Raw genomic sequence first — 287,801 nt, 5'->3', positions numbered from 1 at the left:
CAGAATGTTAGGGATTGGAAGGGACCTCAAAGGATCATCTAGTCCAATCCCCCTGCCGGAGCAGGACCATCTAGATCAGATCACACAAGAACGCGTCCGGGCGGGTTTTTGAACATCTCCAGAGAAGGAGACTGCACAACCTCTCTGGGCAGCCTGTAGGTTGTTTGAAAGACGTGAAGCTCACTACCACACATGATAGCATTTCACTTAAAGTACCATCGTCTTTAACGTCAGATTACTGGGATCATGCAAACATTTTTAAGATGCTGATATAGAAAATAAAATGAAAAATTTAATAGGTATTCTATTCACTCCTTTAGCGAAAAGCTGATCTTCAGGCTGTCAGTCTGAAATTCTGCTATCCCATCTAAAAGTTTGGCTAAAAAATATTATCTTTCTTGCATGAAGAGAGAAACCTGAACCTTGTTCTGCCTCTGATTTTTCTCTGTTGAGGCAGAATAATCAGTTCTTTATAAGCAAAGGTTACAGTTTCAATATATCTATTCCACCTCTCATTAACAAAGACATAAGATTCTGCCTACAAACATCAGAGCAGAGACTTTCATATATAATGTTTCCATACACTAAAGGGCTAGGGTTTTGTTTAGCCTGTCTGGATTCATTTGCTTTAACACTGCTACAGCTGGAGATTCATCAAGTATTAACCAAATCCAAAGTGGCCACAACTTTTCTCAGATGTTCCCTGTATACTGTCAATTGTTTGACTAGATCTCAGAAAAGCAAGTATTGACCAAACAATCAAAAGCATAGGATGGGTTTCTCATTATCATCCTTCACTGTAAGAGCATTCCTGGAATGCGCTGGCTACAACTTTCAAATATGCTTGAAAAACTATTTTATATTTCATAATTGTGTTTGATTTGTTGCCAGAGAAAGGACTTTATATCTTTTCCTTAAAAGTTCTCTAATCTTAAATGAACTAGGCAATCCAATATATGTGCGTGCTACAGATACAGCTGTTAACAAGAGTTCAAATGCTACTTTTACATAGTAGTAAATATGCAGTATATACTGTACTGTAGTATATAAGCGGTTACCTACTTTTGATTTAGTAATGGGGATAAGAAGTATGATATTTTGAATGTGGCTTGACAAGAACACCTGAAGAGATAGTGATCAAACTACAGTATGAATTTTTCTAAACCAGCATCTCATAAAATAACCTAGATTAACCTTGAAAATTTTCAGGAGGCTGGTGAATCTCCAGAGTAAATGGAGAATAGCCATTTCACAAATGGCTACATGTACTCATCTGTTCCAGAAGACATGCAAGTTACATCCTCATTAGTAGGAGAATATTAAGAATGTTCCTCAAAAGACTCAAAATAGCACAAAGAACATTTGAATCCTCCTACCCAAAAAAAAAAAAAAAAAAAGAAAAAAAGAAAGAAAAGTGAAATCTTCCAAATGATTTAATCTCACAATTTTATTCTACAGTAAGAAAACTTGAAGCATAGATTGATTAAAATATTTGCTTAAGGTCTTCAGAGACTATTAGGCAAAGTCCGAAATGCAGCCCACCTCTCTTAAGTGGGTTCAGTGCTTTCTCACAAGGCTGGGTAGAATGCAACACAGGCAGGCATGAATGTGCGGGTTCCAGTAAAAATACCAAATAAGAGAATGCCAAATGTGTGCAGGTAATGAGATAGTGCGTTATACTTCAGTTAGGCTCATTTCTGCTTTAGCATGGTGTTTTTCAAGCCATAATTCATGGTCTAAAGGTCTGCAAGATATCAGAAGGGAATAATGGAGCAAAAGATGCACACGTGCTTTTCCACATACAGATGCAATTAAGCAAGCAACAACCTAGAAATGTAAAAGTAACACAACATTTCACTTAAGTTTTGTTCTTGAAAATCAGAGCCATAAAATCTCATATGACTGTTATTTATTTCTTTATAAAAAGATTAAATTACCTTTGGATTTAAAGAGTTTGGATTTAAATGAAGCAGAGGTATTTTTACATGATGTTCTTCACATTTCCACTCTTCCAAAATTAAAAAATTAAATGGCTCAGATCTCCAGCATGTAATTCCTTCCTGCAGTTTTTTTTTATTTTTCTACTTTGCAAAACAAGAAAAGTCCTTATACATTTCACAAACACTGTGCCATACCTCACACAATGCTTTAACAAAGCAAAAATTAAAAAAAAATCAACAGACCATTCCAAAATGAATGGGGAGATGGTGGTACCACTAACGCTTGATAAAAGAGTATGCATGCACTGCTTTCAGCTGTCCTAACTGGGGTTTGTGGACCACAGACAGCAGTAGAGATTACTGTTCCTAAAAATCACCATGGTGTTTGCTTCGAATTACAGTCCTCGTGAAGTGCTAGACCGGAAAAGTTTTGCTAAAAACGTGGTGGTCAGAAGCTATAAACAGTTTGAGAAGGAACAGTGGTATGACCATGTTCCAAGAACCAGTTCTTGGCTCAATAGCCTTGTGTTACCATCCACCCACAGTGGACCTACTGTGGTGTACAAAGAGTTATGCTTCCCACCATCTCTATGTGTTACCCTGCAGTGTGAATATACTGACACTAGGGAAAAAATGTGGTCACTGCAAACTTTCTTTCTTTTTTTTCCTCTCCTTCACATTTCACACTATTTTCCTCAGTGGAAAAATGTGTATGAATTAAATGAAGGGTGTGGGGTTTTTCCTCTAATGTACTTTTATTAAACTTTAAAAGGGCAATCACTGTTCTCTAAGAATAGCAAGCAGTATGGCGCTCCAGAGTTGCCTTTGTTGATCCATTAACATACATTCTAAGAGTATTTAAGATGATCTGCCTGGTAACCTCAGAGCTTGTGTTTATTTTAGGAGACCAGTACAATATTCTATTGTGTCTTGAGTGCTGTTAAAAGGTAGCTAGGAACAAAATTGGTTTTGCCACGTGTTTAAGATCTTTCCAGGTGTCTTTACAAGTCAGAATAATTTTTGTATTTGATTAGATATGAATTTGAATTTTTGCTTATTAATTCCTTCAGAATGCAGTGAATAAGAAACAAGAGAGAATAAACTATTATTTTGAATATTCAATCCATTTGATGAGACAGCTTTTTTGCTCAATAAAGTTATTACACATCTGTCTAGAAAACTACACTTGAGATAAGACTGTCACCAAAGTTCTCCTCATCAAAGAAAGGTGAAATATTGTTTAATAGTAGAATCAAGTTCTTAAAGAACTTAATAAAAAATCACTTCAGCAAATAAATATTTACCCCTTTTTACAAATGAAGAATCAGACACAGAGATGCTGAATGAAGTTTGTTTAGCTTGATGCAATGAAGGAAATTTGTAATAAATGTCAAAGTAAGATCTGGATTTCTTGAGTCCTTTTCCTATATTATGAATTACAAACCCATGATTAATTGTACTGTTCAAACCATTAAATTCAAAATTAAGATGCTGAAGCAGGAAAGGTCTTTGTAAATCTTGCATTCTTTGAAAATATCCTCTATATTCATACTCCAAGTTCAGCAGTTAAATAGATGAAGGAATGGAATATGAGAAGCAAGAGGTCCAGAGTACCCAATAATTTAATGGAAAGGGGATGGAGTATTAGAGGAATTAATGCAAATGCTGTGGAAAAAAGCTACAGAGTCAGATCCGTTGGAAGCTAATAGACACATGATTTGAAGCTGTTAAAGGGAATTGTTTTAAGTAACTTGAAGCTTCTAAGACTAGAGTTTGTTTGAAGTGCATTAAATTAATCCAAATTAAAGGACTTTCATGAGTTTCCAAAGGGTTTGTATGTTTTCTTTGGTCAAGGTCCAAACTTATATGCACGGGCAGTTTCTTCTGCTTAAAAATAAATGACTGGACTGTCTTGGATGTGAAGTGTCTTCACCCATCTTAGTTACAAGCTATATTTATAGGTATGCATACATTTTATCTGGGGAGCACTGTGTGTCCTGTGCTGTAGATACATTTGCACGCATACGAACAACAGTACATGGAGTCTCACTGTAACGACACAAAGAACTTCTGTTTATCATCAAACATTTCGTATATCCCATTGCATGTGAAAGAATTATTATCTGTCCTGTTGCAGTGCAGTGCTTTTTCCTATAATGGAATTTTACTCTGCAAATTTATTTTGGTATTAAAAGTTTCCACTTTATAATGTCTATGGTTCAATCAGTGATCTAAAAGGCACTTAAATACTTTGAACAAGATACATAAAACGCTTTTATTGCAAAAGCTTTGCTGTATCTACCAATTTTACCATTGATCTCTTTCCGTGTAAGGCAGTTCTGGAAGCTGCCCATGCTGTATAAAATCACATGGTGGCTTTTGATCTCCAGCTGGTGATTAAAGCACATTATGGAGGTTTGAAATTTTCTTGTGGTCATTAGCATACTTCCAAACACTCCTCTGCTGAGTAGTAGTGGTGTTCTCACTACACACTATTTAAATAAGAAACTAGGAATCTATAAACTTATTTACTATCCTTTGTAGCTCAGAGGATATTGGTCTCTTGAATAGGACAACCTTACCCTTAGCAATAGACTTACCAATCAATTAGCGATTTCTTAAGGTTATTAGGCTCTATCAAAATATAAGGAAGAATGAGGTTGTATATTTTTAAATCTCCTTTTGGTATGAGCAGGCAGAGCTCCATGCCTTGCAAGACCTTGTATAGTTACTCTCTATATACAAATCTGTACTTCCCACTTCTAAAATATGTCACTATCGCTTCCGAGGCCATCAGGCTGTTGTAGATTTTCCACTATGGATTTTTAAACAATGCATCATTAACTCTTTTGCTCATAAATAGCAAAAAAAAGGCATCTTTCCTCCCAATTTTTGAAACTGTATTTATGTGGTGGGAAAAATAAAGAATCACCACGTATTTGTTACTTTCTCTAGCAATCTCTTTGGGGTTTCCTTTTGCAGAAAATAAACGAGGATGTTGGCTTTATATATTTATATTTCACTTTATTATACTACGTTGCATTTTATTTCTGTATTTTTATCATCTATATCTTGCTAGCAAGCAAAGTTATACTGAGTGTTACACAGACACAGAGGAAAACATAACATTTGTTGAAAGGGATTACAGTCCGTAAACACCAAATAAATTCCAAGGTTTTCTGTTATTTGTTCTACCCTATCCCCTCACTCCCAAAAATAGAACAAATATAGGTAACCTGGTTTCTAACAAGCCAGTGGTTACAGGCTTTTAAAAGAGAATAAAATCTGGGTCAGGGGAAGAGTGTTGGCATGGAATGAATGTTCCAGTTGTAAGGGAGACATTTGAGAGGACAGCAAAACTTGTGGAAGAGATGGGCAGGCAGAATGTCAAGGTTAGCAGATCGCAGCAGGCCAGTGAAGGAACACTGGTTTGAGTCTGTTACATTGTGTGGCAAAGCACCTTGAATTATTTGAATCCATGAAATAACAGATTCCCATCTCTGCTTTTATCCAGCAGTTTGACTAACACTTGGAGGAAAAGCAGAACTACAGAGAGAGAACACTAAACATTTATCATGTAGGTAACATTTTTCTTTTCTTTCCAAGCAACGCCCTGAAATATCTAAGGTCTTTTATAAGATTGGGCACTGCAATTTTTATCCAAGGAACTTGTTGTTCAGAGAAAAAAAAAAAAAAAGAAAAGCAGCATACATTGTATCCTTTTTCATATCAAAAGTTAATCCATGTTCATATAAGTAGATATTTGGTGGATTAATTGTGTCATACAATCTTTCTCTGAGGAAGTAGAAGGGGCAGAAGTCATTGACTGTTTCCTCGGGAGAAGATATTGTACAATGAAAATTTAAAATAAACCATTGCACTTCATTGTAATCCACACTTTTCTGTCTTTGGCAAGCTTTATTATCCAGAACTAGCTGTCTGGAGAAAAAAAATACTTACTGCTGCTCTTCTGTACTCCACTACAGCATAGAATCCTTCCCGTCATGCCGCTCTACTGCATAGTTTTGGTGTTCATGACCATGCTAATCTACATAAAATTTACATGACATGTAACAAAATATATGATTTGCATAAGAACTGGTTTTCTCCAAGTCCCAAATGGCACTAAGCAGCTCTAAAAAAATGCTACCACTAGGTGTCTCATTGGTTTCAATATACTCCAACCTAAGAGCAAGAAATGCTCAACAAAATTTAACAAAAATACAGTTAATTACCACTGACATTCCCGCCTTCGTTACACCAGCACACCCTGAATTTAATCGCATGCATTATTGTAATCAAGCTGTCAATCAGATTTTGAAATATTTCATTTTTTGACATAATTACAGCAGAATCCCTACAGCCCGTCTAGAACATGGATATGGCAAGATTGATATTGTGTTACAAAATGTGATCTGACAAAAAAAAATTGATGCTTCTGTGCAAAAATTAAAGAAACACTGAACTGCTAATGCATTTACCCTGCAAATATGTTGCATCAAGTAGAATGTCAAGAGTTAATACAACTGCTTGGCCATTCACTGAATAATATACTCATTCTTGTCGTGCTTTAAATGCTTAAATGTTGTCCATGTCATTTTTATTTTTGTTTAAAAATCTATTGCTTTAATTTGCTTAATTGGAACAAACTGTGTGGAGGACTTTTTTTCTTTTAGGCTTACAGCAAAAGATTTAGAGAAACAATCAGTGAAGAAATGGGATGCCAAGGAGAGAGTTGGGCTCATATTGAAACTCCTCTGAGACAATCCCATCTATGGAAAGCCACAAAACTATGGGCTGTTTGATTACCATTTGCAAACAGCTCATGATGAGACACCATAGTACATATTGGTATCTTTTTCAAAAATTTCATATTCCTGCTTTTTGGTGTGTGGTGAGGAGCACATTTTTTATGTTAACACTTCAAAACATTTGAGATGCATGTAGAGGTGGAAGGCTCTTTAGATGGAGACCCATCTGTCAGCAATTACAGGGGTTCCCCCAGAACACATATAATACAAACTTCAGCCTGACTCAGGTGAGTGTTAGTCAGACAAAATCTCTCTTATTTTTGGGACTCTAGTTTGTCTTTTAACCAAGAAGGTATTTTTTACCATCTGATGACTATTTCATGGCCTCTGTGAATGAGTTTGCAGACTCCAGCCTGATGTTATGTAGACAGATGTCCCCAGCTGTCACAATTGGCAATAGCTGTCACATGTTCTGGCAGCAGCATGGGCTCAAGATGAATGGACAGGAGGCAGGAGAGTGTCCTCCTTGCTAGGAGGAGGCAGGTGAAGACAGGATGTTTGCGATATCACCAACAGTGCTGCCTTTTCAGTGTTCACTATTGTTAATTCAGGCATTTTTTATGTGACCAGTGCTCTTTGCTTTAAAAGCCACTTGTTTGGATATTTCTAGACAGGTGTTCCACTAGAATAACTTGATCTAAATGTGTTTGGATAACTTAAGACAATCTCTTGTCTGATAGCAAATTAATAATTAATTTCTTCCTTTCCAATGGCAGATGAGGAAAACTGCAAACACATTTTTCACTGGAGAGCTATGCAAGGCTTTTAAGAAGTTACAGAAACACACACGTAGCTTCACACACAATTCCAGCACTTTTCCACCCTTGACCTGAGGAAACACACTGTAACTGCGCTCCTTCTCTCCATCTTCATTCTGTCCTCAGGGTCTCATTTGCTTGTTTTCCATATCGCTGGTACTGGCCCTGTTATTCAGAGAACTACTGTTTTACTTGAGTATTATCTCAGCTCCTAAGACCCCTGTTTATAAGATCTGTTTTTTCTAGTTGAGTCGCCGTATTTTCATGCAGACATCTGTTGAAAGCATTGAATTAATTAATGTAGTAGTAGCAACTAAGAAAACATGATTAATCAGATTTGTCCTCTGCCACAGTGAACTTACCAGGGCACTGAGAGAAGATGTGTAGAATCCAATGGGCTCTCTGTTTTACGATTTGTTCTTGAGGAATAGATTACATTTCTTCCTTTTCCTTTCATGCCACTACCTCCTACTTTCCCTTCACAGCCTTGAACCTCGCTCCATCTACACATATGAAAGACAATCTTGCATATCTGATGGTGGAAGTGATGAGTTCTGTATTCCCTGCAGACTGCCTGCTTTTTGACACAGGATGCCAAGCTTTGTCCCTCCCCAGTTGCCTATAGCTCATATTCAATTGAAAGGTGCTAAGCAGAAAGTGTTTACCATCTATTGTTGAAACAGCTAATTTTTTCAGTAAAGACATGGCTTTGAAGCTATTTAAATGGTACTAAACCTATCTCAATATAAATAAAGAAGTAAGTTCAGCAGTTTTTATGACACCATATACTGACAATATTCTAAACTGTCCACTAAATATTTTTCATTCTGCATGGAATATCAACATACTGACTGCAATATTTCTGTCTGTGTTCTTTTACTTGCTAATAATCAAATTGCAGCCATCAACCTTTTCATTTAGAACTACTTGCTCCAAAAACTAAGCACAGCCATTTGAAACAATTTTGTAGCTATCTCAGATGGAATGTAAGTTTTAAATTGTTGAATTGTAAGGCTGCCACCTCGTAAACATATTATAATGTATATTGGTCTATTTTGGTGAACAGTTGAATAATAATGTACTTTAAAAACAGTTTGAAATGCATCTTCTAAGATATAAAGCAGGGAGGATGACTAATATGAGAATATGGCATTTCACAGCCAACCTAATGAAAGCTTGTGAAAACTACAGTATCTCATCACCACACTGGATACATTGGCTGCAATACAGTCAATACTACATAGACTGCTAGAAAGGCTGTAAGTATAAAGCATTCCAACTCTGCTCATGAAAGTAACTGAGCTGGGCCAAAAGTGATGGTTAAAAGAGTAAATCTTCCAGTTTCATGAATTTTGTATAACTTATTCTTGAATATTTCTTAGAATTGTGTCCCATCTCCTTGACCAATGTAAACTTTGCTTTTCCTTCAAAGTCTTTTGAGAATGATCATTAAAGTAATAGCATATTTTTAATACATAATTTATCTGCAGAGCACCAAAACAGAGCCTGCTTTGCCTGTGTTTCTAGTTCAGAAAACTCGAGAGGATACAACTACTTTTAGAAGGATTAGATTGCCTGATCAGGTGTTTTACACTTTTTATTAAGTTATTTCTTTGAAGTAGAGAATGTTTCCGAAGTGTTTACTGTTTACTTGAATTTACATTGTTTGCGCATGAAACAGCCTTTTAAGCAGAGGGACGGGTCTGCCTGGCTCAGGCATGAAATCATCGGTCCTGTTTGCTCGACTCTGCATGTAGAGAGAACTGAACTAACTCAAAGTACATACACCATCTCTCTCCTGCTCATATAGACTGTTAACTTAAGCGTTCATTCTGGGATGAAAAGCTCCTTCCCTGTAGTCAGTGATCACTGCATGCCTCTTCAGCATCAATACGACATTGCCTCTAATTCTTAACCAAGGCACCATGGCATGGTACTCAGCACAAAGAACCAGCACACGCACTCCAGGGCCACAACCCAAACACATCTGTTCCAGAAAGTTAAAAAAAAAAAACCTAATATGAAAATATATCCTATATAACCAGCTAAAGATACATTTTCCTCCACTTCAGTACAGATATCTTTGTGCTGTAGTATGGATTAAGCTTAAATTGCAATTGTTTAGTGACCATTTTATGTGTCATATGAAAGAGGGAAAGGCTACATATAGGAATGCCCAGAACGAGGTACAAGAAAATTTTCTTTTATAAAAAGAATTGAAAGAGGAATTCAGATGCATGGAAGTTTGTCATTTCTGTATGCAATTGGTCAAATAAGATGCATAACCTTTTCCTGCAAATGTTGTTTGTCACATCTCTAGATTGCCAGAGCTTCTGTTGGAAATACTAAATCTATTATATCATACTAGAATAATAAAAGGGCATGGAAGAAAGAGGTATGTACATACAGGTGCATACCCTCCCAGGGATATCCTGAACAACATTTGTACTTGATCTTTCAAACACGCTAGAAGTTGTGAACAATTAATTCACCTAACAGGTAGGCTATACTTGGGTAGGAGCATTTAAATTTTTATTAGTTATCAAGAGCCTAATTTATTTGGTATAATTCTCTTTAGTCACCAAAGCCTCAAAAGATGAAAAGCATAAAAGACAGCAAGGAGGTATGGAGAACTTTCTTAGTAAAATGACACATTTAACTCACAGGCTCAAGGTTGTTGGTTTATTTTTCCACCAATGGAAAGCCAAGGATGAGATAAGGGATGCAGGTTATTATAAAGCATCTGAAAAATTCCTTGCAAAACATCATTTTTAGATGAAGTTTTTTTCAAATTAACAACATAGAGTAATAAAAATCAACCTGCCTCCCTTAATGTGGTCATTTAATGTGAGCCTGGAATGAATATGGATCACTAAAGGCGTGATCTAATAGTGTTTTATTCAACTTTGATTCATTGTGAATTTCTATCTATCTCACATAAATAATAAGCTGAAAAACCTTCATAATACTAATAAACACGATAGTCAGAACATTAAAATGGTCTTGCTTCTTACTGTATACCAACAGAGGAAATAAAACGAAAAAGAATCAAAACCATCATGAAAAATATACAGACAGAAGCACTCACAAAACCCATAGACGACGTTCCAAGAAGGAACCAGAAGGGACATTTGCCTAGGAATAAAGGAAGCCTGGGGATTTAACAGATGAGTGACAGAGATGACAGCAGGTAGGAGTGGGCAGCTGAGAGGTTTGGTCTGGTGGCAGGGAGAAAAGAATTGCACCTGGTGTTTCTGGGCACAAAAATTGTTGGGAAGCAGGTAAAGCAGACAGAGGGCAGAGTCCAGACAGAATAGGGCAAGAAGAACCAAGCTGGAGTTACCAGAGAGAACACCTGGACAACTGAAAAGCCTTTTCAAATCAGTGCTGGTTAGAAAAGAAAAGGACAAGCAGGAGGAGGAAAAGGAAGACATATCTGTCCCAAAGGCCTTCCACTACTCTAGTAAGTAATCATTTTCCAGCTGAGGAAGGAGGGAAACTGAAGCAGACAAGGCAGCAGGTAGAAGATACTTGCCAGCTTCAAGTTCCCAGCCAAGTTTGTTTAGCATGGCCACACATGCTATACTTGGCACCTGCTGAGTTGACCATTTGCAATTGTTCAGAATTTTACTTGTTCCCTTTTCACTGCATGAAATGATCCTGGAACACTTGTACCCAATATGTGGTTTAGAAGGTTAAATGATGAAGATGTGTATCTGAAAAAAAGTGAATTGTACAAGTAAAATCAGGTATGTACTGAAGAGCAGCTTTTTGCCTGCTACTGTGCAGCTCTGTCAATGCACTTCAGGCTTGACTTGCAATACCCTGTATAAAATTTCAGTGCCGCCTCTCTTCAGAGCAGTGACTCAGTCATGCTGAACTATGCCACCTCTGTGGCAGAATACCGTCTATTGTATCTGGTTTATAACCTTTATGACTCAGAATCCAACACCATAATCAATGCAAAACAGAGCAACTCCACAAGCGTATTTTTACAAGGCAGATGATTTCATATATCACCATTCAATGAGCAGGTAGAATTTCAGGCTGGTACACATAACTACATCTTAAATAAAGGGTCACATTATTAACAAGCTGCATCATGTTTTTCTAGGTCCATGGGGGAGGACAGGAGAGGGTGAGACTTGGTTTCTTTTACTGTCATCATTACTATCGGAATCACATAGGACTGCTCAGCTCAGGAACCTGAAGCATGGATACTTCTCCTTTCTAATCATAGGTTGAATTTGAACTGTTGACCTTTATCAAGACTGGTAAGAAACCAATGGTTGTCAGCTTATGTAAGTGATTGCAAAAAGTTTTGTTGTCTCAGTACAATTCCTACAGAAAAAACAGGGTACAGACAACATCCCTATCAGTTTTGGCATCATCATTGCAGAGTGAATAGCAGCAAAGGGTTAGATCTTAGCTAAGCACGGAACTATTCTGAAGCATCTACCACCTTTCTGGTCTAATTTCATACAGAGATACGTGTTCCAGCCTACACCTACCTTGGTCCTGGTTTGTTTAAGCCAATAGTAAGGCATAGCCACAGCAACAGGTAACTTTCTTAACAAGTCCATGAGCAGGCAAATTTTGAGTTGGAAATGACCAAGTTAGTGTTTCCCTACTGTTCTTGATTCCTTAGTATCGAGAAACAAACTCGGCTGCCCATAGCCATTTCTGCTCTCCACAGAGAAGAATTTATTTCCATCTTTTACAGGAGGCTTTGAAAGTGATGTTGCAGAACTGCAGCCAGAGAAAACTTCACGGCTCTCAATAACATAACAATCATGACCGCTCTGACCCACATACCTATAGCAGAATATGTTCAGATCCTCCTTGAGAAAGAGTTTCCTCACAAACTGAATCTAACTTACACTGCTAGCAGAGATTTCTGTTACGGCACATTGAGCCATCCAGTGGCACAGGCTGAAACAAACTACTACATGTACTTCTTAATACTTTTGTCCAGTGCCTTTCCTTATAGGAGATATATATTAGTGACTACAAAAAAAAAAAAAAAAAGCAATATAACATCTGTTTAGTGATCATTGCAAATAGAACTAAAGATGATGATCATTTCTAATCATTGAAGGTCAGACAGAAGTGGTCTCTCGACATTGATTTTACAGACAAGAAGAGTGAGGAAAAAAAGAAAGAAAACAATGGGAAATTCCAAAACGTCAAAAGTTTCAAATTCAGTGTTTATGCTGTGCATTTGCCCTTAACTCATCTCTTCGCATATACATACTTTTCTGCTTGCAGTGGTTAACATCAAATCTCAGTCTCTGACTCCTGCAAATTCTTGTCATAATAGTTTGAGTTAGGTTAATTTATCGCAGATCACCTCGCTTTTGTGAATGCTAGAGTCTTGTGACTGCAAAACAATACTTTAGTATTTGAAATAGGAAGAGATAAGTATCTATACACAGAAACAGAGATCCAACCAGTGAGGGCTTAAATGAGCCAATAATGAAGAACAGTGTGAGTGGGTTTTTTTTGTTTTAAAAGATTGTGAGCAAATTAAATGCTGAATAATGGTGCTATAGCAATAGTGGGTAGAGCTTGGCTTAGCATGGGCAAAGAAGAAAGATCATTAACAAATAAAATAGAGAGCACCTCAGGGGATACGCCTACAGACAGTCTGTCACCCACTGGTTTTAACATTTTATTTCAAAATTTAATTGGATATCAATTTCTGAATGCCTAAATAAAATCGGTCCCTTTGCATAGCATCAACATGAAACAGCTTTCACTGGTAAATTTGAGGCTGTAACAACATTCCTCTTTCTAAATTTTGAAAGGAAAGAATAACAACAGAAGAATAGCCAGAAATGACATTCCTGGTTCCAGCAACCCAACAAATCATCTAACAAAAGTAAGCAATGTTTATACCAGTATTTAACTCGTCGCTGATGCACCGGAAGCAATAGCAAGGCTTTAGAAAAAGTATGTGCGAAACAACAATATTTTGCACTAACCTAGCAAAGGGCAAGGCTGAAAGTCTCTGGTATCCCTGGTTAGTAATGAAATGCTTCATTGACCACAAAAGCAATGACATTCCAGTAAAATTTCTCTAAAAGAAGATAAAGCTGTGGTTACAGAATAGCTTGTCTGCCCTGACCAACAAGTGTTGCTTGTCTACCCATTCGTACGAGGGAATATCAAAGCACAGCTGGCTTTACCCAAAACACACGCTGGCGTATTTTTTCCCGAGAAGATATCATTTAAGTCTTCCCAAGACTTGTTTTTTTCCAAAAAATGAAAGGTAAACTTTAGATTTTAGAATAAAAATTAAAGGTAAACTTTATTAATTTTAGAATAATGAAAAGGAGACACTCTCTGGTAAAACACAGTGATAAGTAGTTTTAGGGACAACTTTTACCTTAAAAAGCTAATTTTGAGTAACATTAGGGTCTACTTCATCTGACTAAAATTTATAGGTTATCTAGGAAACCACTGTAAGCACTATATACAACACTGTAAACCCTGAAAATGTAAGTCGGTAAGAAGCATTCTAGACTTCATGGGACTCCCTACTGATGCAGTATTGTCAGGTCATTGCAGAATCCAGTTATAAATAGCTAATTTAGAGTGTCGTAAAGAATGAAAAGTACAAAAAGAAAAGCCAATAGTTCTGTTCTGGGGAAAAATTGAGCTCTAATCAATGTTTCCCTTTCTAAAGTAACTGCAGCGAGTCAATTTAACGTCCAGATGAAGGAGCAGGTGTACTCTGTGTCACAATGTATAGTTCTGATGTCTATTTTTTCTTACCAAGGCAACCAAGGTTTGGAAGAGGCCAGTGGCATAGAGCGTGTCAGGATTTCAAGAGCCATTACAGCTGAGTTTTTATCTACCAAAAAATAAACATAACTTCTGCTTTCTGAAGTAATTGTTAGCTACTTGGAATAATGAACTGTTTTGCAGTTGTGTGAGCTGCCTTCATTACTGGTATCAGTGCATTTTTCACCAGAGGTTTATTGGACTGGCAGTTTCTATACTTACAAATAATTCAACACAGTTGTAGTAGGCTTAGCTGTGTTCTGCAGCAGGTGGGCAGGATGGGACTGTAAACCATCTGTCCATTCATCTATCTTAGACACATAACCCCCTATTTCAATAATACTCAGAAATCATATCATTAGACGACTCAATCTCCATTTTATAGATGGGAAATGAAATGAGGCCTGGGCTCCTCTGTCATGTTGAGGCTGAGGTCTGTAGTGTCCATTCCTTTTGTGATAGTGCCTCACTCACTGGACAATTTTCTTTCATCCTCTGCAGTATCTTTCCCTGCTTGAGGCTCCCTACCTACCCCTTTGTGTGGGGTGTACACAGAGTGATATGGTTTACAAAGAGAGTGGTGTGGTTTGCTTTCTTTGTGTTAATTCCATTTTTTCAGGCTATTCAGCATATACAGTATTCAAAAATACCTTAATGGACAGATCCAGTTTCCAAGTTTCATAGCTGCACTTCACATTTTAGTGTAATCCAACCGTTACCCATAATATTGCAGTGAACTACACTGAAATAGCATGCAGTGTGCTGGGGTAATGTTAACAGTGAACTGTGTCAATCTAAAGTGAAACATCAAGGGATTTCATGTTCCCTCCAGCACAGGAAAGGACAATTTTGCAAAAGGTTATTGAGTATTTGGTCATGTCAAAGAGCATAGACTAGTGCCAGCAGCCGGAGGAGTGGGAGCACGGAGGAGATTCAAGGGCGGGCAACTGCTCTCTGGGGCTGCAGAATCTGGGACCAAGACTGAGGCACCCTCCTAGTGCACGGACTGCTGGAGCTGTGATGGGGCTGCTGGTACAAACTGCCCTGAAGGCTACATCTGTGCAGAAGAGTTGTCCTTCTGTGCCTCTGCAGGAGAGGGCTTCTAAGGGCTGAGACAAGAATTGTCACCAATATTTAACTATCTACTTCAAAAGCAGTAGGGCTTGGGCAAAAGGAGAATCTTTTTAGTAACGCTTAATGGCAAGTACACATGCATACACAGAATTGCAAAATTTGTACACAGAGCTGTACTTGTTTGGACACGGACTTACTGGGGAGGCATCCTGTCTGCAGGCAGCTGACTGTGCAATCAGAACAGTAGCAGTCAACTGAAAAGCTGCATCTCCTCCAATTAGTAATGCCCAATATGATATTCTTTCCAAGTGCTTGTTGCGTTTGTCTTTCCCATAGACACTGTGGGCTTGCTAAGGCAAGGAACATGGTCATCTTGTTTGATAGGAGCCTTGTAAACAGAGAAACAATTAAACCGTAGAGGAGTAGAGGACAGGCAACAGGCTCAGACCCGCAACCCTGTTAATTACTTAATACAGTGTCTGTTTGACAGATTATCTCTGCTATGGTAAGGGGCTATCTTTGCTTGGGCACTTAGCCCAGTAGCAAATGCAAACTGGTTCAGCTTCATAGAGCCCACTGTACAGCGCAGGGGGGTTTCGAGGCCTCAAGAGAGGTTGTTTCCAAAAGAAGTTGCTGACTGCATTGTGACCAGAGGAAAGTTTCTAACAAGGGTTTCTGGTGGATGAAGGGGCTGCACGTTTCCGAATGGACAGTGGGCAGAGATAGCTCACTTAAGCTCTGTGACAGCAATTGCTGTTGAAGCATTGAATAGATTTCTGAATTGTGAGACATCCCGTGAGTGCAAAGCCTACCGCTAGCAGCACCAGGGCCCAGTTTAAAACCTCTCTTTTACCTAAACCAGTGCACCCTGCTAACGCACAGTAAAACGTGCCTCCTGGCCCCAGGCTATTACTACACATTTCCTCGGTGTTTTCCTTCATCATTGCCCAGACCCCTCACTATAGATGCCGAAGTCGAGGCAAATTCACGCAGTGCACAACACCTTTACTTTGGCAGAAGAACAACAAAGCCTTGCTGTTCTCAAAGCGGCATAAAAGCACCGTGTTAGCACCGATGCCAACCACGTGTCTCCTGGACCGACTGTGCATCCGGAGCTGCCGGCGCGGGCGGCGGGAGCCCCGATCCGCCGAGAAGGCAGCGCGGCTCAGCGCCAACCGCTCGCAGCCCCACGCACGACAGAAAAGGCCCTTCCCAAGGGATGGCGAAGGGACGGCGCACACCCCGGCTCTGCCCGCAGCCTCGCCGAGCCGCTGCCCGCCGCCGGGCAGGGCCGCGGGGGCGGCCGGAGCGGGGCCCGCCGGAGCCGGGGGGGGCGAGAGCCGCGGACGCGGCTGCTGCAAACGCTTCGCCCTCCTGCCGGGAGCGCGCTGCTCCTGCTGGGAGGCGCGGGGCTGCGGCGGAATCCAGCTCGCTTCCGAGCGAACGGGAAGGCGAGGCCAAACTTCGCATTGGAAATTGGGGAGCGGGCAAAAGCCCCGGCGTAGGGACTGTAGGCGAAGTCGCGCTCACCTGGGGGTCAGGCGGCGGTGGCATCCGCGCTCCATCTGCTCACCGGGAAAGCCAACATGGTGTTAAAAAGCACGCGGGATGCACAGGCCAGATTGGACTTTAGACAGGAAATTATCTTTTCAAATTTTGGTTGAACGAGAAGAAGCTTTTAAAACTAAAGAAATGAATGATGTATGCAAAGCTGTACTTGAAATGATTCTGGTGTTGCAAATTGCCACGCTCTTACTGTGGAGCTGATGAAAATAAATGAAGCTCTGCGTTGCTGGGCTTTTTCCTCCCCCTTCTAATAAATGAAATGAAAAAGCCCCATTATTGTGCCACCTGCTTCAAATTCCTAATTGTGGTAACTGAATTCTGAAATTGTTTGTTAGCTGTGTAATATCACAGGCATTAAAAATACTGAGAGGCTATTAAGTTCTTTAAAAAAATGGATGAAAAGGTGCAGCTATCTTCAGATTTTATTTCCACGAAATAACTTTTTGAGTGGAGAAATGCACTAAAATCCTACAAGTGCATCCTGAAAAAATCCCTGTTAATTTAACAGTTTGAGAAGCTGCAAAGTAAAGACCCAGGAGAGGTCCACTGGCGTATTTAAATATTTTTCAAAGAAAGCAGTACGCCGTTCTGTTTGTATTTTTCTAGCACAGAAATATCAACATTTTAGAAGACAATAGAAATCACATGAAATGCAAATGTAATATTTCTGATGCACAGGTAGGTGTGTGCACATATGTATCTCTGAAGTGCCTATAACCGTGGAGTCACGCTGTATGCCTGAACTATTGCTCCATGTGTGTATAATGCCTCTCATTTAATTCCTGAATTTCAGTTTCTGATTTTAATAACGTTTCAACTTAGATATCTACATAGATTTGTTTTACAATTTTTTTTTTTTAAACAGTAATTATCAAGACAAGCTAAATAGAGTTGTTTGTGAAATGTTTTGTTATTACAAATAATTTTTCTGGATCTCCAAATCCTACTGTTTTGTTCATTTTAATGAAAAAGGACTGGAATCAGTTAAACAGATCTTCTTTAAAAAGTTGTCTCACACATGTCCTAGACAGTCTTTTATTTCACAAATACATGGGTGGATACATACATACATATATATATGTATAAATTATTAGACAAGATGCAACCGTTTCCCTTAGATTAACTTCTAATATGTAAAATCTTGGCATAGAAATAACTAAAGGGTTAAAATAACAATCTCAGAATTCAAGTCAGCTGTGACAATATTCAGCACATTGAGCTGCTGAAATCTATGTGGAATTAGACATCCCTTTGCCCATCGAACCAAATTAACCAGTCTGTTATTACCTCGCATAAGCAGCATTTTAAAGGATAGGGGACAGGAGGAAAAGGGCCTTTCTCATCATGCCTATTGCTAGGCAGTTCTCGCAAAAGCTCTTCCACTTGCTGCCTTCCCCACTTCCCAGCTCTCGAGGCAGAAGTTACCAAGTAGCCTCAGAACAAATCCCAGTAACAACAATTCTTTCTCGGCTTTACACTGGCACAAAAAGGTGTCCTGTTGGCAGCAAAATCTGGCTTCATCAGACAAGAGGATATTCCAAACAGAAGTGCAAATACTGTAATCTGAATATTTTAAAAAGAAACAACAGAACAAGAAGAAGGGAATGACCAAAGGGCTTTGTTGATAAAGGAGCAAGTTTAGCAAAAAAGTTAACTGTTAATTGATTAAAACAGAAAGAGAATAATTGCAAATGGAATTTAGCAGATGCTATTTAAATAACTTTTTTAAAAGGTTGCAAACAAGGAGCAAATATAGATCTTGTAGAGATTAAGAGAAAATGAAAAGTTACATAATCTCAGTTAATTTATTTGATTATTTTACCTCCTTTGTCATATACAGATTGACAAAGTTGTGTTTTGATTGATATTGAAAATGATATGATGAGTAATTTGCATGTACATAGTTTAGCTCTTGACTTGCTTGCAAACTACTTATTACAATCGCTGATTTGATTATGTGCTAGTTGTACTTCACAAAGAGCCTGAACCAAGGTCCTGGCAAACAATGCCTGGCTTTGAAGCCCACGCTGGTACACTGTGTGCCTGGCCACCTAGGCCATATGCTGTTATTTCTGCCCCTCGGTTGGATAACGTCCTCGACCACAAAGAACTTCCAAAATGGCTACACATAAGATCCACGCGTGTCAGCTTGCTGAAGCTGAAGATTTCCATGTATATACCTCTAGAGATATTACAATATATTCATTTTCGAGCTGCTTTTTCAAGGAAAATTTTGGTGAGAAAGCGTTTGCAGAAAAAAGTACGGAAGAGGGCAAAAATGCGAGTGATCATAGCGTTGTAGTTCTTACGCAAACAAATGTTTGTGAGTATTTCTGTAAAACTAACCACATCTTGGTGGTAACACGCTGCGTGACAATAGAGGGAGAATATTTAAAAATATAGGCTCACATCTGCAGAAAGAGCAGCACTAGTTTTGAGAAAACACAGAAAATGGACATAAAATGCAGTAATATATGCAGAGGGTTTTTTTTAACTCCTCTAAAAGTAAAAGAAATGAAAAACTGGTAAAAGGGGAATAAACCGAGCATTAAATAAAACATGCGTGACTATCTATCTAGAGTGTCTTATTTAGATTTTTCAGCTATTTATTGTCTGTTAATATCCTGTGTTCCTGTTTTTCTATTGAAGCATCAAACACCAAAGCACAACCCTTCAAACTGGCTGTGCATGTTTAATAAATACATACACGCACACTTTCTATATGCTTACGTAGCTAGCTAGGTGCTAAGGGTATGTGTTCATAGATCCTGAAATACATACGTTTTGTACAGAGTGACTAACACAAATCAGCAGGCTTTTTAATTTGTCTCATGAAAATGACAAACTTTTCCTATCCTGATTCCTTCTCGGTCTTTTGTAATGAACTTCATCAGAAAGCTGCTATAGGTAGCAAGTTTCATCTGTATATCTAAGGCTTAATATGATTTTTTGTATTAAAAATACAGGGAAAAAGCAGGGGAAATATTTTGAAAGTCAATTAAAATTTTGTGTACGTTTTCATTTTTTAATGATAAATTAAGTTACTAATTTTGTCCGTGCTCTTTGTAGACACTGCAGGTTTAATTGCTAATTGTTAACTGCGAATGAATACATTTGCATATTAATTAGCTCCCAATTTACATTTTTAATTTGCTTCCTTCAAAAGGTGCAAGATAAAAGGTCGTGTTATTTTAAATAATTTATGCTTTATTGCATGAAATACGCTAATATGAAATGTGCCTACTAATTTTAACCCCTTTTCTAAGAAGCAAAGTGAAGAACATTAAAAAGAAAGACAAATCTGGGGGTGTTTTGAAAAACAACATTATGCCATGTTGTTCTTCAGTATTAGAACTTGCTTTTTTCCTGAAGCCCGATCTGATTGAAAATTAATGCATGCTTTCCTTCACCATCAGTTTAAAAAGTGATAGTATATTTGAAGAACAAAACAGCTGCCGAAGGGGGATTGATTGTTGTTGTTTCCTGCCGAGGATTAACAAAAAAGGTTCTCTCTCTCCCTCCGACCCCATCCCTCACCCCAATATGTTTTTTTTTACAAGGAAATGAAAACCGTGTACAGTAAAAGGATAATTTGCCAAAAGCATCTTGCTTACAAGGAAAAAACCCACGTTTTTAAATGTCCATGTGTACTTACATATCGGGCTTTTGATTTTAACAGTTAACAAGGATAATCAAACAGGAAAAGGATGCTCCACCTTCCACAATCATAACAAGATAAGCTTAAGGAAGGAAAGTCTGTCTGTTTGTTTGTTTTATGTGACCTCAAGGATCTTCTTAGAGGGGAGTTTCAACATGCTGTTCTATACATATCAATACAAATATGGCTAGGCAAAGATGTTATTACAAGTGATCCTACTGTTCTGTAAGAAAGTGTCAAATGTAAGCCTAAAAATACAGAGGCACAGATCTGATCACATATTACCACTGAGTACGTAAATATCTTCTTTTATGTTTATTTCCTTTTGTTTTCTACAGCAAATTCACTCTGAAGAGGGTTGTGCTTAGTAAGGCTTTTGTTGCTACAATTGTTGTACAAGTACAAAAGAATACTGTTACTTGTATAATGTCACAGAAATAATATATATACTTAGCATGAGAACTAATTTTTGTAGTTAGGAAAAAAAAGAAGTGTATAGCCTGAACACTGTAACGTCTTCAACATGAGGACCAGTCCTGAAAGGAAGTTGTGTGTCATCCTTTCTCCTGTATCATTACTAAAAAAGACTGATAAGTGTGACCGATATATACATGAGAGATAGTTGTGTCCTACACAGTATTAGGAAACATAAGAAGTTTTAGGAACAAAATTCACAGCATAATGGAAAATACCTGTTTCTCCCAGCCTCCTAACCTGAATGTCTTTTCCTTTCTAGATTAAAAAGTCCTCCAACCATATTCAGTAAAGTAGCTTTGATTAGATTTCCAGTAGCATATCAACTGCATTAGAGAATTCTAAACAGAACTTGTAGTTTTGGTTGCTTGGCAAGGATAAAAAAATATCCTTAGTTCTACCACACACAAAACATGGGTAGAAATAACAGCAATGAAGTATTATTCCCTCTAGATGTGTCAGCTGCATTAATCGGATCTTCAGCTGTATTAGTACAATTCCTGAATTTGTGGATCTGTTTTCTTACATCTATGCTAGCATAAGAAAAGCACTGTCAATTTGTCCATTTAGAGCAATCAAGGTAACTATAAAGCAGTCTCAATATTTTTCGTTTCAAACAACGCTGACGTAAGGTGAAAACAACCAAGACCAGCAAAAAACATCAGCTTCTAGCAATCATAATCTACTAAAGAAGGTAAGATTCTAATAACAAATTAGAGATAGCTGGAAAGAAATTGCCTTTGATGAGGAGGGGAGAAGCAGAAGAAAAGAAGGAAAAAAAAAAGACGACATATCAGTTACTTGGATACAGCTGATACAGACTTTTCATGATGTACAGGAAGCGTGTAGTGAAGTTAGGAGCACTGTGATTTAAGAAAGTCTCAGAGAACATAATCTTTTTATATGTCTTGTTCTTATCATATCAGCATGATTGATGCTTCAGTGCATTGTACATAACATAATGCTTCCAAAAATTGGGTATTAACTGTAATTCTTTTAGATTTGTTCTTTATATTTGATCAGAGGTGCAAAAAAAAATTCTGAAATGCCCCAAAATGTGTAAAAATATAACTGCAGAAAAATATCACAGTGCTTTTTACCACTGTTTACTTTTGAAATTTTCCTAAACAAGCACTGAAATTTAGCGGTCAACTTTAGTTAACAAAGCTACTTAAAACCAGCATAGATTTGTGCATGCAAGGATAATCTATGGCATCCATCTTGCTTTTGCTTAGAGAAGTAGTCAAAACATTTTTGCTTCTTGCAGGTCATGCTCATCTGTACTATAATTTGAATTCTCAAGCTGTTATTCATACACCATTCCCAACAACTTTCAAAAATAGAAAAGAATGTCCACTTTTTTAATTAAAACAAGGAGCTATAGTGTGCACTTTTTAGGGTCCTCACTTACTGTCAGGGAGAGACTTGAGCTTGGGGATCAGATCCTCAGCTGAATTAAACTGGTAAAGCTCGGTTGGAATTAACTGGGCTGTCTGGGTTTACCTAACTGAGGATGTAGTCCTTTTGTATTTCTAGCATCAAGCACTGCCAACTGTTTTCAAATACACCTGAAGTGCCTGAACGTCATTATTAATAATTGATGTCTATACAGCACGTTTAATGCAGATGGGTATAATGTACTTTATGGACTTTTGTGCCAGATTCCACCCACAGGAACACTAGGCTAAATCAGGAGGAATGCCACCAAAAAAAGCATAGTAAGAAGAAGGAGCAGCACGTCTTGAAACAGAAAGTGCATCTGGCTGTTACTGAGTGATTGTTTGCACATCACTGAATGCAAAGGCAACCAGTTCTGGGGTAGAACAAGGCAGCAGTTCAGCACTACCCCTGTGCAACTAAACAAGTTGTGCATGGTAATAATTCCTTGATTTTAGTTATGACAAACAGTAATTAACTCATGGTTATGTAAATATATTCTTATCCAGGTAACATTTTTCATTGCTTGTATCGCAGACAGGAGCTCTGCAGCTAAGAAACATGCACAATTAGGAAAAAAAAAAGTTTGTAGATGATGATAAAGAGCTTCTAAGATTTACTGTGTCACAAATAACAAGGCAACGCGTTTCTCCCAGTTTCCAGCTACCTATATAGTTAATCAAGCAATAATTGATCTCTAACAAAGCCACAAGGCAGGTTGCAATATGATCAGAGTGAGCCTTTCCACTGAGGAAGACTGTTCTGTCGTGGGATAGACGTTCTTTATCTTAACCAAGAACGCTTATGGCCATTTCCCATGCAATTCATCCAGAGTGCAGTTAACTGTATGATCAAAGACGTATGTAGCTGTCACTCCTGAAGGAGGATTCCTTTATATAGAGGAGCATTAGTCAATTGAAGGATTTGCAGATCAAAGGCAGGGCCTGAGCTGATGCCGACAGTGGTCTTGGAGAGGAGAATGGTAGTACAGAACCCTTCTACGTGCTCTGCAGTCATACTGGTGAAGAGCTGGGCCACTGTATTCTGCAGAGCCATAATCACTACATTGCTACTTCGTTTAGCTTTACATACTATGATTCACAGTAACACACTTCGGATGTGACAAACATTAATTTCAGTGACTGTATCCTCATCTGTGGTGGAAGAGGTGCAGCCTTTGGCAAGCCCCACATGGAAGACAATGTTCTGGGTCTGTCGGTATGGCATGTGCGCTATGAATAAATTCACTTGAGCTAACAAAGTCCAGCAAAGTATGTGGTATAGTAGTCCAGGACTAGCTCAGAGCTGTAAGCTGCAGAGTCCACTCAAGCATGTGTCATTCACAGTCCTGACCCCTGCATGGAAGGGTTGGCTAACCCTTGCAGTGCCCTCCCACCCTCGATAGCTGTGTCAGAAGTTGCAGAGGTGTAGCAATGTGAGGACTGAGATTTGACATTTGTACTATGAGTGGAAGACGGAGACTGAGCAGTGAGAAACACACAGCAGTTGAGAAAGACTTGAGACATGAGCAGAGCAGAGAACATACTGAAGTTATTTAAAAACTGATTCTTTCTATTGCTATTTTATTTTTGTGAGATATTCAATGAAACTGAGCCTAACGTTTTAGAATATGCTCCTCATGTTGTAACAGTAATGGCTGTCAGGGTATGCCTCTGACTACTTTTGATCTATTAGACCTCAGTAGCATCTAAGACTAGTTTAAAAGGCCCATCTTCATGTGTAAATGTGAGACACTAAGTGGGATGTATGTGTGTCTCTTCTGAAATGGTGGGCTAGCCCTGAGGAATTGTTTGAGAACAGTGGCTTGTGCCAAAGAATCACTGATCAGTAAAGGATTGTTTTCTCTGATGAACTGTCGTTTGCTCCAGCATGCTTCTGTAGCATGTAGGCAAGTTTACTTCCTTATGAAATAGTCTTTTCTCAAATACTTCCCAGGACTCATAAACAGCAGTACTTCAAACAAAATGCTCAGTGCTTCTGAAAGTAGGAAGCCTGATTCTCCTTATGCTGGGTTGAGCCTCAGGACTAAAGCAACAACACAAAACAATTTGTCTGGTTTGTAAACTGAGAACATTTTCCATGTGACTGAGTGGAACAGGAAGCACATGTTGAGAGCCCCCAAGTACCATTTCCGCAGAAGGATTCTGTTCACCGCAATGAGACCTTTAAAAACATCCAAGATGTGAAAAGATATTTGAGAAATTTTCATGAAGAATTTTTAGTACCCTCTGCTGTAATAAGCAGAAGGTGTTTAATAAACATGATATGCAGCAGTTGCTAAGTAGAATCTGATTTATGTACAGTAGCAGTTAGAAGCAACTACACATCAGGGTTGTACACTTTATTTGACTGTGAATTCTGATTTTCTGATGGAAGCTATTCTGCTGAACTTTATTTATAATCAGCTTACAACGTGGGTAGCAGTATTATAAATACTTCTTAAATTACATAGCAAATCTTGTTGTCTTCTTGGGCAAATAAGAAACCTACATCATGAGCTTTAATCGTAATACAGGTCATTGTCAAGGGTAAAACACTTTCCAGACCCTTCAGATAGTTGAAACCTCACCGAATTTAAAACCAGGATGCAGGATAACTCAGTGTACGTGACATGGTATAGCATCTGCTCAGTACATACATTTCAAAACAAATTGTTCCCAATTTCCCCCCTCCCCCCCCCTTTAAATTAATTATTAAAACTCAAGGGATTCCTGTATGGATTACATTGAAGTCTGAGTAAGTGAAGAAGAGGGAGCCAGAAGCTCCACCAGTGTAAACGAAGCACAATTCCCACGCCAACTTAAAGCTGTTAGCTGCGTATCAGTGTAACAGAGATCAGAGCCTGACCCAGAAACAAGGCAAGGCAGAGAAGTACAGTTTCATTTAGTGGTGTTCAGGAATCAAACACACATTCTGTCCGTATACAGAACAAAAATGAGGATGTAAGCTGTGCCTCATATGGCATTAATCGATTACAGTGCTCTATCCTTATCTCATTATAAGTCAGTAAAATCAATGGAATAATGTTTACTCACATCAGATGAATATCTTGCCAAAGAGAAAGCAGAAAGCATATAGGGAAACATTCAAACCTCTCTTCCCCTTCTCTTTCCTTCTTTTCCTTAATCAGTAGATTAGAAATAAAAGATTAGGAGATCTTAAATAAAAGATTTTATCCTAATAAAAGATTGGGAGACTTAATAGAGCCCCACAATGGATTGATGTTGCCAGCAAGTAGATAATGACATCCATATCACTCCAGTCAAATAGACAAAGAGAACCTGCTTCAGAATGGTTCCTTGACTCACTGAAAACACTTCTGGGCATGAGTCTGTCTGCCACATTGAAAGTAAAGCAGCAACAGAACCCTGTCAAGGAATAAGCTTCATTTTTATCTGAATTAATCTGATGTTATCAGATGGCTATCATAATAATACTAAATGTATATACATGTTTTTTTTACCCGTCTAGACAGACTGATAATTTTCTTTAGTTTCTTCCCCTTCATAGGATCCCTCAGATTTTCCAACTAGACCAATTCTGCAAGCTATTTGACGCACAGACCCTAACATACCGAACTCTCCCATTGAGAGACTGTAGGGAGCAGGGGCTCTGCAGCAGAGCACATGCATGCTACTATTTCTTGGGGCCACAGCAGCATGTGCACAGAAATAAAATTGAAGGGGCTTCAGCGGGTGGAGTGAGAGCGAGTGGAAAGAATCGTTGACTGGAGTGAGATGGGGCTGGTTGGATTTTAGGTCCTTGGCCCAGTGTTCTGTTTTCTTTTGTAGATGCCCAAATTTAGATGCATCTCTCATAGCACAGTGAGATGAATGAATACAGCCACGGCCACGGGAGAAGAGCATGCAGATTTAAACCCAGCCAGACCAGACTCTGACACATACAAATGTACCTCATGGTCCTCTTTGCTGTCAGGCTACCTGAGCTGTACCAGTGTTGCTGCACTGTACAGGAATCAGAGTCTTGCCCTATATTTTCACTGGGTCACAGGATGTTTACTCCTAGAGCAAATTTATCCCCTTGCTCAAATCCGCAGGATGACTGTGGATGAAGCCACCTCCATCCATGACATGCTGCCATTCCACCTGTAGAAAGTGCAGTCCTCCCTGTTGGTGTCCCACACCAAGGCAGACTCTGCACTGCAGGACATAGCGGTCGTGCGTAATAACCTTCAAAGCTCACTTTGTTTACAGTGTTAATGTGTTATGTCAACCTAAGTTCTCACCCTTTTTCCTGCCGGCCTGGTCTGTGAGGTTTGTGTTTCCCTCTCTCAATCAATAATGGCTTAAGTAGCAAATAGAGTTCCCATCCCCCAGCACTAATAGACCCTCATGCAGTCAGGAAGCATCAAGATGAACCCTCAGTTACCACTGTGCACCCTGCTTAATGTATGCATTTTTATGGCCTCTGATGTATATGGTTCCATTACTGTCTATGAATACAGAGTACTGGAGCTAGTTAATGTATTATTTATTTTATTACTCCTTTGTATAAGCTGGTATTTTTAATTTGGAATTTTATATACTTTGATTCTGTAATGTTTTCATAATGTGTACACAGCTCAATAATTAAAAAAATATATCTTACCACCTCACCTCCCGAGCCAAGTTTGTTTACACTGCTAACTGCACACCCTGGCCAGCGAATGTCCCTGGCTGTCTGCTGGCCCCTCCACTCCCAGCCTCAAAAGCCTCCTTGGTCCCACTAGACATGGCTCTCGCCAGCACTCTGAGAAGTCCAGCACAGATTTGTTCTTCCTCTCTGGGACAAGAGGCAAGTTTTCTAGATTTTTCGAGTTTTCAGACTTTTAGACCTAACGTGTTGCTGGCTGGCATGTCCCCTTCGTTTCTGAGGACGGAACCCGGTGAGCACAAGGGCTGTCTGTCTGCCCAGTCACTGTCTGCGGTTGCAGGAGCCTTTTCTCTTTCACTGACAAAGCAAGTTTCTGCTGGTATGACCTGTCATGAAGCACACCAGGCAACAGGAGGGACCAAAGAGAAGAGAGAGTTTCTCTCGGGCAACAAGCACGTCCTACATTCAGCTCCGGCCAGCTGCCCAGTCCTAACTCGGGAGCCCTGCAGCACTGCTGGTCTTCCTGCCGGCTTGTGAAGAGGATCTTGTTGCTCCTCCAAATAGCCTGGAAGTTCACTTGCAAAAATTCACAGTCGTATCATTTCAGGTATCCCAGCCTGTCCACACAACTGTGTTTATGGATTTAATTTAGTACTTTTTGCCTGGTTCAAACATTCATGTTAAAACTATGACCTGTCCAAATACATAAGAATCATAGAATCATTTAGGTTGGAAAAGACCTCAAAGATCATCTAGTTTAACCATAAACCTAACACTGCCAAGTCCACCAGTAAACCATGATCCTAAGTGCCACATCTACATGTCTTTTAAGTACCTCCCAGGGATAGTGAATTCACTTCCCTTGGCAGCCTGTTCCAATGCTTGACAACCCTTTCAGTGAAGAAATTTTTCCTCATATTCAATCTAAACCTCCTCTGCCGCAACTTGAGGCCATTTCCTCTTGTCCCATTGCTTGTTACTTGGGAGAAGAGACCAACATCCCCTTTCGGGTAGTTGTAGAGAGCGATAAGGTCTCCCCTCAGCCTCCTTTTCTCAAGGCTGAACAACCCCAGTTCCCTCAGCTGCTCCTCATGAGACTTGTGCTCTAAACTCTTCACCAGCTTCATTGCTCTTTGTTGGACACACTCCAGCAGCTCAATGTCTTTCTTGTAGTGAGAGGTACAAAATCAAACACAGAATTCAAGGTGTGGCCTCACCATCACCAAGTACAGAGGGATGATCACTTCCCTAGTCCTGCTGTCTACACTATTTCTGATATACAATAAGCATAATACACTATTAATTTCTGTCTTCCTCCTCATGGACACCAGCCAAACCACACGGCACCTGCACAGATGCACTTTGGTTTCAGTACCAAGTCTGCAAAATGCCGTTCTGCCACCACAAAGGGTCTCTACGAGTTCTTTGGCTAAAAGAGGTCCTGCCCTTAAACCACCTTGTCCACTGGCCACGAGGATAATGCTGAGGGCTATCTCAATGTTGAGGTTCTCTGCAGCAGCACAAACACTTGTTGGTTTTGGCTGAAAATGCACCAGTAATTCAATGTGCACAGAGGACAGTGTCTTACTGCTGCAGCGAACCATATGAAGGCATTGACAACCAGGAGCAGCTTTCATCTTCCCAGCTCTGTGGTTAGAAGCTGAGCCAGGAGCGCACACGGGCGAGGGTCAGAGGAAGGGGAGGAAGATACTGAGGAAGAAAGCAGAGAAAGCCTTTGCTTGATTTATGCCAGCAGCAAAAAGGGGAGAGTCAGCAAACCCAGACCAGAGCTTGCTCTGTTCGTTTCATCCCACGTAGTGTGATGCAACGCACGAAACACCAAACAAAAGTGTTAATGAACAGACTTGCTGGCAACATCGGAACCAGGCAGTTCGATATAGGTCCTTGCACAAAGCCAAGTCGCTGGAGGCCACCTCGCCCGAACAAAGGCGTCTGGCACAGACCCTGTGTGTGCAGGCATGGGGAACAGGGATCGGAGGAAGGATCTGAGGTGTACAGAGCACAGTACATGCCAGAGGAAGAGCTGTGGGCAACTGTTGTGACCTGGGAAAGACAGAAATGGAGAAGCATTATCTGTGTCAGTGTTCAGTACACAAAGCAGAGCAAAAACCCCTACTTTTTTCTGTCCATTGGGTGAAATTAGCAAAGTTAACGAAACTGATACTGAAGGGAAAAAAAAACAAACACAACCATGCAGATCTTTGGGAGAAAGGAAGAAGATGGGGTGAGGAGAGCTTCAGGTTATGTCACATCAAATCAGGGAAAGACAAATGAATCCAGACCTCCAAACCCACTAACAAGGATTGTCGACACCTGGTAGAGAGGGTTAGATACCAGAAAGGATAATGTTCTGCCTTGACTATCAGCATTTGAATCCAAAACATTTGTGTCATAACATGAACAAGCTGGAAAGAGGACTGGATGACTTTGTGATGAAACTGCTGGGTAGGAGATATGGGTTCAGTTTCTGCCTCTCCTGTAACCTTCCTGTGTGACCCTTGCCGAATTGTCTCTCGCTACCTCACTGTCCCACGTACTCAGATGCCAGGTACAACAGAGCGGAGATTGCCGTGCCGCGTCCGGTAGAGCCGGCTCCGCTAGCAGGTGGGGCCAGCAGGCACAGCAGCTTAAAGAACTATTGGCAGTCATAAATGGTATTAAACCAACTTCTGCCTCACACAACTGAGTTGATGTAAATAACCAGTTCTAGTAACAGGTGATGGTGAGCCGCTGACTATTTCGGCAAGAGAGAAGCTTTCTCTGTTTAATTTACCCAAGTACACACACGCGCGCGTGCGCACGCAAACTAGACAGTTTTTCAAAAATGAGGATGCAGATGAGAGATTCAAGGACAGTTCTAACTTGCCCTCTGTCAATTTACAAGAGAATTTATTCCAGACTATTCATACATGAATATTTAGCATGGCAACAATTACATCCAATGACACCCATGAGATACATAGTACTGAAGACCCTCTCCAAGGAACATGCACAATGCTTGATGTCAATTTTTTAACCGGACTGAGCATTTGAAATGTGAGAATTATATTTCTTTAGATCTTGCAATAATATTTCTTTTAACTATCATATTAATTTCTTATATTTTGCTGCCATGTTTTATAAATGAGAGGTATGATTGATTCACACAAGCAGAAATGGATACATGACAGGAAGTAAAGGGGAGAGACAGTGGCTGCTGAGGCATGTTAAAATAGCCTGTGGTCAATCTTATTCTTAATGCAAAGACCTTGTTTTTGTTGTATAAAGGAAAGAGGAGGGGGAAGGGAGAGAGACTGTTAGAGGAGATCACTCAGGGCTTAAATAGCACAGACTTAAGGACATATAAAAAGAAGGTGGCTTCAAGTCCTCAAAAAAGATTTAACCCCAAAACCACAAAATAGTGAACATAAGGTCTATATACGGCCTGGTGGAATGCTTTTCTGTATGGATAATTTATTTCTTTTCAATATGAAGCTCTCTGGTTTCGTGCCCTATTATAAGTCCTTGCTGTGGAGGACATTATTAGTTGGGGAGAAAAAAAAAAGGAAAAAAAAAAAGTAATGAATATTCATACTAAACATTCCAGATACAAACCTCTGACAAATCCAGTAAAATGGCAACCAGGGAATACTGAGGTCACAGCACATGCAACTACAGTTGTGATGGCTTGCCTTGCAAGCCTACTTAATTCAGGGTCTACATTAAACTGGATGCCATTCCAAAAAGCATGCTTACCCAGGACTGAGACAGTAAAATTATGTTCTTTGCTCACCATGGGATGTTCTTCCTAAGCAGGCACTGCAGTGTCTGTGGTCTTTAATTCTCATGGATGCTGGCGTTGCTTTAGAAGTGAATGCAACAGGCAAAGCCCACAACTAACACCTGGAATCAGCTCCCTGGTTAAGACAGGGTATGTCTCACTTCCAACAGCTTTCTAGTAACCACTAAAAGTGCCTCTCAGGGCCTGGATGACCTTGTCTCTTCTGCATTGTGCCAAGTACAATTTCTTTTGCCAAGAACAGAGTGGAATTTAGCAGCTATACTAAGTCTACTGACAGTGAAAGAGGGAACTTAGCAGGTTAGTCTCTGCTGGCACATAGTGCTCAGTAACAGACACTTACGACAGTCCATTAGATATTTTCCCCAAAACATAGAAATCCATATAACGATAATCCTTGTCTTAGGACAATTAAATTTAATTAAACTTTCTAATGAGGTTTTACAGCCTTCTGAAAATGTGTTCTTGATGGGAATGACAAGTTGTTTTACCTAAAAAAGTGGCCATGGAACTCATTCACAAGGCATGGGAGCGTATCTGCATCTGTGGCCTGTGCAATACAATCTCTGGAGAAATCCACTCAATATTCCACCTGCCGGTTGCATGGTTAGACTTGATAGTATAAACCCCAGACACCATGGGACTGTCTTCTAGGCAAAAAGTATTAAGTTGCAGCACATTATTCACTGAGTTAGAAAAGAACAAACATTTAATAATTGCAAATTTAAAAACAAAATTCTGTAGAACTGGGATAAGGAGATAAATCATTAAGGGATTAGATACTACTGAACAGAGTAATGCAACGAGGTCAAGAAATGAAACTAAGCCTCTGTCTCATCAGCATTCCTCTAAAAAACAATGGCACTGCCTCTCTGAAATTAATTTAGTCCCTGTCCCTGCCACCTCTTACACATTGTGAGGGAAGTCGGATATTTGCCTCCTTACACCCATTTCTAAAACAGCTTGTTCAGTAGAAGCTCTGCGTCTGCCTCCCTTACATCTGAGAACTATGAGATTGATGGCACCATTTACCCAACGTATTCAGTAAAAGTTTCTTCACACATTTGAACCAGTTTCTTGTTTTCCTATGAATAGTCCAGATAGTGACTTCTCATTCCAAGAGGATTGTTTCTTAGTTTTCTGCAAGCAAAGATTTCATCTGTGGTGGATATTCGAATTTGTGAATATGTCTCCAGAAGCCTGTTCACCCCTTACAGAGTTTAGGCTAGGTAACAGAGACAAGCATGAATATTTCAGGATTAGATTTGTCTCCTACCTCTAGTACAGGCCTCCCTCAAAACCTTACAACCTACCCTACAGTGTGTAAACCTGAATCATTCAAAAATAATACAGCAATAATCAGGACCAGATATAGCCTCAGTTCTTACTGGGAGAAAGCTGCAAGTCATACTGTAAGACAAAGAAGCAGGTGATGCTTATTTGGACTCATCATCAGCCCCACCCTTTCCCAATTAGGCTAACACTACTGTAATGATAAGGTCAGAATACAGGCACAGAAAACGATATAAACTTTAAGTAATTCGTGCCTGAAAGGGAATTTTACAGTTCTGACCACTCTCTGACTAAGCATCATCTTAAATAGTTAATTTTTCCTGACTAGGCATTAACCCATGAAAGGCAAAAATACCAAATGCATTTTATATTAAATATGTAGATTCTTTTGTCTGTTGAACAAGGTTCCTCTCCAATGAGACCCTATTAAGGTTTGCAGCTCCTTTTGAGGTGTTGTGTAGACCAGCCATGTGCATTGTGGCTGGCGATATCCTGAAAGAGAAATTCCAGGCAAGATGAATCTATGAATCTATGAACCACGTTGAAGCCACCTAACTTTAACAGAAGAGCCTAAGCTAAGGCTGTTTCTCCTGGCTCACTCCAAGTAGTCAATGGAGGGAGAGGGACTATCCCAGAAGGTAATTCATCCCTTCAGATCTCAGCCATCCTCTAGAACTGTGCACCTCTCTCCACTTGGTTACTTAGGGTGCCTTTGACAATTAGGCTCTTTGTGTATGTTGCTCAGAGATGTGTAAATTTAGGGCCAACTCAAAGCTTTGTGCCTTAGAGAGGGAGGTTAATGCATGCAAATCAGATTTACTTGAACTGTTTTGTCAGTGTATTGGCAGAATTTTCGTTCGGGCAATCTTAAATCTAAGTAAACTAAGGTTTTACTGGGCACTTGTGTTACATTTCCAGGAAGTTTAACACTGCTTGAATATAGAGAAATACAGATATATTTGTGCAATTATGGCATACAGAAGCTTTCTGATTTTGTTGCATAACCCTGACTCTGTGACACTATTTTCAGGTTTTATCTCTCTGCTCAGCATTTCCTGCCCTTGTGAAGCATTATCACTCTTGATTCATCGCCCTCAGTGACAGCTCACTCTGTTCAGTACAATTCCTGGTCTTGTACAGTTTCTATTGGTTTTTCTTTCTTACCAAAACTTCTCTATTTATTTCTAACCCTGAGTAAATTTGAAATAACTCGAGTTCTGGATAAATAAATGATGAAGGATGTAGTCTTTTAAAAATCTAATAAAACCTTCTTAATCTCTTCATATATTACTGTAAGTAAATGGAGATTATTTTACTTTAATTTTTGGAGCTGGAGTTTGAGGAGAAAATCATTTTGTGTTGTGCTGACAATCATCTTTCTCAATCATGCTTGAAATACTGATTTCTGTAAGCCACAGATTTAGATCCTATTGAACTTGAGTAGAGTATAGAGGAGCGGCTGAGGGAACCACTTGGTGCAGTGTCTTTAGTGACTTATCCCAGGTCACCTTCTTTCCAAGCAGCAACCGTGATCCTGCAACCACTTAGGCAGGCTCCTTAATCTACACAAAGGCTCACTAAAGGCTTGATTTCAATTGAAGACTTTTCCCGTGCAATGCTGTTGGTAAGATTGGGGCCACTGTGAAGCCCAGCAACTCCTATTCCCTCTCTGTGCTTCAAAATTTCCTGTATTTATGTTATCGACTAGACAACAGCTTCTTAAGTACAACTGTTACATGTCGAAATGCCCCCCCCCCGCATATCACTCGTAATAAATTCACGCCAGGAAAATGATGATGTTTCAAAAAATCAACTTCTATTACACACTTTTGAAAGTGTTTTGCATGCTCAATAAAATAACAACACTGTTGGAAAAAGAAAGATTATAAAGCAGTGCAGATTCAAGGAAAGAGTCAAAAAATAACACATGGTGTAGTTAAATTCAGAGGTTTGCGGATGTCTCTGAGAATACAGAAATTCGCATCCAAATGTTTTTTAAATTCAACATATTGACAAGAACAGCTATTTCAAGGAGCACATCTGCCTTTTTCTCCTCCTTTCCTTAAGAAACTTTTCAATCCAGGAGCATCACACAAAAATTCTTAATCCATGAAAATAATCCAGGCACATCCAGACAGCTGATATGGAATCAGAAAGGTAATCATTTTCCTTTGGCTCACCTCTCTCTGAAGGTCCTTTCATTCCCACAAAAGGCCCCTTATTCCCATCTCACTTCCCAGCAAATCTGCATCCCCAGTCACTCCAGTCCAGCACCATCCTGCTTCATCCCTAGTACGAAGGTCCTACCAGTCCCTATAACTGGCCATACTCTTATCTCAGCATTAAAAAAGAAAACCCTCAAAAAATACACCCTCTGCTTTCTGTAGGTCAGGTGGACGTTTGGAGGTTTGCTGATGGTTTTCCCAGCATTTTCCCACCCCATGTGAAAACACAATTGCAAGTGAACGAGAGGTACCAACCAGCTCGTACTGAAACCTGTGTTTCATGCAAATAATGTCCTTCCGGAAGTCTGTGGGCTTTAAAAGCACACGTGCAGTGATTAAATAGAGCCATGCTGTGAGTGGCTGGCATTTTAAATAAAGAATTTACGGCCTTTCTAGCTATGATTTTTCTATCAAGCCTTCAGAAATGGTTACTCTTTCTTTCTTCGCATCTTTCAGTCTGGATTTATCTCAATGGCTGAAAAAGGTTGGAGAAAATAAAATAACTGGGACACTGCTAGACAGCCTCTCGAAAGCCCACAGGTGGAAAGCAAGGTGTAAAGACAGTGGGTGAGAGGAGAGTTGGATAAGCAGCTCAGGATGTCAGCAGCAGGGTTGTGTCTGCTGCCATGAGCAGCAATTCTCCTAATAGCAAGAAGTGAGGCAGAGCTACAGAGTGCTATTAACTGATTTCCTTGCCTTGTCCTTTGTGTTAGGCAGGTAGAAAAATTAATTCTTGCACAGGTATTTGATGTTGAATCTGCTTATCTATAGAGGTTCGTTCACGCAGGAGCCCTGGCAGTGCTCAGCAAGAGGAATTCCTTTGGCTCAGAGGGGCACCAAGTGCTGAATCACCAAATGCCGAGGGCTGTCGAGGTTGACACATGCTGCTCTGACAGGCACGGACACATCTCCTCTGCCTCTCTGCCTGGTGGGGAGCTGCAGGCTGATGCCTGCATCAGACAGGGCTCTGCATCGCTGCATGTCATCCTGCCTCGAGCTAGGAGCTTGGAGACTCCACCAGGAGGTTAGGCCACCTTTTCAGCATTTTTTGCCAGAGGTTTTCATCTTTTGCCTGTTTTGCGGTGTACAGCACGACAGTATTCAGCCACCACATGGCACCTTCAGCTTCATCCCCATCTCCTAGATATCTGCCTAAATCTCAGTGCCTGTTAAAGTTTCTGCTTGCCCAGTACTTTCCTCTCTGCCTTCACCATACTCATCATCAATGCCCTGAGGAAGTCTTCCCTCCTTTCTTGCTTATCACCATTGCCAATTTTGCTCTCATTTCTCTCAGATTTGTGTAGGGAAGAAAGGCAGGAGCAGAAGACAGGAGCTGCCAAGTGTCCTCATTGCAGAGTTCCCTGTGTCAGTGGAAGTTCTGCACTTCTTCAGATGCTATTTGGCCCAGAGATCCTCCATGATCCTTCTCCTGGGAGACAGAGACCTCGGCCAGGTATGATCAGCACTACTGCTGCTCCCACCTGGCTGGGCTCCAGCCATCATGGCTGTCTGATCCTGCACTTGAATTTTAGCTTTTGTATTCAAAGAAGTCACCAAGTTATCTGATGTGGGTTTATACTCAGCAGCCTTGAGTAATGACTTGGAGCCCTGAGTTACTGTAGAAGTCCTAGAGCATAGAGGGGCTTCTCAAAACCTATTTCACCTTCCAGCTCCCAAAGCAATACCCTTGCCACTCTCCCCTCGTGCCACCGGGGTTGCAGACAAGGTGAGCATTAACAAACACTGCTTTCAAATCCCTGTGAGATGCTCAGCTCCCACTTGATTAGCCTCAGTGGGTGTCCAGTTGCCAAAGATTGCAAAACATTACCCCAACCATTCAGAGCATCTGCTCAGACAAGAGATATTTCTGAGCCCCTCAAAGATCCCAGTGGTTGATACTGCAGAAATCATTGTGAAAACAAAACATCAAAATGTGTATTGCACCTACATTCCAAATATTGTCTAGCACTAGATCAATATAATTTATTTTTTTCCTATTAAACTTACTGGGATAAATTCATCCTTTTAATGGAGCTATGATGATTTACAGCAACTGATGTTCTGTCTCTTTATGCTCTTCTTTTCTTATTTTCAGAACAGCGGGGAAAATTTCACTCTTATAAAAAAGCCACAGATGCTGTTATTAATTTCCTGTAAGTTTTGGAGGATAGTAGTTGTGTTTGCTTCTCTTTTGTTCTCTCATTCTCTCTCCCAAGAACAATCAGAATAATAGAAAAATATACAATGTTGTGATTACATCTTTTTTCATGCCTTGGTCTGATTTTTCTTACACTTTTGTTTATACCTTTCTGGAAGTAGGAATTCTTCTTTGAGCAAGAATCCTTACAAAGAGAAATTATAGTCATCTTACACCTAATGCATCACTGAAGAAGAAAGAGGATTTATTATCCTTCAAGTATCTTTTCACGAAGAATTTATCCCAGCAGGTGGACTCAATCTATGTGGGGTAGGTAAGCGTAAAATTTGATCCACAGATTTTAGAGCTACTGTAAAATAGCCATTTATGTTGGTACCTTTACTAATAAGTGTTTTGATTTATACTGAAAGAGATTAAATTGAAGTTCCTCTACTTCTTGATGAAGCATACTTTGGCAAATGAGGGTTGAAACAGTTCTGTAGCTGCAAAGCTTATTTCCTTACACAGAACTGTAATAAATTAAAAAATGTTTGTCCTTTTGAGTTTCCCTTTCTTCCTCCATCTCTTCATCTTTCCTTCCTTTTAAATTCCCCAGTTTGCACACATGCTCTATTAGCTTCACACTTTTTAGATTAGATCTATGAGCAGAAATAGCTTAAATCTTTACAATATTGTCAAGGATAACATAGTTCATACTCTCAACAAGAAATTCTCTCAGCTCTAATCTACTTCAGTTCTAATTGCTAAATTATGAAAGCCAGAGATCCTTTGGTGCTCTGTCAGTACCTACCTTTCTGCTGAAATACCAACAGTGATGACGGAGCTGCTGCCAGCTTTGAGCTTGCACTACACCTGCCTTGGACCCGTTTGGAAAGGGTTAGCAATTTCAGATGAGCATGAAGTGACTCCCTTTGCATGTTTGAACCAGTTAGGGGAAAAGTCCTGTCTTTCAAAGAGTGTGCCCACTATGAAGGGACAGAACTTGCAGAATATTAAGTGCTCTTCACCTATCAGAAAAAAAATCCCCAAAAAAGTCTTACAAGGAAAGTTGATCTGTCTGCTTACCTGAGCTCTTAAAAAGCCTCTTCATTGATTTGAAAGTGCTTGACAATAAATGTGACCACCTGAGGACAGTTACTGACTTTCTCATGTCCAGGTAATACTCAGGTGGGCCCAGAATTGCAGCATCCGGGACTGAGTCAAACCTGTTCTGGTAAGCAGAAGAGCCATTCCTAGTTCTACTGTTGTGCGTGTACTGGAGTAAAACACAACTGGAAAGGAAGCCAAAAGACTGAGATGGGACAATGCTCATGTGTGCCACACTTGGGTACCTGCTCATAAAGATCATTACAAGAGTTCAGACCATACAGCATTTCTAGGCTGCTGTATCTTCATAGTTTGCAACTGATATAAAACAACAGACACCAGGCAGTGTAATTTATTTGCCTGGTGCCTGACTTTCAGTCACTTCTGGACCCATTCATGGTAGCTAGAACAGCAGTGAAAGTTGTGATATCACATTAACTCTAGGCATGGAAATGAGCTTGTTCCGTAGTGCTGTGGCAGAATCTGCAAGAACGTTCACACCACCCTGCTGACCGTTTCAAGAGTAAACCAAAGTTACCTTAGTCCTAGCAAAGCCAATGTTTTGATTGCAAAGGCTGCTTTGAGCTGATAGTTTATATATTTATTTGCTTCTGAATTAAAAAAAAAAAAAAAAAGAAAAGAAAAGAAAACATTTCTGCTGGCCTTAGCACCAGAAAACACTTATTTTTTTGTGGAACCTATAATTTGAGTCTAATTTGACCTGACAGAGTCAACTGACCATGCAGTTACTTGGCACCTGCTGAATGACTCCCCATTAAGCCAAATTTACACTAATAAGCAGCAGTCATTACCATTCACTGTCATTACATTAAATCGGTTACCTGAGACACCTCCCAGTAAACATAAATCTTGATAAGATACATTCCAGTTAAAAGCCAAATTCTTCTTTCTCATCCATTTTAACTCCTCAAGTTTTTAAGGTCCAGCAACCTGTCAGGCACATTGCACTTGTGTCTGTTGGATGTTCATGTGCCACCTCCCTTGTTGTGGATCCTTGGGAGGAAGAAAGATACAGCTGTTTGCTGCTGACATATGCTAACAGCAAACTGCGATGGCTTTTTGGCAACCTCATTTGTGCTGCCCTGCGTACTGGGGAGCAGACCTCAGGCTTTATTCTTCCCATCCCCACCATGTGTAGGAGAAACGTGAGATCAGTTGCAGAGCTATTTGAAGCCTTCATTTTCCATTTCCTGTGGTTTTAGTTCATTCTTATTTTGAAAAGAACTATTTTGAGTATATTTATGTTTCCAAAAAATTCTGAAAAGTACCTGCTTAGACTATTGTAATATTTCAGTTCATTTTTAGATTATTTTTGTACATGCCATTTAGGACATGTCAGAAGTAGCAATGCATAATATGATTTATACAGTTCAAAGCTGTGTTATGCTCTATTCTGTCACGACATGATACAATTGTTAAAATATTAACATAATTTATTTTATGGTTTATTGGTTTTAGCTTACTGTAAAAATAATTAAGTCTAAACACTACGTAGTACAGTTTGAAACGCAATCTTTTCCAGATGAATATGTGCCTTCATTGGATGGCAATGACATTGCCTGACAATCTGCTTATATTTTGTTTTGATTGTGTCTCCTGTTTGCATTGAAATTAAATGATTTGGCACTTTCAGCAAGAGAATAAGTTAATGTCAAACTTTTGTTTCAACACAAAGTGGAGGCATTTTGATATAGAAAACAAATATTTAAATATGTATTATTACCAGCTGCCTTAAATAATTTAAAAAAATAAAATAACGCAAAACATAATATAAAATAAAGTAATAAAATGTTTCAGCTATCATTAAGTTAGTGTTGTATCAGAAGTAGCAAGGAACAGCTATTGCTTAACAAAGTAGCAATGCATTTTGATATTTTTTTCCCCAACACTAAGTCCTATGAGGCGAATAAAAAAATCGAAAACATTAGTTTAGATGCAAAACTTTGTCAAAAGTGACACCACATACTCAAATAACCCATAACTTTTCCCAAACACTTTTTCTTCCGTTAAAGAGAGGTTTCAAGGCACCCCCAAAAAGTTTCCCTTATATCCTGATCTGGATAGCTCACAGAGATGGAAGGGGTTTTTACTCTTACTCTTTACTATTATTCTTAGCTTGGAGAAGAGGAGACTGAGGGGAGCCCTCGTTAATGTTTATAAATATGTAAAGGGTGACTGTCATGAGGAAGGAGCCAGGCTCTTCTCAGTGGCATCCAATGATCAGACAAGGGGAAATAGATATAAGCTGGAACATAGGAGGTTCTGCTTAAACATAAGGAAGAACTTCTTCACAGTAAGGGTAACAGAACACTGGGACAGAGGTTGTGCAGTCTCCTTCTCTGGAGATGTTCCAAACCCGCCTGGATGCGTTCTTGTGTGATCTGCTCTAGGTGGTCCTGCTCCGGCAGGGGCATTGGACTAGATGATCCTTTGAGGTCCCTTCCAATCCCTAACATTCTGTGATTCTGTGTGAATTCAGACATCCAGTGGTACAGGTCCACAGCTCTTTTTTCCTAGGTGACAGTGTTGGAGTTGGGGCCATCTTTCACCTTCAGTTACTCAATGAACTGATTTGAGTTGAAAACACTCATTTTTCAATCAACATAATCTGAGGGAGATGTTTCACCAAGGTGGGCGCATGCAGCTGGAATCAAACACCTGTAAATTGGTTACATCAGTGCAAGAGGGGGTTTGCTAAGTGATGGTCACACTGTGACAAGCATGTAAGCTCTCTTCCCAGGAGACCTTCTCATGTGGAGTCGTAGAATGGTTTGGGCTGGAAGGGGCCTTTAAAGATCATCTAGTTCAACCTCACTGCAATAAGCAGGGACATCTTCAACAAGATCAGGTTGTTCAAAGCCCCTCCAATCTGACCTTGAACACTTCTAATAATGGACCATCTACAATTTCTGTGGGCAACCTGTCCCAGTGTCTCACCATCCTTATATCCAGTCCTTATATCAAGTCTAAGTCTACTCTATTTCAGTTTAAAACCATTGCAAAAAAGCCTTCTCTTCACCAGGCTGAACAACTCCAACTCTCTCAGCCTTTCTTCATAGCAAAGGTGTTCCACCTCTTCACAAATTTTGTGACCCTCTTCTGGTCCTGCTCTAACAGGTCCATGTTTTTCTTGTACTGGGAATCCCAGAGCCAGATACAGTACTCCAGGTGGATTGTCCTAAGAGCAGAGTAGAGGGGGATAATCACCTCCCTCAATCTGCTGGCCACTCTTCTTTTTATGCAGCCCAAGATATAGTTGGCTTTCTGGGCTGCAAACGCACACTGACAGCTCATGACCAATTTTTTCATCCATCAGTATCCCCAAGTCCTTTTCTGCAGGGCTGATATTTGGTATTGCCCTGACCCAGGTGCAGGACCTTGCACTTCGTCTCGTTCAACTTCATGAGGTTCATTCTCACGGGCCTGCTTCTGAAGCCTGTGAAAGTTCCTTTGGAAGGCATCCCTTCCCTCAAGCAAATCAGCTGCACCACTCAGCTTGCTGTCATCCACAAATTTGCTGAGAGTGCACTCAATCCCACTGTCCATGTCATCGATTAAGATATTAAATAGTATTGGTCCCAGTACGGATCCCTGAGGGACACCACTCCTTACTGTTTTCTATTTGGACATTCCACTGTAGACTGTAACTCTTTGTATTCAGCCATCCAGTGAATTCCTTATCCATCTAATCGTCTGTCCATCAAATCTGTATCTCTCCAATTTAGAGGCAAGAAAGTTGTGGGGGATCATGTCAAAAGCCCTACAAAAGTCCAAGTAGATGACATAAGTAGCTCTTCCCGCATTCAGTGATACTATCACTCCATTCCTGTGCAAGGCAAGGGAAGAATGAACTTCAAAACATCTGAATTCTCCATCATTTGAATATTTGGATTTGCAGAGATTTGGGAGAGTTTTATCTTTTATTCAGGGTTCCTTGGACACACTTACTGAGTTCGAGGATTTTTTTTCCATTTATCCCAGGATTCTCATGGGCTGGCCAGAGGTACACCAGTCAGATGTGCACTAAAAAATGTACAGCAGTTCTCAGAAACATTGAATTTAATGATGTGGCATGGGTATCTTTTTCTTCCCAAGAAACCTTTGATGTGAATATGGAGGCCTTAGCATGTACATGTTTCTAGAGACAGTCATCATGTTTTTTCCAGGTAGCCAAGCAGTTCGAAATGACAAGCTAAGCTTCTTCCCCAGTGACTCAGCACACAGGACCACAGTAATCCTACGACTATATACAGGGCACCACTTGTATATGCAAGTTTTAATCGTCTCAAAATCAGCAATAATAACACCTGCTCCTAAACAATACATTTAATCAGATCTCTGCTTCACAAAGGATCAGTATCCATCTCACAGCTTTATAGATGGAGAAACAGAGGCACCACAGGCAAGATGACTTGCCCCAGTTCACCCTCAAGGCCAGCAGCAGAGCTGGGAACAACAATTCAAGTCTTCCTGGTGCTAAATTTCCCACCTTCTCAAATGAACCAAATGACCTTATTGTCATTTGTGATGAATAACCCATTTATTGTAAACAATGAGTGGAGCATTACAACAACACAAATCTGTCATTTTCATCTGTAGTGGATTTTTCTTAGGCTGTCATGAAGTGTCCCTTGAAAATGTCCTTTTTTTTACCCAAATGTGTACCCAGGGTTAAAATTCTTTGTATGCAGATGTTTATTTTTAGATATCATCTCTATTGGTTGTTAGTGAATGCTTAACTTTCACAGAGGGTCAGAAAAGGTCATCGCTATAGAAAAGCTTTGTATAAACTAACAACTCTGCTTCGGTCTCTTATTTAAAGGGGATAATATATTGCATAAAAAAATATGTTGAATGTGTTCTATCGCAAAAAGATATGACAAATCTATTTTTATTTGAGCCTGCAGCATGCCATCAAAATTTTATTTTTTGAATATGCTGAATGACATACGGCCATAGACATATCAGATAATTTACACAGTATCTAATGGGAGTGATAATGATCTTACATCCTCAGAAAAAAAGCTTTGTTGAAGCAAAGTTAAGCTCATGTATATATGACTATTAAACAAAAAAACCTACTCTTGTTCTAAAAAGAAAACATTGGCACACATGGAAACTTCCTGTTAATGCTGAATTCAAATTTTTAAAATATGAAGGTCAGGAAGTTCAAGCTTTAGGCTCTGCAATCAATGACAATCCCTTCCTACTCAGCATCTCTCTCCACCAGCCATTTATCTCACAGTAGACAAAGGCCATAACTTGGCTTTGCAAATCTAGGGTATCACAATCATGCATTAACTTAATTTCTGTCAATTGTCTGCTTCTTTCGTGTTATCTGAGATTCCTAGAATCTCACCAACAGGATTTCTTGAACTGCTGGGGGCATGGAAAGCCATTTCCTTAATATATCCTCTCCCAGTGTGTTTGGAGAAGGACTTTCTAACTATCTTTAGCAAAAAAGTGGAAATGCCATTTGTGAATAAGCTCATGTGAGATTCACAGGTCCTTGGTCTCTTCTTCTAGAAAGGGACCCTTCAGGATCCTGTAGTGATCTGGAGCCTCCTACTCTGTTTACTTCTTCTATATCTATGTGTTCGGCTTTCTAGATAATTTTGGATTGTGAGTCCAAAGGCTTCTTTTAAGGTTCCAAATTACCTGCTCAGCTATCTGTGCACACTGTGGCTGTGTGCACTAACATTCTGAAGGACAAAAGGTGAAGTATTAGTAGCAGCTTCTGTCAACGACAGCAACTGACATATGAATACACTTTCCTGGCACTCGTGATGAGAAGCAGGAGAGAATCTGGTTCTGTGATCTGGCTGATGATTATTTAAAGTAAATAATCATGCTGGTTCAGGATTAGGCGATCCCAGGAGTTCAGAGTCTTTATATTTTTGGGTTTAATATTGTTTTACTTGTTCAGTGCACTGCTTTTGAAGAGGCTTGAATGATTAACAAGTTCAGCTTATGAGACATTTGGCTGAACAGCACTATGTCAGCTTTGAAGGAGCGGGGACAAAGGCACTGAAAGTCAAATCAGGGAGAGTATCTGGTATAGGGTGTCATTTGCATTAGAGTTACTTGGATAGAAGGAACTTTGCAATTATATCCAGTCCTATTCTATTCCCTCAGGTTCCCCCACTCAAAAGTGTTTTGTACTGCTGTGGCTGTCTGTTTTTGAGAGTAATCAGACAATTTTGGACATGGTTGGACCAAGTAATTTTCTCTGTTTCTTGTTTCTGAACTAGAGTGCATGAAATGTATATGGCTTATAAGAAAGCATGTTGTTCAGTGTTCCCTTTAAGGCAGGGCTGGGGAGAAGAAAAGGAAAGCAGACAAACCTTGTAAGTGCTGAGTTTTTTAAAACACTTAGACTTAATTGACAAAAAAAGAATTTATTTTTAAATGTTGCCTTTTGTGAAATCTAGTTTTCCCTCAAGCTGTGTCAAGTGGCATAATAAAGTTGCCGCAGACATGAGAGGTTGTAGCAATTTCCCCCAGCTTTTCTTCTCCTTTGTATAGCAGCCCTGGGCGCTGTTAGTTGTGCTCATTTTGTAGCAAAGCTTCTTGCAGTGGGAGGGAAATGGTGGGAGAGCACTTGTGGAATGAGAAAATTACAATAACAATGGAGTCGTGTTGTGAGGTGCAACCTTCTGCCACTGACTCAGCCTGTTCGTGTGCATGTGGGCGATGGTCCATATGACTTGTACTGGCCTAGTTGACTCAATCAAAGATTTTGAAATAAAACATTGCCACCAACTTTGGGACTTCAAGGGGTTTTAAAAGCCTCTACCAAGATCTTGTGCACGTTGGGCTGGAAAAGGAAGGAAATAAACATAGAAGTAGAAAGTGAAAGAGGGATTGGAGAGAGAACTGTGGAATAATCAGGAAGACTGTTTAGTATTTCTCATTTAATAAACAGACACGTTTGTCCTAAATAAAACTGGTTAGAACTCATAATTTTAGCATGGCTCAATGTGCAAAATTTTTCACGAAGAAATAAGTTCTTCAGTGTCCTTAAACTTTAAGCAGAAAATATGGCGCAATGCATACCTCTTCTCCATACCAACTAGCAGCAGAAAAAAGTCAGGCAGGGCATCTAGGGTGCTAGGGCAGTCAAGAGGGGACATGGTATTGACAAAGGCAATGAGGGAAGCACATGGTATAAGAAAAATCCTCTAACAGTTTGAAAACATGTTAAAGGAAAGCACTGGGAGACTAGGGCTTTTGGGGGCAGTCTTGTTATCGTGCCTCCCCTAGCATCCTGGCTTCACCCCTTTCAGATCCTGTCTCACTCCCCTCTGCCTCTTTCTCTTCTTTCTCCTTCAGAGTGCTATGTTGGTCTGACCTTAGCAGGAGACCCAGAGAGAGGTAAAGAAGGGAGTTAGTCCTGTTGTCTGAAACCAGACATCCATCTGTCTCCTGTAGTCTAGGGAAACCCACAATTCAATGCACTGCAACAAACCTAAGCTGGACTGGGAAAAAAGATGGAAATATTGCTGTCTCAAGCGTCCCAAAATAAGTGTGGGTTGGCATGGCCATGCCTCGTAGTGCCGGCGGGGTAGTGCTCACCCACTCTCCCACACTTGCATGTTTGGGATAGTAGGAAGAGGGAAGAAGGCAGGAGGAGGGGGCATAGCAATAGCCACAAGCTTTCTATCAGCTTTTGCTCCCAGGCAGCGTACCTGTGGTGGATAGGAAGTCTGGGCCATAGCTGGAAACCTGCAGATAACTAAGCATTTCAGCTCTACTAAGTGCTTCCACACTGAGACCTGTCTTCCACGTGCCTTTGTTAGCAGCCCACTTCCCTTTCTCACCTCCATGAGCCGTATGCCAGCCAAGTCCTGCTGTGTGATTGCATGTTGACAGGTGAGGACTGGAATCTTGCAGTATTGCATAGGGCAGTAGTTACCCAAGAAAGAAATTTCCTCATTCCACCTCTCTTCCTAAAAATTCCTATCTTACCTTGAGAAAACTATCTGTAGAATCATACACAGTATATAGCTGCCTGTCCTCTTGTTCAGAGATGATGTGTGAGGGAGGATGTGGGATGTGTGGTAAAGGGGGGGGAAAGGAAAAAATCAGTATGACTTTATCAGCATGAGTTTAAAGGGATCAAATCTGGATGAAATACAGAAGTAATTCAGGTAAGGAAGAAATGAATCTTTCATCAAACTCAAACTCTTTTTAGCTGTACTCAGACTCAGTTCTGGGCTTTGGCTTGGACACCTAAAACCATAGAGAGATAGGTTTGTACTGAGTTATATTTATAAGGTTTTTATTGCAGCTTCCAGGATTAGATGTTACATTAAAAAAAAAAAAAAGGAAAAGAGAAAGAGAAAGATTGTGGAAATTACTAGGCTTCTAAGGAAGTGCAGCTAGTGAAATACAGTTATCAGCAGATTGCATGCTTTGATTTAGTCTGAATAAGTTAGGTGCATGAAAAAAACCCTACGATTTACAGATTTCTCCACAGTTTGTCTGTCTTGTAAGGCTGACTCATGCACAGCAGATTAGATTGGTTTGGAATAATCACCCTGGAAAGAACATGTTACGTCTTTAAATGGTCTCCCTTTGAAGCAACACTGTACAATACACGAGTTAGAACTGAACTAACTGTGCCTCTTGAGTATGTCTTGATTAAATGTGTCCTTTAGTTCTGTTGATGAATGACCTAAAGCAGACCATTTCTTTTTGTGCTAATTATTGTTAAGCTTCATTTTTTTTCAAGTATATTCAGTCTTGATTTTGCTTCACTGAGATGACTGCTGAGAGGGAGCATTTGATATCTATGACTCTAAATTGGGCTATCAAAGGCTCAGGCTGTTGGTTTTGTTCTCTGAAAGGAAAACAAGACATTTAAAGCTGACTTAATATTCTGTAACAGCCATACTCTTTCCTCTTTAGCTTTCTCATATAAAGTGGATTATTACTACATACATGTACTTCAGACTTTTATACACCCTTAGATACTTCCAGCTACTCTCTGGCTTCCAACCTCACCTACATTCTTCCTCTGTATGTTGTGTGGCCAAACGATTGCATTTATTTTATAATTTTTCTGCTATAATGGCCGATTCCTGGACAGAAACCCCAGAGACTGTGAACGGGGTCTCCATGATTAAACAAACTGGTTTAGCATATGGCTGAGAGCTCAAACCTTGCCAATTACTATCCCCTACAGATCTCAGCAGGGCTTTCAAGTCACCAGTGAGTTCCATTCTATCTCATTCCACTTTTAATATTGTCATTCTTGGAGATATCTTCATTGGCCCTGAAAATACTTGTGGTCTGTATCTATTAACAAGAGCTTTCCACCAGGTCTCCTCTTGCAAATTTGGCATGGCAGATATTTAATGATGTTGAGTTTGATTTTGAATTTGACAGAATGGTTGAAGTTTTTTGTCCCCCATTGTATGATATCATAGAAATGAAAATACTTCCCTTTTACTGCTGCTTACAAACTGACTTTCCACTAAAATCAGAGCCACTCTAACCTGGGAAGACCTAGGAATTTAGAGAAGAGCAGCTGTGTAGAGACAGTCTTGAAAGAAAGAAAGATCCTGCTTGAGACCCAAAACTCTTGGGGAAGTTAGAGCCTGGAGGTGCAAGCAGTACATGTTTGCAGTCAAAACCCCTAGGCATGACAGAGTAACTGTGGCAAACTAAAATCCTACATTCAAGGGATTTCTCAGAAAGCGAGGCAGACTGGCCTGGTCTGGATAAGATTTGCCCCCTACACCATGGTGACTTTTAATCTAAATATTCAAGGAGATCCATAATAATGCCAGCCTAAAAGCTTTATATCCCAATTGCCTCTTAAAGGAAAGAAAGTTATGAGACATTTTCTAGGACAAGACTCAACCTTTGTGCCAGAAGGTGAGAGCTGAGTTCTGGATGCTAGAAACTTCGCCCACAGATAACATGCATATTGTATTTGCCGATGAACAGGTTTTCCCTATTTGGAAAAAAATCTTTTGTATCTCAGTATTTTCTGCATCTGTAAAGTTCTTTTGTTAATGAAAAAGCTTCAGCAGGGGTTCACATACTTTTAGAGTAAACACTCAGTGCAAGTGAGGACCAGAGGTGTACGCTTCTATGAAGCTGCCCTCTTCAGTTTTCACTTTATCAAATAAATTAAAGGTGTTTCATCTGTACTTATAAGTACATCATTACTTCTAAGTGCTATATTATTATTATCGAAGTGTTCTTACACTGTCACAGAAAGACCTTGACATGCTGTAAATAACTTTGCCTCTCGCTTTGATACTACATAGACTCCCGCAATTGTGTTTATTGTCTGCAGGCATTATGGATGCCTAATATGAAAGAACCGGAGAGCTCACACTCAGAATGAATGGATATACATTCTCTTTATAGTCAAGTTGATTCTCTACCTCAGGGAATGTTTGATACATCATCTTGGGCTTTGGGACTGAAAAGGCTGAAAGGGAAAGAAAAAAAAAACCCATATACTGACTCTTTCAGAGCTTATTTTTCTTCACCGCCCTTCAGTAAATGAAGGAGAGGTAAAGCATTATGGAGGTGTCAGTGGCTGAACTTCAATAGCTTCTTGGGTACAGGGCAGATGCTTAATTATCAGCTTACGTGAAACTTTCTGATCACCAATCTTGCACTAAATACTCATCAGATTCCTGGTGGCTGATGTCTTGAGCTGGCCAAGGCAGCCTGCAAAAAGATCTTGAAATATCATAGTAATTTAGTATTTCAATAACCAGACCAGAGGAAACAAACAAAAATCATAAATAAAATCCACCACAATAAATGATCCAACAGTGGATCAAACTGCCAAGATACATTAAAGACTAAACTCTATTATGTGAATTGAGTGTCTATAACACTTTGTAACTCTACCAAGACAAAATCTGTGACAGCAGAAGAGAGAATGCTCATAGGCATGAGAATCTGGCTAGAGAACAAAATAAAGAATGGACAAATCTATAACCTCGTCACCTTTCAGAAAGGTTTGAAAGTTTTACTTGGCCAAAGAGCCTCATCCTGTCATAGAAATTTTCATTTGTTCATAGACATGCAGCCAGAGACTTGATGGAGCCTGTAAGAGCCTTTACTGTGTTGCATGTTGTTTACAAATCACTCAGATATGGGGGAGAACAATGGGGGACAATGACAATATAAGATCCCTGGGAAGACAGTTGTGTTATTTCCAGCAAAAAGAAAAAAATTTATGACATATTCTATAATAATCTGTAAATTATAACGGAATTACTTTCCAGCTATTGAAAAATCATACAGATCTACAAGGTGACACAAAATCATTGCACATGTTCCTTTCACTAACCTCTATATCCATCTCTTCCTAGTAATGGCTGATTATCTTTAACCATCCCCATATTTTTAGCTTCAATATAAACCAGTCATCATAGAATCATAGAATGGTTAGGGTTGGAAGGGACCTCAAAGATCATCCAGTTCCAATCTCCCTGCCACAGGCAGGGAAACCCTCCACTACACCAGGTTGCCCAAAGCCTCATCCAACCTGGCCTTGAACACTTCCAGGGATGGGGCATCTACAACTTCTCTGGGCAACCTGTTCCAGTGTCTCGCCACTCTCAGAGTGAAAAATTTCTTCCTTATATCTAATCTAAATCTACCCTCTTTCAGTTTAAAGCCATTGCCCCTTGTCCTATCACTACACGCCCTTGTAAAAAGTCCCTCTCCAGCTTTCCTTTAGGCCCCCTTTAGGTGCTGGAAAGCTGCTATAAGATCACCCCGGAGCCTTCTCTTCTCCAGGCTGAACAGCCCCAACTCTCTCAATGTGACTTCATAGGAGAGGTGTTCCAGCCCTCGGATCATCTTCGTGGCCCTCCTCTGGGCCCACTCCAGCAGCTCCATGTCCTTCTTGTGTTGGGGACTGCAGAGCTGAATGCAGTATTCCAGGTGGGGTCTCACAAGAGCAGAGTAGAGGGGCAGAATTACCTCCCTCAACCTGCTGGCCATGCTTCTTTTGATGCAGCCCAGGATACGGTTGGCTTTCTGGGCTGCCAGCGCACATTGCTGGCTCATGTTGAGCTTCTCATCCACCAGCACTCCCAAGTCCTTTTCCTCAGGGCTGCTCTCAATCCATTCTCCACCCAGTCTGTATTTGTGCTTGGGATTGCCCCAACCCACGTGCAGGACCTTGCACTTGGCCTTGTTGAATTTCATCGACAGAGAAAAATATTGAAAATATTAACAACATCAGACATAAGAGAAATATCCATTCTGAACACTGCAACAAGAGCTCCTCATCCAAATCCCTCTGGCTCTCATCTCGGCATTCGACCATTTTCACCACAAATCCAGTGGGAAAAGCAGGGTTACAGAAGGAGGAATCAAACAGAAGTATGTCTTACTGAATTGAAATCACTCATTCTTGGGACAAAATTTTTGTTTGCTCACATTTATTTAGATAGAAAGTTCTTCTAAAAGCTGTGTTGCCCAGGTGAATATTCAATTTAGTGGCTGAAGGGGGATTTGATGGAGAGAAGGCATATGATAAATGACAGCTGGACATTTTTGACACTTACAAGGCCACCTTATGCTGTGGCAAAGGCAGTGGTGTAAACACCCTGGTTAATGGAGAGTATAATGCATTAGTAATCAGAATCAGCACAGCAATCCTCCTCACTACATCAGGAAAAGGCTAGATGTACAACTGGCAATGATAAAAAATACCCAAATGTATACATAGAGAATATGAAAGAAATTGTTTAGAGTGACTTCTAGCTACCAGCTCTAGAATAACATCCCAGTATAAGAATCACGGGTGAAACCTCCAGGCAACTAGTTTTCTAATGAAGCTTGATATGTACAAAATGAGGATTATACAGCTTCACTGCTTGTAACTGGGGGTCTGCTGGTGACCTGCCGGGCCCCTTCCAGTGCTGTATCCTAATTTGCAACTAGCTTTGTTTTTGCTCCAGTAGCAGAGCCAACCACAACGCTCAAAAAGTTGTCTGGTTCAGTTCTGTTTTCCTTTATCAAACAATGGTTGCAGAATCTTTGTTATCGCTGAGGTGTGAGCCAGAAAGAAATACCCTAAAGAAGAAGAAAAAGGCCACTGTGCATTTTCTTCTGTTTTACTTACTGTCTCTGTGGGTCAAAGCTACTCCTAGAGTACCCGCTATTGAAATGTATTGATTTATTAGATTATGTGTCAGATGATTGAAATTTAACACTCCTAGTTTAATCCCTGTGTATCTGACTTTAAATGCTATGCCCATCACAAGGGTATCTACATACCTTGGTCACTGAGTTGCAATTTAGAAATCATCAAAAATGCTGACTTTCAACTGTTGCTCCAAAAGGCGCCAGCAGTTTATTAGGATGATTGCCTGAGGAAAATCTGAGTGACTTCATTGGAATTTGGTGGCTCTCCTAGAGATTAATGTAGAGAACAAAACTGTACTTTTATGTAAATAGAGGACCATTTGCTTTAAAAAGTAAAAACACCTGAGCTGCACTGAAAGTAGACGGAGTTTATGGTTACATCAGACAGAAAATATTTACGCTGCTCAGAAGTACATTGATCACATTAAATAAATATCTAAAATATCGCCTTTCTCAGACCCAAAAGTTTAATTCCATATATTAATGAGGTACAAACCTGTGTTCCAGAAGACCATAATAACTTCCTCTGTAATGCCTGCTAGGGTTGTGGTGTTTTTTTCCAGGGGATTGAATGGGATAGAGTGCAACCCTCTACATGGCCTGCCTAGGTCTATGGAAAATAATTTTAAATTTCAATGGCAATGCACATTATATGATCGCCACCACCTAGGCAATGACATTAGTTGCCATAGTAACCTCAGGTTGCATCATTAAGAATTTTAAATGTTGACAGTTGGGAAGCATAGCTTGAAACACCGGGAGAAGAGCAGGAAAGAGGCAGGCTTGAGAGAAGTGTACAAAGCAATCAGAGGTCTGAGTGCTTTCTGTTGTGCCAAGACGGGCTGGGGGAACAATGGAGAGAACCAATAGCATGGATATATCAAGTGTTTTTCTGTTTTCCTCCCGGATCATTGAAATGGGGGGGAAAAAAACTGTTCTTCAGCTTTCTTATTTCTCCCTTTTTCTAGTCAGAAAGAAGGGCAACATATGTATTTGAGACTGGTTACTGATGATCTCCTTTCGCGTTTTAGACAAGATAGAAGTGCATGTGGCTGACTGGGGAACCACGTCTGGCTTCTCTGGAAATGGTGGAGTTTCTAGGAACTTGGTTATTCTGAGTCCCTGTTTGCACTGGTGTTGCTGATTCTGATTACTAATGCATTATACTCTCCATTAACCAGGGCATTTACACCACTGCCTTTGCCACAGCATAAGGTGGCCTTGTAAGTGTCAAAAATGTCCAGCTGTCATTTATCATATGCCTTCTCTCCATCAAATCCCCCTTCAGCCACTAAATTGAACATTCACCTGGGCAACACAATTTTTAGAAGAACTTGCCATCTAAATAAATGTGAGCAAACAAGAATTTTGTCCCAAGAATGAGTGATTTCAATTCAGTAAGACATACTTCTGTTTGATTCCTCCTTCTGTAACCCTGCTTTTCCCACTGGATTTGTGGTGAAAATGGTCGAATGCCGAAATGAGAGCCAGAGGGATTTGGATGAGGAGCTCTTGTTGCAGTGTTCAGACCCTTATACCACCCAGTCCTTCCTAGCTTTTTTGCCTCAAAACTCAGTAGCTGTTGCTAACAGACTGGCTTTGGAAAAGAATGATGAAACTTGAGTATTTGTGCAGGAAAGTACTCTGGAAACCCTTGAAGGAAGTCAAGTGCAGCAGGAAAGTTTCATGTTTTCATTCTTTAGTTATTCTACAAACATGAATGCAATTATATTTGAATGCTATAAACATGTGAAGGAAAATTCAAGTTCCAAAACCAATTTCTGGATGAAGTATGAACAGCTCTCATAATTTCCCAGGGTATGTCATTGAGAACCTACTTTCATCTTCCTTTCTTCTTTTTTTTTATGTTTCTGCATCTTTCTATCGATGTTCCAAATATCTGGCTATCGTGCATCCTGGTAAGTAGGAACCTCTTACCTAACCTAGCTCTAAAACTTTCCATATGACAAGGAAGGAACAGCAGCATCAACAGGTTAAAAATCACCGGCTCCACAACTGCACTGAAATACGTAGTACTCAAAATATATCAATAATTTTATGTCTTCCTTAAAGTTTCCTGATGCAGCCTTATGTTCTCTATTGGAGAATGAAGTGCCCTGTGTTGTGAAAAGCTGGTCTAGGTGCAGATGTCAGACTATCATTCCCTGTTCCCAGCTCAGAGTAGAGGCTGGGCTCCCTAAGTGCATCAGTGTCTGCCTTCAGGATAGTTTCAACACTGTTCCAACCTTTCTCAGAGCTGGCTCTAGCCCATTAATTTAGAACTAGTGTTAAGCATTCTTTGGTCTTGGCTTGAGTTAAACAGTGCTCACATTCTTTTACCAATTCCCATAAAACTGGACACTTCTGCTACACTCTCTCCTTAGATATCTGCACAAGTGTTTCCTGTAACTGGAACTAGTGATTTCTAGTTCTACACAGCTGAAGTCACACTTTATTTTGATGCTTTAGGAATATAAAATACAAATTTCCACTCATGTTTTATCACTAATTTGGGATATAAGAATCTAAATGGAACATTAGACAAGCATATTAGTGCAAAGCCTAGCTGCTATGAAATGGCTATTAGAGATTACCTTTAAAAATATATTTTACAGCAGATATGCTCATTTTGTTGTTGAATAATCAATGGCTGCACCTCTGTGTTAAATTTATTAGCATATCTACAAGATGCAAGTGCATTTTCATTATACAAAAATGTACTGGATGGCTATTTTCAAATTAAGAATAATCACATAGTAAGATATATTAAGCAAAACGGAATTGATAGTAGCACTGATGTGTCACATACACTGCTATTGGGTTTTGCATTAGAAAGTATATTTCTTTGCTGTTGCTTTTTTTAAACACAGTAAACTGGCTCACAAGCATATGCATTTTTATGAGTCTTAATAGAAGAAAAAAATCTTCCCCAGCCAGAAGTAATTCTTGACTTTGGGGTGTTTGTAAATAAACTATACACAATTGAATCAGAAAATCGGGAATTTCATGCTATTCCTACCAGACAAGCATATGTTGTGACTGAGTCAACATATTCTACCACAGGCACAAATGTGCAAGTTCACTTTAATAATTGAGGACTTAGATGAAATTGTTCAGATTAAAGGCTAAAGAATAAAACGATCCTATCAATTGTTTGTTGTTAAGAGCAGTTAAAGTTTACCATGGAAATGTAATACACAGAATGAAGATGTATTTCTCCGCAGATGCTGCTTCAAAACCCTGCTGGTCTTTGGCAGTAAAGCGGCTATGAAGAATAGCCACATCAGCGTGTCTCATGTCCTGGTCCAGCAACCCCTAAGCTATGCGCAACATCTCTGTTTGATCTCCAGACCTCTCATGTCCAGGAAATGGATAGCATGACTCACATGCCAGCACTGTCCTAAGATATGTTTCATAACACTCATATCCAAAAATGAGTGTGAAAGTACTCCTTTAGCTGGACATGTTGAGCCCGCTGCACAGGTACATGGTTTACGCCATATCGTGGACTCCTGACAAAGCAGGTCTCTGGACCTGGGTCCCATGGATCCATGTGTTTAACAGCCTGACCTTTGTGTCTAAATTGCCTTGGAGGCCAGGCAAGAACATGTCCTGTCCAGTCTCTTTGAGCAACTAGCCCAAGGAAGTATCCTAAAAGGACTCCTAGATACATTGTCATATGAATAGGCAGGAGGTTTCTCAAAGGGCTTAGCAAGCAAGGTCTTTCTGATGTGTCAGACCTGTGTCTAATATGAGGACATGCAAATAAAAATGGATGGTCTACACATCAATGTTTTCTCTTTTTTCAGTTTTGTTGTAAGGCAGCAGTTCTTTGAGGAGGTGTAGACTAGACTTCAGGCTCACTCCTTGACAGCAACCTCTCTCTCTTGCTGTTTGCATTTGGCAACAGAAAAGCAGAAACTAAGTGGTGGGTTGTGGGCCCGGGGTTTTTTTTTGGGCGGGTGAAGTATCCCAATATTTATATTAGGGGCTATTCAGAGGAGCTCTAAGACACCTAAGAACAGTCTCTTGGTATTACTGCATCCCTTCCAGCACTCTTTGTTGATGTTTCCTGCTTGTTCAGACTGAAGCAATCTTTCTTTGGTATTTGTACAGCAAGTAGCATAATGAAAGCTCACCGCATGGACTATGACCCTAGGTCTTGGGCATGTAACTCAAGGACACATTGATTTTTGGGTTGAGGTTCATGCACAGATGTGTTGGGTTTGTGAGGTGGGGTTTTGGTAGCAGGGGAGGGTCTATAGGGATGGTTCCTGTGAGAAGCTGTTAGAAGCTTCCCCAGCTCCAAGTCAGACCCACCTCCAGACAATCAGCATCTCTGTGAATGTCATATTTACGAAGGGACAAAGAAACTTAATGCCATGCGGGACCTGCAGTAGTGAAAGAGAGAAGGCATGGGCGGTATCTGCACTGGGCTACCCTCTTAACTGACTGCTCATCTTGGGTGAGGGGCAGTGGTGATGACTTGGAGTGGCTTGGAGCGCTCCCAAGTGCCCTGCTCCCGGGGTGCTCACTGGGCAGAGCTTGTTCCACCAGGGCCACCAGAGTTCATCAGGCTGGTTGGGACTGGCGTGGCTGTAACAGAGAGAGGAGGGGGGATGTGAGAGAAAGAACTCTGCAGACAGCAAGGTCAGTGAAGAAAGAGAGGAAGGAGGTACACTGGAGCAGGTGGCTGCACCTGAAGAAGGCCATGTCTCCATGGGAAGTCTGCATCGGAGCAGTCTGTTGGTGAAGGACTGCGCCCCCTGGGATGGACCCATGTCAGAAAAGTTTATGGAGAACTGTCTCCTGTGGGAGGGACCCCACACTGGAGTAAGGGAAGAATGTGAGGAGTCTTCCCTCTGAGGAGGAAGGAGCGGTAGAAACAACGTGTGATAAACTGAGCGCAACCCCCATTCTCCATCCCCCTGTGCTGCTGTGGAGGAGGAAGTAGAGAAATTGGGAGCAAAACTGAGCCTGGGAAGAAGGGAGTGGTGGTGGGAAGGTGCTTTTAAGATCTGGCTTTGCTTCTCATTATCTTCTCTAATGTGATCGGTAACGAATTTGACATTTTGCCCCAAGTGGAGTCTGGTTTTGCCCATGACCATAATTGGTAGGTGATCGCTCCCTGTCTTTGCCTTGACTCTCAAGCCTTTTGTTATATTTTCTCCTCTCCGTCCCACCAGTGGGGGAAGGAGAGAGCAAGGAGCTGTATGGTGCTTAGGCGCAGGCTGGGCTGAGTCATGGCAACAGTGATATCACCTGCACCATTTCCTTTACAGGAACCATGGCCAGACAGGCTGAAGGCACTTCAGCTGGAAGGACTGTCTGCTTCTCGGCATCTTATAATTAATATTATGACATTTTTTACAATAGTATCAAGCTGATCTTCCTGGTATCATGAAGAGCCTTGAACCAACTGAGAGTGTTCAAAGGGCACCATGAGGGAGCTGAGAATGCAACAAACTACTTGTGTGCACTGTGGTTTCTGAGACAATGCTGGATACAGGATATCAGCAGGAGACAAGCACTACTGGCAATGATATGTGTAGTTTATCTGACCCATGGATGTCAGTGTCACTAAGTAGGAGGTGGGTATCCACATATCTCAAGGAACAGAGATATTGCAGAAGACAGAGGCCTCATGCACACATGTCTACCAGCGTCACATAAGTGCCAAGATCATGGAGAGTGACAAGTGAGAGCAAGGAGTGTGAATGATGACCCATGCAATTAGGCTGAAAACCAGGAAGCTCTTGCAGAGGAACATCATGTGAAACTGTGCCCCACCAATGCTGTGGTACAGCAGGCATAATCGGGCATGATGTTCTTCTGAAATCTGAGATGACATGTGGGGTAATGTGAATGATGTAGGAGAATGATGATCTCCCAGATTGTTTTTGCAAATGCCAAACTGGCAGCATGGATGGTCTTGCAAGAGGCAAGTGATCATTGGAAGTGATCTAATAGAGAAATATAAAGATAGCAGTAGCAGCTGAGTTTTCTGAACCGACTCAGTGTTGGGCCCTGACACAGGAACTGGAGAACTGGTTCAGCACTCTAATGCAGAGGGCCAGAGAAAAAAGTGCAGTGGTGGGAGAACAGAGGCCATGTGAGGTGTAGGGCTGACCTGGTTAGATACAGGCATTCCTGAAACCATCTCAAGCTGTTCCAGGCAGGAGAGCTCTTGTACTTGGCTCTGCCTTGGGAAGACATTTCAGTTCTCACACATTTTTTTTTAGTTCGTTAATGAAAGTGCTTTCCTAGGGTGCAAATGTACAAGGCAATAGGACATAATAACATGTATTAGCAGTCTCTGATATTAATAGTACAGATTGTCACATGATATGACAGTGATTAAAGTGGGCATGGATGGAGGTCTCCCTTTCTTCTGGGAGGCACTGTTCCCCTTTGCAAACAGAAAATAAACACAGCCCTTCCAGAGCGTAGATGCCAATAACTGCGAAATTTTGATTAAATAATAGATATGTGTTCAGAAGCACTTTTTATAGTATGTGATTAAGAAAGATAACTAGACATCCTTACAGCTGTAATGATAATAATTACCACAACACATAAAGTGTAGAATATGACACTGGAAAGGCCACTATTAACCTTTCCAAGGGTTATTTTTTGGTGCGTTTTTGACACTATGGACAGCGGTGTTCACAGAATTAAAAAAACCTATAGCTGTGATGGTTCTTTCCAGCCGTTCTCTGGTATGTTAAAGAGGAGGTGCAGAGGGGAGTGAAATATCTTCGATTCAAAACAGATGTTTGTTTCATATCAAACATCTGGTTAGTCTTAGAAAAATTGTTTTGCTAAGATTTCTGCAACTCTTGGTAATTCAGAAAACTGACAACAGTGCTTCCCTGTTTAAAATTGGGCTATAAATAACAGCTCCATGCCCCAGACCAAAGGCTTTTTTTACTCCTAGCAAGCAAATTTCATGTCTCTAAAGTGCGATGCCACATTGTCCAGCAGATCACATACGTTATCAGATAATGCTAATTTGTGAATTCTGTGTTATGACATCTCTGTGCCTTGCAACTCTAGTAAAGGATTACAGACCATACATGATTGATCATAAAAACTGAACCAGAATTACTTGGTGTGGAAGGCCAAGTGCAGAGTGCCAAGTGCCAAGTGCCTTCAATAAGGCCAAGTGCAGAGTCCTTCACTTGGGGTGTAAAAACCCCAAGCATCACTACAGGCTCGGGGAAGAGTGGCTGGAGAGCTGCCTGGCGGAGAAGGACCTGGGGGTGTTTGTTGACTACCGGCTTGATATGAGCCAGCAGTGTGCCCAGGTGGCCAAAAAGGCCAATGGGATACTGGCGTGTATCAAGAATAGTGTAACCAGCAGGAGCAGGGAAGTGATCCTGCCCCTGTACTCGGCACTGGTGAGGCCGCACCTGGAATATTGTGTCCAGTTTTGGGCCCCTCGCTTTAAGAGAGATATTGAGCTCCTGGAGTGGGTCCAGAGAAGGGCGACTTAACTGGTCAAGGGGCTGGAAAATAAAACTTATGAGGAGCAGCTGAGGGAGTTGGGGCTGTTTAGCCTGGAGAAGAGGAAGCTGAGGGGAGACCTGATTACAGCCTACAAATACTTGAGAAGGGATGGTGGGGAGGTAGGGCAAGGGCTCTTTACATTAGTGATGGGTGATAGAACAAGAGGAAATGGGTATAAGCTTAGTCAGGGGAGATTCAGGTTGGACATTAGAAAGAATTTCTTCTCTGAAAGGGTTGTCAGCCACTGGAATAGGCTGCCCAGGGAGGTGGTTGAGTCCCCATCCCTGGATGTGTTTAAGAAAAAGGTGGATGAACTACTTAAGGATATGGTTTAATGGGAGATTAGGGACGGTTGGACTGGATGATCTCTAAGGTCTTTTTCAACCTAGAAATCTATGAAATCTATGAAGGGATTTTCTACTTTTTCTACTACAGATTTTCCTATAACAGAAGCAAGAATGGATAAATTCCAGGAGTCTAAACATGAGACAAAGCAGAAAATGTGAATACAGTGAATAAGTAATATTGGTACAAATCACCTTAAAAACTCCTGTGACTGAAAAGGGGAAAGCTGATTCTCGAGCTTTGTAATCCACCTATAATAGAGGCTGGCCTCTGTATATCAGTCAAGCTTGCAAACATGCCACTGATGTTGAGTTCTGCTTTTCATATGATAAAAAAAGTCCCTATTAGTCAGAGTCTTCGCAGCTGCAAAAATCGTTTTGTATGAAGGCGAGAAGATGCCATTATTTTAAATGACGGCATTGCAATTTGATAGATGGTGTGAAGGAAGGCTGTAAATTCTGGGTCAGTCCTCTCTGCAGTGTCCTGCAAATAACACAAGCAAGCCAGTAGTCCAAACTACTCGGGATAGTGTTTTTAAACACATTAATTAAATCTAATTGAAGTAAATTCAGTTAAGCCAAGATTTCTTCAACAATTTATTATTGAAAACACAATTAGCTGGAGGCATTTGGAGGAGTATTTTGAAATCAAAGGCTGCACTGCAACTGAGAGTAAGTTTTCAAGCCGTCAACTCATTAATAGCAGAAAATGGATGTGCTGCTGCAAGGCATCAAATAAGAAGTAAAAATATGGAACTCGTTACTGTGACTTCAAGAATGAATTCTAAATGTTAGACTATTTCCAAGCTGCTGTCACCAATGCCCTAACTTCATTCCTAAAGTCGAAACTCAGACCCCTCACACACAAAACTGTTGGTCTTTGGGGGAGATTAAGCAGCTAATGGGTACAGCTATTGGCTTCAAATCTCTTTGGCAACAGAGTTATCCTGACTTTTCAGGATTGGTTTCCTGACTCTCATTTCTCTTGATTTCACTGTCATTTCTCAAGTTACTCACTGTCTGCATTGTGCTGGATGCATCAAAAAAAATAACTGTTACTGGAATAAGAGCATGTTAACCAAACTGAGGCCATAAGAAAGAAACCTGCTGCTCTCATCCATGCCGCCCTGGGAACCATGTACTCTGGCACCACGACTTCTCTGTGAAAGGAGCTGAGAGTTCAGTCCACAATAGCTGCTGAAAGGAGCAAATAGCAGAGGCAGCAAAATGTTCTTTAACCAGCAGAGCAGGGCCTGACACTCTCTGCAGGATAGAGTAGCTGCATAGGCACAAAGGAAAAGCAATTTTGTATTAAACGTCTGTGGGTAGCAAGGATTCCCATGTTAACCATTCCCACGTTAAGTCTGTAAGACAGCCCCAAATATCCTTGGTCTCATGAAACGTTTGTCCTAACAGGAAGAAAATTTAAGCCCAACTGACCCGTTAGTATCTGAACCTCACTGTGCAGAAACATAGCAGGAGTCCGTCTCTGTCCACCTCAGGATTCGTGTTAATGTATGTCATGAGTTTCACTGACTTGATGTCAAAAGCCATTTGAAGTGAATGCTGTTGCAAGTTTGAAGTAGACTTCACCTGGATGTTCAAAGCAGTCTTAGAGGTAAAGAATCATCTTCCTCCTGCTCATATACTATCTCTGTTGATGTAGGCTGTTTCTAAACTGAACTAAAAATTCTCTTTTTGCTCTGTCTTGCAGAAAAAGCCGTCTTTCCATTAAATTTGGTTCACACATCTGACTTTGTTTGAAAAGAGGACTTAGGATTCTCTGATTCAGCTAGAGGCGTGTAGACAAACTAGAATTCATCCTGCCCAGTCCAGGCTGTCAAATATAAGCTAAAGTCCACATTAACCGTGTAGTGTGTGTGACACAGTGTCCAGACCAGTAAGTTCACCTGAACATTAGCTGAGAGGAACAGCATTTTTTCCCTTCAACATGCTGACTTATCAAGAGAGCTATGTAATTTCTGAGACAGATTTTTTTGCATCCATACACCTGGGAATGTAAAGCAGAGCTCATCTGTATAGAGATAGATCCTACTTCATTTAAGGTTATGAATTGTCATCTGTGCTGCTTCCTCTCCTGTATTACATTGAAAGCAGAGGTAACAAGATTAAGGAATTTTCTCTTCCCACTTTCAGATATATTTAAATGAATTGACCCAGAAGAGAAAATGTTTACTACTTTATTTTTAATTCCTACTGATTTTCAATGTTCTTTGCTTTTAGAATAGATTTAGACATGCTAATGTAATTCAAGGAAATCATATGACTGCCTCCAATGACTTTGAGTAGGAAGTACTGGAAACCTGAGGCAGGCCCTGATAAGGCTACATTTATTTAATTATTTTGTTGATGCACTAAGTTCTGTTATTAAACCCTAGCTTAGTTCTGGCTCTGGGGTCATGGCATTGCAGGTTTTATCTTACTCTGATTTGCCAATGAAATTAGAGTTATGGTGTTCTCCAAATTTGTGTGCATGTGCTCATTTCTCTTTGTAATGTTGGAGCTAAGTGGCTAGTTTCAAGCAAAATTACCTAAGAGATCCTATCAAATATGGTAACTTTCAATGAGTTTTGTGGAAATAGTTGATCGGATGGAGGAGTTAAACTCAGATTAGTGCTCTACTATGGAAAAGGATGCAAACTCATCTCACTGGCATCATTAGACACAAACAAATCCAAATTGGTTAGAGACATTTCAAATATCATTGGTGGAGAAGCTTCAATCAAAGCCCATATCTCATTAGCTTGAGACAACCCAAGTTGAAAACACGGGGCCAGGACAGCAGCATTCAGCTTCTGCTGCCCTCTGAGCTGTGTGGCATTTTTCAGCCACGAGTTTCTAGGCTTCTTGAGTTCAGAGGGAAATTTTCAAAATTATAAAGAGTCACTAGAGATGACTGGCAACTGGTGAGGTTCAACACTTAAAGTTGGCCACACTCTGCCTGTAGAGCTACACAGCCATGCAAAGAAATTTTGTGAATTTTCTGGGCTTCCTCTTTTTTCCAGATTTGAGTTAGAGATGCATATACCGTAGGTGACAAAAGGAAACCGAGTAAAAATAGTGTCTTGACTTATCATGAGAACAGGACTATATCCTACCATTTAAAAAAACTGAAACAAACTGAGGCAAGCATGGAGAAAACAAAAATGAAAAATGGCACAAGATTTGGCAAATAGCTTTTCTGATGAAAAGGTAATGAAATTGAGCTTGCTTGGAACAATATGGAAGAGTGGTTTCTAGACATGGGAAGAGATAGTAAAAAGACCATTAATTCGTGAAGTCAAAACAAAAAATAATGGCTGCAAGCAAATGGTACCTTGCTTTGAACACAGCGTAATCATACACTGCACAAATCCTGTTGTGTCATGCTTCACTGGCAACTCTGAAAACAACGAAAACAAAAAACCAGATGAAACTTTCGTCCCAAGCTTGGTTATTGTTAATACTTCTCTGTCCTAGTCCCTTGCTCACTGGCCCAACAGTCGCAGTCCAGCCCCATATATATCCCAATAGGACATAATAGGATACTCATCCCATCAAAGGACAGATGGTTTCTTCTCCCCTGTATGTATGGGTTCTCCTCACTGGTTTGGGTTACTCTGTGGTGCCATGTGGAAGTCTTACACACTCAAATCTCAGATTAGGTAAACTGATCTCATTAAAGCAGCCTCCTGCTGCTGGCCAGGGTGCTAGAAACTTCCCTGTACTTTATACATGGAATGAGGATGGAGCAGGTAAAGATAGCAAGATCTGAATGTACAGAGATGACTATAGATTGGAACTGTTATTTGGATGAGTGGATTAGTAAATCATTAAATTAATCCTATCACAATGCATGGGAGAGGACTATATTAACCTTTAAATGTCCTACAGAAACAAGGTGTTCTATAGAATGCATCAGGGTTGAGGAAAATTATTAATTACATGGTTTATCAAACATACATACATATAATTTATTTTTCAAATGTATAATGATGGTGATGATTATAATATGTACTTATGAAATACCCCTCACCAAATCATCGGTGTCTTTTTGCAAAGGTGCTTCATAGACAGCTTATAGACAATACAAACTATATTCAGGAGCCAACTGAAGTAAACTGAGCAGACTGGATATATGGCAAGGATGAAATATGGAACTTTTCTGAATTTCACTGCTATGTGAAATATAGCACACATGAGATATATGACAAAGTATTTTTTCATATTTAACAAAGAACACGTCACTTTTCACTGATTTCATAAGCACACAGAAGCTGCTCTTGTCTCACTCCTGTTCTTCAGGAGTGAGACATCCAATATGCAGTTAAGAAACTTCTAAGAGCATGTATAAAAACATTAGGCAGGCCCATAAAAAGCAAAGCTTGAGCAATAATGAGTAAAAATTAGCTTGGAATTATTTTCATGTTCTCACTGGTCTCAATTCTAACCCCCTGGAAGCTGCTAGAAATATTATCACTACCAGTACTGAAACATGAGAAGACCTCAAGCTGCTCTTGAAATATTGCCACTGATTTCCTGATGTGAACTCCCTGACTTCATAGACACAAATGGAATTTGGCCATGTGTGTTTAATCTGCTTTTTGAAATTTCTAAATCTGAGATGTGCTTGAAAAACATATGTATATACACACTCGTATGTATAGGTATATATCTCAATTATTAGTAAAAAAATTTGGGGTTTTGGCAGAAGTTCAACTTGGTGAGAGTTTTCTGTCTCTTTCATCAATTGCTAAAATGTCCATGTAAAATATACCGGTATATGCCAGGGTGTGGCATTTCCAAGAAATTGTACAGGTGTTTTCCCTGGGCAGGAAATGGGACAGAACAGCAGCCTTCCCTGTTCTCCACTACCTCTCAGGTGAAATTTCCTGCCCTGAAAGTATGCTGCACTGACAACGTTATTGTTGGAAAGACAACTGTGACATGGGCTTTCCATGCTTAGTGGAAAAGTTTTGTACTGCCTAATCCCAAAAGTTTAATAGCCAAAGATCCAAATAACAAGATGGGCACTATTACGTCTGAATCATGTATGTGGCACTTAAAGAATTTGGGCAATATTTTCTCATCAGAAAAGCAGCCTAATTTTCGCAACTTCCTTTTGTAAACTCCAACAAAATTTCTAAAAAAAATATTTTGTTGTAAAACCCAATATAATTGTTCATGACTGGTAAGTTTGCCAATTTTAGGGCCAGAAGTCATTGATAAGACACCTGACCTCCTGCACGGCAGAAGTCACAACATCCCGAGCTGCACAGCTATTCCCATGCCCATAAGTTGCTTTCACGCCCAACACGCTCTTAACAGGACACCTTGATCGTGTGTTCAAGCAGTTAGATGTTTTGATATTAGACAGGGCTTTGCTAATATATGTAGGAGATATATTTGCTAATACATAAACGAGAGTATAAACACTCTCCCGTGTGTTAATGATTTGCATTTCTAATAACAGAATATAAGTACTGCTTGCATCGATTGAGGTAGCTTTCTTACAAAGCTAGAGCTGAAAGCCTTCTGACCTGAGCCACAGTTTTGGAGGAACCCTGTGGTTAGTCTGGATACAGACAGACCCGCAGGAGACCTGAGTATTTGCTGAGAACAATCCTGGACACTTTTCTGTGTGAGATTCCAAAAACACCATGTAGCATCAAACTGACTTAAAATTTCCATTGGGAACCTACTGCTCTGTTGTCTAAGATATTTGTAACAAAACAACAACATATCAACAATAACAAAACCCTACCTGAAAAAAGTCCTGCAGGGATGACTAAGTTGCATCAGTTGTCCCAGAGGTATAATGTATACAAATCAAATCAAAATATAAATCATTCCACCCTGTTGTGGGGTTTATGCACAGTTTCTTTTAATAAAATATGCAAATATTTTGCAGTAAATTGATTTCCCAGTTTCAGTTCTCTTATCTCCATATTTATTATTCATGATTCTTCTACTCCCCCACTTGAGCAGATGAAAAAAAAAAAAAAAAGAGGGGAAAAAGCTGTGTAGAGTTCACTTGCTTTTAGGAACTAGCTTTATTATTGTTATTATTAGCACAATTTTATACTCCTAGGAGTGAAAGATAAATGTAGATATTACTTCTAATCTCAACCAAAGCTAAGAGGTAATACAATGACACCTTCTTTAATGCAAATCACTGCAATAAATGACTACATAGCCCAAGTGCTCTACTGCGTTACAAATTGTAATGAAAGTTTGAATTGCTGAGCAAAATGACTGTTGTTTAACCTGTGACCAGGCTGGATGGTATCAGTTCTGTTGTTAAAGATGTACATGCCATGAGTGTACGGGAAATAAATCTAAATATTTCAGATATCATAGAATCATAGAATGGTTAGGGCTGGAAGGGACCCTCAAAGGTCATCTAGTCCAACCCCCCTGCAAGGAACAGGGATATCTCCAGCTAGATCAGGTTGCTCAGGGCCTCATCCAACCTGGCCTTGAACATCTCTAGGGATGGAGCATCCACCACCTCTCCGGGCAACCTGTTCCAGTGTTCTACAACTCTCATGGTAAAAAATTTTTTCCTATTATCCAACCTGAATCTACCTCCCTCTATTTTAAAACCATTACCCCTTGTCCTATCACAACAGGCCCTCCTGAACAGCCTCTCCCCATCTTTCTTGTAGGCCACCTTGAGGTACTGGAAGACCGCTATAAGGTCACCCTGGAGCCTCCTCTTCTCCAGGCTGAACAGCCCCAACTCTTTCAGCCTGTCCTCATAGGAAAGGTGCTCCAGCCCTCTTATCATCTTCGTGGCCCTCCTCTGGACCCTCTCCAACTGGTCCATGTCCTTCTTATGTTGGGGGCTCCAGAACTGAACGCAGTACTCCAGGTGAGGTCTCACGAGGGCAGAGTAGAGGGGGAGAATCACCTCTCTCGACCTGCTGGCCATGCTCCTCTTGATGCAGCCAAATATCTAGAATTGTTGCTAAGTAGAGTTTCTGCTAAAAAAAAAAATTAAAAAATTTCCTGCAAGAAATCTAGCAGCTAAAATTGCTAGTCAGTTTTATATTGCATTAGCCAATGTATGTAATTGCTGTTTTCCATCACTACATGGTCAACAAGTTCTGCAGCAACAATGAAGATTGATCAAACCCGGGTGCACTGTTCTGGTTGCTGTTGCTGAAGGTGTCTGTTGGAATAAAGGACACAAAGATGAGGGAGCCACTGAACATCAGGGCAGCAGAGCAGGCACAGCCCATCATATGCCAAGAGAAGGTCAAAAACAAAGGAAAGGGAGAATGAGACTCTGAAAAGAATCAAATGTTAGGTTTCAGTCCTATATAGAGAAGACTCTTTTACACCACAGGTAGTTTAAATACAACTTATTACAAACATATGCTCCAAGTAAGTTCCATTTTTGCTAGCTTTATGCAAATGGAGCTACTTTCAATTTAATTAGCCATAATGTGGCTCAGTGGATTACAGGTCTCATTTTTTAAAATATGTCTGTGATTTAGCAGTCCAATTGCCTTTTGAAGGGTTTAAAAGTTTTATTCCTTTACAAACATAGAGCTGGGCCTGCAAATATTCTGATAGGAATTATAGTTGAGTAACAAACCCTAGGGGAAAAGAAAGATTTTTACAGATATTCTGGGTTTGTTGGACTGGCCCAAGGATTAAATTACATTTTCTTATGATAGTACACTGCTGTATAGGAAGGAGTTTAGGTGACTGTAACCATGAATTTTGATCTTTGTAGAAACAACATTTTCATCTAAAAATTCTTCGGAATAAAAACTCCCAACAAGACCCTAAGGTGGGCTATTTGTGAGAAGAGGGCTTTGCAAGGTTTGGCCCAAAGCACTGAAAATCAAATTCTCTCTCAAGTCAAAGAAATTGTGTCAGCACAGAATCTGGCCTTAGGTATCAGTGGTGAAAAGAGACTACATTGCAACCGCATTGGCATTGCAAATCAGATGGGGAAAGAAGGGAAACTTCACAAAAAGACCTTAGATTTCTTTCTAATCATTCCATTTCTTCTCTGCCAAGAAACTGGTGGAGTTTGTCTGCACCTCAACACCAGCTTTCACCTGGCATAAATCCCCTGCTTTAAATGGAACAACGTCATTAAACTAATGTGATGACGTGCAAAGTCACACTCCTATCTCTGGAAAAGACTTAAGTTTTATTCAATAGTAGAATAATCCTCTTTGTAGCCTGACAACAAGTTATTTACCGTAGGCAGGTTTTTTGATGTTTACTTTTTTGACAGGCAAATAAGATATTTTTTTCATCAGAGAACCTGACACATTGCTAGAAATTATGACTGGCCATCTGCTTTCTCTCTACAGTCTTACTCAAAGAGCTCCTAAGGTTTATCTTCTCTGCAGTTGTGCACACCGAGTCCTAAAGCAGAGGTCAGGCATGGCAGTGGGTCAGGGAGGAATAGGTTCCAGCCTGCTGGATTTCTTACTGTGGTCAGCTATAGCTCACTGCTGCTTGGCTATATTCAGTACAGAACTTTTTTATTATTATTATTTTATTAAGATGTAAATTAAATTTAAAAAATTCTGCAAAAGAAAAGTCTGCTTGAGAAAGTTTGTTCATGTTGCAGAGTATTATCTGTAAGTCCTCAAGCTAGGCTAAAAGCCTATCCCACTGCTCCTTGGGATTTCTAGTGAATTAATAATGTCACTGATGAATATTCAAAAGTAGGCAGCTATTGTGCCTCCAAGCACATAATTAATTATTCATTACACATTTTTATTCACTGAATTAAAAAACACAGGGTGCTCTGGGAAATGAAGTGTACTTCACTGCAGGGGCATGAAATTCTACACTGTCCCTTTAAGGATTATTACTCTGTATTTATAGTTGCCAGGGCAACATAAATGCTGGGCAATTAGATCATGGGTTGTCCCTGAAGACTGATGGGATAATAAGCAGTAGTCAAGTATTAAGTTGACCCAGTAAATGTCCCACATGAATAAACCTGGGCTAGGACCACAGCTGGCATCTTTCAAATAAAACTTTTACATTAATATAGTTTAAAAGGTGCATTTATCCGGGAATTGAGCATGCATCCACAGTGGGGAGGCTGTGGAAAGGGCTAATACCACTTCCCAGTGGTGGTCGGCAGGCTTTGTTCCTCGGGCCGGGCTTTGTGCAAAGTTAGGAGCTTATGGAGCCTCTAAAAAGCTCAGCAGAAGCGGGGGGAGCCCCGCATTTACCTCCTAAGAGCCAATGTTCTGTGTTGGTGGAAGGGTTTTTTTTTTCCCCTTAATTATTCTGCAAAACTCACCAGCAGGGAAGAAAATCAGTTTTGTTCTGGGTTTAAAAAAAAAAAAAAAGCCAACAGGTATTAAAATTTGCAAAAAAAAAAAAAGATAACTATTTAACTGAGTATGCTTTTGCCTTAGAACCAGTTTAACAGAAAAATAGCGCCAAGGGAACCCCTGTAAATTATTACCTGTGAAAGAGTCATGTTACCAATGGCATTTTTTCTGGGCAGTAAACAGTGATCTAAATATACCAAATGAAAAGAACCGGAGAAATTCCCCAAAACTACTTTTTTTTCAGTTTTGTTGCAAATATCAACTTCAAATTGTTGATGGCTACTGGCCGTGCCTTTTTTCACTGAATTAATTTTCTGCAAGTCCTTCCATATAATATCACAGATTTATCTTTCTCTCTAAAAAATTTTCACGTTAAAAAAAAAAAAAAAAAAAACCAAAACAACTATGGAGAACCCACACACACATTATTCGTTTTTTTTCCCCATTAATATTTGTTATATTATTTTTTTTTAACTTAATGCTTTCCACTGTCCCCACTGGTGACACAAGGTGATGGTTTTATTGTGCTTTTAGATCACTAATTTTGTGGAGGAAAATGGGAAATCATAGCTTATCTCTGCCTGCAGACACTTGGCTATGCTAGAGCATGAAATAGTTCTCCGTTAGAGATACAGTAATGCTTTCTATAGTTTTTGTAATACAGGGAAAAAAAATACAATTCCCATGAAGTATTATACATCCTTCAGAGTAAAAGAAAAGACATTTTGTCAGTGAGTGTGTGTGTGCATAGATTTATCCAAACATGTAGATACACATCACTTTGCCCCAGACAGTTGAATGCATTTGCTCATTCATTAAAATTATGTTTATATAGAATGAAATGACTGGCTTTGTAGTGAAAATATTTTAAGGAAGAAAGCAAATGCTCAGACACAGTTTTTCTATGGTAATATTATTTGCCAAAATGTCCCTAGCTTTCAACAGACTACACTTTTAATGATTTGGGTCATAATTCTAGCTGGCAAGCAGAGAGGTGTACCTTTCTCCTAAAGGAGAAAAGGAGAGGCACCATAAATTGCTGAGGGGACAAGCTTGCCCAGACCACTTGGTGAGACACTGGGCAATGTGGCTTTGAGACAGTGAGACGTATGTGCTTAAAGTTAAGCATGTGCTTAATTATTTTTACGTGATCAGATCCCAAGAGCTGGACAGCTTATCAGACTGAACTCTAAGTCTGGTTATGGGTATGAATCATCATTGTCACAGCATCTTCATGTGCTCAGGCAGGAATTTGTTCAGGAGACGGAGCAGGACCACTCTTTAGCATAGCCAGAGAACCTGAGCTGCAATACTGAAGGACATTTATGCTGCCAGGGCTCTCCACCACCATCTAACGAACCTATGGAGATAGCAAACCCTAGGATATCACCTCTGCTGCTTTTATTACTTACTGTTGAGTCCTGTGCACATTTCCCGATGACAAGTCAAGAGGTACATGGAATGTTTCCAGGTACAAAATATATTCATTTTCATACTTATAAATATGGATGTGGTTATATTTTATATATGTGTATACAGACACTAAAATGGAAAATGTCTAGAGCAAATTAATTCGTCTGCATTCATGGATTTGAAATATCAGCAAAATATCATTTCTAGCAATTATTTTTAGCTACAGGTAAATGATAGAGGACTGGCTGCTTCAGCAGCTTGTATCTGTTCATTAATTACAAGAATGAAAAAAATTGACAAAAACAATTGAGATTTCTTTCCTGGCATTGTGAATCTCAGGACAATCTCCTGCAGAATTGGCCATTAATTCTCCACTTGGACATAGTCCACAAGAAATCCGACAAAAAATCAGCTGCAATGGATGCATCTGCAGCATTCTGGTCTGGTCTGTTGTTGCAGTAAGACACAAAATAACAAGCTGATGGGAAATCTCTGTCTTGCTTAATGGTCAGAAAAATTAGGAACTGTCCTACTCTGCAAGACCTGGCAAGAAAAACAGCTTGATCAAATAGAGATGTTGATTTTGCTGGAAGAAACACACCATCGAAGTTCAAAGTAGGCTCATGTGGAGATAATCAATCGCTATACTAATAACAACACTGAAGAGACGGGATTTACAAGGCTATAGCTTGGGCCAGAGAAGTTATATCCAGTGATTTCCCGAAAGTACATCTTAGGCTCATGGCCTAGCAGCTCTCACTCCAAAGTCCCAACAAGTTCAGCCAAAGGCAAGGAGCGATTTTCACCAGTATTTGTAGGTCTCCTTGAAGAAAGGACAGGCTTTGGTGATAACAGTGTGCTCTTAGACTGCATGGGTAGGCACTGAGTTCCCTTGGTGACATTCAACTCAAGACAAATAAGAGTCTACATAGCATATGAAAGGACTCAATTGAACTGAAAGTATCAGAATATTGATATGTGGGAGAGTAAATGGGGTCTAAAGGGGTCTAAATTAACTAAAGGATCATCCAAACATGGCACCAGCAAGGTCCATCTTGCCAGTTTCTCAGGCAAGGTAACAAATTCTCATGCTATTATCCAAGTTTTAAATTAAGAGAAAGAGACACACAGCCCTTATGGTGACTTAAACATGTGTCTTACTAGGTCCATGGCAGTAAGATTTTTGGGTTTTTGTTTTTTTTCTCGGTTTAACCATTACTGAACACCCAAAATAGAAGCCTTGCATTCATGGGAACAGGAAGACCTCCAGTCTTCCATAGGAGCTGAAGTAGTTGCCTTTAGGAAGTGATTCCTAACGCATAGACAAAAGAATTACCTTTGCTGGGAAAGTCACTGAAAGAAAACATGAGTGGTTTTGCTTTCATTAGAAATATGGGACTGGTCCCCATAATAGGAAGCTCTGCTGCTAAGCTCCAGAGCACAGTGACAAAGACAGTTGGACAACAGCCTGTGTTGCTAAAAACTGCTTTAGAATTCCTTTTACACTGTATTCATCCGCCTGTAGGAAAGGCGGAATATGGGAGCGCAAAGTGCACAGAGTGCGTCTGAAGGGAATGTTCTGCTGCAAGATGGCAAGTCATGTTATCAAACATGATACATCATGCATCCATGATTTCACTTCTCTTTGGCGAGTAATGGTAGTGCCCAGACACCCTGCTTCCTGAATGCAGAGCCTGGCCACAGCATTTAAATACGCATCAAACTATTTTTCTAGGACCAATTTCAGTCTTTATTTTTAACTGCTTGGAACAAGAAAGCCTCCACATCGCAAGTTCTCACTACCTGGGCATTACTGCAGTGACTCTGTTAGTAACAGCTGCACAGAAGCACTGCTTCCACATTTATCCAGCCCATACCCTACAAATTCATTTCTTCTGCTTCTCCTTCTCCCATTCATGCCCATTCCTGAGCTTCATAATGTGGCTAGAGGAGCATGCCTGGAGATACCTGCACCATGTGCAATTGCACAGCATTGACATGACTCAGAGGATTTATTCAAGACCACGGAGGAGAAAAATGACAAAGCCAGAATGGGAGATACAAATTTCCTAAATTCTCATCCTGTGTTTAGTTCCTCTATCCCTCCAAGGAGTTCAAGTATTTAACCAGACAGGTTAATGTGTGGTGATGTGAATGTAGATTTGCTCCATTGAAGAAGGCATTCTTGATTTACAAAGGGAGAGTTAAAACTGGGAAGATCACATCCCACAGTCACTGTGTTATATAGGTTAAAGGAAAAGAGTTTTTGGAGAGGAACATATGCCTTCTAGGGCATTCACAGTACAGCAGCAGGGAGGAGAGGATGGAAAGAAGAGGAGGAAAGACTGAAGTTAGAGAAGAAGGGTAAATTGTGCTCTATTAAAACAGCGTTAGAAAAATTATCATGAAGGAATATCTACATCCCAGGCAACCCAGGTCAGTCAACCTAATTCTTATAGTTGATCAAGAGCATTTGATGAAATCTTCTGTTGAAGGAGCTGTTACATGACTTAACAGATCCAGTTATGTACAATCTTATGGCTAAACTTACAGAGATTATATGTGTGTATATATCTCCATATGTATATTGGGAGAACAAGAAAAGACCTTGTTAAACATCTGTTCCAAGCAGTGCATCTATACTAGATGCTAGCAAAATGAGGGGGAAGAAAGGAGAAGAATGGAAAAAGGAACTTGTCTCTCCCGCAACTCCCAGTCCTTAATTACAATTCACAGACAAATAAGGAGACAAGCAGACAGGTAGGCAGAAGGGCACAGATAAAAGGGCATGTATGTTCAAAGGAAACATAATTACCTGCTATTCCCTTGCTCTGTGGAAAAAAAGTTCAGCGTTTCAATACTGATAGAAGCTAAAAATTGATCCACAGAAAAATGTTCACTTCACTAGAGGCTGCAAAAGAGCCTCAACAACTGACACAGAAAGTTGTTCTGAATTCCTTCAGGCAGGTTGGAAGGCAGCTCTGACTTGAATAACGCAAGAGGCCTTTGAGGCATACAGATGCCCTCCTTTCTGAAAAGTTTTTCTTGGAAAGCAAACTTCCTCCTCTCAACTCACACTTGGCAGAGAGAACTGCAGTCCAGGCTTGCTGTGCATTTCATTCCAGCATCAGTGGACATAGCTGAACAAAAGTTAATAGTCTCTTTCCTGCCTACAGCTCTTTGTATCAAACACAAGTAATCATCCAATCTGCCCCTTCCTTCTTTCGGTTTTTCTTAATCTTTCTTTCCTACCCATCTCAACTAAATTCTCCTTCTCTCCTCTTCTTACTGACAAACCCAGCCTAGGAAAATGCAATATTTATTCTTTTCCAAACCCTGTCCCTTTTTAACACAAAGGATTCAGGCACATCTGGAGGTGAAGGGATTACAGACTTTTACTTCTACAGTGTAACATGTGGTATTATTCCCCCTTCGACCCCCACGCCAAATTTCTCTCTGTGGGGCAGGGAATAGCTCTCTCCATGCTTCAACAACATCCAGCAAGCTGAAAGCCTTACTGAGCCTTTCAGCATATGCATACTTAGCTGTAATATTTGAGAAGTCAAATATGGAAAGTTTTCAGCAAGTTTTCTGACAATACCAAGCTGTGTGGTGTGGTCGACACACTGGAGGGAAGGGATACCATTCAGGGGGACCTTGACAGGCTGGAGAGGTGGGCCTGGGAGAACCTCATGAAGTTCAACAAGGCCAAGTGCAAGGTCCTGCATGTGGGTTGGGGCAATCCCAAGCACAAATACAGACTGGGTGGAGAATGCATTGAGAGCAGCCCTGAGGAAAAGGACTTGGGAGTGCTGGTTGATGAGAAGCTCAGCATGAGCCGGCAATGTGCACTGGCAGCCCAGAAAGCCAACCGTATCCTGGGTTGTATCAAAAGAAGTGTGGCCAGCAGGTTGAGGGAGGTGATTCTGCCCCTCTACTCTGCTCTCGTGAGACCCCACCTGGAATACTGCTTTCAGCTCTGCAGTCCCCAACACAAGAAGGACATGGAGCTGCTGGAGTGGGCCCAGAGGAGGGCCACAAAGATGATCAGAGGGCTGGAACACCTCTCCTGTGAATTCAGATTGAGAGAGCTAGGATTGTCCAACCTGAAGAAATGAAAGCTCCGGGAACATCTTCTAGCAGCCTTCCAGTACTTAAAGGGGGCCTACAAGAAAGCTGGAGAGGGTTTTTTTACAAGGGCGTGTAGTGATAGGACAAAGGGTAATGGTTTTAAACTGAAAGAGGGGAGATTTCAATTAGATATAAGGAAGAATTTTTTACAGTGAAGGTGGTGAGACACTGGAACAGATTGCCCAGATAAGTTGTGGATTCCCCATCCTGGAAGTGTTCAAGGCCAGATTGGATGAGGCTTTGAGAAACTTGATCTAGTGGAAGGTGTCCCTGCCCATGGCAGGGGAGTTGGAACTAGATGATCTTTGAGGTCCCTTCCAACCCAAACTATTCAATGATTCCATGACACTATAATTCTAAGATGATTTTGAAAACACCAGCACTCTGCTGGCCCTGGATGTGCTCTTGCTGCTCCCCCTGTGCTCCAGCTTAGCACCAAGTTTCTCCTACTAGTTTTCTACGAACGGGGGCAACTTCTATAAGGCAGTGTTAGAGGTTCTTCTCTGTCATCATCTTCAGCCATGACCATATTTTCTTTAGAGCAATAATTAAAACAACATATTCACCAGTTGGGTTATTTTTTCCCTAGATCTAATCTGTTCGGGCTCTGATTTACATATTAAAAGCGCTAATTAGCCCCTCAGAGTGTCTGAGCACGGATAGTGCAATAACTGGTCATGTAGTCACTAGAGACCACTCCCTAGTGTTTTTGGTAAGATCTCATGTATACAGCCTCAGTCTCAGGATGGCAGGAATGGCCATGTGTAGAGGGTTGTCTGTTTTGTTTCATAGCATTGAGGGACTGTAGTGCTGGATTGCTTCATTCTTGCATTTTTTCTTCTCTTTGAAGTGTCGTGTTTGATCTGTCTGCTTGCCTGTCAGGTTTTCTCCCTCCCTCATTCCCCATTGCGTCACGTGTGGGAGCCTGCAAGAGGACAGACTGCCTTTGGCCAATGCTGGTGAAGAAGATTCCAACCCAATCGAAGGCACAATGGCCTTTCCTCTCAGCTTTGATGCAGCATTCAAATAAACAAGAACTGTGCACTCAAAAAGAAAACAAAATTCAATTACCCTCTGAGCTATTCTTCTGGCTAAGGATATTTGAAGGAATCATTTAATTTTTTTTGCATGTTTAGAAGTCACCTACAAAATGGCTCATTGGTCTGGAAACAATGTTGCACGGCCCCAGGAGAGAGGCCTGAGTCTGTAATCCTGATTGAGCTTGTTTCCAAAGCTGCCAAGAGCTGTGAAGCCTCAAGGGTGGGAAGAAAGGCTCTCTAAACCCAACTAACAGGGTTTTGATACTCAGCTTCTTTCTGGAAATGTGTAAAAGCAATATGAGCACCCCTTCCCCAGTAATCACTGTGAATACTTCCTGGTTTTAGAAGGCGCAGAAGGTCCCATTACTCTGGAAAAACTACAGGGCTTGTTTCCTCGCATGCAATGCTGCCACATGAACATGAAGCTTTTTGCTTGGGCGGCAGAAGCTGGTATCACTACACAGCACCAGGCCCCTTGAAGGGATATTTGCACCATATTTCATCAGTATGTTCTTTTGGGAAACACACTAGAGCCATTGGGCACCAGGTAGGGGTATTTCCCACTCTTTTCAAGCGCCATGGGGCAAAGGAGATTTCTAGGTTTTTGGAGCCAAGGCTAGGGAGGAAACAAGAACAAACCATCTAAATCAGTGCCAAGGACCTCAAAAGGAGATAAAGTTCTCCCCATTCCTCCACTCATGCATCTTAAACAATCTTGCATGAATATCCTAATTCCAACACCTGCCAGGCAAATGGTTTTCAGAGTGGGAACTTGACTTGAACATCAGTTTAAGTAGTCCATAACACTAGGAAAAGTATTACTGAACAATATTATCCTTGCTGTGTTTGCTAGCTGGCCAAGGAAAACTAGCTTTAATGTTGTGATTAGCCCCTAAAATAGTTAAGTCTATGACTGAGACTCCTGGGCACTAGCGTAATGCAAGTAGTCAGAACAGCAACATTACAAGCCAGGGAAAGGTGGCATTTAAGTAGATAAAACCAAGCCTGAGTAGAAGAGAGCAGGAAAAATTAGTATTTCTTGAAGTTGTTGTCCTGAGTGAAACTTAGTGTTGTGATTCAAATAGTGATTCTTGATGCAATTATATTTCTTTGCCTAGAGGAGCCCTGAAGCCTATGAGGAGTTGCAATACCATAGAGAAAAGAGGCAGATGGCATCTACGTAAGCACCAGAGGGTTTGGCCAAAAAACAAGGGAAAATTGTCTTGGCTGTGCCACCATCTTTGCTAGCTATTTTCTTCATAGCAACACTATACTTTTCCAAGAGTCCTATTTCAGAATAGGTTTTTTTTTTAAAAAAAAAAAAGCTTTTATTCCAGTGTTACCAGGAGCCAAAGCTGCAAGAGAGCCTGAGAGACTGTAAAACCATATCTTTTAAAACTGTTGACTTCTTTTCAAGTTTAAGTGAAGAAATCTTATAGTGGGATGTAGGTCTGGTGACACAACTGTGTAAACCACCCTCTGCTTCCAACAGAGACAGATACCTCTGACATACCTGAAAACTTCATGCAAAGAAAATAAGTAATTTGATATAACTGTAAGCTCCCTGAGGCTCTCAGAACAGACCCACTGTTTACTGAGGAAGCTGTTTGACTAATGCCAGCTCTTGTGAGTTGCCTCTCCAACCTTTAAAAGGGTTGGAAATCTTCAGCAGACATATTCTGATTAGTAGCCTTGAAATTACAACTGAGGTTTGACTATGCAAACATCATCATCCACAGTGTATGCATCAGTGACTTCAGTAAGAAAGTCCCGATCACATCTGGCTACATCCCACAAAGAGGAAGAGAATGATTGTATTTAGGAACTACTCCTTCAAGATGGGGCAAATCTTGTCTTGAATAGATGAGAGTTGATGAAGGTTTTCCAGCAAAAAACTGCAGTTTTGCTGCCAAATCTTTGTAAAGCAGTATCTCAGAGACCTCCAAGGGAGAGATGACCTTCAGTCCTCAAATTAAAGGTATCATTTCTTACACAAATTTCTTTTTAAATAGTGTGTCTCAAGACTTATTCGTCAGCTTCTGTGATAATCCAGGCAGCTAATTTTCCCCAAACTTCCCAGTAACTGTTTTGCTTTGATATAGGTTCTATCAAATTAAAAGATTTGACAGGAAACTTAATTGCAGCCAGTATTTACTACTAACTAGAGAATAGCAAAAAGTTAGAGTTTTTAATATGTGTGTTCAGTTCGAGATGATCTGCTAGAGAACTAGGTTGGAGGGCTCCATATAGCCAATGTTATCAGCTGGCACAAAAATTCCATGACATAAACCACCTTTTTCTTCCCTGATGCACCTGACTTAGAAGCACATGGTCTCATGCTTCCTCCTTCCCTCTTACTCTGTACCTTTATCACCTTCAGCTGTCAAATGAGATATGTCCTCCCTTCCTAGTCCACTCAGATAACTTCTCCACTTCTTTCCTGGTCTTTAAACATTTCTTCTGTCACTCTACCAATGTCTTCTCTTCTTCCCTCTGATTTTGAAGAGTGAATATATCTGGACTTCATCTTGCCCCTGTATTTCGAGCCTCTTCAATCTTAGCGCCATTTTCAGTGTCTAGTCGCCTTAGTGAGACTCAGCGTTTTATGCCCAGCCTTTTTTCGCAATCCTCACAAACGCCAAAATTCAAGAGACAATAGACTAACAGCTCAACAGAAAAGCATGTTCTATTTCCCATTGCCAACGTGTCACAGAAAGCTCTCTTTGCACGCTGGGGCAGCAAGTCATGATGCTTGGGGTACTGTTGTCTATAAGCACATTAGGAGTGTGTAACTTTGAGAGGGGTAGGAGACGAGGGCTCATTAACAGCTTCTCTGATGCCCAGTACAGAAGTAGCAATTCTCAAGTTTCGTTTTATAGCTCTCCCTTCAGTCTCTCTAAAATGGCAGAGCTAAACTCAGTTGCCACTAACAAAGCCACACCAATTCTTGCTTTAAAGCCGCACAATAACGCCAGTTGTCAGCCAACTCATGAGTTGCGTCAATCAGACTCACTGCGAAGTCTCTCCATTAGCCACCACTGTCTTGGTGGAGCTGGCCTGACTGTGAAGTTTGTCATCAAATAAGACCAGCTGAGCAGTCTATCATGTGAGCTGTGCTGTTAATGTTTCCCCAACAAATCAGCTCTATGGTCTCACATCCTGCTCTAAATCTCTGGAACCATTTCTCCCCCAGATTTTCCCTTTGCTGTATGAAGCCCATGTGCATCCGCAGTTGTGGTAACTAAGACCTTAAGTCCCATCACCTGTTTGCATTCTCATCACTGAAGAACGCAGAGCTTTCTTTCAACTGCCTACTGTACTGTTGCACACAGCATACATGTAATTAGCTCAAAATAAAACTCAAACTTAAACACTACTGCTGTTAATTGCTGGTTAAGACAAAGCCTTGTGCTTATGACCAGAGTATCCTCTTCTCTGTGCTGTGCAGGCTCATTTCAGGGTCTGCAGTCTGGATCGTGCTCATCAGTGAGCGAGCAGAGTAGCTCATACCAAGCAGGCCAAAGTCCACAGTGCCACATTTTGGTAGCAGAAAGATGTTGCTGAAAATAATTGGGCCTGGCAGCACTCAATTGGTTTCCAAAACCAGTCCATTAGTTCCAAGGCTCACTGAGTGTTTGGTTGCTCTGTAAACCAGCCACATGCCTAGATATTGTGCCCAATTAATCTGGAATGAGTTTGATTTAACAATGTATATTTGCAACAAGCTGCTTCTGTTAAATAAAAAGAAAAAAAAAAAAAAAAAACACCAAAACATTCAAATCCTTTGTTTCATCCCAGTTATACCTTTTTCCCTTTCTCTCATCAGCTGTGTGACTGCCAGTGCCCACAGGTATTCCTCAGGGATGTGGCAGGAGACAACAGTACAACTGGCTTCTTGACAAGGGAGAGGTGGCCTGCCAACTGCTACCCATTGACTGCAGCGTGTGCTTGGCTCTGGGAGGCAAATGCTGCTGCAATATGCTCTCCTGGGAGAAATCGTCCTCAGAAATCATGACTACTGCTGAAATGTTCTCAGATCTTGCTGCGCTTTTAAAGCATGGAATTTGAGCATCAGGAGAACCAGTTAAAAAATACGCATTTAAGTTGTTGGAAATAGTAATATTGTGCTTTCTCCTGACACCATTTCTGCAGTTTTTTGAGTTCTTTTTCTCTGTGATGAACCTCCATGACAGGTAACCGCATGGACAAGGCAGATCCAGGCTCCAGATGAATGTCGTCTTCTGGTTTTAAGACACACTGTTCTTGGAGGAATGAAGATTCTCTATTTAAACAAGTTTGCAGACATGCAGCAATGTAACCATTTTACTGTTGCTTTGCTGGACCCTTTCTTCCTGTAAGTTCACGGTCGCTACAAACCACTTCTGTTAATGTTACACTTTAACACAGACCCACAATATGCAAAAAGGCACATCCTCTCTAACTTGGAAAACAGAATATATGCTGGTAGAGGCGTTTGATTGAGTCTAGTGACTGCAGTCACCAGACTCTGTGTAACACAGTTACCCTGATCTAACTCCAGGCTCACTCCACTGAAAGTGGAGAAATCAAGCTAGTTACTAACTTCAACGATTTCTCTAAGAGCAGCATATGGTTAAATGATTCCTAAACCTTCCGACATTGGAAGAGCCAGAATTTACCATACATGAATGAGGGTGGAGAACACCTGAACCCAAACACTGGGAAAGAGTCTTTCATCTCAAGTATACTACTTTTCAGCAGCAGGGATGCTCAGGTTTTGCTGATGGCATCTACAATCTTGAGAACAAAATAGAAGAAACTGGATTTAGTTCCTTACTCAAGAGGACATGAAATTCAGTCTCCATTTTTCCCCGGCCTACTTCACCTTGCACTGTTAGATATAAGTATTGGTGAGAAAATGCAAAAATATCACATAAGTGATAGAGCCTAAAAGAATTAAATGAGTTAATGAGTTATGCCTCATGGGATATCAGCAACTTTTAATCAATACATGAAATATTTCTTCCCACCAGCTAACTAGTTTGGGAGGAAGGAAGCAGATTTAAATACAACTGCCCAAGTTCAGCCAGCTCAGCCTTAACTTCTGAGCAGTGTTATCAACCCCTCTCATTCAGCGCTAGAAGAGTTTAGCTAGATTGTCTACTTCCAAATCCTACCTCCTCTGAGCAGCCTCTACTTTGTTTCCAGCAGACAAAGTCTGGAGTGGGGAGTTTGCTTCCATCTTTTGGCTTACATCACAGCCAAAAGAGACAGTATGGAGCACATACTACCTCCGGGCACCAAAAATCCCTGTCTCTGTGCAACACGGGACTGGAACAGGAAGGGGCTGGCTTTTGCACGATTTCCAGACTGGATTTTTCTTGTGAGGGAGGGATACAACAGTGCTGGCACAGTTATGCTCTTGGAGCTTTTTACCCTTTCGCGAAGCCCTCCCCAAGCTGTGCACGATCCAGCCCTCCAGGACAGCTCACATTTCTGACCAGATTGTACACAAGGTTCCAGCAGCTGCCTGGAAAGTCACTCCAGCAATTAAGTGTTGGTAGATTTTTTTTTTAATTTTTTTTTTTTTTAAATACGAAGGCTATGGCCCACTGTGCGGGGTATTGCAGCCACCCTCCCTGTCAGGCCGTTTCACAGTAGTATCGTGGCGCCATGGAGAGGAGCTAATTGGATTTGTTGTCACCTCCCGAAGCTGCCAGGAGCTCACGTCTGCTCTGGTTACAGATGAAGACATCACGGTGACAGGCTCAGAGATGGCTCAGCTGGCATCCTAGGGCCACTAATAGAGCCATGTTGATTTAATGTCCGAGTGGAGAGGTGCAGACAAGCTGTTCAAGTTTTCTATTCCAAACAAAGCAGAGATCTGTTATCAGTTGTCTGCGGATCAGTAAATAAACTTCCATGTGGCTCTCACAGCACCTAACCATCGCTACAGAAGAATGACAAAGTATTTTAACATTGAGATGGTACTTTTAAATGAGAGCACTGTCTCTATGGTTTATATTGCCCTCAGGGAAATCAGTTAATTCCTTCATACATAAATTTTACTTAACTATGTAATTATGGATGAATCCTATTAGTCTTTAAATTGCTCACTAGTTAAAAGGTGTGTGTGTGTTTTCTACATCTCTTTTTTGTAGAATGTACAGATCATCTGCACTTATGAAGATTAAAAGCCTATTTGGGGATTTTTGTTTGTTTGTTTTTCCCACTTCCATTTTAAGTGAAAGCATAGAGTTTATTCGAGGACTAGAGCATGATTTTTTTTGCCTCTTCTGTTTTGTACTATCTACTCAGAGCACAAAACTGGGCTTAGGCAGCGTCTCCTTTATCCTCAGCACTCTCAACATCTCTGTCAGCACTCACCCAGGCTCCTGGCTGCGTTCACATGGTATCATCCACCTCTCCCTTGTGCTCCATGTTAAGTGATCACTCATGCCAGCATGATGAGTGTGTGAAAGACAGCTCAGACAGGAGAGTGTCCTTTGATACCCATTTTCACAGCTCTGAGCCAAGGCTGAAGTACAGATCTGAGTCACATTTTTGAGGTCTGGGCACTCAATGCCACATCTGACTCAGGACCTCCCATCTTAGTGCCAAAATGAGACCTTTCCCTTGATGCCTCAAGGCACATGGAGCACTTTGAATAATCCGATCATGCCTAAATCTACAGGCATTTATGAAACACGCCTGTGGTCATTAGCATCTCTGGTATTTCCGCTGGTCCTGTTCTTTACGAAATGCCAAATTCAGTCACATCCTGAACCTCTGAAAAACAAGAGCACACCCAGGAGAGCAAGATGCTTCCACGGTGCCACCAAGGAAACACATTGAGGCCCTAGCAGCTGCCACCGCAATTATCTCCATCCAAGGAAAACTGACTCACCAGTTTGTCTGACGCCTTTGTATCAGAGGATGATTCAGGCTGGCAGAGACCTCAGGAGGGCTCTAGCCCAAGCCCATGCTCAAAGCAAGGTCGGCCTTGAGCCCAGACCAGGTTGCTCAGGGCTTTCTCCAATTGAGTCTCAAAAACTTCCAAGGTACTGCTGTGGCTGTCCATCAACAGCACTGAGGCAACCCCAGTGGGAGAGCAGCCTAACCCTTGAAGAGCTCAGGTAGGACAGTCATAGGCATATGGCCTGAGTTGCACTGGCTGTGGGAGGGAGCTGACCTTCCATCCCCCCAGGCTAGGAGTTGCTCCCTTTTCTATCACACCCTGCATGTCATCCATAGACCATTTTTGTAAATGACACCTTTGTTATCCCTGTTCTCCAGGCAGAGTAGAAATGTGCTGTGACTTGCTCCAAGTCCTTCATCAGCCCAGCAGCAAAGTCAGGAGCCCAGGTACTGGGGCACCAGCCTTGTGCCCAAACTGCTGAAATCCACTTTTTCCTCCTCAGTTATTTCCTTTGCTCCACACAGCACTGTAAAAAAGCCTCGAACAAGCAAACAAAGCCGGAAAAATTGGACAGACTCAACATGCCCCACTCCTCTCCTCTCCCTCTGAGGGCTCTGCTGGGCCCCTGCTGTGTCTGGAGCAGCTGACCTGACTGGCAGGCACAACTGTTGGTCCTTCCTCACCCATCACTTTCAACAGAGGTTGCACCCAGCCATGCATGGGCATCCAGAGGGACATCAAGGTGTTTCTCAGCTAGCAAGGCTCCGTGTTAACCTTGGCCACCCTCACTGCTCAGCAGCACTGCAGGAGTGTAGCGCCTGTGATGCTCCACACCACCAAGGAGGACATCCCAGTCCCTGCCCGAGTGCTGGCTGCCCTAGGAGCAGAAGCCACACTCCTGTAGGCAAGGGTGGGTGGCAGGAGCATCCATGTAGCCTCAACGATGATGAAAATGCAACTGTTTAATTTGCAGATGGACTGCAAAGCCAGCAGGTGGTGGAGGGACTGAAGCAGATCTGAGAAGCAAGCACTGGGAAGAGGGCACCAGAGGAGGGTGAGAACCTCCTGGCAGCAAAGATCTGCCTCTTGGCAGAAACAGCTGGGCAATTACTTCTCTGACAGACTTGTGGAGATAATAGAAGAAGAGGCCCACTGGAAGGCCATTCTGAAAATTTACAGCTGACCTTAAAACATGGTTGTCCCCTGCATGTTGTCCTCTGAGGTGTGGATGAAGCTTCCACATAGTACAGTGAAAACAGAGAAAAGCCTTTGACAAACTGCCTGCAAGTCCAACCCAGAAGCCGATTTGAGAATGGTCCAAGGACATAAGCAACAGTGGATTTTGGTGGCTTCCAAAACTCAGCTGTTGTCCCTTTCTCAGGAATGCAGATCAGGATTTCCTGCGGACTGCACAGAGGGACACTAGGCAGTTGGGTGATGAGGATAGACAAGCTTAGACTGAATCCTCCTCACCCAGTGGTGCAACTGCTGTCTGAAATGCTATGGAAAGTCACCCCCTCCTACAAGCTGACCTCTCACACCTCCAGACTGCCTTTTTCAAGTGGCTTTATGGGCTTCATTTCTTGCCAGGCAATAGGTTTTCATCTTTAACACATCTCCATTTTTCTGGCACAGCAGGAACTGTACTTGGAGGAATGGTCTGAAGAAGGGACACCACTTCTCAACCATTTTTTTCTAAAGGGAAACCTCCTATCTGGTTACCATTTTAAGTAATCTCCACTGACAGTTACAGTCTGGAGAACTTGGACAGATTTTCCCTCTCTTCTCTCTAGGCTCCAGTTCTAGCTCCTTTTGATAATCTTCCCCAAAGCTGTTAGGACAAATGATTCCAGCTTTATCTACATTCCCTCATATTAAATGAGCTAATTTGTGTGTTGTAGAGTCACTGAGTAGATTAAGCAAAGCCACTCGGCTGGAGATACGGCGCAGTACTCCAGATTTTTCAGGGTAACAATTTCTTCTGAAAAATAATTCAAAAGGATTTGGACTGAGATCTGGATTAATTGAATCAAGATAATTCTGGCTCCCAAGGGCTGGCTGGGATATTTCCTTCTTTTCAGGTATAAGAAAAAGAGAGTGTTAGAAAGAAAACATAAGAAAATTATGACTCTAGATATAGTACATAGAGGGAAGGGCAACAGACAGGGCAAGCAAAACAACTATTTTAGCTTCTACCTGCTGATCTCTACACGAGCTTTAGACTTAGCTGAGAGAACAGTTAGCAGCATAAACCTTGGCTAAGAGGGCAATACACTCCACAGTGCTCAGTAAGTAGTAGACTTCAAATTCTCACGTTTCTTATGGCCAGAAGCAGTGTGAAAAAAAAAAACAAAAAACACCAAGCAATCTCTGGAGCAGCAGGTCTCCTATTACACCTGTGTGATAGCCGCAAGGACTTTTTCCAGGGCTGCAGTACACATCCCAGACCCATACATCTGTTTGCAGTAGCTTCTTCCTGGGGCTGACCCCGTATTTCCAGTGTCACCTTACTAATTCACCTGGCTCTGTCCAACCAGTCTCTGTCTTGGCCAAATGACCAGCACAGTCTCTCAGTACAGAGCACACTCTGCTTTCCTTTCGCTTGTGCCCACAGAGCCCCACAAATCTGAAGAGGCAAGAATTAATATCTAGACAGTAGCTGTTTGTATGTGTGTCAGCACAGACTGCCCTGACTGTGTCCGGAATTTGGTTTAAAGCTGGGTAATCGTCAGTGAGGGCAGGACATAAGGAACAGTATCTGAACAAACAAAAGTATCTAGTCTCATTCCTTGTGGCGCTACAGGATAGCTGTCCTGGTTTCAGCTGGGACAGAGTTAGCTCTTCTTTTTAACAGCTGGAAGAGCTCCGTGTTTTGGTTTTAGTCTGAGACTTGCTCTGAGAAGAATGCTGACAGCGCACTGATGTTCATAGTTGGCACTGAGGCCTCAAGGGCTTTTCAGCTGCCGTGTTCTTGCCAGTGTGCAGGAGCACAACGGGATAGGGGGGAGAATAGACGGGACAGAGGGTCCACGACTCTCCTTATGATTTGTGCTTAGATTTAGGATTGAGGGCCAAACTGGCCAATTAATATTCCATATCATGCAGCATCATGCCCAGGATAAAAGTGAGGGACAGCTGGAAAGAAGGGCCTTTGTTCTTCCAGGGGTCTTACTCTCGGACTCTCGGAGTGCTGTCTCTGTCTCGCTCTCTTGTTTTGGGCCTTCTCACTTGTCCGGGATTGCGGTGTTGGGACTTATCTGTTTCGGGATCGTTAGTTCGGGACGAGACGGGTCTCGATCAAGGGGTGATGAGCAACTACACCGTACATCACTTGTTTGTATATACTTATCATTGCGCATATATGTATATATTCATATATTAGTGGTAGTACTATTAAATTGTTCTTATCTCAACCCACGGGTCTCTTTTCCTTTTCCTGCTCTAATTCCCTTCCTCATCCCCGGGGGGTGGGGGTGGGTGAGTGAGTGGCTGTGCGGAGTTTAGTTGCGGGAGCAGCCTAAACCACGACAATAGCACTTCTAGATAATGCTAAGGAAGTTGAACCCAGTTCATTTTCAGTTTCCCACCTTTCATTCCATTAATAAAGCAGTGAAACAAAAGACCATGTGTCCTTCTTTCTCAGCTGTGCTGAATATTTCATGCTTTTCTGGAGGGATTTGTTTTAAAATAATTCAGTTAGATTTTATTTCCACTGATGGCTGGTTCCACAGCTCTGCTGCATAATGCTGCACTCCTGGCTCTCCCTCTCACCTGGGGCTTTATTCCTCAGGGCTCCCCAGCCCAGAGTTCTGTTTCCTCTTGCTACAAAGGACAGGCATCTTTCTCCAAGACTAAGACAAACCTAAAAAGAGACCGCTTCTTTTCTACACACGTAGTTCAAAACAGTGGGTTAATTTTTAATCACAACAATAGTCCAGTACATTTTACGTATTTACTGCTGAAAGTTTGCTCTAGAGCCATAAGCAACAAAGAAACTGCTTCTCATTGACAAAAATGAGTTCACTTTCACCTCCTCCAAATGCTTTTTTTCTCAGATTTAGCAATTAACCTTGTGTTCACTTGGATAAGGTCTCAGCTGATCCAGTAGCCACTGGCTCATTGGTATCAAGTGTGTCTCCAGACAAATCATACCTCCCTATCTGCAAATAGGCACAAACGTAGTAACCAAAAGATCGCTATAGCAGTCAGCATTCACAGTGTGCAAGATGCAGGCTAGGGCAGCTGACCAAAGTACATCACTAAGCATAAGTGATCATCTCCCAAAGTCTTGAATGACAACAACCTGTAATATGAGAATCATGGGAAAGGAATCCAAGCAGGGTCTAAAAGTGGTGACAGAAAACACAGCATTGTGTTACTCGCCTCATTACCTTTTAGCCAAAGATCCCAAACCGTGGTCAGTAAACTGATATTTTTTAAATACACACCATTCACCTATCACTGAAATAAGGTCGTTAATGCCATTGAAGATCTGCAATGTTCAGACAAAGCAAATGAACATGATACAGCAACGTATCACAGGAGACAAGGAACACTACATGCAGTTAGGAGAACAGGAGAAAGTTTTAGATATGCTAAACATAATTACCTAAATTGGTGGTTAGTAGGAGGGCACAGCAAATGCCCCCGTTCTTACAAGCAATACTACAAGATGTCAGTGCTAAAGATACTGGCTGTGCCTCACACAGAAGCCAGCCAGAGTCCTTTTTGTGACAGGGGAGAATTAGCAGCTTCTGGATGGGAAGAATGCCCTTGTTAAGCACCAAAACCAATATGTATTTTCCCTGGGAGCCTCCTCTTGCCTGGCTATGGCAATATGACCAGGTCACAGCCTGAGGCCGTGTCATAGCACCAGCCAATTCCAGCTCAGATTTCCTGTGCCACAAACACTGTACCCTGCCGTTGTTGATTATAATCTTTATAGCGTGGAGGAAATATGCATACATTCTTCATATCTGGAGGCATTAATTCTAAAATGAGTCATCAAATAGCTTATGGGCAAAATGAAAATATTCAGAGCCAGCAACCCAGAAGGCGTAAAATAAACCTCTGTGCTACTCTTGCTGTTATTTACTTTTAGAGATCACTTTTGAGCAAAGTTAATTCATGACGTTTCGTAGTCAAGACCTCTGTGCCAGCATTCACACTCTCGCCTCCCAGCCAGAAGGTCCCAGATTCATCTTGCATCAGGTGTCGGCTCAAACCCAGCACTGACACTGCAATGAGACACTAGAGAACTGCTGTATTCACCTTCACAGAGACAACCCAAGGGCACACTAAACCTCCTCCAAACACCAGAAATATTGACTTTTTCTCTGCAGAAAAGGACGCCTAACTCTAAGTCCTGCTGCTCTGAGGGCACCTCGATAACTTTGGGTAGGGGGACACAGCAAGGCTCTCTGTGGCTAGGAGAGATCCAGGTAAAGCAGCTCTAGTTAAGTTAATTTTTGTCTTTCCTCACTGATAACTTAGTGGAAGAGAACAAAGCTGGGAAAGGGCAAGGATAAGCCTTTCCATCAGCTTTCCGTCCCTGCTGACCAACTGCTCACATGGTGACCAGTGCTTGAAGCACAGATCTTGATGAGGCTGAGCAGCACGGGGGCCTTTTTTCTCCCAAGTTTCATCGTGGCCAGCACAGACTTGCCCTGGGCCCTGGTGCTTCCCACCCAGCCTGAGCACTGCCGGGAGCAGCAGGATGGGTACTTGCATGCCTATGGCTGCACTAAGGACAGGGATGTGCCTGCACAGACCTCAGCACACCTCCTCCCCTCCCCACTTTGGTGAAGCTTGCAGAGACTTGAAAGATATCACAGTTAAACTTCATTTCCAAGTCAAAAAGGTGGATTTCACTCCGTGTCTCAGTGCCTCTCCCCATTCACCCAAATATCCTGTACCTCCAGAACAGGTAACTAACATCCCCTAACTTGAGCAAAGTTCTGTTGATATGGAGGCCCTAAGGAACTACTCAAATAGGTCCTGGCCAGTCTGAGAGGCTATTCTTGACATGCAGGCTTTAACTCGAAATCCTTTTACCTGATACATGCCCTAAGTCTCCACTTAAATACGACTATAACAGTATTATTTCAGTAATGTCAGTGCCCTGAGCCTTCTGGTAGTTATTTTGCAGAAAGTGGTCTCTAATACTTTTACAAATATATATATATAATAGGTCCACTTTGTCCCAGTGTTAAACAGAGAAACTTTTGAAATGCAGCTCTCACAACGTGGCTCTATGTGAGGCTCAGAAAATCAGACTCTGCCTTCAAACACTAACATTTGTGTCTGTAACTACAGCCGTTTAGATGTAACAACCCACCTAACCAGTACCATACTGTTTTTCATGTCAGGAAAGTAAAAGACTCTCAGTAACCTCGTTTACGTCAACTTCTCTTTTAATACCGCTCTCAACTCTCCTTAGTATCCACATGTGACCTTGTATCACGCTATTGAGATGAACCCATTTCCCCTCTGTAACGCTGCAGTGTCTAGAGCAACCGCTAGAAACCTTTAAGTTGTGACACAATCAAAAAGATGTCCATTGCAAAAGGCTTTCTTGTGCCTTTACTCTTCAGTGGGTTTCCCTCAGCTCAAGGAAGTGAGTTTGCTTTCAGTAGTACATACATTCCTGGCAAAGCTCCGTTTTCTGTGCTTTGCTGAACTCCTGAACACAGATGTCCCATTTGTGTTTCATTAGTACATCAGCCTCTCTGAGGCTTTCGACCTCTGCACTAGGCAATAATTACCTGGCGCAGACCCACTCCCTCGCCAGCTGGCCTGGGAGCTGCTCTGCTCAGACCAGGGCTCTCTCTGCTGTCAGCCCTTTCCAGTCAACTGGACAGCTCAATCAGCAGAAAATATCAAATATGGTTGTTGTTTAAGCTCAGCCAGCATTATTTCTGCTTGATTTGACAACGCCTCTCCGAAGAAAGATTATGCTTCCCAAGGTCTAGACATGAGACAGAAGAGTTAAGATGTCTGACAGGGTTTGTTGAGTTTAGAAGCTCTTTTGCAAGCAGTTTGGGCTGATTGTGCTCTTCCCTTACTGCAAGTGCTGTTGTAGACACCTCCCTCTCTCAGGCCAAATGACTATTTAATTATTTGTACAAAGTGGAAGAGCTCCAAGGAGAGTGAGAGAGGGCGGATGAGAACAACTATAGTCCTGGGCTGAGGGTGCTTGCCTGGGTTGTAAATAGGCAGTTTGCTCCTGATTTATTGTTCCAAATTTGTGTCCCCTCCCACACGTGCAGTCATGGGGTGGTGGGAATGATTTTGCTTTTACAGATTTCAAGAGAAATGCAGATTTGACTCAACACAGAAATTAAAATCTTGGAGTTGCTCCCAAGCAACCCTTGCCTGCTGCGCCAGAAACTACACACCGCAGCAAAGGGAAACCCTGAGCCCAAACCAGAGCTCCTTTGGCCTCCCTACAACGTTTACAACATGGCAGCCCTCACTTTAGGTGTCCTGCTATCTGTACCAAGGGAATTTGCAGAAGTTAAGGTTAAGGATCATTTTTTTTGCAGTAGTCATCATCTTTCTCAAGCAGAATGGTGTAGATTAAATACAGACAGAAACAGATGAAAAGATGGGCTAAGTGACACAGAATCCCAGGCAAATCTACATTCACAAGATATCATTTCAGCACATTTTAGTGAATATGAGACTGAGCATCATCCAAAGACAGAAAGTGAACCATGGGCAAAAGGGAAAAAGATTTAAAAAAACTGCGGTAGTGCTGACTGATGACTCAGCTGCAAAGAGTAGTCAGGCACATCTCCAGTTCAGTTAAAGGAAATAAACAAGGCATGGTACTTCCTAAATTCCATGATAGCAGCACCATAAGAAGAGTTTCTGGCTGAGCTGGAGAGTTCTGGGGAATTTCTACTTCCTGTTTCACTCAGCAGATCCACTGCAAATCATGAGAACAAAGGAAGATTTCATAGACTTGAAGATAACTCTGATAACTACTAAAAGAAGGCAAAAAACATAGCTCATGATGATCATAGAATCATTTGCATTGGAAAAGACCTCTAAGATTATTGAGTCCAACTGTTAACCAAGCACTGCCAAGTCCACCACTAAACCCTGTCCCTAAGCATCACATCTACATATCTTTTAAATACCTCGAGGGATGGTGACTCAACCACTTCCCTGGGCAGCTTTTTCAATGTTTGACAACCATTTTGGTGGAGAAATTTTTCCTAATGTCCAATCTAAACCTCCCCTGGTGCAACTTGCGGCTGTTTTCTCTTGTCCTATCACTTGTTACTTGGGACAAGAGACTAACACCCCCTTTCAGGCAGTTGTAGAGAGCAATAAGGTCTCCTCTCAGGCTCCTCTTCTCCAGGCTAAACAACCCCAGTTCCCTCAGCTGCTCCTCATGAGACTTGTGCTCTAGATCCTTCACCAACTTCATTGCTTTTCTTTGATGCACTCCAGCACCTCAATGTCTTTCTTGTAGTGAGGGGCCCAAAACTGAGCTCAGTATTCAAGGTGCAGCCTCACCAGTGCTGAGAACGGGGGGACAATCACTTCCCTAATCCTGCTGGCCACACTATTTCTGAGACAAGCCAGGATGCTATTGGCCTTCTTGGCCACCTGTGCACACTGCTGGGTCCCATTCAGCTGGCTATTGACCAACATCTCCAGATCCTTTTCTGCTGGACAGCTTTCCAGCCACTCTTCCCCAAGCCTGTAGTGTTGCATGGGGTAGTTGTCATCCAAGTGCAGGATCCGACACTTGGCCTTGTTGAACCTCATATCATTGGCCTCAGCCCATCAATCCAGGCTGTCCAGATCCCTCTGTACAGCCTTTCTACCCTCAAGCAGATTAGCACCCCTGCCCAATTTGATGCCATCTGGAAATTTACTGAGTGGGCACTCGATCCCCTTGTCCAGATCACTGAAAAAGATATTAAACAGAACTGGCCTCAAAGCTGAGCCCTGGAGAACACCACTTGTGACCGGCCGCCAACTGGATTTAACTCCATTCACCACAACTCTTTGGGCCCAGACATCCAGCCAGTGTTTTAGCTAGTGAAGAGTATGCCCGTCCACGCCATGAGCAGCTAGTTTCTCCAGCAGAATGCTGTGGGAAGTGGTGTCAAAGGCTTTACTAAAGTCCAGGTAGATGACATTCACAGCCTTTCCCTCACCTACTAAGTGGATTACCTTGTCACGACAATCCAACAGGAGAGAGGTATTGTAGACCAGTTGGTTATGTGACTTCCTACATCCATTCTGCTGAGGGTACTGTTTTCAGTAGGTAATGCAACAGACTTTAAATGAGATTTTACTTCAGGCAAAGGAGCAGGAACTATCACTTTGCTCAGAGTTCTCTGTGGACTCTGATTTTTAATATTATGAAAAAAAAAAAAGATGGGAACATTCTGAAACAAAAAGTGAATCCTTTATTTACAGAAACATATGGTCATTATGTGTCTGTTCTCCAAAGCAGAAAGGTAGAAGGCAGAGGAACCAGAAGGTAGAGTGAGTGATGGATAACGTGATCTAGTGAGCCTAATTGAAAAAAGGGTACGGTGAGATTTGTAATTGAAATACTGATATTGATGAGTTCAATCTATACAGGATAAAAACAACAATAATATTTAGCAATGATGCAGCACTTTTCATCTTCCAAGCTCATTAACTAATTAATCTTCACAGCACCCCTGAGAAGCAGGTAAGTATTATTATTATTATTATTAGCACATAAGAAAGATAAATCCAGGACAGAAGCAGAGGAAGGTGGAATTAAGAGCCAGAAGTGACTTTGTAATAGGGAGGAGGGTGGAAAATAACTCCCTTGTTCAGTCATAGCAAGGGGCAATTCCATTACCAGAGGAAGATGGCCTGGCACAGGAAATGTTCTTATAGGAGACCCATCCTTTCTTCCACATCAGAGTAAAAGGCACGGAAGATGAGACAGGAACTCAACCAGTGGAGTATAACTTATAAAAGGAAAATAAGGTGAGTCAAAAGGCAGTAGAATGAGGTAACACAAGCCAAGAATGGCAAAGGGCAACAAGATGCTGAAACTTTGAAACCCAATGCCAAAGCAGTTCTTTTTCGTACTAGTGAACTGAACTATTGGACTGGCTTTCAATAGGAAAAATAATAATAAAGACTGTGTTTGTAGACGGTGAAGAATTAGCAAAGGCCTTGTTGATAAAACTAGCGATAAAACACAGGAACTTGGCTGTGCTGGATGGGAGGCTGGCAGCAGGCGCAGATCACAGAAATCCCACGTATTAGAATTAGATAATTTTTGACATTTAATTCCCTTACTCTCTCATCTTATCTGCATGAGAAAACAAATATTGAAGGGAAAAATAAGAAGCAGACATAATAGTAATCTTCCAAAGAGGGTGGGAGCTCCTGTGGGCAGGATTGGGAGGAAAAGCCATAGATCAAACTATTTGAGAGTTGTCTTGATTTCTGTGTCTTGCACTGAGATGTTGTGAGCCTTGTATTTTAGAAGTCAGAGCATGATTGTATTGTATGTATTTAGAAGTCAGATTCGGTTGGATATAACAAAACTGTGCAATGAACAAAAATTTTGCCTGAGATTGGTCTAATTTGATGGTTTAAAAAAAAAAATCACAAAATTGTTTGGTCGATTTGCACAGATTTCCCATGTTAGTCTCTGCACTTCTCTGTCGGTAAACTGGAGAAATTTCCAGGTTTAACATGAAATGTAACTTATGTATAATACTTTATGTGTAACTACAATTTTACTGTATGCCTGCAAATTACCAGTAACATTTTTTTAAAACACAGCGTTTCTCAAACTTACAAATGAGTATTTGCTCAGGGGAGCATCTCTATTAATCATAACAAACCAGAGGGCTTCAAGATTGACAAATGACCATAAAGATAGGAGAAAAATCCTAAGAGATAACTGCTCTCTACAAAGCTTGGCAATGTTTTAAAAAGAAACTATGTTGTTCCTGAAGTTTTTTCTACCAAAGCAGGAGACAAGGCTGGCCATGGTGAGGAAGGCCAGTGGCACAATTATGGAGATATTTAGGGGACCTGGGAGGCTGCAGGTTCTCCTTCACATCGACATCAGGACTTGACTTTCCCACATCCTTTTGATGCACAGTTACCATTTTAAACACAGCTAAAGCCTTATATTTGCTTTTTTGAGAATGTGGTTTAAACAAATAATAATATTATTTTCACTTTTTTTCCCCCAGAGAAAATCTTCTGCATATTTAATTGATATGCAAAAATTATTTCTTGTCAACCTTCTTCCTGCACACAGAGCTGGTCTAAGAATTTGGGAGACAGCAAACCTTTTGCTGGAGCACATCCTAAAGCAAAAGGCCTGTTTTGGAGGAAAGGCACATATGACTTTCCACCAGCACGCCAGTAAAGGAAAGTTTTTGCCTTTAGTTCTTAGAATTTAGCTCTTGCTCTCCTTTAGCTTGTCCTAATTTTTGGAAGGAAAAAGTGAGCGATACTGTTTGGGTTTTAAGTGGCAGGTGAGGAACTTTCTTCCCTGCGTCCTGTACATGAGAAGAACCACAGCTAGAGCCTACAATTAAAGGCTTGCATGAAACCTGAAGCTTTTTGCACCTTAAAGAGGTGCCACCAAGATGCACACAGTGTTTTCTCTAATCCACATATTTTCATGACTCTATCAGAGACGCCACAACTTTGACACGTGCCATATGCAGTGATACCACAACTTCACACTGAGTCTGGTCAACCAGGGTGAGAAGCAGCACTCCTGCCCTAGAAATCGTATCGGTTTAAAGGTTCATGAAGCACTCGCCACTGGCAGCTTCCCCCACGGTAGGTCATAGTTCTGCCCTCGATTCTTTGAAAAAAGAAAAAAGTTTAAAAGAACTTTTGTATTATTCCCTGTAAGAGCTGAACTCAGGAAATGAATCAATCGTGAGGATCCCTTCAGCACCTTCGCTACCAGCCTGACCCCGGGAGCGTGCACAGTTGTATCTTCAGTCACACGTGGTACCGTGGCACCTGCATAGCATCTGGAATGGGTTACTGAAATAGAAAATAGCCATACAGTAGTAGCACATGCAGAATACGTAATTTCCACAAAGCATATATTTAAAGGGGGAAAAAAGGCAAAATACACTATCCTATGTCCATTAGGTATGGCCTTCAGAGGGGCATGGTTTGTTCATTATTGCATCAAGGACAGGAAAGAAATTTTTCTGCCTTATTCTAGAATTTTCATGCTTCCTTCTTACTCATTATGAGAAAGACTTTTGATTTAATAAGCTGTTTCCCCTCTGCAAAAGAAATCACTCTTTCTCCTAAACGAGGAGGAGTGGGGGGAGGGGAGGCATTTTCTGTGCTTTTATTGAGTGAACCACATGTAGGAAGATCTGAATAATCTTTGGGGGGGGGAAACAGGACATGAATTTCAGAGCATGTGCTTTTGTGTTATTCAATATGACTGATAGAGAAGGATAAGGTTAAAGTTCAAGGCAAGTATGGAAGTGTAATCTCTCTCTGCACAGTCACAAATAAAATGAGTCTCAGCTCCACAGGATTAAATTAATTAAAGATGGATCTTGTGCTTGATGCTAGTTTGATAGAACTAGAGTTTGTAGTGGTTGTATCATGAACATAAGTGGATATCTCTAGTGGCTAGCTAGTATTTTCTTTATACTCATGAGTGTTTACTATGACACACAAATGCTAACCGGTTTTATCACACAGTCATTATCATATCTTCTTCCCTTTCTCTCTACTATTCAGGTGTTGCTGCTACAAAATGATTTCATATCAATTAGGAATTCCATTTCCTTCAAGGGGCTACTGAAGGAACAGCCACCTGTAATGCATGCTGTTAAACCTCAGCTGCTCCGTATCTTTACAACAAGATCAGGTTTTTTTAAACTCCATGTTCAAAATTGCAAGTGTTACCTAGGTATTTTTTCCTATTTAAAAAAAAAGAAAAAAAAAAGAAGAAAAGAAAAAAAAAATAAATATGCACTGTACCTGGTTGTGTCTCTGGAAATCTTAGTTCTTATGACACATAATGTATGTTTCAAGAAAAATCTTCTAAAGGTGACTTTAGAGATAAAACAAAAAGTTGAAAATATATCAGATTTTTCATCCAGCATAAAAGTCACGAAATAGCAAACAAGTACTACGAAGTTTCTGTGTTGCTGTTGAAAGCAAAAGCATTTCATTAAGCACACCCTAAAGATGACAACTTCTTATCTAAGGGACAGCAATAAGAAACTCAACCAAAACCGACAATGTTTAACCTTTCTTTAGGGGGGCAGCTCTAGTTTCTGTGTAATTTTATGGAGGAAAAGATTTTTTTTCCTCATGTACTGGAAATAATGCATTTGAGAATAAGAGTTCTTATTGTACCTTCACATCATTTCCTAAGTAACATTAACGGGATCTGGCATTTGGAAGGTTAATTTTCTTATCAAAACTATACAAAATCCTAATTTTGCAGAGTAGCAATTTGGAAAAAAAATCAGCAATGGGAAAATGTTGGTTATGCAGCACTAGACATTCAGTACTCAGGGGATCAATTATAAAAACACTCATTCAGCTATTTCTATTCAAATGAACACCTGAAGAGGAGGTCTCAATGGTTTTAAAAGTGTGTGGATATTACTGGATAAATGTTAGTCCAATAAAAGAGATCATCATCTGCTATTTGTGTGCATTTAAGTTGACACTAAAAAGATCTTTGTGGAATATTGCTGCTTCTTTTTCTTTTTGTGTGTGTGCATCTTTTATCTCATATTCCCTTAACACTTTGTGAACTGAAGAAAATAGACCAAATGAGCTGTTCTTTAAGATTAAAGGGGCAGCATTTAGTTGAACACACCTGAATGTGGAAGGAGTCTATTTTCCTCACACTTATGAATATGTAATGATGTGCTTGGAGGCACAGTCACGAACCCCTAATAAGAATTCACGAGTCTGTGTTTGAAAACAGACATTTGCATTTGCCCTCCGGTCACAGTACATGGGTCATTCTTATTCAAAAATTTATTTGCTTTATTTTTCTATTCCTCTTCCCTTTCCTTCCCACCTCAAAATATTTTCTCATTTCTAGGTTTTGTTTTGAAAAAAATTAAAAAGGGAGGCCTAAATCCCTCCCAAACGTTCAGGATTCAATTAGAGTGAGCATATTCAGGGATATATACATTTATTTGTGCAAGTGAAAAACTCCATTGTCTGATTTGAGGAAAGAGTATTTCTCAATCTTACAAACACAAAAGCATTTGGCAGGATTTGAGAAGAAAAAAAAAATCATACGTAGGTGCATAACACGACGTTTTAAAAAGTGAGAATTGGGAACTCAGTGACAGAAATAAAGTGATCTAGATTAGAGATATACTTCATAAAATTGCATAAATACTTAGGAAAAGCTACTTCCAAGAAAGAAGCAACAAAGCATCATAAACGGTAATATAGCGAGCGAATCAGTGTCATGTACCAAGCCTTCAAAGCTGGTAGTCTGGTATCCAGGTGGGTAAGAACAGGCCGTGGAGATTAGTACTTAATGAGAATATTGCATTTCTCTTAAAATTTCTTGTATAAAAAACTGCCGGGGACCTACTCCGTTACACACTCAGAATAATTTTTTTTTTTGTTCACTTTCTAAACAGTATGTTGTAGTTTCAATTAGGCACAGTGGAAGATTTTGCTAAGTTTTTTTAAATTCCCTTTTTCCAGTTCTTTCTCATTCCCTCTTTTTTCTTAAAAAAAAAAAAAAGAAAAAGAAAAAAGAAAGAGAAAAGAAAAAAGTGAGAGAGAAAAAAAAACTTGCAGCACTTTACTCATTATCTGAATAACAACCATGGAAGAATCAGGCCTGTTTGCCTGAAAAAAAGCCAGAGGCTATTTAAAAGAAGTAAATAAACAAAAAAAAAAACCAAAACCAGAAATAATCCCAAGCAAATTCATTTGCAGAGAATGGAATTACTGAGCTATTGCAAATCACCGTAAACAATTTCAGATGCTCGCTATCAAATCCCCATGTTAACGCTTATACATTCTACAGCCGTATTAAAGATTTCATCACCACTTTGCTAAGGGTCAGTGGAAGTTAAAAACCCATCCCAAAGCATGGGAGGCTTTCAAAACATTCAGACTAAAAGTTGTAAGTCTAATTTGTGGAGATGTTTGAGCTTATTGTAAAGATGCTGAGACAGTTCTTGGTGGGGCAGATACGTGCAGAGATACACATCTAAAGTGTAGGTACCCCCTCAGTACATACACAAGCACACGTGCACACAGGCTCACACGGAGCTGGAAGTGATCACAGCTTACTCCACACTTTCTAAATTCTACATTACTATCACAAGTGTGACTTTGGTAGGAAGAAGAGTCTATTGTGACAGCAATAGTGGCAGAGCGAACCATTATTTTAGATCTAACAGTGACACCTGCAGTTCTCAGCCCCACACACCACCATGCAAGCACCTCATTTAGAAAAATATATCCATATTTTTGAATCGCTCGTATCTCCTGCTTAATTATCCTCATGTACCTCAAACTCGCCTCTCCTATTGGCAGCACAATCAGCTTCCACACCAGCATGAATCAGCTTTTCCTCTTATAAAGCAAACAGCCTGCCATGAAGTATATAAATAGCCCAGAAAAGCTTCCTTGAGCTGCTTGGTGGGAGTAGAGCTGCCCATGCATATACACACACAGATCTCTCCTCCACAAGCAGGCATTTCAGAAGAACCACCTGCATGTCTGAAAGGCTCATCTCCACATTTTCAAAGATTTAATCACTTTTTTGTTAATTGCAATATAAAGCATTGCATTCGGTATGAATAAAGACTAGATAACCCAACGATTTAACGAGTCCCCTTCATTTTCACTGCTCCCTCCTCGTTTCTGGTTACAGCTGCCGGGTGTCAGTGATGTGGTCGTTCTGTTCCCCTTCTCTCCCAGATGGACCAGGAGTTTTCACTGTTTCCCCATTTTTTAATGCACTTAGATTTTTGGGTTTAGGTTCTTCTGTTGGTTTTTTTTGTTGTTTGTTTGTTGGTGTTTTTTTTTTAAAGAAAAACAGTGCTATGTTCTGAGTACTGCTCTGAAGGATACTTTTAGAGGCCCAGCTCTCCAGTTAAATAACATGTAAAAGTCTGTGTTTTATTTTTCCTTTTCACTATTCTCACAACTTATTGTTTATTCATCTTCCTCCCACACACTAGAAAACAAGCTTCTCTTTCTCTTTTAAAAGCAGAAACTGCAACAAAAAGGTAAATCTTACTTTGCTGTAAGATGATTTTTTTTTTGTCACCAATTCTTTTGACCCACTTTCACTACAACAGTTTCTAACGAAGATCAGTACTCATATTTCACCCAAACACAATATGAATTCGGATTTAATTTACAGCTCTTGGAGCTACTTCTTTTGTCATGTAAGCATCTAGAACCTCACAGAGGAATGTGTGTTCATACGAACAAAAAGATTTCTTTATAACTTTTGTCAATATTCTGCTGATTGCTAGTTCAGTAACAGATGTGCTATGCTTAATGGTGCATATACAAGAAGCATTCCCTAATCCCTAAATGAACTTCTTAGCGTATCCTGTATATATTTAGAGATATCTAAACTCAATTTAGCAACTATGCTATTAAATCTACCAGAACAAAACAGTGAAAGAATATTGTTAAAGCCAAGCACCTGTTAGCAAAAAACAAAGAATCCTACTAAAACACTGCTAACCATAGATGAAAATAAATCAGATATAGTTCTACATCGATTAATTTCCATTATCAACACATCTCAACCCCCCATGTGATTAATTTCCATTATCAATGCATCTCGACCCCCCACGTCTTCATTTCACAAGTGCATACACGCAGTTTTAAACTCCTCTGGTTTTGTTAGTGCCACACTCTGTCAGTCACAATTTGCTGCAGAGAAATGACTTGTCATCAGATCAGACTTTTTAACTGCACGTGAATGCAGATGGATCCATTACAGGATTTAAGAGAAGTGCACCAAAAAAAAGAAGGTAGTGTCATCTGCTGGTTGGATTACAGAACCTGGAAGCATGGCTTGTGGTGCAGAGGTTCCTGCTGCATCACCGATTCCCTTTGTGGCCCCGTACGTAGCTTAACACAGCACCTGAATGCCTGCGTTTATGAAACGAAAGCATTTTCACCTTTGTTCACAGCCAGACTCTCAGGCCTGGCCCATCAGCTCCTCAGCAATGATCCCTCTTGTCCCTGGACCGTGCAGAAAAGGCAGGGCATGCTCAGGGACAAACCTGCTTTATCCCTCAGCTGCCCCTGGCTCGGGTCCCCGCGAGAGGCTCAGCGTCAGCCCATCGCCGCCCCATTCACGCCCGGGGACTGCAGCAGCCCTTCGGGTGAATCTGCACAGCCACGTGCAAGTTATTGCACTCCCGAAACTGCGGCTCCCACAGCAGAGGCTGGGCAGCAGAGACACAAATTTGCTATCAAATGACCTCTTCCAGCTTAATTTATGGGTTTCATCTATTGGCAAACTCCCTAAGCCTGACAGGCCAAGGGAGACAATTTCCTTCCCTATGTTCCTCCTTTCACCTCCTTTTGGGGCAGGGTATCACAGGACCACAGCAACAGAAAGCCTGTTTCTTTTTTCTTTTGGAAAAAGTACTGAAACTTGGTGCAAGGAAAAGCTTGTAAAATCTCACAGCTGAACATCGCCTGTAACTACTAGAAAATAAGCATTGCCATCAGTGCAGCCACCAAACGCACCTTGCATTTAATAATTACCTGATAAAAAAAACTAGACCAATTGTTTTTATTTCCACACAAGTGTTTCTTAAAACAGCTGACTCTGCGAAGACAATAAAAGCAAGTAAGTACACAGGGACCAAGTGACACCCAGGCACACAAAACAAGTGACTCCTCATGTCATCTGCCTGGGGACCCTAAAAAAGTCCACTTTTTTCAACCTCTAGGATGGAAAAGTAGCATTAAAGAACTTCTAGCTTTGCAGAGTTTGGTCTAAAGTATGACAAAATCCCAAGCAAAATTGTTGATGGCCTTCTCAGAAACAGTTGCACATGGAAGAAGAGAATCACAGCTCAACACAAGCGGAGGGCTCCAGTTTGGGACCAGACAAGAGGATGGAAAGTTGCCGCAGAGATGCATTTTCAGGATGCATTTTGTGGCATCTGCCTATGTTTTCCTCAGCTTATGCTCATGTTATTGTTTTACTACCTTGGGAGGAGAAGTGTTACAAAATCACCACATTTTAAAAAAAAAAAAAAAAAAAGAAAAAAAAAAAAACATGGAAAAATATAATTTTAAAAGAAAAGGCTATGCATATGCAAAGTTGATTCAAATGCTTTCAGATTGCACCATAGAAAAGCTGTGGCCTAGTTTTTGAAATACATATTTCACTTTATTTTGCACACAGCTGGGTTTATATTGGCACTCACACTAATATGCAAAACGCGGTATCTTGTATTCATGAATGACTCTTTATAAAATGCCAGGAGGGCACCTGCTTTCTTTTCTTTAAGTCTATATCTTGACAAAGAAGAAGCCTGTATTAATGGCCAACTTCCAGCTCTGACCACAGCCTGGAGGGATTTATGCCAGCTGTACACAGGTTTGGAAGTAAACAACATGCCCCGGTCAAAAGGAGTTTCTTACACTCCACGGAAAGAGACTGCTAATGAGATACAACGTGCTGACGGAGGGAGCACATGTCAACACTAACTGCGCATGGAGCTGCTACGATGAAGTACATGAGCGTTCGGATGCATTGTACGCATCCTGCTCCTATCTGTTATGGAAGTCCAGTATATTATATACGTCACCCAGTCCTTATAGCATTGCTGTACACAACTAGCCAAACTTCTTCCCACTCCTGGTAGTTCTTGGGGTTCAGGCTCAGTGGCTGCCAGGCAAACTGATTAAAGGTACCCTGGCCAGTTTTAGGTGGTGGGATCTCTTTTTTTTTTTTTTTTTTAAAAAAAAAAAGATGCATCATATCTCAGTGGTTTAGAAGGCAGGCTATTGAAACAACTCCTCATCTTAAGAAGCTGCTTTGTCTACCACCCAAATCTGACAGGATCTGTCTGTGTTGAACTTCAGATCATGATGCAAATCTCATCTCTTCCAGGATTTTCCCCCAAAAAATCACAACGCCACACATGAGACAGCTTGGTAGAAAAGACTTTTTTCTTTAACGCAGAGTTGATTAAACATGTACTTAAGAAAAAATGTTTCTACATGAGATACGGACAACAAACATTAGATTATTAGATGTATTTCAGACATTTGTGCAGATACTTAGAACTTCAAATGGAAATTTTTAAAAATAGACTGATATATACTGATTATGGGGGCATGTTAAAAAAAAAATTAGAAATTCAGCTCTAGCCTATGAACTGGAGTTGATCAAAAATGTATTACAATCTTCCTACATTAAACTTATTCAACTTTTCTATGCTCTGCAAGATTGCTCCTGCAATGTGCTTTCTGATTTGGATTAATTCTTTTCCTGACTAAACAAGGGCATCACAATCATCGCAGTGTGCATTTCTGAGGTAAGCAAGGTACTGTAAGGTCAAATCAGCCTGCGTTTGATCAGGATGCTATTGAGCTGATAGCTTTCCATCACTACTGTGCTGCATTTGCATGTACCATTTGATTGCCAGACTAGAAACAGCTGTATTTCACTGGGTATCAACCTACATATTTTACCAAATTTAAAAAGAAACTGAAAAGTAATGGACATGATATAGACATAATAGAACAAGCATGTGTGCAATATTACATCAAATCCCTGAACCAAACCTTCAAGAAAATTAACATATATTGAAGATAGAACTGTATTTGTGATCAGTTCTTCAAAAAAAAAGTAACAATCTTTCTTCCATTTCCCAACTCCAGACTCAATCTATGTCCTTATTCCTGCATCAGGAATAAGCAGAACCAAAACACAAGAGAATCATCAACTGGAAAACAAAACAGTTGTTAAACTGAGCTGCGTTCACACAGTTACCCTTGTCTCCCAACTCCTTGCCGCAGCCTACAAACACACTTCCCACTTCCATCAAGTGTCAGAACAATTAGAGGTGTGTCTTCCTGGACCAGTATACTGCATACAAAGTATAAGTCTTCCTGCAGAAGTTAATTTGTAACTTCTTGGCGATCTCCCTCTGAAAGATGCAGTTTGCACTGCAAGATTCAAGTTTAGCAACACAGCATCTGCAGCAGTGTGCTCAGAAACACAGCAGGATATAAGGAGATTGTTAACTAGTTCTTAGTCTAATAAAGATATTCAACTCAGAAAGTAAAGATTTAATGACCAATGAAGTTCTCAGTGAACTAACTAGCAGCATTTACTATTTTACCAGTAGCAAGAAGAACCAACACCAGAGGCAGCGAGTTTGATACTCACATCCTAAAAGGACTCCAAAGCATTTCATGCACTAAAAGAACTATGAGAAACAGTCATCCTTCTTTTCTTAAGGCAAGACCAATGTCCTGCATGAAGGTAATGCTCTCACATGAACCATTTTACAGATACACACTCTTCACATACTGTAAACAGCAAGCCAGATTTCTCCGTTTTTCAAATTAGCAGCAAAAGTACCTATATTCCTTCTTTATTCAGGTGACTAGGTAGATCCAGTAAAGTTCTGATGAGAAATGAAATTGTACCACAAGTGCTAAGCTTAACATCCTCTGAGATGTCTCCGTTTTTCTTTATTTCCTCATCCCTGTTCCATGTTCCTGCTAATCCCATTACTGATGCGTAATACTTTCAAAGTATCGCACAGCCTTGGATGCAGATAAGTAAACCATGAAGAGACATGGTTTACACGTCTTAAGAGACATAAGGTAAAAATAGGACATATTAAACAAACCAAACTAAAATTTTAGTTTTGAGTCGTGACTTTTTTTTTTTTTTTTTAATTAATTCTATCACTGGGCTGGTTGCATGAAGCAAGTAATCATTTTTGCAAAGACTAGTAACAATTTAGAACTGAAGAAAAGCTCTGGTCATTGTCAGGACAAGAACTGCTATTATTTACTCAATGCATCTATCCCAGCGTGGAAGACTTGTCATTTGTAGTTATCTGGGAGAATGTGATTTAAACCTTCAGATTGGAAAGGGGAATCAGACAAGCTAGCTTTCCACCTCTGAGCTCCGTTGCAAATTTACTATGCCACCTTGGGCAAGACAACTGCTCTTTTATCTTCACTTACCCATCTAAGCTGCACCTATTGTATTTAGCTCACAGGGGCATCAAGAGGCTTAATTAACATTCGTAAAAAGCTTTGAGGTCATAAAAGCACCTGTCACCTGATAAAAGTCAAAAATACTATAAATTCAATGAGAAAAAAATGGGTAGGTGCCAAGAGAGTCAACTGGACAAACAGCTTCTCCTATCAGTATTGTCCATATTTCAGTTTCCAATTTTTCAGTGGAAATATACACGGCTGTTTAAATAAAGTCTCATGCATGTTCCACTGTGTATAGAACCAGCCACCACAGTTTGCAGGTCTGAAAGCAGTGAGAAAGCTGAAGAACAACTCTTAGGAAGATGTATATTATATTTTGACTCCAAGACAAAAGAAGTCCTTCCTCCAGAGTGGTTCTATACTCTAAAGAAAAAAATTTCAATGGCAGTTAGCAGCACATATATACAGTTTAACATTTTTATATACTGTAATTTTTTGATCAATGGACACTGGGAAGCATCTTCCCTTGATTGTTTTATGAGGAAGAGCTTGAATTTAATATCTGCAAGCACATAACCAGTGCCTAAATAAATAAGGAACTCCCCTCTCCCCAGGGATCCTAATGCTACAGCATTTAAGGTCACTGCTATTAACCTCTTGCCTAAGGAATTAGAAATAATGCCAAGATCCCAAGTAAACTCTATTCCTTGGCTGACTGGATCGCCATCAGAAGACACTGTTCTCATTATTTTCCTCCCAACATGAGGAGCAGCAATCTTGCCTTAGAATTGCTCAGAGGAGTGATCCAAGATATTGCAACACAGCTTCACTTTTCAGGTCCTATTCTACTTCACATAGGACAAGACCAGCTAAAGATGGATTTGCTTGATAGCATGGCATATCACCCCCGCTCACCCCAAAGCCCAGCATACGTTTTGTATTCCTGGTTTTTAATTGCAGCCTTTCTCCCAGAAACCGAAGTTTTAAGAAACATGCTTGGATAACAAGAAATAAAAAGATGTGGATAGCAATCAAGGCAATATTGGCAAGCGTTCAGCATAGCAGACGTTAACGTAACTCCCAATTAGGTTCAGTTTTTGCTGCCTCACTTCAGTCCTCCAGGTAGAAGAATGTAGGAGGAGTTTCAAAATAACAGGACTACTTAGAACAGTGCTGGAAGTAAGCTAGAAAAAAAATTGGAAGGTGTTGAGAAGATCTGAAGGAAAATGGGATCACCGTAGGGCACATCCTATTCACTGGTATAGGAGTACAGACACTTGTTTCTGGATTGTCAGCCAGCCTAGAAGTAGTTGTCAAAATGACAGTTATAAGTGTCAGTGTTAATTCCAGTTTTCATTCCACACGGTTGCACAGGCTGACCCTCACAAGGTGGTAGACTTGAACTTCCATGTTTGCTTAGGCTACCTTCTACAAACCATGGCAGAGCTTCTGGGCAATGCTACGTGCACCGGAGTAGCAACGCGCTGCCGTCTGCTGCGTTGTAAAATTAACGTGCTTTTCTTTCATTTAGAGTTGTCAGACATACTATGTTAAAAGGATTTCCTTTTTTATTAAAATCAATAGAAAAACAGAAGTGGTAGGTTATTTTTGCATTTACTGTGTAAATTGCACTTCAAAATTAAGTTTTCCTTAAAAAAATTTAAACCCTTTACACTTAACATTGTAAAGAACCTAAACGCAAACCACAGACTCATATAATAACGTCCTCCCCAATTTTTAGACAAGCTTCCATATGAAAGCATCTGGAGCTTGGACAACTAGAAAAACTCCTAAGTTGTAAATGAAAGAGAAGTCAGTCTTCCAGTGACATCCTCACCACCTTCACTGTTTTTGTTTACCGAGTGAGACTGATCACAGATCTACATCATTAGTTTGTACCATCGGAAGCTGAAAAGTGGTGTAGCCAAAATTTGTTTTCAGATATGCTATACTTAACTATGCATTGTACCGACATATCAGTGAGCTACAAAGCTTGCAGACCATACATGAGCAAATGGAAAGAGGAAGACGGGACTGAATAGCTGATAATCAGAACAGCAAACAGGTATACAACACAGGTTTTAGCATTTAAGTATCTCTGTATTTTTCCTGGGGAAAAACCACCACATGCAGGTCTGTGTTTTGGTTTGTTGTTTTTTTTTTTTTTAAATAAATAAATGGCAAAATAGGACACACTATGCATCCAAATAAAAACAGTATCACCTTGCCCAATTTTGTTTTTCTGTTTTCCTCCACTGGAAGACTGTTCTAATAGCACGTACAGGAACCTTCCCTCTTTCATACAATGCCCTTAGAACTAATTTACAGCAGGACATAAAGATGATATATCTGATACAAAACAGAGATTGGAAAACTAGTAAGAGTTTCACCTGGGGCGTGATTCACGCCAACAGTAAAATCCCACAGAATAATTTTAAAGCACCTTCCATATGAAAATCCCAAAACATTCTCAAACATTAACAGCCAGTATTTGTGAAATGTCTGATAATCACTAACCCCATTTCATACACAAGAAGGTTGATGCAAAGAGTCAATAATCCTGTCAAGGTCACATATACTTAAGTGCGGATTAGAAATCAGGTTTGGTGTTGCTGTGAGCCAGTCTTTCAAACAAACTGTTTCATATCATAGTGACGAGTTATAGCTGGGGTTTGTTTGTTTGCTTACCCACGATGTGCTACTTCTCCTCATACAGCCGCATTTAAGCATCTCTGAAATAATACGAGTATGATCTCTTTCATTTTGAAGAAACTAAACCACCAAAACTGTTTTACAACAGCAAACATCCTACAGCACCAAAACGAACTGTTACAGCTGAAGAAGGCAGTCGTGACATACGATGTTGGTGGAAGGCACAGGAATGGACAATTCATTCCCACAATTTTTTGAAAATTAGTGTCTGTTGTGAGGTAAAGCATGCTGATTCAGTTTGACACATAACAGTGGGTGATGAAAGTAAAAATGAGTAATTTGAGGTAATCTAAAAATTTAACATACTAGAACATTAAATAGTAATAAATGGTGAAGGTATCTCTTTTAAACACAACTAGAAGCCCAATTTCATAACAAATGTTCAGATTACCTTTGAAAAACTAATGGGCCGGAAAGGAAAATCAACTCGTTGTGCTGACTGCATAAACTCAAAAAGTAAGTTGAACACGTTTTTAAAAATGCAGTCTATAGTAAATCAAATGTAAAATTACACTTTAAGTCAAAAAAGAAAAAAATAACACCTAAAAAAAAAATAAAGTCTTAATGGTACTAGATCAAACTTGCCATTTTGACTTTATCTGCAAAGACAGAACATCTGGTGTGCTTCTGGCTAGTTAGGTCCTATTCAGAGCAACATTACTGAGATTATGAACCAATTCCTACACCTTCATAACAAACATAAATGCAAGAGCAAGTTAGTTTATTTCTCTACATTTAAAAAAATATATATAGCTTCTTAGGTTATTACAATCATAATCAGCTAATTGAAAGACTTGGGATTCTCCAGAATTAAACCTGTATTTTCATAGAACAAATTTTGAATTATTTTTTTTAAGTAGCCTCAGTCAAGATGTAAAATTTAAAAATTGAGAAGAAATTCCTTGTGCCTATATCAACTATTGGAAAAATGTTACTACATAAATTCAACATTTTTTTTTTATTCTCAGCAACTACTACAGAACAAGATTTCATCCTTATCTAGGTCAAAGGCTCACAGAACTGAAGCCCTCTTCTTAAGCATTTTCTTGTGGTTTTTTTTTTTACATATAATGAATGAATTTATTAATTAATTTGTAAACTACTACATACTTCAATCCAGTTTAAAAAAAATTAGGAAGCAATGTCTTGAGGGAAATAACCCTGGAAAAGTCTATGCTAGTATTTGTACAACTTGTCTACAGAAAATAATCTGCCACCACTTAAAAGGCGATCAGACCGAACCGATTGTCCTTCCTCCTGTAAATACACTCAAAAGCAAAAAAATTAAAGTGTGGGCTATTGAAACTGCTTTTTAAGTCACTGTTCTTCATCACAATTGTGAGGATCTTTTAATCTCACTACCTATGAGGACTAGATGTCACAAAAAAAGAAAAAAGTACTCCTAAATAAGATATTGCACTTAGTGGTTAGAGTGATCATTAGTGTGCTGAAAATCCACACACTGTTCTGGACGAAGATAAGAAACAGTAGGAATAATCACTAATAATTCCAGTATACTACGTGAGCAGATGGTCTAAACCATCAAACGTTTTATCAGTCTTCCTGTTTCGTACGTTGTGATGGCTAAAAAAAATATACGTGATAAACCGTGGCTGAGACGATGACTGCTTCCATCCATCATTCTGGGCTTCTCTTATTCCAACCATGTGACTGAGCTGATTCAAGTTTATGACATCTTGGCAGAGAGATTCCTACAGAAGCTAATATCTAGATTGATACATGAATAATGCATTTATTCTCCATAAAAGCAAAAAATGTTAATTTTAAGAATAAGAGATGTCTCTTTCACTTCATTGAACCAGACCACAATGAAATATTTTGTAAGTCCTAGCAGATCGTTCACAAAAATTTCAGAACTTACCTAACAAACACTAGCCTTTACATTGCCACCGACACTGCGTTTGTTCTCAAGAGGCCATAGGTTTTTTTAAAAATGGTGTGAAGACATTAAACAAAGGAAATCTCACTTTAAGAACACAAGCTAAAAATCTCCTAGAAATCCTTCGTATAAGCTGCAGACTCCTCTCGCCACGCATTGAACAGGCTTGGCACGGCGTCCAGGCATGGCCAGCTCTCTGCTGGGGGCAACGTTCTTGGCTGTGAAGGCAGAGCATGCCCTCTGTCACTCACGGCGAGCAGTCCTGTCCAACTGTCTCTTTGCGACAACTTCATCATCAATCTCTTTATTAACAGCTCCACTGCAGACGGAGAAGGCAAACACGGAGAGTGCGCATGGCAGGTTTCTGGAAGGCGCGCGGCATCGCACACCGCGCGGGGCCAGGCTTCAGGAAAGCTGAAGCAGAAGCTGTAGCACAACGCTCTTACACGCCGTTTTAAGAAGTATCACGTTTGCCATATTTACTTAGAATCAAGCTTCTAATTGGAGAGAGGCAAGGGAAGGGGGAAGTTATTCCTCAAATGTCAAGGATATCTTCCCCCCCCACACCCTTCCAGTTTTATTTTAATGCCATTTGAAACGCCCGATCAGTGAAGGGTACGTGACCCAACATTTCATTCAACTTTAGTAACTTTATCTGCTTTTGGATAGCGCATTACCCAAACTGAAGCAAACGCCACAAATAATCTTAGATGAACTGAGAAGTTTGAATTGATCCGCAGATTTAAAGCCTGTAAAACATTCAGTTATGTAGCTTTATTGAGGAAATTTACTTCTAAAAATACAAACGTAAAATGAGTTCATGCAGTAGATGTGCTAGTTTGCAAATAAGACGGACAAAAAGACATTTGCACTTGTAAGCTGTCCGGTATTCATGTGAGCCACAGTTATTACGGGGCAGTTTAAATGCATTGGCTATTTTCTTAAGTTAAATAAATAAATGCAGCTTTCTTACCCAACAACTTGGCGTTTTTAATCACCTTACACCAATAGCAATTTTCCTCTTTATTCTGTCCTATCGCTTGTCTAGATTCTGGCTCTTATGTAAAGATCGTAATTTACTGCAAAAACCAGGCTTGATAATATCTGCATATGTCATTAAACAGGTTAAACTGTTAGTACGCTGATGAATTTCACTTTTTCTAAATTCAGTACCTTTATATTTTATGAGGTAAAATAATTAACTGTGTACAATATTGTCATTCATAGTTTATTTTAAACATTCCACTAGAATACAGAGTTCATAAAAATATTTATGTCATTAAAAACAGATATGCTGAACAGGAATTGTGATCTGCTTAATTCATTAAGTGTGGGAGGATGAAAAAAGTTACCTAAAGATAGCATTCCAGAATTCAGTCAGAACAATACAAATATGCCTAAACTTTATTAAAAAAACATTCAAGTTTAAATATTCAAAAAGCAGATGGGACATCCAGCAGTGGTTCATCTTATTATCTTTTTCATAATAAAACATGCCCTCTGAAGTTTGATATCAAAGTTTGCATTCTTTCGGTGACGATAGCGGCAGATGTTTGATGTTTGTATATATTTCAAATTATTAGTTTGAACTTTGTAGATGTATCAAACCGCATCTGCCTCCACCAACAAATCCAAGATGCTTTGTTTCTACTGAACAGGTCCTTAATTCTACTAAGCTTACTAAAGTAAATTAAAAATGGTTTATTACTGATGATTTTCCGATGCAAACATTGGATCTTCAAAAAAAAAGTGAACCTACCAAGTACTCTTGTACACTACATTAGTACAAGCCAACATGTGCGCACACAGACATTCGTGAGCGTACTATCAACACCTGCACATTTTTAAGTGACAAAATTTGGTTAAGTATTGCTCAGCCACAATGATGCCAAAGGGATTCAGCACAGTGAGGCTACCTGACTAGTGTGTTTATAAAGTTCCATAACGGATGCCAGGATCATTTCAACATGTGAAATGCCTTTTGTACACTCATACGTATTATGAGAAAATAAACATACTCTGTTTCCTCAGTTACAAACACAGTAGTTTTTCTTGCATTTACAGATTCTGGCCCAGTAATATCTAGCATGTTCTTGCTATAATGAATTATTTTTTGGTTATTCTAGATACTGAATAGCTCAGTTTTAACTTTCATTGTTGATCAAAATTGGTCTTCTCATATGGTACATTTATTACCAATTGATACTCATTACTACTCAGTTACTATATACTTGTAGCTACAAGTTTAAAGATTTTAGAGTTTTAAAAAAAAAAAGAAATGGCATGTACACATACTACCTACAGCAAGGAAGCACAACTTCAGCTAGAACTCATCAACTCAAATGTCTGATTCAAATCACTATGTCTAAAGCCATCTGTTAGAACCACGGCTTATTAATGTTAATTATTTTGGCTACAATTGTAGTTTTCAGCTTCTTGTTTGCAGATCCTTGTGAATCCATGAACTTACTTCTGAAGGTTCATGACAAGTAACTTGGAAAAAACAAGCCTACTGAAGCCTATTGCCAGTAGGCTGAGAAACACTGAACGGAAATTTGTATATCTACTAGCAGATTTTTATTGGTCAGAGAAAATAAAAGAGGAATTAAAGCCATAAATAACATCAGCTGTGATGAAAGGGAGACAGGGTGGGCAAGGTATAAAGATGATGAATCTGTTCTACACAAGACAAGCAATTGCATGCTGTGAAAAATATATACAACACAAAGGTTTATTGTTTTAGGCAGGGTAATTATAACATGAAGACCATAATCAGCAGTGGTTTTAGCAGCTAAAGAAATTTCAGTCAAAAGGAGGCTACTTAAAGTTACTCACATCAAGCATTTGGAGGATTGGGCTCATGCTGATACAAAGATCAATCAAGTGATACACAGCTACTTGTAATTTTTACTTTTATTTCAGAGCAAGCTTGAACTATTCGACAAGAAGAGAAATAGTGCCATCTGCTGACATCAGGAATAGTTATCACTCACAAGAAAAGCAAGCACAAGATGCCAAATCGGTTAGAGTTAATGGTTTCAAAAAAACAGAGTTCAAACTTTTAAAGAAAACACTATAAACTCAGATTGTATATCCACACATTTCTTCTAGTTTTGTCACGTTTAAAAACCTGAGATTGAGATGGACTCCTAATCAGGAGAAAAGGAACAGATGTTCTTAAAATGTTTTGGGGTGGTTTTTTTTGGTTGTTGGGGTTTATTTGGCAATAAACTCTGCCCCCACCAAGCGACTGCACAATCCACAACCTTTCCCTTTAACAGACTAGAACCCAACATCCTGCTGAGTGTTACTTCCACTTCCTACATCTAACATCATGCTTATTTAAAAGACACTCATTTACGTACTATTACTTTTAGGCCATACTGTATTTTCTCTTAGTAGAAAATGTATGAGGTAAGTATGAATTAGGAGAGTAAAATCAATTTTGTACATTCAGAAAAAAAAAAATCAGACAACTATGGGATTGTGCTGTTTTTTATTGTGTTTTCAATGGAGAAATACATCATCTGTTTACAAAATAGCTCTTGAAAAATACAAGGAGTACAGATACTATAAAACAAAGCAAACTCCAGTCATGAGACACTACGTACATCATGCGAAAGCAACAGTCTGATCTCCAGGTTATGAAAACTAGAATTAAAAAGTCACTATACAGAAAGGTTCCAAGTTTCCAGCTTGGCAAAACTTGGGTGCAGTTACATGAAACGTTTAATAAAATGAAAAAAGATTTTCCGATGTGTAAACAAAATGACAAAGACTAAATTTGTGTCTGGCAATTTCGATCTAAACTCCATAGCTACACAAGATACACAGACACCTTGTACACTTCAACTGTTAATATAACCTCCTTTGGGGGGTGGACGACAGCAGGCTGCACAGGGCAAGGAAAAGAGAAATGTATACTAGACGTCTTAGACAAATGGCAAAAAAAACCCTTCAGTTACTGCACAGCCTAAGTAAAAGATAAGCTACACTCTGACTTTGGAGAATTAATTTAGAAGGATAAGGGGAAGAGTGTAAGTAATTTAATTTTAACATGAAAGATGCACGTGTAATAGGATGGAGCACAATGGGAGAAGGGAGTTCATAAAACATGCTAATCAAAGTATGGGAAGTATGATTTGACATCCCACATATTTCAGACTTAAGTAATAGCAACATGAAGTTTGTTATCTACATCTGGTGTTACTGTTGGTATCCCTCATGTTCCTCAAATACTGCTGTTCTTTGCTATGAGAGATTTAATTCTTCCAAAAGAAAAAGTTGTTACTTAGCTTCTTTTCATAGGACTACAAGAACAGAAAATAGGAGTAAGAGAGCTCACTAGATGTCAAGTGCTTACTAGAAATATGATTTTTAAAAATTCAATGTTGTTCAGCATGTAAAACTATTTCTGATGAGCCATCTAAAAATAAAAAGATTAAAATTCTTAGGGAAAAATCTTTTTGCTTTTATTTAAAATTTGAAGAATTTGATGCATACAGGACTTACGGAGTGTACAAAAATCATCTTATATTTAGCAATTCAAGGCCATCAAGACAGGTGTTATATTTCACAGGCACGCAATATTTACTTAAACGGTTTAGTCATGGGATAAAGTTTTGCATTTGTGCCTACAGGCCATAAAGTATTACGATTAGGTAAGGGGCAGGGAAGAACTTAAATGAAGGTCTGGCTTGTTTTTATTTTGTATAAATAACTATTGTCCTATATGGTGCATACAAGATGCAAAAAAACCCCAAAACAAACCCAACATTAAACCAAAATGTTTTCCCAAGAAATAAAAGGGAATAAGGAGTTTGATTAGCTCAAACGAAAGTTTATTTGCTGATCTGTATGCACCTTAAAACAATCCTATAAATAAAAGTAGACCGCATCTTAATCATATCCCACCAAGACCAAAACTTCCCAACTACTTCCTCAACGTATGTCATATAACCTCTAGATTTGACATTTCGTTTTAAAGGCTTACTGCTGCTTGATGGCAGTCGAACTAGACATACTATACACTTTGTTTTCAATGCATAGTATATCAGAGAAAGTCATCCAATTTGCAGATTACTACTATTGAAGAGATTCTTCAATAAAACAAAAGTGTATCAGCTGAAGATCTAAAATTAGTCATACTCCAATAAAAAAAAAGTACATAAAAGTGCATTTAAGGGATTCTTATGCCAGTTTTATCTCAATTTAGAAACAATGCATCAAACAAATTGAACCAGAATGTCAAGTATGGCTACAAATAGTGTTCATGTTTTTAAAGGCAGTAATCCTTCGAAATATTTAATGCAACTGTTGCTAACACATTAATTGTACTCCTGGCTTCACATACTAACCTGGACTTCCAATCAAGTGGTGATTTTAGCCCAGAAAGGGAAGTGCACAAATATACCTAAATCCATTTGCAATCATGTTCTAGTCTTGCATCCTCCGTTCTCCTTTTTTTCTAGCATTAGAAGACAACAGGTTGAGTTGGCAGATACTGTTTATGGACCCCTGAGGTTGTTTTTACCGGTTTAATCTCAATTTTATTGAATTCTTGATAACAGGAATAGGATTTGCAGGGAGAGCAGGGATATCTGAAAGGTCTGTACTGGGTGTTCTCTGAAAAGAAAAGAAGAAGTTTGGTTGTATTTTAACTTTGTAAATACCAAAAGAAGGATATTGTAGTAATTGGCACTAACTTTCAAAAACAAGATATTTAGAAGTTTTTAAGAATACAGCAAGGTAAGGATAATTACAAGTTATAAGTATAGCAGCAGATAGTTCCTCTGCCTACACAGTCATTATTAAGGAAAATTTGTGTAAGAGTCTCTTTCATAGTATGCGTTTCCTTTTTGACAACGGCAAGAAATAAGGAAGCGTTGCAGATAATGTTAAGCTTACTAATAACCTGTATTATACTAGAACACAATATCCACATAATAGGGGTGCTTGATTGGTGACATCCACCATCTGATTTCTATGTTTAGTATTTAAAAATTCCTTTGAACAATTCAGTGTGAAGCCTCAGCCCCTTACAGCTGAATGATGAAAAACTGTCCCCACTGCAAATACGCACCTCCGCATATTTATATTTTGGACTGTTTAAAAGCTCTTTACAGTCAAATTTCCAACTTTTCATAATGGTTTAGAATTACACAGGAAACGTATGATGAACTGTTTTACAGTGCTACATGACTACATTAAGAATTTCACCTTGAAAATAATCTCAACGCTTTTTTCTCACTCAAGAGTTAAATACCATTCAGCAAAATTGTATCTAAAGCCAAATAAAAGGAAAACACAGAAAAGGAACAGTCTCAAGGTTCAGTGTGATTCATTAATTTCTCACATGCTTTACACGCCTCTATTGTTTTGGTGGTGTTGGTTTTTTTTTAAATTTTGAAGTATTTCTCTTCCACTTCAGCGGATTATTCGACATCACAATAATCCAGTTATTATGCTTTACTTCCCATGATCTATTAGAAAATGTTTTCTTATGTTACAGACATTCAAAATTAATATAAGGTACATTTGATACACAAGAAAAACTGCATTAAAATGTCTGCTCTTAATTGGTGTTTATGAGAAAGAAATCAGCCAAGTTAACACACTGATACGGTAGCAAAGCGCAAGGCAACAAGGACTCAGGGCAAAACAGCTTTGGCCTCCCCCCTGCCCCCAGCAGCCCGCCCTGGTTGGTGCTGACCTGTGTTCAAACATGTTTCTATCTTCTGCAACATGAGCAGTGTCTTCAACAAAGCCAACAAGAATATCGAAAAATGACAGAAGAGGCCCACCATTCTTTTGCAGTTTCCAGATTACTTTTGCTGAAGTAACAACTACACAATTTGTGAAAGCTACAAAGCTTTACATAATCACCCCTCAACAGCAGGTGAAACAAACTATGTGTACTAAATGATCTAAAAAATTCCCTAAAGAGTTTAGAGTGCCCATGTAACATCTAGAGGTTTTGCCAAGTAATTTTAGCACCTTTACTCAGTACTGCTCATACAGTTCAAAAAGACTGATAAAAACACCATTAATACTATTACAATATATCTCCATTTCTAATCAATACATTCACTACACATCATTTAATGAGTAAAACGTGCATAAAATGCTTTGTGATAGTGAAACTTTAATCAGTGGAGCACTAAAAGAAGCTTAAAAACTCTAGTAAAGACAAAGATGTCTTCTCTAAAAAGTTGTTACAATAATAGGAATAAAAATTTATGTGAATGCCAGAGAATTCTTAACTTAATGTCTATTTTTCCAATGCTCCCTACGCTTAACACCTGCAGTGAAGTAGCACAGCTGGCTAACGAATTATAAGATTACAACTTCTCTCTCATACCAAATACCAGAATCTGAAGTTACATTTCAGACATTCTCAGCCTCCTCAACCTCTACCACGATATCTTTGAACAGCAGCTATTTAAAGCATTTGTTTCCTTGTTAGAAAGGATTATTCTGTGATGTGCAAAGCACAAAGGAATAAACTGAGGCCCTTACTTTGAAGGCACAATTCAGAAGAGCGAATCCAGCTTCGGTCAGTTTGTATGGCAAGCCATACATGTTTAGCTACAATGCACATTCAATAAGATCAATGACCATCTAAAACACAAAAATTGTGACAGTAACAACAAGCAGCTTTCCACACAATGGATTTATATTTAAAAAATATACATTTAACATCTGGACTAATTTTAATTTCAATGTTTTCACTATAGATTAGCACACACACAGAGAGAGAGGTGTTGTTTTGCAAAACAGTACCTGAGGAGCTGGCAGAGGAGTTGTCTGAAGAGTTTCTGTTTGAGAATTAACATTCACTTCTGTCTCATGATGCTCCTAAAAATCAAAAAAGCATCAACACAGTTACACTGTTTCCAATTATAAAAGCTATTTATACAGAACTCCATTAACCAGAATGCCTTAAATTCTGCATCTACAGAAAAAAAAAAGGGGAGCGGGGCGGCAAGTACTGGTACTTTCTGCATTGATACCCATCCTTTTCTAATACAGAAGTCACTACACTAGAGATTGTTTGCTGATTAGCAATGTGACATTAACACAAGCCAAATCACTTCTCAAGTTGTCACTTGATTAATCACTTAACACCTTTTATACAGAATCCTACAGGAAAACATTACATGCCGTTTGACTCATTAAAGACAAAGTGTAGTATCAAGGAAGACCATACAAAAAGCTACTGAATTTGTTGCACATTCAACTGCTTCTCCACTCCTTTTGCCATTCTGCCAGGAAAGTTTTCCTGCTACTTAATAGGTTGAATCAGCTTTCTGGGTGAACAGATGAACATCAGAGCCAGTTTTTCAGGTGGGACTGCATGGCTAAAGCAGGACAGTGGTACCTTCTCATTTGTCTCATGAAAACAACCTACTAGTTAAAACTGTACCATTTTAGCAAGCCACATCGTAACAAAAAAGCGTGTGTTTCAACAGGGAAAAACCTTTGTTTCTCCTAAAAAAAAAATTGTTAACTAAAGCAGTTCACTCCTCCATTTCCTTCCATGCACATTAAGGACACAAGATTTAGAGGAGACTGACAATAAAAGCTAACAGGATTACCCATGTCTTTTATAACGATCTGTATCCAGATGATCTATTTTCAATGTTAGAATTAAACGCTTACATGCATTTCTGCCTTCACCTGTCTTGAGGTCAAAGGGACTTCAAGGTCACTATATAACAAGCTACAATTCCTCACTTAAGGGTGTGGAAACTATAAACTGAAGCACATAAACATTTTAACAGATATTTTAATTTCTCAGTATATTTTGCAGTGTTCCAGGGACAACAGAACATGCTCTGTAAAAGATGTATATGCACAAGTGGAGAGCTGCTATCATAAGGTTAGAGACTGTCATCCTTTCTGCTCACCAATAAGCAAATAATTATCTGCTACATTACAAGACACTGCAAGGGCAGTCTTGAAATTCTGGGAATGCTGAAACTTCATACAATAATCTCACTATCAGAAAATATTTATTTACCATCATTTGATATTATTTTTATCTAAAAAGTGAAAAAGGTAGAACCTGGCTTCAGGATTCTCAGTCAAACATGCAAAAATCCTAATGGAATACATATGACAACTGTTCTTTAACTAAGTAACATACATAGAGTTTGGGGTACAGGCAAAGCAAGGCATGCAGACACATCTCTGATCTGATTTAACAAATTTAAATGTAAGTATCATCACAAATTTTTTTTGCTATCCATAGTGCTGTGTGAACGACCAGTAAAGAAATCACTGTCCTATGTGACCATGGACTTTGGCTCAGCTTAGCCTGGCAGTGGGTAACATGCTGCAATTCATTAAATACTGACATCTACATTGAAAAATAACATATTATTTTGTTATCTTTACTGGAGATTTTATACTATATCTGCAAACACTCTTAGTAATTCTTAGAGGAAAACAGTACTTTTCACAAGGAAGAGTCCTGATTAATATACACAAAAATTGTATGGTCTATGCATAAATACCTTAGTTTCCATTTTTTCATTCTCATTCAAATCTATACAGCTAGTCTCTTCACTTATTTCATCCTGCTGAAATGCAAACAAACCCAGAAACTATTAAAAATCATCAAAACATATTTAAAAAACAATAAGAAAATAAGATAAATATAATAAAGTGTTTAAGATAGAATTAGTTGTAAGACTTAACATGCTAAACTAACCAAAAATGCTTTTAAAACAAGAATTTAGAATCTAAGCACTTGTGCAAATGCAGTATGCGTGTCATATGATGAATATCAGCATAATAAAAAACCACCAACACCTCAGCAAGCTGAATACATAAAGCAACAATGCAATGACAGTAGAAAATATGCACCCCGTTTAACAAAACAGGTGAAACCTGGAATATGAGAATAAGCACTCTGCAGCTGAAATGAATATTCAAAGTTTTGGACATTGCTATGGTATGATCTCAAAATCTTAAATACCTCTTCAGTTCTCATTTTCTTGAGAGACTCTTCTTTATGGGGAGAAGATGTCCTTTTCACTGCTGTGACAGGGCTAGGCATTTTTGTTGCAACATTTCCTGAAGTTCTTGGTGATGGATTTAATAGATACGCTGAAGAAACAATTCTAGAGATGTTAGGCTTTGGTGGTGGAGAAATGGCTGGTTGTGTAGCAGTTTGAGGAATGCTTTCATTTGAAGTACCTATGGATAAATAATTCAAAAAGCTTCAACAAGACGAGTTGACACAACCATTTCAGTTCAATCACTCGTGTTCTTGGTCTCTATTCAAAACCACCAGTACCAAGCAGGCGTCAAGGAAGTGGTACAGTTAGTGGTATGAGCATCATGTTTGGAACAGCAGGCGTGCATACAAAGCACAGTTTAGTTTCAAGCTCATTCTGAGAATTCCTGTACTATATACAAGGTAGCCATGTCAGTGACACTCTGCCTGGTCTAATTAACCCTGCTTAACAGCAGGGTATAACCCTAGTCCAGACAGAGCTCCGTGCTAATATAGCTGTATTATTCTTGGTACTGAAAGAAGGTTTACTATTTCTGTACTCAGCCATATATATGCATTGCTAAAGACTGTCTTACACCAAAGCCAAGAACAATCTAATACTCCCTTTGTCACTTAAAACATGAAGTTTATCTTTTCTCAGGCTCAGAGTACGCAATGACAGATATGACGTCATCACGGAACATCAGATAAAGATCTGACATCCGATACATCCTTTTGAAAAATGCTCCCCATGACAAAGCTCTGCCTCATCAAACCTCATCTGCCCAGCTCAAACCAATAAGCACACATAGGGAGATGCTGCTCCAGGATTAAAAAAATTACACGGAGGAAATTTTTCATTAGTACCTATTAGGTGATTGCTTTTGATTAATCAAAACACAAGAATGAACAACTTCTGATATGCTTCCAAATCCAAAATAATGGTCATGCCATTTAAGCTCCATTTAGTGCTCATAGACAAACTTACATTGATGTACCTGTGACATGACAGTAATCAGAGAACAGTGAGACTCCACCTCACATGTCAGAGTGAAATAAGAGAGATCTCATCCTGAAAGGCCAACTAGGTGGTCCCCTTTTCCATCTATTTCTGACTTGCTCCTTGTATATACCTAAAGCTCCATCCAACAAGATGAGTAGCTGACTCTGCGAAGTGAGCACTTTCACCAGACAACTTTGTTCTTTCACTAAAAAGTCCAATTTATTTTTTTTTTCCCCCAAGAATGAAGTGTACTTTTTCTTGTAGAAAATATGGACAATAGAGTCAGCACACATAGTGGGACAATTTGAAAAGACAACCATAAAGAACATGTGTTCTGCTTACATCTGTGTCTTTTTTATTCCTAGAATCAAATTTCATGAAGCACAAGAAGCAGGAACATGGGAACACAGATTATAGACAGTACAGAACCACCTCTTGGGTTTAACTACAAAACGGATTAAAAGTAAATTCAAAAATTGGTTTTCCAGCTTTAGATTTTAGTTTTTCCTCATTCTACCAACTGAACTACAGACCCGCCTCAGGTCATTGGAAAACTATTGCTATTGTGAATAGCAAATATAAATCCTCAGGAATAAAAGAATAAACAAACACTGCAGCACAAAATATTCCACCGTAACTTCCTGAGTCCTAAAATTACTTAAATCTGTGTATCAAGGAGAATGTGTTACAGCAAGTGTTAAGTAAAGACCTTAAATTGGAAGAAAAATTGCTTTACAAACGTTACCAAAAAAATAAAAATCAATAGAAACAATACACAATGCCATTTTTCTTACCCCCTGAGCTTTCACTGGAATTTATTTGTGGCACAGTGACTTCAGAAGCCTGTATGTTGGTCACAGATGCTGCTGTTACAGCTGGCGCAGGACTGCTTCTGCTAAAACAGAAAAATGACGAAATGCTGAACATAAGTGAAGGTATGGTGCTATACTATCTGCCTTTCACCACACCATATGTATGGCCAGTAACCATAGCCAATAGGATTTTACCTGCATTATAGAGCAGAAACTGTAATTCTATCTCATAGCAGGAAGACAGAAAGGAGCATTGGCAATCTACTATTAAATTTGAGCAATGAAAGCTATTTTAAGTATTTAATCTGAATCACTTCAGAGAGAGTTTTTTTCAACCAGTAAGAAATCGCACTAAAAAGGCAAAAATTAAGGCAATGTCTGCCCAAATAAGGTACACTGGAAAATATAGCAACTCTCTTCCTGAGGGAAGGAACAAAACCAGCGTAGAAGGACTAGAATAGAAAGCTTGTTTTCAGTCTACACTCACCATTACAATCATGATTTCAGGCTGGATTTCCCAAGCAAAGGCCTGGGATTTCACATGGGAAAAAATTGTTTTTTCATTTTCAAGAAACAGGGAAGCAGCATATGTCTAAAATCAACACAGGGCAATTTCCACTTCAAGTGTAACATCCTAGATGTCATAGACTTGTTTTAATAGCATGGTCAGCAGCATCAAGTATTGGAAATTGTTAGCCAAGGAAGACTAGAAGAACACTTGTCAAAAGGAGTAAGTTTAGTGAAAAGTATTTCGTCATGCACAACGTCCTATAATACACATCTAATACTACCTAATTGTAGGAGACTGATGTTAACTTCTCTGTGTATCAAATGGACAAACGAGACTCTTCAAAGAGAAGAGAGCAGAATCCCATTTATCTGAGCAAACTGAAGTTTAGATAGGAAAAACCTTAATACAGAAAGTTAGGGTTCAGATACACATTTATATGCACACTTTGAAAATACAATGGAAAATTATGTTCCTAAGCTTAATTTGCATAGTTATCATCAGTAATAGCAGTAGTACTACTGATTTCTCAGAAAGAAAGCCTGAATTTCTCTCTCACATTTTGATCCAAAACTCACATAGCTCTTCCTCAATCTCACACCTCAATTTCCTGCTCACCACCTCTCACAGCCTCCTACTGCAGTACCCCTAAGTTCTTTATCACCTTGTTCTTCTAAGTATCTTTACTCAACTTTGTAATTCCTTATCTAAACTCCAATGCCTATCCCCCAAATTCAGCCCTGCTCCAGTGCTCAAACTGGAAATAAGAACGTCTGCGAGCTCCAATTTGGAACATTCACACCTTGAGAATTGTAGTATCTCACGCATGCAGTATTTGCTATGCTTTGAAACACAAGTAATTCAGGAACACAGAGCAGCAACAAGACTGAAAGCCTTTATTACCCCTGAGAACTTCCAGAACTGTTCAATGGACTCGTCTTCATAGCACTAGTAGGCGAAGGCACAGACGTGCTGTTATCACTGTCCATAGACAAGTCTAGACTGCTGTCATTCAGAGCTGTCAACCTGATCCCTTCTGTCGAATGCTGCAATACACAAGACAAAAGAAAATTATTCGTTTTATTAAAGGCTTAAAAATCAACAAATATTCAAATGATGTAATATTTCAGTTATGAAATCATTAGCTGTTACATTTGTGAAGAAAAAAGAAATGAGAGGTGATTTAACAGTGATGAGCTTCCACCATGAACCGAGCATGTGTGTGGGCCTTAAATGCAGTTCAATTTAAATACATTTTTAGAAAAAAAAACACCCTGAAGGTAGGAGCATTTAAAAATTCAAAACATAAATGGACAATTTTCAAATCCTTTTACATGTAAATAATCCACTATCCTGTCACTACAAGCATTTTACATTTTCACCTTCATAATTCAGGTACAGATTTGTCTGAACCAATGATGTTCAAAAACATAAGATAAGCTTATTATATTTAGTGACTGTATTTTCAGCTTGATTTCAAGTTTGTTTGTTTTCATGGGCTTACAGATATTGCTTTCATTAACTTCAAAGTAATACTGACATACATCAATTAATACAAAGAATTAAGAATCTGATTTCAACTTAGTGGAGAACAAAAAGCTTCCTCTGACCTAGTATTAAAGAGATGCATTACTTAGTATTTACATTGTCCTCTGAAAAGACTGTCTTACAAACAGATTACACTTGGTTTCAATAAAAGATTTCCTATTCCTTAAAAAAAGCAGTTAATATAAAACAGCTATAGTAATAAAGTGTGTTATTCAGACATACCTAAATCAGAGTATGTAACAGTGGTTTAGCTAGTCACAAAACCAAGCAAACCTGTATAGCTCTCAGATTAAGCTAACACAAAGCAGCAGGGATTTTGAAATAGAAACTAAATTGTTAAATTCAATATTCCACTCCCTTCTTCCTGCCTCCACTGAAAGTAAATCACATCCAACACAATAGCCTAATTAAAAATTTTGCTACCATGCTTAGGTACGGCCACACAGGTAAACTATATATTGAGGGAGAAGATAACACTGGCTAGGCAATGGGCAACTTTCTGACATCAAAATTGCCATTTAAAACTTTAAATTAGAAGAGCATACAATACCAAAAGCTGCCAAGCTGCAGGCTGAAGAATACTTTCCTTCAGTTATCCTCAAAGTATTCAACCTCAGTTACAGAAACAGACTACCATCTTAGATACAAAAAGGCAGCAACAAGCTCAACATTCTACTCAGCTTCTATGTGATGACTTGCAATTTCACATTTAGGAGACCTACAGGAAAATTTAACAACAACATCAGAGGAAAAAGCTGGAGATAGCAAGAATTGCTTGACCAATTGTTCTATTGGTACTGTTACAGAGCTTCCTCTAGGTGACCCGCATGTTAAAATAGCAAGGGAGCTTTAAAACCTTATTATTACGTTGTTTTAAATCTGTTTAGTTTAGGAAGGCCAACAAAACACAGTACTCCAGTCAGACCTGAAGATACTATCCATGCTGTTCATGTTCTGGGAAATCTAGTAATGCTACTACAGTCAAAAGAGATCGCATTGCCTACACAGGCAAAACTAAGCTTTCAAAGCGTGATTTTAATTCTTGGATTAGCAAATCTAAAAAACTGAGGAATCATTTCTCAATGGCATTTTTACTGCTCTCAAATATTAGTGAAGTTTACCTTTTTCTTTTTCTGAAGCACATGATTAGGTAGCAGTTGGTGAAGCTGCTTACGTTTCACATGCCTTGCTGCAATCTTCATATCCATCTCAAACATCTTGCTGTTTATTGCTTGCCTATAAACTACACAATTAGAATAACATTAAGACATACTGAAGCATTTTGCAAAGTCCACTTACTTGCCCAGGCAGAAACAATTTGCATTTCAGAACATTTATTATCCTCCAGAACAAGCATACTGTTCTTCCTTGTTCTGCAGGAAAAAAGTGAACTGCCTACTACGCTAGCAGTGATAGTACAAACATTAAAACGTTACTTTGGAAAAAAGTGACCTGTTTTCCAAGAAAAATATCTTGCAAGCATGTAGTTCTCTAAACTACATTGTTAACAAGTATGAACAGTAACAGTTCTGAAGCGAATTCTTCGTTTCATCTCAAAAGGACTAAAGATAGAAGTAAGATTTCCTCTTAAGAATTACAGTATTTACAGAAAAATATTTTCTTCACAGTTGATTCCACTTTTATTTATGCAGCTCCTAGAACAAATGGGTTCTAATTCAGGAGTTCAATGCTTGTGTGCCAGCTAGTATATTACAAATATAACAGGTAACACTATGGGTTGTGGGTGTTGTGGGTTTTTTTGTTTGTTTATTTTTGGTTTTGGTTTGTGTGTTGGTTTGTTTTGTTTTTTTGGGGTTTTTGTTTGTTTGGTTTTTACACAATACTGATTTATGGTTGGTTTTTTTCTGCTGTGTTTTGTTTTTTTTTGAATGGTTTGCCTTTTGTTTGTTTTTTAAATTATGTCTATTATAATGAGCTATTTCTCTTCTCAGAACATTTACTTCTGGTGAGTCAACATGGTTAGTGCTAGTACTAAAGGAACTACTCTGCAATCCAACATCTTGAGTTAAGTAAAGCCAGGTAAAAATAAAAAATTTGTTGTTCTTTCACACAGACTTTCTACAGAATGCCAAACAAAGCTGTGACAGACATCTGAATAAAAAAATTGTTCTGTAGAACTTAAATACAAAAACCTAATCTCCTTTATTCACTCGCTAACTTACAAACGTCACAGAATCTCACTGTAGTAGGCTGTGAACACGTAATTAAAACACTGTTAAGAGACAGACACACAAAGAGCTTAATGAATACTGCATATTAAAGATCCTACTACACTAATTCTTGGTATTGAAGAAGCTCATAAAGCCTCTCTGTAAAGATTACACAAGTTACGGTTAAGGCGGGGGCATGCTCAGGAAAGCCAGACATGGTTAAAGCATTCCATATTCCTGATATTAAGTCTTACCAAAGTCCCAATGTAAGTAAAACCTAGCCCACTCCATGGCTCTCTTCCTCTCCCTGCTCTGACTAAAAAACAAGTGTCACGGTTTTAACCGAGCTGGCAACCAAACAGCACGCATCTGCTCACTCGCCCTCCCTTGCCCCCAAGGGATGGGAAAGAGAGTTGAAGGGGTAAAGGGAAGAAGACTCATGGGTTGAGGCAAGAACAATTTAATAAGTTAAATAAAATAAAATTAAAAGTAATAATGACAATAATAATAGTAATAATAATAACAATAATAGTAATAATAATAATAGAATACATAAACAAGTGATACACAGTGCAATTGCTCACCACCTGCTGACCAACGCCTGGCCCTGGTCAGTGATCCCGGAGGAGAGAAATCCCGAAACCACATTCCCAGAAAAGAGTGAGCTTCCCAGCCAACCCTCCTCTACATACTGAGCATGACATTGCATGATATGGAATATTCCATTGGCCAATTTGGGCCTAAGCCCACATCCCAAGCCAAGGATTGTGAGTCATTGCTCTGGCTATGCTCCCTCCCAGTTTGTTATGCACCTGCATACTAGCAAAGCATGGAAAGCTGCAAAGTCCTAGATTTCTTAGCAACTAAAAACATCAGTATATTATCAACATTCTTCTCGTATCAAATCTCATACTAAACCCAAAACACAGCACTCTTCTAGCTACTAAGAAGAAAATTAACTCTCAGTCGAAACCAGGACAACTCTGCATCACCGTCTACAATGATTCTGATGAAATGCTAACACGTTTAAAAGTGCGTATGTTTTGAGAAATTCCCAATTTGAATATAGTGCAAGTCAATCAGATTCAATATCATAAGTGCAAGTTTTAGTATTTTAATACCAAAAATCTGACACGTACACTACTGAAGTATCTGTTTATAAACAATAAAGGACTTGCAAAACTGTAACTCGGATTCCTTCACTCCTTCAAAGCAGCAGCCAGGCTATTATAACTTTCCTAAATTCTCAAAAATTAGGATGATGTGTCTACAGTTTCACCTTCACCACTTACAATCAAAAGAAACATCCCATCTCTCAAGAAAATAAAAATCTCTCTGACTGAAAAAGGCAGATAGATATAGATATACACACACACAGACCCGCTACTGCAGCTATATATGACAATGAAGATATATGACAATTTCAAATGTTGGCATGATCTACCTAAAAAAAAAAAAATATACGTGTATATTTACATTATATTCACTCAGACACCCACACCAGGGCAGGTGGGGGTGTACAGTTTCCTCACATCCAGTCTTACTGGGTCTTAGAAATCCAGAGACCAAGGTTGCATTACGTAGCACTTGAACCTATTCCTTTAACTCTGTAAATACGTAATACTTGAGCCTTAACTGTCATTTGTTTAAAAAAAAAGATACTGCAGACTTATTAGATATGCCTGTCAAAGGCACTGTTCCTTTCTTGGAGTCTGTAGAGTCACAGTCTCCAGCTGTTCCCAGTTCTTTGCTTACAAGCTTCTTATGCATGTTCCAAATTATTTTAAAAAGAAAACAACAGAAAAATACAAAAAGGTTTCTTGCACTGAGAGTTGGATATGAAAGTAAGAGTTACTTAACCAACTAGCTGGTATGAAACACCATGGAATAAGAGGCATTTTGTTCTAGAGTCTACCACACACTCAGCTTTAATCCACTCATGAATTCAGTTTCAACAAGTAATAAAAATATTTAAACTATATACATGTTGTCAAAGGAGGTCAGGCTAGGTATTTTGTACATAATAACCAATTTGTCTGTTTAATAAAGACCACAATACAATGTACCATTTTTAGTAAGATCTGAAAGATTTGTGCGCATCGCGTTAATCAGTTTTAATGAAAGCAAACTGAAAATGATTAGTCTGAAGTGCCTAGAAGCACCAAAACTCATTAAAACTGTATTTCATTAAATAACACCCTCACTCGTTAGCTGAATCCTTCTACTCTATCTCTAGATAGAATTCTACTACTGAAATAAACTACCTTGTGAACAAAGACAATAACTTTAACAAGTTTATTAATAGTAGAACATATAGAAAGCAAAACTCACCTGTGTCTGTAAAAGACTGGATATCGTAGGTAAGGTCAACACTTAAATTTTCAGAATTTTCGGTTTTCTTAAACACCAACCCAATCACCCACATTGTACGGTATTCTTCCCTGGAAAATTTTATATAAAACAGTCACATAATACTGACGGAAAAACTGAATAATCTATTAAATTATCTGCTGCAATAGACAACAGTTGTACATTTTAGCTCCACTAGCAATGAAGAGCTAGTCACAGAAAGGCAAAAAAACAAAGCTGGCTTAACAACATTCCCTTTTCATTAGCAATACAGAAAGTCATGAAACACTGACGCATTCATCTCCAGCAAACTTAATGAACTAAGATCACCAGCAGACTGCTTCACTCACCTGTGCTTCTGTATAGATTTGCTCATTTTTAGGAGTTTCAACTAGCTGTTGCAACTGTAAAGGAAATGGGTTTGGAAGCAGATTTTCAGCACCTGACCCTCAAAGTAATTAGCATCTATTTCCTGACTAAACAGCTTCCATTCTGCCACCTAAACTTCTCAACTCTCAAATTTCTCAGCTGTAACTGACCACAAAATGCTTTTCAAGTAAGAGAGGGTTCCCTTTGACAGCTCACCTTCACAGAGCATACACAGATGAACAACTATATTCTGTTACAGAATATAGTGTAACACCTCTATAGCAGCTCAAGACACTTAATGTTTTAATTCAAATGTCTTTTCCCTCTATAACTATTTCAGAAGAACGCGGTTTTCCAATCAATCAATGAACAAATTTAGGCAGGCAGGTAAAAGATCATACATCCTTTACACTAGAAAAACGACCTTTCCTAAGAGCATTGCCCGCATCAAATCCTCTGAAACGAGCCAACTGGAGCCTGTCATTATGCAGGCAGTTCTGGCTGTATTTACCCACTGAAATGGTGCTAAAGCGGTACTGCCTGTTTTTGTCTAACTTCACTTGCAACATGTATGTAATTTATGAATACTATTTTTAAAAAACGTAGCACCACACTGTCACTTGAAGCAGCTGACACCTGGAAAAGGCTACGTGGAAGGTAAACAAGGCTTTTCACATACGTTCTCAGTGAAGACAAAAGTTTCTTCCCCATTCTTACATTTCACAGAAAAACATAATTCCTTAAAAGTTAATTACAACACTACCTAGAAACAAAATAAAGTCTTTAAAAGAGTGCTTAGTCCACACACTTGGAATCATTCTTTTGAGTGGAGGAGGAGGGGGTGGCAGAAGGGGGAAGGAGTTGAAAAATATATATAATCCTGAACAATTTGAAGTGCTTGGTATTCTCTCCACCGTTTCCACATCCCGAGGAATTCTAACATCAGCCGTTACAAAGTTTAAATTGTATGCATCTTAACTGCTAAATTTAATAACATTAAATGTACTCAGTTACTCAAGATTTCAGTTCTACTGTGCCTGATGTTATACTCAATTCCCAGTGCTGCCTCATAATTAAAACTGTCTTACCAACTGATGCTAGATGCTTAAACAACAGCAGCTAAGTAGCAGTAGCTAATGCGAATTATTGGTAAGAAATTATGCAATTAATACAATTGATAGCAAAAATATATTATTTCCTTGAAGTAATTTTCTGGCTTAGAAACATTCTTATACAGAATAAAGGATATCTAATTTTACAAATAGTACTTGAGAAGAGCTTAAAACTGTTTGCCTTTAGATGCTGTCATTAAAATTAATCCATTTAATATTCTACAAAAATGCTAGTTTATTAATTAATTGTTATTTTAGCTAAGCTAGTTCCTCAGAGTTACATGAAAAAATAGTTCTGCTTACTTGTCAGGATTCTCCTTGGGTGCTGGGAATGACTGTGGATTCACATGAGCCAGTGTAATGAATTCATTCTTCTCCAGGTTTCCAACTAGAATACGGATTTTTGATTCCACCAAGCCCACCCTGCATAAATGTCATTTATTAGCAAGTTCTCATTAATATAACAGGAGTATCTAACTTCATATATCAGGGTTAAACCCTCAACATTCTCCTTATACTAATATTTGAGACTATAAACGAACTAGTGCACTATACATGACAGATTAATTCAGATCAATAAACCAAGTGAGCACATTACAAAAACTAATGCAAGGGAAGCTTAAGAATGCCCTGAAGCTCTCATTATGGTCTGATTTTACAAATGGAATTAAACAGCAAGACATTACACAACAGCAAAAGGCAGTCAGCAAGAAACTCCTACATATTTCTCCAATATTCTTTTGCCTTCAGACGATGAATTTTAAAGATGAAGAAATTCCTAATATCTGAAAATCTTAAAACTTCTCTCATAAAAGAGAGCAGAAACAAAGGAAAGAGGCATATCTGTTTGGAGAAACAGTATTTCTAGATATAGGAAACTACCTCCTCACAACTGCTTTTCAAAAAAGCGCGTAAGGCTTAAGAAAATAGATTAATGAACCTGATAGCGCTGTGAAGAAGCAAAATTCAAGTGACAGCCTTAATCCCCTGGTTCTTAATTTTTACTGTTTTTCAGAATCATCCCATCTTCATCTGTTTAATTTTGAAACACTGAAGCTCCACTTCGTTTCATTAAAAAGTACACTAAATATTCCCTTGTGTCCAAGGTGACAGGTTTTTTGTTTGGTGGGTTTTGGTTTTTTTTGTTGTTGTTTGGTGGGTTTTGGCTTTCTTTTATATAGCACACATTATACTCACCATTCTAGTCGCTGTTTTTCTGTCGGTGCGCTTGCTAGAAGTACAATATAATGCCTTTGGAGATAAAGACAATATGCTATTCTATTTATACTTCTAAAACTAGACATTCAAACCTTAACATTAAAACTTTGCATTAAGTTCTACATTTCAAACTACGGATTATTAGCTTAAGTATATACCCTATAATAAAATTAAGCACTGTTAAGCAGACAAAGGGGCTATGCCCCCCAAGCGTGACTAATGGACTTCTTGAAACATTTCAGATTTTAGGGACATTTGCAACTACGCTTTAATACCAGTAACCTTAATTAAAGGCTAGAAAACCTTAATAAAAGACTAGTTGAAAAACAGTACAGATATTTCAATACCTAATGAGATCAGGGATTTAGTTGACTACTAGAGATTCCTTGCATGTAAAAATAATTGTACACAAACATCTATACATATGTCAGTAGTCTTAGTTGCAACATTATTTCTGAATAGTTAGAAGAGTGGTTAGCATATATTCATTTGTTGAAAGTAAACAATAACATCAAGTGTGGTATAAGAAAAAATTTATATCTGCATATTAAAATTGTCTGAAGACACTTATCTGAAACTTCACAAGGAATGTTTCGTCTGATGATAATTCTTAAGCTCTCAATTATATTCCAGGATAATCAGTGTATACTCACTGAAAGTAAATTTCAAAGAAACAGTACACAAAGCAATGCTATTTTAAACCAAGAAGTCCAGAGAGTAGAACGGGAGATGATTACTTTTAACTTGAGTTCACAATGAGGGAGGCAGTGGAACCTTACATGTCTACAGTCAAGTTTTTTCAGAAATTTAGCTGGGAAGTCTATTTTAACATCCTAGGTCGTCCAACTTGGCATTACTCTATGCTGATATGGTATATTTAAGTATTTTCAGAGTTGGATTTAAAGAACAATAGCAACGTGAGGGATTAGACCCTAGCACATAACACCTCACAGAAAGGAACGTAAGGTCAACGATGGTGAAAAACTATGGTGCAAAAGGAGTCCTCTGATACTATAGGCCTTCAAGTAGTAACAATAAATCAAAATCAACGGATCAAATCAGTAACTACATGTTTCTGTACTTATCTTTAGGTGGCAAAACTACATGCTAATTGCTGCTTTGAATTCAGCCAGAGAAGGTCAATGAAGTACGAGGACTGGAAGAGAGACGTTTTGGAGAAACAACTTCCCAATTTGGAATAGGGCACTTAATCTACTTATTTTTGGCATTATTAACTTCTTCATAGAAAAATGTTAGGGAGTTTTTCCTTTTATCTTATTGAAATCCTCATTTTAGATACTTCTAGGATACCATGGCTCAATTATTTATATTCTTAAAATATCTGAATTATTGCTTGGGGGGAGAATAAATATATAAGTGTAATAGATTTTCCCAGAAAGTGAAATCTCTCTGGGAACACACATTCTGCCAACTCAAGTGGAATTACCTTAAAAAAAAAAACAACACAGTCCTTTACTCAAATTATTTATGAGAAGTTACTCATTTCTAATTATCAATTTCTTCTAAGAAGCACTAGATATACAACTATCATCCATAAGATTCCTACATCAACATACCACACACAGTTGCAGAAAGTTTCATTTAGTAGGAAAGACAATTTAAGCTTTTTGTTGTTTTTAAACCATGTATGAACTGAAAGACACAAATCTCAAATCTGCAAGGATTTGAAGAAACTCAGTTTCCAATTACTTATTAGCTCTTTGAAACAAACTTCTGAAGAATAATTAAAAAAAAAAAATGAAGTCTCAACTAGCTTGTGAGCACCTAGAAAAAAAAAAAACTAGGCCTTATTTATGAAGGAAGTTATCTATTTTTGCTCAGGTAGTGCTAGCAGCTAGCTGAAAAAGAAAGAAAAAGAAAAGATGCAATTTCTACCTTCCCCCTCCTCACAACTGTTAAACAGTTCTGAGGGGGAATTAAAATCACGGGAAATCTGGTATTGCCATTTTCTGTAAAATGTAAATAGCACAAGCTGTTAAAAATTGAGACATACTTAGAGTCTCAAGGTCTCACTTCTAAATTTTACAAAGACAAGATTTGTTATCAGTTCTTCATTCATAATTTTAATCACAAAGAATACGACCAATTCAGAAGTAACTGTTACTTCATGATTAAGAAAAAACAATTCTGAAGTTAAGCTTCTATCACTCAGTGGTGATTTTCAGATTTTGTTTTATTTTGAAGTATGAGTTTGGTCTTTTTTGTTTGCTGGTTTAGGCGTTTTGGTTTTTTTTTTTTTTTAGAAACCGGTGCTGTTCCTCTCCCATTATCTCCCTATCAGCATTACATGTTCATAAAAATAACCTAATGTAGATGTTATCAAATTGTCTTATGCCATTAACTCCTGTACCTACAAAAAAAAAAGTATTTTTAAGAGTCATTCTACTTTCTGAAAAAAACAAGAACACCTGAACATGTTCATTTCAATTTGTCTTTAATAAACTGTCCAGGATTTCTACTTTAAATTATGCAGTGCTTTAGATGAAGCCTTATCAAGGCAAGCATTCAAGTGCCTTCTAAAAGGTACGTTTATATTCTATTTATTTAGCAGGATATCTGTCTTTAACAGAGAAACAATATGCTAGAGCTCATTAAATGAGTGTTCTGTCTCTCATCACCACACTTCCCTCCTGGTTTTAAGCTGTAATAATTTCATTCTCATGTAGTATTTTTTACATAGATCCATCTGAAATTATTATTGTCATTTCCCTGTAAAAAACCACATCCAGCAAACATATGTTCTTTATTGCTGTTTCCCCCCACATATGAAAAATTTAAGCCTACATGAAGGGCAGATAACACTAACTCCAAGTAACTGCTGACAGTTTAAAATCAAGAAAAATAAATAACAAATAAAACCAGATTCCCCCATTTTCTAATCTGCTCCTGTCATGTAAGTAAGCAGTAGCCTCCAGACTTCCTTGGTCACACATCACTGAAGTTTGTTTATTTTAAACACAGCTAATAAGTCAAAAGTGTTTATGAACTACATTGATGTTTAGCAACTGATTGCCATTTAGAGTGATAACAGATCATTAAAGCTATGCTTTCAGGGAAAAAAAGAATGTTTATAAAAGTAAGTCTCAGAGCAAGGATCAGATGTTCTCTGATATGGCAGAGCACTACACACTGCTTGAATTTCAGCAGGAACAAGTGTAGGCATCTACAATTTTAAAAGCAGGAGAATATGAAGAAGGGAAAAAAATAATCCGAAACATCTAGCTTTCAGATGCAGATCTGAGCAACAGAGTCACACTTATTGCATACTGATGACTGTATATAACGATTTTATTTTTTAAAGGTTACTAACCAAAGCTTTAAATTAACTTACTAAGGTAAAACAGAGAAAACACTGAGTAATTTAAATTAAAGCAGGCTCCATAACACCATTTCACAGTTTAAAAAAAATAATTAAAGCAAAGACATTTTGTGCAAAACATACAAAACCTGGATATTTAATGTTGGCAAGAGAAGCTTTTATTGCTAAAACTGGTAAAACGGCTAAAGCTGGTACACAAAAAGCTATATTAAAATGGAGATTATTTCAAATTACATTTAATACTTCCTATTTTCTCCTAGTTTTCAAAGAAACAAAGAAAACGTACTAGGGAACTTATTAGCAACCTCTTGAGCAGAAACTGATTTGTCTGCAGCCCATTTTTAACTTCAAAAAAATAACATAACCTTACAGTGTTCTTTTAAGTGTTTTCAAACTTAATCTCCAAGGTACAACATAAAAGCCATCCAAATGTTTTAAAGCTTTTATCATGCAAAAGGTATAGAAACAAAACACAGACACATTATGAAGGTCATCAGTCTCTTTTAATGGGGGAACTGTATATTTCAATCTTGTTTAGATTAGTACATAACCAACCAACCACCCAACACAGAAACAAGTGTAAAATATATTTGATCTTGATTCAAGAAAAATGGGTCTCCCATTTCAAACTGAGGGCAAAGAAGATGTAGTCCGTACTTTAATAATCCATATTTATTATAAAATACAACTTTCAGCAAGTCCATATACATTTAACATGCTTCTGCCCCACAAGTATATTACTAGAAACCCTAAAAACGTGGAGTGTGAACTTCAGTATTTCCCTTAGAGACATTACAAAATCAGAGAAGCTAAGTGCGAAAGAGTATTAATAAAGAGCCAAAAGCCTTAAGCTTTAATGAAAAAAAAAATCTAGCAATAACTGGTACATCTAGCAGTTAGTCAACACAATTGCAAAAGTATCTTTTATTATCAGAGTGAACTGTTGACTATATTGACAGAAGAAAACACACAGTTTCAAGTATGTATTCATCTTAAATATTGACCTTCAGAATTAGTTCTTTTAATATCTTGTTTCCTGGGAGGCGAGACCCATTTTTAGAATGCTTACTGACACCACTAGAGAACAATTCTGTTTGTCAAACCAGCTGATATGTCTTCAATTTTATTGGTAGCATACCAATTGTATAGTTCACTGGTGACGTTCTAAATATCTGGTCAGAGACTAACAGGTTGCTGAAATAACATGTTAAAGACCAAAAAAAGTATCTGAGGAAATGATTCATCTTCTAAGAGAAAGGACAATAGTGCATTCACTCCCCCATTGTATAGAAAAATCCTAACAGCACACTTACGGAAGTCAAATGTATGTATATTTAAGAATGTATATTTAAGATCCTATGCTACAAAGCATTAGATATTTTAACTGATAAAACTTAAAATATTCTGCCATGCCATAAAATACATACTTGTACTTTTGAAAGAAGTTTGGAGCTTCAAAAAGTTTGGACCACTCTGCCTTACTCAGCAAAATTTCATCTGTGATAGCAAGACCTAAATTATAAAAAAACATTTCAACTTGTTTTTTTTTTTAAATACACGTTAGTACTCAGAGTAAAAACAGCTTATTAACTTAACAAAGGTTATCACAAATTACTTCTCCCCTTCAAATTTAAAGGAACTTATCAATAAGCTTCATATTCCAGTCACACCCTATGTGGTCATTAGTACCTCAATAAAATATATTTAGAAACATATGTTAATTGATCAGACTGATTATTTCACCTATTTTTGCTTTGCAATGTAACACAGCTCAATTTAATCTTTTGTGTATGCCAAGTAACTACTCCATCCAAAGAGGAGAGATTTTTTTTTTCCCTTACAGTATTTGAATCATCTATTGTGCCAGGCATTGTACAAGGCAAAGGAAAGGTGAAACAATAAGCTACTGCTCTACCTGAGCACACTACTGGTAGTTGCTCTCTGTATCAAGTCTACTCCTTGCTTTGACAACATATTTTCTTATCTACTATAATTGTCCAAGTAGATTACTAGGATAAATCTAGAGGACTCATCCCTGAGTGAGTATACTGTCTTATATTAGGCCTAGAAATGGCCATCAAACGGGATTACTACAGTAATCTTCCATGTGGCAGGACACAATCTAAAGTCACTAAAATAAACAAAGATATTGTACCATTAATTCTCATTTTCAGAGCACAAGGCATTCTAATTAATTACCCTCAGTTTCTAAGAGTGAAGGACAGATCCGCAGAGTCTCTACTCATCTTGGACCTTTAAGCCACATCAACCTAAGAGACCAAGCTCTACCTCCCTCAGAAGAGAGTCTCATGTCAAGAAGCTGTTTCAATATCCTCCCACCTACCCCTCAGAAAGCACACTCATAATGGAACTATTTTAAATCTGTTTGAATACATTTATATAGAGAGCATAAGAGAATACTTACCTTGTTTAAATTCCTCAACCATGACCATCCGTGTGGAAACGGACACATTGTAGGTAGAGTTCTGCTGTGGGTATGCTGGTGTAATTATAGGCATAAGATGGTACCTATCACTGGGGTTTACCTATATATAACAACAGCCAATCAGTTTTCTTCAAGCATACATATGAGTTAACAAATTTGGACTTTTCCCTTTACTACAAACAAGTCTAAGATGTTCTAAGAGATCTTAGTTTGCAGACCACGTAAATTTCCCATAGTTCAGAGAAAGTTTAGAAAATAAGATAATAATGCTTTCACAAAGGACATTGCTCTGAACCACAGTGCTGTGAGAGGACTGTAACTTGTCAGCACATCGAGATCAAGTTGCAGGCATTCTAAGTCCAGAAATATCAACTGAACAGAACATTTTCTCTCTTTAATTAGCTTGTGATCATGTCAAAACAAGGATACCTTATCACCACATAAGCACCTTCAGAAGAATGACTGTCTTCAGACCTCGTGAAAAATATTTTCTATTTTATTTTTGTAACCCTACTGAAAACAAAGAGCCACCTTAAGACTAGAGGCTCCAGGCAACCTGACAGAAGCATCACTTGCGTTAACATCTCTTTTATTACACAGCACACCGGGAAACAAAAAAAGAGATAAAACAGACAAACGAAACATTTGAAGTAGCATTAGGGTAGCAATCTTCTAGATGGTAATTTAAAGATAAAAACCTGTCATTAACTTACCCCACTTTGTTTAGCTACTACAACACAGGCAGTTCCCATCACACACTGACCTCGGATCCCCTATCCCAGGCATCACAAGACTCAAGAACACTTTTTTAACTGTTTCACATTATTTAAACATGGACTTTTGTCAACCAGAAAAAGAGATTTGAAGTACAAAACGGCATAGAACAACTCAACCTCTGATGCTTACGCTATTCACTAAAAATATTAGTTGAACACTAACTATTCTAAAATTGACAAAACAGCACTGAACACATTCATGCTACGGCCTACTGAAACCTCAGAACATGAGCTGTGCTTCTGCTGCCAGCTGTTTCATTGACTGCCTGAAGGACATGAATGTCTAATGTCCTTAATGTAAGTGCTACAAAGATAGAGCTCAATTATAATAAATAATGTACAAAACAAGACTTCAAGTTATGGTCTTCTTCGGTCCAAGACGAAAAGACAATTACTGCAACTATGTGGAACCAAATATATCCAGTTGTGACTGTTGCACTAAAGTGAATTCAATATACTTGCAAAGTAACAGGTTTTAAGTCAGAAGCAAATGGTTTTAAGAAGTTTTTCAAAAATGCATTTCTTTAAAGCATATATCTAATTACACTGAATATTTATTAAAATCACTTATTGTAAAAGTTGGGAGTAAAAAGTACATTGTTCAGCAAGTGTGCTTCAAGTGGTCAGTTTATAAAATTAAGCTAACTTCATTCCTCACTCAGGAGAACTAGAAGTTACTTATAAAGAAGACATAATACCAAAATATTAAGTTTAACAAACCCAAAATGAAGCTCACCTAGGATTGTTTAAGCAACTGAATTTATTGTACAGTGTGACTTATAGGGGAAAAAATAATACACTAACCCTTGGGTCCCATACAGGCAAATTAAGATTGCATTCTTCTGGCTGTTTCAATAGCACTGGATTTGGCCATTCCCTGTTCAAAAAGATTGTAGCACTGAATAAGACTATTGGATACAACCATGTATGTTCAACAAACAATACTTTTGAATGCCATCCTTCCTAACCCTGCTCTCAAGGTATAGCGTCATTTCCTCAAGACTAAGCTGGTCTAACTGGGTTAAATAAGCCGTATTGCTAAACTACAATACAGCTGTAATCAGCTTCTCCAGGGCATCAGAACAACGAATTTTCTGCAGTCTTGGAGCTGTATAACCACTGGTTTAGGTAACAAAAGCAAACTCCTCTAAATTCTTCTTTAAATACATCTATGAAAGAAATTTCTTTGTGAAGATTGGAATTGGGTCCATCTTCAAGCTAGCTGTTTCAGGGACAAACTACAGAAGAAACAACCAGCAGGATTAGAGCATTACAGTACCATTACAAAACATATGTATTAAAAAAAACTCCAATCAATACAAAAAGAAGCCATGCTGAATGAAACACTAAAGAAAGAAAACACTCCTTCAAGCCATCTCTACTCCCGTGCATCCAGTTATCTTCTTATAAAGAGCAGAAACCAGTTAATCTGTTGGTATTTGTGCGTTAATGCTCCTACGCTACGCACATATAGAAGGGACAGCAGTGTAAGGGACACGTTGAACAGAGCCTGTAACCGTTTCTCCTCTATTAGCTCAGTATGGCAAGGTATTGTTAAGCACTAGAGGCTATAAAGCCTATGGACTCAAGACAGTAAAACTGCGCAAAATATCTTCACGTTAAGAAGGAAAGATACTACTACTTGAAGTAAAGCAACCACTCAGTACAATGATTCTTAAAATCTATAATGTTTCATGAAGAATATAGGTATCCAGACACACTCTTTATGAATGAATACTCTTTTTCTTGAATTTACAAAGTACACTTCTGTCCCATTCATTCTAAATTTACTTGGACTGTTCCCATCACTCCCAGAGTTATTCAAACCATCTTTCTGAGGTAACTAGCTCAGGAGTATGAAACCATATGTAATTCCAAAACATCTACCTCGCCACGCTGACGATTAAAAAACACGCTTTTGCCACTGGTTCTCCTGAATTGCATTTAATCTATGTGCCTAAACACACCTCCTTTTCCTATTATCTCAGTATCTGAATGTTAAAAGACTTTACGTTTTGGGGTGTCTGCTCTTATTCTGCACTATATAAGTATTTTATCTGAAGAGCAATGTTGAGTTACAACAAATACTTAAGAAAATTTTAATTAAAAACTGGGTGGTGGTGTTTTGGATACTTCAAGAACAAGACATGTTGGATGACTCACTGAAAACCTCAAGCTAACAACTCTCTGGCAGCAAGAACAACGCTTATAACTACCATCTTAATCTGGCAACAGCTGAAAGTGATACCATAAAAACAGGACTAAAATTTAGTGTCTACAAACAATTTTATTTTAGTGTTATCTAAATTAAAAAAAACAACATACCATTTAGAAAATACCAAGAAAAACTTATGTACAAGAGTTGATGCTATTGCATTTGGATAAAGCTGGCAAGTTCTTGCTACTAGCATAGCCCAGGAAACACCGCCAAGGAAACCTAGTATATTGGAATAGATGTTGTGGCCTGTGGATTCAGAAGGAAAGAGACAAAAGGAGTGAGTTACCAGTAACCATAAGAGTTAATGAAAACTTCACAAATTTTTGAATAAAACTGCTTACGTTTTGCCCACAGTTTGATAGCTCTCAGTGTTAACCTGAAGTTGTCAATGTTTGGTACTAGATGCAGAATTTCATCGGTTACCCGGCAACCTGTCAAAAGAAAGAATCCATTAAGCTTGCTGGCTCTAAAGTTTTTTGCTGGCTTACCCTCTTCCACCTTCAAAGCTTTTAAACTTTTTAGATCAGCATGCTGGAAACTCATCACATATTTTCATCGCTTTTGTTTTGAATTAGGAAGCTTAACATATTTTGTTTTTTTTTTTCTTTTTTTTTTTTTTACCGTTTTACAGCAGCACTCAGGAAGAAAATTCATGCACACATAGTTAAAGTTTTGGATATCTTGACTTTCTGTTATTAATGAACTATTTAAGAAATACATGAATTTTAAGTTCTGCTGTTAAAGGATTACACGTAGTGTATGTATCATAGTACACATGGACAAATTAAAAAAGCATGAGTTGTCACAGACCTACAGAAAACCTGGAAGTCATAGGTCAAAGTTTTGTTTGAATCTGTGAAAAAAGGCTAAAACCAATAGTTTTTAGACATATGAGTTGTATCATTACTGTGATGCGATATTTTCAGTCTTATGAATAATATTAGAGATGATCACATTAACTGCTTTTTAAATTTTTTGTTTAAATCAAGAATAAGTAGTTGCTCATAGTTACTAAATTGTTGCAGAGAGCTGGTTCCAAGAAAACAATATTATCTAAGGCTAGGAGTTCCTTTCAAAGCAAGTGAGAGGCAAATATGAATTCTAGAGACTACATAAATGTGAATTTCACAAAACAGTGAAAGTTGCTGTGGCAATCTCAAATTATCAGGTTTTCAGCTCATAACAGAAGTCAGTGGTATACCAGCATGCTCCTCCTCCCTGACAAGTTGCATACAGGTCCCTACCATCCTGTACATAAATAACCATTTTTTAAGCTGTAGTATTATAGAAAAGTTAAGGTTACACAAGCCAGTAAGCTACTAAAGACCTGAACTGAAACTGACAGTATTTTGATATCCCAAATTTATCACTGAAGTAATTTTGTGTATGTTTATGCATATTAAACATACAAATCAGAAAACATGCATACACGTATTTACAGAGATAGCGCTCCACATAAGTCTTGCAAGTCCCATCAATTTCTAGGAAGCACCATTTACTACTCAAATAAAAGAAACAATTTTATAGATACCTACCCAACAAGAAACAACCCTTCTGACAAAACAGAGATACAAAACTGGCTCTGACTTCATCTCTAGATATGGAGTTGCTACGTTTTCACTCAAGTCCACAACTAAACTACTGTTATCAAACAATCTACGACACCTATTAAAAGATTAGACGAGACGTTTACATGCAAAACTGTATATACATACCATTAAGACTTCGTATGCATCTAATGTCTAAATTTTTAAGTAGGCTATCGTCTCGTAGGTCTAAGTCCTCGGGAATAGTTTGCAGTGCTAATCTTGCAAACAAAATATCAATCTTAAAAAAAAGAGATAAGACATTAGAAAACTGTTCTTTCTTCTGTAGAATTAATTCTGTAGCCCATTTTCATCAAGTTTACTAGTAATAACAGTAGTCTTCCTAGTACAAAGAATCTCTTTAAACAATACATACTAACACCCTTCACAGACGTTTAAACAAACACTGTCAGATGCTTCATCTATCTTACAGCTCCTTTTTCAAGAGGATAAAATGCACATTAAGATCAATACAGAACCAGTACGCACATAAAACTATGCTGACTGTCAATGCAAATAAAAATTATTTGGCAACAGGCACCACTTCTAGGTGCGGAATACAAAATCCTACTATGTCAGAGCAAGTCATGAAAACGTAATTGAGTTTTAACCTAAATATTCTCAAAATTATTACTGAATTACAGAAAAAGTAGGAGACCTTTCCCATCCAGCACTGTAAAGCACACATGCAATTAGTTGCCTCTGTATAGGACCAGTATCTATGAAAAGTCTAGATACCTGATTACAGAAAACAGCAAGTTCTGAAAATCTGGCAAGATACTGAGCAAGTGTATAAATTTCATCAATTTTTTTTTACTATTACTTCTGCAACAATTTTTCATCATAGGTTTTCTAGGTCAAGACCACGTAAGATACTCTTCAGTACAGAACCAGAGTTTTACATTGTCCCATACACAGCAGGAATATCTACACAGAGCAGAGAAGTCAATTTGCCTTTCCAGTCTTAGACTAGGGATCAGTCAGAACGAGGAGAACATGAAATGCATATCAGCAGCTGGTCTGCTAGGCAACAAGCCCCCTTCACAAGATGAGGCTTTTAATCATCGCAAATTGGTAGTACTTCACCTACAATATGATGAAATATGTAGTGCTATTGCACCAAGAACAAAACCGTTATAGTTACTTCAAATTAATTCAGATAAAGCTGAAGATATCTTAAAATGAGTTAAGTTTTTGTAGGTGCTTGTAACCCTCAATCCATCTGTTTTAAACTATGAAGTACTCCAAAGAAAAGTAATTTCTGAAGTATTCAGTGAGCTTTTGATTTTAAAGTCTTTAATAGCTGGTCTTAACAACATTCTGCAGTACAAGTAGAAGTTTCTACTTAAGACAAAAGTACTGCTTTTCAATGTAAAACAAGTTCAGAATTAACTTCAGCTTGAAGTTCTGTTCTGATCTCTAGAAGGCCTAGCACTTCTAATGATTCAAAGTTCATTGACAATAAAAGGATTTTTCAAATCAAGAAATGAATAACCTATGTCTTTTTTTGGGGCAGAGGGCAGTACAGGGAATCACTTTTCTACAGGAAAAACAACAAAAAAAATCAAGTAGGTTCTTGTTTATTTTAAGCAAGAACATAGAATGCATATGTAAAAACTGGTATTGGCAGAAACTTCTTAAGTTTAACTGACAGGATGACCACAAAACTACAGTCCTTTTCCTCACTTCAATGGTTTTCTTTACAGAGAGAATAACTTCTGACACTTATTGTCTGCATTAGGAAAAGAAAAATTTAATTAAAATCTGATAGTGACATACTGGGCACAGAAATTGTGGCCTAACAACACCTGAATATGTAAAAAGAGTGCCTATGATAAATTAGCATTCAAGACTAGAGAACTCTCATGCAACTCTCAGCAACATGGGTTAAGTCTCAGTCATAAGCCTAAGCCATCAGACCCCATCAATAAATTATTATGTTGGAGCAAGATACTACTCCTCTTATAGTAGACAATTCTTTTATTCCCCTATTTAGGCTTGGATTTTGAATTCCATTTTTTAAAAAAGGAGAGACAACCGGCTTGAATATAAACAGCTGGAAAAACAAATACAAAAAAAACAGACTAACCAGAGGATGTCTATAGCAAGTTTCAGTATTTAGAATAAACACCTAAGCTATGTAAACAGAAAACATTCTCTACAAAAACGTTCCTCATACCCAACTGTACATGGGCAGTAGTAAAACTGACAGGCTAGCTTACTGCACGGCATTATGTTTCTCTGCACATTGCTCTCATTTGGAGAAAATACATCTCATTGCCTTAGCATCAACTGCCAGTGACAACAAATAAGTAAAGCTGAGTGGATGAGGGCAAAGGGGGTGGTTCGTCTTTCTGAAACTCAAAAATTGCCAGTACCCTAACTATTGACCACTCGAATTGCAAGGCAGAGATTTAACTCAGACTGCGAGAGAAGGAACTGTCCAATCTTGCGTACAATACTACAGCTCTTCAAATCATGTCATATGTGAGAAGATGGGAATTAGCATGGGAATTCTTTTCCCACTGTGAAATATCCTTCTTATACCAACCAGTTACTGGTTGACATAACCCAGCTACAAGTCTGATCTACTGTGTGTATGAACAGTTCATATGTTTTTGTTTTGTCACCAAGAAAAGATGACAGGTTGACTATAAAACAGTCTGAGAAAGATTAACAGAGTATCTTTTGAAAGCAGTGTTCCTGTTTTCTCAGCAACTTCTCCCAAAATAGTAAAAACATCAAGTTAAACAAGTTTATCACTCCAAGAAAGCTGATCCATCAGTCTACAGCCACCAAAACCTTTGTTTTGGTCATGTTTTACAAATGTCCAAAGAGATCACAACAAAGGGGCTACCCAGTTTGCCTTCACCAGTACATTTTTGAGAAGTAACAAACATCACAAAACTAGTAGTAAGCACAAGGTATTGAAGCAAATCTGAATTTAAGATTCGGACAGTTAATCATTAGCAGCCAAAAATTTTTTGAAGCTACATTATTTATGAATAGAATTTCTATTAAATGTTAAGTTTTAATGCCAAGACTGGTACTCTACAGGTCAATAAACTAATCAGTACAAGTGGGTATCAGTACCTAAAAAAGAACAAGGAGGTATTCTACACACAGCTCTAAGTACATCAAGAAAGATTTGTTTCAGTCTTAAACCACCACTTTAAATTACACCACTGAGGACTGTTGTCGAGGACTTGCGCATGAACTTAGGAGAGTCACTTTAACAGCATTCATATTAATGAATACTACACAAGTTATGAAGATCCTGAAAACTTTGTTTTAACCATATTCTACCAAAACAAAGCAAAATATGATCTTTACCTCTATTCCATCAAAACAAAGTTTAATAACTGGGACAAAAGCTTCTTCAACAGCCTAGGGGGAAAAAAAGTTATATTTTCAGTATAGAGAAGAACATTTACAAGCAGTAGCTAGCAGGTTTAAACAATCATCATGAAATGCTATTTACACAGATACTTTTCTGTTTTCAATTTGATTTTTGTCAGCAATGCCTTTCTCCACCATTGAGGATTTATGCATTAAGCACTGATCTACTATATGTTACAGCTGTCTAGGTGTTAATTATAGCTCAAACTCAAACCAACCAGCTCTGATGATGTTACCTCAAGGTCCAACTCTCTTTCTCACTACGTATAGGACATGATCAAGCATCTTTTACTCCTCACAGCATCTCTTAAGTATTCTAAGGCCAACCTATGGGGACTCTTACTCTAAGAGGTCTGTTATTCCCATTGTTTCTGCAGTCAGTATTTTATGAGAAGTGATAAAGAGATCAATGTGTAACTATGCAATCTGACTTACCTAAACCAGTTGCAAGTCACCCGTCTCCAGAGTTCAAGCATCTTTTCTAAATGTGGTCAGCAATACAGTACTTTGACAAACAGTATCCATGATGAAACTTATGGAACTTGATGTCTACTCTGCCATCAGCTAGGAATACTACCTTCCTGAACTGAGCATCTGAACTAAATGTAGATCTGCAGAGCACTGCTTTCATAGAAGCAAAGAAACTGCATACCTCTGAATAAGAAATGTCAGAAACTGCCAGAGGCTAAACACGGATCTATAAGTATACCAGTTCTTAACAAGAGGAGGAGACAACACTACTCTCTATTCACTTAACCTTAGTTAAGATTACCTTAATGAAACTGATTGGCAGGATGGATCCTAAGCCAAATCTGAAGTTCACAAGTCTCTCAGTCTCACTCACTAGAGCAATCATTAAGAAAGACTAGATTCCCTAAAGATGGGTATGTACAAACTTTCTTAGACCTAGCTGGAATGATTTAAAACTGTTATGGTACACTGACCTAAAGGCTACTTGCATCACTGCAGAGCTACACTGAAGCGCATACATTGATCTACCTTGCTGCTGAATCAACTACATTAGCTTGAGTTAGATAAGATTTACAGCAAAGTTAATTGGAAATCTGAAAATAAAAGTCCTCTTAATTATAGCACGTGAATTTAAAGATTACTAAAACAAGTTCAGATAATAAAGCATTCAAAACAGTTATTTCAGTGCATAAAGTATTACCACCAGATGTTTGCACTATCCTGGTAGTTACCAACTACAGGATGCATAGAGTGAAAGAATGCAGCACAGACTTCGATTTATTTTATGGGAGCAGGACTAAACCAAATAAAGTTTAAGACCTGCCAGCAACTATCTTCATCTAAAAAAAGAATTGCAGCAGAGAAAGTTTTCTCTGAGCCAACACTGAGAATATTAAATCTCCCACCAGTTGACCCAGGGAGGCATGTCATTTAAGCATAATAGAAACAAAATACTGTATATCAGTGTGTCTTCCATTCCTACAAGAGAAATCTTCATCTTTCCATGCTAAAAATCTTGCACAAGTATCTAATAACGAGACAAACTAAAAATGTAACTTCCATTTTCAGTTGCATAGTTGAGAGCCAAAACAGAAGGTTTAGTTAATATCAACCACTGTAATTCTTCATAAGCGCATGAAGTTACAAAAACTGCAGCATAACAGCATACTTTAAAAACCTCATTAAAAACACACGTTTGGTCCTGATCTTTTTCAAGCTAACACATTTGCATCTGCCTGTTGCTAGAAAGCAAGTAGAAATTTGGCAATACTAGCACATGTGATAGATCATTCTGCCATCCAGATCTTTAAATGAGTCTCTCTAGTAAGAGGGAACAGAGAAGACGTGGAATAATCTCTATGTATTTCAACTATGGCAATAGGCTTTGCTGCAGGTTAACTAAAAATCCACTGCAAGCCTCAATAGGAAAGTTGTATTTATTTAATGCCATCATCTTTCACTATTAACTTTTCAGTATCCCCAATTCAGCTAGCTGTATCAGGCAGTTCACCTACCCGCAGATCTTTCACTTCTTCTTGTTGTTTCAGTTTTTCATAAAATGATGTGAAAAAATCACTTCTTTCAACATGTCTTGGTGCAACACACAGGGCATCAATATCAGCACCTGAAATTGTTTATTAGCACAAGTTACTTACACTTCAAGCACACTAAATGCCGCAATAGCTAGAAATATTTTTGAAATCAAACAGGAAAATTTAGTTTCTCTTCCTGGAGAATGGCTTTTCTTTGAGATTGCTAAATCAAATCAAATCTTAAAAAAAGTTCATGGCCACTAAGCACATTGCATACATACACACATTCTTCTTTCAATTGTGAAACACTTGCAGCAATTTTCAAAAAACAAATCATGAGAAGGCAAGTATACAACTTTTTTTTTAAAAAAAAACTTCCAACTTTTTTGTCTGCTTCCCAACCCATGACAAAAGGATAATATAGGAATGTATTTCTTTTATTCAGAATGAACACTGGAGATGGCTGACAAAAAAAAAATTTAACACCACCTCAAAAGAGAGCAAGTTTCTGTTACTTAAGTGTGACATTTACAGATATATCATTAGCTCAAACACATGAGTTTTACTATAATAAAAGTAAATGTTACCTTTTGTATGAACCCCTAATCTATAGGATCCAAATGTAAAAATTTTTCCTCCAACATTTTCTATTACAGACTGTGGAAGATTCTAAATAGAGCAAATAAAATTGGTTATTCTACCTTAACAAGTTATAATGACACAAACAATTTATTTTAAAACAGAACGAAACCAACATAAATTTTGTGCAATATTTTAAAGTATAGTTACTACTGAAATAATAATCTTAGTATATACAGAAAAGACAGAGATATGTTTGCCACTGGGGAACTATTTGTAACATTTCAACTACATTACACATTACTGCCTCAAACTTGGTAATTGTTCCAGCAGTTCTACACTTCAGGTGCAACAACTTTAAAATATTATGGACATTAAACATTTTGCTTAATACTCAGGCATTTTAGACTGACTTAGAAATTGATGATGGATTCTAATTTAAAGCAACAGAAAAATACTTTTTACAGTATCAGTGTTTATTAAATTACTTTCAGAGACACTCATACTATGTTCTTTAAATAAAAGTTTAGTTTCGGTAGAGGTATTTATTTTACGTTAAAATTGTTCAGGTACATCTACTAAAGTTCTTAGACTGGTATCTTCAAAAAAAAAATCTTGAATCCACAGTACTGTGGCAAAGACAGTTACGTTACCCTTTCACAACAGGATGCAATGTTACATTCTGAAGCCCTACATTAATGGTTACACAGCAAAAGATAAAAATTGAAAACGAATTATTTTGCAATATATACTGGACTAACTTAAGTAGTTTCCAATCTTACACCAGTCAAGACACTTTCACTATTTTGTTTTCAAGGATCAACACGTATATAGCAGGGTTGTCCCCACCCATAATTTTGTTCGTATATAAATTCCCATTTCATAAAAGAAGTGTACAGAACACACACGATCCTAAACACACTCAAAGCAAAATAGCTTAAAAAGCTAGGTTTTTTTACCCCTAAAAAAAGCCACTTCCATCTTTACATTTTCACCAGTCTATAGTAATTCAAAAAAAGGTGTGGGCAGGGGTGAGGGGGAGAGCTGTAAACTGGGAAAAACACTACTAACATTACCAGAGACTACAAAAGTAACAAGACTGACATTAAAGAAAAAGACCACAGATCGTAAAGCTGAAAGATGACCATCTTTAGATCTAGCACTAGTTCACAAAGCCAATCAATCTAGGCATGTAATTAACATACTATACATACGTATTTTAACAAAAAAGTCAAGCTATATTTCTACCTACGGAAAACAGGGAACAATTGAAAGTTACTATGACTTTTTCCAATACTTATCAGTTTCTTTGACAAGGTTCTACTTTGAAGGGGTGATGCTACCATTTACACAAAGGTGGTATGTTTTTCAAATTTTATCAAATTTGATCCCCAAATCTAAGATTTCTAATTCCCATTCAGACTGGGAACATATTTTGGAGTTATCTTCCTACAGCAGTCTTAGTATAAGCAATTCCATGTAAAATACATCCATACCTTGCTTTCACTGATTTCCCGTATCCATTCCTTTACCAAGTTATTTAATTTTCCCAAAATTAGAATCCTATTGATAAAACAGGAGAATCACAGGTCATGAACTTAGACCAAACTAGTAGTATTTTTGAAAACTCTGATCATCATTACACCGTAAGTCAACTTTAGTAACATTGCAGATCTAATAACAGATCTTTTTATATATACACACACAGAAATAAAGTCACTCGTACAACATTTCCACTATTTTTTTCCCCTTTAAAGATGTTCGAGTGATTTAAGCTCAGGAAAAAAAGCAAGCATGACAGGCCTACATGCATTTTAGGTATAGGAACTCTACTCACTTTCAAATATAACCTTAATTCACAAAACACATGCACCTAAAAGAACAGAGAGAAGCAGTACTAAGAGCAAAAAACTCTAGAAAACTTAAAAAGGAAAAAAGTATAGGGGCCACTACAATTCAACAGTTATGAAAGGGAAAAAAACGCAAGCCAGACTCTGAAATTTTAAGGTCATTTTAATTCCTTCCTGTGTTCTGAGGTATTCATCTTAAGGCAAGAAAAATCCAACTTAATATTCCACTAGGCTTTTAGGAAAGCATTTGAAAGAACGTAAACATGTTAGGGGTTCAGTAGTCAACTACATCAACCTCAAGATAGGAGAAAACCACTGCTAGAGTGAGTACTCACCTGCGTTGCAGTTCTTCCTCCTCTTCAAAGACACCATAAGGTTTTAGGGTTTCAATTAATTTCTGGGTAAGCATGCAGTCAAACTCCTTGGGGGCGGCTAAACTTATAGGAGAGGTAATGCCATAATGCTTCTGCAGTTGCTGTGTTTGTGATCCCTGGGTTGTAACAGGACTAATAAAGGCAATTAGAAAAAGTTACTGACAGAAACAAAACAAAAATTTTCTAAGTTATTTTTTCGTCATCAGAGCAGCACACAAGAGACACATAATAAGGAAATAAAAAGTCTGTTAGCATTTCCATCACACATCAATCTGCATTAAACCTGTATTATTAAGGACAACAATAGAATTATGTTTCTCCAATTCTAAATATTGATTGCACAGTTACAAGTTGCTATAAAGCATAAACTTTTGCATCAGCTGACTTCACACACTCAAAACATTCACCTAAGTAAGGAGGCTGAACAATGTCAGCTCAATCTACGCTGGCAATATAACATAAAGCCTTGCTTCATTAGGGGGGTGGCGGGAGAGTATTGGAGGTTTGTGCTAGACTTCACCTAGCACAAGCACCAAGGATGTAACAGTATTCTCTCCATATCCCTCATGTTTTCTTAACAGGACGTTTTACTTCATATAAATATTTCTCTAAATAGGAAACTAAGCCTTAAGCAAACCTAACTCACCACAACAGATTAAATCTGCAAAGACCCAATTACAAGCCCTCACAATATCCTTGCCTTGCACTTTTCAAGCTACACAGATACAGAGCCAAACCTAAAGCACAAGGATGATACTCTGAAGTCAATCCCCCATATTTCAACATTGCAAGCAAGGAGAGGAGACCACAAAAGAACTTCAGCAGAAACACAAAAGTAAAGTTACCATCACATTGTGAGAACTAGTAGCAGCTTTCCTAGATGAGCACCCTGGATAAAAAAAGTCATGCAGTGTTTCATAATGGGCATATATTTGTCTGTGACTTTCACATTTATACATAGCCTTATTTTCAGAGCAGTTTGAGCTTTAAGGCTAGGAATTCTAAGTGTTTCAAAACTAAACTTGGTCTTGTGTAACACACAAATGTTTGGATTCAGTGATTTACTGTATGCTATACCCGTACAGTTAAAACTTTTTTGAACTGATACTAACAACAACAGGTAGCCATTAAAAATAAATTAAAAAGTCCTAAATATATCCAGTATTGTAGAAAAAATTATGTACTTTAACATTTAAGATGGCCAAATTTTAAGTTTAAGAACACTTGATCTTCCTCATTATATACCTCACAGATTTAACAAATACACTATTTAAATCTGTTTTTAAAAAACTCTAAAGGTTACCTGCAGAATTTAATACTAGTTTTATATTGATAATTTTCCTCTATATTATTAATATTATTCCACCGCCTTTGATTTTTGAAAATGATGAATCATTGATTTTAAGCATACTGAAAAGCTTCTTTTCTAAAACCAACTTGTTAAATTAATCAACTTTTGAGACCAACAAAAACATCATGATCACTCATCGAAATATACATTTCAGAAAATGTGGCTGTTATATCAACAGCTATTCAAAAAGCCTTACCAACAATTAAAGCAACTATTACCTAAAAGTTAAAGCAATGCTTATGTAGAAGTGTTACATCTGCATTAAGTTATATTCTTACTACGTAAGATTACACCCTTTCAAAGGCATAAAGTAATGTTTTGTTTCACACCAAACATGTAACTAATGTTTTAAATTCGGATTATGCATTAATATTTTTTCCTGATTTCAGTTATTGATTGTACTAGGGCAAAAGTTTTATCATCAGTTTGGTCTCCTTAAACTTTCATAGAGCTAAAGCCTAAAGAAGAGAGAATCCCCCATGTCAAAAAGTCAAGCTGATAGCTTATGTGAAAGTCTCATTCTTGGCAAGCATAACGTTCCCCTGTATATTGCTGTATTATCAGTCCTTGATGTTTATACATGTCATATACTATTTCTGTCATAAAAACAAGACAATTTTTCAGGCTAACTGCATATTTTGTGTGGAAAAACTACAGCACAACTTCACTTTTACGTCCATATCTGTTGTCATCACCTTCTCAGGATTGCATTCCTCATTTCCATGAGGACTAAGTATTAAAAAAGAATATCTTGAATTAAAATTGATGGGAATCAACAAAACCTAATATAATTTTCCACAAGTTAAACCCATTTAAAAACTATTCTAAGCTCTATCATTTGTTTGAAATAAAGAATTCAGTCACAATGCAAGTTTCTCACAAAGCAAGTTTGAGCACATTTGGTCTTTTGCTTGTTAGCAAAAGGAAAAATAGCAGAACAGGAAAAAAAATTGTAAAAAAATGTACATTATAAAAAATAACCCCCCCCAAGTAATCATTTCTGGGAACGTTACTTGACATTGCCTCCTTCAGCTAAGAGGCTTTAATCACCTAATGAAGAATTTGGTAGCAGCTAAACAAATCATATGGACCTTAGGACTTTATGTGTGAATGAAAACATTCTAAAAAAAGCTGTTCAGATGAATTCCATAAAACAGTAATTCAAATTCAGGACAAAGGAAGACACTTTCTCTTTAAAAAAAAAAAAAAGAAAATTTAGGAATGTCAACATAAATAGTCACTGAGTTGCTACTGAAAAAGCAGTCAGAAAACAAAAGGTCTCAATACATAAACAGCCTTTGGATATTATTATTTCTGTTATTATTTTTACTTACACCACAAAGCAAGTAGTTAAATTTGAACTGCAATTTCTCCCTTTTTGCCAATGGTAAATTTTAAAAAATTAATTTGCTTTTTAATTTCAGATTTTGCCATTTATTTTTACAAGTTTTCAAAACAGTCATCTAAAGTAATCAACATTTTAGTTTTGTGTAACAAATTCCTGACAGCCTGACTGCGATTTTCACCCATCCATAAGTAGAAACTGTATCCAATCCAACAGATACTACACTCCATTGAAAGGGCTGGCAAAACACAGCCAGGCAGACGCTGTTACTAGATTTGAAAAGAAGACTCAATGTCACTCAGACCTAGATTCTGTGAAGCAGACTCCTGAAGTCAGTAATGCTGACAGAGCCCTCTGTCTTCCACCTGCTTGTAAAGGTCATGCTTTTTCAGTTTGAGAACTAATAACTTAACAGTAGTCTTTCACCTTGCCCCCAAAGTTACAGTAGGTAAAAAACAACCAAACATCAGATCACTTCCCTGATCTGGTTTACAGCATCACCCTGTCAGTGCAACGTGCAGCTCTGCTTTCGCAACACACCACGCTGACATGACTTAACCCAGGATTATCCCCAACTCCTACAGGATCATCAGGGCATGGTTACAGGGCACAAAATAAGCTCTGAAACTGTTCACTAACACAACAGCTTTAAACAACCTATTAAATCAATCACCTGACACACATCTTTGGGAATTGTTCCACAGAAACAGTTACAGCTTTTACAGTTACTGCTTTAATATTCATGTCTTTTATAAGAATTAAATAAGGATGTTGTAAATAGCACAGGACCTTTCTACACAAATGTTTTGCCTGTGTTTAAAGGTAAGAACACTTTCACTGTGATGGTATGTAACAATCTCAGCACAGCTATCTTCTAGAAGATTTTACAACTCCAGAAGACATGATAAAACTTACATTTTAACATATATTAATATCGAAGAGAATATAGGTTATTTCCAGATAAAAACATTTAATTTGAACCTCAACTGTTTACACCTGCTGAAGTTGAGGCTATTCTAAGGTTTCTGTGTCACAACAAAGGATGTCAGAAAAGTGCCTTTGTAAAACAACAAAAAAGGTATTTGGCAAGAAAGTTTGTTAAACTCATTTAAGGATGCAATAACTAACTAGTGCTAGGTAACCCATGTTCATTCATTTAAATGACAGCAAGTCAAAGTTACTAGAAAACAAACATGTAAAGGTATAACCTCTCCCCACCCATTACCTCCCAAGAAACTTTAAAGCATTTGCTAGCTGCTTTTTAAAAGAAAAATAAACTATCACTGAGAAATAAACTGTAACATTCAGTGCTCATTTTTCCAACCTTAATGTTGCATTTACATGTAACATTTTAGCCAGGAACCGCTAGTGATCAACACTGTCAGACTGATCTTTTATTTCTTCCTAAAGCCATGATGATCACATTCCACTCCAGTATCTTCCCTCTTGAAAAGACATATGGACATTCTAGGTTTTTACCTGTGACATGGTATATCACTCTTGGAATCTTAGTGTAAACTACCAAATTTATTCAAAGAGAAAGGACAGGTTAAGTACCAATGCTCACCTTCTACCTAAGAGGATTAGGGAAGTTAAGGCCCTAGGGGGAGGGTGTCAATACCTTTGGCAGTATGTCAAATCTGCTAGTCCTGAAGTTAAGCATTAACAAAAATCAGAGAGTATTAAACAGCAACAGAAAGTCCTGTCCCAGCTACTCAAACTTGACAAAAGCAGAGGCAGATTTGGCAGATCTCCTCAAGGTCTGACATTCAACCCATTTCACATTTAGGGCGTGCTTTTTTTATTTTTTTTTAAAAAAGGCACTTTTCTTTTTAACATCATGAAGAAAATTAAGATAGCATTTGGGGCTTTTCTGTTTCCAGTCAATCACACATACACATGAAGATCTTGCTCTGCTATGAAAATGAGCTACCTGGCAATAGCACAAACATAAGACAAAGTTGCAGAAAATCATGTAGAGTTAAATTCAACATGCTGTTGTTGCTGCTCTGGTTTGACTTGAATTTTTGAAAAGCATATGCTGACAGTTTAAACCATCTGCAAATTGGGAAACAGCTACAGTGGTTTAATTCTAAACTGTTACGTTCCAATACTTCATATTCAAATATGAATTAATCTAATCTCTTAGAGAAATGCACATGTACATTTTCCTCATATAAAGCCAAACACACAAAGTTCCAGTCGTACTAAGTTGACAGCAGTACAGTTAAACAACTTTTTCTTCAGAATTCAAAGTTTTGGTAGGCAGTATCTTCTTATATTGTTACCAATAACTACTGAACTAAAAAGAACAAACCCTGCTAATATGGCCACTGCTAAAATCGTTTTATAACAGAGTGCAGATATGGAAGTAAAAAAAGTTTGTAAGAGGCTTGTCGTGGTTTTTGGACTGAGGGTCGAGACAAGAACCGAAAAGGGAGCACTCACCAACCATGGTCTCGGGCAAAACATGACTCAGGCTTTCTTCTTAAAACGAAATAATTTATTAACAGTTACAAGAGACACAAGGGAACAAGAAAACCGGTTACTTGAGAGGAAGAAGAGAAAACAAGGCCAGATCTTAAAACAACACCTCCCCACCCCCTATTTTCCTTTCGTTCCTGGCTCTGCCTTCCCCCCAGCGGCACAGGGAGGCAGGGAATGGGGAAGTACAGGTCAGTTCATCCATGTTGTTCACTGCCGCTCCTTTCTTAAAGGAGGAGGAGTCTTTACACCATTTTTTCCCTTGCTTCGGTGGATCCCCTACTCACAAAGAAAAAGTCCCCAAACTTTTCCAAAGTAAGTCCTGCCCGCAGGATTGCAATCCTCCCCATGGATCGCACCAGTTTGGGCTTTACCAGTCTCGGCCTCTTAGGGAGCTGCTGCCACTCGCGTCGGCGTGGGTCGTCCCACGGTCTCCAGATGCCTCCACGACCTCGTCGTGCATTCCATGCCCCATTATCAACAGTACCTGGTCGCGCATCCCCTGCTCCACGACCTCTCCTGGGCTCAGGCATCTCCTTCCCGACGTGGGTCTCTCCACAGGCCACGAGTGGGTCGCTGCTCCGCCGAGTACACCCTGGCTGCAGGGGGGCCGCCTGCCATCTCACACCGATTTGCAAGGGAAGCCTCAGCTCCAGCACACCTCCTCCTGCTCCATCTTTGCTGACCCGGTCGCTGTGGTTGTCTTCTCTTAGATATTAATCCTCTCTGGGGAAGCTCGGCCCGGTGGGCACCCCGGGAGTGGGGCGCTTACTGAGTCCCCCATGCGGCTTCCCCGGCGCCATCTTGAGCACATGGCGCCGGCCCGGGCCCGAGCGGCCGCTCGGCCGGGAGCCGGGAGCGAGGGCAGCGCCCTCCCGCTCTCTCCTCGCTCCTGAGCAAAAAGCCCCTTTCCCGCCCCTTTGTCTCAACTTAAATAGGGCAATTCGCAGAGGCGCCGCCTTGGCTCAACCTCCCCCGGGGGGGGATGGGACTCAGATCTGGTGGCACAGGGAGCAAATCCCCTCCCCTGCCACCAGAACACCCCCCCACACATCAAACTATCACAGCTTTGCAGTTTCCTAAGCTGTACACCTTCAAACTCCTTCAAATGGAAGTGACTACACGTTGTTCTAAGGTAGAGGGGGGAAGATTGTGAGGTAAGGGAAAAACTTTCCAATGCATCTTTTAAAGATCAGGTTACATGCTGAACACATATCCACGTAAACTGAAAATAGACTTACGAGTAAATACAGGTCTATCTATATAATACTGCCCCATACATAACTAAGAGTTAGACACAAATTTGAAGTACTGTATAATTGTTTTCTCTTACAAGACTGGAACCTTTCTCCATCCTCAGAAGAAACAAGAATCCTGTCATGAACTTCCTTTTCAAGCATGCTTTGTATTTAACTCTCCTCCTATCCCCACTTGAAAAGCCCTGTCATTCTAAGCACCTCTTCCTCTTCACTCCTGGTATATTCTACTCCAGTTCTACTGGTAATATTTTTATTGTGTTATTCGAGTTAAGATTTTATGCTTATCACACATAAAACACAGTTGCAATCAGCACATTATCTGAAATTTAAGATGCTTCACAGAAACAAAAGACAACACAAACAATTGAAACCTTAGAAACAGGTGCCATCATATTTAACAAATCATAGCAGTTTGAATCCCACATGAGTTTAAAACTCATCTCTGATCCACCTTGAAATAGATCTTAACCACCCAAGATCTAACTCATTTAAATGTGTGTCAAACGTATGCAAAAATCCATTCCAGCTTTTGGCCAGCAAGCCTTGCTTTTGCTAAAAGTCGTATAACCCTTTCCGTGTATATCACTAAACCTCAGTTGAGGATTAGGTTTATCCAGACAGACATGCACAGTAAGGCCAGCACTGGTGAAGCAAGAGAAACCGCGGGCTGCTAAGTTTCTTAAAATAGTGCCAACAACCCACAGAATGTTAACTTTAAACTTCGGTCAGGACCTTTGGCTCATTCAGTCTTGCCTTCAGATACCAAGACAAAATACACAACTTAAGGAATCTCAATGACTATCCTGTCTTCTCTACTAGCCTCTACTGACTACCTCAGTAAAATTCAGTCTTTCTTATTTACTGATGCAAGACACCCAAATCAGACTCCTGAAGCAATACTGGTCATCACACCATCTGGTCAATCAGCTGGAGCTAAATTCACAAAGCTCAAGCTCCACTGTGTCAGATTTCAGAGGAGTGTTTTGAGGAGCTTTTGTCCAATGAGGACTGACTTCGGCAATTTCAGACTGAAGTTTCTGGCTTAATGCTAATGCTATGACTCCACGCAAAATTTCAGAAATCTAGGCAGGAAACCTCAAAGGAGTCTGTGCTAATCAGTTACCGGGGAACGTATGTTTTAAATGGTTATGATAATTCATCTGTCCTTCCTGAACAAAAGTCTTAATATCTAGCAGAAAAATGTTGGACCATTTAGGCCATGAATTAAGTTTTCAACTGTCAGTATGAGATGTTCAAGACACCTTAAACAGATCTGAACATGGGTATTTGGAGCAGTGACAGGCAATGGATCTATGGAAGAAGAGTGTATCCTATGGCAAAAGAGAAGTTACACTCATACAGAGTCTGCTAACCTTTGACTGAATCCTGAGCTCTCACAATTTGTATAGAATAGTGATGGCAGCATGTCCAGACACACACACATCCACAATATTCTTACCAAGAACAATTTCAGAAGTTTCTCAAGTTTAGACAAAAGAAATTTCTACTTAAGCCTGCAGGAACTACTTGAAAAATGAGGTTTATTGCTATTTGGAAGACAAAAAGCTCCAGAGGTAGCAATTTAAGAAATTCAGTAAGGTTGAATCAAGAGATAACAGGAAGCATCAATCCAAGAACTAGAAATCCCATGAAATGTTTCACTGGAAGGGATTAATTTGCCTCAGCAGCAAAATTTGCTCAGCCCAAAATAACTGGGCTTCCAAGTTCTGTGTGGTATCTCCACATTAACAGGTATAAACTTGGTCTTTTTTGAAGTGATATTAGAAGTCTGAAAGTTATTGAAAAACCACATATACTTGCCATCCAGTTCCTCTGTACTACATCTAACAAATTAATCCTCAGTATAGATTTTTATATTAATTTCTTCTTCACCAATAAAGCTATCACTTTAAATTAAGGCAACTGTTCTTCTAAAGTAGGTCCTGTGCTTTGCAAAGTTAGAAATAACTTTATTCCTTTCGCAACACAGTGTATAAAAACCTGAGCGCTCTCTGTTCAGAAACATACTATTTACCCACTCCCAATCAGTGCAAGCCATTTTAAATACAGTCTTGTACTTCTTCTGGTGTACAAGTTGACAGTCGTTAATTAAAAGTCAAGAAAACAATGACTTTGTATATGCCTAAAGCAAAGTTCAGTGAAAGAAAACATAAAAAGTCTTACTTCAGAAGCGAGAACAAGCTTGACTGTCTACAATAAAGACTGAAAAAAAAAAATCATGACATGATGACATTCCAAAACTCTAACATGGAAGCTACCAATACCAACTACAGTTAAAATCTATAGCACTTAAGGCATTTTTAAGTGTTCAGATATATTACTCAACGCACTTTTCCACTTCTGGTTAAAAAAAATAAATTAAAAGAGAGTCTTTTGCCATGATGAATGCAACAGTATCAGTAGCTTAACAAGAAACAGATTCATGGTGCTGTTTCTCTATTTGGAGGGTCAGAAAGGCCTAGGTCACATAAAAAGACTACATACATCACCAATTCATATGAACATAGCTGCTGCTTCACTGAGTCCATGGTCTTTCTGCATAAAACATAGGTGACACTCCCTAGCATCTTAAATTTCGGAAAATGCACAGGAACAAGTATTCTGTATCTAATAGTTCACTAAAACGTATCTTCATAATAGGGGAAATATCCACCTTTGATTCTAATCATCTTTTTTGAACAACTGAAAGTTCAAGAGTTTTTCCCCTTATGCAGCTCTTATCTCTTCACAGAAGAGACTGAGAATCGTAATAAAAACTCACATAAGTTCCTAGGATAAATTTAGTATTAAAAAAAACTCACATTAAAAGGTTTTTGCAAATGCCAGCTATCAGCATCACCAGAACTCAAGTTTGCTCTTACTACTAATGTGCCTTGTACACAAATAATTTGCTTGCTTTTATAGTTTTGTACCATACTGCTAAGAGAAATACAAACACATGCACACACAGTGTGGTATCAACAACGCTGTACACCTCTTGAGAATTCTGAACTAATGCTTTTCAAGTAAAGAGTGATGACAATATCTGGTTATATGGGAGATCAGCTCTGACTAGGCCTGTCAGTTATAAACACCACTCTGAAAATTTAAGTTTAAAGGATGTCTGGAAAGATCAGGGAAAAAAAAAAAAAAATACTGTCTCTATCATTTTGAAAGTTTGGCAGTAACATAGGGTTGTCCTACTTTCACTCAGAGATTATCATCCAAAAGCATGAAAGCATCAACTGGAAGGAATTATACAGAAATGGAACTCCCTATGCTCACCTTGTTTTTTTTCCTCTAAACTTAAGTCTGGGGTATCACTTCATAAACTCGAGAATTAACATTACTAGCATTGCAGCTTTCTAGCATTACCATGTACCCTTTGAAAAACTGACTGAATAATACAAAGTCAATCATTCCAAACATACAAATGACAGAACCAACACAGAATCTGAGAAAGCTTTGGTTTTCCTAATTAAAACAAATCTCCTGTAGTAGTCAAGTTGCCAAGTAATGTTTATACTGAAAATAGTGACTGTTAGTGCAAATATAACTATGTAATGCTATTTAAGAGTTTCTAGTCAAAGCATCATAAACATCTACATTAAAAAAAAATACCAAGTCATTCCACACTTGTCAAAGTTGAAGATCACTACTATTACAATTCATAGAAGTAGCCTAAACTTTAAAACGTTGTTATTAAGCATTTGGAATTTATGTAGTCACAACAAAATAAATTAAGAATGAAAGCAGGCAAAATAAACACCCTCCTATTTTCCTGAGGCCAAAACGCCTAGCCAACTTCAAAGTTGGTTTCTGGCAATTTTTCACTGCCATAATGAACATGTGCAAAACTTACCTATAAAGACACTGCAGCCTCATTATACAAACATTAGAAAATACTTGGCATAACCATTTTCCCTTCTGCATTCACCCACTATGTTTTTCCTTCCATTAACTCTTTCAGTTTGAAAGTTTCTCTTGTATTATCTACCCCACGACTCACTTGTTAGTATTTTAGACTGCATAAAACAAACACAGCAGGCAAGCATGGTTATTCTTCACATGAACTTTACACATTTAAAACAATACTGAATAATGCCAAATAATAATAGTAAATAATCACAAATAATATTAGTGAAATAATAGTGAATAATCACAAATAATAGTAGTGAAACAATAGTAAAAATCCCAAATTCTTTACATTTCTCCTTCAATGGCAAAAAAAACCCAAAACAAAACAAATAATAAAAAAAAAAAAACCACAAGCAAACAAAAACCGAACCTAGCATACAAACACGTCTTACTCTTGGAGTCACTTAACTCTAAACCCATCGCTGGTTTCCTCGACTCATATGGGATAATGAAAGACTAACATTATGGACTACGGAACTTAGGAGCAGGAAGTTTTGTCGCCTCAACCCAGAGCCGTCAAAACCTCAGCAAGCAGAGGGTGGGGTGAAGGAAATCGGCGGAGAAACGGGGATGAAATTATGTCCCACTTCGTTATTCATGACTAGCAGCAGGGTTACAGCACGGCAGGTCCAAAGCACAAGGCCCACTTTCCGAGCGAGAGAGCCCCCCGGCCTCCCGGCGGCAGAATGGCGGCGGGGGGGGGGGACACACACACGGCCGCCCGCCACTGCCGGCCAGGGGGCGCTGCCCGCGCGGGCCGCCCGCGAGGCCCCGCACCACCTCGGCATTCCATTCCGGAGCAACCGGGGAATTTCACAACGACAGCGGGCTCAGCGCGGGCTGCCTGTTAAATCCAGCGCCTGCGTCCCTCTCGCCTCCGGGACGAGGGAAAAGCCGTTCGCGCGGCCACTGGGGGAGAGGCTTTGTTGGGACTCGAGAGAGAAAAAGAGCTTCGTCTCGTCGCGGCCAGGGCGAGAAAAGGCCAGACCGGCGGCACTCCGCCGCTCCACATGGCCTGACTCACCGGTGGGTCGAAGAGGGCCGCCGCAGACATCCGCCCCGCGGCCGCCCGGCCCTCGCGCTTGCCGCTATGAGATCGCGAAGGAGAAGAGGATGACAACAACAACATAAAAGCCACATCAGCATCTCCTTCGGGACTCGTAGCGATGGAGGGGGACAAGAAAGCAAAGCAGGCAGCTCCTGGCGGGCCGGGCGGAGAGCAGCGGATCCACAGCCCCTCACACTGCGGCACCGGAAGCGCCCAAGACCGGAGGGGGAACAGAGGAGAGGGGGAAGGGCGGGAGCCAGCAGCAAGGGCCCGAGCGTGCAGGGAGCACGGGGCGCTACGAGGAGAGCGCCGACTACGTGCCGGCAAAACACAGGCCTTTCAGACACCCCGCGAGCTTCCCAACTTACAACGGCATCGTCTCTCCGGCCCCTCCTCCTCCTCCTCCGCCGCCGCCACCACCACCACCGCGTCGTCCCCTTCTCCCTCTTCCTCTTCTTCTTCGTCCTCCCCCACCACTGCCGCCTCCGGACCAGTCACTCGTCCCGCCAGGAAGCGGGAATCATGACCACGGTACGCGCCGGGGTCAGGCCTTAGAGAGAGCAGAAAGCCGTTCGCTAGGCCCGGCCGCCACCGCTTCACTTTCCTCTTCCCCTCCGGCCTTCTAACATGGCGCCCAGACGCTACCACAGCAACATTCAAGACCGGGGGTGGTGGGGGGGGGCGTGACGCAACGGCGCGGCCACCCCCGCGCGCTGAGCACGCTGCCTCGTCCGCGCATGCGCAACTGGCCACGAGGCCGAAGGGCATGCTGGGGGCTGTAGTTCCGGCGGAGAGGGGAGAGCCGGAGTTTGAAAACAAAGCGCTAACGGCTGGGAGGGAGGCGGCGCCTGGCGCCGGCGATGCCGGGTGCAGCCGGGCAAGCCCGGAGGCGACTGGGGCGGCCCGGCAGGAGCTGCGCTGGCCGGGAGGGAGGCGTGGCTCGGGGCCGTCGAGAAGAGTTCGGCGCAACTGACGGTGCGCCTGGGCACCGGGGGGTTCCAAGCGAGGAAAAGCGCGGACTTCATTTGCCATGGAAACTAACCGCAACCGGTGGCCCAAAGGGTCTTGAAACCGGCCCGCTGCGGGCTCCTCGCGCCGTCGGCCGGCGAGCTGCACGCGGGCAGGCGCCGCTGAGCGGGGCGGCCGCTCCCGGTGCAGGGGCGGAGGGAGGCGCGGCCCCCGCCGATGGCCCTGGGAAGGCAGGGCTTCCTCATCGCGCTGGTTTGGGGTTTTATGTCCCGTACCGAGCAGAGAGATCGTTTTCTCATAATCGTTATCGAAAGCTCTGGCTGTAATAGACTACATAAGTTTGAGAGAATTTCAAAGAAAAAAACCCACTCTTTACATGTCAGCTCAAAACTTTCTTCTTGGAAAAGTAAATATTACAGCAACTCTACACAAAAAACAAACAACCAACCCACCCTGTTTTATCTCCCTTTTTTAGCGTACTGTTTTCATCTTTACCCTGAAAAATACAACCCTCAAACTAAAAGTTTATCTAATTACCGATTATTTCAATTTCAACTGCCTCATATGATAAATAGTAACTTGGGACTGCCAGCATCCAGGAAATTTAGATCCCAAAGAAAATCTGTGTCTTTAGAGTAGGAGACGATGGTTCTGAACTCCGTTGCTGGCTATCATCACTGACCTGGCTGTGTGAAAACACATGAAATAGTGGTGTCCGAAAAGCCCAGCGTGCAACGAACCAATTCCACACACTCAGGGGAGATACTGTATTTATTCAGGCCTGGGTGCTCGGTGGATTTTCCACAGATCAAGCACACCGAGGAAGAGAGAAGTTGACAATTTGTACAAGAATTTTACACAAAATCCAGCCTACCTAATACATATGTAACATTGCCTCACTATGCTAGGTCATTCTTGGCTTTGGATCAGAACTTACTGTGCTTGCGCCAGTTCTCCTGGTGGTCCCTGGTGGTCTTATGAGGGTCTTTTGAGGAGCACTTCCTTCCTCATTTATTCCTTATAAGGTATTGGTTCAACTCAAGACACAATTGTGTACTTGTTCCTCAGCCAGGTCCACCGTCCATTGACCAAGAAGAATATATGTCCTCGATTAAACGATATTGGCTGTGCTTCAGACACTGTTCATTGTTTTGCTGTGCACTCAAAGATCAAACAGAGAACAGATAAGGAGAGGACTGCTTGTGAGGAACAGCTAATGAGGAGGGAGGATGGAACGGACTGCTTGTGAGGAACAACTTGTGAGGAGGTAGGATGGTTAGTATCAATTGGACTGTTTCTCTGTGAAAGTGTTAATATATCTGAATAAGCACATTGAGCATTAATACATCTAAAATTCTCATACTAAAAGTAATAGATAAAATATGTGTAAAATGTTTCTGAATCACCATTCTTTCACACAGAATCACAGAAACACTTTCTGTTCTTCCTCTTTTTTTTCCCCCTTCTCACAAACAGTCCTTGCTTTCTGGTTTGACAAAATCCTGTATTTGTTTTACAACAAATATGGTATCAGTTTCAGCTCAGTCAGTGTAGATATTGACAGTTTCTGTGAAAGGTGTACAAAGTCAATAAAAAAGGGAATGACAGCCACATGCTGGAAAGTCTAGATTCTTCAAGAATCTATAAAAGATATGTATGGGAAATTGAATGATAAAGAGAATTAAATGAGAACTACACCCATTTGTTCGATTCCAAAGAAAAACCCAGGTTTTATGACATACCTATGCTGGGAAACTGTTTACCAGTCAGCCTTCAGTGCAGCACAAGAAGACTACGCTGTGTGACTTTTTGCCTCTTGGTAGCTGGGAGGGGAAATAAGAGAGCTTGCTGCTTCTATTTATTTCCATTTTCAGTGAAAACACTTTTTTTTTTAAGAAAAGTTTTTCTTAGGCTAGCTTCCTACATCTGCTATGGATCAGGACAATTTTATTCTATTTATTGCTTAAACAGAATGTGCAATTTAAAAAACTCCAGAAAGAAAATTTTGGAGAGAGAACGGATTCTTATGGTTCACAGTATTAAATAGACATATGAAATACAGATGTGTAAATGTATTAATTGATATGTGCAGTAAATGGTACTTTTGTAGGAGTATTTAAAACCCAATACAACATAGTAACAAAGTATGAGAAATAAAAATTTCAGAAGCTAAGTATTTTTATTTTAAGTGCATTAGGAATGTTCTCCCTTTCCACTTCACGATTTTGACAGCTGTTAGGATTTAATGTTTATCTCATTCGATATCAGGACTGTTCTTGAAGAGATATTCTGCCTATAAACAGAAGAGTTTCAAAGTTACACTTATTTTCAAGTCTCCAATTTTTAAATTTACACAAAATAACAAAAAATACAGTGGGTAACATTGCTTTAAACAAAATCACAGAAAGCAATAAATGGCTGTAAAATGTAATTTCTGACACATACCTCAGAGAAACCTCTTCCCCACAAATACCATCCCAAATACCATCCACCTTATTGTCCCTCTCTGTAGCAGTCATCCCATCTCTATTGTGGGCAAGAGAAGGAAATGAGTGATATATGACAGTATTTGTCACTCCATGGAAAATCCTAGGGAGTGCCCTAGGGCCAGATTTCTGGACCCAAAAGAGTAGATAATACAGGTCTTTAAAAGTTACCCAGTTATTAGGAAAGATCTCATGCTCCTACTGCTACAGGTAGTTAACACTCATAGTAAGTAAAAGGTTAAATCGATTAAACATTCCTTACTGCCTAAAGTGGCACTCAACACTGATGCTTTCATTTTAAGCTTTTTCTCTGGCAGTAAAATGTTCCTTTTCATTCAAACAGTGATAGCTTGTTAATAACTTTCTGAGGATGTGCAGGAGGAATGTCAACACAGCCATAACTGTACAGCATGTGAATTCTTGTCTGAATGCAATGCTGACCCTGCTTTCAGCCGACAGTTTAAATGGATAACTTCTTGAGGTCTTTTGCAACCAGAATTATTCCATGAGTATCTTATAGGATTTACTCATTAATTTATCTGTGTATTGGGAAGGAGCTACTAGAGAGCTTTCATTCATCATTACAATAGTGTGTTCTGTTGTGCCTGTGTTGTCCCAAAACTTGGGTTCTTCACCTGCTGTGCAACAAGCCAATTCACACACAGAGTGGAGGTATTTCCTTTTATTACATATGTACGTCTATATGGGTTCCCGTCCCAAGACAGCACACCAAGGCTCCAAATTAACGGTTATTTATGCACAAAACGTTAACATATTCATCTTCCTGATAAATATACATTGTTATTCTGTTAAATGGTTGGTTAAGATTTCTTCGACTAGAATGCAAATCAGAACACATGCTCAGTTTCCTACTTCTATTGTTCTCTTTCGAGTAGGTGGTATCATTTGGGTAGGTGGTCAACGAGTTGGTGGTCATGATCTCCCCCTGCTGGAATTACCTTTCCCCTACTTATTGCCTTCTTTTGGCAAATCTGAGCAGTTCTTCATGAGTTGCTGATTAAGCTAGTAATTCATCACTTTAAACTGCAGCTTTATACAAATATATACAATGGCACATTGTTTTAAGATCCTGGTTCCACAATTTCCCTCAGTTGGTAGAGTTAATTTCTAACTCATAGTATTTCAACATCACCTAGAGGAGTGTAAGCAGGATGGAGAGTGATGTCCCCCTTTCTGCAGCCCTCTACGTCACAGCAAAGTTGGCAGGGTACGTAAGACGTGCAGAGTGTGCACACCAAAGACAAACAGAGTCTGGTAGTGATTCTTGTCCCGTAACTGTTTAGCAAAGCTGGATTACATCCTTACTTGGCACACAGCATCAATTGATCCCATAGAGAGTAGTTGCTGGGTTTTTAGTTTTCACAATAATTACTACTGGCCAGAACTGCAGATACTAGCCGTTAATTAATTGTTATCGTGACAGGGGGAAAAAAGAATTTAAGTCCTTACGTTAACAGAGATTCTTTGGGTCTACATGAATATTTTCATTAAGTTTTTCAAACATATTTAAGAAAAAAAATGTGATCGCCTTACCAGAAAGTCAACTGGATCATCTGGCCTGATCCTACAGCATTCATTTATCCCTTGCATAAGTGTTGGCATGACATTCTTCATTAAATAGTTTCGTAGTGGAAGGGACTGGGCCTCCAATAACTCTTGTTCTTGTCTTTTCACTTCCTCCAGATGTTTATTCTACAAATAATGAACAAAATCATAAAGAATAAGGTTTATAATATCTACTAAATAGCACTTCAAAAACAGTGGCCTAGAGAAAAAAATAGCGTTAGAAGCTGTGGCCAGAACTTTAGAACTCAGAATTTGGCAGGAAAAACTAGGAACTGCTTATTAAATTTAGAGCACATGGCATACTGAGGACAAAGAATTGAACATGATGAAAACCGAAATAATCTCCTTAGCAAAATTATTTTAGAATCATAGAATGGATAGGGTTGGAAGGGACCTTAAAGATCATCTAGTTCCAACCCCCCTGCCATGGGCAGAGAAATCCTCCACTACACCAGGTTGCCCAAAGCCTCATCCAACCTGGCCTTGAACACTTCCAGGGATGGGGCATCCACAACTTCTCTGGGCAACCTGTTCCAGTGCCTCACCACCCTCAATGTAAAAGATTTCTTCCTTATATCTAATCGAAATCTGCCCTCTTTCAGTTTGAATCCATTGCCTCTTGTCCTATCACTACACACCCTTGTAAAAAGTCCCTCTCCAGCTTTCCTGTAGGCCCCCTTTAGGTACTGGAAGGCTGCTATAAGATCACCCCGGAGCCTTCTCTTCTCCAGGCTGAACAGCCCCAACTCTCTCAGCCTGTCTTCATAGCAGAGGTGTTCCAGCCCTCGGATCATCTTCGTGGCCCTCCTCTGCACTCGCTCCAGTCGCTCCATGTCCTTCTTATGTTGGGGACTCCAGAGCTGAACACAGTATTCTAGGTGGGGTCTCACGAGAGCAGAGTAGAGGGGCAGAATCACTTCCCTCAACCTGCTGGCCACACTTCTTTTGATACAACCCAGGATACGGTTGGCTTTCTGGGCTGCCAGCGCACATTGCCGGCTCATGTTGAGCTTCTCATCCACCAGCACTCCCAAGTCCTTTTCCTCAGGGCTGCTCTCAATCCATTCTCCGCCCGGCCTGTACTTGTGCTTGGGATTGCCCTGACCTATGTGCAGGACCTTGCACTTGTCTTTGTTGAACTTCATGAGGTTCTCCCAGGCCCACCTCTCCAGCCTGTCAAGGTCCCTCTGGATGGCATCCCTTCCCTCCAGCGTGTCCACAATACCACACAACTTGGTGTCATCTGCAAATTTGCTGAGGGTGCACTCGATCTCACTGTCCATGTCGACAACATGTTAAATAGCACTGGTCCCAGTACTGACCCCTGAAGAACACAACTCATCACAGGCCTCCACGTCGACATTGAACCGTTGACCACAACTCTTTGAGTGCGACCATCCAGCCAGTTCCTTATCCACCGAGTGGTCCATCCATCAAAACCATGTCTTTCCAGTTTAGAGACAAGGATGTTGTGTGGGACAGTATCAAATGCTTTGGATAAGTCCAGGTAGATGATGTCAGTTGCTCTTCCCCTATCCATCAATGCTGTAACCTCATGATAGAAGGCCACCAAATTAGTCAGGCAGGATTTGCCCTTAGTGAAGCCATGTTGGCTGTCACCAATCACCTCCTTATTTTCCATGTGCCTTAGCATAGTCGCCAGGAGGATCTGCTCCGTGATCTTGCCGGGCACAGAGGTGAGACTGACTGGCCTGTAGTTCCCTGGGTCTTCTTTTTTCCCCTTTTTAAAGATGGGGGCTATGTTTCCCCTTTTCCAGTCATTGGGAACTTCACCAGATTGCCACGACTTCTGAAATATGATGGATAGTGGCTTAGCAACTTCATCCGCCAGTTCCCTCAGGACCCGCAGAGGCACCTCGTCTGGTCCCATGGACTTGTCCACCTTCAGGTTCTTAAGATGGTCTCAGACCTGATCTTCTCCTACAGTAGGCGGTTCTTCATTCTCCCAGTCCCTGCCTTTGCCTTCTGTGACTTGGATTTTCTTTTTCTATCTTTAACACCTAAAAGGAGGTTTATTCGGAAGTCTTCCAGTGGTTCTGTTTCCATAAGATATTTGGCAAAATGACTGGAATACACTCACTTTAAAAATTAGTACTGTTGCAAATGCAGATGGTTTCTTGAGAGTTCTTTGAACTGGAGCGGAAAGAGAATATTTTTACTCAGAAGAGAGACATGACTCTGAGTTATTTAGAAACTGTAAATTGTTTGTTTTTTTGTTTATTTTGAGTTTGGTTTCTTTGCTTTGTTTTGGTTTTATTTCATTTATGGCAGTTTTTGGGGGAGATGAGAGTTAAGTAAACTAAAACTACAGTGAATTACATCTGTTTACACAAGCTAAACTTATTCTTTAATTCAGGTTAAATCAAATACAATGATTACACTCAATAAGTAGGAGAGGTGGGGAAATAAAACTGCTGCGAGCTTTTCTTTCTTCCATTTCATAGCACTTAATAGCATGCATACTTGCAGTAGTTTTAGCCAGAAGATTACTCAAAAACATTTTTATTGTCCTCTCTTCTCTCATTTTATTCATCAGTAGCCTGAGTCATATATCATATATAGATACAGAAAGCAGATGATACTCTGAAGACTGCTTTTCTATACACAAGGCTTAACACAAACACAATGTTCAGATAAAACCGATATACCAGTATCTGGAAAAGATATTTAGTTTATTCACTCAATCCAGGAGTGCCATTGAATAAATCCTGTAAGTGATGTTTGGTCACTACTCAGAGACAGCAGCTAATCTACAGTCTCAAGAGCAAATGAATAGTTCCTTAGATTTCCTGAGCATCTGCCTATTTTAAAGGATAAATTTGAGCACATTTTATTTAAACACTTACTTTAGCTTTGAATAACGCAGTTTGCTCTCTTGAAAGTTGGATGGCTTTGGATTGAATATAGCTAAAAATGTGTTAACTACCCTCGCTAATCTTTTAGAGAAGTTTACCGAGAGTACAAAATGCTATTTAATGCCGAATGAAGGTGTAAATAAGCATAGAGATAACAAAACATTTACAAGCCAATATCAGAGCAATGTAAATGCTTCTTTAAAAGTGAGTAATTTCAGGGTATTATTTCCCCATAGATGTGTATGGGCATTCGAATGTAAGAAAAGGATTTCTCTGTGGAATGATCGGTTGGTTTTTAAATAGCTGTAGAAGAAAACAATAGAACTGCATTCATGATGAAACAACCTGACTTCGGGTGTGAACAAGAACATTCTTGCATTTCATGGTTATTCACCTAAAGTGTCCTTTGGTATGGCAAAGTAAATAACGAAGAAGCATCAGGTGCAACACCTGTGATGTCAGGTAGCCTGAATACCCAGTACTTATTAAAGTATTAGCAAACAAAAAGCATCCTTCAGGCTGTATCAGGCAGTCCTCACTGAACTGAGGACTCAGCTCTCAGAGGTGTTTCTCTTGCAGGCTCAGAAACCTTTCTGCAATGCAGACTGGAATATTGATCAGTGTTGAGTTAAAAATCTTGTTTGAAAGGTATAATGGCTAAGATTTGGTCAGCTGCTTAGAAATAAAGTGAGCAAAATGCAAAAGTCCTAGAAGACTGTTTATGGAAAAACACCATTGATTATAGTAGATACTTACAAATGGTAAAATAAAAGACCTATGGCACAACAATGACAAGAAGAGTATCATAAAAGTATATTAAAGACATGATGATACCCACATGTAAAAACACCCGCTCTGTCTGTAACTGAAAAGATGCTATATTCTTTAGGTTGGGCCTCAAAATGCACTGTGAAAATAATCTAACCCAGATCTAAATCATGATGTAAGGAACTAGAGAATCTATGCTGCACTTTCCAAGTGTATTTACATAACAGATTGCTGGAAGCCATCTAAAACATATAAATAAACCTACCCACTCTTCCCAATTTGCCATCCTTTCAGCTCTTTCCTCAGCTTCTTTACGCTCTCGTTCAGCTTTTTCTTGAGCTTCTTTGACAAGGCATTCCTCAGCTGCTTTGCGTTCCAAATTCTCCTTTTCTTCATCTGTTAAACCATAATTCCGAGGTTCCCCAATTTCTTTGATGATCTCTTTTACAATAAATCTGTTCTCAGGATCTTCAAATTTGGCTACATCTTTCAAAAAATACAAGAGAGAACCATTCAAGGCTTTTGTCAATTATCAATGGACATCAGCAAATAACTGCAAGACCTAAAAATATATGGTGTTCACAATGTTTGAATTTTCAAGCATAAGATGTTGTTTTCAGTTGCTTATAAATGTCGTCTTTTTTTTTTTTTGCTACACAGAATGCAGTTTTCTACATCTGATTTTCTTTAATTTCTTTACTAGTTTTAGCTAAAATAGTTTGTCTTTTTAAGATGATGTAAGGGACAAATGTATTAAAACACTTTTTACAACTATTCTGTTTATCAGTTGCAGATTGCCTAAGTTTTGAAACATGAAAATGAGGTCATTCAACTATCAGAGATGTTCCTGTTGCCAATCTTATGTCAACTTATCCAGATGTATAAAACCATCAGCTTTTGACCCTGTCTTCCCCTCAGGTTACACAATAGGTTGTTAGGATTTGGCAACAAACTCCAAAGTTTTCACGTATTCAGATTTACAAATACACAGATCTATCTCTAGGTGAACTTTTACTGTGTTATATCTACAAAAGTCTGTATCTTCATGTAGGAGTGTAGAGACTGAGCAAGACCTTCTCTTTCATTTAATTCCTTCTCCCTTTTAATTGCTGGAGGCTACTTGTGTATTCAACTTACAAAAAAAAAAAAGAAGGAAGAGAAAAACCACAGAAAAATGGGGACTACCTCTAGGGTTTCTGTGTTCTGTATGCATTCAGTGTGAGGAAGCATCTGGCAGAAAGGATGTAGAAACGTACATGGAGAAGAGGAAAAGTGGGCATTTTAGGTATCCAGAGAATATAGAGACAAAGGGCTTGTTCAGTGGTAAGGGACTAGAGATGTAAATACACAGAAATTGGTAAGGAGAGCAAGCAAAGGAAGGGGAAAAAAACCAGAACAACTAGAACACAGAATTTAGATGAGAACCCAGTAGTCCCTACTCCAGTCTACTGGCAAAAGCGTGTTTCTCTATTGGGTTTGTGTGGTGAGGTTTTGGTAGTGGAGAGGCTACAGGGGTGGCTTCTGTGAGCTGCTAGAAGCTTCTCATGTCCAATAGAGCCAATGCCAGCTGGCTCCAAGGTGGATGCGTCACTGGCCAAGGCCGAGCCATTCAGTGATGGTGGTAGCGCCTCTGGGATAACATATTTAAGAAAGGGGGAAAAAAAACCTGGGCAACGGCAGCTGGAGAGAAGAGTGAGAATATGTGAGAGAAACAACTCTGCAGACACTAAGGTCAGTGAAGAAGGAGGAGGAAGAAGTGCTCCAGGTGCTGGAGCAGAGATTCCTTGGCAGCCTGTGGTGAAGACCATTGGGAGGCAGGCTGTCGCCCTGCAGCCCATGGAGGTCCACAGTGGAGCAGAGATCCACCAGCAGCCCGTGGAGGACTCCATGTCGGAGCAGGTGGATGTGCCCAAAGGAGGCTGTGACCCTGCGCTGGAGCAGGCTCGTGGCAGGACCTGTGCACCCGTGGAGAGAGAGGAGCCCACACTGGAGCAGGTTTGCTGGCAGGACTTGTGACCCCAGGGGGATGCACGCTGGAGTGGTCTGTTGGTGAAGGACTGCACCCCCTGAAAGGGACCCACGCTGGAGCAGTTCCTGAAGAACTGCAGCCTGTGGGAAGCACTCACATTGGAGAAGTTTGTGGAGGACTGTCCCTCCCGTGGGAGGGACTCCACACTGGAGCAAGGGAAGGGTGTGAGGAGTCCTCCTCCTGAGGAGGAAGAAGCGACAGAAACAACGTGTGACAAACTGAGCACAACCCCCATTCTCTGGCCCCCTGTGTTGCTGTGGGGGAGGAAGTAGCAAAAATCGCAAGTAAAGTTAGGCCCGGGAAGAAGAGAGGGGTGGGGGGAAGGTGTTTTTAAGATTTAGTTTTATTTCTCATTATCTTAGTCTGATTTGATTGGTAATAAATGAAGCTAATCTCCTCAAGTCAAGTCTGTTTTGCCCGTGATGGTAATTGGTGAGTCCTTATCTCTACTCAATAGCCTTTCTTTATATGTTCTTTCCCCTGTCTAGTTGAGGAGGGGGAGTGCTAGAGCGGTTTTGGTGGGTACCTGGCATCCAGCCAGGGTCAACCCACCACAGCTTCCCATTTCTTTCCAATCACTAATTCAGACACCATTATTCCAAGTGTTTGTGATTTGGACCTGAAGTCCAAACTCTGCTAATGAAGTGGGGAGAAAGCTAACATAATTCTACATAATAAAATTTCTTTTACAGCTTCTTCTTTCAAAAATTCAGGAATTACACTCCTGAAGTATTCCAAATTAAAAGAATTTTCTATGTTAAGCAGGCCATTGTTTCTGCAATTTTAGCTGCACCTGGATATACAAATTACAGTGCAAACCATTTTTCTAGTTGTGTAAAGTATTGCAAAGAACTCTCTCAGCATTGAATCTGAGGTCTCAAAGACTCCATATTTTTCAAAAATAAATACGTTTAAATAAAAAATGAGGTTAGCACTGATGCTGATTGAAAGGAAAGGTCACCAAAAAAAGAGTTCATAAATTAAGGTCTTCGAAGGAAATTGCTGTTATAACTTTAATAGGCCTTTTGTAGATGATCTAACATGCCTGTGTCATCATCCCCAATTTGCAGATAAGAAAAACAAGACACGAGATAACTGACTTGCAGACTTCATGCAGTGAGTCACTGTGGCAAAATAGGATTTCAAGAATCTTGAAACCCACTCCTTTGTACTAATCATATTTCAGACTCAGGAAAAGTAATAGTCATAAAAGCAATTCATAAATCCATATGTTATGATTTTATGAAATTAAGGTGGAAGAAAGATTTGATTAACTTGAGTCAATATTTAACAGATCACAATTTTTTAACCATTCCCCACTAAATTCTTTCAGAATATGACTGACAAAGCAATCGGTTCTCTGCTAAAATCTGATGCTACTTAATTCTGTGGATCTGATAAACCAACTGGAACACCCCCCTCATCACAATTTTCTAGACAATGTGTAGGGAAGACAAATTTTCTCACGTATAGTGCAAAATAGATATAGCCCTAGTCTTCCATCTTTAATTTCTAGTAATTTTCTTTCATGCTTCATCATTTATAGCTTACCCATATATTGTCATGGCATCTGAGGATAAGTCTAAAGAAAAAATATAAGCAACTATAATATTGAAAGTCCAGGAAAATATATTATTACACCAATATGGAAGGACACCATTGCAGAGGTCTGTAACCTAAGTCAGAAAATTATTTTGACCATTTAGCCTACAAAAATGAACAATTATTTTTTAAAACAGGGTAACTGTACGATAATAATTCAGAATCCTTATAAGTATACAGATAATTTTGCAGGTATATAATGAAATGTTTGATGCATGTGTATTCTGCAATGTTAATTTAAAGTATTATTTATATGTGTACACTAACTATATGATCTTTGCAAGTGTTAAATTTGTAACAACAAAAAAATTTTATTCATATTTTATCTACTGATTTTATAATTTCATACCAATAAACTGAGGATGTATTTCAAGTTCATCAAAATAATTGAGAACAGTCTCATCGTCTGTATTTAACTCCTTGAAGAGATTCAGAGATTGCAAGAACCGGTCCTGGGTATAATGAGTTCCAGCAACAACTCTCTCTGGCAGATTTATTATTCTGTTTATAAGGAATTCATCAGATGCGGTCAAAGAAATAACGAATTCTGTGAAGAAGAACACATTATCAGTACCCATATATTATTATTTTTTCTCTTTCTTACCTATTTTGTGTTAACAATAAATTTTAAACCACAATTGAACATAAATAGATATCAATTGTATATCTTTATAGAGAATTTAATTATCAAATTCTTATATAAAACTTCTCCAGTTAGAGCAATCCGACAATATTAAGAGATAGATCTGCAAAGAAGCTACATATTCCAATTTCACCAAATTCTGTCTTAGCACTATCAACAAAACTATTCTTGCAGTAAGCAGTGAAAAAATCTTAAGAACAGAACTGCAGTGCAGTTCAAATTTTCTGACAAAGCTATCATACAACCAATACACTCAATGAGTGTAGGAGGAAAAAAATTGTTATGAATGGTGTGGCCAAAGCAGCAACTAACATTGGAAAATATAACAGCTCACTTGTTTGTCAAGTCAAAAGTCCTCACCCTGTATTGTGATTTTTAATCTCACAAATAACAGTGTATCTGCTGAATTAAAGTAAATTTAAAACATAATAATCAAATAATACATTAAAGATACTATGCTGCCACATGCCATAAAATTTAATGTCAAAGTTGTTTTAGTACTATTGGTAGACAAAAACACCAGAAGTCTTTCAAGGATCCCCAGCTCATTTCTTCACTTTGGAATTCTCCTATTTGAGGTTTCATTAGGCTGAATCTTGCAGTATTTTATTAACTCAATAAAAAAAATCTGTATTTATTGAATATGACTTAATATAGTTTATCACAAGATATTTTGATATTTCTATGAATATAATTTCCCAGTTCTACTAGAACCTATTAATTTAATAAAGACAGGAAGTAATTTTTCTGACATCAGATTTTGCAGAACCAAGCACAGACACAGCCCCTCTGCCTCAGCTCCCAGAAGAACCTCCAAAACCCAAAACCAAACCCAAGAAAATCTCTCCAAACCAACAAAAGTACTTTCTGGGCCATTCTGGAAAACCATTTTTTTCCCCTGAGGCTGAGAAGGTATCTTCTTAAAAGAGATCCCATACTTAAAGTCCTTGTTATGGGAGAGAAAGCGGTACTTTTTCTAGTCCATCATAATAATTCGTTCACATTTCCTCTTTAGAAATGCTGACTAAAAGTGGGTTTGTTTATGAATAACAGAAATTATTTACTCCAGAAATAAGCAATTCATAAGTGGTTAAAGACTTGGTAGAAGCTGGCTTTTTAAATCAAACCTTTCTCCCTTCATGTAAGTCCAAGGACTAAGGAATTTTTCAGAAAGTCCTGAATTTTCTTTGCTTCTGCTGAAGCCAGTAAATTATAATTTACTGAAACACTAAGCATTTGAGATATTAAATCTTTATACTACCTAACTGTACACATCTTGTAATGCAAAATATGCCAAATGTATTGTTTCAATGTAATCAAAACTTCCAAAGAAATCCAGAATAGTGAAAACACCAGGATGAAGCCACTTCTGCATAGATGAAAACCACTCTCTTTTATGTCCCAACTTAACTGATGCATTAAAATGAATTTGGTAACATCTTTCAAGATATCACATTAAAGATAAACTTGTATTTTTTTAAGATGCCAAGTTCAGGAGCTCATGTTTATTCCATTAATAGCTGCTGTAATCACAACAAAGGGAGCCTCTACTATTGTTACCAACCAACAATTGATGGCGTTTTCACAAAAAGAAAAAAAAAAAGAATAAAACATCTACTAACTGAACTAAAATATTCCTTTTGATTAATTGTTCACTTTCAAATAAGAGGGCAGCAGCATTACATGGATTAGATATTTATTTTATGTTAAATTAAGTATGAACAGATGGAGTGATATTTTAGACGACTTATTGCTGGCAGCAGTATTTGAAAACTCCTCTTTACTTAAAAAGAAATCTATCAAACTTACCAGGTGTGATTAATTTATAACAATTGAGTATTTTGCCTTCTTCTTCTTCTTCTTCATCTTCATCTTCACTTTCCACTAAAACAAAAGTAAGAAAATATTGACATTTTCATTTGAAGCAACAATATAATTATATTTGCTAAAATGTGCCCAGTACAAACACAGGTTTGTATATATTCAAATTATATTAATTGCTGGAAAATACTGGAACCTGGACACCAAGTTAGAGAATTCAATTAGTAATTCATGCTGCCAGCCACCGCAGAATTCTGCCTTGGGACACTAATAGTTATTTGCCTATACAGCTGAAGTATGCACATGCATACACAACTTTAAAATGTGTCCATGCTGCTGTCCTGACCCTGGCCCCTCCTCCTGCCAAGTACTTTATTCTGCCAAAATCAGGGACAGGGCTCAGAACACTGAGTAGAAATGTTTTACAGCAGTATGGTTAAAATGGTTTCTGTCACTAAGTGTCTGCTGTTCTGAATAGTCAGTAAACTGCCTGAAGATCATCAGCTGAGCATGACAATTTACAGCCCAACATATTAAGTTGAACAAGACTGGGTTTTGTTTTCCTTCAAACCTTATGATGTATAATTTACATATGGAGATGATGCTTGGTCTTAATGCATGGACAGTGCTTGCTCACAATTTGAAATGTATGTCTCAGAGCTCCTCTGAAGACATATCTACTGCAGCTGATCTAATATACCCACTTTAATCTGGCTTAGAAAATATATTAGAAAATAAATTAGAAAATATTGGTGCACTGGCTAGATCCCCTCATTAAGCAGCCTTTAAATATTATGAAGAAATTCTGCTGTAGACCTTGCTTGAGTGGAGTAGACCAACACAGAACAAGGATGTCTCCTCCATATTTGTGCATTTATTTAGTCCTTTGCCAGTAAAGATAGTTTGAAAAATATCTCATGCTTGAATTAAATAAGGTACATTACAATCCTTACGTTTCAAGCACCAGGTGAAAACAACTTTGTTTTGTGTCCTGCACTGCAGTCATTACAGTCCTGATGCACTTCAACTAATATGTACTGAGAACAATAATGATAATGACAATATTAGCAGCAATAAAAACAAAAGCAGCAGTACTTACAATTAAAAAGATCTTTTGCCTGTTCATATGTCTCTGGGAACCCATCTAAAACATATCCCTGATTCCTACAAGGCATGGATTTGAGCTTATCCTTCACCAACTTAACAACATACTGATCATCTAGATGACCTGAGGCACAAAGAAGGTTAATAAGTACGTAGTTTATGGAAAAGAGATATCTGAAATTATTTTACTAACGTTTTAATTAATTTAACAGTGAAACTTCTATTTAGACCCTAAAAAAATGATATATTTTGAGTTACCATTTGTATATTACATGTTGCCAGTGATTTATAGAATATAAATCTGTAGCTCTAAAATAAAATTACATTTGTGAAGGATATAAATATGAGAACTTAAGGATACTAAACATGAGATTAGTTTTTTTTTTTATAATAATGCAATCAGATTTTAATAGAAGCATCAAAGAAATATTTGTAGAAAAAAATGTGACAAAGCAATCATTTTCTATTTGCAATTAACTGTAAGACTTAAAGATAGTCTTGCAAAACAAACATGAGATAGGTTTTACAAGTTTCATTTTCAGATTAATAGATCAAGATATGAAGCGGTTTATTAACTTAGCCTACATTGTTGAGCAAATGCGTGGGATTAAAATGTTTGGTTTGATCTGATTTTTTGTCCTTTTGCAACCATTGACTTCAGTTTTCCAACTTTATTTTCCTTCAGCTTTTAAACCAGTGTAATCTTAAAAGTATGTTACTATTATAAAAGGCATTATTATTTTAAACAACAAAGCAAGGTATGCAGAAGAGATGCTGCCATAGACCTCATTCTGAAGCTTTTGGGTGTGTTACAAATTCATTGCTTTTCAGATACACAAGACACAAATCAGGTAAACCTTTAGTGACAGAAAACATTTTTAGGTGGGATCGCTTTATACCGCATGGAAAATGTTAAGCATTAAGTCAAAAACCACATGACTTTATTCATATATAGACAATAATTACTACTTTTCAGTAATGGTAATTTTTATGAATCTTTTTCAATCTGCAGACTTCAAAATTCTTTATGGGCTTCAGTAAATACTATGTACTTTTTAGAGATGGACAAAATGAAGTATGAGGTACTTAAAATACCCACATGACACATACTCATGACAGTGTACTAATTCTTTTTCTTACCAGAATAATATCTTTTTCTTTTCATATTTGATAAAACTTTTTACTTTATATTATATAAATTATGTTCCGTATTCTGAGAAGAAAATATGTTATTAAAAAGTCTGGCCAAGGATCTAATGCTTCTGAGTATGCTGTTGTTACTTGTATATCAACTTATAGGGTAAATCGAATTATATGAAATGTAGAAAGAAGTAGCAGGATGGAACTTTTACAATCAAAAAAGCACCACAGTGTTTAAAAAAACATATCACTTTTAATATACAGGTACATAATGTATAATGTAAAATGTTGTATTTGATTTTAAATAAGGTACATACAAATGGACAGCACCCGTACATACATACAGGTGCTTTTAACAGTGTCACCGGAAATCCGGACAGAAACTCCCTGACACAATTGGTAGTGTCAGAAAGCGGCGTTACTTTGTGGCGGGACCGGCCGGGTGCACGGGGGATATCTCCACCTAGGATGCACACCGGGACCCTGGATAGAAACTCAGTTACACACTGTAATCATACATATTCATAACACCTCCCTGAAATCGTTAGCATATTTACATATTCATTTTTAATCTCTTCAACAATTGGTTCATTTTCTGTCGCTTTACATTATTTCCCATGCTCAGTCCTTTTCCTCTGCCCCTTTCTTTTGGGTCTGAGGTATGTTTAGGGTAGCTGGTCCATGAGTCAGTGGTCACGTTCTCCCCCTGCTGGAATTACCATTCACCCTAGTTACTGCTGCGCATGCAGACAATCCAAAACATGATAATAAAATTTGTACATTTTCTGGGATATTCCCCTTTCAAGGACAGCCAACTCTTGATAAGGAGTTTCTCCACTAATCACTCCTGACAGCTTCAAGGATGGTCATCCTGTTCTTGGACCTTGTGTGCATATCTGTCTTCTTTATATATGTGCAAACAGCGTACTAAATCCTTCATGAAATTATTTCACAAAATTTAACCCCTTCATTGTTGGATAACATTAGGACGTAAAAGTTCTAAAGTACATAAAAGTTCAAGGAGATCGAGCGCACTCTCAGTAAGTTTGCAGATGACAAAGCTGGGCAGAAGTGTTGATCTGCTTGAGGGTAGGAAGGCTGTACAGAGGGATCTGGACAGGCTGGATCGATGGGCTGAGGCCAATTGTATGAGGTTCAACAAGGCCGAGTGCTGGGTCCTGCACTTGGGTCACAACAACCCCATGAAACGCTTCAGGCTTGGGGAAGAGTGGCTGGAAAGCCGTCCAGCTGAAAAGGATCTGAGGCTGTTAGTCGATAGCCAGCTGAATAAGAACCAGCAGTGTGTGCAGGTGGCCAAGAAGGCCAATAGCATCCTGGCTTGTCTCAGAAATAGTGTGGCCAGCAGGACTAGGGAAGTGATTGTCCCCCTGTACTCGGCACTGCTGAAGCTGCACCTCAAATACTGTGTTCAGTTTTGGGCCCCTCACTACAAGAAAGACATTGAGGTGCTGGAGCATGTCCAAAGAAGAGCAACAAAGCTGGTGAAAGGTCTAGAGCACAAGTCTTATGAGGAGTGGCTCAGGGAACTGGGGTTGTTTAGCCTGGAGATAAAGAGGCTGAGAGGAGACCTTATTGCTCTCTACAACTACCTGAAAGGGAGCTGTAGCGAGGTGAGTGTCCATCTCTTCTCCCAAGTAAAAAGTGATAGGACAAGAGGAAATGGCCTCAAGTTGTGCCAGGGAAGGTTTAGATTGGATGTTGGGAAATATTTCTTCACTGAAAGAGTTGTCAAGCATTGGAACAGGCTGCCCAGGGAAGTGATTGAGTCACCATCCCTGGAGGTATTTAAAAGACATGTAGATGTGGTGCTTAGGGATATGGTGGACTTGGCAGTGCTAGGTTAATGATTGGACTCGGATGATCTTTAAGGTCTTTTCCAACCTAAATGATTCTATGATTCTATAAGCACAAATTTGTTTCCTCATTTTCCGTTTGCATAGGGTTGCACTAGTTACCTAAATCCCATCTTAGCACTTTGTATTTCCTACCTGCATTCTGCTCCATGTTTTCTTTTATTCCAGCTAATAACTCTTGTGCAGCTTCTACATTTTTACCCTCCTCCTCTTCATCATCTTCTTCCTCTCCTCCCACACTGTCAGAGCCCAGTTCTTTAGCAGCAAGGATTTTCTCCTGAAGACAAGAACAGAAGTATGAATAGGTTCAGAAATTCCATAGCCAAAATCCTTTCACACACAGATGGAATAAAAGGAAAAAAATAAGATTAAACAATTCATTTCATGTGTACTCCTGGACAGTGAGATACTGAGCAATCTTCAGTCTCTAAAAAGAGTTCAGTGTATCCCTCAGAGGTGATCAGTATGTCAAAAGATATTTCCATTCTAAAATAATGGAATTATAACTAATTTTTAAATGACGTCAAACATTTTAAAATCACAGAAATTAAAATAATAGCATTATATGAAAACAGAAACACACCAGATTTGCTATTGTTTCAGTAATCACATCGTTTATCTTAATGCAATGTAGTTTGTAGTGTTTGCATAGCTCTTCAGCAACAGTAGATTTGCCAACTCCAGGAGGACCATGAATGCAAACTTTGAGAGGCTGAAAAAAAAAATAATATCAATCAAACAATACGGATGTTTTTTATGTAAAAGAAACAATCTTTTTACTAAACTAATAGGAAATAACAACTATTATAATTAAATCTGAAAATATATTTTTGTTTTATTCATTTATTTATTTTTCACTGACTATCTCCTATACACATCCACAGCTGTGTAACACAGCTACTTAATTTAAATGTACAACTTTACCATTGGAGAAAAAGCACGCTTCTATTTAGTAGATTCACGGACCAACTTCTAGTGGCACTATTACTATTTGAACAATCAAAAGAGACGAAACACAACCCCATAGATAGGATGCAGTGAATTTTGGAATGAAGTGGCAGATACTCTACTACACACATGCAATGATTCTATTTCCCAACTGAGGTAGAGTTCTGTCATCACAATGGTTATTTTGACCTCAAAAATTCCAGATCCATCACAATATTAAGATATTATCGATTTCTCATTTCAATCTACTTAGCCTGTGGATGAGTAAGTGTAATTAAGATTTCAGTATAAACTTATTAAATATATTATGCAAGAAAACTCAAAATCATGCATCATTAACTGCCTTAATTCACTAAATCTGATGGTGCAAACTCTGCAAATTTAATAGAGTAGTGACAGGGATAGAGGTCTAGCTAGCCTTTCCTCTCCTTGCTACTTGTTGTGTCTGTATTTTGTACTGAATTTTTTGAATTACATCCATACATACTCAAATACAGTAGTTTAACCCAAACACATATCTGATGATCCTCTTAGAGATATGCAGAGACTTTGCAACAACCGACCTTGGGCGACGGTAGTTGAATTCTGTTTTACATCTCCTGAACTCCTGTTCCAAATTTGAACAGCATTTAGACATGCTGAACAGCTTTATCGTACCAATCAAAACTTGCATGTATGCAAGCATTTTTCTGCACCTTCCAATAACCTTCCCTACACATATGAAATTCTAAATATTAAGCTAACATAGGAAACAGCAAAGTTGCTCAGTACATTATACAACAGAGCAGGGTAAAGTGAAAGCTACATTGCAATTGAATAACCTGGCTCGCTAAATGTAATGAAGGACCCAAAATACTCACCTAACTGCTGACTATTAGAAAAAAGCTTAAATAAAAGATACACTTATTGTGTTCATGAAGCAAAATATACCAGGAATGTCATATATTGCATACAGAAATTAGTTTCAGAACAGTGGCTTCTCCCTCAGGAAGCTTATTTGCATTTACAGGGTTTCGGTTTTAAGCATAAAAGAAATAAAAATTATTATTGTTTTAATTATATGTCCTCTTTTTTAACTTATTCAATTTAATTTTCAGTTTTCATGTTCACTTATTTTGCAGCTGTATCAGTCCTCCACGTATTTTTACTTAAAAAAATTGAAGTTTGTGTTTATATGAGCATTTCTATTGGGAAAAAAAAGAAAGGAGCACTTTAAAACAGATTAGACCAAACCATTACCAGTAATCCGCGACTTTGCTTGTATTCCTTGACGATTTGTTTAATGTTCTCCACAAGTCCTGCCTGAGCAACCCACTTAATGTTGAAAGTGTCTTTCAGAAACACAGATTCCATTCGCAGGTTCACAAGCAACATATCCAAATGCATTTGCTGAGGGAGCAAAACTACATTTATTTACAGACTTAAGCTATTCATGTTAAAAGAACACTGCTAGCTTAAAATAAAGACTAGAATGGAGGGGTGAGAATAGAAAGAATTAAAGCATAGGGAAAGAAGGTTTGCTTACAAAGCAAACCAGACATTTTAAGCTTTTTAAAAATATAAACATTTCTAATGTATATTTGTATTTGAGTATTCTCATGAACTATTAAAACATGAACCATTAAATGATTATTCTATGTAATACAAACGTTTCGTATAATTGCAGGGAATAACCTCTTTCACAAATGTATCAAGTATCATCCTAAGAGTAACAGGGTTGTAATTTGTTTATTGCTTCTATGTACAGTATATTTCAGATAAATAGATGAATACTAAATAATTTATGTATGCTACGTTCATCAGCCTTAGTAGCACCTCACTCAACTTTTTTTTTGTTTTTTTTTTTTTCATTTTGTGTAGGTTTTCTTTGAGCACTTCAGTATGCTCAGTGCAACAGTGACATCAGTGCTTCACTGCTTTTCTAAATCAGGCTGTAACTCTTCAAAATAGTCTGTTCTATGATGGTTAAATTTTAGTTTATTTATTTTCTAAACTTAAACTCAATGTATATATCTTCAGGCATATTTTAGAGTTAAAGTTTTCTGGTGAAATAAAAAAATAAATTATACATTTCATGATATTATAAGTTTACATCCTTTCCTTAAGTAATAAAACGGGAAAAAACTACTAACTGTTAACTCTTTGCTCAGGAATGCATTTTCTTTTGGAATCTTCTCAGTTTTTCCCGGTCCAACATTTTTACTGATACACTATCGAAAAAGAAAAACAAATACACTTATCAAATCACATTCTTAGAAAAAAATAAACAGGATTTCTGTGGATAAAATATATGCTTTAAATTTTATGTTACACTATACCTGAAAAGTCAGTATACTGATTTGAAATAGACAGATCAAAGAATAGTGTTTTAACTTTAGTATTAGTATAAACACCTTTGTTTTGCTAGACATCACTTCCTCTTTAGTACTGGCAATAAAAAAAACCCAAACAAACAACAACCAACCAACTCAAAACCACAGAAAAGTGCTCCAAAGCTCTTAAATCTATGTACGAGTTCCTGCTGCTTAAGATCTATTTGAAGACTTACTTTATTTCCCAGCATTTTCACTTCAGGTTCTTGAAGTATTTAATTCTGTTAACAATCAGGAAGGGTTTTCAGACCAATGCCATCAATACCTCTCCATTTAACATTTTCATTTCATCATTAGACAGGAATTGTTAGTTACTCCTACAGCCTTTAAAATAGATTTTAAGCCTCACTAGATTCCATAAAACCATAAGAATTGATATAGAGCATCACATCAAATCTACATATATTCCAGCATTCTGTCTCCAATGATGTCAACTAGTGGATGCCTAAATGAAAGCAAGAATGGGAAAAGCATATATGATACTTCTTCCAGATACTCTTCTAATCTTCAACTATTTTCAGCTCAGAGAGTTCTTAAACTAGAAATAGCTGCTGCTTATCAAAGTAACCCTCACGGTATTTCTCTCCCATGTACCTTTCCAGTCTTCCCTTGGGCTGGTACCACTCCCTGCCAAGACAGCTCCCATCAGCGCACGATGTAACACTCTCTCCACTGGCAACTTCCTGTCTCTACAAGAACTGTCCGTTTCTGCCCTCTATTTCCTGTTTCTGAACAACCACATACTCATGAAAGGACCCAACCACTTTTCTTAGGGTGCTTAGCTGCTTCTCAACATCTTTTAGTGAAGTAATTCTTGGAAAGCCTTTGGGAAATTCAAGTAGACTACATCAGCTCGTTCACCCTTTTCCATGTTTTTTGGTCACATCAAAGAACTTCAGGAGGTTTCCAAAGCATTTGAAAGTACTTTTTTTTAATGTATTTCTTGGGAAAGTATTTTACAAAAGTCACATTGGCTCTTCCCAAATAGATCATATGTATCTGGGTGTCCTTTAATGCATTTATTATAATTTCTAACAATGTACCTGGTTAATAGCCAATGTCATTAGGCATATTGGCCTGTAATTCCCAAAACATTTCAGGAACCTCTCTTTTTACATTGGCATCACATTTACCATCCTCCAGTCTTCAAGTGCCAGGACAGTGCTAAACAGCAGGTCCTATGCACAAATTAGCAATTCAAAGTTATTTCATCCTTGGATTTTTCGACTTCTTCAGCAAATAGCATAAGACTGGCGGTTTCTTAGTGGTCATTTTGTCAGTTCATTCTATAAACTTTTCTACAGTTACTTTAGTTTTATACAGTTTCTCTAAAAAGTTATCCACAAAGATATCCTGAGGCATTAAGATATTTCCAAATTCTTACCCGTGTCCACTAACACAAAGCATCTCTACTACTGCCTTGTCTTCTCTAAGTCCTCCTTTTATACTACAATAATCAATTTGCCTTATAGATTTTCTGGTAGGCTTTCTGGTTTTTAATAGTTTGGGAACAGGATATTGATTTTGAGTCCTTCCTGTTAATTGATCTTCAAGGGTTTTTTTCACTTATCTTGCCAGATTTCATGATCTTTTCTATTCTATTTTCTTCATCTGAACGCAATCATGTCTTTTGAAGCCTGCCATCTTGTTTTTCTCAACATACAGTTTAACCATGCTAATTTTCATTTACTCTTTATCATTTTTAACAAGTAGCAAGCAATGTCCTTATATGAATAATAATGTAAGTTTCAATAGCCTCTATCCTTCTCCTCCAAAGATTTAATATTTTTAATGCCTTTTGTGTTCGTTTTTATATAATGCTCTTTCCTATGGTTGACCGCAGCTGCAAAAGTTATTTTGACCTTTGCTTCTTCCATGGGAATGTTGACTAATTGCAATATGGCCACTTATACAGAATGGCTCTTTAACTATTAACTTTTCAGTAAGACCCTGTATATTTACCTGAACCAAAACAAAGGTTGCATCTTCTTGTGAATTCCCTAACACAGTGCTCCATGAAACACTCTTTGACACAAACAAAAAATATCAAGTTGTTTTGTTTGGTCCTTACGTAACATTTGCTCAATCTATATGAGCAAGTCTCATATTTCATTAGTTAATGCTCACTATCAGTGTATAGTTCAACAGTGTCATCCAGCCTCTTTCTAGACTTAATTTCAAATGCTTGCAAAAACAAGATATCTACCTACAAAATTAAGGAAAAAACATCATAAAGACTTTGACTATCTAATTAGAGTACTATTAATCCCATAACAATTTCTTAGGTAAAATTTCTATTTAAGTTAATAATAATAATACTGCAAAAGCTAGTTCTGCAAAATCAGGTCCAAGTAATGTATATTGTTCAAAGGACAGAAGTCTTGGATGATTTCAAAACAATTTTCTATGTCATGTACTACACAAGATAATTCAGGAAGACCTAGGAATTTCTACTTTAGTAAAATTTATAGTTTTTAAAACCATAAAGATATCTGAAAAAAAAAAGAATCAAATCTCTTACCTTTATTAATTCTTGAAGAGTGTGCACAGATTCATCTACTGCAAGTATATACTGAGACCTTGGCCTCTGGTCTGCTACATTTTGTAACACTCTGAAACATAGCACGCAGTGTCAGGACCAGTGGGCAGAGAAGCATACGGGCCTTTCATTATTAAATGCATTCCAGAAAGAGCATAAAGAGTTTGTAAAATCTTGCAGAACTTCTCAGAGCATGACATTTCCATATACATTTTCCATAACAAAGAAGCACAGCTAGATACTTTATTTGGAAAGAAATTCAAAGGATAAAAAACAACGTCTATAGAAGACATTAACTCAGCTTGCTGTAGAGTCCACGATTCATTTCCAGTTCTGTGCCAGTTAACTGCTATCATACTCTAGATCAAGCATTGCTAATAATTTCTTAAAAGCATACCACCAGTCAGATAAGTTTTCCAGAAGGCCTATTTACTATTAAAGAAACAGAAGTCTTTGTTTGACTCAGTAGGAAGGGTCAAAGAGTGTTCTTAAACCCACCTACCCCAATTCAAAAGCCACAGTACCCTAGTAGATTTGGATTTGTAATCTAGCTAGGCATCAATTATTGTTCAGGGGAAATTTCTTTTACTTACGCTGCTAAATCAAGAACATGAATGGTTGGAACAAAATTGTTTCCATCTCCGAAAATAGGTATGGCAGGAGTCTCACTAAGCCAACCTATCTGAAAATACAAATAGAGAATGAAGTGAGGAGAAAACTCACTACTTTCAACTAGAGATAAAAAAGGGAGCATTTGCTTACTAGGCAAATCTACATATTCAGGATTTAAAGTTCAGTTTCTTGAATGATTAATGGAACTGCAGTAAAGGAAACAGTTCTTGAGAAATACTGACTGGCAGTCTACTAAAAAGAAATCTTTTTTGTTTTAAAGTATAGTCTTTGATCTTGACAAATGTTATTTTGTATTCCAAATAAAAGAAATGCTTGGAAAAGAGAGAGTACAATGTTGAGAAGAAAGACATTTTTCCTGATTTCATTGATATTAGAGAAATGTTTTCACTGTAAAGTACATACAGAGATACTGTTAACTATGGAAAAAAAAACTTAAAAAACATATAGAGCCAAAAAAGTGGAAAACACTTCCACTGTAGCTAGAACATTTCAAAGGGATCAAATAATCAGTTTTGTTCACAAAAGCATTAAGCTTATCATACCAAAGCTACTAAAAATACATTCAATTCCATTGTGGTTTGCCTCTAGAAATTAAACGAACCTTCAAAAATAGTTGGATATCTACCTTAAAAAAGTAGTGCAAGACTCCTTCCCCAGCTCCATATTGATGTCCTGAGGCAACAACATAAGTTGAAAATTTGTGTTTGTTCTGGGAAGTAAAATCAACAAGAAAGTTTTAAGAAATATGGTACTGCAAATGGGCTACTGGCTTATCTTGAAACTTAAGTACTTGTGTACTAAATATACAAAATGTGTAAATTATATCACTTAAAATTTGTACCTAGATCAATCATTGCATATCCTGTAGTTTCATCAATCATATTGCTAATATTTCCTTAAAAAAAAAGGATTGCTTGATCAGAATTGACCTGTCTATATTTGAACTGAAATTCTAAAAAAAATTTAAGAGTCAAAAAAATTGGAAGCAAGTTATGTAAATCAATGAAGAGAACAGGATAACTCATCTCTCTACTTTCTATTTCCAATAAAAATAACTCTGAAATTCATTGAAGCTATTTTTTAAATTGCATTATATTTGCATTTGACTGCCTAAAGAACTGGGAAATGCTGGATTTTACAATTGTTTTACATTCAATTTGATATATGATGTAAAAAAAATAAATCTGTGAACTATCTAAGTGTTTTCCTAACCACACATCACAATCTACCCATGTATTTTTTGCCGATCATTATTGCATAAAGTCATAAAATTGCCTGTCCTGGCTGCCTATTTATGTGTAATGTTACTGCTTGGATCAGTGTTGAGGATGGTTATATAAAGAAAAAAAAAATTGTAAATCATCTCAAGAAGGAAAAACTTCCAAGAAAATCCTTTACATTAGGACCAGTCACTTTGAAATTTTTAAGGTGAAACAAAATTATTAAAGAATTCTCATGTTGTAAAGATCCTAGACGTTATATATCTACTTAACACTATGTAAAAGAACCTGCATTTACCAGAGGAAATAAATGCCCAGATTTGAGATCTACTTCTTTTGTGAAAAAATGCATCTTTTGTTATCATCTTTATAATATTTCAGAAACATAGAACTAAGAACACTGCTGGCCAACCTTTGATTGCAGAAGCAAAGCATCATATAAAGGGATGACAAGTTATAACATTGGTGTATTTTATCTGTGTATGTGTTTTTATCTATCTACTTACAAAATAAAACTTTGTATAAAAACTACCTCAACTCAGTTGAATGCAACAGCTTGTTAGTAATCACAAGAAACTTTAAAATTAGAAGGCATTTCAGACAGCATAATTGCTCCCCCACTTAGTTTGCTTGGGCAGCACCATGATAGAAACTGTACCCTAACAGCAGCAGCTCTGCATTGCTCTGGACAGACTGTAAACATGCCCCAGAAGACATGCTGTAATTTCCATCTCTCAGCAGGAAAAACCTGCCTCTTGTGAATCACAGGAGGTGCTATTTCTCACCTGCCCTAAGAAGAATGTAACACACAGGATTTTCTTCCATTTACCTTGCAGTAGTTTCTGCAGTAGCCACTTGCGGAGACAAACCACAGTTTGGCACCGAGTGCTGTATTTCACCGAAATACAAACCTCGGAAACAGGTTCGAGTTCTCTAAAAATCCCTCTTTAGTGTCACGTCACACATATGAGAAGGTACTATTTGAGATGACTTCGATATACTTAATTTAAAAAACAAGGTAATTATTAGGCAAGCCCCAGTTGGAGACAGCATGTTTAGTCATGGCTAAAGACCTTCACGTTCCTGTGTAATATTCATTAAGGCCACTAGATGTCAGAATCTAGCCACGATAATCAGTTCTTGGCTTTCATCGTTTTACGTCGTTGGTTTGCTTGTTTGTTTTATTCTATTAAAATGATTGAAGTAGGAAATAGGTCTAAATTAATGGATTCAGGAACTGTGATGCCACTGAGAACAGAGCTAGGAGATGAAGAGCTCTTCTGTCTGTGCTAGGCAGATGTTTCTCCAAGGATTCTGAATTTGGCAGGACCCCAGAGTAGGCGACTTCTCAGAAAAGCTATGCAGCCTGTATGGCCTGCCACAAAGGTAAAGGTAAAAAATTGCTAGTGGTAAAAAACAGACTTCTAGCTCACAACTCTTGCTGAATTTTAAGCAAAATATAAGTGGGAGATACACTAACTCAGAGGGGTGAAATCTTGCTTTAAGCAACAACAGCCATTAAATTGCACTGTGAACAGACATTAAGGCTAAGAAACCCTTCTACTCTTGGTGCAAGATCTTCTCTACATGACTAACATGGCTGCTGAATCCTGGTGTCTCCTGCTGAGCTCTTTGCAGGGAGTGGTAACACTGCTGTTTCTTTCACAGACAGCACGTTTCCCAGATGTCGCTGAATTTAGAAGCGAGAACTGTAATTCAGAAGTCTCCAGCCATCACAGGAAGCTAATGTTGACCTGCTGGGAAGGGCAGATGCTTTGGAGCCTTCCTGTTCCAAAGTGCACAGGGGCAAAGATACCCATTGATGCTGCCCCTGGAATTCTGGAGGAAAATGGCTCCTTTTGGAAGGCCTACAAGAGGTACATACCGAGAACATTGAAGTTGCTGTATTGCGTGCTGCTACATACTGTTCCATCATCTCCTCAAAAGACATTCAGCCTGGCAAACGTTTAGAAGCTAATTATATTAATACCTTTGTTACATGGTGACTCAGTGTTTTGGACTAGTCAGAAAAATTGAGTCAATAGTTCATCTGGGTGTTACCAGTGGCAGAAGTTATTGTGAGGTTTGGTGGACACTGGTTACAATTTTCATGTTTCTAATATCACAAGTATGAAAGTTATTCCATAGTCTTATAACTCCATGTTGGCACAGTGAAAGTAAGAACAATTTGCCACTGTAAAGCTGTACACCAAATTTTACTGGCATTCTGTACTATTTAACCCATGTTACAATAGAATATAATTTCCAGTGCTATTTTCTCAGCAGGGCATAAGATGGCAAGTGTACACTGAACTCAGAGTAAGGGGGTTTTCCCACTCTATAATTAGCCAGATAAATTTCTGCAATGGACACTAAATTGTATTTATTATGGGAGACTGCTAACGCACAAAGAGAATGACCAAATGACATCTTCATCGTACAGTGTATTTCGTTCTCTTCCACATGTCTTTCCTAACCTCCACAGTACTCTGTCTCTAATGACAACAGCATCAATTCTCCTGAGTTGTGAAGCACAATCCGAGCTACTGTCAGTATTTATTTAATAATAGCTCTTAAATGCAGAGAAGGGCATGGTCTGTTCTCTAGTAGCATTAATAGTCTAATCAGGACCAAACAAACAAAGCCGAAGGAAGTGATTTAAAAACACATATAAAGTGATCACAGGTATTCTAGTTACTCTGGGTCAGCTCTATGCCCGTGATTTTAAAGTGAATTATAGGGTGGAATAAAAGTCAACAAGCCTTCTGCTCCTAGAGCATGAACTATCCAGGAACGTGCTAGGTGTGGCCAGAACATCTTCTAAGTATTTAAACAGGACATAATACTAACATAGTTTGCTTGAAGATGCTGCTTTTCTTTAAAACTACTACTAATATCCCTTTCTTCTACATTCTTTCATCCTCAAATTTTCCCCACACAAGCTCCACCTTTAATTCTCTCTTATATTATGCAGACACTTATGTTTCAAAAGACATTATAGTCTTCTCAATACTTGATATTTTATTAATAATTGACGTTATTCGTATTTATCAAGAGAATAACATACTCTTACAAATTATTTAAATTGTTGGTAATTTCCATTACTAAGATAATGCTCTAAGTAAGAAGATCAAACAACCTATTTTTGTAAAAACATTATTTACATACAGTTTTCCCAAGTTTGAGAATGAGTTTTTCAGCATTTAGGTGATCCACAAAGTTAGGATGAGATTTTCTTCTGCGATAATCTTCATCAGTAAAAGGAATCTCAGGATCTTCCTATGAAGGAAAAAATGTGACTGTTATACATGTCTTAGAACAATTTTTAAAGGCCTAGATAGTTAAAATAGTTCTTAAAAAAATATTTTGAAAATCTGTTTTAACTTTGTTTTCATTTGAAATTCTTAAAACTGATTCTAATACTTCAGGTTGAACATTTTGAAAATGTTAGTAGTTCAATTTCAATTTTCACAGCAAAAGATTTTTAACTACCTTTTATATTTTAAAAATAATGAATTTTTATTATATATAATATTACACAAACCCTAAGAACTGCTACAGGTAACATTAATGTGCACAATTTCTGTAAGACTGAATTTGGGAATTGCAACAACTTACTACAAAGCATCCCACATGGTTCCTGACAATACCTAACATATACAAAGAGGTATCTATCTGTATATACACTTATTTAAATTCATATTTCATTAAATATACAGTAAATATGGAGGTTTTTATGACTGAAGGACAGTGCATATAGTAGTTAGCACAGATCTTACCTCTTCTCCAAGCTGTCCCTAATGTCTGCCTGTATCATTGCCTAAACTTCTCCATCCAGTGCAATAAAGTTAACAATTTTGGCAGTAAGTAGCAGTTCAGGGTGAAAGGCTCATGAGAGAAAACACACTTGCTGACACTAACTTTATTAGCTATGTTTGAAGTACATACTGAAGTACTTTGTTTAATTGAATTTAATGACTATTTTACATTAAATGGAAATATTCAGTTAAAAAAATGCTCATGTATTCATATTACTTACAGGTTGAGGGAGTTTGCTTTTTGCCCAGCTCATTATTGTTGAAACGAGGATGAACAACTTCGGTGTTGCAAAATGTTCTATTTCCATATGTAGGGCTGTTAAATGAAAGGGCTGTTAAATTTGGGTTGGTATAAAATTAAGATAATAGATCAAGAAAGAAAACAAATAGGTTGCCCAGAGAAGAAAGAAAGAAAAGAAACCGGTTGCCCAGAGAAGTTGTAGATGCCCCATCCCTGGAAGTGTTCAAGGCCAGGTTGGATGAGGCTTTCGGCAATCTGGTGTAGTGGAGGGTGTCCCTGCCCATGGCAGGGGGGTTGGACCTAGATGATCTTTAAGGTCCCTTCCAACCCAAACCATTCTATGATTCTATGATTCTAAATAGACAAATAATGGCAATAAAGAATCAAATTATTAGGAATCAACATAATCTCCATAGAGCTACATAACATGGGGCAAAAAAAAAAAAAAAAACAAAACAATCTATGCTAGGAAATGATTCATCTTTATTGATGGCTGAGATACTGAAAGAAAATAGAAGTGTGGTTTTTTTCATGACTGAAACAAAAAAACATAGAATCATAGAATCATTTAGGTTGGAAAAGACCTTTAAGATCATCGAGTCCAATCATTAACCTAGCACTGCCAAGTCCACCATATCCCTAAGCACCACATCTACACGTCTTTTAAATACCTCCAGGGATGGTGACTCAATCACTTCCCTGGGCAGCCTGTTCCAATGCTTGACAACTCTTTCAGTGAAGAAATATTTCCCAACATCCAATCTAAACCTTCCCTGGCACAACTTGAGGCCATTTCCTCTTGTCCTATCACTTTTTACTTGGGAGAAGAGATGGACACTCACCTCGCTACAGCTCCCTTTCAGGTAGTTGTAGAGAGCAATAAGGTCTCCTCTCAGCCTCTTTATCTCCAGGCTAAACAACCCCAGTTCCCTGAGCCACTCCTCATAAGACTTGTGCTCTAGACCTTTCACCAGCTTTGTTGCTCTTCTTTGGACGTGCTCCAGCACCTCAATGTCTTTCTTGCAGTGAGGGGCCCAAAACTGAACACAGTATTTGAGGTGCAGCTTCAGCAGTGCCGAGTACAGGGGGACAATCACTTCCCTAGTCCTGCTGGCCACACTATTTCTGAGACAAGCCAGGATGCTATTGGCCTTCTTGGCCACCTGTGCACACTGCTGGTTCATATTCAGCTGGCTATTGACCAACAGCCTCAGATCCTTTTCGGCTGGACGGCTTTCCAGCCACTCTTCCCCAAGCCTGTAGCGTTTCATGGGGTTGTTGTGACCCAAGTGCAGGACCCAGCACTCGGCCTTGTTGAACCTCATACAACTGGCCTCGGTCCATCGATCCAGCCTGTCCAGATCCCTCTGTACAGCCTTTCTATCCTCAAGCAGATCAACGCTCCCACCCAATTTGGTGTTGTCTGCAAACTTACTGAGTGGGCACTGGATCCCCTCATCCAGATCACTGATAAAGATATTAAACAGAACTGACCTCAATGCTGAGCCCTGGAGAACACCACCTGTGACAGGTTGCCAACTGGATTTAACTCCATTCACCACAACTCTTTGGGCCCAGACATCCAGCCAGTGTTTTAGCTAGTGAAGAGTATGCCCATCCAAGCTATGAGCAGCTAGCTTCTCCAGCAGAATGCTGGAAAATCTACCGAATTCAACCAAAACTTCCTTATTTTAATTTGGAGCAAAATAATTAAATGTGGGTTATGTTTTGTTGAGTCTTCTAAAACTTATCATGTTATACAAATATTTTTACTATAAACAGGAAAGCATAATTTAGTTTAACTATCATATAAAAAACAATATTGCACCGTCACCATAAAAAGATTCCAGATGCCCATTAGAATTTGGATATAATAATCAGGAGAAAGTATCAGAAAGACTGTAAGCAGTATTTTTTATCGGGCATTTAAGTCAAAATAAATTTAAAATAATTATATAAAATATTGAAATGTTATCACAGGAGCAAATTTTCTACCCACCTCCCAATGCAAATAGCTAAGATGATGGTTGATAGTTATTTAGGGAAATAACTGCCTACACAGATATGTCATTTAAAGTGTTGTTAGATTACGAATGCTAGAATGCATTGCATGTTCTCTTGTTAATTAATTGAACAATTCATGCAGCATTTCTCCATCAAGGAACCCAGATTTATATTACAGTAAACTATAAATCCCAGATAATTTCATTATTTATTTATAGTAAATTTTGATGGCTATATAGCAACAGATTTTCTGTTCAGTCGATAGCTATACTAACCAGAAGCAGCCCATGTTGCTTCCTCAATTTGATTTGGATCCTCGGTGATATTATATAAAACAATCTCACACTCACGCAAGTGATTTAAGAGCTCTTTTTGAGAAGAGGCCTGGGGAAAAAGTAGTTAGAATTGACATTTAAAAAAATAAAAATAAAACTCCTTTTCTTTTCAAGTTTAACTTACTGATAGAATGTAGTTTTCTAACACTAGGGTGTTCAAATAATTCATAAGACTGATATCAAACTTTGTGTCAGAGACAAGTAAGATGATGAAATGTAAATTAAACGCTGAAACTTCTAATTTACAATACACATTAATGTAGTTCAAAAATATGTACATTTTTTAGCAGCATTTTAGGATTTCTATTTTCAGTGCAATTGTGAGTATCAAAAAATATATATGACTTTTATAGGTATTTTCAACAAGGATCAACTGGCAGAATGAAGAAAACATAAAATGTCTATTTCCTTGCAAAATAACATTCTGTCATTTTTATTAAATGCAGATTGTCTGCATCACTTGAGCAAATCCAACAAACACTTTGGGCAAGAACAGGGATTAAGATTAAATACTGTCAGCCATAATTTTCTGATTGAATGGCTCAGCTGTATAGATGTTGAAATCCAAATTTTCAAACATTTGAAGAGATTCTGGCTTATCGATTTGAGACAGAGGCAATTTTAGTTTCAGAAAACTAAATCAAGCAATAAGCAATCACATTCTTAAAAGCAAGCCTCCTTTAGTTAGCTAAACTCTGGACATATCTTTATACAAAGATGTAGGTATTGAGAACAATTAGCTGCTAGTGAAACCTGTGAATTCAGTGAAAAGTTAAGAAGCAGGACACTAAATTTGATTCCAGCACCACTACCTTTAAAATGGCGACAGAAGACACAGAGGAGACAAGAGAGATTCTTGAAGTGTGTCTTTTGAAGGAAGAAGAAAGCAGACCTGTGGATTGTCAAGGTAGATGATGTTCTGTCCGTAACTATTTTTTTTTTTAAATCTATTTAGAGTTCGAGTTCCTTCCTTTTACTGTCTCCTGTATCAGACCTAGCAGGGAGGAGACAGCAGTGTGCAGGAAGCAGAAGGAATCAAATATATGTGTACAGCTTTCAGCAGCAACACAAGACCATTTTATTAACGCAGATCATTTTACATGACTTGGAATGTTTCTAATGTTGTTTAATGGCAACCTGAAATAAGACTCTTACTTACTGCATAGGTTTCCTCTGCAAAATATGGTTTAGTACTCTTTGGCTTAGAAAGGGTACCCACTATTTGGTAGACTCCCTCCTTTGGCCTGCTAGAAAGTTTGGCAGCTGAGTTATTTTCATCTTCCTCCTCTTCTTCTCCTATGCTTTCAAGCGATGCCCCAACAACACATTTGGATAAATACTGCAATATACAAGACACACATTTGTATGTACATATATATTGAATCGTGCACAGCTTCTCATGGTCTTCAGAAGACACTAACACTCTGCTGACTAGCTCTGGTCCCGTAGTAGGCAATGTAGCTCAGAACATGGCCTTCCTTTGAACAGGAAAACATTACGGACTCCTCAACCTCAGCTGTAATGTCTTGTTTTGACTTGTGTCCTATGCCTCAAAGTCGAAGATGTTAGCGAGTCCCTTGATGTCTCTTCCCTGCAACCCATCTTCCAGGCAGGCATTACCTCAGAGAGCTCTCTCTCTCCATAGTGATCAGCTGTTGCCAGAGGTCTCCCGACCTGCTCTATTCACAGCTCCTGCTCCTTACTCTCATTTTCCTTCTCCTTCTTGTCTTAACCCCTTCTTGCCCCCAGCCCCTCTCCTCAGCAGCTATTTCAGGTGACCCCGTCTACCGGCTGACTTCCCGCCCGGCCGAGCTCCCTGGAGGCCCGCCGCGGCTTCCCGCCGCGCCACCGGCGGAGGGCCGGGGTGCGCTCCCCGCTGCGGGCCGGGGCCGGCGGGAGGGCGGCGGCGCCTCGGGCAGCGACCGCTGGGGAAGAAATCGCGGCCGCGAGCAGCTGCAGGCCGTCCCCCGAGGTCACCTCGCCGATGCTGCGGCCGCAGTAGGAGTCGAGGTGGTTGAGGAAGACCCGCTGGCTCCGCACCGGCCCCGCCGCCATCGCCACCGGCTGCGCCGGGCACGCGGCCTGTTGCTACGCGACGACGAGGCCGGCGGCGGCTGCGCGGTGAGCGCGGCGGGGCCGGGCCGGGCCGGGCCGGGCGGCGCGGGTTGGTGCGGCCCGTCTGCCTGCCGGGGGGCGGGGGGAGCCGGGGGCAGCTCCTCCGGTAAGGGCTGTTGTCGGTATAAACAGACGTTTAGTGCGTACGTGTACTCTTGGGGTTTATATCCTAGGACAAACAGGGATAGCGGCAGTCGATAAATTAGGGGCTGTATCCCCGACTTCTAGGACGCTGACCAGGACGAAACGTTACGCAGTACTGCTGAGACAAACCAGCTTTCACCAGGCTGTTAGCCGCCCCTTCAGATAGCGGGCAGGCCTTCAGGCAGTTCATCCCTTATCGGCCGCGTTCGGCCAAGCAGCACTTGCTCAGGGGTTCGGGTAACACAGCCGTCGGACAGCCGAAGGCGGCCCGCTGAGGTGCTGCAGGGCAGCTCCCTCCGCACAGGCAGCGATGCCCGCGTGGAGGGACTGGAAAGCATTTCCTTGACTCGCAAACCCTGACGTGGTGGAATGACACAGGTTTCCCATTTTTGAGTTAACGCTGCAGTACGTTATCGGGAACAGCAGAGGTTTCTACTGGTAACACCTACAAAACCCTACCGTTTTGAAAGTATTTCTCAGCTTAGGTTCATAATAAGCGTGCAAAATGGCAAAGCATTTTAAAGATGATCAAGAAAAAAATAATCTTAGCAATGCAACATTTAGTTTGGCATTTTTCCCACTGGTATTTCTAACACATCCTTTCCAAGTCTCTCTTTACAATCACCTACCTTGTTTTTTCACGACAAAGTTTCAGCAGATACAAGTTTGAAGCCAAAGGTTTTCAAATACTTGTTAACTATCTGATATTTAAGATTTTTTTATGGGCATGATGACTTTGGTTGTTCATGCCCCTCTTTCCAGTAGCTCTCTCCCCCCGAAGAAAACTACAACACGCTAGTGGATTTATTTAATGCTTTAGTCATTGAAATTGAACAAGTAAATTAGTTGCAAGGGAAAATATTCAAATACAAATTTGGTAAAGTACATTCTCCTCACAGAGGACTAACCGCGTGCCACAGACCTGTGTGCAAAAGAGAGCCTATGAACAATTTTTAGAGCATGGAAGCATACCCTAGGGCAGAAGATTAGTATCAGACGTTTCAACCTAAAAATACAATAAAATGACCATGAAATTAAGCTCTGGAAAACAGAAGCACTAACTACAGTTGTCTTGTCTGTCATAGTTGTACATCACTATCCTAAAGCTATTACAAAAGCTCTACTAGGCTCCTCCAATTAATACAACTAATTCTTAGCAGGTAGAAGCCAGTATAGTTCTACTGAAGTCACTGGAATCTGTGATTTCATGAGCACTCATGTATCCATAAGTGTGGCTCCAAAAAAGCTACTGCATGTACTTGTCACAAAAGCATGGCAAAATAATGACGGGATTTTTTAAATAAAGATGCATAAATACTGAATAGTACAAGAATACAAAAAGTATGAACATCACAGAATGTTAGTTCAACAGTACCGGTATTTCTAACCAACTGTAATTTTTAAAAAGTCTACCATTCAGTACATACTTGAAAAGTTACAGGAGAACAATAGATTTATAAAGAGATTTGTACCAGTTTTAAGTAGAAAATACAAGTTATATCTTCCAGTTTGTATTAGTCTTAGCAAATTTCATACAGCCTTTGGTTTCAAACCAATACAATGCAATTAACATTACAGTGTTTACTTAGTATTCATTAGGAGAGGACGCTGTACAATTGAGAGAGGAAATGTGAAAAACAGAAGTACCAAAGTACTGTATTATAGAAAGTAAAGGCTGAAGCAAAAATACTCTTGGGTATATCCTGTACATCATGTAAATACACATTCAGAATAGTAAACAGTCTAAAATGTCTTCCAAGCCTCTCAAACAGTTACAGTATAGCATACATATACATATATATAGCATATATAACATCATCTTTAGGAAATGTAGCCCATTGCATCCTAATTCTGTGCTTAACTCATTTGTGATTCAGACAATACATTCATATATTAGCAGTACATGTCTTTTATTATTTGGAGTTTGCTGGTTGCCATAGACAAGGACAGATCAAGTAATACTGAGCCTTGCTTTTAATTCACTTATTGTCAGTATATAAGCAACACTTCATTGTTCAAGACCATCTTTCTTGTTACCAAGGCTGAGAATTTTCACATTTATGTATAGCAAATCAAGCTGAAATTCTATTCTTTGCAGAACAGTAGTTTTCCCAATTATTTTTCATTAATTGGGTAGAGCAAGTAGTTAGCTTCTATTTTAAAAAGCAGGTATGGAAATTATCAGTAAGCATACACAAAAAAAATACTACTTGTCTATATAACATTCAGTCTCTATAATTTTTTTTTGAGAGTTTTGGATAATAACACTCTGAAAAGAGACCAAATTTTTCAAACGTTGTAAGAAGCAACTTACTTGCTCATCTACAACAAAAAAGAAAAAAGTTTATTAATTTTACAATTTATCAAAGTGGCCTTGTGATAGACACAAATCCACTGTAGCAAAATGTTATAGAGTAGTACTAGCATGAATTAATTAATGCAAGAAATGAAGCTTAAGATGTTTGTGACTACGTTTGTAAGAAAGACCTCAGTGCCTCATACTAAGATTTCCTTCTAGAATTAAACTCTCCTCACTTCTGGGTAAATCATGACTGACTGTCTTTCTTCAAAGCTTCCAGTCTCTGTAGTAATGCATTTCCAAACACCTCTCGATATGCAGGGCTGAGAGAGTCCAATAGGGAGTAGACAGTTTCATGGTATGGAGTTTGCAGTCTGTCATCAGTCCGATCAAAATCATAAGCTACTACCTGCAACAAAGAAATCACTGGTTAAATGTCTGTGGTTAGGACCACCTTGCAATGAGAAGCAGGTAACACAACATTTAACTTTGCCACTCAGGGTAGAACAATATTGTGAGAACAACAGATGTCCAATTTAAATCGCAATGTGCACTTTCTACTATGGGGCTTAGTGGTAATACAGTATTTAGACAGTTTCAAACACCTTCTGTCCAAAACTCAGAATATTAGTAAAATCTATCATTATGACCTTTGAAGACTTACATCTATGTGTTTGCACAAAAATATAAATGGTGCAAAAAGGAGTTGTATACATGCTGTATTACTGACTTCTGGGTACCCGAGAAACTCAAAGACTGACATGCCTACAACAAATTGCTGTTTCAATCTTCAGCATTTTGTGTCTCAAACAAATGCCTGTTTTTTCATCAACTTCCCCTCTTGCTTTATTGGAAGTAACTAGTTAAAGTTCCACTTTCTAGGAGAAAGCATGTAGAACAGGCTTTCATAAAAGTACAAGAGGAATATGTATGCTGTTTTGGTGTCACTGAAGTATTTTTCTAGGCACCTTTTGAACATGATCATTGTTCAAAACAAAGAGGCTTAAGAAATTATAAACAAATTAGTTTACCCTGAGTCCTGCTTCAGTGAGCTCCAGGCAGTATCTGTTCCTTTCTCTAGTTTCCACATTGATATATGCCACATCCTCTGCACAGGGAAGGGTTTTTGAGACAAACATGTTGCTGACAGCGAACAGAACATCATTCACAACAGCTTCGGCTTCTAGTCTCATATCTTTCACATCTGTTCCTTCAAAGTCTCCATAATTGGAATCCTCTTCAAACCCTGAATTATTGGGCAAGTCCACAGGATTGCAATCAGCGTCCATGCTGCATACGAAAACATTTATTTTAGATTTATTGTACCACTACACTCAATATATATTAACACCATAAAACAAGAGATAGGCAGACATATTTAACATTGTCCAAAAAAAAGGAAAATATGAGACCCAATGACTTCCATAATCATGAAATGACAGTCCAGAGAACTCAAAACCGCAATGCTGAGAACAACGGCTTAGGAAGGTGACATGAGCACATAGAAGCAGTATCAGTGTCACTGAACTTGCTGCTTCTTATGCAAGTAACTCGCATTCTGTTGTGTAAGACTCTGTTATGATTCAGCAGTAATTAATTCTGCACTTTGCTGATCTGGAATGCAGCAGGAAGACAAGTCATGCCTGGAAAGACTGGAATCAATAGCTGTAGAAAATAAAAACCTATTGTTGGTAAATTTAGGAAAGACTTAGAAAAGTCTGTGAACCAAACTGGCTATCGGAGACTATAAGGACATATTCACAGCAGCTTTTTGTTTACAGTCAGTAAAGAACGATTGTCTCGTTCAGCTTTTGAGCACAACTGTCGGTACGTTTCAGAGACATGCCCAGCTGGCCTTTGTCAGCAACTGCTACCAAAAAGGGAGAGACTCGGGGAGGGGGGCGGTACCACAGCGGCTCTGGCATTTGCCTCTCAGGTACCCGTGTCACCACGAGGTCTCAGCTAACTTACACCCCCCCAGGGAAACCTGCCAGAGGCCGGCAGGGAAGGAAAGCCCCTTGGGACGCTGCCCCGGGTGCTTCGGTAGCCGAGCACTGCTGCCAGGAAGGAACGGGCGCTGGCAAAACCCTATCCGCAACACGCAAGGCATTCCCAGCACGAGATTCGTCCTTTCCTGACACATCCCACCTCGGACCTACAATTCCAAACAAAACGAAGGCACCAGGAGAGCCGGCTACCGAGCGGCGCAGCCTCCCGTTCGCAGTGAATCGTTCCGATTTAACGACATCGCAACAGCCACGGATCATACCCACGCCGCTGCCCCGAGCAGCGCGGGCAGAAGCAGTGCGCCGCCCCCACCGGCCGCGCCGCGCCCCGGGAGCACCTACCAGCCCCGGCAGCGGGCGGCCGCCGCCCTGCCTCCCGACCCCAAACAGCTCCGGACGCCGCGGCGCCTGCCGCTCCGCCACGGCCGTCCGCTAGAGAGACAGGCCCCGCTGCCGCCCGCTGTGCCGGGGCTCCGGGCCCCGCCGGTACTCCCCGCCTCGCCCCCGCGCCGCCCGGCAGCGGAGGCCCCTCCGGCGCGACACCGCCCCCTCGTGCACCGCCTGCGGCCGCTTCCGCCCCCGCCTCCTCCGCGACGCCACTTCCGCGGGGACGTCACGGCGCCGGTGACGGCTTCGGCAGGCAGGGGGGGTGCGGGGAGGAAGGAGACGAGCAGCCCGGATCGGCCTGGCCGCTCTCGCCGGCGGCGCAGAGCTGACGCGGGGGAGGCCCGCCCGCCCGCCCGCCGGACCTTCAGCCCCTTCCCCGACTCCGCGCACCGTTCTGCGGCGCGGCTGCGGCGGCCCCCTCCGCGCCTCGCGGGCCGCCGAGAAGATGGCGGCGACGGTGTCCGAGTGAGGATGGAGCTACCTGTCGGCGCCTCTTCGCCCTGAGGGGAGGCAGCGCCGCCCCGCCGGCGGTGCGAGGGGCGGCAGGGGCGCCGCCTGGCAGTGGGAAGCCCCTGCAGTAACCCGCGCTGAGAGGCGAGGCTGGGCCCGGCGGCTTCCGCTGGCCTCCCTCTCTCCGCCCGCCGGAGGCGCCGGACCCGTCCCGCCGCCCGGCCTCAACCCCCTCCTGCTGCCCGGCCCTGCGGCCCCCGGCGCGCAGCCGCCATGCCGTGGCCTTTCTCGGAGTCCATCAAGAAGAGGGCCTGCAGGTACCTGCTGCAGAGGTACCTGGGCCACTTCTTGCAGGAGAAGCTCAGCCTGGAGCAGCTCAGCCTGGATCTCTATCAGGGCACCGGCTCCTTGACGCAGGTCCCTCTGGATAAGTGGGTAAGAGATGTCGGCGCTTCACCCCCTCGGCTTCTGCTGCGTCTGAGGGACCAGCTGATTCCCTGCCCCCGGCGGTCACCCACTTTATTTTCAGTACCCAGCCTCCTTCATGGAAAAAGTTACAGCCATAATTAGCATTTAATCCAGGGAACTTTTCTTTGATATATAAGCACTTAAGAAAATCTGGGCATTTGTTACAGATATGTTTTTCTAGCCGCCCTTTGGTTTCATTGTTTTTAATTATGAGAAAGAAAGCAAAAAATAAAGAAGACAATAGCTGCCGATATTTCAGGGAGAAGGAGCTAGTCTAGCCCAAACTACTGGGAATTGCTGCTGTGGTTGCTGAGGAGCATGTTTACTGACTACTACTAGAGATGTTGAAAACATAAAAAAGTAATCTCTATTCTGTCTGTACTTTGTCCTCATCTTGGAGGCATCTTGGTTCCTATTGACAGTGTTACACTGAGCTTAGTCCGTGTAGATCTCTAAAAATTATCCCCTAAACTTGCAATGGTGCAAGTACTTGTTGGCAAACGGAAAGCTGTTTTTAGCTGCAGTTTGCTAAGCAGGTGGGCTGTCGTGCTTTGAAACAACTGAAGCTTTTTTTTCAGTCCTACAGTGTATATTTGCTTTTATACTGTATCTATGTGTGCGTATGTATCTGTACACACACACACACATACTTGTGCGTACTTCCAGCCTGCTGTAGGAATCCAAAGGTCTGTGTCTGTAATATTTCATAAAGTTTCTCGGGTTCATTACCAACGTTACTGAATTCGACGTGCCAGTCAAGTGACTGTCATGAGGAGACTTAAGCACTGCTGTGTGTCAGTCTTTGACTTCCAGGGTGGCACAGATAGTGGACTAGGTACACAGGCTTATTGCTCTGCGAGGCACTTTCGAAACACGTTTTTACTGTACTAGGTTCTGGTGTTAGGCCGTGCTGGGTACGTTTTAAAACCCTTGTGAATATGTCATGTTTTCAAATAATGATCTTTCAGTTGTTTGTGTGAAAATATGTTTGAAAGTGGCAGGAAACAGACGTTTCCAGAAATAGTCAACGTTACCAGTGTTTTAGAGTGATTTTTTTGTTGTTGTTTACTTCTTTGTTTTCTTCTTTTCTTCCCTGGCTGTGTCGGCAGCTGCTTTTCGGTGGCCGGCAGTGAGGCTGTCTGGCTTTAATTGAATTGTTGTGCCCTCTAGTGGGTATCACAGCAGTCGTCACTGGTCAAAGTGACATTATTTAAAATGGAAATACTTTCAAACAACAGCAGTTACGGACCAGTACGAAATGAACAGTTAATTACGTATACACAGTGATTAAATGTGTATATGATAATACTTAGGTTGTCTTCCCCATTTGCAGATCAGCATTTTTCTTTTCGGCTTGTAAACAATGACATGTTTCAGGTTCTCTGCACGTGACTCTCTCATGTATGACAGATTGCAAAAACAGATGTCGCGGAAGTACTACAGCTCTTTTTTTTTTTTTCTTCTCCCCCTAGTCATAGTAAGCTTGTTCTCTATGAATCACCAGAATGTCTGTAGTTTTACATATTATCTTATCCATTTTTGTGGGTATGTCAGTTCATCTTAACATCATAGATAGTTTAGCCAATATTGTATGTGTTTATAGGTTATAGAGATACCTAGGAATACCTGGGGCTATTAGTGTAATCCCTTTGCCTCTTGAGACCTGGACTGTTTAGAAAATCAGAATGTAGCCCATAACGTTTGTGGTTGAATTTTAATGTACATCAAATAGTACTTTTGCTGCTAGAAGTACTGTGATTCCAGCTGGAAACTTTCAGGCAAAAACATGGGAACAAGTCCTGATGTGAATACTGTGCTGCTTCACTCTTAAAATTTCACTTAGAATGCTCTAATTGCTACTTTCTAGTGGTGAATCGGCTTGTTTATGAAGTAGTTTAGCTATAAGAATACTTGATTTTTTTTTGCTTTTAGATAGTAAATTTCGATTTCAAAGTAATAAGGAAAGTACTAAAATACACAAATTTTTATTGTCATGTATGTTGGTAGCAAAAAGACATCCGAGATCAAATTTATTCACAGCAGCTTTTGATAACTAGCTTACTTCCTGATATAGCAAATTATTTTGTAATGGTTCAAGCAATTTAAATCAATATGTGATATTTTCAACTGTGTTTCATGCCAAATAATTATTTTTGCTTTATCTTATGCTATTACCACATCTATAGTTCTTCAAAATTGAGAATGAAGTTTTAATGTCACTGAATCTTAGTTTATTATTTTATTCTTAAAAAATTTCCTGATAGAACTGTTTCAGTTTCTGTTTCTTTTAAAAGTGGTGTCTTTTTCTACTGCTTGAGTGGACTTTGGAACAGAAAGTAGAAAAGCTGAGCATGCAAGCAAACAAAATTGTAAAAGCAAAGTTGTTAGGAGCATAAGCAGAGCAACAAGTTAACGTGATGGGAAAATGACACCTGGCAATATAAGAATGAAAGACATCATTTTCTGAAGACTTTTCTGTTCATTTTTATTCTATTTAATTAGAACAACATTTTAATTATAATTAAAAAATGGAAAGCAACTTTTAAATCATTATTCTTTTAAAAACTTTTGATATTGTGTTTATGCATTTTCTGAGGTAAAATCTGTGGCTCTGTTCAACATAGGAAGGTCAAAACCACACTTTTTTGCCAGTTGGACATTATGCCCTAATATTACAACCACAGTATTTAGTAGGGTCTTGTATATATTAGAAAATTACACTCACTGAATTAGATCTGAACACATTAAAACATAATTTAGAAAGTATGCAAGTATTAGTATTATGTTTAATTGCAAGTTTTTATATTGCAAGAAGTGATTGTTTGGTTCCATTGTTCCGGCATCACAGAGAAAGGTAACATGAACTTTACACTGGAATTAACAGACTAATGAAATACTCTTGCCACAGAAGTCAGGTACTTTTTTTTGGTTTTACTGTCAGCCTGTTTTCAGCTTTCTTCAAGTATTCTCAGAAAAAGAATAGATTAACTTCTGTCAGTACTGTAGTGTTTATAAGGTAGCAGAATTTTTTGGTGTTGTGCAAAAATACAGGTTATACAGCTACCATAGAAAAATCTGTGTTATGCTGAAAGCTAAGTAATTCATGTGAAACAAGTTATGGTGGAATCAAAATACTTGAAAATGGCCGATTTATTGTCTTTCTGAGTGTAATTGCTTTTCTGGTAGCCTCTTCTGTTTTATTTGTTATACTCAGTATTATGGAGGTGATTTATTTATTTGTTTATTCTTTCTTTCTTTCTTATTCTTCTTCTAGTGTCTTAATGAGATCCTGGAGTCTGCAGATGCACCTCTGGAAGTCACAGATGGATTTATCCAGTCAATTTCTTTATCTGTTCCATGGGGGTCATTGCTACAGGATAACTGTGCATTGGAAGTAAGAGGATTAGAGATGGTCTTCAGGCCAAGACCAAGGCTTGGTAGGCTTATCTTTTAATTTTTTAAAAGGAGACTCTATTTACAGTTTTTCAGAGGCAAAAGGCTGCTCTTGCTTTAGTCAGTTCTTAGCCTTACTTGTTGTCATTTGATTTACATACATTAATGATAGAGAATGTAACAAAAAAAGAAAGTGTCTGGTGTTTCTCCATTGGTTGCTTTTGTATTAAATTAAAATGCTTATAATGTTCCTACTGCTATATCTCTTCTTCCAAACTGTTTCAGACATATTGAAATGAAAATAATATTGTGTAGAAAGGAGTTTTTGTTAGCTAGGTTTTTTGGGTGTTTTACGCCAAGTGCTGTTAGTCAGCATTAGTAGCTGTGGACCTTGGCTGTTAGGTCAAGACTATGGCGCAGGTTTCAATGAGGTTCTGGCTTTCTTTGTTAACTTTAGGGTAGCATGTGCATCTTTTTGTGTGTTTGGAGAACAATTAATACATTTTAATTGCTAACACAGTCTGAAATAATGACTTTTAACTGCTCAAAATACTTAACTGCTTTTGATTATTCTGCTCAGAGGAATGAGCTGTTCGGGCTTGTCTTAACTGCTCGAAATACTTAACTGCCTTTGATTCTTCTGCTCAGAGGAATAAGCTCTTCTGGCTTGTCTGTATCCGTACTAGATCTAGCTGATCTAGTTTAGGCTGTTCTAGTGATGAATTTTCACTGTTAAATCTCCATAAATTCTGTTAAGATGTGTTGTTATAGCACGTGTGATGTGTTGTCACGGCATGTGTGGGACATGTAGTGCATTTTAGTGTTTGGAAGTTGTCGTCTGGAGAATTTTAATTTGTTTTCCTTTTATAGTGTGGAGAAAATAGAAGAAAATATTTCTTTAAATGCATCATAAAGAAGAGAATATGCCAAGTGTATTCTTTTGTTTGTCTTTATTGTTTCAAAACGTTCACAGTCAAATTTAGTAAGACTTCTCTTACTTCACAGCATCTGGATCTGAGCCTATGTATTGGTCAAGTTTTATGACCAGTAGTATGCAGCTTGCAAAAGAGTGTCTCAGCCAAAAATTGACAGATGAGCAAGGAGAAGGGTCCCAGCCTTTTGAAGGACTTGAGAAATTTGCAGAAACTATTGAAACAGGTATGAATTATTGAGATCTGAATGAACATCTGAGATTAAATCAGATTATGTTGTCTCTGCGTTACAAAATGGCAGTAACTTGTAACACAAACTGTGTAACTTGTCTCACACCTTTTCGCTTGTTACCATTACCTGTAAAAGTTAAACAGTAAGGCAGGACAATTGATCCTGTTTTCAAAAGGAGAAAAAAAGCTCATGTTCTTACAAAAATATGTGTATACTTTCCTCAGTGGACAGAACAAATGCTACTTCAGGGCCAAGTTGGTGTTTGTTTACACCAGAACAAAACCAGCTAAATCTGTGCTTGAGTGATTGGTGAGATGCTTTAGTTTTGCAGATGTCAATTCAGTGCTAGTCATTCAAACTTGTATTGTTGTTAGTGGTGATGCTGTTGAGGGAGAAACAGAGAATGGTTTTTCAGCTATTTTTAAGCAACGCTGACGTGCCATGACATATGTATCTCAATAACCACACCATGTTGTTAGAAGTACTTTAGAAACTCTGGCTTTCATTGTTGGTGGTTTGTTTTTTTTTTTTTTTTTAAGTGGAAGAAACTAAGGGTTTATGACCACATTATGCAGTGGAGAGCTTAGTGTTGAAACATCTGAGTTAAGGGAAACATTTAAAATCAGCTTCAGCAATAGAGGTATCCAGCCAAAGCAGAGTGGTGCTATAGCCATGCTTAGGAGTTCAGACATGGTACACAATAAATAAGGTACTTTCCTTGAGGGTCATCCACACTAAGCCATAGAACAACCTGATTTGAGTTGTCACTCAAAGTATCCGAGCCTCAAAGGTCCATTGCATGGTATGGTTGTACGTACTAGACATTTGATAGGAGTTTACATTGTCACTTGAAGTCCTGTTATGTTATTAAGCTCAATTGGTAATTTATTTCTGTGAAATAAATATTGTGAACTTAACCAATTTGAAACAGTCTTTCATTTTATTTATAAAAATAATTGTTGAATAACTGGACTTAAATGCTTGCGTGGTATCTTTTTGTTTTCTCATTTAAGTTCTAAGGAGAGTGAAAGTTACCTTTTTAGATACTGTTTTGCGAATCGAACATGTACCAGAAAACTCCAAAAGTGGAACTGCACTTGAAATCCGAATTGAAAGGTAAAGTTGTTTTTTTTTTTTTTTTAAAGTATTTTGGTTTTTTTTTAAGGTGCTTTTTGCCATTTCCACTACAATATATTTTACCCATGCACACACATTCTTAGTATACAGTTAGACACCAGCTCTTGAACATCCCTGTTAAGGCCACCTCTTTTATAATGCCAGTGAACGTTTTTTCCACTAAACTTCCACTTTAATATGTTTAAGCTAAAGCTATTAAACTCTCAAATTGGAAGAGTTCTGGATTTTTCAAGGGGATGATAATGACTGCTTCCACAATTGATGAGTACCATTTCCCAGATGTTCAACCGTCAGTGGGTATTACTGGCAAATGAGACCATCTCTTACTCAAAAGGGATTTCATGTTGTAAAAGTTCCTCTTGTATATTGAAGACACTTCAAATGTTTTTAAAAAGAAAGGTACAGTCTTGAAGAAGACTATACTGGAAAATTTTAGATCCTCTATAAGCTTTCAGAGGAACCCACGTGTATTTTGTAATTACTTTGAACTTGAATGCTGCACATGTTCTTCAAGTAGTTTTTTGACCTATGGGATGGTGTTATCATGCTTTCTTGCAAACTGTTGAAATCATTGTCAAATAAAACTGATTCTTACTGATAAATGCTAATTAAATCTATTTGGTATTAAACAAGCATTTATAAATTTCAAGTTATGTTCAGTTCAGGAGAGATGTCAGTAAAACTGTATTTTTCTTACGGAAGTCTGTTCCCAAAACAAACATATTTTTCTGTACTTTAAAAGCTAGATTGAAGCAAACTGTTAAATAGCATGTTGTTTTGATGTTTGATATATTTTCTTTCTGGAAAGGTAGACGTGCTTTTCCACTGTAAATTCTGTTAGGTGGAGACTTGCATGTTTTTAAGAGTGTACTATTTATACTATGTCTCAGTATTATAATGCAAGAAATTTAATTTCACATAAATTTTACAGGATTGGAACCTGGTCTCTCAATTTTCAACTTTGTTTTGACACAGAAGGTTATTTTCAAGTAGTGTTTTTAGACTAAAATTATTAGAGGGCAGTTTTTCCAGATTTTGAAGCAAGAATTGTGTATGTCCTAATGAAAACATATGCATTAGAAGCATCGTGTAGACTCCTTTGGTCAGATTAGAGGTAAATACTAGGATAATACACTAGGGGTATATTCACACTGGAAGCGTGTTTGACTTGTCCTGTGGTGTCCTATAGAAAATTTAAGATTTCCATCTATTCTCAGAAAGTGGTGGTTTCTCCTTTTAGGACAATCAATGACATGGTAAATAGTCTGAAGACAGAGAGGATGTACAGACTTAGAGTCTACATGGCACAATAAAAGTAACAAATTGCATGCACCTATCATCTTTATTTCCTTGCTTTTGTATCCCAGGACTATGTACTGTGATGAAACTGCAGATGAGTGCTCTGGAATTAATGTACATCAGCCCACAGCGTTTGCTCACAAGTTACTGCAGCTCTCAGGTGTCTCTTTCTTCTGGGATGAGTTTCCTGCATCAGCAAAGTCTTCCCCAGTGTGTTCAACTACACAGCTGGTAAAATTAAATACATTATATGAGACTGTAAATTGGTGAAGGACAGAATATGTTGTTACTCATGTATTAGATTCATCCTGAAGTATACAGGAGTGGAACTTTTACTTGAATCTGTGTTCAATAAGTTTCATGATCACTTCTGTTGATTTTGAGGAGGGGGAAGGAAATGGAGGCTTTAGGACTGAGTAATAGTTAGTATGTATTGTACTGGAATCTGCTTGCAACTTTATTGTGTAGAAGCCTTCCACGATTCACTATTCGGTGGAAACTTGCTCTGCTTTTTTGCAAAAGCCCGATATTTCACTTTTTACATGCCTTGTTTCTTTCATAGTTATCAACACATGTTTTTAATGCAATTGTTAAATTTGTATTTGTGTAAAATGATCATTTATGTGATAAGCCTAGTTGAAATATTTTTTCTTTTTTATAATAAGAAATGGGATACATTCATACTCCTCTTTCTGTAACATTTTAAGGCAACTGAACCAAAGCTTTCACCTAGCTGGAATCCAAAAATCATTTATGAGCCGCATCCGCAATTAACGAGAAACTTGCCAGAAATTACTCCTTCTGACCCTGTACAGATCAGTAAGCTGATTGGTAGAATGAAGTTAAGCCTAACCTTAAAGCAAAATGAAGTACTACCTGGAGCTAAGGTTAGTCATGCTTTCCTGGTCTTTAACTAAATTAATAATTATGTAGGATTTCGTTTTTTTCTCCTGCATACGAGAAATGGTGAGATTATCAAGGGGACAGAATCCCCTTGGTTTTCTTCGTTCAAAAGCAATATATACGTCTAATAAGACATCTTTACAGCGGCCAGACAAGTCAGTGACACACTAAAAACTCTTAAAACTCATAAGTGTGGTGGATTGACCCTGGCTCATACGCTTATCCAGCTGCTCTCACTTGCACTCTTCAACAGGACAGGGGGAGAGAATGTGATGAAAAATCTCATGGATTGAGATGAACACAGGGAGACCACTTAGCAATTACTGTCACGGGCACAACAGGCTCAACCTGGGGAAAATTAATTTAATTTATTGCCAATTAGAATCAAGTTGGATGATGAGAAACAAACTAAACCACCTTCCCCTCACCCATTTTTCTTCCCAGGCTCGACTTCAGTTCTTCATTCCCAGCTCCTCTACCTCCTCACCACCTTGAGCAGTGCAAGGGGGATGGGGAACTGAGGAGTTGCAGCCAGTTCATAACAGTTCCTCTCTGCTGCTCCTTCTTCCTCATGCTTTTCCCCTACTCCAGTGTGTACAGGTTACAGTCCTTCACAAACTGCTTCGGTGTGGGTCCTTTCCTATCCATTCCAGCAGGATAAAACTGCTCCCGCATGGGTCCTCCATGAACTGTGGTTCCTGACAGGAGAACCTGTGCTGCATAAGCTCCTCTCCATGGGCTGCAGCAGCTGCCAGGAGCCCGCTCCTGTGAGGGCTCTCCACAGGCTATAGCTTCCTTTAGGGCATATCTAGCTGCTGCAGAGTGGGGTCTTCCGTGAGCTGCGGTGTGGGTGTCTGCTTTGCTGTGATCCTTTCCACAGCCTGTAGGGGAATATCTGCTCTGACACCTGGGGTACCTTCTCCCCCTCCTTCTTTCCTGACCTTGGTGTTTGCAGGATTGTTCCTGTTGGTGCTTTTTCCTCACTGCCTGAGCAGCATTTTGCCCTTTCTTAAATGTGTTTTCACAGAGGTACCACCAGCTTTGCCGATGGTCTCAGCTGAGGTAGGTCCTGAGGTAGATCCATTACAGGGCAGGCTGGAACCAGCTCTGCCCAGCATGGGGCAGACCCTGACCTCTTAGCACCTTGCCACCTACACCCAGTATGATGTGTAATAATCATGAATGGACCAATTTCTGGGAGTACAGGATTCCAGAATTGAAAAAGAAATCTATACAAGTCCTTCAGATAAATTTAGCTTGGGCTGCTCTCAAAACATAAGTGGCTTTCTTTGGTGTATACCGTATTAAACCAATTAGACTTCCATAAACATCCCACTCTTTATAAAGAAAGTATGTGAATTTATTCATCTATATACTAAAGAGAAGTCCTGAAGAGAACCTTTACAGTTTTTAAGGTCTACTTCAGAAAGGGCTGACTTCAGTATTTTACAATTAGTACATAACGCTAACTTTATGTTGTTGGTTCCTTCTGGAATTATTAAAAGAAGCAAAGCAGCTAGCAGGTTAATGATGTTCTAGAATTTTCTTATAAGGCGATTGTGTATTTTAAGCTAATAAATCATCAGTGACACACCAGTGTTTATCCTGTCAAGCTTCAGATTGGGAGCAATACACAATTAAGTTTCTAGCTGTTGTTGTGTAGAAGATGAAGATACTGTTGGAATGGCTATATCCTTTACAGCATCAAAATCTATTACGAAAATAGTTTATTCAAGACTTTTAAAGAAATATTCCATAAGTGTTCTTGATTTTTTTTTTTTTCCCTCTTTTTTCAGTTGGATGTAGATGGACAAATAGACTCTGTACATCTATTTCTGTCACCAAGGCAGGTGCATCTTCTGTTGGACATGGTAGCAGCTATTGCTGGACCAGGCAAGTTAACATTCTGTAAATATTAAGTATGTATTACAGTTGGTGAAAAATAAACTTTGCAAGATAAAAATATTTCCTCAGTGGAAAATTATTTTTGGTGGTAGGTTATTATTAATTTCTGTCTGATCTTAGCCAAATGCTTTGTAGCTGCTCTGAGTAGGACTATGGTCAATTTATTGACTTCAGTTGCAAATTATACGTGTCGGTAATGAAAATCTAGGTAACAAATAAGGCTTGACAAGTGTAATGGGACAAGAGGTGGGGAGCTTGTAGGTGGAGAAAATCAAGAGGCCAGAACAATTTTGGTTCCTGTAGCTTCTGTTTCGCAAGAGGGGATTAGCAGTTTCATTCCTTCTCTGTTCTGTTCTTTACAACAGGCACAGAAAACATAGAACAGACAGTAATTGAGTTCATCAGTCTGTATTTGCCAAGTAATGAACAGCAGTGTTTAGAGTACTGCAGCAGCAGGATGAGGGTGTTTTGTTTTGTTGCCCTCACCACCGCCTTGCCACCTACCTAGTGTAACAACATTTATTGTTAGGATAAATAGTTAATCTTCTTGAAAAGATTTGTCATGTCCTGAGTAGATGCTTAATATTCTTCTAATGATACTGTTGTATTTATTGTACTGGACTTGTTCGTTGTTTTGGGGTAACTGGAAAAGCATTGCATATAGTTTCCCCTATGTGTCATCTTCAAACCTGAAATTTTAGTAGTTCCTTAGGAGTAAAACTTTTAAGAGATTGTGTCCTTAGTCCCTAAAACTGACTGAGAAGAGAAATATATGCTGATGTTTTATGTGAACACATTTGCATATATGACGTTAAAATATTTTCTTCAGATGAAATTAATAAATGCTAGGGAGAGAGTAATCTCTTCTTGAAAAGCAAAATCTCCAAAACAACAAAATGCATGTATGTATGCATCTGATATACAACAGATGTGTACATCTACACAGATGCCTATATATACTACAGCAATTGGTTAATTTCAGATTCATTTTTGAATTTTCTTTGGAATACTGGCAAGGAAATCACAGTGGGCTTTCTGTCCTTTTTTTTTAATTCAGAGAGCCTAAGCAGGATAGAACTGTCCAATAAAGATAGGAAGAACCGTCCGATGCAACAGGAAGATGAGGATCGGATTCAGATGGAGCTAAAACGTTATTTAAGAAAAGAGTCTTCATCTGCAGGAGCGTCATCTGAACAAAGCTTCTATGAGACAGAGAGTGCCAGAACGCCTTCTAGTCGTGGCAAGTATAAAAGATGATGCAGCATAGGAAATAACCTGTTAGGATTATATAAATTGACCGTTCATCTTTTAATCTTACTAACTTTAGTATCAAGAGAACTTTGACATAGAATGATTATGTGCTATTAATTGGACTGTTGAATAAAAAATTAACACCTAGTTTTGGTATCAGGCTAGACTTGATTCAGTATTTCATTAAAACTGTTCAGTAATCTGTATGTTACTGTGCAACATAGTAAATACAATGTAACATCTCTTCAAATGCATCGTTGAGGAAATTAAACAGTAAAAAATTATTCAAATAAAAATATAAATTATTCTATATTTAATGTGAAAATATGAACTTTGATTTGTTGAGAGTGTATGAATTTGTAGAAATTATGCCAACTTGAATATGAAAATGGAACATTTAACTGTTCTAGTATTTATTAGGTTTTTTGCCTTTTTTTATAATCTCTGTCCATCGATACTTCTAGTTGCAGTGCCAAAAGAAATTGGAACTTTTGTAGATACTATATTTAGCTGGTTATTCTATCTAGCAGTTAGATTTCTGAACTTAGAAATACATTTCTGTTAAAAGTAAAGTTGTGGGTTTTTTTCAATTAGAAAATAACTCTTTACTGTCTATGGTTCTTATTAGAAGAAGAAGTTTTCTTCTCAATGGCTGAAATGGACATGTCTCACAGCCTTTCCTCCCTTCCTCCTCTTGGAGACCCTCCAACTATGGACCTAGACTTGTCTTTAACCAGTACATACACAACTACACCAGCAGGATCCCCACTGAGCACTACGGTGGTATAGTATTAACTACATATAAAATCTTTTTGAAATCCACACTTTAGTCTGAAACTTACAATATCAAAAACTATTTTCAAATTGTAGAACGATAGAAAATGTTTAGAGCTGATGGTGTTCCTTTTCTGCAATGGAAATTGCATTGGAAAATTTCTCATCTGCTTGGCTACCAAGACAGAAAATGGAATGTGTTTGTTTTTAAATGCCTTGAAGCTTATACAGGACACTTCATGATATATTTTCTTTTTAATAACGGCGTGTTTGCCATCTGGCTTTTCGTACAATGTGAACTACACAGGCAAGGAAAATAAAAAGTACAAAATTGTTCTATTTACATTATTCTTCAAACAACATAAAAGTTATGCTGTTGATATCACCATCTTTCCCAGATCTGTTATGTGCCCAATGTTTTGCTTAGTGAAAGCCATGAAGAACAGTTGTGCTTTTTACAGAGAAACAGGAGAGTATATGCTCGTGGAGAGAGCAACTTTATCCAGCTTTAAAAATAAGTGAGTGTAGATGATCATAGAATTAGGCTTTACTTTGGGCTACACTTTCTATCTACACTGTTTACTTGAGCACTAATACGCTGTGAAATGGCATGCTGTTGATTCTTTATGCACGTATTTTCTTTTTGTTCCTTTATTGTTTATGTTAGATCTAATGTCCAACATCTATTTGTCAGATTTAAGATCATTTATATTTTTGTTTTAGCTTCAACCAACTTGGGGTGATTTTCTTGATCGTAACAAACAAGAGCTACAACCTCCGAGAGGTTCTTCACTTACAGCCAACATGGTTCACCAGACTTCCTTGAAAAGGACATGTAAGTAAAAATGTTGGTTTATGTTCTGCTCCCTAGATAATTCTGGAAATGAATTGTTATGCAGCAACTTGGTAAAAAGAAATTAAAATCAAAAGTAAGATGATTTTATAAATGTGTTATTGCTGAAAAATTACGTGACCTTAATTTTGTATTTCAGCTATTCCATCCAGATCTGTTTCTGTGGATGAATCCAGACCTGAGCTTCTTTTTAGACTGGCAGTTGGAACTTTCTCAGTGTCTGTACTTCATATTGACCCTTTACCCCCACCTGAAAGTTCACTGAACCTTAACCCATTGACACCAATGGCTCGGGATTTCTTTACCCGAATAGAAAAGATTGAGCCAGTTAAGTTTTCAACAGAAGATTTTCTGTCCTTCCGAGAAGTATTTGCAGAAGCTTGTTCTCATGATCACCTTAGGTATAACTTTGCTTATTAATAAATATAATTAACAAAAAATATCTTTTAAGTAAACTTGCATAACATAGATTTATTTCCGTAGGAAATGTGTCACCTAATATTTGAATTGCATTAGTAATCTTTGTTAATTTCAAAATAGCCTTGAATTTAGACATCTGGTGTCCAAGACTGTATTTTTTTTAAATAAAAAAAGAAGTGTACATAAACATTAAAATCAACCTAGCTCTTTTCAATGATAGATGAATTAAACTAGGTACAGTTTCTACCACAGAAATCTACGGAGTCAAGAATCATTAAGTAAATTATTTCTTTAGAAGCAGCTGTATTTTACAGGACCATCTTTATTCCAGTATAGGGATTTCTGCATGAAGAAGCTTAGGGTTCTACTTAGTGCACAATAGTGTATCAGTAGGCATAAAATATAAGTGTGAGCAAAATCAGAGTTAGTCAACAGTCTTTTTTACCAGCAGTTTTTGCTATCCCATACAGTGTATGAAGTAAAATGTTTAAGGGTATATATATCTTTTCTTATTCTATGCATGTAATTTAGGCTTCCTGAGGCATTTGACTTTTTTCATTGTCTATATAAGGATGTTAGATTCCCAGCTTTATGTGAATTGCACCTTAGGTTAGATATCTAAAGTACTGTTTACAAATGTCTCTACACTGACCATTGTTGAATGTGTAACGTAAGTGAGCTCCATTGTCTTTGTTGCTAAAGTTAAAAACTGCTATAATTTGATTTTTTTCTTAGTTTTGAAGAAATTACGGTGATGTTAATGATTTTTAAAAGGATTTTAGTGATCCTTTTTTACATATTTGAATCTTGACTTCTCATAATTTTCCTCGTTTTATGCTACTTTTCATAATTCATAATTTTCATAATTCAGATTTATAGGTAGTAGCATCAAAGTGTCTTACGAACAAAGACAAAGGACTGCCTCTCGAAGTTTTAGTACTGACTTATCCATTGGGGATATGGAGTTCCTGGAATGCCTTTTCTCTACTGACTCTCATTCCATTCAGCCTCACTATACAGAGGTATGTAAAAAAAATACAGGGAGTTCCATAGAAAAGAAATGTTAATTGTATAACTGAGAATACTAGACTTTAAAATGATCGTAACTTTAATTTTTTTAAGAATTCGTAATTATTTTTTAAGACATTATGATCGTAAGATGCAAGTTGTATTTTAATTGCAAGTTCAAATAGTGAACCAGACTGCTGTCATACCTGACAGGAATAGCATTAAGTAGGCAGACTTTGCTAGTTTACTTCTCTTTTAAATATGCTTAACACAGTTTGAGAATGAGAGTAGATATTTCCCAAAACTAACCGATGGAGTTGAGCAACGTGAAGGTTTTGGAGGGTGATAATTATTCGTCCGGCTCTTCTAATGGTCAGAGACATCCAATAAAGTGGCTGAATAAGCGGACTGAGTAAGTAGTGGGGCTCTGTTTGCTGACTTGAATGTAGGATGTTCTAGGTAAAATGTCATAAATATCTTTTCCTGTGGCAACTCTTTCTTCATCATCTATTAAGTATTTTTAACTATTTTATTCGAAAGCTGCTGACGTTTCATTCTGAAGAAGGAAATGATTCTCATGCTGTGCCATGCCTCCAGCTTCATTATAAGCATTCAGACAATAGAGGACCTCAGGTAAGGTGGGAGATTAAAAACCACCAAGTTTCTGTATAATACCTATGTCTGATTTTGTTCATTTTAACAACAGAGACTCTTTAACTCTCAGTTATTATGATTTGTTTCACTATATTGTTGTTAAGGATTTTAGTGCTTTTTCTCTTTCTTTTCAGGGTAGTCAAGGGAGACTCAGTTCTGTTCCACAGAAAGCAGAGTTACAAATAAAGTTAAGTCCAGTGTTTTGTGAGTTGGATATTAGTATTGTAGACAGATTAAATTCCTTACTTCAACCACAGAAGCTAACTACAGTGGAGATGATGGCATCGTATGCTTCTTACAACAAGCACATAAATCTGGTAAGTTGAAAGTGAAGTTGATTAATAAACTTGCTGATTTCTTGCAGGAGGAAGGCAGGATGGCACTAAGCCTGGAATTGCTAATTCTGATTGATTTGTGGTGGTTGGTTTTTTTCTTTTATATTTTGAGGTTTTGTTTGTTTGTTTGTTTCGGTTTTTTTTACTTCTGACATAACAGTAGCCATCTGATGTAGATGCTCATTTTAGATTCAGTGATTGCATGCTTGGTAACAGACCTAAAGGCAACGGTAGCTGCATCACAAACTGCATAAATTCTTAACTTCTTGAAGCAAGCAGAACTGGGCAAAAAAGAGGAATTTTGACTGACTTCTAAGCCCTAATCTGTCCCATCATACTCTATAATAGATGATATACAACAGTTGCTGATAATTCTACTTCTGTATTGAAATCTTTAGGTGTCACAGTCAGCCCAGTTGCCTCTGCTATGCCTTACGCACTTTTGGGATAAGTAATAGAACGGATGGGGAACATATGCATAGCATTCTAGTGATCAAGGACCAACAGAAGAAGTTGGAGCTTGTTTGTCTTGGTTCAGGTTGTCAGGATTTAACTATTAGTATATTTCACACAATAATGTTTAACTTGAAGTCTTTTCTTGAAATACATGACAAGGGATTAATGCAATTAACTAATTTTCTACACAGCAACAAATATCTTCACATGATTTTATTGCTGCATCAATTGATTATAGAAAAATTAGTCTTCAAAGCTTATTTAAGGGAATCCTTGTTTAAAAAAATTGTAAGACATCAGTAATTTCTATCAACATGGTTACATCCTGAAAGTTAGATGCTTTTTGGTGATGGTCAGCAATAAGCTACTTTCAAGGAGGTTTTGAATGACACATCAGTGACGGGAACTCGAAGCCATGATTTACTGAAAGAGGCAAATATACATAATAATAGTTCCTGGCTTCTCAACAATAGATTTTATTTTTTTTTAAATAGTCTGAGAGACATGATATGATATTTCTGAACTGCAACTGAGAATTGTTTGGTACTCTCACTCTCTAAGAAAAAAATAAATACAAAGATAGCCATTTTTGAAAGATTGCTAACCTCTGCAAATCCTTGACTTCTAACTAAGTAGAATCTTAACAGCACCAATAATAGAATATCCTAAAAGTAATAATAATTGATCATAATATCTGTGGTTTGTGTGATACATGAAAAATTATTTCATTTTTAGATATTACATCATCAAAAGCTTTCCACATGGTCATTTTTAGCGCTATTTTTCTCTAATTTAGATATTTTTTTCCTTTATTTTTTAGCATAAAGCATTTACTGACGTTTTTCTGGATGATTCACGTACTCCTGCAAACTGTAGAGTTTCAGTTCAAGTCACTGCCCCAGCATTAAATCTCTCTGTTCGTTTCCCAATACCTGACCTGCGGTCAGATCAGGAAAGAGGACCATGGTTTAAGAAATCGCTTCAGAAGGAGATTCTTCATCTTGAATTCACAGATGTGGAATTTAAAACTGAATTTATAGGAGAGTCTACTCCAGAACAGGTTAAATTAGAATTTACCTTTAAAGAGCTAACTGGTAAGAATGTTAACAGTATATTCAAATATTCTTTTTAATTTTCCCAGGTACTACGTAGTTGAGACAAAGGTCCTCTCATATGGATTAAGATAGGGAGTGTCTTTCCACCTGAATTTTGGAGCAGATATCTCTGCTGCAGTTTAGTGTTCTGTGCTAAATATCAGCATAATCAAAATAATACTACTAGAGGGGGAGGCTGATGTATGTAGGTGTAGTGCTTACATTCTTGTTTTTGAGATCTGAGCTAGTATTTCTGTTATTTTCAGTTATATTGTTGTACCAGTTTGTTTCAATGTAGGGTATCTCTGGGATCTCTATCCTGGAGTTAGGGTAAGTTTTGCATATTTATGGGGGCGGATACTACAGCTATGCAAATTAAGCTCAAGTCGAGTCTAGAAATTAAGTGAATGATGTCCTAAATAGCAGTCGTTGAGAAAATTTTAATACTTTTATGCCCCTGGTATTTTTCAAAATAACAAATCTGTGATACTCATTTATATTCGCAACATCCTCTGCTGATTTGTCATTTTGTGTACTTTTCAAGGCTGTGACATGACACAGTGATGCTATAAATGTAAATGCATTAGAAGCGTCTGGTTTTCTAACTGTTGCTAGATAGAAGATAATGTGGAATCATTTTTATTTCTAAAAATTTATATTTAATTTTTTGGTAGAAAAGATGTCAAAAATTGCATAAGTACCTTAGTAATAGCATTGGTAAGTTAGCCTTTTGGAACCTGAGGAGTGGACAACCTGAAGTTAGTGGTTGTCATTCCTGTGTTAATTTTTAAAAAATATTTTTCTCTTCAGGTTCACTTAAAGAAGATAATGCAGAAGCACCAATAAAATTTTTTCAAGTGTCTGGTGGCATAGATGGAGATATAACATCCTCATCAGACAATTTTGACTGGCCTCGGTAAAAAGTTTGGATTTTTATGAAGCACTGTTATTTTTCTAGTTTTAATGTTTTAATGCAGACTGCCTGTGTAGTAAATGCTTTAAAATATTTTGCAAAGAAAGAACATGTAGCTATTGAACCCAAGAATTTATTAAAAATCCCTCAAACCTCTCAATTTATAATAATACAAGGTGGTTTTGATGCATATGGTTTCTGGGTAGACTTGAGTAAATTTCAGTGAAAGTTAGATGTATGATTATAGACTTGAAACTTTCTTCCTTTTTTTTTTCTTGTCACTTTACCATTTCTCCTACTTTTACATTCAAGAGTGAACATCAAACACCTCAGTCAAATTTTGCCTCAAAATACTAATATAAACTGGTAAAAAGCTGTAAAAACAATAAGGATAATTATGTTGTGACTGAATTATTGCATCTTGTATCACATGTAAGACAATACAATACTTCAGAGTTACTGAAGAGACGGACCTAACAGCTGTAGCACGTAATAAGATGTTTAAAGAGGCAATTTTAGGTTTACCGTGTAATTTGCCACATAATGTTTTTTGCCACAAAATTTAGTGCTTTCTGACAGCAAGTTTGTATGGATGTTTCTTCAGCGTGGTTTTCTTTTAAAATGGTACAAATAAATGTATCTATAACAGTGTGTATGTGTAATCCACTATGTCATGTAGCAGAGCATTTTTTAATAACAGTTGATGGTATAATGATACAATTATTATTTTGGGAGAGCACTAAGTTGTTGTTATGTCACCTGACAGCCACCTGATGGAGTTGAAAAAAACAGACACTAACCCTTTTGCTTGATGATTCATTTTCCGTGTCCATTTGTCCCTATGAGTGTGGTGTTTTTCTTAATGGTATTGCTCTGTCTACTATAATATGCTATTGTCTAATAAAATTTCCTGGTCTTTGAGCTATTTAGTCTATGTGTATGAAGTGGCCAGCTAGTAGAGCTAGGGAACATGTGACTGTGCATCAACATAAAAATGCAAGGATCTCTAACGGCTTGTTCTGCATAACTTCTCCAATGTCAGGATTGTATTGAAAATAAACCCTCTGGCTGCGCACTCTATTCTGGAAAGGATAGAAGCTGAGGAGGAAGAAGGAGATAATAACTTTCAAGAGGAGGAAGAAGGAGGGTCTCATTCTTTGAAGGATGTCTGTGATATTAGAAGACCAGAGCCTTCTCCTTTCTCTTCTCGTAGGGTCATGTTTGAAAATGAAGAGGTACTGTAAAATTTTGTTAGTGCTTTGTGCTTATAGTAGATAAAATTTATATATTCTCGCTACTTTATATACATCTTCTGGCTTCCAGGTTTGTTTTTTTTTTTTAACTTGAGAGTTTTTAATTTTCTTTTGTCTTTCAGATGGTGATGCCAGGAGATGTAGCTGAAATGACTGAGTTTCAGGATAAAACAATTAGCAATTCTCATTATGTACTGGAACTCATGTTACCAAACATTCACTTAACATTACCAAACAAAAGCTTTTATGAAAAGCTTTACAATAGGTAAGTACGGTAATTGTTTTGCTTGGTTATCATGACCTGTACTTTTAGTTCTGTATTCACTGCTGATAAAAGTGATTGAATGAGCATCTATAGCAGAAATTCATTTGTATAGTGTTCTAAGGTCATAAAATCCTGCATAAATACTCTTCCAACATGACATCAGAGACACCACTGTGTCATGTATCTGATCGATGCCATAGCAGCCAGCTGCTAAAAAGTGTTTGGCAGATTTTGTGAATGAAGGGTAAAGTTAAATGATCTTTTGCTTTCAGTGAATGCTTTGTTCAGATCTCTGTTCACAATGTTTCATCTTGCTCTGATCTTTCTGAATTCTGTTTTATCAGTAGATCATTGTACTTCAAAACCGGCTACATTCAATTTTATTATTTTATTTTTATTCAGTGATTTGCCACCTAATAATTAAGAGTCCACTAGGCAGCTAGGGGAGAAAATCTTAACAACCCAGTTTTTCAAGCCTTAGGATGGTTCACCAAGATGAACCCAGCTTACAGATAGGTGTTCAGCATTTATTTCTGTTAGTTTTCTGTCTGAAAAACAAAGAAATAAAACTAGATTAAATCAACTAAAAAAATAGATATTATGCTGTGCATTAGCTAGATAAAGAGAGACAGTGATCTATTTTAGCCTCTGATAGGCAATTACTTTACATCCAAGGCATTTTTTCACTTCCACAGTGGCAAAGCTGAACCTTTCATTGAATGTTCTGTTGATGTACTTCTGTACTGAATATAACATCTGTCTTTATACCGAAACAGACAGAGACTCACTTGAAATCAAAAGAACTAACATTTTCTGCAACTTTGCCTGAAAATTGATGTGATCAAAATAGGATTTTGTCACCCCTCCTCCAACCTGCTGAGCTAATATACACTTACTAATAGAGACTTTTGTGTCACTTTCAAATGTTAGACTCTGATATGTGCGTGCTGTAATTACAGAGAAAAATATTACTTTCATTATTTATTGCTTTTACTCATTCATACATTATTCTTTCTTGTGCTCTTGAGCTTTTTTCTGTTTTTCATGAAATCTTTTGTATGAAGCCTGCGAAGGAAATATTGCTTGACTGACCTTATATTAAGTGGGAATATAGTAATATATTTTGTATAATGATAATGTATTTCTTCCTAGGATCAGCAATGATTTATTGTTGTGGGAACCCACAGCTCCATCTCCTGTAGAAACATTTGAAAACCTTTCTTACGGTGTTGGACTGTCTGTGGCCAGCCAGCTTATCAACACATTCAGTAAAGACAGCTTTAGTCAGTTTAAATCTGCAGTTCATTATGGTAATGCACTTAAATCATTTAGAACTATAATGATTCAAAGGCATAATTTGCTGAAGTGATTAAGCTGATAGTGGAAAGAATTTGCAAATTTATAAGTAAAGATTTATTTAAACTGAGAAGAAAAAATGTAGATTACTGTTTAATTGAGTAAAATAAGTGTCAAGTGGGGTCGCATTACCAATGGAAGAATAATGAGTTATTGGGGTAATATGTGTACTAGCTAGAGAGTTAGTTGTTTTTCATTTTGTCTGTTAGATGATGAGAGTGGATCTGAGGAAGAAACACTACAGTATTATTCCACTGTTGAACCAAACTATCGTTCACGCAGAAGGAAAAAGCCTGACTCTCAGAACAAGAATTCACAAAGCTTTCTGTCTGTTCTGCTAAATGTGACACATGGATTAGTATCTATATTCACAGATGTAAAGGTGAGGCACTGGGGCGGGACAAAGTTGTTCTGGTGTTTCAACCATGCTTCATGCTGTATTTACTGGTTTTGGAAGGAACAAGTGTTTATAATAGTAATTCTGTAATCTTCATGTTACTGTGCTACAGCTAGACTATAACATAATATAATATTTTAGCAATTCTGTTTATTTTGCTTTACATAGGAATAACTAAATGCAAGCAGGAAAATATATATTGGTAACGTGTTATGTTAGTTTAGGCTGTATATCTGCAACAAACTCAGCAAGCAATCATTTTACCGTTTCTTTTCTTTCTGCAGCAGGATGATGGAAGTACACTGGAAGGAAAATGTGGTGAATTCTGGTTTGAGTTCAACACTGGTTCACTTTTCAGCGTGACTAAATATGAAGGCTTTGAGGACAGACATTATGTTTGCCTCCATTCTAGGAGCCTCAATTTGTATCATCAAGGTAGGGGAGAGACTGAAGTGGCTTTGGAACTAAATTTGAAATGAGATAAGCTTGAAGATTTTAGGATAAGTGCTGTCTTTTTTTTTTATATATTTTTTCTTTTTTTCCCCCCTCTGTGATAGTGTATCATTTGGCACAAGTGATTTTGCTTATGGCTAATTCTAAAGGGTACAGTAATACATCTCCATGATGACTGTATTTGCTTAGTTACGGTTTAGCTCAGGCTTTCCTTCGCAGCTGCTTGTCTTTAAAGATACAGTTGTACAGTCTGTTCTTTATTGTGAAAGTACATGCTTCCTACATGTTATTGGTTATTCAGTTCAAAAAGATCCAGGTTACCAGTGGCTGCTGTATCTTTCCTGAGTAGCTAATTGTAGTCAGCAGATGAAGAATTTTCAGTTGACTATATAGTTTGTATGGCTGATAACCCCCATGTAGTTAAACCTTTTAAGGTTTTCCCATCAAATGTGTCTCCATCAGTGGTAGTCAAGTCAATTGATTTTCAGAGCAAAGCCTGATTATTGTGGGTTTAGAGATTAACCTGGCACTATCTCATAAAATGAAAAGGAGAGACATATTCCTATATCTCCATGTAACACATAGGAGACTTCTGTCCTTTATTTCTACTTTACCGTTTTGTTGGGCAAATAAAAAACCAAACCTTACAGTCGCATTAAAGATTTTAGCTAGAACCATGGTTTTAAATATTGGATCACCTGTAACTTCCCCTTCACCATTTTTGGTTGTCATCAGTGTTCATGACTGATTTTGTTGGTAATTGAAATATTTTTAAAGGCATTAAGCATAAAAAGGATTTTCCTTAGTTCTTCATCAGTTACATCTTTGAAGCACAAGGTAACTAATTCTAAAATCTCTTTGCAGGTATGGTAGATGAGGCAGTCCCTTCCTCTGAAGTACGACTGCCCAGCAAGATACGTCCCCATTGGTTAGAACCTACTATTTGTTTTGCTGAAGAAGATGGTCTTAGTAGGACTACTTCAGATGGTGTAGGAGGGGATTATCCGAGTATGCTAACTGTTGCAGTCAAAATCCAATCAGATAAAATAGAGAGCAATACGAAGGTTTGTGTTTTCAAATTTATGCTTTTATAAATTTCGTTATCTCAGCTTATATGGAAGCATCTAACTGTGGGATTATAAAGGTTATAGATGAAGAAACCATATAATTCTGAGCTATTCTTCCTCAAACTATAGTTTTCTGTTAGAATCTTTTGGATGGAATGTAAAATTTAAGTATCAGCATAATTTACTAATTTTTCCAATGCTTCACTTTGCTGATCACACTATATTTCTTTACTGAATGCATTTCTTGTCCAGTTGACCTTTTTCTTGTTTTAGTTTGGTTGAGTTTTAATCTGATGCCAAACCAAACAAGAATAAATATTAAGAGTTAAAAGCTTTCTACTCAGCTTACTAGCAGCGTCATCTAATAGGCAGCCTTGGCTTACGGAATTGGAGTGGCACTGGTAAATGAGTGGTTCGTTTGGCTTGGAGAGTAGCATTCGTTAGCATGGCTAAAAGATGACCCCTTAGCTGGCACAGTGATGACAAACGGATCAGTAGAATTACTTAGAGAAGAAGGAATCTGCAGACCACCACAATGTCACAGGGGCTTGATTGACTTGTATTCGAACAGCATAAGAAAGAACTACATTGAGTTGGTACTCCTAATAATTCCTGGTGAATCCCAGAATGAATGGATAGATAGCCTTCCTTCCTACCACCACCACAAAGTTGTCATTTCTAAAGTATCCTGTTGCAGAAAATATTAGACTGTATTAGCCAGGGTTTCTGTATTAGGAAACAGAGTTTTATTATTGAGTGTTTAATCCTGTCCCTTGAAGATTCTGGGAGCAGAACGATGACGGTGTTTCATAATCTAGATGTCAAATAGTTACATGTCATGTACACTAACTCATGCAACTTTTCTTGTGCAGGAATTTCTAGTTGCTGTTGGACTAAGAGGAGCCACGCTTCAACACAGAGTACTGCCTTCAGGTTTAAGCTGGCACGAACAGGTCAGGCTGCTACAGTTTTCTCAATTACATCTTCAGTTTCAGTCTCATTGCTCTAACAACTGCTTTAAGTATCAAACTAAACCTCAGTGGAAAATATTTGTGTTAGGCTGTATCTTACTATCTTACTCTGCCCTTGAAAGTGTTTTTCTTTATTTCTTGTCTCTCTTTGAGAGCATTGACAGGCTGTAGTCTTGCTTTTAAATTCTTACTTGCGTAATCATTTGCTACAGTTCCTCTCGTTATCCTAAATCTCTGCCTGCAACATGTTAGGAAGGTTTTGAGGTTTTTTGGGGGTCGTTTTGTTGTGTTGTGTTTGTGGTTTTTTTTCCTAAAAAGTTCAGGTGGAAAATCTCAGTAGTCCAATGCTACTCAAGTACTTAGATAATCCTTGATGTAAAAAAACACCCACAGAACAAACAAATGTGCTGCTTGCAGCACTGAAAACGTTTCTGAATTTTTCCCTTCTGCTTACTTTGTTCCTCAAGTCCTGGTTTCTCCCTTGTCTGTTTCCTGTTTTACATCATTTGAATAGCAGTAATGGAAAAGAAGACTTCTGAATTAGAAGGGTTGTACTGATATGTGTGGTATAGCATTGCAGACAGGGCTAGAGACCCTTGATCTGGAAGCCGTGTGTAAACATGCATGAGCAAGGACACGGTATTAGCAGAGCAGCAGTATAGTTGCGTGTGCTTGCACCATACTGGATTACATATAGTAAACCCTGTCATTCAAGCTTATCCTGCTTATCCTCTAGTATGTATGGTATGCATATTTTTACATGCATTTTTCTTGTATAACTGCATGGAGCTGAACTTAGCGCTTTGGATGTTGCTGTGTCATTGCTTTCTTCTCAGCATGGTATTCCTGTGTGTTCGTGTGGCCTGCTTTACACCATGTTGCTTATTTGCTCTGTGAATTTTTGCTAACATTGCCTATAATGCACTTTTTTGGAGGGGGAAGAGGGGAAAAAAAAAAATTGGCCAAAGAGGTAGGTAGAAGAAATTATTAAAAAGCTAGCAGTTTGCAACAGGCTTAGAATAAATTAAGAAGAACTTTCATAGTGTAATGGGTTTGAGAGGGAACTATGATAGATCTTAAAGAGGAGAATAGGAGTTTATTTTATGCAATAATTAATGAAAAAGCAGTATACACAATGCATGTGTGCATATGTCTGATTCTGAGCATATTTTCCACCCCTCTCTAAAGAAAAAGAAAGATAATTGAAGATAATTTTAACAATGTATAGTATTACAAGAAAAGTTGTCTTTTCAGATAAAGAGAACAAAGAGAATACTAACACTATAATAAAAACTGCAAAAAGAGATGAATGAGACTATGTTTGAGAAATGCTTTAAAAATGGATTGTGAGGTGTTGTACAAGTAGCCACCTAGGTGTCTGTGGGTTGGTCTTTTCCATACCTTTGAGGATACAGTTTGGATATTGTCTTTTTCCCTGTTTACATTCTGTGCTTTTCTATATTCAGATACTGGGTAAGGTCCTTGGAATATCTGAGATTGTTCACTGCCTTTTCCTTCTACTAATCAAACATTTTAGTGTCATACCTGTTAGAGGTTTTATCTTTTCTAATGCATAATTGCTTATTAATTTAACAGATATTGAAGTGTTATAATAATATCTTTGTGATTTTTAGATTTTATATTTTTTGAATATTTCTGATGAGCCTGTTCTGGGATATAATCCTCCAGCTACAATTACCACTTTTCATGTGCATCTGTGGAGTTGTGCTCTTGATTACAGGTAAATAAAATGCAAGTGTATGTCGCTTGGTGGCACTGCAGCTGTGTATTTATTATTTGCGTATTGTAAAGAATATTTATTTAGGCTTATTTGGGAAAAGTACTTAACAGAAATCACTTAAACTGTAAGCAATTTAAAGTAGAATAAGTGCTTGCCTAGTCCTGGGTAGCTCTAGTTAGGTAACCGATAAGACTTTGATTGTGCTTCTAAATAGGTACAGAGTATTGATTTTTTTTTTTTTTTTTTTTCTCCTGTTTGTTGTTAGGCCCTTGTTTTTGCCAGTCAGATCTCTACTTACCGTTGAAACTTTCAGCATTTCCAGCAGTGTTGCGGTAGATAAATCCTCTTCTACTCTCAGGTATAATTGAAGTGATTGTGAAACGTGGAAGCTCATGTAGAACTTGTAATGCCTGTCTGCATCATTGACCTAGGAAGCATTCGTAGTGTGTAAATCATCACACTGGTTTGCTTCTTTTGAAATATACTTAGGTGCAATCCTTCTGGTGTGTTTTTTTTTAGATTGCTTTCTTTAACAACGGGCAATTCTGCAATTTTTAATACGGTCAGAAGATGTTCTGAAATGAAATTATGTCTATTTTGTTAATTAGTAGCACCTTAAGATTTTTTGAAGATTCATGATTTGGAGACAGTAGATTAATTAAGGAAATACTTGGTGATTACTGAACATCTCTAACTTTTTAATAATTTTTCTTGCAGCTTTAGTCTAACATTTGTTGTTATGCCTGTTCTGATGTGAAACATCTGCCACGTTGCTTTTTTCTATTGTTAAAACCTTATAAATGACCTTTGAAACAAATGTGTCTGTTACTTTATTAAAAAGAAAAAAAGGCAAAAAAAGAAATGAGAAGTGTTAATTCTGTATGCCAGAAGCATTACTTTTTATTCTAGGAAGGATCAAATGTATAAATTGAAATGCAAATAAAATATAATTAGTGATGGCAAAAATATCTTGTAGTGGTTAATTACCAATGGATTTGGAAAATATGAAAGGTTGAAGTGAAAAGTTTGGATTTAGGATATGCTAGATGTATTTGCGGTTTAAAATATTTTTTTTCTATACTAATTTCTTTTGTCTGGTGAATTGCACAGCATTTCTCTAGCATGTTATTTCATCTATTTTTTAATCTTTTAGGATAATTTTAGATGAAGCTGTTTTGCACCTGTCTGACAAGTGCAACACTGTTACGGTGAACCTCCATAGAGGTAAGGATGTTTTAGGTGTGACTAATGAATTGCAGAGGCTAAAGAAACAAGATCACTGGCTTGTTCAGCATACATACAGGTTATTGAAGAAATCTTGAGGAGAAAAGGAGCAGCAAGTTGAATATGAATGAATAGTACAGTGTTGACGAAAATCTGAGTGCTCTAGTTTGGATTTGTGGATGCAGAGGTGTGTCAGAGCAACTTGCTGGTCCTTCGTTTTCTCGTTACAGTTCCATAATGGGTATTTGAAAAAAGCATATTTTTAAAAATCTGGAGTTGGCATGGAAGGAAGTCTTCACAGGAAAGAGATCTCATTTTATGAGATATATATTCTGAATAGTTGAACTTGAAAGGTGTTATATGGCACAGAGTTCTAGGTTCTGAAAAGAACCTAGAACTTTGCTCTCATTCATATAGTAACGGCCTTTAAGGACAGAGGAACTTGAATTAGTGTTTAACAAATGAATTGGAGAAATAATGAAACCCTGTGCCCACAAATGTATGATTTAGCTTAGGTAAGAGATCTCTAGTCAAGGACAGAGTAAAGATATGCCTGTTTTGTTTAAACAAGAAAGAGAGGAAATAAGTTAATCTTGGTACTGAAAGATTAGTATAATGTGAAAATATCCGCTCTCTCACTTGAACTAAAAACCGGTAGGATGCTTAGTCGCTCAACTTCTGCATGCCTGTATTTCTCTAACACACAGATGGAATGAGGATAAATATCTTAAAAGATTACACTGCACACAGATGGTGGCAGTGGGAGTGATATATTGGATTGAAAAGATCCGAGTACTTGATTTGAGCAGCTGAAACTTGAACTCTTAGAGTAATCCTCATAAAAAGGAAAATGCAGAGATATAAAAGATTTTGACAAAAAACATCTCTTTTTATGCCCATGCTATTTTTAATGGTTTAATAACCAAAAATACGTAGTAAGGATGATGGCTGTTAAGTCTTAAATTTTTTTTGTAATTACTCATTTCCTTTCAGATTATGTTCGTGTTATGGATATGGGACTGCTGGAACTAACCATTACAACAGTAAAATCTGATTCTGATGGGGAAAGAGTAAGTATTTAATCACAAATAAAATGTAAACTCTCCATGACAGATTGTGATTTGAAAATTACTTTATTATACCTAGAATCAAGGAAGGCTTTTCAGTTTGTGTACTGAATGTCTTTTTTAAATTAATTTACTCAATTAGTCAAAAACAACTGTGTATAGATGGTGTTCTAATGGAACTTTAGGTTGATCTGAAGTCTTATCTTTCTGTTGTTGCTATCTAGACTAAACCACATTTTGAGCTGCACTGTTCCAGTGATGTAATCCATATTCGTACCTGCTCTGATTCATGTGCTGCACTAATGAATCTTATACAATATATCGCAAGTTATGGTGATTTACATCCACCCGCTAAGACAGAGATTAAACGCGGAGTTAGCAAGCCAAAAATGAAGGTATAAAATTACAAAATAGTATCGGCTTAACTTCACGCCTCCTGGTAGTATGTTTTAATTTTGATATCCTCGTTCTTTTTCCAAAGAGTATGAGACTTGCTGTAAAGAAGTTAACAGATTGCATCTAACTTAAAATATATTTGGGGGTGAAATAGTTTGGGTTTTTTTCCTGCTTTGGTCACTGCTTAAAATATTAAAATATTTTGTGCTTTTTGCCTAATGTACTTTATTCTTACTGAAGAAGGAAATTCCAGGACATATGCGAGCTGTCCAAGTGCTCTCATCTAAATACCCTGAAGCATAATGTTCTAACCTACTTTATGAATCGTCAAGCTCGGAGTTTCAGCTCACTTAATTATTTATAAAGTTAAGGTGTTACTTCTTACATTGTAGAACCCGTGTATCAGGCCGTTGTAGCAAAAGCTTATTCAGCATGATATTGCAGTTGCCTTTAAGATGTGACTATATATAGTTCCTCTCCTACAGGTAGAGACCTTTAGCCAACCATCTTCCCACGGACCAGTCCTCGCTGAATCAGAGCAACAGATTTTACGGGATTTGATGAGTGATGCAATGGAGGAAATTGAGACTCAACAGACTGCTTCTGCCATGAAACCAGAGTCCAATGGTAAGAATCCTCTGGAGGCATAAGTACACATAAAGTACAGCCTTTCTGGAAGGAAAGTGAGGTTGAAAGTTTTGTGTATGTAGAGATGCTGCAACAAGAATGGGAGCGTGCCTTTGATGTCTGAAGACTTCAGACTATCAGATTCTTGTTTGTAGTAACAGGAATGCAAAAGTAGTTTAAGATTCTAGTCAGATGCACACTATTGGGATACTGAAAACAGTAAGGAAGGAATCTCACTTTACGGGACTCTGTCAAGACCCCAGATTCTCTAGGTGTAGGTTTACATGGCATGCTGCAGTGTGAAGGAATCAGACCTCTGTGTATGAAGGCAGTCCAGGAGGATGATACAGTTCTGAGTCACATAAAGAACTTTTAGCTTTGAGGAAATCTTTCAATTAGCAGATAGAACAAGATAATTGATTTTATCACAGGATTATGGCTTCTGTATCCAGGTTTAAATTGGCTGAGGATTTTGTACTGCAAATAGAAATTTCACCATTTTCGTGATGTCTGGTCTCTTTTTTTGATGGTGGAAGGTGAGCAGTCAGTGTAGTACTGAAAGTTATAGATGCTGTTGTCTTACTACCAGAATGAGAAACTTGGACACAAAAATTTTCTTTTTGTACCTGTGGCTTTTTTACCAATAGTTTTTCTGTGTTTTGTCGATTCATCTCTACTAGTAACTAGTGCAATTGAAAAGGATCACAATGTAATCATAACATCAGATTAATTTTTGAAAATTGTGTTTTATTTATACTAGGAACTGATTCAAGATATAAGCAAATTCCCTTGATGTAATTGAAGTAACAAATTTTACTTAATTGTTATACTATTTTGTTCGTATTTTGTAAAGATTTTTCCACTGAAATGTGTCTTTTCTCCATCTTCCTTCAACTCCCAGGAGTTTTGGATGATAGATCTCAAACTCAGGAGCCACCTTGCTCAGATCTCTTCCTGTTTCCAGATGAAAGTGGAAATGTCTCGCAAGATCCAAGTCCCACATACGCTTCATTCACTCATCACCTGATAAATGAGGCCATGGGAGATGTTCCGTCAGAAAGTGATGATTTCTGCATTCTTTTTGCACCCAAAGTCGCTGTTGCTGTAAGAAGCTTTGAGAATTACTAAGATGTCCATATATAAACAGAATTGGAGAAAAGGCTATGTAAGACCTGGACAAATTAGATTTGGTAGCTTTTTGTGATTACTTAGTGATATTTTTACCAGTGGGCAGAGTAGCAGAAAAATAATCTTTCTGTCTGAAAGGACTTCGTGCATTTTTGCTGTTAGGAATGAATGCAATTGTTTTAAAATATATATGATTTTTCTATATCTCACCAGTATGTAATTCTTCTCTAATCTGAATATTACAATAACTGTATTGGCAGTTTTCCTATGGTTTAGTCATGATTTATCATTGCTGTATGACTTACAATAATGGCATAGTTAGAAAGCAATGTTTTAAGCAAAATATGGTATTTATCAAAACAGCAGCTTTGCGCATCTGATCTTTTATTAGTTTCTCCCATAGTCTAAGCTATCTAAAGATCCGTGCCAAACCTCAGAGAAAAGCTTGTGTGTCACTTCACACCACTGTCTGTCCACTGTGTTAAAAGATTTGGGAAACTATTCTCAAAACTCTTTGAAAATGGCTTGTGTTCATGTTTTTCATGGTATCTCTGGTTGTATTATTCTTAATAGACAGAAGTAGCTCTGGATCCTTGATTAGAAGCTGTATTTGCCCAGTTATTTCTGAGCTTGTTTGTTTCCAAAAGTGCTAATACAGTAGCCTAGGCTCTTCCATGTGTTTTGTTTGTTTTCATCTCTTGTTTTGTTTGTTTACAGTTTGGATGAGAAATTTTTTTTTTTCACTACTTCTCAGCTTCTGGTTTGTTTTTACGTGCTTTTGGCTTTAAGTTACTTCATAAGAATCATTCCTAAACCTAGGCTGTGTTATATAAGCTTAAGAAAACAGTACAGATTAGTTTCATTTCTTTTCGTAGGAAAGAATTAGACATCTCAGTAAAGAAAGCAGATTTTATCTTCTCAATGCTATATGCTTTTTTTTTTAAATTAGGAAAAGGAGGAGGAGCCAGTAATAAAAATAATGGTCGATGATGCAATTATCATAAAGGACAATCACTTCAGCCAACCTATTAAAAAAACAGATACAAGCAAAGCTCCCCTTAATTTCCCTGTTCCTCTTGTGCGCTATGTTGTAAAGGAAATCTCTCTTATTTGGCATCTTTATGGCGGAAGGGATTTTGGGACTGCACCACCAACATCTCCAGCTAAAAGTTTCATGTAAGTGTTTGATGTAATTCTGTAGATTAGAACATTTAAACATACTTAATTCTCCTTTAATTTGAGGTTAATCTCACTATTCAATCTGAAATCTCCTTCACAATCTTCTTTGCTCCCTCCTGACAAGGAATCAATCATAGAATGGTTTGGGTTGGAAAGCACCTTAAAGATCATATAGATTCTTCTTACTCAGTTTAGCTCCGCACACCGGAGTGTGTGTGTTCTGTGTTTTAACCTGGACAAGCTGGGTTTGGTTTTGGTGGTTTTTTGGGGTTGAAGGGATGGATTTGCTTTCAAGGGTTCTATTCAAAGTTAAATTTTCCTGGAGAGATTGGGGCTTAAGGAGCATAAGAGACTACTGCTATGGTAACTGGGGCCTGGTTTTCAGGATGTCATGTAAAATAAAGAGTAATTAATATTATCACAGCCAAAGTTAAGGAAATGTTTTAAGAATGTTAATTTGATGGGAAAGCATACATCTAGCATTCTGCTCAAGTATGTATTACTTTAACAACAAAAAGAAAGTATTTATTTGGTTACCAGTGACACAACTTCCATAACTAGGTATTTTATAGTATTTTTCTCTTGTAACTATTGAAATACTAATAAATCATATTCAGTTAAACATTTCTTGCTTTTAGAGTTAAATTAACAGTGAGATAGCTTGAAGTTTAATCTGCGAAAGTGTAAAGTGTTTTTTTTATTTCCCCAGAAGTCCCCATAGTTCTCCTTCTCATACACCAACGAGGCATGGACGGAGTACAGTATGTGGGGGACGAGGAAGAAACCCAGACTTCCTAATGGAAATACAGTTAAGCAAGGTGAATGACAGAAGCTTCAGCCATGACTGTCTATGTGTGAATATCTTTACACGTTATAGCTATTTGGTAACGGCTTTCTGTTAGTAGTAGTAGTGGCATTTCTTCCATTAGTATCTACATCTGAGCAATCACTTTGACAGTAATGAACTGAGAATTCGTTTTAACAAAAATGTATTTTTTTCTTGTAGCACAGTATTGTTTACTTGCCGAACAAACATATTTCTAAGATGAAGGATATTTATTATAATATTCTTAAACGTTTTGTTTGTTATAATCACGTTTTACAACAACTGCAGTTCTGTTGTTCTATCTTCAGGTCTACTCTGAACTGATAGACTTATGAAATTAAATGTTCTGGCAAAATAACTAGGATGTAGATCTGTTGAGACATTCAGTGTATCAGTTGATGATAACTGGATATTAAGTAACATCCAGTTATATCACAATATCGTTCCTGTATTTCCCCTAACATTTAGCACCCCTCAGGCTTAAGCGTGTTGCTGTTGTTTATAAGCCTGTGCTTAGCTCTATCACAGAAACCAGGTGCTTGATTGTGGTGCTGTGAACAGTATTGCCAAGGAGTTGACCCAATTTCATGTTAAATGGATCAATAACAAAACCCTTTTAAAATAAGGTTTTCTCAAACATTTCTGTAAACATGAAAAGTACTCCATAAACCTAAATGCCTTTTGTAGGTTATGTGCGTTTCTGGAGTTCAAAATTCATCCCATTAGCACTTCAAACTTGCTAGAAATGTTGGATGTTTGTTTTAGCCTTTTCTAGAAAAAATGTGACATTGCAATAAAAAAGAGGAAAAAAGGAAGCATTTAATATTCCACGTGGAAAACTTCATATGTAGAAGTATAGCAATGTCTCCTAATTTGCAGATATTTAATGAGCTGGTGTTAGTACTGAGACATAAAGCCTTTTTTTTTTTCCTACTTATACCCCTGACTTGGTACAAGGCTTAATAATACTAATAATGTTTAAACAAGAAATTAAGGAGAAGAGTGTCAGAAATGTAAAGTTTCTGAGCAGCGTTTATGATAAACATCTGTTTTTCTGTTCAACACTTAAAATGTTCATTATCACATGTGTCTTGAGTACAGGGCACTTAAATACAGCGTTTCTTAACATTTTAGTGTCTGGTCAGTAGAGGCCACTGTTCTGCTTGCGATGTGCCCTCTGCTTCATGCTATTGCGTGCAAGGGTGCTATGGGGCTTATTGAGACAGGGAAAGATTTGTAGGTCTTTGATTGGAAATGAACACTGCATCAAGAGATGAGGAAAAGGAGAGAATTCAGAATTCTTTGGAATTTGAGAAAGGTAATGGATTAGAATTTATATAGACTAAAGTTAATAAAGAAAAAGGAAACTGAGACTGCAAGGTGCTACTTGAGAAGTCTGTTGGTAGGGAAGAAACCTTACTTTCCTGAGCATAGAAGGTGCAGGATTTAAGAATTGCAAGATTGCCTGGTACAGGCTTCAGCATGATGTAAGAAAAATGTCAGAATTGAGAGGAAAAAGCGTAGTAAAAACGAAAAGCAAAACTTGTTCTTTGTCTTACACTGACTTTGTTTTTCTTGAATTTGCATCCTAAAATATGAACATGTACACAACTAGAAACTGGAAGATTCCTACTGCTAGATGCTCAAAAATCCGAATAGTTTTCAAAAGTCCTAATATTATTCCTGTAAATTTAAAGTAGTAGACAACTTTTAAAGTTCTTCTGTGTGGTGTGGGTTGTTTGTTGTGTTGTTTTGTTTGGGTTTTTTTTTGTTTTAAAGTAATATTCTATTGTTAAAGGTTGTTTTTCACTGAAGCTGGTTATGCTGGTTTTCTTTCCTTTATAAAAGGTGAAATTACAACATGAGGTATACCCTCCAGGTGGTGCCGAAGGTGAATCCAGTCTGTTGGAGCAGCCAGTGTCACGGCAGGTTTTTATTGTTCAAGACCTGGAGATTAGAGATCGCTTAGCTACATCACAGATGAATAAATTTCTCTATCTCTACTGCAGTAAGGAGATGCCCAGAAAAGCTCATTCAAACATGGTACAGTTATAGAATATGTTAATTCATTGTAGTTATAGTGGTTGGACTATTGTTGTGGGGATTGTATGTGTTCCTTAGTCCTGCAGAAGAAGGAATATGAAGTCATGGAACACTGAAGTAATACAATTTGTTGATAGTTATTTGCTTGACTTCTTGTGGATATTAAAACTAATTAAAAAGTCAGTTTCAATATTAGTGTGTCAGGTATTAAATGTTTTTGAGACTCTCAGTTTATAAAAAGTAGATACACAGGACTACTTTGGTAGCTTTCAGATTTTGATTTTGAACAAACGTCTGCTTGTATGAATATGATTAGACTTTTCAGTACACATTCGGAGTTGTAGGTCTATGATATACTGTAGTCTTACTGGTTCTATAAAGGAGTTGTGAATTTGTTTTTCTGAGGTTTTTTTAATTTACTTTTGAATAGCATCTATAAATAGTTATTTATTCAATAGTAGCTTTATAATTGGTAAGTGGAATCAGATTAGTAGAGAGGTTTTGCAGTAAATGTTTTTCCTAGCTAGTGTTCTGACATTTAGTAATTGTTAATGTTACTTTTATTTATTGTGTTGCTTTTTTCAGTTAACAGTTAAAGCATTACATGTCCGTCCAGAGTCCGGCAGATCCCCACAGGAATGTTGTTTACGTGTTTCGCTAATGCCACTTCGCCTCAATATTGACCAGGTTGGTCAAGCCAATGCAAAAAAAAACCAGTAGTAATTTTTTATTTATTAAATGATACTGGGTTTTCTACCAGATACTTTTAACCATCATACACATTTTATGAGGTTGTTGTCTTAGTTTGATAACTTTTTTTATTTATGATCAATCACACATATCTTTGGATCTCTGCAGCTCTGTTTATATCCATGTTAGGACTTGCCTTTTGCTCCAGCTATTACAGAGACTACTGGTTTTTAATTTAAAAACTCAGAATATCTATAGACCTGACTGTTTACTCAATAATACCAGTTGACCTCCTGAGACTTCCGATATATCTCAAATGTTTTGAAATCATGGCTTTAAAAAGCATACTTGTTTTTGAATGATCTTGCTTTGTTTGTTCATGAAGTGGCTTTGGTGTTTTTAATTGGAAAAAAGTTAATCATTAATCCAGAAGCCATTCACAACATTTTAGTCAAGGGCACTCAACACTTGACGACTGCTTCTAGACTCTGAAGGCTTTGGTGTCACTATCAACTGCGGTGGCATGAAGAACTGAAACGAGAGAAGTTGTCTTACTTTCTTTAGCAAGCCTTTGTGCAAAGTATTTTTGATATACTCAAGAAAGAGTGGGTTTTTTTTCTACATCAGTAAGGAAGCTACATATGTTTGTGCATTCAGATTTAAAGTGCAGTTATTACTCTTTCTTGCCTAATTTGTCATCTTCAGGGAGATGTGGTTTTTGTTTTTTTTTTTTCAGGAGCACAATTAGGAATTCCATACCTACCCTTTGTTTCCCTCAACACACATTAGAGACCAGGTTTTCATTTTACTGTTAGAAAAATTCAACTCTGTATGCTTGTAACAATTTCATATAGAAAACCAGCGTGGAAATACTGCCATCTAGTGAGGAAATATGTTCTAAGTCTTTTATACCACAAACAAAATTCACCTTTACAACTTCTGCAAAATTAACCACAACTTTATTGGAAGCACAGAGCTCCATGCAGTCATCTTAAAAATTCTTGTTATTACTACTTAAGCTGTCTGCTTGTCAGCTGGAAACAAAAAGGAAAAGAAAGTTCAGAAGTCAGTAATGACAGGATGAACAAGGCACCAGTGTGATGCATCTGTCAAAAAAAAAAAAAAAAAAGAAAATGGGATGTAATAATGTTAAGACATTAACAGTACATTAACAGCAGAGATGCTAATGAGTTATAATGAAGCAGTGGCGAAATCTGAATTTGTCTGTTATTGGCAGTATAACTATTCTTGATTACCCTTTTCTTGGAAATCACAGAAAGTTCATAGCCATTAAAACACTTGGGTTCTGGAACAGTCTCCGAAATAAGAGTAGAAAACGAAAACAACCCTTGAGTTTTAAAACAGAGTTAGATAGATTATGAAATAATACATGTAGCAGAGGGCAACGACCAAGAGAGTCTTTCTAGTTTCTGTCCTAGATTTCTATGTGGCTTCTGCATGTGTTAAGGAATCAAAAAGAAGAAATGTGTTTTGATTCATATCCATAAAGAAATAAAGAGCTGGAATAGTAGATAGTATTTTTTAGAGAATTGGGTTTGTGGGGGTTTTTTTGACCTGTTTGTATTTTATTTTTTACATTAGGATGCCTTGTTTTCCTGAAGGATTTTTTCACTAGCCTCTCAACAGAAGTAGAACTCTTAGTTACTCCAGATCCTGAAGGTATACTTTTCAAAAATCTAATATGAAAGTGCTTCTTTCTCCTTTAAAGTGTGTACATGTTTATAAATTCACATGTGGATCTTGCGTATGTAAAAACTTATGTTAGTGACCAAACCCCAAAATTAGTAACTGATTTGTTAGAACAGAGAAACTTTGGGTGTTTTAGTCTTGTGTTTTATAAATACCAACAAACGTCTTCAACACCTGGGATCTCTGTTGTGTAAAACGTTCCACCATGATTGCAGCATATTAAATAAGAACTTCTGAAAAAATTGAGGACTGTGTATGTAATATTAGGAGTAGTTATTAGATAATCCAAATAACATTTTTTAATACCTCTTCCACAAAAGAGTATGTTTGTAATAACTTGAAGTTATGTAACCCCTAGAGAAAGGAACAGAGTTCAAGATTATAAATAAGCAGTACAATGTATGTATACGGTTTAAAACAATACTTCTAATCAACTATGCCATCTGATGCAAAAACTAGTATATATTGCAAAGCATATTTCCTCTATTAACTATATTTGTGAGTTTGTTAGCAGCTGTACTTCACCTGTTTCTCTTGGGACATCATACTGAAATGCATAGGCAATGAAGTGCTCTGCCATGATGCCATTAAAACTAGATGGATTATTTATGCTGATGCATAAATCCCAACTAAGTTTCTTACAATAATTTCTATTGATAAATATGATATTGTCTTACTAAGAGAATCTAAATATTGTCCTGCTAGTAATTCCTATTAATATGCCTTAGAGCTTACTAAGGACACAGTAATTGTATAAACACAATCTTTTTTTAATCGTTGTGAAAAATATGAGTCAGTTTACTATGTATAACTTCTTATCGTAGTTAAAAAGTCTCCTGGTGCTGAAGTTACGTATAGTTTGCCCAGGCATGTCAGCAGCCTTAAGGACCCAAGTCCAGTCATTTCTTTCTCTTCACACAAGCAAGCAAATGAAAATGGTAGCATTGATTCTGTGGATGTGGTTAACGGAGATGATCATCATTTCTCACAAGAAATGACATCATACAGTGATCAGCCGGTATTTTTCAGGTAAACTTTCATTACAAAAGTTCCAGTGACACACAGCTGTTCTGCTGAATGTTTGGAAAAAGTGTGATTGTTATAAACTATTCAGACCTTATGACAAGGTGCATTTTTTGTTTGTTTATTGACTGATTGTGGAAATCAAATATATTTGTTTCTATCACTGGAAGGTAACTAAAGATTTATTTTTATTAACTTTTGCACACTGTGCACAAGAAAATAAAATTAATTAAAGCTTTGCCATGTGCAGAACGAGTAATGAGATGTTTTACAAATAAATAAAGAGAGCAGTCTTTGAACTCTTATGTCTAACAATGAAAATTAGATCTAATATAACCAGAGATGAGAGTGTATAAAGGAAAATGCTGTCATGGGAGAGGTGTGAGGTTAAAATATCACTAGGGAAAATTCTAATGTAGTCCTGACTGGGAAGTGATTATAAAAATTGCAGCTTTGCTATGCAGAAGTTTTTCTTGTATATTCAGATTGTAAATGCCTCTCACAACAGATGCGTGCTTTGGTAAGCAGTGCAGAGCCAAATTATGAGAGAATGACTGTGGTTCTCTTTCATCACATACATGACCAACAGAATTTTTCAGTAAGTTCCAGCTGCAGGGCTGAGTCGCCCACAGAACCATCATTAGCCATACGTTTTGTTTGGGTTTATTTTTTTGGTGAGAAATTCATGCTGTGAAAATTGAGGGAAGATGTTCACCTTCAGGATTAGTAGCACTTTTGCAAGACTGTTAAATTTGTTACAAATGCTAACCTTGACTAGATGTTAATAAACCAAGGAAAGCTGCATTTGCCACTGTATTTTGTACACTTATCTGAAGTACGGACACAGTAAATAGAGGATTTAGAGTTTACAGGAATGGGTGTGGCATCCTATTGCAGGAGGATGGGAAACCATGGGTTTCTTTTTGGAAGGATAATTTTATTTCCTTTTCATGTTTATCAATGTAAAATATCCTTTGTATATTGCAGAGAATTTCGTTTTACATCAGAAGTTCCAATACGGCTTGATTACCATGGCAAACATGTATCAATGGATCAGGTTTGTATATAATGCTGATGCAGTAGAACAAAAAATTGATTTTGTTTGGTTTTTTTTGTTTGTTTGTTTGGGTTTAGGTTTTTTTAATTATTATTTTGTTTTTTTCCTCCTTAGTTTCAGTAAAGCTTAACTTTGTTTCACTCTTAATTTGAATACTAGGGAGTGGATCCTCCAGGTATAATTAACTCAGAATGAAAGTCACATTTATCAACTTAGTGACTGGCTGGAAATTTTTCTGCACAGCTGTGGTGCCCCTCAAAGAATGATACCACTATCTGATGCCAGAATTGTGCATTTTGTTTTCTTCCTCATTAATGCCAGAATAAACAGTCTTTTTTTTCCTCCTGTTTCTTTCCCTTGCAGTCTAGTAATGTATGAGCTTCATCAGCAATGGCAGAAACTAATATAGATTAAAAAAATGTTCATAGTTCTTCTAAAAATATGTTTGGTTATCGTACTGAGTTTACAGAGCAGACCTCTAAAAAATCCTGTTTGCGCAACCAGATTTGTGCTCTGTCATAGTAAATCAGCAAGAAAGAATGGACAAGAAAAAGCAGCAACTTCTTGAAATTGTACTGCTGCCAAAGAAATTAAAACGTGAAACAGCAGCTTTAGAATGCCTGTAACACACTAATACCAGAGCTATGTTTACATATTTTTTTATATCTTAATATTTCTGAAGAAACACTCTTGTATCCAGATGTTTTTCTTAGAGTAGCTGTTTAAGTCAGATACCATCTTTTGCAGGTTTATTATGCTTTTTGTACCATAATTAATAGCACTGTAATGAGTAGTATTTTGGAGTCTGAGGGAGAATCAGTTTAGACAGAAATACCTGCAATAATAGTTGAGATGATAAAATTATTTCTCATTTACAGATTGTACAGGGTGAGTAAACTCATGTGATAATAAAATATTTCACTTACAGGGGACACTAGCTGGGATTCTTATTGGGCTTGCTCAGTTAAACTGCTCAGAATTAAAACTCAAGAGACTTTGTTACAGACATGGGTAAGTTTATCGAATTTTAGATTAACATTAGTATTGCAAATTGAACAAGTTTGTGGTGAATAACTGAATGTAGCAAGCAAAAAGCAGATTTTTCTGATAAGATGCACTTCTAAAATCCAAGACATTTTTTGACTTTACAAATATTTCTTGATTATAGTTTTGGTCAAATATATAGCATTCAAGAACAACATCTATTCCAGGACAATATTTAATATTCGTGCTAGTCTCGGTGCTAAACTTTTAATTTTAGTTGTATGTTTACTTCCTGTTATGCTGGATGTGATTATGCAGTCTTGAACTTCTGTTTTATGAAGCACATACACCTGAAACACTTGGGTTAGCCAACAGCAACAAAAATGACATTTGAAAACAGCTTTCCTTTTGTTTAAATTGTGTCTTTGTTTAGTTCAGTGAATAATGCTTTTCTCTTGTTAGGAATTATATGCTATTATTTAAAAAAATAATAATTTTATTTATTTTAGTTATTAGGTGTGGATAAATTGTTTTCCTATGCCATCAGTGAATGGCTTAATGATATAAAGAAAAACCAGCTACCAGGAATTCTGGGAGGAGTAGGGCCTATGCATTCACTAGTGCAGTTAGGTAAGTTAATTCTTATTTCTATTCAGACAAATATGGCAGTTGTTTTAAAAAAAACCAAACAAAACCTGGAGTGGCTGAATAACACAGACTCCGTACATGTGATACCAGAGACATTTATTGCAATTTACAAGCAGCTTTTATAGATCACTTTTCCAGCCAGGATGTGTCCACGCACCCTTTCTTAGTTATCATTGATTACAGCCAGTAGTGCATGTGCCCGTTTTAGCTTTGCTGTTGACTATGCCTTAAGAAGCATTATTTTCTCTCTGCTAAGCTGAATGTCAGCTTCTCCCACTCCCACTTGCCTTTTTATCAACATTCTTTCTCTTTATCGGTGTTTCTTAACTCGTTAAGAACACAGACTTAAATCGTCAAGGTCAAACCCTAACTGTAACTGTGTGTATGATTCCACAAAAAAACAACAGAAAAAAGACCCACAAACAATGTTGACACTTGTTTTCACTTCCTCTGAAGGCATTCTGCTTATCTGAGAGAACTTTCTAACTATAGTGTTCTGTCTTCCTTTTCAGTCCAAGGTCTGAAAGACTTGGTGTGGCTACCAATAGAGCAGTACCGAAAGGATGGCCGCATTGTAAGAGGCTTTCAAAGGGGAGCAGCTTCTTTGGTACTTCCACTGCAATGGCAGCACTGGAGCTCACAAACAGAATGGTTCAGACTATACAGGTATAGTGCATTACTTCTGGAGTTAGGCACAAAATGAGAAGTGTCGCTAGTAAGTGCTCTGTAGTAAGCTAATGTCTTAATTCTGTATATTTAAGGTTAGGAGCATGTCTTAAAAAAAAAAAAGGCAGCTGTATAAATAGGAAAGTGGATACTGGGCAAAGTTTTGCAGCAGTCTGTGGGGTGAGAACTATCTTATCAAACACAATAGTTAGAAATTGTGTTAAAATATTGCTGAACGCTCAAGCTGTTACATGTTTCTTAAGGTCTTTAATGTATTACAATGTACAGTTTTAATACTAAAATATTCAGCTGCACTAAAAAGTCACTGATACTGAGAAAGACGAGTTCTTCACGTGTGTATTTTCCAGTAATAAATTCTTAACTTTTTAAAAATGCCAATAAAATGCCAGTTTATCTCTACTCATTTAAAAAAACAAAACAAACCAACCCAAAACTACAAACTCAAATCAACCAAACAAAAAAGGATGCCTCAAAACTAATATTAATTGTGTCGATATATACAAAGTCTATAAAGTTTTCTGAATTTAAAGTAATCTTGGATTAAAGCATTAATAAATTTATATTCCTTAATGTGAAATAAATAATAAAAATACACTTTTACCACCTAATTTTTAAAAAATTGTGTATGTGCCTAAGCTTGAACTTATATAGTAAAAAATAATGGTATTATTCACGTTAGTGGAATTACGTGTATGCTTGTGTGTTTGTAAGAAAACCATACCGTTGATCAAACGTTTCAGTTCCTATCTTAAGCATTTGGTACAGATTAGAGGATACTTTTGAAGGAATGGCAGTTGGGGGGGGGGAGGCGGCGAAAAACAACTAAAACCTACAACATTCATTCCTTCATCATGGAATTTAATGTGTAGTTACAGCTGCACCCATTCCAGAATTTTTCTTGTAGAAAACATTAATCTGATGTAAATTAATATTAGTTGTGGAATTAGAATTCTTTTATTTCAATTATGTGACCCTGTTAATAGTTTAAATTTGTGATCAGATACTGTTAAGACTTACTGTATATTTTGCATTCGCTCTTCATCTTCAGGCAGCTGCAGAAACTGCATACGACATGGTATCGCCAGGGCCTACTTTTATTGAAGCAAACAAGAACAGACGATTCCCTCGCCATCGTTTAGCTCATCAGCCAGTAGACCTACGAGAAGGTGTAGCCAAAGCATATAGTGTAGTAAAAGAGGTAAGTGCAAAAGTAGTTGTCCTTAACCAAACTTAAAAATTATTTCCTAAGACAACAAATAAAATATCAGATGTTAGTTTAAGCTGACCAGATGAAGACGAGGAATTAAGTTTTGAACAGGATTGTCTTCATCAGTAATCTTAACCCAACAGAAACCTTGCTTGGGAAAATCAGAGAAGCAGTTAATGAACTAAGATTTTATGCAGAGAAGTGTGAATAGGACTTCACTATTCTACAGTTGTGAGGGTTTATAATTATTCTGAAACAGGTAAACCTGATTTCCTGCCTCCGTCTTTATGTTCCCACCTCCACCCCCCACCCCTCCTCGTTACTGTTAATTCTGAGATTAAGAGTTTAAGCGTAATACTGGATTTAAAACAAGTGAAAGCTCTCTTTACCATGACAATGTATTAAAAATCAGAATATTTTCATCTCTAAGTTCATAGTAGTGTTATTTTAAGCCTCATTAGAAGAACTAAGTCATATTTGTGTCAGTCTAGTTGTACTACAGTTATAATACAAATCACAGAGAAGACAAACACTAAGCAGTTTAAGTTTTCCTTAAAATTAGGAGAATTGCTTTTCCGTTTCAGTGTAACTAATTTCTGTTAATTTCTGGAAGGGGATTACGGACACAGCCCAAACCATCTATGAGACTGCTGCTCGTGAGCATGAAAACAGAGGAGTAACTGGAGCAGTTGGAGGAGTCCTCCGCCAAATTCCACCAACTGTGGTGAAACCTTTCATTGTTGCGACAGAGGCAACCTCAAACGTTCTAGGTGGAATGAGAAACCAGATCAGGCCAGATGTACGTCAAGAAGAGTCTCAGAAGTGGCGCCTTGGGGAGGATTGAGATTATAAATCTGGCTCAGCAGGCAGGTAGCAAGGCTGGATATGCAGAAGATTGTCCCATTGGCAGCTTTTGATGGAGCTCCCTTTGTTTTGTCATGCTCATCTCAGGAACAAATGAGGTTTTCAACTATGATTAGGAAAACATCCAACCAAAAATATTTATGATGTGAAAAGCAAATTGGTACTTGCTTATGCTGTGTGTTACCAGTCGTTTGATAGATGGTGCCAAACATAGCGAAGCACGCGCTGCCAACTCAGAGACATGCTTGCTCTATTCCGTTTACCATATTTTTCTTGGTAGATGTAACATCTGAAGCAGTAGCCTGTATGGTGAAACTAAGGATACTTTAAAGATGTTTTCTGAGCATAGTCAAAGAACTGCCTTCAATAAAGGGCTCTGCAGATGCCCTTCACTGACTAAAGGATAAAAGCTTTCATTTGGACATGAGCATGAAGGCTGTAATATGGAAGCAGATAAGATAATATCGTTTAGGTGGTCATAAAAGCATCGCTTTTAGCGTGGCACTTATAGCAAGGCAAGCTTGATAACCATTCAGAATTTAGATTCAGTGTTGATACACCTACGAACAGGATTTGTTCCTAATATTAAATACCTACTTTTGTGGGTCCTTGAAGAACCTGAATGTTGCAGAAATGTTCTGTTGTGTTGCACTTTAAAAGATATGGCCTGTATATTGTGCTTTTTTTATAGTGTGAATAAAATGTAATGTGCATTATCCTTTATGTGGTTTAGAAGCTTACACAAATTATTGAAAAGAGCATCATTTGATGATGATCCTACAGAAAAGTGTCTTAAATTTGTTTAAACTACTCATTATATGTAAGAACACTTGTCTTCTGTTACACTAATTACCATGCTAAAAATAACTATTCTTCAGCAAAACAGTTGAATATTGTGGCCAACAATTCTGTGTAAGAATGAGATATCTTAAGTAAAACCAAATTGTTTCATAATTTCATAGTAAAAATTCTATACAGACTTTATTTTAATAATCCACTTTATTATTTACAGTTCATATTGTTGCAAAGTTGCTGCTGTCTCCAGATATTTTCAATTTAAATTGTGCGTCGTCAGTTATTTGACAATGAGTATTTGGGGTCATTTAATTTGAACTGGGGATGGGGTGAGGATTTTAAAAAAAAAAAAAAGGAAAAAAAAGCCAAAAAAAACCCCAAACAACAAAACTTCAAAAGTCAGAGTTGGTACTGACATTATTTACAGTTTGGTAGGTGGCCAGGGTCTCCACAGAGCTTTATTAAACAACTGACATAGCACCATTTCTGGGCTGTTAAAAGGCTTGGCACTAGCTGTGCAGGAATAAACTTTTTTTCCTTGTGTTAGCAAAAACTGGAGGATAAAAAGCGAAGACTGTTCTGGATAGAAAAATACTCATTTTAAATTTCAACAACTTAATGCCTTGGATGGCTAGCCAGAGTGTAAGTTTGTCATAGTCCTGTGTTTGTCATAAGCAGAAATCCTGCAAATATGCCGTGTGGAAAATCTCCACTGCAAGAGAGACATCAGATGCTTTTGATCAGACTTCAGTCTCTAAGGGTGATGAGAAAGTAGTTTCCCTCTCTTTTATTTAATACCCACCACTAGCAAAAATAGGAGTGTATGAAGGAAAACAGTTACTGCTGGTTCATCCTGGTATTATACTAGCTATTCCTGAGCACCAAAGAATCTGGCTGGAAGGTGAATAATTTGAAAATGTCACCTCCACTGGGAAGACTTCTGCCGTCTGCTTTTTTATTTTTCATAAAACAAAACTCCAGTTACAAACAAATTCTTGCATTGGGTGATAGGTGATATTACAAAGTTTTGTTTTCATTCAGTGGAATCATCTAAGTTGTGATATGCTTTGAAGACCTGGTTATTACAGTTAAATGACTTGCTGTAAGCAGGAGATGCTTTTGAGAGGAGAAATACCTGCAGATTTAATGACATGAAATACTTGCTGATGTAAAAATACTTGCTGCAGTTCATACTCCTGTCCAGTAATTAGAGAGCTCTGCTTCAGTGAGCTCAAAGCTGGGTCATTTTGCACAGGAATGAGTTCCGTGTTTGCAACATGACACCTCCTGTGAATGCCTTCTCAAGAAGTGCCGTGACTCGATGCAAGTAAGTAACAATGCATCATTTTCATTTGCAGTCAACACCCTACGTGATTTCAGCTGGTCTCGTTAGTCTAGTTAATTGGAGTATACTTCAACAGTATAAATCTACATATTTTCTTCCTTTTTGACATTGCTGAAAAGGAGCAGTGACGTTTCCCTGTTCATTTTCGATTCTGTCATGATCTGATTGTACTGCGATGCAGTTAGAATATATTTTATATGAGGGCATGCCGTCAAGGTAAAACTTTTATAGAGGGTCCCTCATTGTCAGCAATACAGAATCTACAAATGTATTAAACTTCACTTTTCACTGAGTAAACCCTTGCATTTGCTGCTTGCACTTTACTGAGCCCTTTCAATGAAACTATTTTTTTTTCAACATTTTATTTTTACAAGCAGTTTCTTGATTTTGGGATGTATATTCTGCATTGTTTTTTCAGTTGTAACGTGATTTTACAGTGTTTGAAATATTTAAAAAACAACCAACAAAACACGAAACTCACCAAACTAGTCTTTGCATTAGAACCTTGTTTTCAAAATGTGTCTTGTATGGAGCAGCTTGTGTTTTAAATCAAAAAGTATATATCATGTATGAGAAGGGATTCAGAAAATGCTCTGCTTAGTACTGTAAGAGTTTTCGGGCACTTAAAGTACACAAAATGAGTTTTGACTCTGGACATATTTCCTGGAAATGGAAGCCTGTGGCTGCGTTCTCTGTTAGCACGAGGGGATCTGCAAAAGTGTTGTACTTGAATTTCCCCCTGAAATCAGTTGCTGTGGATACTGGCGCTTTTCACGTTTGTGGTGGGTGTGAACTGGCACAGTCCGCGCTAATGTGCAAATTCTCTAATGTTGGACTGACTGACTGACACTGCTGCTGCTACTGCTACTTCGTCCGACGCTGTCCTCATAGACAGGACTGTCATCCTGGGTTTTCTTAAGCACCCTGGCACTTCAGATAACACAATGACGAGTGCCTGGGAAGTACCTGAAAAAAAGACAGCCATCTTTTGAAAGAACAAAACAAAGCAAAACCATGCTTCGTAAGGACCTTTGCGGTGACCGAGAGCAGCAAATCATCAATCACATCCACGCAAAGGCAGCTTCTATTTTTATTTCCAGTGTCAGTTGATGGTTCCCAAATACCGCAGCTTTTTAGCAACGCAGGGTACGCTGTGCGTACTTACCTAATGATAAGCGTTAGGTCCGTCACCAGTGAGTTCCTAAGTGCTTAAGGGGTGTGGCTGGTTTTATTTTCTCATTGAGTGGTTGAACATCCATCGCTTGCTTTCGTTTACAGTTGCTTAACTGAGTTGCCAAGAAAGGTTTCTTAATAAACCAAAAAGCTGTTAAATGGTTATGAACAAGACACTTACTGAACATGATCCATATACCTGCAAATGTGATACTGATTTTACTTTAAATATTGAAGTGTGTGCGTTTTGTAAAACGGTGAACTCCAAGGATTTGTTTAGAGTAGTTCTATGCTTCTAAAGCTTTTAAATATCCTGAGTCTCGCAGCAATATAAGCATTGTCAGAAAAGGTGTGGGTATTTAAGTCAGTTTGGATCCCTAATGTGCATAGTTCTCTCAGCCTCCAGGCCTTGTGATTTAAGCTTCTGACAACTGTTTTAAGTTGCTCTACATGCCGAATCTTGTTTACAATTAAAAAACTAGATACTACAAATTAAGTACATAAATATAAATTGTGCATTTGTACTGGATTTCCTATAGGTAGCTCAGACAGAAGCACAGCATTTTGTTTATATGTTTGTGTATATTTTTTTACATTTTTGCATTTAATAGTAGTTTCATGGCATTGTTTGTATATAATTTGCTAGTGTAAAGAATATAATCTCATGAAATAGTCAATTCCCTTCAACAGTGGTTTCTATTTCAGCTTGAGTTATTTTGCTTAAAGTTCTTGTCCCCTCAGTACGTCTTTGAGAATTACTTTTGACCATAATTTATATGGCATCAAAAGTGTATATTTTAGCTTATCAAAATGCTGAAAGGCCTGAGTGCGAATAGGTTGTCCTGTTAAATATGTTTAATGGAAAAAAACCCCACAAATTTGTAACAATACATAAATAAATATCTTAATTTGTTCCTTGAGTTTGTTTTCTCTACCTATGGATATAACTAATACAGAAAACAGTCTCCCAGAATAACAGAAATTAAACAAAGCTTTATACTGAAGAAAAAAAAAAAAAAAAGCTTTGCATAGAGTTCAAAAGCTGGGAAATAAATTAACCTTGCTGATGTGACTTTAACCCACCTTTGTTCTGCATCAACGAAGTTCTCTTTAACTGTATCATCGCAGACACATACTGTGTCTCCCATAGGGCCATTGCCCCATTTAGTTACTGAGTAGGTATTTCTTGCCTCCATACTCAGTGAATTTTAAAGCTTCATTAGCTTCAAAACCCTGTGAAGAATGCAAAATAATTCCTTTCAGGATGCTTGTATGATGCCAGCTTCACAGGCCTTGAGTTACATGCCTCTGAAAAGATCTTAGAATGCTGAATTTCAGGTAGTATTAAGTACTGGTGGCAGTGCCATATCCCTGAATGATGAGACACATGACAGCTGTAAATAATTTTCCTCTGTGTTTTGCAATGTTCTTATAGCTTAGAAAAAAAAAAAAAAAGTCACTATATAATGCCTGGATAACTATTCTGTCAAACAGTAGCCCTTCAATTAAGAAGGAAGCTGACTCTCGCCCTGTGCAACTCCTCCTGCCCCTGTTTTTAAGCGAGACCTCATGTGAATTGACTTTCAATTTCAGTATTCCTATTTAAAGCCTCTTAATTTTTTTTCTTTATTTAAAGAAGTTCTGTATAAGGAGAAAGGGATTTTTTCATTTGTGAGCACGGCTGACAAATTTCTTCTCAGCTTTTCTAAATGTTGCTCATAAAAGTGATCAAGGATATTTGAACAAATTCTGTGCTGAGGGGAAATATGGACCAGAGAGGATAAATAAGGAACAGCTTGGAATTAGTCACTGATCATCCCAAGAAGTATGAAAAATTAGAGGAATTTATTTCACTTGCACCAAGTGCTTTCTTTTGTAGATCAAAAGTGATAAAGTTGCAAACTCCTCTGATTTGCAGTCTGTGCTTCCCTGGATTTTTGAGGCTCATCTGTCACTTGTAAGAAAACAATTATATAAAAACTACTAGTAAGTGTTTGTGGCTCTCTGAATTTTAAGTCTTCCATAATTCAGACTTGTATCTACAAAACTTGTGCCTGGATGGCCAGAACAGGAGGCTTCGTTTTGCTCAGATGAGCCCTAGGGACATGATACAGGTTGCCACAAGCTGGAATCGCGACCCAGGGAAAGTGTCGAAGAAGATGTATTTCTTTTCATGATACTGAGGTGTACGAAGGATACTCCTGCTGTCTCCAGGTTAGTCCCAAGAGCAGAGGAGACTAAGACTTCACAACCTGGGATGCTCCAGCTAACTGAGAATTTATGGGAAGCCACCAGTATGACACACCAAGCCAGAGCAACTTTAGCTGATGTCCTTAAACTGTGTTCCCAATTGCAGATGACTCAGGCTGACGTGTTCCTCTTTTTTTATTTTTCTGCTTTAGTGATTTTTGTTAATAACCTTTAAAATGTGATATTAAGTGATTTTTTTTTTCCACCCACCCCACAAATTAGTCTTTCTAGCAAATATTGTTTTAAGCCATCTGGTATTATAGATTGTAAAAGACTGCATAAACCTACCTTTTTGTGGCAGATAAACTGTGGTTTCGAAGCTTTTTGTTCTGAAGTGATTAGATGAAAGCAGAATTTACCAAAGGGCAACAAGAAAGCATTTACAGCCCCACAGGCAAGGAAACAGTTCAAGCTCCATAGATGTCTGTCATGAGGATTTGTGAGATGGTTATATGTAGTGTAATCCTGTTCCCAGGCTCTCATTCATGTATCTAATTATTTGCTCTGCTATTGATTTCATTCTGCAGTAGGAGCATGAGTGTCACATTTGGCCCTTGCAGGCCAGGAGTGGAAGTCTCCAGGGAGGCGAAGAGATGAATGCCTGTGTGAGCAGGAAGAAAAGTTACTTTTGTTTGGAGGATATGGACTACCTGTGCCTCAGCATAGAGCTCAGTAAAATGGGGCTCGGTCTGTTATGGCTCATGGGCACAAAGGTAAAATGAGTAACGCTACTCGGCAGCTCTCGGCTGTCTCAGTAGGAAAGCTTTAACTTTCACTGTTAGACCTTAACACTTGGTAGTTGTTTGGTACGAAAGATGAGCTGGTGGTTCCAACAATTCCATGAATCTCACAACGCTTCGTTCCTTTCTTCCTTTCACCTCTTCTGTCCGTTCAGTTTGAAAACGCTTCCTACTGTGTGTACACCACAGTCTGAGGCAGGCTTATGGCTGTTTGAAAGGCGTTGTGAGTTTGAGGGTGTTTGACAGCACCGTGCTATTCATTGTTAACACTTGCAGTTCTTGGCCAAGGGGCAGGTCAAGAGACTGGAAATGGTGCAGCCATGGCGTGCTGAACCGTAAAAGAAGAAATACCACAGGGTGTGCTGAGGGAGAGTTAATAAGACCACAGCATGGGTATTGCTAGGTGTTTGTTTTATTATGATCAGTATTTTACAGATCTGGATCCATTGCAGCTGATGGAAAGCCAGACAGTGCATAGACCTGGCAGTGGTAGGTACATAGATACACGTGGGTGTATGTTTGTGTGACAGACGTGTGCAAACACTTGGTACTGTAGATGGAAAGGTAATAGAAAAGCAAAATATGACGTGAGAGGATGGAAACAGTAGTGCTCAGTTGTATAAACAGGTTCTTTATACAGATACTTTTTTTTTCAGGAAATACAGTTCCTGGTATCATTTATCTCTTTAGTAATGTTTAACAGACCTGAAATGGTTCCTGGAAATATTTAACACAATAAACGCTTCACTGCCATTATGGCCTGTCCCGTGCACTCAGTGCCAGAAGTGTCTTCTAGAGCACTGAAGGTATTTATTTTAAGCATGAGGCTTTCAATGATGCTCTTGAGTTCTGTTTTCTTGTGGCCTTTCAGAGCTGTTTAGTACTTTGCTGTAATGGTGTTTGCTCCTTTTGTTCTTTTCTGTGTCACTTCTGCCCGAGTGCTTACTTTCCTCAGAACTGTCAACAAGCCAAAATCAGCAGATATCAATAAGGGAGCAGCAATTTTTTATCAATTCCATTGGAGGCAAACCCTCTTACTTGATAGCTGAATTTCGTTCACACTAGACAAATGTATTGTCCCAGGGCACATCTTTCTATTTTTGTTATTCTTCTTTCTCAAGAGCTGTAACTTAATACCATGTAGCCCCTTTTTTCTTTTTCAGACCAGAGGTAATGACCCTCCAAGTAAATTCTTTGTTAATACAATGGAGTTTGACAATTCGTTAAAAAACAAACAAACAAAAAAAACCCAAAAAAATCCCAAAAACCTCCAAGTTTGAGAAGATCTATTGACATGGGATTGTGAACTGGGCCCTGTCTCTTCGCAATATCCCATGGACGCTGCAGAAATGACAGGCAGCAATTACAAAGGAGTGCGTCCCACTGCATTAACCATTAATGCCTCAACATCATTGCCCTAAGCCTCTCATATCATTTAATGCAGAGATCCACACTGACGTTGAGAGAGAAGGTTTTCAAATGCAATTTTCATCATAACCATCTTTCCTTGTTGTCCTCGGCCTGAATTTTACTGATGCTGCTTCCTATTAAGCGTGAAGCCCCAAGAATAGCTTTTAACAGATTTTTGTGAAGATGCAGAAAAGGCCATTAAGGATGATGAATAAAGATGAGCAGTGCTTTTGTTTCTGTCACCCCTGAGCTTTGCTGGTAAGTGCTCTTGTGTCTGAATTGCTTGATCAATATTGCTACCCCGGGGGCAGTCACTTGAATTTAAACTTACCATGCAAATGGAAGAAAGGAAATGTAGATTTTCTGAGTAATATTAAAGGAGAGAGGAATTCTGAAGGAGGAGGGAGGAATCAAACATTTAGTTTTAGGACTAAATATCCAAACAGGTCCACAAGAGCCCTCTTTGTGTTGATGAGTAGTAGCTCTTAATATCTGTTGCTTTCACAAAACTCATCTCTGCAGCAAAGTTAATATGGGGAAAGGACAGAAAAGTGAGTTCATCTGCCTGAAGAGAGATTTTAGAGCTGAGGACGAAGCTATGGGTGTAAGCATCCAGCCCTCCTGAGGAAGGAGGGAGATGTTTTGTTTCCAAAACAGAGACGGTGTCTCTCTCTGTTGGTAGGAAAATGGGGCCTTTCTGAGCTTCCCTTGTGTTCCGGGGAGCCAGCCCTGGTCGCTCCCTGCAGCGAGCCCCGGGCCAGGATCATCGAGGGCAGGGACTGATGAGCGTATGGCTTCCTCCCGATCTGTAACATACTAGTATCATCCCCTTTCCTTTTTCTAAGGAGATAGCGTTTCAGCCGATTTGTGATACAAGTCAGAGGAGGTCTAAACTGTCGGAGAAAGCTAAGCAAAACAGCAGCTTAGTACGCCTTGGTTTTCCTGTAAAATCCCAGTTGAAGAAACATTTTCTCCTGGTTTTGTCCTATTCTTGTTTGAAAAAAAAAAAAATATCTATTCTCCTCCTGGGTTTTGTATGGCTGCTGTATTGCATAGGAAAATGAACCCCCTGGGCTTTGCCTGCTGGGATGCACTGTGATGCTGAGACTCCGCTTTCTCACAGCGGTCCCTGTGAGGTGGGTGCCGTGAGGTGAGTGCCAGCCAGGCAGGGGGTGGCCCTGCTGTGTTTACCACTCCTACTTTCTCCTGCATTCTCAGCTGCTGAAAAAAAGCTCTAGGAGCCTATAGTGGAACTGAAAAAATGAAACTTTCCCTGTCTATTTATAACACGGGTAGAGCGAGAGTTTGAGGAGAACTGAAAGAGAAGACTTCTTCAAATTCTTTACTGTATGAAAATTGAAGGACCTGCTTAGAATAAGGCAAAGAACTGGGAGCGTTTTGACAGAGTTTTGTTAGTCTCCAGGGGAACTTCCACATGACTGAGTCTGTTTGCTTTGCTGAAAGCTGTTTCCTCCTTCAGATCACTTTTCTGTTTAAGATCGAGTCCACTTCGTTAGGTTCCAAGCAGCAAGAATTTATGTTCCTCAGACATTTCAAAATCCTGAATTTCTTTACAGTTTCCAGAAATATCAGCTGTCACTATGATGCAAAAATGTTTGAAATGTATTTTCAGAATAGCTCTTGTTTACGTAAAAACTTGGCAACTAATATTGTCTCCTATAAATCAAACTTCATCTCGTGTATCAATTGTGAAACAGAAGCTATATCTGTGTAGGGAACAGCACGTAAGCACAGGACACAGAAGGTGTGTCCACCATTGAGATCTGTGGTTGATAGTAAGGGCAGCTTTAGGTGTTATCATATGTACTTGTAGCTGGGCAAATTTACATCCCGACGTGAACTGTAGTTGTAGCTATTACAGTAATAGTCCAGGAAATCGAGATATATGTGAAAGAGCAATAGGCACTGCACGTTCTGCAACTGTTAGTGGAAACGTTTTATAAGGTCAGGCTTAGCAATGATTTCCTCAAGTTTTCTCATTTTCAGCAGAGAAGTTTCTATTTGTTTATAATGAAAAGCTGGGGTTAAGCCTTCAGAAGAAACTGATCATACTGACAGGAATTACTAACAAGAAAGTGGCTGCTACAGAGGAAAATTAAGTGTCTTAGTATTAGCCATAGTTATTCACAGAGACCAGGGAAAGTCACAGCAAATCAAGTAGTGCTGTTTTCCAAGCCATCCACGACTGAAGTGATGCATCTTAATATAACCAAGGCCACACTAACTGCTGAAAATACATTAAGTCCTCTTTTAACAGACAAAAATGTTTAAAGGCTTATTTAGAAAACTCATATATATCTACATGACCTCTCAAAGAATAGTGGTAATTGCTTTGTATTGCAGTGTTAAAAATAGTAATATGCATTGTATAGAATGAAGAGACTCTGAAAACTGCATTAAGAATATTTGAAATCGAAAAATTGTATTTTTCAATTTTGAGTCAAATAACTCGAATCATGACAGTATAGGACCATGTTAACTTTAGGAGACATTATTCTGTCCATTAATGGAATGCATCGACATGATACATTTTACCTGAATGATTCCCACTCATAAGGTGTGATGCTGCTAAAAAGCCTGGGTGCCATTTGGACAGTTCAGGACATGATTTCCCTTAGTAAATTCAGTTCCCTGCAGAGGAGACTCAGTCAGGAAGGGACGATGGTGGAAATGAGATGAAGAAATATTTCTTCTGCTTATCAGCTTTCAGTCCTCCCAAAGACCCCATGGTGTGGCCATGCTGTCAAAGTTAAGTCCTGCTCTGAAATGCCTACCCTAAAAAGACAATATTACAGCAAGTTTGTGCTTTCTTTGGATGTTTTTCAGTTCTAAATTTGTAAAATGCTGTAGTTCACTCTTACCCAGGAATTGAATGAATGGTGGGGTTTTTTTGACAAATCTGATGTTTTTGTTGGGGTACTGTTCTGCTAGAATCAAATGTTGTTCTCCATGTCTATAACCTGCAAAAAAACTGTTAATAATCTTAATGAGGTATTGAAATACTCTTAATGAGGTATTGAAATACAACTGACAAAACAGTTATCTCCAGAAAAATATAATCTCTGATAAACAACCAGGAGTCATGGTTTTACCCGGGATAAAGAACTCCTTGTGTTTATGTATTTCCTATGAAATGATACTGTCTTTTTTTGTATACATTTACATTTTGGTCACAGAGTGACTTGAGCTGTCTTCCACCCCTCTTTCCAGCTGCTACTCCACGTATGTCCTGCTCTGCCTCCTAAGATGTGCCAGGATACCTGGTTTTGTGCATACATTGTGAATTAGAACAGAAACTGGATGGTTTGCTAGTTTTTAATCTGGATCACTTTCCTGATTCAGATCATCACACAGCTACAGACCCAGCTGTCCTGACTCATCTAAAGGAGAAAGAACAACGAGTGGTGGAGAAGTCGGGCTGGGATGGGACAAAACAGCACAGTCCCTGAGAGAAATATATGGGAAACTGTGGCCTCAGCAAAGATCAGTTCACTTTGTTCACTTTCCGGGAGAAGTTAAAGAGAAGTCACCTACCTGTAAGCAGTCTGCTTACAAGCACTTGCTATGACTATCTATCATACTGAGATTTGTCTTGTTACTGCTTTTGGAAATACAGTTTGATATTTGCTTATCAAACTCACTCTCAAAGGTGTCTTCTCTGCTAAACAAAACACAAGAAGTCTCTTAACTTTTCTCCTTTTCTTCTTCTCTTTTTGAATAATGGCAGAACTCTGATTATCTTACTGATCTCTAATTGTGAGGTTTACTAAGTCAAAGCTGATATACATCATAAAGGTGTTAATTTACTGTGTGTTACAGTATGTGAATTGGCCTCCACAAAAATGTTGCAAGATTTGATCTCTTTGTGGTTTTCTTTTGTGTGTGTTTTTTTTTGTTTGTTTTGTTTTGTTTGTTTGTGTTTTTTTTCCCAACATTAATTTAGTAGAAAAAACCTTGATAGCATCTGGAAATAACGCTTTCTATTCTGCCTGCATCTCCATATGTGCTGGGATAAATAATGCTGTACCATCTTGGTGAGACGATACCGGTGCACTTTTTATATCACTTGTGATACTAATTTAATTGTATCATCAGATTCTGCCAGTAGCGGAAGTAGTAGTAGTAGTATGGAGTAGTATGGAGACTGGCAAAGACTTAATAACATTAAATATGTACAGAGCTGGCCTTAACTTGCTTTACCTACGCCATATGTAACTTAGTGCATTTTATGTACTGTAATTATTTCTACATGGTTAAAAAATCAAGCTTTTAAGTGTCCACAAGGCTAGACTGTGAGTAATCTTGCATGACGATTAGATTCAGCAGAACAATTAAACAGAAGTCAATCCTAGTTAGTAATACACAAGCTGAAGTGTTTTTCATAGTAAAAGAGGACCTCCTTAAGCGTATGCTTCAAAAGGGATTTCATATTCTACACAAATTCACAGATGTGTGGAGTGTGACACTTTGTAGGTCATGAACTGTCTAAAGCAATGGGATGATTCATCGTCTCAGATGCCTGATTTTATGAAAAGACACCGTTGTTCAACTTAACAGACGAGTTGGTTGAGTGTAAATCCATTGAGACTTTAACAGGCAGCACGTTTACGTGATGGAAGAAAACTTTGTTGCCGTGACTGTAGTCGGAATGAAACACTTTGAACCCCAATTCTCCTGGAAAAGCAGTAATTCTTTTCTACCAGAAGAGGCTGCTCAGCAGCTGTTTCTTGGCCATATGGCCATGCCAAAAAGAAAAACTAGCGGGGTGGCAGCTCTGCTATGTCAGATGCTTTCACGTACCTCCCTAATTTCAGACAGCTTGTTGGAAAAGTTCCTTCCTCAGTGCACGTGTGTGTGCATGTGCACACTCTCACTAAGTCTTTTATGAGGTACCAAAACATCAGTGATAGGGCAGAGTCTTTCACTCAATAGGCATGATGGGCCTGAGGAGCTTGAAGGATTTAGTAGTTCATGTCTCTGTGCCTCAGCTTCCCTTAAGCTAAATAATAATAAAACTCAGTAATAAAGTAATATTTTTCAGTAGTATTATTATAAATAAAATAATTATATGGCAGTGATAAAAACTTTTCATACCGTTATGGCTCTTCTTACTACACCAATGAGTGACTTACAGCTTTGTCATGGATAAAAGAATGTAAGAATTCAAAGCATTGCAGTCCTTCGGAGAAATCCTGTGCCATATTCTCCTTACCCACTCCTACCCAAGCACCAGAGCTTGCCTTACTCTTTAAACAATGAAGGCAAAGCCACCTTGGACAGCCGTAGCAGCGGTCTTTGAAATGCTGTCAGACTAATTGGCTTTCTTAGGTTTGCTCACAGCCTCTGCTCTGACATTTCTGGTTGAGCTGAAGCAACCTGAGCCTCTTTAGCAGCCACCTGCACGAGAGCCCGGACCACACGGGCCGAACTCAGCATCCTTCCCGCTGGCACTGAGTGGGCACTGGCAAAGCTGCTGAGCGTGACTGCAGCCAGCTCCTCGCAAGGGAAGCACATTTCCTCAGCCTCTGAGAAGCAGATTCCCTAACACATGGGTGGAGTTAAGCATTATCTTCATCCAGGAATTTCTTTGCTAAAGGCTTTCTAGCTGTGCTCTTTGAGGCAGAATAATTTTGCTATTCTTGTACAATTGTCTTCAATTATGTCTTCTAGGTTTTTGGTTTTGTTTTTTTTTTTTTTAAGGTCCTGGGCAGCGAGACATGGGTCCCTTTGAGGTGTCTGGTTAACTAGGCTGGGACGCAGCTTCTGGGGGACTAACAGAGGCTGGGAAAGCTGGTCCTTGGGCAGACCATGGGAGTCTGGTCTCTGCTCAAGGTCTGGAGAAATAGAAGAGAGCGATGGTGGCCTTTTGTGGGAAAGCTAGGGAGGAGGGGATAGATGTCAGCAGTGGTTTTTGACACCTGCTGAACAAAGCCCGTGTCACTTGGTGACCTATGTCTTCACTTGCAGCTCAGAGCAGGGCTGTAGTCTCCAGTTCGTCCTGTCCTGCCCTGATGCAGCTGCGCCCAACACAAATTGCTCCTCAGTCCCACTCGCCTCTGCTGCATCCTTGGCTGACTCTCAGGTCTGTGGATCTGTGCTGGGGCTGTAGGCTTCCACCAAGGGAGGACCTTCATCATGTAGCAGCAACAGAAGCCCACAGGGAGTGTCTGTGCCGGGGGCTCTGAAGCACAGGAGGTATCCTGCTGCCAGCGGGTTGGTCCAGGAGCCTGGTGACAGCCGTTTTGAGGATGAGTGTCTTGCCAAGGCTACAGACAAGATTTGTGACGGAGCAGGGAGTTGGATTCTGCTTGCCTGAGTCAGAGGTGTTAATATATCAGAAAAAAATAGTTGTAACAGCCCCAAGCTCTGAGCATGGGCAGGTTCAGTGGTTGCTGTTCATCCATACACAGCAGGAAGGAATTTGACTGCCCAAGGTGCTAAACTTATGAACACGCTCTTGAGAGGAGATGATTTTGATTTACACTGACAAAGCATACAAGGTAGAGGAGTCCTGGGTGTCCGCATGCCATGGGTTATAAATGAGACAGTTCTGTTCATTCACTGTCTTTAACAAATGCAAACTAGAAAAACACACTAGTGAAAAAGTGCTGTCTGTGACACCAGGGATCTGGGCCTGGCTGGTTTCAAAACTCCTGAGTGTAAAATGTGCATCACTCTTCAACTTAATAGGAAAATATGTAGCTTTCATCCTTTCAAATTGTCTTTTGAGTCCCTGTTGTGATTTTTTTTAATTTTTTTTATTTTTAACCTCATAGACCCTTTCTTTCCAGGCCAATTGCTCTTTGCCTGTAAGACTTCTCCTTATTGCTCTCCATGATCACTCCCACTTGAGTCAAGACTAAGCACACAATACAGAAGCCTAAGCTTCAATATTTTGCTCTCAAATGTTTCTCACAGAAAATCAATACATTTGTTTATGAGCTTACACTTTGTAAGTGCGTTAAAGATGTGTCTTCACCAGCCCAAGAAACCTACCTTCCCTTCAGCTGCAGAGATGCAGTGATGGCTATGTCTACATAACAGTTTTCATCCCCAGTTCCAAATGGTGCATTGACCTCTAAGTCACTTGTAAAAGCTTCCAGCTCTCTTAGAACATGAATCCAGTACTGAGCTTCTGGTCATCCAAAGTACTAGATCAGTGCTCAGATCAGGGCTTGCAATCCTTACAAGGTCACGTGGACATGAAAATTAGCCAGGATGCTGCCCAAAGCATTTCCTGAGCACACTGATCCACGTGAAATAATCACGTGAATCACAGTCAGTCAAATAGCTACCCCTGTCCTCCATCTCACAGACTGAGTGAAAATGCTTGTTGAGAGTTTCACACCAAGTAAATTAGTATTTCGCATTCATTTGGAGCTCTGAGTTTTGCACACATTATTGTTTTAGAATCATTTGCCAGTATTTGCATACCTATTTCTATTTTGAGGACTTGCCAGCAACGTACAGTGGAAATGGAAGGGAAGTCAGTTGTTAGTGTTGTATTGTCACTAACATCTGTTGCTTAATTCCAGAGCTCCTCTTCCATTGTTTATGTATCTGTTCATGCAAACACTGGAAATTCTGAAGGCATAAGTGGACTTTCCTCATCAGACACACTTTGGAATAATTCTGAGGCAGCTTTAGACAGGACAGAGCCAGCTCCGCCCTGAGACTGTTCCTTACATTAGGAGATGCGGTAGCTGAGGGCTTGGGGAGCAGTGAGCAGGCCAGTGAATTCTGCATGGTGTTTGAAACAGCCTGCATCCAGCTCTGTGTTGCCAAGCACCGTTTCCTTGATTGCTTCTTTTTGAGTAGAGACTGCATGGGCAAGGCAATAAATGTATTTTTAAAAACTGCACTGGAAGGTTTGAGAGTTACCAAGCAACAAAGGTTATTTGTATTAAAAATGTAGCACACAAAAGATGAGGCAGGAAGAATTCTTCCACTAATAACCGAGATACACGATTCGTTCTCTGCACCCTCACAGAAGTGCAAATCCAGACTAGCCTCATCACAGATAAAGGATCCATGGGTTTGGAGACTGCCTCTGTAGCCCTGTAGTCCTCCATGCTCACATCTGGCAGTTCCTGTAGTTAGAAATGAGTCTGTAGGAGACTGTTCCTTGGAGAAGGCAGTTAATGGAGAACATTGCTTTGTAAGAAGTGTTTTTATGATATTGCACTGCTGTTTGGGGAATCTGTGCCAAGAGAACTTTAAAAATTGCATGACGTTCAGCCCAAGGGTCTTCCTATAACGGAGCAAAAACTCCTGCAAGGGTGCAAAACATGTTCCAGTTAAGTGACTTGAGCAAAGCTGTTTGCCATCACCTGAGTGAGGATCTGGTTCAGTTTTCTTAAATAGGCAATGCATTATTTACCACTGAGAGGAAAAAGGTGAACAGAGTCGAACTTTTGGGTAGACATCTTGATCCTTAATTCTACCTGGAGCCACAGACCACGGGTCCCCCATCTAAATCGCCCAGTGTGGCATGTGTTCAGATCACACAGCTTCCCTCATCAGAAAAAGCCAGAGAAAGCAAAGTGGAAGAGCCCAAGGAAAGGGCTCTTCTCCCTGCTAGCTCTTGGGTTAGATGTGGCACGTGTTCATGTGTCTTCTGCTTCACCTGAGATAGAGCAGAGACCTGAACACAGTTCTCCAGGTTCCAGGAGAGCACCTTAACAAAAAACTGCACTCTGGTTGGGCAGCGTGCCTTTCTCAGCCTTGAAGTTGTTGTTGTATGATAACTAAAACCTCTAAGGACTGTTGGCTCTCTGCCTCTCTGTCACAATGCTGTATCTGTTCATTTATAGTTAATTTGTAACTTTTTCTATTTGTGATCCAATGCATGTATCATGATTGTTTAAATTCTTAGGTGGAGAGAAGTGATCCTTCCTTTCTTCTCAGCACTGGCAAGGCCACATCTGGAGCACTACGTGTAGTTCTGGACTCCCCAGTACAAGAAAGTATGGACTTCCTGGAGCGAATCCAGCACAGGTTTGCTAAGATGATTAAGAGACCGGAGCATCTCTCTTATGAGGAAAGGTTGAGAGAGCTGGGACAGTTCAGCCTGGAGAAGAGAAGGCTCAGAAGGGAGCTTATCAGTGTGTGTAAATACCTAACAGGAGGTAAAGAAGATGAGAGAGCCAGACTATTCTCAGCGGTGCCCAGTGACAGGACAAGAGGCAATGGATGCAAATTAAAACATATGAAATTCCATCTGAATGTAAGAAAACTTTTTTTTACTGTGAGGGTGGTCAAGCACTGGCACAGGTTGCCCAGAAAGGTTGTGGAGTCTCTATCTTTGGAGACACTAAAAACCTGACTGGACGTGGTCCTGGGCAACAAGTTGTAGCTGTTATCTGTTTGAGCTGGGGGGTTGGACCAGGTGATTTCAGGAGATCTCTTTTGACATAAATGATTCTGTGATTCTGTAACATAAACTTTAGCCCTAGGTGCACGCTCCTTGGAAGCAATCTGCCTATGGTTCCAGAATATTTACAAAGCAAGATGCCGAGATCTCAGAAGATTACTAACTTTGCATTTGCAGCATGCTCTCTTCATCTTTATCTGTGAACAGGGAGAAAATATTTAAACAATTTGAAGTATTTGCCTCATACAAAATATGCACTTAGCAGAAGTTATCTGAAACAGTTTAGGTTACCACAAAATTCTGCATAAGTATCCTTAGTTGCTTCTTCAGCTGTTGATAGATCTTCTTACCTCTCTCTCTTGGTAACAGCATTTCTGAATGTGCTTCTCCAGGAAAGACTTTAATCCTTTTCTGTTACCATGTGAGCTAGCATATATCCTTAGCAGTTTTCTATCCCCCAGCTCCTCCCTCATGTACACTTATGCACCCAGTCTTTCTACTTCCCTCTGTCCCACCTTTTGAGGTCTCAGATGCACATATATAAAAGACAGGCTTTCTGTTGTGGCTTGTTTCTGGTATACTGATGTTGTCCCTGAAGCAGCTCAGATGTTGCTAATGAACGATATGTGTTCCTCCTTTTCCAAGGAGTTGACAACATTGTCACCTCACCCTTGGGATGGCAATAATATCCTCAGTTACTTGGAATTCGTTCAAATCATCTTGCACCAGTTGTTTGAATTTCAGCACAGTGTAGTACGATACCTTGTTGGCACATAGCAATATCACACTGACTGCTGCATCCGTGGAAAGAAACAGGTGAGAGGATCTCTCGACATCCACAAATCTTAAAGTGTTTACTGGACAGTATGTGATAGGTAAAAGCACTCTCATACCTTCGAAAGGTCTAGGCTTGGTAAGCGATTACCTGTGAGATTGCACATCTTGCTTTGAATCGGAAGCTTCTGCTTTGAATTTTAATTTCTGTGTTTTAACAGAGCTCTGCTCTGCATTTATGGACCTGTGTAATAATGCCAGAAGCTTCTTAGGAAGTAGGGAGAGAGTTCAAGAGAGCAACATAGATGTTTTTCAGAGGACCGAGATGGAGTGCAGGTGTTTACTGCCTGGCTACTAGGTCAAGTCCTCCAGAACAATTAAAGCGACCAAAATAGATTGTAACCGGAAAAGAATTGCAATAGCTATGAAAAGGAAGAGTAAGAGCTGTCATCTACTCTTAAAGAAAAACGTGAATGCTGTACTTCCCTGATATACTTATACCCATCCCCAACAGTTACCTCTGTGCTTTAAATCTCACCTTTCAGGAAAACTTCTTTGTCTTGCCCTTCAATTTTCCTTCAAACCAAATGAGAGACGGGTAAGCAAGGGGGTCACTTGACCTCTGAGACACGGACCATCTAACAAAGGCGGTCATGTTGGGAACTGTCTGATGCTTCAGTGGTTTTCCCTAATACAGGTCATCAAGGTGAGCGAAGCAGTTTAACGGTTGGAACATGTCAAGGAGTTTCAGCTTTTCCTAACTGTTGCTGAATCCCATTTCTGGTCCCTCCATTTTGCTGTTTAAGTGCAATTTCCCTTCATTTTTCTTTCAGGTGCATTGACTCTAATGGTATATTCCATATATAATCTGTTGGTGGTTTCCCTGCTGAGACAGGCAGTTCTGGTGAAGTTTTCCTTAGTGCATACGTTGCTGGGGACCTGGCTTGCCCTCTGGCATTGCCGTGTGTTATACCAGCAGCATCTAACCTAAGATGGCAGAGTCTCTGTCGTGACAGCCTGTGTGTATTGTGATTTATATGAAGGTGTGCAAAGAACAGGAATTGGATAAAGAGGCTCTGTCAGCATTGCAGCACCCTTTAATTCGGCAAACACATGCTACTCCAGGCAGTGCTAATGTTTAGGAGGACTAGGCAGGAGGGAGAGGGATGATCACCTCCCGTAGCCTTCCCAGGAAGAGCATGCACGTAGTGGCTGTGCCACAGTATGACTCTAGCTTGTCAGTTCATGTAGGTCAAAAATTGATATGAATCAATGCTCCTTGCTCAGAGTTCTGCAGCAGTGGCCCAGGCTCCATCACAAGAAACTTGCTGTGACATATTTAGAAATTCTGAGATATATTATAAATTGCAATTGTGTAAATTGCAACTGCAATTCAAAAAGGTGTAGAGAAATTAGCCATTCATGAAGCTCTATATTGCTTTACCAATCATTTTCACTAGTAGATATTTCTTTTTCTGCTCAGAGAAGGCCATCTAATGGGATGGTCTGAATTCTAGATGTGATTATCGTGAAAATATTGTGTCCAAATGGGTCTGAAGCACTGTAAACATCATTAGTCTTTCTGAGACACCCTTGGCAAACAGCGCTGCAAGCTGCACGTAGCGGCAAGCGGAACATGAGACGTGGCCTTTCTTTGAGAATGAAGAGAGATGCTTTTCAACAAAAGCCTCTAATCAATGTCAATATTTTAAAAGCTCTGAATAGCAGCTGCTGGTAGAACTACACTGAGGGTGCTTTGGGATACAACACAGCACTGTGTGTGCATCTTGCTGCTTTTTTTACTAGTCTGTTGGGAAGGTCTCCTCCAGCTTGGAAAGTGCTGCTGCAAAACCAGACTTAAACTCTGAATTCGTTTCCATGTCTTTAGAGCCAGTGAAGACAGAGAAGTTGCCTCGAGAGCCAGTGGAGACAGAGAAGTTGCCTCAACAAGGTCAAGCATAAGAAACTTGACTAGGTTGCACCAGAAACGTCCATAGAGGCAAAGCATCTTCAGGGATTGCTATTCACCCCTGTCGTGGGTTAGGTTGAACCGCCCCCCCCACACACAGCCGGTCACTCCCCCTCCCCCACCCCAGGAATGAGGGAGAGAATTAAAGGATAAACGTGAAACCCATGGGTTGAGATAAGAGTGATTTAATACAGATGATTTAATACAATGTAGGTGCTCACCACCCCCTTGTATGCGAAGCCCGTCTTGTCCCGAAAACTGCAAATCCCGGACGAACGCGAGGCCCCGAAATAGAGAGGGGCAGAGAGGGAGAGATAGTACTCCGAGAGTGGGAGTACTGGGAGAGAGAGAGGAAGAAAAAAGAAGAAAAGCAATAGAGCGAATAACACAGCAAGCGCAAAAGAGCAAAAGCGGCAAAAGCCAAAGCGCAAAAGCCCTTCTTCCCGTCTGACCCTCGCTTTTATACTGGGCATGACGCTGCACGATATGGAATACTAATTGGCCAGTTTGGCCCTCAGTCTTAAGTTCCCCACAAATCACAAGGGGAATTGTGTCCCCCTTGTCCCATCTATGCTCCCCCCTTATCCCGCCGTGCTTCTGCACTCCGGCACACTGAAAAGTCCTTGGCAGCTTGTTATCAGCGTTCTTCTCAGAGTGAGCCTCTGAGTAAAACCAAAACATGGAGCTTTTCTAGCTGTTAAAAAAAAAAAAACCTCTGTCCCAGCTAAAACTAGGACAACCCCGCAAAGCCTGGTCTTCAGTGAAGCAAAGGAGCCACCTTTTCGTTCCCATACTCCTCCCCCCACCTCCCACATTTCTGACAGCAAAAGTTATTTCACAAGCTGGTTTGAAAGAAGTGACCTGGTTACTCCCATGGGAGGGTACTCCTGTCAAAAGCGCATATGACGGTCTTCTTAATGGGTGTGAAAGTATCCCGGGTGATGGAGGATAAATGAAAATAGGCACCTTGGACTGCTGTCCACACTGAAAATCAGCAGCTGAAACTGCTGGCAGCAAGATTAAAGGGTTAATCATTCTTTAGTATGCTGGAATATATACCATCTGCTGCATAATTTCTAACAATGAGCATTTAAATACATAAAGCATGTTCGTTCTGTAGATATTTGATGAGGAAAAAAGTGGCTGTATTTTTCAAATAAAATGCCTGTCTAGGAAAAGTTCACCAACTCTAATCAAACCGATCAATCTTGCTGTAACTCAGTATCAGGCAGTAATTGCAGTCAGTTATATTAGAAGTTACTGCGAACAAATTTGCTGGAAGAGAAATTTAGTGTATTTATTGTAATGTATTTGTGGAGGAAGGAAGAGTTAATCCCTAGAATATTGCAAACAGTAATTTGATGTTTTTCAGACCTCATGAGTTAGAAAATATTTGCCTTGCAGAACATTGTAGTTTCTCCTCATTTTCCTTTAGAAGAGGAAATAGATTATTAAACACTAAAAGGTATTGTAGTCTTAGTTCCATATGTATACGTACATACAGAAACTATTTATAGCAAAATAATGTCAATAACACTGAAAAGTCAGATGGCAGAAAGCAACTACATGCAACAACCTCTATTGTCTGCTCTGCCTTCATTCACCTTCCTTAACGGGTTTGTGATGTGAGGATATTTCTGGTTATGTGACTGTATATAATTATTGCCACACAGTCTTTTTCCTGCTGTCTCTCTCAGTGCCGAGACTGACGAGATAGAGCAACTCCTCTAGTTTTCTGACTGTTTATTTCCCTAGCTTCTTTCACCAGGGAAACACAGACGTTGACCCAATGTCAGATGGAGCAGCCCATACTGACAGGAGTGATTTGTCCACCACCAACAGCCCCTGGTCTCACAGCCAAGCTATGACTCATTTAACCATCCCTTCCACGATACACACATTGTTTCCCAAACATTCAACTGTTTTGTGGTCGTTCGCATCTGTTGCCATTACCAAACATGACCTTTCTAAGCTTTACTTATACACAGCTTTTGGATCACATGTGTAGTAGCAGCATATGATAGAGAATTTCGTTAGTATGTTCTGTATCTTTACTCCTACTTTATTTTCAGATGTAGCTGGTTGCCTAATTTTCTTGTTGTGCCAGAGAAGTTTTTCTCATGCCATAGGTTCTTCTAATATTCTATTTCAAAATTCTAAAGTTTAATTCACCTAAGAAAGCATAGAAGTGAACTTGGATAAGCTGAATATTAAAAGTATCTCTCAGAAATAACCTACACATTAATAATACTTAGAATTGTGCAAATAAGAGAATGTCTAGGAAAAGGAAAGCAATTATATGACTCTTTATAGTGTGCATTATTAAGACACAGCATGTAACTCAGTGATAACAGCAGAAGACAGTAAGAAATGAGGATTCTATGAAACAATGTGTCACATATTAAAATTGTCACATCACAATTTTTTCATGATTACAAAACTGTCTTCAGTTAAGAGTGACTAAGACATTCTCATATTTCTATTGCTCTTTTTCTGAGAGGAAACTGTTTGTGGTTTTTTTCTGACAGCTTCTGATAACATACACCCATATTTCTCAAAATAGATTATATTTTTCCTGTAACATAGTGTTATAGAATGAGTTTATCACTAATGCTCTTACTCTAAGTTGGACTAATAGCATCAGAGCTGTTCAATCTTTCTCCTCATACCATAGGAGAATGCTCAAGGAACTTAGCGCATCTCAGTTCAGAGAACTGAGTACATCTAGCTGTCCTGTTTGCTCCTGAAAGATGTACAGAAAATGTCACTTCATATAGAAATAACCTTGGGCAAAAAAATATGTTTCCCAATTGGGTTGTGTGGCAAAAAGAGGATATTTTTGGACATCTAGGAAGATATTGCTGGTGTTTCCTAAAAGGAAGATGGCTTGACTAGTCCATCACATTTGTCTTGTACTGTTGGCTCCTGGTTCTCTGCCACTAGACTAGTACCTTACCGCAGAGTTGCCAGGGCTCTCCTGCCTCTGGCCCAGCACGTGCTAAACATGGCTGGCTGTGCATGGTGGTCCTGATGATGAAGTAGGAGAAAGGCCGTAGAGCTGTACTGAGGCGTCCTGCTGAAGGGCATCACCTGCCATTATCTACTACTGCAGGCCATCTTCACCAGTGACCAGGGACTTCAGATACATCTCCCACAACACAACCGTTACGGTATTGTCCAGCGTGTCAGAAAATGATATATTGAATGGGAAAAGGAAGTGTTTCACTAAAATCAGGGCAAAAGATAACTCCACTAATATTAGTCTGAGTAGTTAGAATTTTAAAAAACAGCAGACAAAGAATCCAATGCGTGAAGGGAGTTGTGTTTCACATCAGTATCCCAAAGTCTGGGACAGTATCCCAAAATAACTTGTCCAGAACCTTCGCAGCTCATCCAAATAAACAGGATGGGTTGTGCAGAATGCCTGGAAGTGAAGCAAAGTAAGGCAGGAAGAACAATGCAGTTCTAATATCACACATCTAATTTTATTCTACTGAAAACTTTCCCTTGGTTTATACACTTCTTGTGTTGACTATCCTTTTTAAAGTGATCAGTCAGTGGTACTCTTTTGTAGTTTCTCAGGGACATCATGTGCTGATTAGAGGACTTCTTATTGTTTGGATAACGTGCAGTGTACTTGAAGGATATTAGATTTTTTACCTTAGTGTGAAAGATGAGATATGTTTAATTCTAACAGAGCTAGTTTTTTTGTCCTGCTATTCTAAGGAAGTGGATGTTTTCACAATAAAACGTATTAATGCTTCTTTTATTTGACTAATATTTTACTAGTAAATACAAACCTATAAATACTCTGCATCCAGCACATGGGAAGGAAGACAACAGCAATACAGCTACCTCTGAGGATGCAACAACCAGCAAGACATGTATTGTGAGGAAACTTTGGGCAAGAGCTCTACACTTAAAGTAAGTGCTATATGCCCGTTAGTCAATAGGTAGAGTTTGGATTTTATAGCCTAGATGAAGTATTTGATAACCTCTGTTGATATAGTATCTGAATATCATATGCCTATTTATTTTTAAGTGTCAGAAGACATCTGTGAAATTTGCAAGCCTCGTTCTATTGATGGTGATCTGAAACATATCGGTGGTGGTGACCTTGCTACGTATGGGGCTGATCACAGCAGCCTCAAAACAAAAGTACCTTTTTGGCTATACTCTTGGTCTAGAGTTCAATTCTGGGGTGATGGTTGGTACCTTTAGGAGCAAACCCAGGCTGCATGTAGAGCTTACAGCAGCCTACAAGGCTACAAATAGATTTCCAGCTACCAATGCTGCTCTTGATCTGCGGTGACAATTTAGCAAAGAATTGCCTTGAAGTTTAGGAGGTGCAAAGCCTCGGTAGTATGCATAACTAAAAGTTCTTTGATAAAGAAAGACTTTTTCTTTTCTGGAACTTGGTTCTGGTAGGTATTTTCCCATTAGCTTGGATTTACTTCTCTCTCTCCTTTATTATCAAGTAATGAAGAGGACCCCCAGGGCTGGCTGTAGGGATTTTGATACTATTGACTAATGGCAGTCTACATATGTTCCCATATACTTGCAAGTAAGTTTGTTGCATTAATCTTCTTGTCATCATTAATTCCCTGTTCTGTTAATAGGCCAATGATAACCTTTTCCATGATAGCCTGAAAGTGATTGGTTATTACTTAACAGCTCTGAAGCAGTTGCCAAACAAAGCAGAATATTTCTGCAAACAAAGAAAGTTTGTCTGGATACATATTTGATGACACTACACAAAGCAGTTTTCTTACAGCAGCAGAACTCCGTATTTAGCCAACTCAGTGTTGCTTTGCAGCTCTTCACATCCAAATGTCTGAAGAAAGACAGAAGGAGACAAAACTATTCTAACCATCATAACATCTTCTCGCAAATAATTTTGGCTATTCCAGTAGATCACTATTTATCTGCAATAATGCTTAATACATAAGGATGTTTGTAAGGTGTTAATTTCCATCAGCTATATTATCACCCATTGTCTGACTACCACTTAACACATCAGAGGGATTTTAGTTCTTGCTGTGTGTGATTTGCCTTATGAGTCACTGGCATCCGTGCCGGGGAGCTGGTACGCAGCCAGCGGCTGAGAGTTAAGCAATGCTGGCAAGAGGCCTCACGCAGAGGCTCAGTGCTGCTTGCGATTCTTGAGAGACTGACTAAAGTTTTTTAGAATAGACAGTCTGATCTTTACATTTTCTTGGTTTTCTCCTTTTTGAAAATGTCTTAGCTGCTTTTCCATTTATTAAATTTAATATCAAGTCTTCGCTTTCTTTTGATATTTACCTATCTTTTTCTAAACTCTGAGCTTATTGAGTGTCTCGCTTATCATTAAGGGCTGACCACAGGTTCTGTGTCTTCATGATTTGTCCTGCAAAAGGGCGAATCCTCACCACCCTCCGTAACTTCTACAGTGCACACCAGCAGTTTTGTCATGTGAAAGAGATTTTTATCAGAACCTTTATAGCTAAAAGCATAGCAGAAAAAAAAATAGAGAGATGGAGACTTGCTTGTTACACTGGCAGTACACTAATGCTTTTGACTTTGAAAAAATTATAGTAGCTTTAAAATGGAGTAATGATAGGCACTTAAAGTCACTATCTCCATTCAGGACTAGCCCTTGGGCTGGTTCAAATAGGTATGTCTCCACTAAATTCAATTTACTGTGATGTACATGAGGCGAGGTTTTGGCCCCTAACCTGTTTTTCATAGAACAGTTCTGTCACTCAGATAAGGAGTGTTTGAGGCTGCACTTTAAATATTTCTACTTATTCTCCTTCCAGTGCTGAATGAAGAACATTTCTCACTCCACAGCTACCTGACATATACTTTTGTCCATACATCAAAAAGACACTGGGACAATTTGAAATTTTTTTTGAGGATTTGGACCTTACAGTTTCTCTGCAGTTAGTTTTATGCGATGGATATGAGACTTACTCCATCTCTTCCTGTGGGAAATGGTGGTGAATGGCATTTCATTCCTGATGTGTGGCTGGGGATTTGCTGAGCAGGAGTTGAAATAGATAAATAGCGATGCATGAAACCAAATATGAACTTTTCTGTGTGTGAATTACTTCCCAGAGGAGAACATCTCTCTCAGCTGTAGCTGCAGATTAGAGTGATGATGGAGAACATGCCTCAGCTCCTGAAAGAGAATATCACTAGCAAACAAGTGAAGATTTTGCTGGAACAAATGTGCAGTGCACAAGATTAAGATGACGGAAGAGCAATTACTTCCCAAGGTGTTTTCCTGTAGAATGCACTGCAACCAGCCACACATAGGTTTTAAAAGTCAGATGTTTTGAATTCATTGATCTCTTTTTACTGTGTCATGTCATTTAATAACCCCTCATGACCACTGCTTGATGGCACAAGAAAGTTACTGTATTGTGGCAACAACACAGCCAAAGTAGATTGTGTGGACAAGGTTCTCCTGCCAGAAACTGAGGAGCAAAGAGTGAAACAGACTTTTCCCCTCTTACCATTCACACGAGGTGGCATGATGCATTGCTGCCCATGGATTGACCCTGAGAGGCAGCTGGATCTGTTCAAGCCTGCTTAATAACTACGGTGAAACTCAAGAATGGGTGAAATCCTGGGTTTTTTTTAAGCACCTGCAGAGTGAACTCATGCAGCAAGACTGACCTTTTTTTTCAACAGCAAGAATAAAGGAAAGAAAGGAGAAGGTGTTCACTCCTACTTTGGAGCAGAGCTTTGCAAACATTTTCTCTTGCTCAGTGTGAGGGGTGTTTGCAACGCAGGGTGCTCTGCAAACAATTAAAGTAGGGAATGACACCTATGACTAAATGGGTCCATAACTGTTCTCCACCAGGGAGAAACATACTAGTTGCAAGGGCTCTCTGTTGTCTGGGGTTGGGGAAAGAGGGGGCAGCTCCCTCATCTAGCCCAGTAGGCTGGAAAAGATACCCGGGATTTTACGCTCAGTCGTGTGTGGAAGAACAGGCTTGGCAATGAACAGCAACTACTGAAAACTTGAAGGAAAAAACAGTTAAAGCACCAGAGTAACTAAGATAAACTCATGTGGTCTTCAGATGGGCTTATTTTTGCCTTCAAGCTTCAAATTCTCTTGGGGAAAAAAAAACCCAAACACGAGTGCTCTTGTATGGTCCATCCTGGGGGATCTGTGTTTCCAGTCATTCTCTATTGTGGCCTGAGCTGACAGTAGAATTTTTTTGAATCCCCAGTTCTGCCCTCCTCCTGTCCTCTTGATGGACCCAAAGCCCGGCCTTCCTCTTCTATGATGAAGTTGTTTTGATCCCTCCTTTCCAGAGACCAAGGATGGTATTTGCTGTTTCTCAGGCATCCTAATGTGCTACCAGGAAAGGGGATGTTCCTTCTTACATTTGTGCTGATGACAATATTTTTCTTAATAGCTCTCATTTTACAATTTCTTCTAATCTTTTCTGTTATGATTATATGTGATTATTAGGCTCATTTTTCTCGGAATAATCTCATTGCAGTAAGTTTTTCAGTTTAATTATATGTTGTTTCCAAGATTTCTTTCTGTAAAATTCAAGGCAGGATGTGTATTATCAATACTGTTGGTTTTATTTAATATGAAAGATAGATGATTTACTTTCTTGAGGGTCTTGTTTGGTTCATGTGTTTCCCTCCCACATAAGGCAGAATGACACAAAGCTAAATCAGAACTGGTTAAGTCGCAATGTTGGAAATTCAAAGCTTAGTCATATAAGACTGTATTATAACTCATATACACTGAAGGAGGCCACGCTGAGATTTCAGAGACAGTGTTAGGTCAAAAATTTCCTGTCCTTTTAATGCTTGATTTAGTAAACTCAGATTTCTTTTAATGTTTTTGTCTTTATTTTTAGTGATCAATGTCTTTTCTTCTATTTTCAGTTTTAGAAATGAATCAGCTGGTTTTGGCTTGGACTTTTTTTTTGTTTTTCTTTCACAGAATGTTAGGGATTGGAAGGGACCTCAAAGGATCACCTAGCCCAATCTAGTCCATCTAGTTTCTTTGTTGTTGTTGTTGTTGTTGTTGTTAAAGGCAGAATCTGATATGAGAACTCTCTACCTTTACAGTTAAAGTTTGTAAAATTGAAATAGCTTGTCAAAATGCTTGCTTTGATACTGCAAATGCAAGTTCAGGCTGTATTATTCCTTGAGATGGGTGTCAGTGAATTCTAAATGTCACTTTATTGCGCTCGTGCTAGCAGGGCCGTATTGTAAACTAAATCTAAACTGGGTATGAAGCATGGCCTGAACAGATAACAAAAAGATAATCCTTGCCTTAGAGAAATTATGATTAAAATATAAGATACACAAATTCAATGTAGATGGGGAGATCAAGTTAAATTATACTTGCAAGCTCATAGGGTGCTGGGATCTTGCCTATACAAGATCAATATTGCAGCACAGAAGTGATTTAATGATCGATGCTTCACAATGTCTATTGGGAGTGTGACAAGCAACATAAGAGAAGGCAAAAAGGGTGCTACACTCAAAAGAACAACCCACGGGCAGTGGAGCCTGGTGGTATTTGTTGTCTGGCTGTCAGAGCTGATGTTTCAGAATTGATTGAAAAGTGATAGGTGAAAAGCCCTGCAAGTGCAAATAAAGAAACTTTATTGATTGACCACAAGAGAAAGAGTCAGTGGAGGGATGTACATCATTAAAAATCCCATCCTGTGCTGGCACAGAACTGACTACGCTCATATCATCCCCAGCAATGCCTGCCTACAGTGGACTCAGAGGCTTCCATCACAGCGCTGCTGGATTCTCTCCTAGGCAGCCTATCACTGGCTTTTCCAGGAAAGGGTGTTCATTAATGCTTATCCTGAGCCTCCCTTGCTACAATTTAAGCTTGTTACCTGCCATCATATACACCTTCAAGGTGGTAATAGCATGGCACCCCTGGGTCATATTAAAATTTTAATCCATGAATCCTTTTCTCCTGAACTGCTGTTAGTCTCTCACTCTGCACCCTGTGTCTATGCACTGGATTATTTCTGATTAAGTATAGAATTTTGCATGTGCTGTGGAGTAAGTTATACTTACTGTTCATATTTTTCTATATTAATACAGTTCATACAATCGGTAATGAAACAAACTGATCAATTTTTACTTTATGGATAAAAATATTTTCATTTGCATACATTATATTGGAGGATAAATTCCTTGATTTACAAGACCATTTTAAGTGTTTTAAAGCAGTATTTAAACTATAGGTGCTTTTCCTGACAGTTGTGCACAAATAAAATAAAAGTAGCACTTTCACGACAGCCCTTGTCACTTGCCCAGTGAAGTAAATAGGAGACTTTCCGTTGATTTCAGATTTCAGACTGATTTTCAGCCTATTAGCTCATATACTATATATGTCACAGTGCTCAAGAAGTGTTTTTTCCCTTTTTTGTGTACATTGCATAGCACGGACAAGTGTTAGTCAGACAAGACAAGACAAGACATTTTTGCCTTTTAAGGTCCCCATGCATAGTGGGAAAAGAGCAATTCTCTTTCTACACTTTTTTTCATGATTTCAGCTTTTTTTTTTTCCTTCCCAGAAAATATCTCTGCTTGGAAGTTGGTTTTTTTTTTTTTGATTAAGGATTCAGCTGGGAATATGTTAAATAAATTCAGTGTGCAACAGTTTAAAATAGACTGGAATTCAGTTTTTGATCTCAGATGACTCAGCGGACTTCATATGATGTTGTGACTGCTAATGTCTAACCCTGACATTTATTTAAAAAAAGCAGTCACAGAAGCAGTGAAACTAACAAAGCTATGAGTAGTTCTTCCTCCCTGATCCTTTAATCCACCCTTAATTCTTAAACCATCATTGCAGGAAATAGACCTTTAAGTCTTCAAAAGGCTTCCGCTGTTCAGATACAAAAAGTTTGGGGGAATCATTAAAAATTAACACTAACCTTATTCCAATGAAGTCAAATGGGCAGATTTCTAGAATTAAATGAGACTAATTTCATATTCAAATGGCAATATTAAAAGAACTGCTGAAAAGCAGCACTGTTACAGTGAGTGCAAGACTTATAATGCGCTTATAAAGACTTATAAGACTGAACAAGCTTTATAATGCGCTTTTATGCCCCTTTCTGCACTCAGTATCTTTCTGGCCGAAGAGGCTGCACTATAACTCCTGTATTCTTCTTCCATTGTGTGTACGTACACATACTTTTATAGTTATGGGAGCAGATATCTCAATTGTCTTAAGTCTGTTCTGCAATTGTCACTGTGATGGAAAAGAAGTTTCCTTCTTCTTATCTCCTGTCTGGTGTATTACTGTTTATGTCATTATTACTGCTACTACTAATAATACTATCAGAGTTTATATTCTGGTAGCAGCAAGGATTTTTAATCACAGAACTGTGTATTTTCTCTTCTCCAAAGGAACAGGGAAAGGGACAAAATACATATGAGAAAGAATAAGACCACGGTATAAAATAAGATGTTATGCAGTTTATTAATTATTATTCATTAAATATGAATATATATGTAAGAGTTTGCCTCCTCCAGATGAAAGATATTCCAAAATAATACAGTATCAATGGCCATCACTGGTATTTTCATATAGAAAAAGAATTTTTACATACTTGATGAGTAATTGTGTAATGTTTTACTGGATCAAAAAAAAAAAATCAGATTTTGAAGAGGCTACCAGGTTGCTTTGGTTTTTTTACAGCTTATGTACACTTTATTTGTGGTACATTGTCTTGGGCAATATTTATGCACTGAATATATTTGAAATGCGTAAACAATTATTCAAATTTTCCATATGCTTCTGTGAAAGTGCAAACGATTTAAAATATGTTAAAAATAACTGAAGCTGTTCCATAATTGCTGAAATGCAGCTATCAGATGAAGATTAAGCTCATATTTTCTCTGTAATACACATTATAATTTTATGTATATTGTTATTGATAGTATAGCAGTTGTCATCACAGATACAATGCAGTAAAATGTTCAGCCAGCTTATGACTATCTTTAACGAAAACAGACTTCTGATATCTTGTCAAAAAGTTTTTCTTTCAAGTCACTGACAATTAATAAGACAGGTTAGATCATTTGGTATAAAATTCTGGTATCACATGTCATGTATTTGGAGGGATAACACAGAAAAGGAAAACCAAACCTGAAGACAAATAAGCAGTTACTTTATCTACTTCAATAAGCAGTTACTTTATCTACTTAGTCTACGAATGCCAGATCTGTGCAATTCATATTAATTTTTAATGCCATTTGAAATAAATTGTAATATCAAAATGATGATGGAACAGAGAACCATTAGGTTAAACTACTCCTGACTGGAAACATGTTGAAATATGAAGACTTTTCTTTAAATGATGCCCAGTTCAACGAAATTCCCCAGGGAATAAACTGCGAAAAAACTTCTAAAGCCTTTTGCCTGAAGTATTTCCCAACAAAGACGTAGATCACAGGGTTAATGCAGCTGTTGGTGGTAGCCAGAGTATAACCAAACTGCTCACCAAAGTTGATGAGTTCCTCCAGAAGCAGCCTTTGATCATTTCTGTCTGGTACAATATATCAAGGAATACAAAAAAATTGTATGGAGTCCAGCACAAAAGAAATATAAGTATCACTGTGAAGATCAGCCTGGTAGCCTTTGTGCCTTTATGCTCCTTGCAACTCTCTGTTCTGAGTGCTCTTCGTTCTCTTGCTTTATTTTGTAGGGAGTGAATGGTAGAAGAATTAAGGAAGATGATGGCTGTAGACGGCAACGCAAACCCAGCTATGTTGAATAACAGGCTTTCAGCTGTTACCCACGATGGGGTGGGGAAGTCTAAAGTGCATGCTGAAATATTCCACAGGGGAAAGTGTTTCACAGTCCGAAACATAAAAGTTGGAACGCTGAGAAGGATGCCGAAGAACCAGGTGAGCAAGCAGATCCCTTTGGCCATAGTTTTGCTCCGTATCCCTCTGTGGTCCAACGTATGGACAAAAGTCAAATAGCGATCCACGCTGACTGCCACTAGCAAGTAGATGCTGGTGTACATGTTTAGGCTGATGGACGCGCAGGTGCTGCGACAGAGGAAATCACCGAACGGCCAGTTAAATTTATTCCTGATATTCTCTGCCCAGAAAGGGAGGCACGCGAGGAAGATAAGATCAGCAACAGCTAGGTTCATAAGATAGATTTCAGCTATCTTTAGGGGGCCCTTGTGCAGGGAATAAGTGATGAGAACAAGTATATTTCCAAGCATGCCAATAACGCAGATGGTATCAATATACTTGGGTACTATATAATACACGATTTCCCACCAGTCATTCAAGTCCGGGCAAATAGTTGAGTTACTGTTGTTTTCACTCTGGTTTGAGGAGGGAACATTCAGTAGAGGAGTTTCAGTCATTTTTTTTTTTAAATTCTGAAGTGAACAGGAGACCTTTTTGAAATGAGAGAAAGGGACTGCAAAAAAGAGACATAACATTCTAAAGTTGTCTCCTGTCAGTGGTGTAACAAACATTAACTGCTGGAAATTCTTTATTAGTGCTCACTGATTAGTAGAGGCTAGATCAGTCCATGCTTTGTATGTGCAAAGGTGAGAAGTGTTCCCGGTACTGGCAAGGATGTAATATCCTCTGCATCCTATGAAACTTCCTCTCTTTGCTGCCATTGTTTAAAGTGGCACAGAGGAAGGAAAGTGCCAATTTAGTGTAAGTAGTTCTGTATGGCTCCACCAGACTGATGACAGAAGCAGATATAGCTGAATTCCAGCTCCCTGGCAGTAGTAGAAGTCACAGTGCTGACACAAAGTGAGCTTTGCACCCTTCCCTGCCCTTTCTCTTACTCTTATTTTCCATGCGATGTATAACTTTAGCAGGATGATATCTGTTTCCCCCAAACTGGAAATGCTACTCACTTTCTGTGTGCATCACTTGTTTGCTTAACTTTGAATTCTTTGGTTCCCTCTCAGTTCCTCCCATTCTGAAGTTTGAGTTCAAATTACCATTACATTAGGCAGTTTATTGCCCTCAAATGTCAGCAGTTGTAATAATAAAACATTGACTCCTCCAGAATCTTATGCTCAAAATCTTGACTGGAGGGAAGGCCTCTGCAGGTCCAAATTCACAGCACACTCCACCAGTTCAAAATTTAGTCTGAGTTCAGCTGGAGAGAGGCAGCCTCAAACTCCAAAGCATTGAAGCTTTTATAGCATGGGCAATACTTTTATTTCTCTCTCGTGACTGTGCGGGAATGAGAGTACAGGTAAGACGTTATCCTCCTGTGAAATCCACTGGGTTGTCAGAGCTGCCTCCTGCAGTGCCTTTATTTTGCTGGTGTTGTCATGCTTGACCATAGTGCCTGGATCTTGTGTTTTTAAGGGCGTTCAGTCTCAGATTCATTATGGTAGGCAAGACATTACAGAGCCTGTAGTGACAACTAACATTTCAGTATTCCATACCCAAGTGGAGCATGTCAATCATACAAAAGGATGCAAACCACAAGATTTTGCAATCAGTCATCCTGAATGTTAGCTTTCTGCTCCCCCTATTTAACTCTGCTTTTTCAGTCTCTGTGTTTTTACACCAAGGAGATAACTAAGGATGGAGTTTCTGAAGACAGCATTTAGGACCATTGTTCATCTCTTTTACATACCTGTACGGCCTTAGTGGTGTCTGTATCTGAGCAGCTTGTAATACTTATATCTGTGATGCCTCTAGGAATTAGTTAATTGCTAATATTCCACATCACGCAATTTGGTACTGAATGCACAGAACATTTTTCAAGATTGCAGAATTAAGTGAGCAGCAAAGTTTATCTGAGTTCACAAACTCACTCAAGCTGGCAGTGTCAGGGAACTGGGCTACAACTCAAGTTAACACAGCTCTAGCTTTGAACATCTTCCCTCACAACAGTCTGAATGTTATCTAGTTCATCGACAATCTCATGCAAACGAAGATAACTTGAGAGGATCTGAAACTGCAGAAAAGATATATACAGCAAATAAATGACTGATTAGCATCAAAGGGGTTATTTGTGAGACAGCAAGAGGATATTTGTGAGACAACAGGAATCTAACTTTTGTACAGCAGGAGACTTGCTAAGGTGTAAGAGTAATGGAAGAAAATCTGTAGATTATATGTCAAAAATAATATAGAAGAAAGATAAGTTGAACATTTCCTTTTGTAAACAGAATTATTACTTTTACTAAATATAGAGGAAAAAGAAGTGCTTATTTTACTTGCTTGCCCATTTTCTGATGAGTTTATGCCAGTCACTTTGTACACTTCAAATGTGATGTCTGGGCTAGAGCCACAAATTCATTCATGATGGGTTAAACTAAAAGCTTCAGGAACATTTACTTTCCATTGCAACTTAGATTTTAGCCACAGTAAGCCTGACTTCTAGTTCATCTAGCAATTGTACATGAAGCTTCTGTAAGACTTCATCATCGGGAAAATTTCTTCAGAGTATACTAGCCAGTGTCCGAGCACTACCACAAACCACAAGCCTTTTATAAACTTAGAGCTCCACATGTCTTCTTACAGAAAATGCAACTAAGTTTCAGCTGCTTAATTTAATTTCTTAAAGGCAATTTTCTTCTGCAAGTATTTTTAAATATTTAGTGCTCATGGACAATTAGCCACATGAATTGTTTTCAATTTATGTACTTAACACATTCCAGTCATCTTTTATGCAAATAATGACATATTTTTCCTACTTTAAACTACTTTCTGATTAACTTCCATGTATACTGAATCTATAACCATTATTGCTATTAATACATGTTACCTAGTTAGCATCATATGTTCTGGAAACACAAAATAAATGCAACTTGAGCTTTGGGAATGATCTTAAAAGGAAAGATTTCTTTGAAAGAGAAAATATTGCAAACAGCGAAGCATGTTCAGCTATAAAAATATTTCATTAAATGAATCAGGTTTTTACACATAAAGACAACTAATCCTGACCTTCAAAGTCAGTCTTGTGGCGAAAAGAAACAGAAACTCTTACTAGAGTGTACAGATCAGAACTGAGAGCACAGAAGATTTTTTTTTTTTTAAATAAAAAGTATGTGAAATAATTTTAGTAAAGGTAAAACGTTAAAAGCAGATAGACATACCTACTCCTTGTCTGTCCTGGTAACTTAGGCAAAGTTTCAAATTCAGGAACAGCTGGTAAATAGCAGTACAGAGGGTACTGAAGGAATTCAAAGATGCATCCTGAGGCTCACTCACGACTGAGTGACTGGGTGTTGTCTGAGTGTTTTGTTGGCCATATATGATGTGTATGATGTTACATTTTGGAAGAAAGCCCCAGGATTTTTAATTTTTTTTTACGTCTCCAAATGTTGGCTATAGTAATTTTCAAGGCATGTGAAATATTACGTTCTCATTGTGAAATCCTATGAGCCATATGCTGTGAGCCTTGTCCTCCTGTGATCACTAAATAAGCTCTCAGTACAGGTCTTTGGTAATTAGAAGTTCCTTTGTATGATATCTATATCTGTAACAGTAACAATTTAATCAACAAGCTGTGAACTGCCCTCTCAGTGCCAATACACACAAAGCCAAACTTTGAACTAGTTTTTTATTGTGGTGGGAGCGGCTTCCAGTGCCAGCCTGGAGAATGACCATGCCAAGGAGCTGGCCTTAAAGCAGAATAAGCATATGGGAAGCGCTACTGAAACTTAGACCCACTAAACCCCATGTCAGCCTTTCTGTCATTTGTGAAAAGCAATGTCTTTTGCTCCCCACTATAGGTATGTAGGCCATGAGTCTCACTGCCCTATTTTCTCAGGCTTGCACCCATAAATAATCCCCTTTTTATCTGATTACTTACTGGGACCTCGTAGCCTGAGACTGGTTATTTATAAATTATTTTTGGCTTTTTCATTCTGCTTGTCCTCTGATTAGAGTAATATTTTTTTAAAAATTCATATCTGATGCATCTCATGTTCTAGACACAAATCTCTCTTAAGTATGTATGTGTAAACAATAGAGTTTTTCGACTTCTTTTTAAAACCAATGAGAAATTATCAAGGGATTGGAATGTTATTTACTTACATGAAAACATTCTTCCCTTTGGCTACCTACTCAACACATGCATTGTCTCTCTGAATTGTTATTCGACTGTGTCCATTCTTGTTGATAAGTGAGTTAAAATGAAAAGCCATGAGAGCATGCACAGTGATATCTTATTATGAAATTCCCTATCATCATGGCAAATATTTTAATTCCAACTTTTTAGTAGTTAAAATATACTAAATTAGCGTTATGCAAACACTGGTAAAACTGACAAATTCAAAAATTTTTTCTGGTTAACACCACCATCCTGAAGAAAACACTAAAGAACTCAACGCTTAATTTGAAGATTTAAAATGTATAAATACTTCTTTATTTAAATAACATCCTATTTAAACATTTACTTATTTTATTAAATAAACACAACAGTGTTAAAAAATACATCTCAAATGAAGCTACGTACTTCACTTATTTCAAATTTTTTTTTAATATCTTGATCAAAACATTTTTATTTTGCTGAAGACCTGAAACACAACATTTTTTGAATTACATGTTATCTAGGGAATTCTAATAATCTATGGGAGATTAATTTCTAAACAACGCATCCCAAGCTGACTCATTAAGTAAGTGCAATACAACAGGAGATCTTCGTCACAGACTTTCCAAAACTTCCTCTTTGATTACGCTAATGCATTTCTATGTTGAAGTTATTTTTTCCATAAAGAAGAACATTTGAGCAATAACAAGAAGTCTGGAATTCATCCTTGCTTGGACATGAATCTGTAAGAGCCGCCAACACTCCACATTTACTCACAGATTCCAAACAGAAAACTGCAGCTGCATCTAAAATTTATACAATAAATAACAGTCTTACGAACACTCATCACTTAAAAATGGGATGAAAATATTAGTTTGCAAATCCAACTCCTCTTTGTAATCTAGATTCTTATTTTCTGTATTTTTCACTACCATCTTTTGAACTTTTTTCAGCAGTGGAGAGAGATTCGAAATTGGGAGTCTGTACACTTGGTGGAAATAATAAGGCTATTAGAGTAGCACTGCTGTAGCTCCAGCTCTTAAACAACTTAGAACAAGTCCACTAAGAAGCTGTAACTTTATACGGAAGGAGACTTAATTATTATTTCTTTGCAACGTGGGTCTTCATTTCAACCTGTAGAAAACATATAATGATTTGATAACATTTTACAGTTTGCACCGATTTAATGGACCGCAAATTAAAAGGAATGTGAAAGATTTAGTTTAAAAACATCTATGTAAGAATTAGCAGTTAAAAGGTTTTCGCTGTGTATACATAATTAAACGTATTTTTCTATTGATGCCTTCAACTCGGGATACTCACAGCGCAGTTTATGTTTTAAGCTTGTATGATCTTCAGCCACTCTGTCTGTGTTGACTTTCCTGCACAAAGTACACATTCTCTTGAGCTGCACAGGAACTTACAAATCCTAACTGGGCCTCTCTGATCAGAAAGGTTAAACAAATATGTTGGTGAAGGTGGAGGTAAGACTGTTTGCTCAATTATTACATACGTTATGTGGTAGACAAATGGCAGAGATTAAAAAGTCTCCAGAGATCTGCCTCTTGGTCCAATAGTTTGGCCATTAAAAATCTTCCTCTTAACATAGCTGGGGCCTTTAATGATCTGAATAAATTATCTTTTTGGAACAGTATGATTTAACAGTTTGATTTTTTTTATTGAAATGGTTTGCAAATCAATGTAGTTATCTGCTATTCTGGAGCAAGAGAAAAGTTTTTGATAGAACATTGTGAGGTAAAAATTCTTTGTTCAGCTTGGTTGGATTTCTTTGCTTATACTATAGAAAGCAGTTGCTAAGGAGAGTTTAAACTCTGGTGCAGTGATTTACTATTCCTAATAAATGATTCTGGTAGCATCACAATGCAGTAATAATCAAGCCCTACCAACTACGGTTTGCAGAGGCTGAAACAGCAAAATATGGAGGAGCAAATATAGGCTGGAAACACACAAGGTGCCGATGGAAGACTGGAGTGAAAGCGTGATTCAATGGCTAAAGTACTGCTTGGGGATTTGGGAGACTTGAACTGAGATCCTGACTTCTCCACAGAAGCTCTGGCTAAAAAAGAGCAACCTTGTCCTGTCCACAGCAAGCACCAGATGTTTGTGCTAACAGCTTTTAAGATCGTTAATTTGCGTTTTAAGTGAAGCCAATAATCAACCTGAAAAAACTGATGGTGAAGAGATGAGAATTATTCCTGCCCATACCTAAGCCAGAAATATCAATGGGCTGTTGATATCCTTGCTGTTCCTCTGGCAATGCTCCCCGGCTACCTCTGTTGGACTGAATGCGGAGTCAGCCATTTGTGTGGACGAAGTCTAGATAAAGGAGGTGGAAGCTTCGGGTAAGAGGGAAGACGGGAGCAGCTGAGGGTTGGGACAGGATAAAGAGAATGAAAAGGTGATGTGATTCCAGCTTGACGTCTCCAGCTCTGTGATCCTCAGGACAAAGTCTGCCCTCGTTTTACCAAGAACTCTTTGCATGTTTTGCCTAATTTCTGTGAGAACAGGACAGAGCCAAGCGTCTGAGTGGGATTGCAAACTGCCAGTAGGTAAGATGTAGCTTGGACATTGCTCTTTATTTCCTGGGTTTTTTTTGTCACCTGCGTAATGTGCCAATACTGCACAATGTGCGATCATGCTGGAAAGTGGGCAAGAACAATTAAATGGTTTGTGAGCCCAAATGGGGAGCATTCTGTGGTCTGCAGAGGCTGGCACAGAGGCTTTCCATTGCTTCTGGTGTCTGTATGAGATGAGAGAAGAATCAAGGCTTTAGGCAGAGTCTCCACCCTGCAAACAGCACCTATAGGCTCTTGTGTACCCTCACAAAGAAAAATATTATCTGCTATTTCATGGAACCTTGAGCTACCAGCAGGCAGAGAAAAACTACTGAGAAAATTTCAGTATCCTTATCTGCCTTAATTCAGATTTTAACTTCCAAAGGGGACTGAGGGTGGTCAGCGCTGCTCAGAAACGGGTCCTGAAAAGAAAGCTAATCCAAAGCTTTGAGAGTAGCTAAATTCTGTGATTTTGGCTCACTTTCCTTTGGTACAATGGGGAGTAAAGGAAAGTACCTGCAACAGTTGGGCTTTGACAAGTCATCCCTGAGTAACAGGATATGGGCTAGAGAAGAAAATGTCAGCAAATCTCATTTCTTAAAGTGTTATTTTCTGTTGTATATGTTTACTGCATAGCAAAATAATGTATCTATATATTTACATGATATAAATTATGTCATATTAATATAATACGTTACATTTCACTTCTCAGTACCAAATACTCAAAAATCCCTTCCATTGCCTCAATAACCTCTGTGTGGAGTTCCTTTTATTTAACGGTTGTACGAACAGCATGCTCATGAATGGAGACCGTATTGGTACCACCGGAGATAACAGAAAGCCTTGCAGTGTCTTGTCATGGGTGTCTTGGACAATAGAAAGAATGAACAATAGAAGTATTTATGACATAGGATTATACTCGGTTATAAATAAAACCTATGGAAATTATCTATAAATCATCTACAGTGATCTAAAGTCCCATAGTTTTTATAGCACATCCGCACATTTCTGGAATATTATTAGGTTTAATTATTGAAGGTTTAATACCAATTTCCATCTTACATGAGCTTTATTGCTCCATTCAAGCTCTGACAAATAAAGACCACGCAGTAACAGTCTGAGTTTACTTTTGTCACCAAACTCTGTTTCCCTTGGTGGTTTTAAGGCCGTAACCTTAAGTGGTTGAAGACGACAAGACTTGTTAGTTTCAGAATATTTTATATCATCTCCAAGTCAGTTTGATCAAGATTCATAGAGTTAAAAGTGCATACTGACAATTCAGTACACTACGAGTTTTTCTTCTGTGTAAACTCAACTCAGATTATAAATCCGGTCCAATTGGGGGAAAGCTATCTTGTCTTAAAATCACTCAGACTAACTCTGCAAACAAAATGTAGGTATTACTAGAGTTTGAAAGGCCATTCTTGAACACTCTGAACTTTCAAGACTCCTATTAGCTTCAGTTAGATTTCTAAGGCAGTTAGGTGATGCTTTCTTCATATTCTGTTTCTTCTACTTGTGAGATTATACCAGTAGTGCTGAGCTCTTATGTTTCCATTAAGTACATTACAAATATTTATTATGCTGTTGTAAATATTTGCAAACTAAGTCTCTGAGCTGAAGCGTAGGTATGAATGTAATAACATTTACTCACTCAAAAGGAGTGAGTGAATGCTTTTATCCCCACAGAGAAGGGGTGAAGAACCTCCTGCTACAAGAAAACTCATGCAGCTGGCTGCAGCCATCCTTCCACTGGCTGCTTTATCTTTTTTGAGCTATTTTCCATACATACAAGCTGATGTAGCCTGGAGCAGAGCAGTTGCAAAAAGGCACAGCTTATCAATCAAACAATCAAAATGGTTTTGGATCACTGAACGGAGAAAATAAAAGCCCAGAAGATGGCCACACCTAAAAATCGACTTGAATAATAGTCCCCACAGGATTCATTTACCAGAATGTACTCAGAACAAGCCCCTCCTATCAAAATCCAGTCTAACAAACTGTATGGGTACCATAAGTAGTTGCACCAATCCTGACGACAGCTTTTATACTAGGGCTCTGTTCAGAGAACTATATGTACACCTTAGAAATGCAAACATTTCAAATGATACATGCATCAAATATTATTCAGCCATGAAAATGTAAATATGCTACAAAGTAGAATTCAACCATGAAAAATGTCCAATACATTAGAAGTAGGTCTCTGTATGGAGTTTCCATTAAGATCAAACTGTTGGTTTCCCACAAATGATGAATACCACCACATGTTATATTGTGGACCAGTAGCAGATGGATATTAGTGGAGACTGATCTGTTACAAGGCTTTTTTCATGTAAAGAACAAATTGTGCTATTGTGGTAATGGGAAAACAGACTTTTTCCTTGGATATTTCACTTGAAATGGAAGTTCTTAAAGTGTCCAGGGAGTTTTTCCGTCTGTACAGACCGTGATTTTCTGCAGCTCTTTGGAACAGTCTTGGTAGAATTCTGCAGCCTTCTTCTGGAATGCTTCCCAACTATTACATACAGGACTGGGTTCAGGCAGCTGTTGCTAAAGGCACAGTACGTAGCTACCTGAGTCACTACGTCATTGATGTCTTCCAGGCATTTCCAAGTAGGCATGAAGTAATGGATTGTGTCGATGAATGTGCTGATCTGGAATGGAAGCCAGCAAAAGATAACAGCAAGAGCACAGCAAGGACCAGCATGGTGGCTTTCCTCTCTGTCTGGACTAACTTCTGTTTTGTAGCTCACTGCTTCGCAGGGCTTTGATGATTTCCGTAGTGCAATAGGTAATACACAGAGCGGGATCACAAACCCCACAATATTAAGCAAACAGTTGTTTGCAGGCACCCAGTAGCTGGCTGGATAAACAAGAAGGCAGGCTGTTATGTTGTATTCTTTGTAATACTCTAAATTTCTGACATCATTGTAGGTGAACATATGAGCAACGCACATGTCCAGACTATGAGCTATTCCATTTGGCACAGACAGTACGTCGCATCCGTCCAAGAGACATGGTTTTCACCAAGGCCAGATAGCGGTCGATGCTCACTAGTGTCAGGAAATAAATACTAGAATAAAAGTTCATGTTACTCATTATGTTGACAGCTTTGCAGAGGAACAGGCCCAAAAGGCCAATGGTAGTTATTAGAAATATTAATGGCCCAGAAGGGTAAAACACAGACTAACATCAGGTCAGCAAATGCCATGTTTGCCAGGTAAATTTCAGCCACTGACAGCAACTCGTGTGGAAGCACAGGACGATGAGGACAAAGGATTTTCTATTGCTCCCAGAATAAATATAAACCAGAGGAATGCAGGCTGAAAATCCTGTAGCCATTTCCATACATCTGACTAATACATTGATTGAGCTGATGCACTCCTGAATTATTGTGGAAATTCGCCAGACTGACTGTGAGCTCCTGGTGGCCATGATGTTGTAAAAATTGTGTAACATTTTCATTTGTGATGGAAACCATTTCTGTGCAGAGAAAAATAAGAAGATGACATTGAGATTGCTACATCTAGCTCTTTGCTGCAAGAGATACAATAAGAAAAAGCTGGCTCTACTTTTCCTACTGTCTTAAAAAGTGCAGCTTTAAACAGGCTTACAATTCTCCTGGTTGCTTTCTCGTAGACACCCTGCATACTCGTAGAGAGTTTCACAGACTGAACCGCTACGGACTGTGTGGACCAATTTTAAGTGGGTGAAACAGAGAGGATAAAGCAACAGCAGACATTGTAGCCAACAGGTTAACTGAAGAGAACCTTTACCAGCCTTTATTCACTAGAACCAAGATGCACTAACCCTTTTTTAATTATTTGAGGAGGTTGATCGTTACCTTCTTTTCTCACCTTTGGATATCAATAACCGTAGCCTCCTAAAGGACAGACATAACTCGGAGCTTGTGTTGCTCCTTGTTAAGCACTAGTTCTGTGGCATGTCCCTCAACATTTCACACTCTCTCCTGTAAGGCAAGAACGGGGTGGAATTCAGTGGTCCTTCTTCCCCACACAATACCATATTTTTTTCCCCAATGTTATGACTGTCACAGCAGACATTAATTTGCAGCTCTAGTTTGCACTGAGGAAGCTGCAGGAGCAAGGATCAGTGTTTGCAAGCGGTGAGGCTTTCTCAGTTTCTCATGGGAATCACCTGTGCCTTTCTGTCTCTGTGTTACAATCTTTCTGCAAGCAAGTCACAGAAGAGATCAATGGTTAACCTTTGTAAGGGAACTTGGTTTTAATAGGTCCACAATGGGTGGGCTGGCAGTTTGCAAAGACGGTGGCCGTCATGTAAGCAAAGACCTGCCTGAAGCTGCAGTGAGCAATTTGGGTGCAAGAGCAGAGTCTGAAACCAGGTGTTGTGTTGTAAATATTCCACAGGTCAGAATAGCTTGGAGTCTTACATGGAGTTAGTTTCTTGCATAAATGTCAGATATGTGCTTAAATTTCTAACAACAACAGAATTTGTGTCCAGCATCCACTTAGTAATGTTAAAATGTTAACTGTGGTTTTATTGTTGTGATCTGAGATAATGAATCCTGAGATATTATTCAAATACAGACTGGCTTCCCAGATCTGTACATATAATTCTCTGGGCTGGTGATGGAAATATTGTTTGCCTTTTTCGAGGTCTTTAAAATACCACTGTTTATATTATGGTTGATTGGAAGCTTCTCAGATGTATTTTTAATTAAGACATTTGTCTGCTTCAGCTGGTAACTTGGCAGTAAAAGGGGACACATTTGTAATCCCTGAAAGGATGGGGTTTTAATTCGTACTCTGGTTACAGGAGTTGTTGGTTGATAAGTGTCAGAGCTCAAAATGCTATAGACATATGGCTGCTGGATGCAGAATTACTGAAATATGGTGGTCTTGTTTTGTGTTCTTAGATTTAATTAAGCACTGTAGTGCTTGAGAACGAAAAGCAACGATGAAGACCACGTTTTACTAATTACAGTAAAGACAGTAAGAAAGGAGACTCTCTCTATACTGTAAAATTTAGAACAGAGATGTTAGGCAGACAGGTCAACTGGATAAAACAGGCAAGTGAGACTGAGAAAGACTTGAAAGATAAGGCTTAAGAAGAAACTTAAAAATGGACTAACGGGCACAAAACAAAATGTCAGCAACATGTTTCCAATCCTTCATAACTTGAACAAAGGACAGTATTTGCATAAACTGAGTAACAACATAAATATTCTCATGCTCCAAGTTCATCCTCTCAAAACATCAAATTTTCAAGCCCATTATCTAACTGCAGGAACACAACTCCATCCTCTGTCCTGCCTCTTCATTAACCCTGTCATTGTTAGAAACACCTTAACCTTGAGACACTTTTATCCTGTTGATTTCTGAACGTTTTCAACCAGAATCTGGGGAATGAGTTGATGGAGCCTCTTATTACACAGCATTGCATGTTTAGACACCCCTCCAGTGATCTATGCTTTTGGTAACACTGGTTATTTGAACCTTGTATGTCTACTGGATGTGGATTTAGTTGTTCTATACTGAAAGCAAATGTCCACAGCACATGCTATGCAACATTGCCGATATTCTGACTTATGTCCTCTTTTCCTCTCCAGGTGCAAACAACTACTGTAGGTTGTAAATCTTTGGTTAGAAATCTTACTTTGTTTGAGCCCTTCCAGCATAGCAGAGCACCTGCACCTATAGTGCATCTTTCTGCCATTTATTTGTTCATATTCATCACAATGGAATATAGGACAATACCAAAAACCTACTGAAACCCAGCTATGCCTGATCTATTGCTCCTGCTTTATCCATTAGGCCAGATTGGATTAGTCTGACACAACTTTATTCTTGACAATTTTATGTTGGCAGTTCTCTATCACTTTGTTATTCTTTATTATCTTTTGTATGTGGATATACTGATTATTTAATATTTTACTATCATGTTTTCCAGATACTTAAATGAGATATTGACAAGTTTGTATATCCCTGGGTCCTGCTATGTGTGCCTTTTAAAGATAGGTATGGGGGTTTGCCCTCTCTAGTCTTCTGAAATGTTCCCCATTCTCCTTGATTTCAGAGGACACAAAAAATTATAGCAAAGTTTTCCTCTCCTAATTCCCGAACTAGTACAGATTGGGCAGAGAATGTATTGAGAGCAACCCTGAAAGAAGGACTTGGAGGTGCTGGTGGATGAGAAGCTCAACATGAGCCAGCAATGTGCACTGCAGCCCAGAAAGCCAACCGTATCCTGGGCTGCATCCAAAGAAGCGTGGCCAGCAAGGTCGAGGGAGGTGATTCTGCCCCTCTACTCTGCTCTCGCGAGACCCTACCTGGAATACTACATTCAGCTCTGGTGGCCCCCAACATAGAAGAACATGTTGAAGTGGGTGCAGAGGAGGGCCATGAATATGATCAGAGGGCTAGAATATCTCTGCTATGAAGACAGGCTGAGAGAGTTGGGGCTATTCAGCCTGGAGAAGAGAGGCTCCGGGGACATCTTCTAACAGCCTTTCAGTACCTAAAGAGAGCCTACAAGAAAGCTGGAGAGGATTTCACAAAGTGTGAAGTGATAATACAAGGGGCAATGGATTTAAACTGAAAGAGGGTTGATTTGGATTAGATGTAAGGAAGAAATTCTTCCCTCTGAGTGTGTTGAAGGATGGAACAGGTTGCCCAGAGGAGTTGTGGATGCCCCATCCCTGGAATTGTTCAAGGCCAGGCTGGATGAGGCTTTGAGCAACCTGGTGTAGTGGAAGGTGTCCCTGCCCACGGCAGGGGATTGGAACTAAGTGATTTTGAGGTCCCTTCTAACCTAAACCATTCTATGATTCATTCTGTGTTGTATAAACCAGATGTACATGCCAGGATTTAGGGGATGTTCTGGAAAGAAAGAAGCATGAAATGATAAAGTGGGACAAAAAGTCCTTAGGGATCAAGAGCTACAAGCTAAGGAATTCAAGTGCTGGGCAAAAACGTCAGAGCTCAGTTAATACTGCTACTGGATGTGAGCAAGCTCCAGGACAGCTAGGGCATTTGGTGTGCTGCTTTACTCCCAAACAGCAAAATGCCTATGCTGCAGTAGGTGAACATTTTTGACAACCTGTTTGGTCCTGGATGAAGCCGTACAGCTATTGGACTCATGAATCTATTACCACCACTCCACTAGAGGTGTTAAACATTGCTTGTACTATGTGCAACATTTGCTTGTATGCTAAGACATAGTGAGAATGTCTAGTGATAAAGTCTGTATCATAAACTGTTATGATGATCTTGGTTATATGTTTTATGAGGAAAAAGACCTGAAATGTGTAATAGATATTCAGAATATTTCAATATTAATGCCAATAATCTATTCTATGGGAGCAAGGGAGGGACTTTTTAATGCATATATTAAGCTTGTTGTGACTTTGCTGGTACAAGTTTTGTAGAAATAAGCTGTGAAATTTGTAATTAAGTATATACTCAATTGTCATAATATTAACCTTGCTAATTCAAACCTCAGGAACAAGAGTTGCAGTCTATACGGATAAACATTCAGCTTGTTGTGATGTTGACCCCTATAATGTGGTTTGCAGGAGCAACTGGTGCAATATTAAAAAGTGTACAGAGTCATGATGTTAACCTGGATAGTCTAATCTGCAAGGACAAAGAACAGAGCAGGCCCAAGGCCCCACTAGTCTTCTACTCCAATTGAGGGATTTCTATG

At 38.8% G+C, this 287,801-nt stretch overlaps 6 protein-coding genes across 13 annotated transcripts; 1 reads left to right on the top strand and 5 right to left on the bottom strand.

The window, feature by feature from the left end:
* Nucleotides 1-110,766: 110,766 nt before the first annotated feature.
* Nucleotides 110,767-158,862, bottom strand: PAPOLA (poly(A) polymerase alpha). 6 transcript variants are annotated; one of them, XM_086613204.1, is made up of 23 exons: nucleotides 158,725-158,862; nucleotides 146,913-147,083; nucleotides 146,224-146,290; nucleotides 144,736-144,817; nucleotides 144,131-144,240; nucleotides 142,080-142,133; nucleotides 138,876-138,987; nucleotides 137,502-137,591; nucleotides 137,268-137,406; nucleotides 135,747-135,819; nucleotides 134,146-134,266; nucleotides 133,148-133,232; nucleotides 128,360-128,413; nucleotides 127,466-127,585; nucleotides 125,664-125,773; nucleotides 122,283-122,404; nucleotides 120,517-120,659; nucleotides 119,088-119,188; nucleotides 117,270-117,490; nucleotides 116,806-116,871; nucleotides 115,070-115,144; nucleotides 114,806-114,874; nucleotides 110,767-112,912 (listed from the first exon to the last, which is right to left on the bottom strand). In XM_086613204.1, the coding sequence occupies exons 1-23, from the start codon at nucleotides 158,730-158,732 to the stop codon at nucleotides 112,817-112,819; spliced, it is 2,289 nt and encodes a 762-aa protein (XP_086469330.1). In that variant the 5' UTR covers nucleotides 158,733-158,862; the 3' UTR covers nucleotides 110,767-112,816. The 6 variants fall into 6 exon arrangements, with proteins under 6 accessions (XP_086469330.1, XP_086469325.1, XP_086469327.1 ...); XM_086613199.1 differs by lacking the exon at nucleotides 114,806-114,874 and having other exon boundaries at nucleotides 158,725-158,757; XM_086613201.1 differs by lacking the exon at nucleotides 114,806-114,874 and having other exon boundaries at nucleotides 116,806-116,868; nucleotides 158,725-158,757.
* A 2,717-nt stretch (nucleotides 158,863-161,579) lies between these two features.
* AK7 (adenylate kinase 7) lies at nucleotides 161,580-193,420 on the bottom strand. Its single transcript, XM_086613466.1, has 18 exons — nucleotides 193,343-193,420; nucleotides 192,525-192,704; nucleotides 191,306-191,414; nucleotides 189,007-189,101; nucleotides 188,136-188,246; nucleotides 184,373-184,456; nucleotides 183,708-183,796; nucleotides 183,097-183,187; nucleotides 180,336-180,413; nucleotides 179,443-179,592; nucleotides 177,839-177,967; nucleotides 177,391-177,532; nucleotides 174,237-174,365; nucleotides 173,126-173,200; nucleotides 171,023-171,220; nucleotides 167,308-167,528; nucleotides 163,366-163,524; nucleotides 161,580-161,618 (listed from the first exon to the last, which is right to left on the bottom strand). Exons 1-18 carry the CDS (start codon nucleotides 193,418-193,420, stop codon nucleotides 161,580-161,582), a joined length of 2,157 nt encoding a protein of 718 aa, XP_086469592.1.
* Nucleotides 193,421-194,433: 1,013 nt separating this feature from the next.
* Nucleotides 194,434-198,315, bottom strand: GSKIP (GSK3B interacting protein). Of its 3 annotated transcripts, none has more exons than XM_086613337.1 (3): nucleotides 198,272-198,315; nucleotides 196,955-197,213; nucleotides 194,434-196,332 (listed from the first exon to the last, which is right to left on the bottom strand). In XM_086613337.1, exons 2-3 carry the CDS (start codon nucleotides 197,210-197,212, stop codon nucleotides 196,171-196,173), a joined length of 420 nt encoding a protein of 139 aa, XP_086469463.1. In that variant the 5' UTR covers nucleotide 197,213; nucleotides 198,272-198,315; the 3' UTR covers nucleotides 194,434-196,170. The 3 variants fall into 3 exon arrangements, with proteins under 3 accessions (XP_086469463.1, XP_086469464.1, XP_086469462.1); XM_086613338.1 differs by lacking the exon at nucleotides 198,272-198,315 and adding an exon at nucleotides 198,083-198,101; XM_086613336.1 differs by lacking the exon at nucleotides 198,272-198,315 and adding an exon at nucleotides 197,425-197,898.
* Nucleotides 198,316-199,010: 695 nt separating this feature from the next.
* On the top strand, nucleotides 199,011-242,640 carry ATG2B (autophagy related 2B). The gene is given in 43 exon segments (XM_086614195.1): nucleotides 199,011-199,201; nucleotides 202,509-202,671; nucleotides 203,633-203,785; nucleotides 204,805-204,907; nucleotides 206,296-206,458; nucleotides 206,935-207,114; nucleotides 208,927-209,023; nucleotides 210,093-210,275; nucleotides 210,915-211,069; nucleotides 211,784-211,895; nucleotides 212,053-212,314; nucleotides 213,205-213,355; nucleotides 213,882-213,974; nucleotides 214,130-214,312; nucleotides 215,607-215,880; nucleotides 216,691-216,796; nucleotides 217,836-218,028; nucleotides 218,169-218,311; nucleotides 219,464-219,621; nucleotides 219,877-220,049; nucleotides 220,349-220,499; nucleotides 221,382-221,581; nucleotides 222,457-222,537; nucleotides 224,190-224,296; nucleotides 224,562-224,654; nucleotides 225,450-225,520; nucleotides 226,514-226,590; nucleotides 226,812-226,982; nucleotides 227,469-227,610; nucleotides 228,512-228,714; nucleotides 229,688-229,914; nucleotides 230,627-230,735; nucleotides 232,592-232,786; nucleotides 233,372-233,477; nucleotides 235,079-235,156; nucleotides 236,011-236,215; nucleotides 237,197-237,266; nucleotides 238,195-238,281; nucleotides 238,760-238,880; nucleotides 239,411-239,497; nucleotides 239,500-239,564; nucleotides 240,634-240,783; nucleotides 241,406-242,640. Coding segments are annotated over 43 exon segments (6,234 nt in total). The 5' UTR covers nucleotides 199,011-199,039; the 3' UTR covers nucleotides 241,637-242,640.
* A 30,161-nt stretch (nucleotides 242,641-272,801) lies between these two features.
* Nucleotides 272,802-273,886, bottom strand: BDKRB1 (bradykinin receptor B1). Its single transcript, XM_009987864.2, is given in 2 exon segments — nucleotides 272,802-273,019; nucleotides 273,022-273,886. Coding segments are annotated over 2 exon segments (1,083 nt in total).
* An 8,578-nt stretch (nucleotides 273,887-282,464) lies between these two features.
* BDKRB2 (bradykinin receptor B2) lies at nucleotides 282,465-283,596 on the bottom strand. Its single transcript, XM_009987863.2, is given in 12 exon segments — nucleotides 282,465-282,503; nucleotides 282,505-282,543; nucleotides 282,545-282,795; nucleotides 282,798-282,860; nucleotides 282,863-282,913; nucleotides 282,916-283,038; nucleotides 283,041-283,088; nucleotides 283,091-283,238; nucleotides 283,240-283,352; nucleotides 283,355-283,393; nucleotides 283,396-283,470; nucleotides 283,473-283,596. Coding segments are annotated over 12 exon segments (1,113 nt in total).
* Between the last annotated feature and the right edge of the window lie 4,205 nt (nucleotides 283,597-287,801).

This window comes from Tauraco erythrolophus, chromosome 6 (genome assembly GCF_009769465.1).
Source record: "Tauraco erythrolophus isolate bTauEry1 chromosome 6, bTauEry1.pri, whole genome shotgun sequence".
In the NCBI taxonomy this organism is placed as follows: Eukaryota; Metazoa; Chordata; class Aves; order Musophagiformes; family Musophagidae; genus Tauraco; species Tauraco erythrolophus.
This window is presented reverse-complemented; position numbering and strand designations above follow the sequence as displayed.

Coding starts and splice junctions, on each gene's coding strand:
- PAPOLA (XM_086613204.1), bottom strand. Junction 146,291..146,912: donor GAGGAAGAACTGCAACGCAG/GTGAGTACTCAC, acceptor TTTTATCAATAG/GATTCTAATTTTGGGAAAAT. Junction 112,913..114,805: donor TTCTGAATTGTGCCTTCAAA/GTAAGGGCCTCA, acceptor TTTTCTTTTCAG/AGAACACCCAGTACAGACCT.
- AK7 (XM_086613466.1), bottom strand. CDS start 193,420: ATGGCGGCGGGGCCGGTGCGGAGCCAGCGGGTCTTCCTCAACCACCTC. Junction 188,247..189,006: donor AAAGCAAACTCCCTCAACCT/GTAAGTAATATG, acceptor TTTCCTTCATAG/GAAGATCCTGAGATTCCTTT. Junction 183,797..184,372: donor TCTTGCACTACTTTTTTAAG/GTAGATATCCAA, acceptor TTGTATTTTCAG/ATAGGTTGGCTTAGTGAGAC.
- GSKIP (XM_086613336.1), bottom strand. CDS start 197,480: ATGCGAGTTACTTGCATAAGAAGCAGCAAGTTCAGTGACACTGATACT. Junction 197,214..197,424: donor GACACTGATACTGCTTCTAT/GTGCTCATGTCA, acceptor TTTCGTATGCAG/CATGGACGCTGATTGCAATC. Junction 196,333..196,954: donor TCACTGAAGCAGGACTCAGG/GTAAACTAATTT, acceptor TCTTTGTTGCAG/GTAGTAGCTTATGATTTTGA.